The following is a 279,944-nucleotide window of genomic DNA, read 5'->3' on the forward strand; positions in this document are numbered from 1 at the left end:
TTACTAGGACTACTTTCCACCAATAAGGTTATCTGCTTTTACTTCAGGTTTCCATGAAAATAATTAAATAGTGCTCCTTTGTTAAGGCGCTACACTGATCAGCTCCCTTTTTAACAGTGATCGGACGTTCCAAGAGCCTAAATGGGGAATGTTGCATACACATGCAGTTAAATTACTTAGCATTTAGTAAACATGTTTATTCAGTCATATTTTTTGACCTACTATGTCTAAATATTAAAACATCCTTGCAACCAGTGGAATTACATTTTTTAATCAATAGCTTTATGGGTTGAATTCATGATCGAACCGGACGAAAAGCACAACAGCTGTATACATTCCCGACCAACTTGGGCTATGAAGACACTGTAGGGGAGGGCTCTGGATCATTTCGATCACCTTTAACTTCTTTAACAGGTACTGACTGTGCACAGTACACGGGTGCTATGCTTTCTGCATCAATTCAAACACGGCTGCCACGGCTCAAACCACTGTACCCTGGTTCAGTGGTTGAGCATCTTAACCACCGAGCCACTGTGGCGGGGTAAAAGTAAAAAAAATAGGTATATAAGCCTTGACTTTTTTCTTTGCACACACCATAGTTTATTTCATCCATGTCTCTGCTGTAACACCCTAAGTTTACTTCACTTGACAATAATGAATCAAAAGCCAAGACATTTGTGATAGCCACAGTTGCTTATGCGCCATAAAACCCCATATAAAATTCTGCGTATGGAGCCGCAACTTTAAACCCAAGCTCTAAGGCCATCTTAGCCCATGCAGTGCTGAGGGCACTGCTGCCACCCAGTCAAGTGATCTTGCAACTTTGGCGACAGGTTGCAAAGCTTGAACAGTTACTGTGCACTCCTAATGCACTGTATGCAATGACTATGGCGAAGGAAGGCGAGAGACGGTGGCAGGCGGGCACCATCTACAAAGCTATCCGATAGCCCTTTTCGGGCCCTGACAGAAAGAACACATTCATATAATGCCTCCTTCCTGGTAAGCATGTGAAGCTCTCATTGTTACAATTGTTTTTTGTTTTTTTTTCTTTTGAATTATGTTTATGAAGAGCAGTACTCTCCCCCATTTTTTTCTTTGTGCCACTCCACCGAGAGTACCATAATGGCAGACCCTGATTCTCTGCAAGAACAAAGAGTAGAGTTGCCTGGCACTTCCTATGATTTTGTTACTCTTCAGAAATGCTTGCTTTTGTCGCAATGCCCCGTCTACTTACTCCCTTGGCTTTGGTATCTGTGACAGCACCTTTTGCATGACATTGTGGCCTATAAGGTTTGACAGCAGTAGTCAGTAAGCCAAGCACAGATTCCTCGTGAACTTTTACTAAAGCTTTCATAGCACACTTGTTGCATGCAGGTTACCTGCATGGTTGGTCAAAGGACCCCATGCCTTGGGGTGTGCAGTTAAGCTGCACAATGGGGAACTTGTGAAGCTGCCAAAGTTTCTCAGGGAAGCAGACAAGACCCATCCTCACCTTACATACATCTTGAGCTTTGGGCTATTTGTGCCCCATAAAAGAGTCCAAAGATTGTGACCTATTATATACATTCTGCTTCATAAAGTGCTTTTAAATGGCACCTTCATTTCTTAACAAAAATAGGACTTTTCAATAACCAAGAAAAAGCAAAAAAATTATGTCGAATTCAGATTTACTGCAAAAGCATGAGGTAAATAAAGATGTGAGGTATGTCTGATGCCGTGGCCTTTGTCTTCAACTATTTGAGGATGCCTCTTGCAGTTGGCAGGTGACATGAACAGGTGACTCCTGTGACGTCACAAGACCGCACGTCACGGTGGAATCGGCAAGTGCTGCTAACTTTAGCTTCGCCATTGAGATGGGAGGGTGAGATCAGAATCGCCTTTTGAGTCCCAGGCTAGACATGCTACCCTAGGTCACACAAGCACATTCATATGGCTTGGTTAAAGTTGGGCTTTATATCTATGTCACTCCCGGCAGCTTGAGCAGCACACATTACGGCCCACCTCACAGCATGCCTCTGGCAGGTGGCATAGCTGGCCACTTTTCGGCTGTTTCTGTGACATCATCTGTCTTAAATTTACCTGCCTTTGTGTTTGCTTGCATTAAATGTGCGTGTGACATCAGCAGCGACATATGTTCTCATGTGGTTTAACCATGTAAACTGTCCTGGTCTTCAATCTGCTTTAAAATAGCAGGCCTGGTCCTTTGTGGCAATTGTCAAATGCCGAGAAACTTGTGCTAAGCGATACAAGGAACAGCAGGCAAGAATATACAGACAAAGTCATCTACATACACCTTATATCACGTATATCAAAATAAACTACGCCAAACTAGTGTTCTTGCTTGCTTTATTAAATTTCCCACATTAAAAATTTTTTTCAGGTGTATATAACAGCAAAAGAGCAGGATTTCTTCGTTACAGTACAGATCTAAGTATGATCATTTTTGCATTAACTACACTTACATTGAATACTTGGGCTCACAAAAAGACTGAGGTAGACTCTAAGTTCCATGCCGCGGCGACCCCTTTTGTGATGGGTAAACCAAGGCGCCCTTGGGTTGTGCGATGTCAGTGCACGTTATAAAACCCAGGTGGTTGAAATTTCTGGACCATTCTACTATGCTTTGAGACATTAAACCCATTAACTAAAGAAGTAAACCCCAAGTGATCTTTCTTTACCCACACAGGAGTAGCACATTATACGGCTGAAAAGAAAGTTAACTGAATCACAGAAAATGTGAGCGCATACAGCTGTAGGTATAATAATCTACTGGTAGTAAATTTACTGCCAGCTGGTTCTTAAAAGGACATGCATGTGTACACATACTGCTATGACAGGAAGCACACTTCTAAGCAGTAATAATTTTTTTTTAGTGCCTAAAGCTTTGAATAAACATGTGCATGTCTTTTGAGTGTCCTGCATATGCTGACGAGCGTGCATACTACGATCATAGCATAGAAAAGCTCTCCCCAGTGCCTTTAACAATGGGCATTGTTTTAGGTCTCTCAGCCTGCCCTAGGCAATAGAGACTCGCAACAAACTTTTTATTTACGTATTTGAAAGACATTGGACTTTTAGACAAACTATATAAGCACATTTATCGAACTATGCATTTCATCATTTCATTTTATACCATGACTCCACGATGCACCTTAGAACGCACTTAATGACTGCATTTTATCTCCCTCTTCGTTTCTTTTAATCTCCTCAGGATTCTTTTTCCATCGTTACCTCCCGAATTCCCCTTCCTACACAGAGTAGCATGTCAGAGAAATTTAAACGGCTAAAATCTCTGTTCTTCATTAAAGGGTCTCTCTCTCTCTGTGCATGTCTTTTGACCTTGTGGCCAGCAGGCACCACCACAACACTTTGAACTCGCACAGAGAACATACTTTTGTCGGCATAAAGGAATTTTTCAAGCTCTCAAGACTTTTAGAATAAAAACAACCAAAGTAATATATATGTCTCTTTGTGTGCATTCTTGTGACAACGTACCAGGCACATGGACTCTTGTGAAATTGCTGCACCTACTGTCCACTGCTGTACATTTAAACACCCAGCACACCAATCCTGTTTTGATCTGTATTTTTTCATGTTTTCGAAATAGCACAAGTGCACTGGTCCACAGTCAAGAGATGTGTAAGAATGCCCTTCCCGGTTGAATTGAGGCCTTTTGTAGTTACAGAGTCAGCACCTGTGACTCAAGTCCTAACATCAACTACAGTTGATGTCATGACACATAAGCCAAGGTGGGGCTCATTTCTAGAAGAGTCAGTATTTTAGTCCACATGGGCATGCCTGCTACGAGCAATGATGAATATGTTTTGAAAATACCCAAATATTGCAGACAAGAAAAGCATGCTCTGCAAAGTCTGCATTAACCGTTCCCATGACATGGACGAGCAGGGTCATGTTTTTCTAGTGAAAGTAGCAAAGTAAAGGACAATTAAGCTCGGCTCAGTGACTACTTTTATTTCTTGAAGTACTGGGGAAGGTGGAGGTGTTCTGGGTGAAAACAGAACATATATGAGGCAACACAAGCAGAAGTGCTTTTAAACTGATGAAGAAAGTATACTGAAGTTCTTTTGGACAGCAATAGAAAATGAATTGACTGGTTCTGTTCAGAATTTGTGGCAGTAGCACAGCACAAAATGGTAAACAAGGATCAATATATTTCTAGTGTCATCCTGACATTTCAACAACTCATTTGGCATCCTAGACAGTATGACGAAATATTTACAGCTATATGAGAAAAGTTAACCTTTGTTTATATTTTACGAATTAACAGTTAACTAAAATGTAAGCATGTACAACAAGGCAGTACATGAAGTCCCGGCAGCCCATGACATGAACTAAAATACAGTGATGATCATCTGCCCTGGTGCTTCTCTGCAGTGCACAAGTACAGAGGGGCGAAGCATACACAACAAACGGTGTGCTAGCATACAGGCAGGCTGTGCCTAAGACAGCTGAAAGCAACAACGATGCACTTACATATGAAGGCCAGTTCTCGGGAAAGCAACATAAAAAAAAAAAAAGATACTGCAACAGCGAGTAGCTATACGGGTAGCTACCGCACCAAATTAACATGTACTACGTACTACTTTAAGTACAGCACTGCACACTTGAAGAAGACGTGACCGAAGGGGCTGTAAGCAACTCGCACTGTACACAAACCTCGCAAGTACACACACTGTCCCGCTTGTATCCCAACGACGTGAAGAAACCGGGAGCACAAATGATTGAAGTATCTACGCGCAAATTTTACGATAAATGACTGATGCAATAAATCCACTGTGAATTCTTTTTATATAACTTTCAGTAATGCTAAGAGAGCCTTACCAAAACAGTCAATGCGGGAAGTGTTCTCAATGTGGTAATGGTCCCTGGAAAGAGACATGACACTATAGAGGCTAGCACATTTGACTAGCCTCTATATAGTGCCTAGAATATCCTCTATATACTATAACTACAGTGCGCCGCCATTTGTAATACGTCCCGCAGTGAAAGTAGCTTGAAGCAGTGCCGCACTGTACCATTTGTTGACAAAAAAAGAAAAAGAAAGCAACCGCAAATGAAATATTGCACTTAAAAATTAAATTTCAGGCTCTATAAAGGTCCGCATAGATGGTGTGTTTTAGTTTTCGCCTGTCAATTCTGTTATACCATCCATGGCTGCAGCTGAGATGGCAGACGACGCGGCCTGGGAGACACGAGAACACCATGATAGTATACAACTTCGAGTGTCTCAGAGAATTGCAGTGAACAGGACATCCGACCTAACGACGCCGAAGCGTGGCTATATATTATCAGTAGAGCTTCCGTGTAAGCAATTCTAGGTTATATGAAATGCGAATCACACTAGGGTCGCGGTAGTGCGCGCGGCCTGTTATCATATGTGCCACATATATTACAAGTGAGACATATGTACCACAGAAAGAACAGGGTGCTCGCATTTGGGCGTAACAGCTGGTTGAATATATTACGAAACGAGCTGTGGTGATCATGCAAAATAATAATAAAAAACTAAAATCATTATTTAATGCATGCGGGTTGAACTATCACGCGGCACATATTATATCTGCCGAATTTTTCAGCGCTGGAAAATATTTACTTACTGCCCCTTCTCAATGATTTTCCAGGTACGCTGTTTTTGAAAGTGAAAAGAAAAAGGAACACTGTAGAATGATGGAATGCAAGGACGTCTTCAGTATACAAACAGGGGGCTTCTCTGCATGTCAACTTATGTTGCTGTAAAGCCCACCCATTATGATATTTTTTTACAAAAAAGTACCCGATATCCTCTTCACTGGCTGTGATGCTGCATCGTGGGCGGAAGCCGGCAAAGCAGTGATAGGAATTGGTTAATGTGATAAGAAAGATCCATGTTGAAAATTTATAACTTTTGCTACAAATATATTCTACAATTTAGCTCAAAGGACGGGATTGCTGCACATATATTGGTCATGTTAATGTAAATTGCTTGCCCGCAGAGTGAACCGCATGCAAAGGTGATGACAAGACCTGTTTCCGCTCATAGATACATGCTTCATCTATGCCAATAAACAATGAACAAGAAGCAAATCAGCAATTGCCAAATAATTCTTCAGCTGGTAGCAACATTAGAATAATAAAACTATTGTGTAAGTTGTATTATTGTTTGTGTTACATAAGTAATTATCTGATCTTTTCAATGTTATAATTATTATGTTGTTATAAATTATCAAAGAATATCATTATGTTGTATTATAAACATTATTTAACATTACAAAGCAAAATCCCTTTGATATAGTCTTCTCTACATCGTTATGCACTTTTTCAATAACTGTAAAACAACATAATAAAAATATACTTGAAGCAGTGGGTTGCAGAATTTTCTCCCTGTCTCTTACCGCGAAGACATCTTTAACTAACAGTACTTTGCAACTAAATCTCTTAAATTCTGCCTGCAACAGAGCGCGTGCACAGATATAGTATTTTGTTAGAAAGGTTTGCTTACTACCCATTCATCACTACCCCGTGGGGCACCCTTTTTTTTCTATTTACATAAACAATAAAGCAGAGGGCTCTGGCTACTCATTTTCACCCACTCATATGAATCACCTGGTCTGACATTAAGCATTACGTTAACATATCTACATAATATCACACAAACACAGTCAGTACACTAGCATATAAAACCAAGTACTATATCATCATCATCATCAGCCTGATTATACCCACTGCAGGGCGAAGGCCTCTCCCATATCTCTCCACTTAACCCGGTTCTGTGCTAGCTGCATCCACTTGACCCCTGCGAACTTCTTAATCTCATCCGCCCACCTAACTTTCTGCCGCCCCCTGCTACGCTTTCCTTCCCTTGGAATCCAGGATTCCAATTACTATATAGCACCTCTTAATTATGGCCTGGTTATTATATGCTTGGCTCCATGCATGATATCGACGCGAGTGCACCGAGTTGTATATGTTGTTTAGTGTTGTGCAGGATCATATATATGTCACTATATGACTTGTTGGAGTCACTCTAGCTAAAAAGTGTTTAGCTGTTTGACTGGAGATGTAAATTTTCCATCTGGAAACAAAAATACTTTTCAGATGGATAGGTAGTTCAATAATCCAGCCTGAAAACTGTCATTCTGGCAGGAATATATATGGTTTCCAGCTGGAAAGAAGTGATTTCCCGTTCAAAAGCCCGGCTGTAATTGAAATTATTTTAATTCAATTCATCTAATTTATGCTGAACATTTCATTTATGAACTCTTGGACAAAAAACTGCAGAGACAGTTTAGGACGAGGTAAGGGAGGCTGCAGTGACAGAATTATCAAAAGTTCAAACAAGAAGTTTCTAATGAAGAAATTCAGCCTTTTCTGAGTGCATGCATTTAATGAAAGATGAACCAAAGTACCGACAATATGCAACATTACTATTCCTAAAATAACATAGCAAAATGCACACAAAATTCACATTTATAGGTTCAGTGAACAAGGTACCACGCAATGCACAGTAAAATAGAAAACACAGGCCCCTCTAGAAATGTTAAACACAAAACTTTGTCACTCACAAGGTTGATATTGGAAAAATACAGTTTATTTAGTAGAACTAGCACTGTACAAGTTAAAAGACTGAAGGAGGTAATTAGTTTGGCAATGTCAATTATCATCCCTTTTTCACAGGTACAAAATATTAAAACAATGTTGCCCCTGATTGGGTTATTAAATTGCTGACATTTTTCATCATCAAAGTGCAAATGATAAAAAGATAGTAATAATAAATTATAAAGAAATAATATAGATAGACAATTTGATGCTGAATGGTTAGCTCTGTTGAAGCTTGACAGTAATTGTTTATGAAACAAAGGGCTTTTTTTTTTTTTCTAGAGGCAGAAGTGCACTGATGTCTTTTTTTTAGTAGTTGCCTTCCATACCAGCGTGCAATAGTTAAGGTGGGAACAGAATATGACATGGTAAACTTGATACTGAGTCTGAAAGAGGGCATACCTACAACACAGGAGTTTTTTGGATACCTGCTCAATATGACTATCCCATGTCAGCTGACTTGAGAATATACACCTTGGATTTTATGCTGTATCACAACGTTTATTTCATGACTTCTTAATTTTAAATTGAGGCTTAGGGAAACATGTTTGTTTTTAGGAGCAAATAAAATTCCTTCAATTTTAGTTTCATCAATTTTTAGGCTGTTTATTTGGTAGTTCAAGTAGTTTTTACAGTGCACTAGCCGTTAGCCATTTCAAACATATCAAGTTTATTAGTTGAGCTAAAAAACAAACTTAAGTTGATGCATGAGATCATTTATGTATAAATTAGATTTAAGAACAGCCCAAGAATGCTGACTTGTGGAACATAGGTGCAAATCCCTCTAACTGGCTTAAGGAAAAAATTTCTAGTTCATCCCAGGTGGATAACAATGGATCCCCAACTGTAATTCAACTGCGATTAACTGGAAATTTGTTCCTTAAACCAGTTAGACCAGTTAAGGTTTTCACCTGGCATAGCAAATTAGAATGATAGCCATTGATGTGAATGTACCGAGTTCAGCCGGTTAGATATGATTGCAAAAGAGCATGGACACTAATCTAATTTATTAAGAGTCACATGGCATAATAAATAAAACAAAAATGCCAAAAGTGAATAAGTCAGCCTTAATGTTGTGACCATAGAAGGGCGGATCGACCTGCCCTTTCGAAAGCCATGCCAAGATTTTGATAAAATATTGTGCTTGACTATGTCGAGGTGGCTTAGAATAACCTTTTCAAGGCCCTTGGAAAATATTCTTTTGTCTTTTATATATGACCAAAACTTTTCCTTATTTCATGTCATTTAGAAAACTTCCAGATGAAATAAGCAACTAGAGGTTGAAAATTCTGTCTGGTAAATTCTGTAAACATGTAGTGCTAACAAATGTCAACGTCGAAGCTAGTGTACCACAAGAAAGTATGATACACTTACGATTCATCTGTGCGATGGCAAAGAGGGAGTTAAAGTGGCCCCAGTAAAAATAAAAAAAAAAAACATTGGAACCCCCTGGACTGTCAATCGTACTGATGCACTCAATTTTTTTCCAATTGGAATTTTCCTTTCAAGTAGGCAGCCCAATTGGGCTCAATGGGTTCCAGTTGGAATTCATAGGAACCCACTGGAAAGTCTACTTGGAACACTTGATTCCATTTGAAAATCTCATTCCAGTAGGCTCCAATTTGATAGGTCACTTGGATCCTGCAACTACTTGTGCAAAGTTATAGAGTGCCATCTGTGCATAACTATAGTATTAATCAGATCATATATGTTCCAAATGATTACTCGGTTAAATGAATCTTTACCAACTGGTTAGCCCACTTTATCAAGCCCATTGCACACAGTGAGACAATTACCATCTGAGTACAATTGGTCTGGCCAACTGCACTGGGTGTATCCATGGGAACATTTCCATATTTCACAAAGAAAACATACACAATATTCAAAATAACAACAATCAGCAGTTAACTTCTGGAAGACAGAAAACTGGACGAGTTGGTTTGGATATATGACTATCAGTAGCTTAACCTGTAAAACACAATTCTTCCTCTTACTATCGCTGCGCCTACAAAATTAAATGAAATAGCTACACTCGAATGGCAAGACTGACCCCAGCATGAGAGTAGAAATTAAGAAGTATGTTTGCTGGGTGTATGGAATCTTGTGTTATATAATGCATCTGTGAAACTGTACAGTACTGCATTTCTTATGCGAGACGTATGCTTGCCTGTACTCCTTGATATCCATCAAGCATGTTTCCGTGCAAATTGTAAGTCAGTCTACCTTTTGTCCCATTCGGTATGTTTCGTTGGACCCATTGTATATACATCCCATTGGACCCACTGAGTGCAATTGGTCTCACCTATTGGCTGCAATGGGTTAAGTGTCAAAAAACACCATTGGTTCCAGTTGGAAAATTAAATGGTTACAGTTGAAAATATCCAATTGGTCTTTTTTGACTGAGCTCGTATAATGCAGGCCCTGAAAGCATTAATTCAGGTTGAATAAGTACTAGTACTAGAACCCCTTTATAGTAAAGTCACTCGGACCAGCAAATTTCTTTACTATATCTGCTTATCAGAGCTGCTGAGCCTAGTGGTAAAGAGTTTAAAAAACTTTGCTTTTTGCTTTTGCGTTTCTATAGGTATATTTTAATTCATGGGAAGTACGTCGGCGCGGCCAGACGCACTTCAAATTTTTGTCAAATATGTATTTACTATAAAAGTGAAAAAATTACAGTTGTCTGCAGAAGACGAACTGGGACTTGAGTTTTCATTAAATGTAACCATGAGCTGTTTGCTGTAGCAAGTTCTATGCTCAATTCAGTTCAATTGGCTAGCCATTTGGTCTGTACATCAGATGTCAGTTTATTTTCAAGGTGAAGTTAGCAAACAGGAGATATATATGGCTTGTTTCTCTTCACTGGTACTTGAAGCAACCACAGTCCCAACAGTCTTATATTTTAAATAATATTTTCAAGTGCTGTACTGGAAGCTTCACTTTCAGAAGACTGCAAATATAAATAAAGGAATTGCAGTACTCAAAAGCAGTAGATTACTGCTTCATGTCTCCTTATCCATAAAATGAATGAATGAATGAATGAATGAATGAATGAATGAATGAATGAATGAATGAATGAATGAATGAATGAATGAATGAATGAATGAATGAACATTATATATTTTACACTTGACCATAGCAGCTTGCAGTTGGTAATGTTCACGCCATAAACATTTCCACCTGTCTCTCCTCCCCCTCCCCCCCTTTTCGCCCGTGACGGCAAGTGTAAGGCACCACTGTGCCTATAGCTGACACAACAGTGAGTGCTGCTGAGCACTTTCAACTAGTTTTGAATTTCAACCACCTCGCACCATCTGTCCCTTCGACGGACCCTCGACGCCACACGTACCTTAAATTCTGCTCGGAGAATGGTTGTGACTCAGCGACCGCAGACGAAAAAGCCACCACTCTGTAGCTTGAAAGTGAGTGACCCAGTGCAAAAGCAACATAAACAATAAAATGGCATACAAGGGAGCTTGCAAACAAAGCTAACGAATTACACGGCAATATGTATATATATATATATAATGGAATAATAATGTTGGTGTACATCAACCATACTCACGACAAAATGCAACTTCAGTGCCCTCAGAGATGGGGAAAAGAAATCATTTACCCTGGAAGTATATTTATTTACCAATTAAATGAGGCAATGAGAACTACTTTAGTGCCTGCAGTGTCTTGCATAATTTATTCTTAAGGGTGGCAGAACCAATTTATCAGTGCATCGGGTGAAGATATATTTCTCTTTTGGTTTTAATTTAGCGAGGGACACAAGAAAAGCAGCTGCTGTGGGAGAAGAGAACCTCAGATAATATACTAGCTGCTATTTAGAGAGGACATTAATGCAAATAATCTTATATTTAAGAAGACAAATCTGCTGTTATGAGCTGTATAACTGTCCCCGACAATTAATCTAATTACTTTCTTTTGAAGCATTAGTAACTTATTAATGTTAGTGCTTGATGTAGTGGCCCAGACCAAATGGCAATAGTTAAGATAAGATTCAAATATTGTGTTGTAGATTATCAACTTTAGATTTGGAGAAAATTCTGAGACATCTGCAAAGGACACCAACAGACTGTGGCACTCTTTTTATGTAATCTGTTCTGTTCCTTCTGTATGTGCATCAAAAATGACGCCCAGCGATTTAAAGCTGTAGATAATTTCTATTCTGTTATTTATTTTTAAGGTAAGTAAAATGGGCATTGATAAAGTTGCTTTAAAGTTTAAAAGTCAAAAGAGATGTCTTACTATTGACAATTTTAACAAGTCCATTTGATCTTAACCATGACTGAAGAACAATGTTTCCTCTTTTTAATAGGTTACTTATATATGGACGAATCAGTAAGAAAAAGCTTTTATCATCAGCATACAGAACATATAAAACGCTGCAAAACTACACACGCTACACTTCACTTCTTGCCACCGCTGCCTCATGCTTTCTGCTGCACAGTGCTGGGAATGTTCGCCCGTTTTTTCCCCTTAACTATTTCTTGGTACACTTTTACTCTCCTTTACTCCTTGAACGGACCGCGCCCCTTCCTTTCCATGTTTGTAGACAGCTTTTTCCTTTTTTATCCTACGCGCTGCGTGCTTTCCCTCACGGCTCCAAGGCCTTTGTAAAGTAGGCTTCTTCTGAATACTGCTAAGTCTGGTGGTAAAGCCACTTAAAAGGACACTCGGTGTTATTTTTGTCTTGAAATACAAATATATATATATATATCTTTTCCCCGTGATTTTAGGTAGTACGAGGGCGGCGATGTCATATCTTGGGAGTCGTCGCCGCGGCCAAGCCCACTTTACTATAACCGATTTTTACCAAAATTATCTTTACATAAAGGGGGGGGGGGGGGGGGGAAAGTACAGCTGTCTATGGAAGATGGACTGGGACTTCAGTTTCACTTTACATCCGAGTTTATTACAACGGGGTTCTACTGTAGTTATATGCTGCATCAAGTGGTGAACAAAGCTCAGTGTTTCTAAATGCATCCATGAGTTACCAATTAATACTATCGATATTATCATATACATTATGTCAGAATCAGTAAAATTGTATGCTGCAGAAAATGCATGGTAAAGCTAGTGAAGTGAAACTGCAGTTCCATTTTGCCGCCTATAGATAACTTCAGTTTTTTTTTTTTTTTTTCATTTGATGTGCGTATGTCTATATACAATCCACATAGTAAGTATAAGTATTTAAATAGCGCTGCAACCTGATGGCTCAGTGATTGGGTGCTCGACTGCTCTATTGAAGAATATGGGATCGATTCACGGCTGTGGAGACTGCTTGGAGGTGCCCATGTGCTATGCGATGTCAGTGCACAAGTGGTAAAAATTTATGAAGCCCTCCACTACAGCATGTCGCATAACTTGAGCCGCTCTAGGATGTTAAAGCTCATCCCAGACTAAAAAAAACACTCATTTCCTGCTGGATTATGGAACCGTGTACCGAAATTATCCAACTGGAAAACTGCGATTTCCGGCTGGGAAAAAGCAATTCCAGCTGGACTGACATCTATTTCCTGCTAGATTATGGAACCAGAAATCATGCATGCCCAGCTGGAATTTTGAGATTTCCAGCTGGAAAATTTACACCTCCAGTCAAGCCTCTATCTGGAATATCATTTTTTTTTCCAGCTGGAAAATATGGCCGTCCAGCTAGAAATTCAGCTGGAAATGTGCTTTTCCAGCTGAAATGGGTACGTTTGAACAAAGTCTACTAGGTGTCTATTTTCATGGGGGATAACCGACCTAGACCTAGTTACTAAGGGCAATTTTAGTACACTCAAATTAATGTGCTTGATATGTGCGCCATCTTAAATGTGTGTCAAATTCAGCTGCCTATGAAAACAGCTTGTATTAAATATATGACGGTACAATGCAGATGTTTTAAACATTAAATATCTCAGTTTCTCTTAGGCATGCAAATGTTCAAAACAGCATGCCTCTCCAGGGCATGTAAGTTTCAAGTTACATATCATTAGCATAATCGCATTCACTATACAGCTAGGACAAAGGCATCTATAGTTTTTCTCCAACTAACCCTCTCCAGTGTAAACTGCTTTATCCCTACAAGCTATCTACTTCACCAGCCCACCTGGCTATCTGGGTCCCCTTGTTACATATATCTTTTCCTGGAATTCATTCCTTTACATCTATAACTGTTGGATATCTTGCCTTTGAGCTCCTGCTGGTTCACTAATCTACTAGGCTCTCTTCCTACCTTTGCTGCTGTCTTAGATTCAATTTCAAGCCTTTTTGAAGTTTCTATCTCATCAATGGTCACAAGCAAGGTATCATATACTTGCTCTTGGAGGCATATCGATTACCAGCTACTAGCCCTGATTTCAGTGGGAATATACTTGCCAGATGCACTACACTAGCATAACAATAAAGGTGCAATTCACAATAGCCCACATTATTATTTTAGATACATGAAAAGATTATCACATAAAGTCAGGGGGGTGTCATTGTGTCTGAGAACCCTCATCAGTTTTTACGAGAGGTCTGAGACCCCCCGCACTTGAATATATCCGGTGTCCAGCACTGCACGAATATGAAGCAGGTGCATCCGTTTGGCAAAGGCCTTTATATTGCCTCATCGTTGTCTTCAGCCAAAATATCACACTTTTGCGGCAGCTCTGATCGGTCGAGACAGAATGACGTCATGGAGGTCTCCACCAATCGCAGAGCACCACCACAGTATGCGCGAATGCGTGGCTTATATGGCCATATGGCAATCAATGACTGTTTACTAATCAATTAATGGCTAACTGCAAATAAATGACTTATTATTTATTTCATTACTAATTACACATTAATGCCTAATTGATTCATAATTATTAATTTTTGCCACACACCTGGTAAAATCAACCACACAACAGTAAATGTAGAACAACTGCAAAGATACAAGGAGCGCGATCTTGTCACTGCGCTGCCAAGCAGAATGCACTGAATAAATGCACTTGCAGAATGTGAAAGAGTAGTCACTCGCTTTACTTGTAGCAGCACTCATCGCTACATGCGCAACAGTCGCGTAGCAGAATGCAGCACTCAGGCTTACGCCTTTCATCACTTTAGTCACCAAAGTGTCCTCGAATTTTATTCTTTTCAGTGGCAATCAGAGAATGCTTATGATTGTTAGAAAATTTTGCAGCAAGTTTTTGTAAGAATTATTACTTAATTTTAGTAAGAATTAGAATTTTCTAAAACCTGTGATGAAGAAAACAAAAGTTAGTCTTTTACACAGAGGCTGGAACTAATTAAGGTATTTTCACATGCCATCTCTTCGGTTTTGCCGGTTCGCACTGTATTTTGGTACTAGCTGAGCAAATTGTCAATATGCTCACGCAATATTATTCAGATGATGTACTTGTCACCAGACAAACCAAGCTGGTAGCTCTTACAATATTTTTTGCTAATTTTCATTGCGTTCACTTGAAGTGTAAAAATTATAGCATATATATTGTTTACTTAGTTGATCTTACATTTAACGTGCAATTAAGATTGTACTTTCCATATAAAGTGCTTTAAAGAAATATTGCATATGTTACAAGTGCTGACACTTTGTTGTTTCACTATAAGCTGCTTTACATCACAGATCATCGATCATGCTGGCAGAGTGCAGGGATCACTTTTTTAGGTGCATGTCATAAAATGATCACAAAAACCTCCTTAATATATATATATATATATATATATATATATATATATATATATATATATATATATATATATATAATTTCTCCCATTTAAATAGAAACATGTGCAAAGGCCGCCAGCCCTTTCTCTCACCCTCTTAGTTCCTCCTCAACAATTGCGCTCAAATTTCTAGAGTCTCTCTGATAGAGCCAGACTTTAAAGGCCCACTGTCCACCCTCCGGTCGAAAATATTTTCTTCCCCGGTGACTGTGAGACTTCGCCCCTAGAACGCAAGGCCGCAAAATGTTTTTGAAAAGAGTAACTAATAACGTTACAGCCACCGCAATCACCCGATTCTATCATGCCTCTCTCCTTCCGTTCCCTCGCAAAGGTTTTTCACTCTCCTGCCCGAGGTCGTCTAGCCTCCGCAATACAAATTCCCCTTCCTCCTCCGCGTTTGGCGGGAGGTGGGGCGTGGCCCTCCGCGAGCGCGAAAAAAAAAAACGGTCGAGGGAGCGCGCGCCGCTGGATTCAGTCTGGCCGTGGCGAGGGAAAAGCGCGCTGCGAGCGGTAGACACCCATCCTTCTCCCGTCAGTCAGCGAGACGGACCAATGGACATCGTTCCCGGTACGTACGTCATTATCGTGGCCCGTCGGGCCAGCGCAGGAAACGGGGAAGCTGGCTTCCCAAAGGAGAACATGAGAGAGCTTTGAATTGTATTTTCGATGCTTTGGGGCGCGCGTGTGACTGTAGCATTTTGCACAGACTATCTCCGGTACCTGATCGAAACACTGGGCTCCTTTGCTTAAAAGGGCCTTCCTTGGACAGTGGCCCTTTAAGCACTGAAAGTAAGTCATTCATTTCAAAATTACTTTTACTAAAGTGACCCACTGCTGTTTCTATACTTCATACCATGTACTCCCAGTACGATGCCAAGAAAGCAGTAATGACATGCAGCAAGCCTGTCCCACAGTGATGGATAAGCAAAAAAAGACAGAATTGATAGAACTAGATGTTCAAGACCTCAGACCTGCCCTGTGTCTCCGGATCACAACCATTCTCTAAGCAGAAGGTATACATGTAAGGCGTTGAGGGTCCATCGAAGTGACAGATGGTGCACAATGGTAGAAGGTCAAAACTATTTGAAAGTGTGCAGTAGCACTCACTGTTGCATACTGGCTATAGGCACAGTGGCGCCTGGTTACACTTGCCATCACGGGCAAACAAGGGGTTTGGGGGAAGAGACAGGCGGAAATGTTCACGGCGTGTTTGACCACGATTGTTTTTGTTGCCATTGTCTTATATTTTTAATAGCCTGTTCTGTAGGAAAAGGGGAGGGAATAGTCTTACTGGATAGAATTCGGCAGGAAGATGAAAGAATGTGCTCTAGTGTTTGGAGAGGTTTTGTTCACAAGCTTTACTTAGTTTATATACAGATGAAATCCAGACAGTAATTAATGAGAAGGAATTTGCTCTGCGGAAGTAATTGTAATGTTATTACTTTTTGGGAGCAGTATTTAGCAATTTCATTATATTTTTAAGGCTTAGCAAGTAATTGGTAATGTAATTTAATTGCTTTTGAACAGTAACTTTGCCAAGTGTGCTGCTAATTTACCCCAGGATAAAAGACACCAAGTGTCTATTAGGAATGAAATAGATTAAGACATGCCAGCTAGATTTGTGAATGTAATCAGGTAGCTCAAATGGTTTCTCTACTTCTGATTGGCACTTACTTCGGAACATTCAATTGGAAGGCCTTGTTGAACATTCAATAAAAAAATGTTACAACTTAAACTGCTGTGTATAGTTTGCATAATTTCTATAACCACATAAGTTGTGATTAAACGAAGTAACTCTGACTCCTGAAGATCTGCCACTGAATGCAAGAGGAGGGTCCAATGTGCGAGGCTAAACCCCAACAAAGAAAAGATCGTGTCAACTCTTCGGGTATATATAGTGTTCCTATGGTCTATGTGTCATATGAATGCATGCTTGCCTGTCGCCCGCTTGGAGCTGCCATTTCAGGTCAGTGCCAGCAAAATAAGCAATAAAACTGGAAGCCTTAGCTGAACTGCCTAATTGGAATGTTCAATTTATTCAAACTGGTGCTTCGAGTCTGTGCCAAAAGCATATTTAGAAATTTTGCAACTGCAAACCTCAATTGACAATCATAATTTTTTTTCTTGACTGGGCCAGTGTCTCGATGAAAAACATACCATACTGCCCATATCGCAACTTTCACATAATAACAAGTCAAAAGACGATGCCACTCAAATCTCTGAAAGATGGAAACTATAGAATTATGGGCGGGGAGGCTCCACGAAAACTGCTGAGTTAATTCAGATACAGGGCACACTCAGTACAACTGCACCTTCCAAAAACAGGAGTTTGCATTATGTACCGTTTTTTTCTGACTTACAGATTGATCAGCCACACTGCTGAGCCATAATGCAAACCCAGTTCGCGGTCATACATATATAAGTTTCATATAAGTACCAAAGCAACCTCGAATATTCACCAGCTGTTGCTGCCTGCAGTTTCTTTCTGACAAGCGATACTAACCGGCCATACAGCCTGTATTTCCTGTCTCTATCAGATACATTAAACACTGAATTATTAATTGCGAACGCGTATCCTAGCTGACCGCAAAAAGGAATTCGGAGGTAAATAAATGCAGTGCCATAACGTACAGCCTTAGAGCTATGGAACAAAACACTGCACCAACTGCGTATTTGAAGGCGGAATACCTTCGGCAGAACAACGAGATAAGCAGCCCACGGGGAGCCTAATTCCCTTGCGTCGAATGAAGCGCACAATGCACAGCCGAACCCGAAGCCCAGAGCGAAGCTAGAAATTGCACTACACGAGAAAAACTTCGTCTGCAACTGTACGTCACAATCAAGCGCGTCCAAACTCCGCGCTTGATTGTAGCAACCAAGCGCGGATTTCTCCAATCCTTCTTGCTAATCCAGAGATTAGCAACTTTGATATATGAGTACGCGAAACGCTTCGACTGAAATAGGCATGGAAATAACCCATGAGTACAAGCGGTACAAATGCGCGACCAACGCCATGACCAACGCGCCAACGCCAAGGTCAATCTACCATGCCAACGCCATGCCAACGCCGGCCGATACACATAAGTTAAAATTATTAAGAAAATGAACAATAACTTATTTTAAGCCACAATTTTAAGTTATAGATTAGTATTATAAAGATTTGACTTGCTGTTGCGCACATTTTTTCTTTTGCTTAGTTTATGATGACGTAGAATGACGTATTTTGTGCGTGGCAGCAGCATATTACTGGTGCCACGGTGCGTGTCATTAGTCTCCGCCTTAAAAAAATAGAGGAGCACCCTATTCCCCGCTAAGGCTTTCCCCGCTAGTTTCGCGCGCCACCTCTCGAAGGCTCTTCTAACCAGAACTCCTTTCCTCGGGAAGCATCGCCTCCGCGGATCCGCGGCTTCCTCTCACCTCTCATGGCCTAGCCAAAACCTGTAGTACAAAGTTACCACACAAGAAGGCGTTGCGCGCTCAAAAACAAAGAAAGTTGGAAGGTCACGTGGTTTGCACGGTAGAGAATCAGAATCCCTTTCTCTATGGTAGGAAGCAGGAGGCTTCGTTCGCTGTCGCAGTATTTCACTCGATTTTATCCCCTACTACCACACCACTGACGCTATGGCGAGGACCAAGGCCGACTGTTCTAATCGAGGTAAGTCTGAATTCTGCTGTAGGTAACTGTAGTCGGCGAAAGAAGGGGGCAAACCTGTGGCAAAATTAAAGGCATGTTCTTCTCGCAGCTTTTGGCGGGAAGAATGGCCCTAAATCCATGAGCGCACCGCCAGCTCCGAGCCATGGAAACAAGGCGAAGACACGAGGTATGGCTATCGAAATTTTCATCTACTGTTCTCAGCTGTGCCAGTATGCATCTTCAAAAGTTCGAGGTAGCCTTTGTACGTAGTACATCATGGTTCTAAACAGTGTCTCCTTTGCACAAAAAGAGGCACTGATCGAGAGAGAGAGATAGCCCTAGTCGCTTTGGGACGTTAAACCCCACAAACCAAACACTTTCCCACAGTCAGATAGTGTAGGAGGTACGTCAGTTATGAGTTCCGTGTTTGCGCTAATCTAACTTAGGTTGCACATGTGAAATTTATTATGTGAAATGGATGCTGAAAACTCGAAATACTATAAAATCTTCTCTGTGCACGAGGTATATAATCTAATATTCGGAGTCATCGTTCACTTCCACATCAAAATATCGAGTCAAAACCACCGTGTCATCGACAGCCCATAGGAAACGTAAATCACGGGTCGAAGATGCACTCGCTCTTGTCTTTGCTTACGACTCGCTTTGTTACCTGCTTTCGGCATTTGCCCTTTAGCCTTTTGGTCGCTGTTTTTCTTTGTCTCTTTTCTGTGTTTGCTTTTGAATCACCATATTCTTTTTTGTACTGCGCTGGCTTTGGGCACAGGCTGATCGCAGTCACGGCTTTGAATTGAACTCTTCTGGAACTACCCTTGCACAATACAAATTGTTGATTTCGCAGACAGTAAAATATTGTTTTATGAGCCTTAGGAGCAAGATAAGACCCTGCGATTAAGATTGTCAAATCGTGCTAGATTCAAACAAAAAGAAAAGAAATGCTTATCCTCTAGGTTTTTCCCATTTTCTCCTAAGTTTTGTAAAATTAACCTCCTCGGTATTATGGTTTTGTGTGTGTGTGTGTGTGTGTGTGTGTGTGTGTGTGTGTGTGTGTGTGTGTGTGTGTGTGTGTGTGTGTGTGTGTGTGTGTGTGTGTGTGTGTGTGTGTGTGTGTGTGTGTGTGTGTGTGTGTGATAGCATGCCTTGCAGTTCAAGACTTAAATATTTACAAGCATAAGTACACACAGTGCCGGTGATGGGTGCCTATGGCTAGATTTCCTTTAGATCACATTCGTACGGTCTAGTTTCCCATCTTCATTTTTGTCCTGAAAGTAAAGTTTCTTCTCTGTGTAACAGCTCCAAAATTTTAATTCATGCTGCGAAGTGCAGACTTTTTTTTTTTTTTCCTCTGAGCAGCTCCAAAAATTTCTACAGTCCTTTTTGAGCTGTTGCACCTCTGGGCTCGAATTCTAGGTCGCCATTGGTGAAGCTGCCCAGCGACTGTCATAAGAGGGCATTGAGTTGTTGCGCCCGTAGCCTGTCACTTTGCTCTGTTGCCCTTGTTTGTTTGATTTTTAACAGTGCCAAAATTGGCTGCAAAGCTGTCAAAATCCATTGCTTTTGACCATGAGTGCAGTCTCGATGGTAGAAAAAAAAAATTAGGAACAGGTCAGAAATCTTTGGGTTGACGCCAAATTTATCAGGGAGGAGCCTGTAACCGAAAAAAATTCAGCTGAAAAGAATATTGGGTTCATTTACATGGGGATCGCTGCATTGCGATTGTCGACAGTAGTAAAAATGGTGGAGTTTTAAGCATAGCTTTATTTAAAAGCTTTCGCTCATGTAACTAGATTAAAGCCATGCTAAACACCCACTATTTTTACAGCTGTCAACAAACAGCGACATAGCCACCCCCACTTAAGCATGGTGATGGTGGCCGACCTTTAGTAGCGTGTCGCTGGCTTAGCTCCAAAGAGCTAAAGGCGTGGCCAAAAAAGAAAAAAAAAAAGTCACTGCTGTTGTGCCAGGGTCAGTCTGAAGTGCACCCATAGTGCGTCTCACCACTGTTTGCAACCACTATGGTTTAGTAAGGTTGTACAAAGATCTGGTTCAGGTAGATGCTGAAGCTTTGTCTTTGAGCAGATGGGGTAATGCTTTTCCTTAACACTAACTTTTCATTCCACTCTATCGTTTTTTTTTTGTCACCTTTTTGGAGAAGGAAGGCGCAGTTATCTGTCACTTTTCAGTGGACACCTACACTTCATTAGGTCAAGATCAGTCGGACCTAGCGAGGCGAATGTCGAAGTTGCTCCCTGATAGTAGAGCTTACTCTAACTTTGGCGTACACCCTTTGCCTGCGAGTTACGCTCACAAGGTGCACCGAGGTGCTACACATCGTCAAGGGCAATATTATTGGGAAAAGAACAGATAGGGATAGGCAAGGTGGGGAGCAGTGCATCAGAGACCTTGGAAGATTCTGGGTGACACAGGCTCATGCCATGGTCCGGTTTTGGCTATCAGTCTCCTCACTGGCCTTTACTCTATTCCATTCATCAATTGAGGGATCAGGTACGAGTTCTGGGTTAGATGGGCCCTACAATCCCATGTTATGTCACCAAATTTTGCTGTTTCTTCACAGAAGTGAAAGGTTGTCTGCAAATCAGATATGGGTTAGGCAGAACATACCCACCACAGCACCGCTCACTATTTAGAGAGCAACAGGTGGTGTGCAAAACAGTGATGCTCCATCTGTATATTTAATTTTTAAAAACCAATCTTTTTGTCGTAGCCAGAATTGATGTGAAACTGCCTCCAAAGTGCACAATTGTAAATTGCTCAGCTGGCCTCTCTGCTATCAGGATATTTAGGCATGCTCAGTTTGAGGAAGTATCGAAACACTGATGACACGTAATGTTAAAGTGGGCAGTGTAATTGAGATTTTTGCCAGCACACAAAAAGTGCCAAGGTCCTAGTTCAGTGATAAGTTACTCATGGTGGAAAACATTGCCGAGCAGATTAAGGCTTCTCAGCAGCCCTCTTCAGCTATTGCCCAAGTAGTCAAAATAGAGCCTGCAGGTTCATGGCTGGCAGCAGTTAGGCACCAGTGCGAATTACTTTTATAACATTTTTTTCGTACAATTGCAAAACAATGTGTTGAACCAATTAACTATTGAGCAGCTAAAAATGTTTGGTTGGTTTTGTAGGATTTAAACTCCTATAGCGAGTCGAGCTATGAGAGATACCTTATTGGAGGGCTTCAGAAATTTTTAGACCTCCCGAAACTTGCACTGATCGCAGTGCACATTATATGTGTAAAAATCACCTTACAAGGTTGAGTTACCGTGGTGATTGTGTGCAAGTGCAGACTACATGCACTTTGCATAGATGTTTTGCCAACTGTGCTGTAATAGTATTTTGGTAGGTCTGATTTGATGCGGGCATCCATGAACCACTGGCTGGGATTAGATCTCGAGACCTTAGGGCTCTGTAGCCAAATGTCCGAGCTACTAAACTGCTTGTAGGATGCAAAAGCCAAATGTGATCATTTGTTGTAACCGCAGACGCATGCAATGCATGCAGAGGCCACACCTTTGCTATAATTGTTTGGTTGGCCGGGCAGAGATCTGGCCAACTGAAAGCCTAACTATGGTGGAAAGCCAGCCCAGGAGGTTGCCCTGTCCAGCTCGGACTTTGAGGACCAACATGCCCTAAGTAATTAACATATCATTGGTGTGCAGTTTGGTGACACGGTTGCTAGCTATGGAAGCCAAACCTTTTGCAGCCAACATCCACAGCACAGTACTGATGGCTGTTTTCCAATTTCAGCCGGAGCCGGCCGTGGGAACCCTTACTGTCCAAGGCCCACCCCATCGTGGCAGAAGGAGATAGCAATCTTCCTGGCGAAGCCAAAGGTGTCCATTGAAAAGCAGGGGGAAACCTGTGGAGAACCTTCCAGTCCAGACACACATGGCCAAAGTGAAAATGGCACATCGTCCATGTAGTTACTGTCACGTGTTTTCTACATGCCAGTCACTGGCTGTATGAATTTAATAAAAATAACTACACCAGACATGTGCAACATTCTGCATTCTTTGTTTATTCATCTCACCACTCGCACAAAGAGCAGAAACGGCCTCGAAAGCAACCAAACTTATCCTTACAAAGGAAGTGTGGAAGGACTTATGGTCCCCTGCATCTAACATTCAAGCAATGAAAGAAAATATGCATGGGGAGGTAAGTAAGAAAAGCCTGCTTTCTGCTGATTTCATGCTACTGACCGATTATAACAGCTTGGGTGGGTATAAAAAGCTTAGCGAAAGGTTTCAGTACAAAGCTAGCCATGCAGGATAAAGTGATGTAGAAAATGAGCTACATCACATGCCCCTAATATATTAGGCGCCCCTTCTCATACATCTTTGGCTCGCCACATAGGCTACATAACTATCACCACAGCAAGGAAATGACTGTGGAAACATCTCCCTAGGCAACCTTTTTCAATGAGAAAAATAGAATGGAATTGCCACGCTACAGGAGGGAGGGGGTTTAGAAGTGTGCCACAGAAGCCTTAACACCGGCATTCAACCACTTTAGCAGGGTGAGGTATCGGAGAAAACTGGGTGTCAAGGGTAGCATGAAGCATTCTACAAAAGCCAGGCACTTTCTTATGCAATCTTCAGTCTCAAAAGAACATCCAGCATACAGAGTGAACAAATCTGCTCACCGGACAGCACTGTAAGTTATGCTGAAATGAATGGCATGAAATCTGTTGAAACAGCTAGATCTGCACTGCCTCCAGTTACGACTACAGAGCAGCGCTAATCGACAGCACCTCACTACTCGACATACAAGAGAATGTAGGGAAAAGCTAGTTTTGCCAAGGCTTGCTGAGTGCTCTCCATCTCCCTCTGCAGGGGCAGTTGTGGCTATATCTGAGCTCATGGTATAGCATCCACCTGTAACAGTCAGTTGGTCTCGATTTAAGGGCGGATGCAGGCCAATGGGTGAACTTATGAGCTGTTGGACCAAGTCTGCAAAATTTCCAGGGATGGCTTGTTTTTCTCTTATTGGAATATATTCTGTTTCTTCACCTTGTTAAATTTGCACTACGCTGCGCAAAAATGCCCTGACTAGCCACAAATGTTTGCCTATACTCAGGGACAACTTCCTGCGGTCGTGATATGGGCGGTCACAATGTTTTAGACACTGCAGCATATGTCACTGGCCTTTTAGTTTATTTTGAGATGCCGTCACTCCGCTTTTAACGTCTACTCATATTCTCTCTTGCATCCACGTGCTTCCTCCGCTCGTCCGAGTGTGCTGAACCAATGTGGTTCGAGGATGCTTCATCTCATGGGTCACAGTCCGTGCGATAAAGTATCCACATATCGCAAAGGGGCCGTTTGTAACAAGGCACCACTGCTACTGCATCGCACTGTGAAAAGGGCCGTGGTGGTACTTGTGATTTTGGGGCAATACTTTAACACTGTGTTTTAAGCACTGCATGCTTTTAATGGATGTATCTGCAGTCTTTTATGACGCTCTTGGAAATTTTTAGTATTTTGCTGGGCTACTCATGCACGACAAGATTGTTTTTATGCTGTCCCGCTGGTAGATTCCCTTTCCCGTCATCAGATAGTGTAGGAGGTGCTTCAGGTATGGTCGTTGCGCTTGTGCTGATGCAGCTTGAGGTGTTGCATGTGAAGCAGGTCAGGAAACGCAGCAGCCTTAGATTTTGAATTCCATGTATTGTACGTTTCAGTAGGGCCCAAGAGTGCCAAAATTAACACTTACGGATGCTGAAACATAGTCCGCTCTGTGCTCGAAATATATATCGTAATATCCCATATCATTGCCTATCTTCCCTTAATCGAAATATTGAGTCAAAACCAAAGAGTCACTGCCAGCCCCCAGAAAGCATAAATCACGGGACGAAGATGCGCTCGCTCGTCAGTTTTCTTTGTTTACAGTTTGCTTTCTTATCTGCTTTTGGGATTTGCCCTTTCGCTTTTTGGTAGCCATTTTTCTTATTTTTTTGTTTGTTCTGTACTGCACTCGCTTTTGGGCACAGGCTGATCGCAGTGACTGGTTCCTCTGGAGCTGCCCTCGCACGGCACAAATTTCACAGACAGTAAAACATTGTCTTATGAGTCTCACAAGCAAGATAAGATCCCCTGATTAAAATTGTCAAACCACACTAGATGAAAAAAAGAAGAAATGCATATTCTCTAGCTTTTTCCATTTGTATGCGGTCACTGAAGTTTGAAAACTTAGCCTCCTCGGTTCTATGCTCAAAGATTTTTCTGCTCCAAAAATTGCTACAAATCTTACTTCAGCTATTGCATCCCTGCAAATAGAAAAAGGTTATGGCTGTCATAATGAGTAATTAAGTGTGTCAGCTTAGGAAAACTCATTTCAAAAATTATGAAGATTTACTAATTGTTTGTGCTTAGATAACTTCTTGGTAGTTTATTATGCAGGATAAGGCCAAATGCAGGTTCTTTATGACATTTTTGTTAAAATCTGAGCACTTTGTAAACAAACTTCATTTTTTCTATTGTCATTGTACAGTCGAATGCCTTTATAACAAAGCGCTTGGAACCTGTCAAATCCTTCGTTGTACACGTCGCTTCATTGTAAAAGTCGCAGACCTTATCACACGCAATAGAGAGTTAGGCATGTTTAGAACAATAAAAGCATAATTTAACATTAATTCAAGTGTTATTATGTCATTTCATAGGCTGCCAATTGGTACGGAGCAAAATCTGCCGCTGCAGACACCGGCTTTTTCGCAGTGTTTGCGCTTGTTGTTGACTGCGGTCGCCACTGTTGGCTTCCATGTTTACAGCTAACCACAGTTTACTGCGGCTCACTACAGCTTGCTACTTAGCGCAACATCCGGAAGAAAGTGCGAGTACCGGTGTGCCTTTAGTTTTGCTTTTTGCCGGCAGGCTGCTTTGGCGCCGTTCGTCAAACGTTCTGGTAGCTCTGCCTTCCGTGCCTTTTTTGTTGTTTGTTTTTGCGTAGGTGTATGGTAACCTTGGCTATTGCGGAATTCGGAATTGCCGGAGCGGTCTTTGTAGTGGTATTCCCTACGCGCTCTGTAACTCAGTGGCGGCTGCGGAGAGCAATGACAGTGCCGCTATATATACTCGTAAAGATGCGAATAAGCCATCGGGGACGCCCGAATTCCTTCGTTGTATAGGCGAATTCGCTGTACTGGTCTTCGTTGTACACACATTCACGATACATACGAAAGATAGGAATGCTGCCATCAAAAAAAAAATTAAGATGTACTTTTTGGAACATACGTGATTATTTGTTTCCTATTTCCGTTGTGTAATACCAATTACTGTTGACACTGTTACCTTGATGTATGTTACAGATTGAATTTTATGTATTTTGCCACTGGTTTGCGTTTGTATTACATTCTCACATATGACTGACTATTTTGTGCTGCTCTGTGCCTGCTGCGTTGTATTGCACATGTCATTTGTGGTGCCGAAGGCCCCGTCAGGTGACTTGTATGTCACCTTTAGCCTCGGTCCCACGGCAAAAATTGTATTTTTGCTACAAAGTGCAATAAATAAATAAATAAACTTATAAAATCCTTTGTTATATAGGTCATTTTGCTGTAGAGGCATTCGACTGCATGTCACATATTTGATACTTTTTTTCTTATGCAATAATTAGGAATCCAGGAGTACCTTATCTTGTTCACAACAAAATTTCAGTTCAGAAACCACCTTGAAAGCAGCCTTTGGCAAAGGAGTTTGAAAATGACCTCAGGAGCTCAGCACACCTACTTCATCCCCTATCCGATTGTGCGCAGTCTGACATTTATTTATTTTATTTATTTATTTCAGAAATACTGCCAGCCTTCACAGAAGGCCTTAGGCAGGAGTGGGATTACATGCACTGTTAAAACACACAGCAGAAAAGAAAAACCAGCTTAACAAGAAGAAAAACCTAAGAATGGATGGACTGAAGCGAAATGAAAGGAGGTGACAACACATGCTTGAACACATTCACAGAACTTTTACGAGTAATATGCAGTTGACAAAGCTGCATGCATGAGATCAAAAACTATTCATTCCAGTAAAACAAATGTGAAAATGGGACTGTGTGTGTGTGGGGGGGAGTAAAGCAGGTAGTCTGAAATGCGCAGTAATTGAGAAATAGTAAACAGCATGTTGACCAAATGGCTAGGTACCATGATAAGGTAGGGAGGGAAAAGTAACCTTGAAATTGGCAATTATATTTTAGCCTCGTCAGGTGTAAAGTTTTTTCCTTTGCATTACTGAAGAGGCGACAAATAGTCCTTACACAAATGAATCCTGCAGTCTCTCGGCCAAGAGTGCTGTGAGACATTAACAACTGTGCTCTCAACATGCCCAGATAAGGTAAAAAAGTAGGAGAAAAAAGGAGCAGCATCTTTTGTTCCACCTATTATGTTTCCTTATGTGCAAGGCAGCACAGGTAACTGTACTGTACATAGGGCACACTCCATTATGGTGGTCACAAGCACAGAATCGGCAAAGGGGAAACCGAGCCAGACAACAGGGCTCACAGCACCATCGTTGGTTAAAATATTGTAATAGTCAGGACATCATTTCTGTCGCTAAGACCTCACTATTGGCTTCAGCACTTGTCCAAGTCATCTTGCCTTCTACCTTATTGCTACAAGACAAAAATGAAAACTTGTGTAAAACAAAGCAATAAGAATGAAAAAGGCTGGTATATATTAAGGGTGTGGGAATATTGCATTTTTCTCATTCGAATTGAATGCAAATAGGGGAAAAAAACTGCTTTCGAATATCGAATGTCTGGTCAGTGAAAAAAAAGAAACTGAAAATTAGAAAACAGCAGACATTGTTTACTTCAGAATTCACATCGTACAGTAAACCCTCGTTAATATGAACCCGCTTATCTCGAAAAATTGGTTAAGTCAAAAGTTTACCACTCCATGCCTTCACCTCCCATAGGCACTATGTATTAGCTCTTGTTTATCTCGAAGCATTTTTCGGGCGTAATGTGGACATCTCGAAATTTTGACTGGAAGGACCGAAGGCAAAGGTCATTATCGAAAGGCGATAGGGGCTCCGAGCAAGCGCTTTGCTGCCGAATGTGGTCACGTTGAAGAGCGCATACAAAATTCCCGCAGACGCAGCCGTGTTTCGCCTTGGGAGCAGTCATGTGAGCACCGCTCGCGCGAGGGAGCTGATGGGTCTTATTGAGCAGTCGGTTCAGCGTGGTTCGGTCAGCTGCCATTCGCATCTGCATACTGGCAAGAGCGATTTAGTAATTGTGTGCTTTCGTCGTGCTACATGCATGAAGCGTTCAATTTGATTTGTTGTTGTGTATGTGGTGCCCGCAACAAAGTTGAATGCAGTGACAGCGACCAACGGCTTTTGCGATGCATTCAGCAGCTCGAGGACGCTTTTGTTGCGCAGGATGCCAACGCGAAGCAGGCAAGCATTCCCCCCCCCCCCCCCCCCCCCCCCAGTTTTTCCTTCCAGAATAATAAAATTCACTTTTTCCAGAGAATTATTTTTTGCAGTGGAGCATTGACGGGTGTGACGGACCAAGGGCCATAAAAGCATTTTCACTCTTTGCTGTCGCGCTCAGGTTCTGGGTTTCTAGAAAATTTTGCGTGTCACCCGGGAGCAGCTCGCGAGGCAGCCAATCGCAGAAGGCTTTGGGCTACTCAATTTCCGTCCTGGCTTTTATTTATTTATTTTTTTGCGAGCAATGTGCTTTCCTAGTCCGGTTTGAGCAAAGAACCTGCAGACGCTGACTTCGTCTGATCCCTGCATATGAGCCCATCAAGCCAATTCAGTAAAAGCTTGGTAGGGTAGTAAAGAAAAATAAAAAGGCGAGTGTAGCTAGATATTGTTAATTTTCGAAAGGAGCAGGAGAAAGTCACTGCTTGCAATGCAAGTATGCATCGCAGTGTAGCAGCATTGAGACTTTTGTTTAACGCGATGCATTAAAAAAAAATTCATCAGTGTTATTGTATTTTAAGCTCTGTAGTGTTAGAAACGGGATATAGCGTAACTGTACTCCCCTTGACCGAACAATGACGGAGCGGTAACAAAGCAACGCTGAAAACGCGCCTCTCTGGTCGCAGAGTACCGTAACTCCGTGCGGTGTGCACCAGCGGCAACGACAGGCGATGGCGGCAGCGTCGTGCAACGGATCACCAGGAATTGTTGCCAGAAATTTTCGCCATTTTGCTTAACTTGAAACTCCACTTATCTCAAAATTTTTCCCGGATTTTACTACTTTGAGTTAACGAGGGTTTACTTATTTGAAAATAAAATTAAACTAAAATTGCACAGAAGTGTATACTCTACCGAATAATCCAGAAAAATTTCATACATGATTCTGTATAGTGGTTTTTCGTACAGAAAGAAACTGCATGATGACAGGAGGAATACTGTAAACTCTCCTTAATTCAGCCTTCAAGGGCCCAGAAAAAAGAAAAGAAATGCCCGACTTAAAGGGACAGAACACTGGCATTTAGGTCTCGATTTTTTTTCGCCGCAGTGGAAAGATTGATGTCTAAAATGTTCGATTCCATGACGGTTTTGTTAGAAACGCTGTAGAAAATTTTTACCGGGAATGTTTCGATCAATGCGTGCGGCCATTTTTATGTAGTCCGATGCTAGAAATCATGAGCAGCGGCCTCGACGATGACTGGTGGTAGACAAAAAAGGCGTACCAAAAACAAATAACTTTCACTCGCCAGACAGTAATCAAACATTTTTTTTGCGTAGAGTAAAGTCCTTTTTAGTTTTACACTCAATGTTGTTACGGCACAGTAACGCACGCCCTCGTAGACGAAAGTTTTAGTGGGCCCTGTCACTGCTTCATTAACGAAATTGCAAACACTGTGGTGTCATCTAGTGGCAAAACTTGAAGGCATACCTCTCGCAGTGAGAAAGCAGGGGTGGTTTTTATTTAAAGACGCACTGGAGAGAGCGCAAAATATAATAAATTATGACAAGCGCTCCTAGAAGAAAAAAGAGCAATGTGCAGTTACGAAAATCAGCGATATTGGCTAACATGTAGTCACGTGGAGGGATACACTGAAAATGCTAGGGTTTCTCCGCTAGATAGCACCTCGGTTGTTTTTATGCGATTCTGAATGGCAAATTAAAATTGTAAAGCCTCTTTTCTTTGATAATGTAGTGCTCGATCTGTACTATATGAGGCAAGATCTTTTCATCTCCACCATAATCTCATGGCATATTTTGGCCAGTGTTCTGTCCCTTTAACCGAAACCACAAATAGTCAAATGGACCTGAAGAAACTCAAAAATGATTTGCATCACAGTAACCTTATCTGGTGAAAAGCTGCATTGATCATTAGTTGCATTTGAGATGAAACTGAAGTGAGAACGGCATTTGTTCCCAGTTTAGTCAAGTACTTCACTTTGCTCACATTGCTGGAAGGGCCCTCCTTACAACAAAGAAAGTAGTTGGTTTGGCTTGTGGAGTTTAACGTCCCAAAGCAACTCAGGCCATGAGAGACGCCGTAGTGGAGGGCTTCGAAAATTTCGACCACCTGGAGCTCTTTAAAGTGCATTGACATCGCACAGCACACGGGCTCCTCGCTTTTCGCCCCAATCGGAAAGTGGCTGCCTTGGCCGGGATTTGATCCGCATCCTTGGGCATAGCGGTTGCGTGCCCTAACCACTGCACCACCACTGCATGGCACAGAGAAAGTCTCTCTCCACAAAACGGCCCTGTCGCATTTTGAGGATGCTTCACTGCATAATCCACGCGGTCGAGCACTGCGGTGAAGCGTGCAGTGTGGCAAAATTATTGGTGTATTCAGTAATTTAAGAATATTTGAAAATTCTGAATATCAAGTTTTCGAATATGAATACAATAAAAGCATATTCGATTTGTATTTAGAATATTTGCACACTCCTACTGTGTATGTGTGTATTCTCATTCTAGACCACAGTTGTACACTCACTTGACGCAAATGCCGAGGTGGCACACGTCAACAACAAAGGGCTGAGACACTGCTCAGTTTAACACGGTTGAAATGGCAACATTCTACTCCCTTGCCTTAGGCACCATGCAACAGGGGCTATGCATAGCGCATGCTCTGTTGGAATTTCGCCTTGGGGAATGCCCACCATCCAGCACAGGCACTGCACTACAGACAGCTGGGCCACCGTGATTGCCTGTGCAGAAAAGAAACCTGTCTCCCATTGTTGCTTTCCAACACTATGGCCACAAGTGGAAGTCACAAGGGAGTGAGGAGCAGCCACTCCAAATGCACCAAGTGTTTCAACCGACCGAGTATCGAAGGAAAAAAACCCTTCCAGCAGTTCAGTTGGGGTGGTGCTGGAGGAGCAGTGTCCTGCATAAATAATGTTCCCACTAGAAGGCTAAGGAAGAAGTGTGTGGCGCTGTTGTGTGTGTGGTACCACAGGCCACTCTCCTTGGAATCGGAAGGGGACATCCACTGCAGGGTGGCCGAAGCCACCAGGGCCAGTCACTTATTCTGGTGTCCTCCTGTCTTCATTTTTTGTTCCTGAAGAAGCAGCAACACCTGGGGGGAAGTAAACACCAAAGATTTACTTTCATGCAAGCTGCTCAGATGATGCAACAGTATTACACTGAGGAAAAAGCAAAGGCATACCTGTCGACCTGAAGATTTGAAAATTAGAAAAATCCATCATGAAGGGGGGGGGGCACCTTTCGCAGCAAGCTTGCTCACATTTTCGCAACCATAAGTGAAATCTGGGTCATGGAGAGTAATGTGCAAACATTCCAATGGGGAATTATTTATTTTTTCAGTGATTCTGCTGTTGCAGACTTTGGCTGCTTGAGAAACTTCTCTGTGTAAGTTTGCTCAAAGCAAGTTCCACTCTGGTGCCCTTTCACCATCAGCAGACTTTTGAGCGTTTTCTCACACACAAATGAGCGGAACTCCATTAGAGTTTTGTTCACAATACTGAATTCTCTCGCACTGAGCATTGCTGTGGGGAAAAGAAAGGATGCCCAGCATAACCATTGAAATTCTGTGGAACCTGAGTGATCTATCGACACTTCGAACATTTCTTAATTGTGACCACTGCATGTCACACCTTGACTCATTCAATATGTCCACTGGGACCTGGTATGCTTGCAAGTTGGCAAACTCGACTTCAAGTGCGTCGACTGCATCTTCTCTTGATTCCCCACTCTGCTGGGGTAGAATAGCAAGGAATGCCATAATAAAATGACGTATGCAGCTGAATGAAGCAGTCTCGAGACCTTGCACTTGAGCAACTTCAGCCATCTTGAAGTTGACATCCTCTAGTGGGAATTTGTGGCGAATGTAATCGCATGCTGCTCTAAAGTACAGCCGCACAGCAGAGAACTGCTGTCTCTCACTTATGCTCAGAGTAGCAACTACAGAGTAGGTTGTGCTGCCAATGACTATGTCTTTATCCTTTTTTTTGCTCTCTGCAGCTCCATAGTCAACTTCCAGCAATGATGATATCCCTTGATAACAATTGGGTGCACATATCTAGTCAGGAGATCCTTGAAAAGGTGGCTCAAGAGGCCCCTCAGCACATGAACCTGAGGAGCCTGTGCCGGTAGAAGGGAGTTTGTCTTCTCAAAAATTGGTACAACATTGTGGAGAAAAAGGCAGCATGCCCTGCTTAGCTCCGACGACAAAAAATAAAACAGGTGCTCTTCACAGGTCACGTGGCTGGCTTCTCTGGATTCCTCGTATACAGAAGCCATATTGGTTCATGCAGGCAAGGTCATAATGTCAATATATGTCATATGTTGTATCAACAAATGAGCTCATAAAATGCAGTAATAAATGGACACTGCACACATTCTTCCCTATTCTGCACATATCAATGAAGTTTCAGTATTTTCGCTTGAGGTCCAGAATGAGCTCGTTTTCTTTTTAGAAGTGTTCATCACCGTCGGTGCTTTTCGGTGCTTTTCTTCCCGAGGCCTGCAGCAGTCTTGAGAAGGTGAGCAGCAGACTGAGGTCAGCGCAGGGCTCTTGGGGGTTTGTGGGGAGGTCCTTGGAATCTCGTGCAACTCCAGAAACAAGCTGTGCTTGTAGCACTGTTTTGTTTCTGATAGAAAAAAAGCTAAGCAGTGGTTTTCACTGGTCTAGCAGCCTCTTCAAACACTTCCCCAACGACAGCCAATGCGTCACCGAATGTTTAACATCTTTCTGACCTTGATGTAATGCATCTTTTGAAGCTCTTCAAGCAGAGCTTTTCATTTCAAGCTTTTTTCTAGGTAGAAAAAGATGTCAATCAATGCCTCATCAACCTTCACAGGAAGACATGAAGCTCCTTTTTGGGCAGCCAAGTTGATCAGATGGCACAGGCAACCAACCCCTATCAAACCTGGTAGAGCCTGTGGCATGCCATCGTGGTCTCGGTGCAAAGGAAGACGACAGCCACAGCATGCCTGCCAAGCATGCACAGTACGTTCTATGTGGCAGGAGGACTGAATGCCAGCAATTCGCTTTCTCGTTCCCGCCTGGACCAGCGGGGGACCAGTGTTTCTACTGTATTGAGAGAGGTCATGCCAAATATATTTGGCATGACCTCTCTCAATACAGTAGAAACACTGCTTTTCTTGCCGATCATGACATCAGCATTGTTCGAAAACATAGCCAGCAGATTGCCGACAGGCAAATTTCGGAGTGCAGCGGTGGCGTAGCGGTAGAACATCCGCCTCGCATGCAAGAGGACCGGGGTTCAAATCCCGGTGCCGCGCAATTCTCCACCGGATGAAAAAAAAAAAAATAATCCGCGTGTCGATGGAATTGCATACACAGGTTTGGGGTGCGACCTGATGCTGGTGAACACCTCCGGCAACGCACTCCCTCACCAGAACAGGAGTTGGCCACCCTGGTGCAGTAATTGGCCACAACCTCCTATGATAAGCTCCATAAAACCCCGGCCCTCAGTCACCAGCGGCTGCGGAACAACTGACCACGGCGGCGGTCAGACCTGTGACGCAGCAGGGGGTGCTAAGAAAGCCTGGCTCCGCTGGACAGGCCGCCATTGGAAACTGACCCTGGCAACGTTTAATGCTAGAACCCTAGCTAGTGAAGCTAGTTTAGCAGTGCTGTTAGAGGAACTAGAGGGTATGAAATGGGATGTCATAGGGCTTAGTGAGGTTAGGAGGCCGAATGAGGAATATACTGTACTGAAGGATGGGCATGTACTGTGTTATCGAGGCTTACCGGAGAGGCAACAACTAGGAGTAGGTTTCCTTGTCAATAAGTATATAGCGGGTAATATAGATGAATTCTATAGTATTAATGAGAGGGTTGCAGGCATCGTAATTAGGCTTAATAAGTGGTATAAACTGAAGGTTGTACAGGCCTATGCACCTACATGTAGCTATGATGACCAGGCAGTTGAAAGCTTCTATGAAGATGTAGAATCGGCAATGCGAAAAGTAAAAGCGCAGTATACTGTACTAATGGGCGACTTCAATGCTAAGGTAGGGAAAAAACAGGCAGGAGACAAGGCAGTAGGTGACTATGGCATTGGCTCTAGGAATAGCAGGGGGGAGTTACTAGTTGAGTTTGCAGAGCGCAATAACTTACGAATTATGAATACCTTCTTCAGCAAACGGAAGAACCGGAAATGGACATGGAAAAGTCCTAACGGAGAGACTAAAAATGAAATCGACTTCATAATGTGTTCAACCCCCGCCATTGTGCAGGATGTAGAGGTAATCGGGAAAGTGCGATGCAGTGACCACAGGATGGTGAGGTCCCGAATTAGCCTAAATCTGAAGAAGGAACGCAATAGATTAGTAAGAAAGAAACCCATCAACGAATCTGCGGTGAGGGGGAGGGCAGAAGAGTTTAGGATCTCGCTACAGAATAGATATTCAGCTCTAACTGAGGATGGCGACATTACCCTAGAGGCAAGGAACAATAATTTCAGAGATATCATTACTGAGTGCGCGGTAGAAGTAGGCGGTAGGATAGTAAGAGATGATACCGGTAAGCTGTCTAAGGAGACGAAAGATTTGATTAAGAAACGCCAGAGTATGAAAGCTTCCAATCCAACAGGCCAGATCGAATTGGCCGAGATATCAAAGCTAATCAATAAGCGCAAGATGGCCTATATAAGGAAGTATAACATGGAGAAAATTGAGCATGCTGTAAGGAACGGGGGAAGCCTTAAAGCGGTAAAAAAGAAATTGGGCATAGGCAAAAACCAGATGTATGCGATAAGGGACAAGGTGGGCAACGTCATCACTAATATGGACAAGATAGTCAAAGTAGCCGAGGAGTTCTATACAGCTCTCTACAGTAGCCAAAGTAGGCAGGACCGTAATGAGATTGGCGGTAGGGGAAAACAGACGTTCCACCAGTGACGAAGGACGAGGTCAAGAAAGCACTAGAAACTATGAAAAGGGGGAAGTCAGCCGGAGAGGATCAGATAACTACAGATTTGCTGAAGGACGGGGGGGATATCGTGCTAGAAAAACTGGCCACCCTGTATACGCAGTGCCTGGTGTCATCGACGGTACCGGAACCATGGAAGAATGCAAACATTATCCTCATTCACAAGAAAGGGGACTCTAAGGACCTTAAAAATTACAGACCAATCAGCTTACTGTCTGTTACGTATAAGGTATTTACTAAGGTAATCGCTAATAGAATCAGGACAACCTTAGACTGCAGTCAAGCAAAGGATCAAGCAGGGTTTCGGAAACGGTACTCTACTATCGATCATATCCATACCATCAATCAGGTGATAGAAAAATGCTCGGAATATAACCAGCCCTTATACATAGCATTCACTGATTACGAAAAAGCATTTGACTCAGTTGAAACCTCGGCGGTGATGCAGGCATTGCGAAATCAGGGGGTAGACGAGTCGGACGTGAAAGTGCTCGAAGATATATATAGTGGCTGCACAGCAACCATAGTTCTGCATAAAGAAAGTAACAAAATTCCCATAAAGAAAGGTGTTAGGCAAGGAGACACAATCTCCCCAGTACTATTCACAGCTTGTTTAGAGGAAGTACCGTATTTACTCGAATCTAACGCGCCCTCGATTGTAACGCGCACCCGTTTTTCGTGACCCCCACCCCCGAAAAAAAAAAAAGCTCCGATTGTAACGCGCACCCGTTCTCCGCGAAAAAGAGTACCGCGCACCTAACGCTTTCATACAGCAATACAACTTTGTCTCGTTTGGAAAAGCAAAGATTTAATCTCGGTGCACTAAAAAACACACACACAAAAGGAAACGGCTTATCTTGCCAAGATTGTCACTATGCCGGCACAAGGTTCACTCGTCGTCGCTGTCAGACAACTCCTTGTCACTGCTGACGGACCAAAGCATCTCATCCTCGGTGCCGTCCATGGCATTCGATATGCCACATTTTTTAAAGGCCTTGATGACCATGGCAGACGGTATCGTGCACCACGCATCTTTCGCCCATCCAGTGAACTCTTGCAGCGAGGCACGCTTCATTCTGTTGCTGGGAGTGAATTCATGGCAGCCACTCACAAGCCATTCGGTGTACAGCGCCCGAATCCTATCTTTCACTGGCTTGTTCAAGCAAACATCGAGCGGCTGGAGCTGCGATGTCATGCCACCTGGTATCACGACAAGGTCGGTGTTGCACGCAGCGAGCTTGTCCTTGATGCGTTGGTCGAGATGGCACTTGAAAGCGTCGAGCACAAGCTTCGCACGCAGGCCCAAACTGCCGCCGGGTCTCTTGCGCCAGACGTTATCGATCCAGTCGGCGACCAAGTCCGTTGTCATCCAACCTTTTTCATTGGCGCGCACAATCACGCCACTCGGAAACACGATTCCTTTCGGGAGCGTCTTGCGCCTGAATATGAGATACGGGGGCAGCTTGTGTCCATCCGCGGTGCAACAAAGCATTGCGGTAACGAGTGTTTTTTCGTGGCCGGAAGACAACACGCGCACTTGCTTCGCCCCCTTCTGTTCAACGGTTGTGGTGGCAGGCATGTCAAAGTACAGCGGTGTCTGATCGGCATTTCCAATCTGGCCGAGGTGGTAGCCGTACTTGCGGCGCAAACTTAGAACGAACCGCTGAAAACTGTGCAGCTTTTCTTCGTACTCTTCAGGCAACTTCTGGCATATCCCTGTCCGCCTTCGAAGAGAAAAGCCTTTTCTCTTCATAAAATTAGACAGCCAGCACCTGCTCGCTTTAAAGTCGCTCCGCGTTAGCCCTGTTTGTAGGGCTAGCTGCATCGCCCGGACTTTGAGCAGGTCCGTCGTCACTGGCCGCTGCGCCGCTCGCTGCTCTAGAACATATTCTGCGAGCCGCTCTTCTATTTCGGTGAACCGGCCCTGCTTCGGTCCACTGAAACCTTTTCGTGTAGCCTTGCTGCCGAAAATCTTTTCCTTCTGCTTGCGCCAGTCCCGCACGCATGTTTCCTGAACTCCGAATGCGCGTGATGCGGCCCGATTTCCGTCCGTCTCTGCACACACGATGACTTTCCGTTTAAATGCGGCATCATGATGAACTCGACGAATCTTCGGCACGTCCATACTGGTCGGTCAATCGCAGAAAACGGGTAGGCTAACCAAAGCACATGTACCAGAGCACACGAAGGACGCTACTGCAGCTAGGCATAGACAGCTAGACCAGCTAGTAGGCTCGAAGTGCATACCAGGCGGCCATTTTGAAATGCCGATGGCGATATGATATCGGAGATTTAGGGTCGTACTCGATTCTAGCGCGCACCCAATTTTTGGACACGATATATCGGAAAAAAGGTGCGCGTTAGATTCGAGTAAATACGGTATTCAGAGACTTGGAATGGGAGCAGTTAGGGATAAGGGTAGATGGAGAATACCTCAGTAATCTGCGATTTGCTGATGACATTGCCTTGCTAAGCAACTCGGGGGATGAACTGCAAATAATGATTGATGACCTAGACAGAAAAAGTAGAAAGGTAGGCTTGAAAATCAATATGCAGAAGACTAAGGTAATGTTCAACAGCCTTGGGAAGGAACAGCAGTTTACATTAGGTAGCGAAATACTGGAAATAGTAGGCGAATATGTCTACTTAGGACAGGTAGTACCCGCAGATCCGGACCATGAAAAGGAAATAAGAAGAATAAGATTGGGATGGAGAGCATTTGGCAAGCACTCGCAGATTATGACTAGCAGCTTACCGGTATCACTCAAGAGGAAAGTATACAACAAGTGCATCTTGCCTGTACTCACCTATGGGGCTGAAACGTGGAGGCTAACCAAGAGAATTCTACTTAAGTTGAGGACAACCCAGAGAGCTATGGAATGAAAAATGGTAGGGGTAACATTAAGAGATAGAAAGCGTGCAGAGTGGGTCAGAGAAATAACTCAAGTTACCGACATTCTAGTGGAAATGAAGAAGAAGAAATAGACATGGGCAGGACATGTAGTGCGAAGAAAGGATAACCGATGGTCGCTGAGGGTAACAAACTGGATTCCAAGGGAAGGAAAGCGTAGCAGGGGGCGGCAGAAAGTTAGGTGGGCGGATGAGATTAAGAAGTTCACAGGGGTTAAGTGGATGCAGCTAGCACAGAACCGGGTTAAGTGGAGAAATATGGGAGAGGCCTTCGCCCTGCAGTGGGTATAATCAGGCTGATGATGATGATGATGATGATGAAATTTCTGAAATTCATCTCGTCCAAAACCAGACTTCCAATCTTGTAACCCATCGCTTCCCCTTAGATTGTTCTGAGGCAAAGAAGGCAGCTTTTGACTCTATTCGTCTCTATAACAAAATATGTCACAACAACAGGGCAGAGCTTCCCTGTTGTGACAGAGCTGCCATCCAGAGCGATCGAAAATACTTGCTGTTTCAGGGCATCCAGCAAAGGAGTCTCCCTGTCGGCGGCCATTTCCCGAGCAATTGACGTCGTCTCTGTTCATCCACAGGCGTAGTGTTTCGCTTCTTCGCACTTGGGGAACATCTTCCGGAAAAGCAGTCCGACATGATTGCCGACACTCAGTGGGACGTTGTGCTCAACTAAAAACGCTGTGAAGAGGCATTCTGCACATATCACACCGAGGTTGTTGTCGCTGCATACAAAACTTTCTAGGCTTGCCTGGCTGTCCGTGGCTCGCACGTACCCGATGCTTTTTAGAAGCAATGTGGACCTTGATGTCAGACTTGCCACCTTGTGAAATGCTCACGTTACAGGCGCACGTGGTGCAAAATCCGAGCTTTTTCCCGTTCTTCGACGGCACGGAGCACGGAAATTGCCATATGCGATTTTAAAAATACTTGGAAAAACCGGGGCTTCAAGCCCGCCATTGCACTGTGAAGCTACGGCTAAAACACCAAGTAGCACTCTGCTGGACAAAGCAGCTAGTCAAACAAAGGACAAGGCCAACACTGAAGTGACTAAAGACCACAACCGGCACTTACAAAGGCAACAGCGGCAACAGGCATGGCAACAGGTTTGCGGAAGTGCTATCGAGCTTTGGATATGGATCCGTGCCCCCCCCCCCCCTAGTAGACGACAGAAGTCACTCATGGTGTCTACCAAAGTGTTTTTTTTAAATTCCCTGACTTTTCCAGGTTTTCCCTGACTATTTCCAATTCCCTGACCGAAGTCCTGAAAAATAGTTTCGACTAATGCCATTAAAACGAATATATTGCATAGATAGACATTATGCACAATGCAAAATATTTTATTCAGGTGTACAAAACAACTGATCTGCTGTCAAAGAGAGAAGAAAACATTGGTCAGCTGTTTTAGGGACCTTGTTTTAGAGAATTAATTTCTTCCTCAAGACAAGCAGCCTGCAACTGTGCATCGTCAATGACCTTTTGCCTCTTTTGCTTAAGCTCTTTTACAAGAGCAGCCACTCTCTTCTTCTTCCTTTCGGCATCCGATGTGTCCAACCTCTCTTGCTTCTTTCTTTGCAGGTCTTCCTTTCATCGGGCATTGGCACTGCGGACCATTTGCATCATTGTGTTTGTGACCTCAACTTTGGCCACACCTCCAATAGCCGAGACTGTGTCATACACTACTCTTTGCGCAATTAGAGACTCCTCTTTCAGGTTTTCAACAAGGCACTCTTTGTTGACTGAGAACCCTCATTCCACAGCTGCATTTCCATGGGACAAGCTAAGAATGATCTTGATGAAGGAAAATAGCTCCTTATGGTTGCGTGAACACAATTCAAACCAGAGCGTGTCCAGCCCCTGCTCGTTTCTGTCAAAGTTGGTCAATGCCACCTGTGCAGAGCTCAATGAGCATACCTCAACATAGGAACGGTGGGTACGCTCAGCTTCCAAACCAGTCAGCCACTGGTGCTCTGTTAGCACCTCCAGGGCAATGCACAGTTGCTTTGCACCAACCTCTGGAGACAATGCGATAGCTGGATCCAAGCAGCTCGATCCTCTGGTCAACTTGTATTGTAACGGTGACCTTTCCATCACTTTTTGTGAACACTTCTTTAGGAATGCAATAGTCTTTTTTGAAGCTCAGCACAGCCAGCTACGATGGTGTGGGGATCGTGCGAAGCTCATTTTTTGCAGCAAACCCAATGTTGAATGTAGTAGAAACAATCGTGTTATCAGGTTTCTCCAAGTCAATCCTAAGTAGCTTGGTGGACGTGCTGGCAGCTTGCAGGACTTCCTTCTGGACGATTCTAGCGAGCAATGACCGCAACAGGCAATCCAGTGTAGGGGCTAGAAAGGGCACCATAGGCTTGTCTGTCTGAAATTCAGCCAAAAATGGTTCCAGGTCTTCAGCAATTGATAGCATAAAAGCTAATTTAACAGGCAGCATCTTGTCCCCTACTGCATTTTCAACAATGCTGTAGCTAGCACACGCTGGCGCCTTTTTCGCTTGCTTAGAGCATTCCATGAATTTCACCAAGTTCGGAATAATAGCAAGCGCTCTTGAAATCACCTTGCTATTCTCAAGCCACCTTACCGGGCAGAACTTCAATGGAAACAGGGCACTTCCTGTGAACTGGATATAGTCTGCACGACGTGCTGGCACATACTTGAATAGATTATAGCTCCCACGAAGAAACGCTACCAGATCCCAGTGCGTTGCAGAGTGGCCTGTTTTAAATGCACCATTGACAACATGGAGTCCACAGCTTCCAATGTCAAGAAGTTGGTGGGTTGAGTCGGATTCTCTAAGTTCTTGTTTGAGGGACCTCAGAAACTTCAAGTTCACATTTGGCCCGTCCTGTACCCTGTCCTGTGTGTGTTTTTGTTCGCGCTACTATAAGATGTCTGAACCATTGACACTTGTAGTATCTTCATTTGATTAATACCGTCTGTGGCTTTCCTAAAAGCAACAGCCAAATCTTCTGCGGTGGTGTGCCCCAAGAAACATGAAGTTAGGTGGCGTGTTTTCACAGTGGCATCAGTTTGGTCCCAGTACCTGATCAGTACATCCATCTGTTCTTTCTGAGTGACTTTGTTGAGCGACTCATCAAATGCAACCACTAAATAAGGAAGGCTAGAAAGGTTTGTCAGCAACTTCTCTTGAAAGTATGGACCAATACCATGACAAATTGTGTATCCGACTTTGTCCTTTCCAAGCTGCATTTTAGTGGCGACCTCACATGTAGGGAACATAAACGGAAACAGCGAGGCAGAGGCTGCCGCTGATCGAAAAGATCCATGGGTCATTACAGTGTTCAAGCACCACATGATCTCGGCCTTAGTAACTTTATTCTTCAATAGAAAGCTACTCACTGATGTCTTCACAGAGGGGCTAAGTGCTTCCGTGGTGGTGGCTGGACGCAGCTCTGAAGCGCTACAAGCACTAGCGCTACCTCCGAACGAAGCACTCCTTGACGTTGTGGAAGGCGAGCCGCTATTTGTCACAGTCTCGAAAAATGAGACGACCCGAGTCTGGGAAGCGCTTTGCTGAGATTTCATAGCAGCTTGATGTTTCTTACTCTCACCATGGCTAGTAATTGCCGTTTTCCCCATGTTGCTCAAGAAGAACTTCTTGCAGCACATTGTGCAGCGAGCACTATTTGGGTCATTTGGCACAGGCCTAATCCAATTTGCATGTGCGGAAATTTCCGGGTTTGTCCAGTCGGGGTTGAAGCAGCATTTCTTTGACAGTGACATCGTCACTTCCACACATATGTTCACTTCAGGAGCACAACACGAACTTTCAAACTGAAGGTCGAAACGCACGTGGTAAGAAAAATCATAGCGTGCACGCAGAGCCAAGTGTGCTTGGTCGGGAAACGCAAGAGCGGCAACTACTACGAACGAATGGAGTGCTATGCAAGTGCCTCTGAGAGGAGAGATGAAAAACAACGATTAGGTGATGATGGTGATACTTTGAGTGGTGGCGTCCGCCATCTAGTATAGTGTCACGCACCGACACGAATCTCGGAGGCCAGTGCGAACACGCCGCCACAGCTGCACTTTAAAGCGTTAACTTCATTGCGCTCGTGGTGTCTCATGGCTACGCCTGGCCGCACCTGCAGCTACTGGTACGTGCGGGCGAGCGGGCATTGGGAAATTTCCCTGACTCTGCAATCTTTTTCGAAATATCCCTGACAATTCTGTGACTTTTCCCGGCATCTTAAAATTCCCTGACAATTCCCGGTTTTCCCGGTCGGTAGACACCCTGTCACTACAACCTTGCCGCTACTGATGATGATACTACTATGAATACATGCTGTCCTCTCGTGGCAGCGCAAAGTACCAGGGCGTAGTTTTAATCAATTTTCATGTTTTGTTTTTGCAAATACTATATTTTCCGTAAAATTTCAAGCAAGATTCATAAAATCGTAATACTGGTTGAAATCTGTACATTTTAGAGACAATTTGAAAGAGTTGGCAGGTATGCAAAGGCAACTAAGACAGGGCAACACAGTAACTTAAGCATAGCTGGTCCTTTGAATTATTCGACTGCGGAAAAAATATGGAGGCTGAAACTACATTGCATGAAACAGTCCTTCCTGCAAAAGCAACACATCCCTTCTAAGCAGTTTGCAATTTCTGCACAACATTCTCTTTTCTCATGACAATATGCATAGGGACCAAAACTATGCAGCCATAAGCAGTGTGTTTCCTGCCACATGGCTTACATTCACCCGCACAAAACCAGAAGCAAATTTTTTTTTTTTTTTTTTTTTGAAATGGGGAAGAGCCAGAGGCTGCAGCTTTAGCAATGTGCAGGCAGTGCCCCACAAGGTGCACAATGAAACATTCCACAACGAAACCTCGGGAAAACTCTGTATTCGCACCTCAACTGCACAGTACAATAACTTGCTGTTAGTTGAGCCTTCAAAGGACAAGTAAAGATTTTCAGATTAAGTTCAAGTTATGGAACGGGCCTGAAAAAACTAAAAAACGGTTGGCATCACAGTAATTTCAACTAATAAACAGCTGTACGATAGCTGCCTGCATTTGAGATGAAACCCGAGTGAGAACGGTTTTTCCCGGTTTAGTGAAGTGCTTTACTTTACACCCACTGACAGGAAAAGTAAACAAAAAGTGGTCCAAGATCATTAAGGCCTTCCTTTGCAACCCTTTCCACAGTGTAAGGCAATAGCAGTGGCGCCTCTTCTGAGGTTGGTTCACCTCAGAGTTAACATGTAGAAGAAGCATTACGGTGAAATGCACAGTTTCAGCGTACCGAAAGTAGTAGTATATTGTGCACGCAGGGGATAAATGTGTAGACGCTAGAACAGCGTGGTGCAATTACAAAAAAGAAATTAAAAAAAAACAACAGTGATGCACCAAGCAGCTGCTGGATGGCATGAAGTTAAGGAAAGCAAAATCAAAACTACATGACTGAGCTTTGTTACATAAATGGGGGACTTCCAATTGCTGTCATACGCACATGGGCCCAAGAAGGGCCTGCAGTATTTGTAAATAAATAGCATGCATGAAGTATGCGGGTACCACTGTTTTATGCGACTGAGGTTTGAGAAGGCCTACTTTGGAGTCTGCTGGCTGCATGATTCGTACTGCGACGCAATCGGCTGTACAGATTAACTAGAGCAGAAGTGGAATTATTCATGTCTAAATTAATGAGTGTCCAGGGCCATAGACTTACACTAACGTCAGTCGGAACCACTCTCCTATTATTCAAATTATTCGAATCAATGGGGGTCGAATTAAAGAGATTTTGCTAGCAGCCAAAGAAATGAATCTGGCAATATATTAAGTAAGCCTGTAACTTTTTTTGGAACACCACATATGCCCCCCTTAAATTAATTGGAGCCCTGACTTTGCCTCATGGCCCCAAAGCCTTCGAAAAGCTAGCTCTACTGTGCAGGTAACGAGATTGATGGTCAAGTAAACAATACCATTTTACTGCATATACTTTAGTATCCATTTGTCTCTGAAGGGTGGCTTTGCAGTCCTAAACTATGCGGGTGTTACAATGTCATCATTCCAGAGGAAGTATGTTGCCACGACGAGACGCTCTGACGTTTTTATTGAACACATCTTCCCAACAAAAATAAAATATGCAAGGCAAAATGCGACCACCTTCCACATTACTATATTATCAGAATTTATGATAACGAGGTCCTACTTTGATATGTGAAGAGGTTTAACATTTTTTCAAATTTGTACATATTGTGAGGTGCAGGCGAAGCCACTTGTTTCTTGCCGTCCTACTGCCTGCACTGTTTTTCTTAACAGCTCTCTTCACTGAGGCAGTCAACCAACAATACAATTTCGGTTGCGCCCCGTAACTGGAATGGCATAGAGACAAGCAAGAAGTGCTTGACATGATCCCAAGCACACAAATTACATTGCCTGAATCTACAAAATTACAGTAATCATTAAATTTCAATCTCAGCTGATCATCTTGGGGGCAGGCTTTTTCTCCATCACTAAAAAACCAAGCTGCTGGGGCATATCAGCTGCAAGCGCTATATGAAGTTCCTCCTCAGCATTCAGAAAAAGTTTTGTAACTAATAAGCATTAAAGGGCCATGGTGTTGCTCTTTCAGAATTCACCAGACGTGCATAACATGCATGTGAATGGGCCTCTCACTTGGTGTCCGAGACGACCTCCACTTTGACCACCCTGTCGTGGGTCATTGTTTGCCAGGTCCCCGTTTGTGCAGGAGACCACCCGAACAGAGCCCTGGGGTCACCACCACCACCACCAAGACACCACCGGCCCCACCACCTTGGTGCGCCAGTGTGTTGCCCCAGCAGTGTGTTGCCCCCACACTAGTCCATCCAGGCGCTTTTCTGTGGGTTCGACTGCAGGCACAGCAGACAGGCAGCAAAGTTCACTGTTTATGCACGATTACAACAACAGGGATATTTAGTTCACCTTTATGTATTGTAAGCTGGGTGTTAATGAGGTAAATGCGAGCCAGTACCCAGGATACTGCAAGGGCAATACCCTCAGATGCAGTGTCATAGTGGGTGGCAAATAATGGTGCTAAATGCAACCCTACAAAAACAGTTGCAAGTTTCATTAAAGTTTGCTGTGAATTTGGTAAATTCTGATGACTGCCGTTATGATGTAAGCCTTATGCATTTTTTTCAGAGGTAGTACACAAGCAGACTACAATGATCGGAGGATAATGCATGGTATTTTCAACATTTACTGCCACAAAAACGCAGCACAGGATCATACCTTTTTCTGATCAGCAATGACAAACTAGCACGCTGTGCCTTTGTTATATAAAATATGAATGACGCGAGCCACAAAGCGGAGATTAGCACTAGAAAGAAGACCAAGGAACCTAGCTAGCACTCTTAATGTAAACGACATCAACAACCTAAGCCCAGAGTGAGTATAAGTGTTATAGGAACACTGAACAAGAAGACTACTCAAACACTTGCGCCCCCTCCAAGCCACACCATGTAACGAAGCGTTTCCTTGATGTGATATACAAGCTTTAATGAACATTGTGAAACTTGCAATCCTTAAGAGATTTCTTCACTTCTTCATTCTTCTACACGATGTCCCTTGGGTGCTGTGGAGTCTCACTTTGATCATTACAAAAAATCTCCCTCCGCCCTTGCTGGGATGCAGTGAATTAATGGCAGGTAAGATCCTTGGTCCATGGCCACGACACACGACAATTGAGTGCCTTTTTAGTTACCTAACAGCCACTGACTTGAGTGACAAACTGACAGTGTTTCTCTCTTCATCTCTTTTCTCAGTGTAGGGCATCCAACTAGAGACCTTTCTGGTTATCATCCCTGCCTTCCCTCCTCTTCAGTATATATCTAATGGGTTTGCCCCCACCAGCCAAAATCCTGCTGACGCCGAAATAAGCATTACTTAGATGACCCGGCCACACTGACTGTCAAAATAATTTAAGACAAGAGAGAGTCCAACCAGAATTCACCAGATATGCATGCACAGAGAAGTAGCAAAAAGATATGTAAACATGCAAAGTACACCCGGTGATCCCAAAGGGCCAGCAGTATTATTCAACAAGCCAGCATTCACCATGCACAGCAACAGAGACAGCAAGCAAGGTGATGCATACATCATGACTGCCGCAAAGGATGTTATTAACTAAGGATCATCCGTGCATCTGGGCTTGCACGAGGAGTTTGTGAATTTAATTGTATTTTTGCATGGATGTCACACAAATTTATTTACTTATTAATTTGCAAATACCTTACTGGTCTCAAGGAAGACACTGTGTAAGAGCAGAAAATACAAAGTTGGTGTTGGAACGAAGTCATAAGAAAAGTGTAACACTACAGAACAAGGAGAATAGAGTGGTGCCATGTAGTATTCTTACAAAGTCTGCAAAGTTGCGAACATACAAGGACAGGATCAGGAAAGTTGGCACAGGAGAATGAAAGGAAGAACTCTTACTTTTCATTGCGAAAGCAATACTAGTCTAGGTTTCGAGCCTTCAGCGTAGCGCAGCCAATAGCCACGTCTTACCCACGTGACACTAGGGTGTGGGCTGGCAGGAGCTGCCAACTTGGGTCTCTCGTTTCACATGGGACAGTTGTCAGAATCAGCCCGCTAGGACCCTGGCATTCAAGTTACCCCTACAGGCCACTAAGGCACATTCCTAGGGCTTGGTTAAAGCGGGGCTTTATATGTGGGCTAAGGAAGAAGAAAAGAGAAGAAGAAAGCTTGGCCACCTGCAGCTAATGGTTTGGCTCAATATCTGGTTCACTAGCGTTGAACTCTTGCAATTTTTTTTTTTTTTTGCTCTGCAACTGCCTTACCCGGGCACTGGTTGCAATGTGTCTTTCCCTGCTTGTGGAAATGACCTGTCCCATTTGCAGGGACCCAAAAAGAATTAACTGAAACATGGGCAATAAAGGCAGGAAAAAAAATGTGTGTGTGTGTGTGGGGGGGGGGGGGGGAATACTGGACAAAGAAAAAGGACAACAAAGAAAAACAAAAAAAGAGACCCCACATATTTTAAAGAGCACTGAACACTTTATTACAGGCTATACCAGTAGCCATAAAATAACTTAAGCATACTGAAAAAGAATCAGAATTTCATGCTCACTTGAGCGGCAGCTGAAGCTTGACAATCGCTGCGAGCATTACTTCCAGTAGCACGTATGCTGGCGGCAGTTCTTTTTGCATTCACGAAACCGATCAGTGACTGGATGAACTGCAGGACGTCTCTAGCCTTGACGATCATTAAAATCTTAGTGTGCAAAAGCCCCATTTTTTTCGCGAGGCTTCCAACCTTGAAACCCTGCCAAAAATCCTGAAGAATCTTATTGTTTTAACTCGAGAGCTTTTGTGCCAATGCTGTGGTCAGCACTATCTTCCATAAACGGATGGATGGGTGGCGGCCTTACCCTTTGTATCGGGCAGCAGCTTGCAGCGCCCGATACAATACCCCTCCCATAAGAATTAGCCCATGGTTTCGCAACTGCCTCTCTTCCTTGCCCTACTCTACCAATCTCCCAGCCGCCCCTTCGTTATATTAACTTGTTTCTCATTTATTTGTGCATCTTCCCCAACAAATCCCAGCGCCCACTCCAAATATGTCTTTTTCGTCTGCGATGGTTGGCTTGAGTTTCCTGCACCTCAACACTAAATGTTCTATAGTCTCTATTTCAACACCACAAACCACACATAATATATCTACTTCCTCAAACTTTGCCATGTATGTTTTCGTTCACAGGACCCCTGTTCTAGCTTTGAATATCAATAAGCTGCCTCGCAAGTTGCCAAATAAATTTTCTCTCCTTATGTCCTACTTTCGATTTCTATACACACTTAGTGCCGATTTTTCTTGCATTCTTGCTTCCCACAACTGTCTTTCTATCTCTTTTACCTCCCTTTCCACATTAGTATTTTGCTGTGTCCCTTCAGTAGTCCGTATGTACTTAAACCTTGGCTTTCGGGTTCTGTTTGTCCACTTTGTATTTATGCTTTTCATATATAAGTACTTGTATGCCTTTCTTGTCCACCTGGTTTCTTTCATTCCATACAGTCTCCGTTCGTTTTTAGTTTGCCAATTGCCTCTCTCACCTCAAAAGACGACTGGCCGACAGACGATGTGCAATCGGTGATGGCGGTGACTATACGGCCGCACCCTTTGCACGGCTACAGAAAGTGATAGTGCTCGTTTTCTAACCGCAAGCAATGGCCCTCACAGATTTCTCCACGCCATTCTGTTCTTGCCGCTTATGTAGAGTTTTTACATCATTCTCTTCTTAGTATTTTATTTTTTATCAAACATTCAGACAAATTATCGGGGTAAAGTTCTACCAGGTGGCAATAAAGCTATCGTGTCCGATATACCACCGATAACCGGTCATTACATCTCGTTCATTTTTACATAGGAGCAATAGGAAAACTGATAATGCCCAATAATTTGATCGTTATAAGCGATATATCATTATATCTGGTATTGTAGTGGACTGCACTGTACCAATCAACCCGCCGCATAGTGAAAGGGTTAGGGCGCTCAACTACTGTGCCCAGGGATGTAGAATCAAATCCTGGCCGCAGCGGCTGCTTTTCGATGGAGTTGAAAACTAAGGCACGTGTGTGCTGTGTGATGTCAGTGCATGTTCACTAACTCCAGGTGGCTCAAATTTCCAGCGTCCTCCACTATGGCGTCCCTCATAGCCTGAGTCGCTTTGGGATGTTAAGTCCCATAATCCAAACCAAACATTTGCCAGTCAGCTGCACAGCTATATTGAGTTCTTTCCAATAACACCTAACAGAAGCCACAGCCAGTCAACTGCGTTTTTCCAAGCAACAAATTGCACACAGATGTCAACCTCAGGTGACGTGCTCCTAGAGAGAAGATATGAAGAAGGGACAAGGCAAGCACAGTTTTGTCTAGATGTCTAGCTTAGTCTGATGAGTGAAGAACTGGACACCTACAGGAAATTTTTATATTGTACCAAAAGCAATGCAGCCTTAAATGTCTAATATATGGTATTGAAAATTGATCAGCAGAGCTCGGCATGCAAACTCTGAGCATTCGAATTCAAGAATCCAAGCATATTTGAGCTCTTGCCCCGTACAGGTCTCTTCGATATGGCTGCACCAGTTCAAAGAGGTGCAGCACCATCATCCTTTTTTTTCAGGTACCAGGAATACCCTCCACACTTTTCCTTCCCCTGTCAAGGGTAGGGCTAGACCTGAATTCTCAGCAGTCTTGCACTCGCTCAGGAGGCACTGTTGGAAAGTGCAGCACAGCACATGTACCACCAAACACAAAATGCACAACACTGCATATTCTCCTACAGGGCGTCGAAAAAAACTTCTCTGTCAGAACCTGGATGGCTCACTAATGATGAACGCAAATGGCTACGTATGTGAGGCAGCGATATTGTATGCTGATGATTAACACGCGGTTGGCAAGTCAGGAGGGTAACAGCAGTTGTGGCCACATGTATAGCGGTGCCACTGTCGATGTATACAGCCTCATAGTGTTGTTTCTGGTCCCGTTCCCTTTCATTTTCTGTCTTTTAAGGTGTCACATTATGTAATATAGGCCCTTCTCCGCGGAGGGGCAGCATGACACTCTGGTTCATGGTCTGCTGTCAATGCTAGCCATCTTCACACCACTGGGCCAGAATGATTTTGTTGACTGCATGAATGAAGTGAATGACTCGTGCCACACTAGCATACACAGACTCTGTTGCAACAAATTCTTCGACTGTGGAGAAATTTGTCATCCAATGTACACATCGATAAGCCACGCTTTTTAAACAGATATCTGTAGGCATCTGCAATGCATTTAAACAGAAGACCGACATCCCTAATTTACCACTGAACCAGCCAGAAATCTCCACAGTCTGAACAAGCACCTTAAACTCACTCGTACTACCTGCTTACAATGTTTTCGTACCTGGCATGATCCCAGTCCAAGACACTGGCAGCCGCAATGCACACGTCGCAGTCAATTAATGTCAGTGTAGCCGTAGTCATTGGCCCTTTCAGAGTGCAGCAGATCCACAGCAGCTCTGAAAAGGGCCACAGCGGCCATGTTATGGCAAGCGATAGTTGTAACACATTGCACAAGTGTTAACGGTTGCTAGGTTGGGAAGGCATACACATCATTTTCATTGTATTTTCACAAGTTTTGTTGAACTTTTTTTGCAAAAATCTTCTTTTGGCAATTATATTTTTGTATTGAAATCCATATCCTGTTCTTCAAACTGATATGTATGCTCATTTGGCTTCAATTTGATGTGTTATGCGAGATATTAAATTAAGCACAAAAAGAAAAGGACTATGGAGACTCACAAAAACAAATTTTCCCCATGGCAGACAAAGAGTTAACGGTAGCCTGGTGGGAGCCAATAGCTTTCACGTCCTTTGCCAGTATGTGCACTGGTTAAGATTAACAGAAAAAACTGAGTAGACAGTAGGAGAAAACCAATCAATACTTCCAGTGGAATCTGGATTCATGATCTCTGAACTGTGCTCTACAACCTGAGCCAGAGTGAAAGCTGTGTCTCTTCTTCTGTCTCAGGTGTAGTTGTAAGAAGCAGTGCACCGATGCTGACAAATTGCTACCCTTTTTTTTTGCAGCACTGACTTGAGCACCCATATACAGTAAAACTGCATTAATTCGAAGTCACATGTTCGAATTACCTGGGTTATCAAAATAACCGAACATCAGAAGAATCTGGCCCAGGCAAAAAATTTTATTACGAGAACACACTGGGCATACCCCCACATCCCCATTCATTCTTCCAGCCACCTGTCAACGAAAGCATGCGGTCCACTGCGACCATGACGCCAGCTTTTTAGCATTGTTCGTTCAAAAAGGCGTTTGCTATTATCACACGTTCTAATGATTTTGTGGCAGTGGACAGTGCACGCCCAAATCTCGGCATGGCAAAGCAGATGTACTGAAAACCAGGCTTGTGCAACCGGATGAGCCAAGTAAGACCACCTCCCGACAAGGCTGCTAGCACTCTGCCACACACACACACACACCCACCACAAAACGTAACGTCAAGAAATAAACATGCCGTGATGTTATGGCTGCACAAAATGGCAGCATCTTGGTGCACTGTCAAGAAATATGTACGAAACGGAGGGACGCACTAAGAAGAAACATTTTTTTTTTTTACGAATTCTCAGCGGCAAAGGTAAGGGGTATGGGAGTGGGTTCATTATGCAAGTAAATATGGTAATCGGGATGCCCATTAACGCCCAAGCTATGGCGTACCATTATAATAAACAGTGTAGGTTGATGTTGCGCGCTGTCGGGGCACAGAGCAAGAGTGGACGTGTCGCAGGACACGTGCTTCCACTGCTAGTAGTGGGAGATGCTTTGATGCCAGCGCCTCCAGGGGTGCATTTCAGCTATCGGCAAGCTGTACCACAGAGTGGTATTCTATGGTGGGAGCTGTAGGGTTGAAGTGCTACAGTATATCAAGCATAAGCATCGCTTTGTGGCGCCGCATCATGGCTCTGAGGACTTTATTGGTTTGAGGCGAAACTGGGGTCGAGTCTTCCAGCAAAGCACCGAAAACCTTTGAATTAAGAGGGTTAGAGCGTGCTGCCGCTTTAATATTGTGTGGTAAAATTTACATTAGAAATTACGAAAAAGCAGAAATTCTAAAAATTTGGCAAGTTTGAATTATCGAGGTTTTACTGAGTCAGGATGCCAATGGTCTAGTAATGGGGAAGTCCTTTTATGAATAGCTCATGAATGCTCACATCTGAAAATCTATGCTCTATAGCAGCACCTTATCAAAAACACAAAGTTCAGTGATAGCTAACATTATAATGTGAACCAATCAGTGTGGGTAAAAAGCTGCTGAGACCAAGTGCTTTTTAACTCTTCTCTGCTCTTCCTAGTGTCTATGCTATTGGGTGCGACCTTCCCCAGTGGGGCGAGCTGCGCAAGCATCAATCCAGAAGAGCAAGTGGGATCATGTCACTCCTCTTCCTGTTGCTGAACTGCTGAAGCATATGCATTTGTGCATTTTAAAAGATAAAAGTAACATTTTTCTTTCCACTTTTGCTTCTTAATCAGTACTAGCATTCCACAATTTAATCTTGCACCATCTCTGGGGTTGCAGCAGTTAATTTAAGCAGTTGACATAGTCTCTTACCAAGCTGTATGCAATGGAGCCCGGTGTAAGCTACCATTTCTGCCCCCCAAAATAAGCTTAAAGATGCTTGGTTAATGAAGCTGTGAATACACAAAGAAGCAAGTGGTTACTCTCATTTGCACAGCATTGATTTTAGTAAGATTTTAGTAAGATTTTAGTTTTGTCTATATGGAGTTCAGTGAGTACCTGCAGAAGGGCCAGTGTGAAAGTTACATTCTTGCACTCATCACTTGTGAAGCTAACAAAGTCTCATTGCTGGCAAGATGAAAAAAATGCTAGATTCTTCACAGAGCAGCACCTTCCCAGAGCAAGAAAGGTTCGTTCAAAAGTGGGCAGCTCTCAAATTTCTTCTCAATTAAGGCACTGATACCTGACAATGAAATCTGCACTGAAACAAACTAAAATATTCTGTTGCTGTGCTTAGTGGTAGGCATGATAAATCACCTCTGGCAGCTTCAGCAGTAATTTAAAGTGACCGAGAAAGCAAATAAGACTGCTATCATCTGCCGATGTAAGGATCCTCAAAAACTGCTTCATGTGGGAAAACAAACACCAACCTGGAAATCGAGTCGCAATGGTCAAAGTCAATGTGGAACACACCTCTGCACAGTTGCATTAAAGATTTTTCCGCATCACCTGCAATGTCCAACTTGCCTGCTCTACTATGTTCAAGGGAGCGATCGTATGGCACCACTACACGGCCGGCACTTTCTGAAGTGCTCTGCATATACTAAGCACCGACAGCACCGTTCCTAGCAAAACAACCCGCGTATAACAAGTTTTGTTTTCCGATTTTATTTTGATTTCTGCCTTGTATTATATGTGGGTTCGTAAATATGGCAGCCTAAAATTGCAGTTTAGGCCTAGTTACTAAACAGTACTGTCAGCATCAGGCTTCCAGCGAGAGAAGGCGCTATCTAGCGGTGGTGTCAGCTGACTAGTTTGATGGTATCAGTTACACGCTGACCCTGTGAAGCTTGCAATCCTCGCGACCATGGTGTCCGTGATACACACGTGACCAGAAGCATGCCGAGCGCACTTCACGCTATCTCTCACACCTCACACGGGTCCCTCATGGACCTCTCCAGCTATGCTGCTATGACCTACAGCCGAATCACGGATGCTTAAACAGTATTCTCAAGGAACGTGTCGATTGTGCCTTCGAGAAATGCGGGATACCAAATGCGTTTAGGTGTGCCGAAAAAATTTTGTACAGAAAGCCGTCTCCAGCAAGGGATTCTGAGCAGACGATACACGTACAAGACGTGACTGCGAAAACTGCAAATCTGAGAAAACTGCCGGGTGCACAAGCCGTGTACCTGCATGCAGCGCTAGATGCAGACAGGCGCGCAATGGCTGGTGCTCGTACGCTGCCATCCCGCGTTCGAGCTGGAAGCCACTGAACCGGACAGCCGCAGGACCGTGTGGCTTCCCCGAATGACAAGACGAATGTGATGTGCTCTTTCCTCACGGTGCGTGAAATTCTCGGATCAAGCGTGTCGGTGTGAGAAGGGGAGCAAGTCAGCACTGCCCATAAAAGTTTGTGGCACTATTCGACGCCTGGTGCAGGATTGCGTTGGGCGTGAAAGCATGGAGAGCGTACGATTCACAGGGCAACCGTGAAATGCAGTGCAAATAAATGCTTCTGCTGATGTCTCTCCACTTGCATAGCAGATTACTTTTTTTTTCGTTTTTGCTATTCCAAAATTACACCTCATATTATGAATGGGTCTATACAGTATGCACATTTTTACAGTAAATGTGATTACTGAGATTACCTCTGAGTGGTTGTTTGGCAGGTTCACTTTAACAACAGCAACAACAATGCTGGCCGGTATGTGACATCGTTCCATTGGTTAAAACTGGCCGAGCTATGCTTCCACACCTCGCACTGAGTTAGTGAAGTGTTTTCTTCCTGAATGAGTTGTGTTGGTTTTAATGGTGCATCAGCTGCTAAGGCCACGATGCGCCAAGCACAAGGTTTTAATTTGTTTACTGAAGCACGCTTCATTTATTCTAAGTTTGTGTAACATATTTGCTTCCTTAGGAAACAACACACAAGAAAAATCAACAAGCCCATCATCACCTAAAATCACTTTTCGGTGAAAAGGAATATGTTCTTTGTAAAATGGGGTAAAATATTTTTCTCTTAGCGTTTAAAGAACTGTGCATGAGAATAAAACATGGTTAATAGTTAGTTCCTCTCCACATTTTTTGCATTGGGGTTTGTCTTCTTTTGCCAACAGAAAATTGTGTATCAGGTGTTTGTGTCCAATGTGGAGACGGCATAAAATTACTTCTATAAAGCGTCTCTGATGCCGGCACAACTGTTATTATCCACTTTACTATTCCAGGAAGGCTGCCATTTTTCTTTTAGTTTGCGATGTAGAAGTTTCATACAGTCTTTGTAGGGTATGTTTATACTCTTCATTTGCTTGTCACGGGCTTTAGCAGCACATATGTCTATTCTCTCATTGCCTTTATTGCTCATGTGACTCGGGACCCAAGAGAATTTTATGTTATATCCTCGAGCAATGGCTGTTGCTATATTGTGTATTATGTCTCTGAGTAAAGGAGCGACTGCACTTCTGGAAGAACTGGAAGAACGCTCAGGGAGTCTGTACAGATAATGCTGTTTGTGACGTTCTCTGTTATTATTTTCTCTACGTCAGCAGAAATGGTGTGGGATTCAGCAGTGCAAAAGATGCACAGTGTGGAAGTCTTACTATTTTCTCAGAATCTCCTCGCACAACTGCACTTCCAGTGTACACAGCTGTTTTCGGTCCATTAGTATAAAAGTCTGTGAAGCTTCTGTATTCTTCCTGCAGTTTAAAAAATTCCTGAATAATGCGTTGCTGTGGGGTTTTAGTTTTTAGAATCTGTGAGAGAGTGATGTCACAATTTCAGGAAGATTGTACTAGGGAGGTAGAGGGCTGTTGTTTTGAGCGATATCAGGCAATGTGCCCAGAATATGGAGTTCACAACATACAGTAGAACCTCGTTGATATGTTCCCGGTTCGTATGATTTCCCGGTTCATACGATCAAAATCGAGAGCACAAAAAAATGCCCCATAGAGTTACATGTATTTGTTTCTTGGTTTATACGTTCCCGGATTGCACGATTTCCCGGTAAATATGTTCAGACTTTAGCAAAACAATACGTTTTGCAACGAAAAGAAGAAAACGATTTGGCTGAGAGCAGGCATACGCGACTTGCATGAGCAAGGCGTAAACCGCCGCGGCGCTCCGCTCAGCGCGGTTGCATGTCAACAGCACTGCCTCACCATGAAGGAGGGAGCGTGCGGCAATATCCGTGAAGCCTAGCCATAAAAAATAAAAGGGAGCGCGTCGGCCCCTACGTGTTAGACCACGTGATAGCGTGCGGTGATATCTACTACCGCGCGGGTAGCACTGGGTCTGCCGCGCGCGCAGCACCTAGCAGCCCACACAGCAGACCATGGTGCAGCAGACAGCCGCGCGCACTAAAACGCACCGACATCAAAACATTGGGTCTAACTAGGAGAGCGAAAAAACGGGGGAGGGAGCGGCTTCATCGACACTTGGCTTGCGAAGGCTGGCTGCGTGACGTCATGCTTCCTCCTAGCTTTTCCTTCCTCCATGTGCCCCACCTCCTCCAGTCCCTCCAATTCCTAGCAGAGTTACTATGTTCACTGTATGCAGCAAACAGAAAGCGCTCGCAATATCGCTTAGTTTCCGCCAGTCAAGCGAGCATCACTCTGGTTGCTTTTATAGCCGGTAAACAGAGCCACAAGCTCTGGTTGCGTAATCTGGACTCACAAGCCTGTCAAAATTTTTATCTCCTAATCTACTGCAGGTCTGACTATGCAGCTTTGTTTAGGCTGACGCGGGTTTATTTTGACGATTGCCTACTTTTAAAGCTCCCAGACACTACTATCATTATCAGTTCCCACCACCCTGCAGTCGGACGAATAGCTACCGATTCTCATTTCCACCTTCTTCCTGCGTCGTTTGCTGGCTGCCATGGCGTCTCGTAAGCGTAAGCCATTGTCCTTGAAGGAAAAGTTGAACATCTTGGCAGTTGTCGACGCAAATCCGAAAAAGAAGCGAATCGGCATTGCAAATGACCTCGAACTGCCAGCATCAACTGTCAACACGATCGTGTCGAAGCGGAAGGAGATCGAAGGCAACGCGTTGGTGTTCGGCGCAGGGACAAAACAGGCCCGTGGAACCAGGCATGGGGAGCTGGAAGAAGCACTTCTGAAGTGGTTCAAACAAGCGAGGGCGTCCGGTGTCAACTTTGACGGAAGTATTCTTCCCGAGAAAGCAATGGAAATTGCAGATGTGCTTGAGATTGATGACTTCACCGCCTCGAATGGCTGGATTAGCGGCTTTCGTGCTCAGCATGCCATTGCGTATCGCCAAGTGAACGGCGAAGCGGCAAGCGGCTGACATCGAAAACTGGATTTCGTTGCTGCCCGGAATTTTGAATGCATACGATCCACGAGACGTGTACGACGCTTATGAACTGGGACTGTTCAAGGTACAACCGAACAAAACGCTGTGCCTGAAAGGCGACGATTGTCACGGCGGCAAAGTAAGCAAAGGCCGCGTGACGGTCCTTTTATGTTGCAATGAAGATGGGAGCGATATGCTCAAGCCTTGGGTAATTGGGAAAGCCAAGAACCAGTGCTATTTGCGCAATATCGCACATTTGCCTTGTGTTTATAAAAATAACACAAAGGCGTGGATGACGTGCAGCATTGTTGAAGTGTTCCTTCGGTACCTCAACGGACGACTCGGATCGAGAGGACGGAACGGGCTGCTGTTTCTAGACAATTGCGTGGCCCACCCGAAGGACACTTCTTTTCTTTGAAACGCCAGCGTCATTTTTCTTCCGCGCAACACAATGAGTCATCTACAGCCCTTAGACGCTGGGATTATAAAAAACGTAAAACACTTGTATAGAAAGTGCATTGCGCGACGATTCCTGGCTCGTGTTTCACGACAGCAGGACCCGGGGAAGTTGTCGCTGCTAGACGCAATGCACTACTTGATCAGTTCGTGGGAAAGCGTTACGAGCAAAACTGTGCATAACTGCTTTCACAAGTGCGGTTTTCGGCGCGTGCCAGGGGCCGAGGAGACCCAGGAGCCCAGTGACGACTATGCAGAGATCGATGAAGAGTTTCGGTCAACCGGTGCCGATGGCTTATTTGCAGAGTTTGTTGCTGTCGACGACAACGCGCTGACCTGTGAGCCGCAAAGCGTAGCCGAAATTGTGGCCGAGGTACGAGGCGGCGAAGCATCTGATAGCAACCAAGACGACGAAGAGGATATCCCGACTACTTTCGCCCAGGCCGCCGCCGAACTTGATGCGCTGCGGAGTTCTTTCCGTGACAAAGATATCCGCACTGCAGGTAAAAACATGCGTGAGCTAGAAAAGCAGCTCTACCTTTCTAATGGTCGCACCCTTCATCAGCGAACGCTGGCCGACTACTTTAAGCAGTGAAAATGGAAATAAATGCCCTTGCACATCGTTCTCGAGTCTTGATTTTCGGAATCAAGGTGAGTTTGGATCATACGTTTTCCCGGATAATACGTCTTTTTCTCGCATTTAAAAAAAAAACGTATCAACGAGGTTTTACTTACATCTTCAAACCCCACTATCAATGGCCTTGTCGACTGTGGTTTAGTTGTGAAAATGACTTGGGAGGGGCAAGTTGTGACTACTGAATAAAACAGGTGTTATATCTGTGAATTTATTCTGAGGACATAAGTACGTGTAAGTGAAGCTCGTGTAACTTTCAGTGAAGGCTCATTAGTTTCACACAGAGGCTGTCCACAGGAGACGTTCTGTATGCACCACAAGCAAGGGGGAGGCCTAAGTTATGCACAGAGTCTAATTTTTTTAAATATGATGGCCTAGCTGACCCATAGACTGTGCTTCCATAGTTTAAGGAGGAGCGTATAATAGAGCGATGTGTGTGTAAAAGGCATGCTCTATCAGATCTCCAATGTTTACGTGGAAGAAACTTCAGTATGTTTAGAGATTTGGAGGCTTTCTTTAGAGGTTGTATATGGGGAAGAAAAGTGAATTTTTTGTCAAAAGTAATGCCTAAAAATTTGTGTTCATTGTTTATGGTTAATTCGATTTCATTTAGGTGTAGGGTAGGGTTGGGCTATATGCCTCATTTGAGTGAAAACATATCCGCCATTGTCTTCTGCGGAGAAAATTTATCTGTTTTCACTGGCCCACTTTGTCAGCTTATATTTATTGTAAATTGGACATGTCTCTCACATGTGAACATGTTGGACGATATGCAGGCTATTTGAAGGTCATCCACATATAGTGAAAACATTATGTAATTTGGCATTACTTTGTTCATTGTATTCATTTTTACAACGAAAAGTGTTGTGCCTAAAACCATTCTCCTGAAAAAGGTCATTAATAAGGTGGTCCCCAAGGCGTACTTGAAATGAACGATGTGGATGAAAGTCGCTTAAACCTTTTAACATTCTGCCACGTATGCCTAAATCTGCCAGGTCGTGCAATATCCCAAACCTCCCAGTTGTATCATATGCCTTCTCCAGGTCAAAGAAAAAAGCAAGACTATGCTGTCTGTGTAGAAAAGCCTCTCGGATAGCATTTTCGAGATGCACGAGATGATCAGTTGTTGAGCATACTTCTTTAAAGCCACACTGATGAATATTTAAAATTTCGTGGGATTCTAAAACAAAAGTTTAAAACACTTTGAAATGATTTTGCTAAACAGCTGGTGAGAGCAATCGGTTTAAAGCCACCAGGCGATGTCAGCTTCTTTCCAGGCTTCAAAAATGGTTCGACAACAGCTTTTTTCCATAACACTGGCAGTTTTCCTACTACCTAAATTTTGTTAAAAATTTTAATAGTACCTCTATAGCGGGTTCGGATAGATGGGCGAGCATTTCATAGTGAATCTTATCACGACTGAGTGCAGTCTGCTTACTGGCAGCTAAGACTTTTTTTACTTCTTGTAGTGTAATTAAGCTATCGTATGGTTCTTTTGTACCACTGCTTGTTGGGAGTTTTTGTTTCTCGACTATGTTTTTGTATTTTAGGAACGTTTCAGTGTAGTGTGATGAAATGGAAACTGCAGAAAAATATTCACCTGAAATGTTGGCCTGTTCTTAAATAGTTGTCTGTACACGGGGGCTGTTAGAAGGGGAACGGTGAATAGAGAGTAGCTGCCATTTAGTTTTCGAACCTGTTCCCACAGTTGCTTTGATGTTAAGCTGTTTATTGAAGATACAAAATTCTGCCAGGAAGTCTTTTCGGCACTGCGGCAGATGTATCGGGCTTTGGCTGTTGCCTTTCTAAACTTTATGAAATTGTCCTGTGCTGAGTACCTGCAAAAAATTATCCAAGCTTTGTTTTGTTCCTTTTTGCTTCTTTACATTCCTTTGAATACCATACTTTTGTTTCACCACTCCAGAGGACTGAGGAATTGCTATGTGTGCTGCAGTAATGATACAATTTGTGTAAGCATCACGAAGTTCACCTAATTATCCAAAATAATTTTATCTAGGCTGGTCTTCTCTTGGAAGGGTGTCCAATCGGCTAAATGAAGCTTCGAGCATTGTGGCTTTATTGGGATGATTTGTGGTGAAGATGTTAAGCTGATTAGTACAGGTAAGTGTCCGCTTCCATATGAATTGTCTAATACGTCCCAATTAAAATGTGCAAAAATAGAGGGTGAGCTGAGAGATAAATCAATACAGCTCTATCTTCCTCAACTAGGTCAACAATAGGTTGGTTTCTTGGTGTTAAGTAGACAGATATTATTACACCATGAAATCCTATATGACTTCATCTCTCGTATCTGCTTTTCCACTACCCCAAAGGCTGGAGTGTGCATTAAAATCTCCAACTATTAAAAATGGCTCTAGAAGCTGCTCTAAAAGACATTCTAATTTGTGAATACTAAAATTAAGGTGTTGGTGTAAGTATAAGCAGCACGCAGTTATTGCTTTAAAAGCCTGTAAGGTCACCGCTATAGCTTCAAGCAGAGTTTTAAGTTTGTGCTCTCGAACTGCTACTCCATTTTTTACTATGATAGCAATGCCATTTGAGAGCCTGAGAGCCTGCTCTCGGTCATGACGGAAGACTGCATAGGTTTTAAGTATACAGTCGAACCCGGATATATTGAATTTTGGTTATACTGAACTCACAGAATATCCCCTCGAAAATCCCATGTAAAAGTATAGGAAAGCCGCGTCATATATCAAACTCAATTTCACCGGTCGTTCGATATATCGAACTCCGCACCACGCACTGGAAAGTGTGCCTTCCCCAAAGACTATCACATCACCCTCGGCCGTTTGCCGCGTGACGTTTTCAAGCCGCGTGCGGAAGTAATGAGAGGTGACAGTTCGGTGACGGCTGGTCTAGGGCAGCGCCGCGCCCATTCCTCAAAGGGAAAAGTGGAGGGTGGGTTCATTATGGGAGTGGGTTGATTACGCGACAAATACGGTATCGTTTTTTCGCATCATAAGTGCCGTCACAAGCCAATTTCTGTATATCGAATTATCGATATATAGAACTATTTCGCGATCCCCTTTGAGTTCGATATATCCGGGTTCGACTGTATTCTTGTGTTTGGGGCCTAAATATGTTTCTTGGAAACACAAGGCTAGAGGTGAGTTTGTGGCAAATAAATATTTAATGTCATTCATATTAGTTAAAAGTCCTCTGCAGTTCTAGTTTGGTTTAGTTTGTAGGGTTTAACGTCTCAAAGCGACTCAGGCTATGAGAGATGCCGTAGTGGAGGACTCCGGAAATTTCCACCACCTGGGGTTCTTTAACGTGCACTGACATCGCACAGCACACCAAGCACTTTGCTTTTCGCCTCCAATGAAAAGCGGCCACCGCAATCAGGCTGAATACTTTTTAATTGATATTTTTCATTTCCAGAAACTGCAGTTCTAGTGTATAAAAGCCATTGTGCATTAAATGTTCACAGAAAGCTAGGAATTTTTTTCGGGCCCTTTGATTCATGGCTTTTTTTGTCAATTCAAGGAGCTGCGCCACCCATCTGATGTCGACAGCATAGGACTTCCTTGGCTCGTGTGCATCGCGTCTTCAGATACGCTGGACACCCGTGTGGAATGCACGGGTTTGTGTTTGTCCTCAATGCATGGGGAGAAGCCTTGTGGCTGGCTGACATGGAGGTCTGTGCAGCCTGCTTTTTTTGGCCGTGGCACAGCACTGGTCACTGGCACCGAGGCCACAGGTGGCCCTGCTCCAAGTTCACTGTCTGTGGCTTGGGCAGGTGCCAGAGGCTGCTGTGGTGCTGTGCCCTGTTGCGCCACAACAGAATATACAAATTTTTTACAAAGCATGATTTCGTGCTTCCCGGAAAGTTATGTTTTCTTTGACCTTGATGGTAATAATTTCCTTTTCTTGCTTCCATACGGGGCATGTGCGTGAGTAGGCAGGATGACTACCCTCACAGTTGACACACAATTGTGGCTAGACCTTACATTTCTGGGAATCGTGTTCATGGGAAGCATATTTTGCACATCTGAGTTGGCCCAGGCAGGTTCGAGAGCCGTGACCATAACGTTGGCGCTTGAAGCAGCATCAAGGATTTGGAATATATTTCCCGAGTTGGTTTTACATAGCCTATTTCGACTAATTCAGGAAGAATGCTTGATGCAAACGTCAGGACTAGGTGCTTTGTAGGAATCTTTATCACGCCTCTATACACATTTGTCATGTTTTGGTCTATGAAGCCCTCCAAGAGCTCCTTTTCAGTTAGGCATCTGAGATCATCATCAAAGATAACTCCGCAGACAGTGTTTAGAGAACGATGTGAACTGATCATCACTGAGATTTCGCCGAAAGACTTGAATGAATGTGGACAGTTCTTCCTGCTGATGAATATACAGGATTTCTAGCAGAAGGTCTCCGTTTTGCAGCTTCTTCAGTTTGTAGCCCTGACCTATTGCTTCCGTCAACATCTTGGTCACTAGGCGAGATTTGTCTAGGTCTTTTCTTAGTGTTGTCACTGTGTACTATATGAAAGCGTGGGAACCTGTTTGCCTTTTTAAGAAGAATTTGGAGGTTTCGTAAGTTACGACCCCTTTTTCGGGATCGATCATGTGAGAGTTGAGAAGCCATGAAATACTGCTGTTGTTCAGCCAGGGTGGTGGCCACCCACCACCAATCCCAACAAGGGGACGGAGCAGGAGCTTTCTGAGAAAGTCCAGCCCACGCCAGCCGTACACCCTGACTATAACCAAATATTGTGTAACGCAGGGTGGTTAGCCACACATAGTTAATCCTCGCTACCTGGAGGAAGCAGAAATCCAAGAAAAGAGGAGGAGATAGGACAGTTGTAAGAAAGAAGATAGGAAAGCAAAAGATAGAGGGAACTTATCCCCCAGGTGGTTCGGCCAGAGGCCCATCTATGAGAAGCATGGGCCAAAGTGGTGTGTTGCCTCTGCCAAGGGGCCTTAAAGGGGTAGAGACACCATATTACAAGGTTGTGCAAAGCTTGTCACGAGAAACCTTTGTGTTTGAAGACCATCACAATCAAGTGTTAGACTCTAGGGAAGCGTAGAAAATATATTAATTCCTTTTTTAGGTTTGTGAAAATGCTCACTCTTGCATTCCGGACCTATCGCTAGTGCATTTACTGTGACGTAGGTTCACTGAAAAAACCATAATCAAGTATTTGTGACGTCATTGAACAGTTTTCTGACGTAAGAGACGATGCTGCTGGTCAGCTCGTTTCAGCTGTTCTTTCGCACCTGTAGCGTTCTAACAGTTCTAACGCATGGACAGCACGACAGCTACACTGTAACCAAAATTACGCTTAATGGCAATATTCATTCGCTAAAATTTTCGAAGGCTGCGGCCGACGGCGCGGCAATGGTCAGCAGTGTCGGTCGCCGTAGGCGATACCGGATTGACCAGCGATGCAGCAGTGAGGCAGTGTAGCACTCCTTGGCTTTGTACCAGAAAAGACAAATATTATCAGGACTGCCTGCTATACTCGTGCAACAATAGCATGCCTGCACAAGTGTGAAGCCTTCGGCTACGGCGCCTCCCGCAGGTGTGCTTGGCGACTAACTGCACTGCTCTCTGCCTGCACTACTCGTCGCTAGGCCTAGTTGGCTTCGCCGGACAGCACTCAGAACGGGTCAGCGACTCAACACTGTAATAAAGGTTCGTCTTCCGTCACCACTTGACTATAGAAGCCTATCTCATAATAAAATGAGCTCGATAAAACCTGTTTATGAAGACTATCCTCAATCGGCCTAATTTTCTCTCCACAAGTAATGCCTACTGTTCCGAGCTGCTTGCAGCATTTCTCGGCGCACCGGAGTAACACCAGCACTTTGTGATGATTTTACACGCTTCCTGCGATGTCAATTGCCAATTTCAGTTCACTATTGCCAAAACTATACTCTATGACTGTTTTCATTCGATAAAATTTGTAGATTTTCGCTAAACGATCACCAGATTCGCACACATGAGGCGACGCTCAAAACAACGCACGAAAGGGTGACTCGACCAGTGCCGTTCAAACTACATACTCATGAGCATTTACGCGCGCTGCATCAATTTTTCCCAGCCGCTCGCATAATATAGGAATTTGGGCAACATTGTAGCGAAGCGAGTGGCTGACATCGGCACTGTTGGCGACAGCTGTTTGCAGGCGACAATGGCATGTTTCCGAATATTTCGTGTTGGCGCAGCGTGACAAGATCGCCGAAATGAAGCAAACATGTTTACAGATGCAGTTGTATATAGTGAACTAGATACAGTTGACCAACTCTTTCTGCAGTGTGACTGTGCCATGAGAACATACGGCGGAGTCACACTGCAAACAGGGCAGACGATGCAACTGCTCCTTGACGTCACGAGTTTTTGGCCCACGTGACATTTCAATGTTATGTCTTCTGTTTTTTGACGTCAAGTAGAAACCTTGCAACTACGAATTGAAACCAAAACTGCTGCATACTAATAAGATGATAATAAACTATTTAATGCGATTTTCGGTTTCTAACACCATGCTCCATGCTTACAGAATCGCTACGCACTATTTACAATGCAAAAGTACAGCACAATAATTTGGTGTCCCTATCCCTTTAAAGGTTGGAACATTCAGCATCAGCTTAACCACCGGGATCCCCTTTTTCCCAGACATGGCGATGCCACGGTCAAAGCAACAGATCACACTACTTGGAACAAAGTGCGTGAAGCTGCCTACTGCCAGTGGCATCAACTCGATGGTGATGAACGATGCAGAGGGCCCCTGCGAACTGCCTGGCAAAATATTAAATCAAAAAATAAAATTACTGCTAAGAACTAGAAAGTAAATATAATATTCACGTGCAGAAGTGAACGCAGTTTTTATTTCTTGCATAAGAAAAACGTGTCATGTCTATAACAATATTTTAACTTGTTTGTACTGACCTCTCTTGGCCATTTAGTATCTGCTGCGTAGTTGCCCAAAGCTCAGATATGGCTCAGAACAAAGCTTTTTCACCTGCGGTGTGGATGAGTCATCGGCCCCGGGTCAACGTTCAACATTGCATGCTGCATTTAAAGTGGGTTATCTGTGTCAAACAGTCAGTATTTCGTTCTGCTGGTTGTGGTAGTGCTTTACAGCAAGATGAAAACTGTGCGTGCCTGATGAAAAACTGACTGCCGCTGCATGTGCGCATTGCGGGACGATGGGACAATGCTGCGTCACAGCTTGGCGGCTTGGCCAGCTCGGCCGCCCAGTCACGTCGCAAAAGTGGCGACTTGTTTTACGAAAACATGTTTGCATGAGCGGCATCTCGCTGCATCTATTTTAATTAAATGGGGAAGGTGAGATTTTATTGCCCCCAAGACGCATGTCACATTGCGCAAAGCCTTCTGTTCCACTCCGTTTGCTGCATGTTTTGCTTACTGCGTCGCATTACCACACCAATTAACATTCGCTGAATGTGCTTTAGATGGTATCTCAGGGAGGTTCCTATTGTCAGTGGGGTCTTTCTCATGTATATGAATGTTGAAGCTGTAAATTTGTAGCCTCACACTGACTCCTCTCAGCGACAAATGAAGTGCTAGTAAATGAATGGAATCGAGAACAAGGCGAAATTTTAGTTGTAGGGAGCGAAGCTGTATCGCTGTTATTTTCACTTCTCAGACGCATTAACTTCTAATAACAATCCCAATTTGAATTTCTTACCTGAGCTCTTACAGATTGGCGTTTTAATGCTAGTGTTACAGTTATCCCGTTTATTTTATTGCGAACGCAATACTACGCTCATGAATGGCCTTTCACGTAGCGGCGGCCAGTAGCCACGTTTGACCTTTAGAATGACCTCTGACGTCATACCAGGGTGAGAGACAGGCTAGCAAGTCGATTCGTCGCATAGAGGCGGTCAGTAGCACGTGTGAAGACGTGGCGCATTGTGTTCCTTCTGTTGGAGGCCCTGCGCTCGCTTTGACGTCGCAATAGAGAGGTAGGTGGCGGAGCCGGGGCATATACTAGCGTTCACCATCTGCCAAGTCAGTTGCCATGCCTCCGCAAGAGACTCGTCGCCTCGCTGCTGCTAGGAAGCAACGGAAAGCTACAGAGACAGATGAACAGTGTGAAAAGCATCTCGCTCGACAGCATGCTCAAGATGCAGCTTGGCGGGCACGTCGATCTTCTCATGAATCCTGCTCATCTGACGATAATCCAGAATGGAACATTATGGATGCTCTGAACAGAGAAGCTGACTGTATCCACGGCTTTCGCAACCTACCAGGCTTAACCAAAGCTAAGCCCCAGCCAATTTTTTTCATTACTCTTTGGCACTGATATGTACTTTACTTGTTCACAAAATCTCTCACCCTTTTATAATCTCCCCACGTCTCGTTTGGAGACCTACGCTCAGGTCATTTTGTTATCACCAGGATTTCATGAAGACTGACAGACGAATGACTGGTGGTTGCTTTCCTACAGTTCAAGATTTGCATTGTTATGATGCGTCGATGTAAGTAACAGTGAATTAATAAAGCCTGGCTTTCGATGCAGTATAGCTTCACTCATTTATGCCCTTAGTGAAATGCCTCAAGCCATGTGATTCTATCCATGTGCTTGCCAAATTCACTTGAAGGCCCTTGTTCACAAACGTGCCCGAAGAATAAGCCCCATAATGCGTTTACATGACGCACGACGAAAGACTAGGCTAACGACGACGGAGGAAGAACGATGCTATAATAAGGTGGTTGAAAATGCCGTAAAATTTCAGTTAACGTAAAACTTGACAGTAGAAATCCATGTCAAGTTTTGTTGGCTGAACAGTCACGGTGTCCATTTTTCCGCTTTATCCAAGCATTGTTCTGCCTCCGTTGTCATTGGCCTTGTTTTTCTCTAAAAATAAAAAAAAAATCAAATTTCCTGCCAATGATACGTCACTGTGACGTCACGAGCTTTTCTGACGTCATAATGTCACGTGATTGCTTTGCCGCACAGTTCGCAGGGGGCGCCAAGAAACTAAAGCCTTGCTCAGAGTTGACACGCAGGGTTCTATGGGAGTTACGCTACCATTTACTCTTTTTACCATGACGATGCCATACATGGCTAAGCATGGGTGCTCAGGGTTCATGGTGTCGCACAGTACACACAAACATCTGCTGTAACCAATGCCCCCTGCAAGACTTGCTCAATGAGAGGGCCTAATACCTCATATTGAGCCTCATAGACCAAGACCCAAGTGTATTTGAAACAAATCAATATATGTAACATTAAAATGCAGCTAAACTGCCAAGGAAAGCATCATGCCGCAGCAGTTCAATGCGCTTTAAGCTACTTACTGCGTTACACGGGCACTGCCCAAAGGGAACACCACGTTACATCCTCATGCACAGCGCTCCACCCCTCGCATCCTCTTGGATGTGAAATGAATGCTGCAAAAGAAATTTGAAGCAGCATTACATGCCCTATCTAGCACACAGTGTCAGCCAGAAAAACTGCACTCTAACTCAATGCAAAAATTTCAGCTGTTTTTGGAATATGTATGAATATGTATAACTGTATATGGTGCATTCCATACAACCAAGCAGACAAACACGCATGGATGCATTGCAGCGCTCAGAGTGTCTATGACATGAAGCAAGAATATACAGCAGTGTGACATACCATAACCAGCTAACGGCATACAGGTGCCAGCAAAGTCGCACTCAGGACCGGCACTGCTGATGAAAGTTGAAATAAAAATAGTTCAGGTGTGCAAAATTTTAAATTTCAAACTTTTAGTAGCGTTCTCTTTTTGATTGAACTGGTGCTGCACTTTCACTATTTTAGCCACTCGAACCTACTAACTGTTCAGGAATTATGAATTTTAAGCTCATCTAAACTGGCAGTGACACTGATATTTCCAAATGATATTGTCACGTAGTGGTGACGAGGTCGACGACAGACATGAAGGGTCGATGATTGCACTAAAGAAACTTTTTATTTGGGCTGACTTGCGCCCGCAAAAGAACTAAGCAACTCGGCGGCGGCGACAGAAACAAACGTGCTCGTCGATCGTCGAACAAAGAATTCCCATCACACTCGTCAACGCTCAATTTAAAGGCTGCACAGAACAATCTAGATAACGTCGCAAACAGCTACCAGCACGGGCTGTAACATTGTGGAAAGACACCCGAGTGGCCGGAACCTTCGAGACAGATTTCGGTGCATCTTGCGCTACAACAAAACTGATAAAGGTGTGACTTGCGACATCGAGCACCAACAAACAAAGATTACGGAACTGAAACGCGGTCCAGAATCAGAGTGATAAGCCCATATGCTGGCGGCTGTTAAAAAACAACAAATACTGTTTTGGAGGTTTCGTGGCATTACTCCCCCCTTAAAAAAACATCGCGGTTTCGCGGCAATATCAACTGCACTTGTCACTCAGGTTAACTTGCTCTTTCCCCACAGAAGCGACCGCTAGCTCACAGATAAACTTAAGCACGATCATGTACCGATGGCCAGAGAGCATGCAGTGACATGCCCTGTTGCATCAGCTAGGACACAATGTGGAAAGGTCCATGGCGTGAACATTACTAAGCGCAACGTGCCGAGGTCTATGCATATGACCAGACATGGCAGTAATTTTATTACTGTAATTTAATTTCTTTTCTCGTTCACTAGTAATGAAATGAATTACTTTTCTAATGTGGTAGTTTAGTATTGTACTGGAATACTTTAGGGCAGCAATTTTGCAGAAAAGTTAATTCCTTTCGAATTTACTCATGCGCACCACTATTCTTTAAATAGACAACGCATTAGAGTGCCGTGAAAGCAGGAACAACACGCGGCAAGCCTAGGCCAGCTTAACAGATCAGCAAAAGGCAGAGTTGAGAACTCCATGTCTGAGACCTGCAGTGTCCCGTGTAACCAGGTCATTTACTGCGGCTATTCCATGACTGGTCATAACCATTCCCCAAGCAGCAAGATATAATGCATCAAGAGAACACTGCAGGGCAGATGGTGCAGGACAGCTGGAGTTCAGAACTAGTGAGGAGAATGCAGTGACATGCCCTGTTGCATCAGCTAGGACACAATGTGGAAAGGTCCATGGCGTGAACATTACTAAGCGCAACGTGCCGAGGTCTATTCATATGACCACAGAACCAATATATAACCTAGCTGCTTCGGGCACTTGAAACGGTGGAGACAGCTCCGAGTCAGCAAGATAGATTCACTGCTCATTTCTGTCTTGAGCACTATGAAAGTTGCAGCGTTCGACGATGCCTCTGCTTTTGTAGTTTTGTTGCCATAGCGCATGCTGTAGGAGACAGAGAGGAAAGGAGGAAGTCTTGTTGGAATTTGGCAGAAAGACAAAATAATGCATGTGGCATGTCTAGAGAGGTAGTGTTGTTTTATTTACTAGATTTCCTCAGGCTTGTATGGACTAAAACTCAAAAATAGTTCAGAAGTGATCGCATTATTAACTGTGAAGTTAATAATGCCATTACATTTTGGGAGCAGTAATTATGTAATTTTATTACATTTTTGTTATTTTAAAATTTTCAGCAAAGTAATTAGTATTTAATGCCTTTTCCTCCCCTTTTGGGTCACAATGCACATACACACAGAAGCGGCCCAGCTTAATGATCATGGGGGAAGGTACCAAGTTACAGTCTGCTGCTGCAGCAGATTTTTTCCCGGTGAAAACTTTGATTATTCTCACTGACCACCAGTTAAAGAAACTGTGCATCTGAGGCTACAGATGGCATGAAAAGAACAAATATAAAACAAAAGCTTTGGCCTCGAAAGAGCTGCACTGACTCGTGGCGGCATCATGTGCCTCCTTACACAGCCTCACTGCACATGCTCAAATTGTTCACAGGTCGCCCTATGACTTGTCAGGTTGCCACAGAGAGAAGGAGGAGGGTAGTGGCATCCCAGCAAGTGCACGCACTGACGCAGAGAGAAGAAGGGTAGTTCCCACATTGCACGTGTACATGCCACTGCAGTGAGCTGTCTGAGCGGAGCAAGAAAGCATTTGCCGGCAAGTCAAGCCTGTAAAGTTTGATGTGTTTGGTCAGAACGCTGGTTGTGTTTGATGCAGCACTTGGTCGCCCACAACCAAAGCTTTCACTCCACACTTGTTATATATCGTGTTATATATCGCCGTGTTATATATCGAACTCAATTTCACCGGTCGTTCGATATATCGAACTCCGCACCACGCACTGGAAAGTGTGCCATCCACAAAGACGATCGCATCACCCGTGGCCGTTTGCCATGTGATGTTCTCAAGCCAAGCGCCGCGGAAGGATTGAGAGGGGACAGTTCGGCGACGGCTGGTCTAGGGTGGTCTAGGGCAGCGCCGCGCCCATTCCTCAAAGGCGCGCTCAGCTGCGTTATCATTTCCCGCGCGCCAGCACGTACGTGACATTTTCAAGCCGTGTGCGTGAATGAACTAGGGAGAGTGGGTGGGAACGAGAGGGGAAAAATGCAATATAGCGAAACGCAAGGGTGTGACCATTCCTTTGCCTAGCTATCTCTCCCCTTCCTCTCTTCCGGCCTTCGTTATCAGTAGCACGCGCTACGCATGCGCCAAGCCAGCTCAGCCCCTTTTCAGACATAACACGCTTTCTCCAGCGCGTGTTGCAAACCCTCTGCGCGCCGCGGCTAACGTGGCTATGGTGCCAATTAGCGGCAGATCTCCTTCTCTCTCTCTCTGTCTCTCTTCTTTCTTTTTTTTTTGCGAGAGTCGTTCATTCTTATCGTTGTACTATATGCGCGGTGTAGCATATCGGGGTTGCGGGAAGTGAAGAAGTGGCAGTTCTTTTTTTTATTATTATTATTCTTTTGCAGGAGTCGTTTCTTGCATGTATCAGTCAACGAAAGCATGCGGTCTGCTGCGATCATGACACCGGCTTTTAGCATTTTTCGCTTCCAACAGCATTTAGCTATCACGCTTTCCAATTATTTTGTGGCAGTGGACTACGCCCGCCCCAAGCGCGGCGTGATAAATCGAACCTGGCTTGTGCAATCAGCTGTAAGTTCGCTCCCCGCCACTGCAGGAGCTATCAAAAGATAAACACGCCGCGACGTTATCGCTGCGCAGCATCTTGGCACGCTGCCAAGAAACGAGCTGTGGATGAGACCACTGAAACGGAGTGACTCGCACCATCGACATGCAAGCGAAAACGCCTCGCCGCGGCGACACAGAAACCTTGTTTTGAGCTGCCGCGGTGGCTCGAGCGGCGAGAGGGAAGCAGTTCCAAAAGATAGAAATTTTTCGATCTGTCGCTGCCGCTCGTCGCTGAGATAGCTCAATCGCTTGTGAGCGAGCTATATAACGCTTCTTTTCTTTTTGTTTTCCAAATTCTGGGTGCAAAAGTGGAGTGTGGGTTCATTATGCGAGTGGGTTGATTACGCGACAAATACGGTATCGTTTTTCGCATCGTAAATTCTGTCCCAGGCCGATTTCTGTATATCGAATTATCGATATATCGAACTATTTTGCGATCCCCTTCGAGTTCGATATATCCGAGTTCTACTGTATTACTTTCGAAACCTACTGGGATTAACTACAGCCAAGCCCCACCTAATTTTTCGGAGTGCACAAGGGGCAGGTTATCAGGAGGGAAAGGGGGGGGAGGGGGCAGGTTTACAAGGCAAAGCATCTAAAAAGATGTGAAGCCATATTTATTTACTTTTGCCAATGCCATTGACAAATGGATGTTTGCAAAGTTTGTTCCCTGCTAATGATAACTCTGATCTGGACTGCATTCTGCAGCACCTAGTAAGAGAACTGCTCTCACCTTGCACCAAGATATGACAGTTTTAAGAAGGGCAAGTGTTAACTCACAAGTGGATCACAGTCAACAGCTGCATTTTTCAAAATGAACACATTTGAGACGAACAGTTTTCCATTCAATTTTTCCTGTTTAAAAATACTGATCAGGTTTAATTCATTCGCTACAATGACACAATGTCGACAAGGGCTAAGCTAACTGGGTTGAAACCGATATTTTGAACAGGAAAACCTGCTTTGCTCTCTCACGGTTGTCTTTTTTCTTGGCAATAATGAATTCTTAAGTCACAAAGGCAGCTTTGGCCAAAGAGCGCCATGGCACAAGGTATTTAATCTGTTACTCAAGGTGAGAACAAAACTCATTTTCCAAGCACTTCAACACAGTCAAGTCAAGCACCTGCCATGGGAAAGCTTGCACTCAACTGTACCTAGCTGGGTAGCTGGTGACTCTGGGGATTGAACCACGGACCTCCTGCAAGCGAAGTGGATGATCGTACCACTAGGACACTACTGCGGGGAATTTTTAAACTCTTGCCATTCGCATGTTATAAAATTCAACATCCAGGAATTCTGCCATGCAGAGCCTGTTTCATGCTAACCTTTCACGCTAACTCCACTTTCTCCGCTCGCTCAATAAATCGAACTCCGCACCACACAATGGAAGTGCCCCATATTTTTTTCTAATCAATTGCACAAATACAGCAATTTAAGTCATAGCTTTCTCTCTATCTCATGCAACAATTATTGTGCATCAAGAATTAGCAAAAAAAAAAAAAATCCTCGGAAGCTAACTTTAAGTGCAAACAACCTTTTCTATACTTTGAAAAAAAGAATGGCATGTCGAGGATCTGAGTGCAAACTTACATCCCATCCTTGGCGACCACTCAATCGTTGACATGACAAACTCGCACAGCACCTCCAGCCATATATGCCATGGAGGGCTTCCATAATTCAGAGGCATAAAAAACATGAAAATCCAAGCTCACACAATCCATGTTTGTATGCTGCAATGTCCTCCTCATTATTCCAAAGTAACAACATATTACAAAAATTGTTTAATCTGCTTCTTCTGTAGTTAAATTGCAGTTTTTATTAGTTGCATTTAGCTAAGTACCTACTTCCCCAGATTCCCCTCCCTGAGTGAACAAATTTACACATTAGAAGGCATTTCCTGATGTTTATACTCAACACATATTCAAGAATGACAGCATTCTCAAACCTTAAATTATTAGATATGCAAAAGGTCCAGTAATAAAAATAAAATGCGCACTTAAACACGCATCTATTTGAGAAAGCTTTTTATCTGAAGAGATTTTTTTCAGCACAATATTCAAAAGCTTATGAAAAAACTACGAAATCTCAGCTATTGCTCTCTTACATTCGAAGTGCATTTCCCACTTATTCTTTGAAAACCGCTAACTAGGGACACATTGGAAATTGAGAATACCAAACTAGAAACTTAATCTTGAAAAAATGCAATAAGCTTGAGCCAAGAAAGTCCTCAATTGTAGTGCCTCTCATTTTGATTGCAGCTTCACATGTATCCATGTCTGTCCTATTCTCACTTTTCAGAAATATGTCATCCTTTAACCCAAGCTACCCAACCCACAAAGGGAGGGGGGGGGGGCATATTTTATGAAGTATGTCCCTGCTGCTAAAGAAACACATCTGCAGAAATTTGACCACCTGACTTATAGTAATTTTACATGTACAGATTTCTTTGGCATTCTTGCATTGCACATCTGTGAATGGGAAATCTCACCAAAGAACTAGATTTCAACACATCATGAAGTATGCAATAATGAGTGCATTATAAACTACATCCAGAACTACTGTATTTTTGGGTGTATAAAGTGCACCTTCTTTACAGGTTTTGCTAATGCATGCCATACAGTAGTGAGTCTTCAATGCATTGCCTCCTTTGCACCACACCCTGTCAAAAAAAAGATACATGACATTTGTCACGATTTTCGTGTAATATGAAATTTGTACTGCAGTAAAATTATGACATTTGTCGTGACAAAGCTGCTGCTCTTCAGGAGTGCCAGTGGTCTAAAAACAACCTCACTCAAAAATTAGTTGCTGTGGAACCAAACTTTGCAAGTTGTCTTTTATTGCATCAGCTGCTTCATTTCCAGCTGTCCTGACAGGTGGCACATTTTTGCAGGGAAGCAGTCAGCAACACAGACTCAGACTCTGGCATGCAAGCATGAAGACAGCTGCTGTTTCTTCAACAATGCTCTTCCAAACCTGCTACCACGCAGGAAACTTAAAGGGCAGTAAAATTGGGGCACAATAAGGGCATTCTAGTCCAGTAAGCTGTACAGAGCTCAGAAATGACATCTGAAAAATTCAGGTGTTCTTTCAAAAAATACCTTAGAGTATCCAATGCTAAAGTTTCTAAACACAGCAGTGTGTATAAGAAGATGTCCCACCATACGTACTCCATTTAAAACATGGCTAATACAATGCAGCATGCTTTTGATGCTTAAATGACTATACATGTAATGAATCTTGCAAAAAGAAAAACATTTTTAACACGATTTTTTTTAGGTGCCATCGAACATTATGATTGTATTGTGATTCAGTGCTTTTCTGATGTTTGTGAATTCATTCTTGTTTCACAAAAGGTATGTCTAAGCATTTTGCACGGTTCTGTGTCCCAAACTGGCTCAGGCTATCAGAGACGCCATAGTAAAGCGCTCCACATAATTGCGACCACACTGAGTTCTTTACTTGGCCTGAAATTGCACAGCCCACAGGAGCCATTTATGTTGCTCCCATTAAAATGTGGCCTCGCAGCCAGGATTGTTCCTGGGTCTGCCCGGGGATAGTGAAGGACCCGAATTATTCATCCACTGCGGCAGGGTGTAGAATGCAGCGTTAAATATTTGTGGTACTCACATTTCTATATTTTAAAAGGCCTACAAGAAGTGTGCAAAAATGTGTGTTAAGTTTGTGTAATGTCATAAAACGCTTGACTTTATAAATTGACAATAATAGACTGAATAAACTATGATAAGCATTAATAATGTGAGGTTTTCACACATCTCACCATTCAGTTCATTACCAAAGTTGACAATACCAGTCAAAACAGGCAGCAGTCCACCTCTTCAAACCACCAATACAGTCGTGCCTCGTTAATGGACGACTTGTATTATGGACAATATTTCTGAAAACCAAACCTCTTTCACGTGTTTCTGCCTCGTTAACATGAAAGCTCGCTGTTCGGACAATGGACAAGGAAAAAATGCACAGACCCTATTGGGGCCCATGTAGTTTTGTCGCGTAATATGGACAAAAATGAGAGCCAATTCTCTGTTTCATTCTGCTGCTTGACTTTTGCACTTTGAGTGCATACCACTTGAATGAAATTGGGCAGCGCAAATCACTAAGTGACGTCCCTTTTCTTTCATGGATTCGTTTACAGAGCAAATTTGCCTCGATAGCCGATGCACACTGCCATTTTCCACTTTGCATGAAGAGCTGGGAAGAAAATCCTATCTGCAGCTTGTGCAGAGCAGAAAGACAAGTTAAGCAGCTTACAGCCAAATGGGTGCTGGATCATGTAGCAGCAGTTCGTGGAATGTGAGCAGCTGTAGTAGAAACTCATTTATTCACAGGATGTCATAAGGCATATCTACACCGCTAGATGCGTTAAGTGCAACTACAGTTTATTTCAAGCTTAAAGGTGTCTGGGATATTAGGCTCGTAGTTTCCCAAGTTATGAATAGTTTCAACTTAAGCGCCCAACACTGTCAACAAAAGCAGACCATAATTATAGCATGTTTTTATAAATACTTTTCTTTGCATATTATGGACAACTCGTCTTATGGACAGCTTTGATTGGAAAAAAGCACGACTTTATTTCTTTACAACATTTTTAAAAAGTACTTCTGGATTCCTCCTTTCCAGTAACCTGGCAATGACATGTTTATATATATTTGCCAAACTATAATTTCAAGCAACGATCTACTGAAAAATGTTGTAGGCAACTGCCTCTTAGCAACACCCATAAACAAGACATTCTGTTTTAAAAAACTCAACCTACGTTAACAACTTTTGACACACAGTTGGCAGTTCTGTATCCGAGACTGCAGCTTTGGCAACAGATGCTCGTCAATCCTCGACATCTTGCACGCAAATGTTGATGTTGCCATAAGCTCTTCCTTTGCTAACCTGTGTGTGGTTGGAGCCAACAACGTTACAGGCATGCCACGGAAACTAGGCAGGAAACTAGCCCCTTTAGCAGCACTCTGTAGGTCGAACTGGAAAAGCAATTTTCCCTGTTAAGATCATTTCTTAATGCCTTAGCTCAAACGAAGCTTAAATTCTGTGGTGAAAGGGAAATGTAGCATGATATACAGTTGACGAAGAATGGTAATAGATAACACAGTGTCCGAGCACTCAGCGGAAAAGGTTCCAACAACTCGAACAATGTACAATGAAATATCAATTCAAAACCCATTCCATACATGAAGCTCCATATTAACTTTTGCAGAACCTTTAACCCTTAACACCATCGTACTCAATGCAAAGCAAGATTTAGTGAAACAAATCCCAGCAGAGTAGAAATTCCGTTCAGTGAATACTATAGGGAAGCATTATTATATTATGTACAATTCTGAGGACAAGAATAGCTGCACATTTGTTAACACTGAATTCTTACCAACATGCATTGAAATTTCGAAGCTGTAGATGTAGCAAAACGTCACAGCCCCACACTTATGCTTCTTTAATGTGTGCCAGTAATGCATAAAAGTGTTACCAAAGTTATAATTTGGAATATCCATAATGCATTTTTTGTGAACAAATCATGAATCAGAGTTCAGTTAATTTTGTCGACTGCGGAACAGGTGCATTAAATTGAGGAAAACATCCGATTCACGCCATGTCCAGACTTGAAGACCACTTGCCTCCCACCCCCCCATTCATATTTTTTAGGGAAGGGGGGGGGGGGCATGTCTTGGGTACATAACTTTACCCATCTTTTTGAAGTTCAGTGCTAATGACCAGTATTACCATACCCCCTGTGTTCAATAGAGCCCTTGGAAATCACCTCGTTCGGCACAAGCAAGCATGCTTGAGGCATGCCAGTCCTCACACCAACACACGACGAGATAGGATGTCCACAACAGGACGTTGCACCACAAGTAGCCACCATTCATGCAAATCGCCACTGGCTTGCCAGTGTGACTCAAAACTTGAGCTTTGAACTAAGACTGGCAGAAAAGCTTTTAGCATCAACCAATGCAAACATGTTTTTCAGCCCCGCTACAGCAGCCTTCATTTAATGCTGTTCCCAGAAGCTACGAATGCACGACATACTACCAGAAGTTCAGATTACTTGAGAGTTCAAAACAGTACATCAAACAAAAAATGGGCAGTCAATGTTTGCAGTGTAACCTCTGATACTTTGCTTGCAAGTCAGACACACTGCCCCTACACCACTGAGGCATCTTGCTGCAAACGGACAAAATGAAAGGCATTAAAAACAAGTATGTTAAGCCCAAACAGGGCACACCAAGACATCCCACCTAAGCAACTACAGACTCATTCTAACACTACAGCATCATACTCCTCGTGGAAAACCAGTTTCCTCCCCCTTCGCCGCGACCGACCACCACAACCCCAACGAGCTTCATGGCAGCGCCGGCTGGGAGAGGAGGTAAATACCTCCCCTTGGGGGAAGGAGACCAGCGATGGGTGCGCCACCAAGACGTCTACGCGGGTTCCCGTGAGAAGACGAGAGGGAGCTTCTGGATCCAGCCGGCAACGAGAGCGGTCGTCTACCGCCGCCTCTCCCGGCAAATGCCGGGGGATAGCGGGCACGGAGTACGCTGCGCACATGGGAGGACCCGTCGTGCACGACCGCCCATCTTCTGGTTCCCAACGACGAAGCGACCGGTAAATACCGCATGCTCTCGCCGCCTCCTGCGGCAAACGCCGTGGTATGGCTTCGTCCGGAGAATGCGGCGCGCACGGGAGATCCCGGCCGCCATATTCACGGCGCGTTCAAATGTGCGCCGCCGAAATCGCACCCCCATTCCCCAGCCGGTGAGTCAAAAGTCCTTTTTACGTAGCCTTGCCCTTCCAAGGAAAACCTTGTTGTTGTATAGCTAGCCGCCATGCTCTGTATTATTTGCAAGTGCAATAAATAGCATTCGAGTATTAACGATGTGTCGTCCCCGTCCTTTGTCCCTTTGTTCCCTCCGTGGGTCGCTAGACGCTACACCTGCAGAGTAGGAGCGGAGCGGAAGACCGTTCCCCCATTTAAAACCCCACATCCTAAGGTGAACTTATCTGGATACAGAACTCCAAGGAACACGATGTCATTGAAAAATCAAAATGTTCAGATATTTTCCCTTTAAAAAACATTAGCCCTGCATTTGAAATCAAGGTTTCACAGAATAAAAAGCTTCGGTGCACTTGATATCCAACATAAGGGTATGAAATGGCAACATCAACTGTTTAACTGCCACCCCTAACTGTACTTGTCATGGCAGTTTGTACCAAAATCGCCGAAAGATCACACTCGCCCGCATTAACGAGTGCGACCAGTTAGTCGAGTCATGATATTTAATTACACTGGTTGCAGTTTTTAATCGTAGATAGCAGTAACTGTCTTTTAAAAAAAAAAGGAAGATGCATTTTGTATGTTTCTTAGATGTTTTAAGCCTTACAAAATTCATTTCGTAATCGCTGTTGCCAGGCTTATGAAACAACAGTCGTAAAGACTTTTTTTATACTGGCTGTTGTACACATGAGGAGTCCTTGTAGCTGCATTGTTTCAAGAAAAAGAAGTGCTTCTAGGAGCAGGTCCGACAGAAGCATTGCTAATAATAATAATAATAATTGGTTCACAGGAAGAGAAAGGTGCAGTATCTGTCACACTTACTCTGTGGACACCTGAACCATGCCGTAAAAGAAGGGATGAAGGTGGGAGTGAAAGTGGAAAGAGAGAAAGGGGAGCCGTAGTGGAGGGCTACGGAGTAATTTTGACCACCTGGGGATCTTTGACATGCGCTGACATTGCAAAGCACACATACGCCACTTCGTTTCGCCTCCATCGAAACGCAGCCGCCGAGGTCGGGTTTGAACCCGGGAACTCCGGACAGTAGTCGGGCATCTTACCACTGCATCACCCCGGCGGGGCAGAAGCATTGCTAAGGATTTTGAATTTGTTTCTGACAGTGAATATCTCTGTTTTTAGCTGGCTACTACTTCAGATGATGATCAAAGCAACGGCAACTACGTGGTACAAGGATTGACAAGTTGGGGTTTGTGCAACATCCTGCTTTGAGATCTACCACACATGGTTTGAATACTATGTATTAAGTGTATTGCATCAAATAAGTGTACTTTATATTCAGTATTACCCATTACAACTTCATCCTGTGAAAGAAAACTGCCTTCGAAAGTAGCCTGTCCTTTCCCAAATTTCTGCGCTAATACAAGCAAAAAACCAATGCTGTAATATATTTCCATAATGTCAACTACATAAGCAAATTATGACTTCTTCAATAAAAAAGCGACTCTGGTGCAGTTTTTGGGAGTTTTTGGTTCTTTTCCGCAGCTGCTCTTGCGAATTCTCTTTCAGGTACACTCGCCCTAAGCCAGCATGTGTACACATACCACTGTTTCAAGGATATGAGAGATAATTTCCTCAGTCAAATATCATCATGATCATCATCAGCCTGATTATACCCACTGCAGGGCGAAGGCCTCTCCCATATTTCTCCACTTAACCCGGTTCTGTGCTAGCTGCATCCACTTGACCCCTGCGAATTTCTTAATCTCATCCGCCCACCTAACTTTCTGCCGCCCCCTGCTACGCTTTCCTTCCCTTGGAATCCAGTTTGTTACCCTCAGCGACCATCGGTTAACCTCTCTTCGCACTACATGTCCTGCCCATGTCCATTTCTTGTTCTTAATTTCTACTAGAATGTCGGTAAATTTAAATATCATGCCACTACATAATTTGCTATATGTTCATAATTGAGTGCTTCCAAGCAAACAGATAATTAATAAGGTTATTGGTTGAAATCTGCCGTCAATTTGGTGATCCGAGAGATCATTGCATCTACAATCTCTTGGATATACTTGGATATACTCGTCAGCATGCAATTGTAAATCCCATTATCTGGAAGACCACGTGTCACAGATATTCTACAAAGTCCTGCTTTAACCAAGCCCAATACACGGGCCTGCATATGGCTCAGGGGTAGGACTCAGATTCCAATTCCCAATCCCATCTTCAACTGCCATCTCACCCTTACCTATGCTTTCCTTCAACACAATTCATTCGCCTTCCCGTTCCGCCACTCCATGTTTGGCATCCAACTTCTTTGTTCAGTCCGAATTTTCTTGTAAAGTGTTGGATCCTCCACACAGTGGGAGCCTGTAGGATGTAGCAGGGTGATTCCACTAGAGATCCAACTGCCTAATTATTTGATATTATTTATTTTGTTTATGGATATATTGTGCATATTGTACTCAACATGTCAATACAGCAAATTTTTTTTATGTTAATATGAAAGGATAAAAAAATACAAACGATTGCACGCCACAAGGAAAATTTTCACACACATCACTGTGCCTGGATTTTGCAATGACGTAAACTAGTGCCGTGATTTAGGCCTACAAACAATGCTCAAGACGTAGGCAAGAAGCATTATGAAAAGGCAATGTCGCATTATTTTGTTCCTAACAAGTTATGAGAGCTCAAAATTCTCACTTCTCCAGCATTTGCAAAAGCACCTTAACTGTAGTCGTGAAGCACCTGCTACTGCACCCCTTGCTTTAAATTGTCTTTATTGCAATGAAATATTTTTCATCAGTGGACGTAGTAATCAATTTTTATTAGGCAGCGCCAATCGGTGACTTAAGCGCGATGAAGTGGTGCTGCTGTCGCCAAATGAAAGCAACAGCGGAGGGAACAGGCCAAAATAATTCATGAAGAGAAAACAGTTTTCTAGTGTTATTGTGTACTTGTCTTGCCATCCTTTCTTAATAAAAACCGTGAACATCACAATATAATAAACAATTTAAAAGGCAATGTATTTTTAAAACGTCTACTATGCATTCGGAGTGGAAGTGTAGGCCATATCAAAGGCCATATAACATACTTTACAGTATATTCTTCTCTTTTCATATTCAACCAACAGAGACAGCTTTTGATCGCTTTATGGGCAGTAGATTTAGGTTCATAACTACTGCAAAGACCAAATAAACTGACAGATGAGATAGCTGCATTCAGGACTGAGCAAGCGGAGATGAGAAAACTTATTTCCAATATGAATCTCAGATATACGAAACTGGAAAAACGAGCAGCAGTTGTGGACATCCTGGAAAAGAAAGTCAACTTTCTCCAGACGAAGCTTACAGAAATGGAGGATCACAGTAGGCGCTCAAACATAGTTATTTTTGGCATTAAGGAAGATGAAGATGAGGAAACCACTGCATTAAAAGAGAAAGTTATCACTGATCTTTTTTCTACTCCACTTACTGTAAATTGCACTTCGGTTACGCTGAAATGTTATCAAAGTTCTTAGTCCTTATTTTCAGAGCGTCCATTTCTTCGACCAACCTTCCTGATGACTGGCGAACGGGTCGTATTCGCCGCGAGACCGACCTACAGGTGGCGCCACCATTACTCTGGTAGTGTGGATCGGCAGCCGACGGCGCTTGCAGATACGCACGCAGCGTAGGTCTTATTCCGAGTTTACGGCGGGTTTGTCTTCTGATGAAAACTTGTCTTCTGCAGTATTTCTGCAATATTGCAGAAAAAAATCCAAGGATTTCGCCAATGCAGATTTTAGGAAAACAATGCACGCAGCCACCAGACTTCTAGATTTACTTTTCATGTTTCTGGCGCTGTAGCACGCTCACGTGCCTAATGCTTGGGCCTGCCTAATGACAGCTTTGTTTTTCTTATCGACTTTTAAACTGTTTGCGCGTGTCTCATGCGAGTCAGACCGGCGAATTTAGTGTCACGCCCACGCAGATACCTGCAGTACCTTTGACTGAATCGAGAAAGCTGGTTCATTATATCGTACTTGACGCCAGGATTAAGCGGGTTAAATGTAGCACTGGCAGCGCACTGCATGGAAAGTTGCTTTAGACTGAGTGCACATAAACTCTGGCCTAGACAACCACGCATAAGTATTCCCCGCAAATGAGATCATGCCGAGACTATACAGGAAACCTCGCCGCACAGGAAAGCTGACTGCTCACGTGTAGAGCGTAGAGTGGATTGAATTTGCCGAGATGCTTTTTGCGGCCACTGTCATAGAATGTGATAATGTATTACTGCATGTGCCACTAACTGTAAATGATTTCCTGAAACCGAGGAGAGTATAAGGGATTTCTGATGTGTGTCATGTTAATATATGATGGTAAATTAGTACTGTTAATTATTTTGTTTTGCAATGCCAATAAATTTCATCGTGTGAGAGAACTTTTACACACTTGACAGAATTCACAATAATCAGCGATTAATTTTCGGTAATGTTAATGCGCAAGCTACGAATTACTCGCTGCGAAAACATCGTTATAAACTGCGCATGGACACTGTCATGTTCTGGGAAGCAATTTTACAGGCTGAAAATTTCTTTGTCACTAATTATTTAGCAGTGACTAAATCTTATGCGAAGTAAAATATTAGGGTTGCTTCCAAAACAGATGCCGGATATAAAAATATTCCGAAAGAAATGGAGGTCATCTTATCATGCGACTATTAAGATGTATTTATTTCCGAACTAAACACTGATATTTAAGCCCGCATGAAGCTGTTTTACTCCCCTTAACAGAAACGACGCGTTTACTCGGAAGGCAGCACTTGGACGAAAAGGGATTATAATGATTATAATAGGCTACCACTAAGGTACATTATTCTAGGTGTATTATGTAATATTTAGGGGAACAATTAGGTGCAGGGAATGTGTTTCCCAAACATTCGAGCATTTCTCTAAAGCAAAATGTGCTCACTAAAACTTTTACGGATGCACAGGAGCCTTCAACAACAAAAAAAAAAAAAAAAATGAAAAGAAATGCATATTGGCCCAGGTTTAATGCACAAAAGCGGCATCGGCTATGACTGATGATTGCAGAGGCTGAATTTGGTGGTGTTTTTTTTTTTCCATTATTAACACCACATTCACCATGTGGGATTGTTTATCGTGCAGTCAAATACCACAGCAGAGGAGCGCCTTTCGAAACTGTAACCGCATACCTCACTAACAGAACCTAGTTTGTGTTGGTGGTCACTCTTCATGCTCCCTCCTGGTAACATCTGGAGTCCCTCAGGGAAGCATCCTTGGCCCTTTTTTATTCTTTATTTACATAAATGATATTGTTAATGTTACCACTGATTAAGTTCAAATTAGGCTTTTCATGGATGACGGCGTTTCATTCACAAAAATTAAAACTTCGGAGGACCAAGTAGTACTTAACTCTAACCTCAACAGCCTTAACGATTGGTGTCACAGACATGATATGAAGCTAAGTGCTGAAAAAAACAGTTTACATGAGAATAAATAATAAAAAGCACAGTTTATCATATCAGTACCGCCTATCATCAAGGTGCCTATCAGAAGTAAAGCAGTACAAGTACTTTGGTGCAACAATAACTAATACCTTAAGTTGGAATGCTCACATTTCTAACATTTGTGCATCATCCTTCCGTAAACTGTTTTCTTAGATATAAATTAAAACGTGCTCCTTCTGCAGCCAAGCTCATTGATCATCAGACCATCAGACCAAAATTACAATATGCCTGTACAGTGTGGGATCCGTTCACTAAAACTAATACCCATGCATTAGAAATGATTCAGCAGAAAGCAGTTCCATTTATTTTTTCTAAATTCCGCACTACCGATTCCCTTACAACTTTAATGAATACTAACGGCATACGAACACTAGACACTCGAAAAAAGCTTTTGCGATTAAAATTTTTTTTTGCTGAAAAATAACAAGTTATCAACGAGCCCGGACCCTTACATAAAACCACTAGTGACGCGATCAATGAGACAACGTCACACCCAGTCCTTAACACCTTATTTTGCCAGAACCAAAATTTTTAAATATTCTTATTTTCCACGCACAAAAACAGAATGGAACCAGCTTCCTTTGAGTGCACTGTTAACCACTGAGAGCATTGCCAGTTATTTATTAATACTTTTCAATGTTGTATATACTCAGTTCTGGCGAAAAACTGTGTTCAATTTGCTTATTTTTTGTGTCTATGTGTTCAAATCATACCCGCGTTGTCCTTGGTTTGTTTATCTTTTAAGTTGTATGCTGAATGTTACCTTGTTTCGTATTGCATTGTATTGCCCCTCCTGCCTGGGCCCACCAAGGCTGGCATTATAGAATAAATAAATAAATAAATAAATAAGAAGTATCCAAGGTGAAAATACTTTAAATTATCATGAGAAATGTGTGTATTGATATAGCTGTGCATTACTTCAAATTGGAATAGTGTCTTGTGTATTCATACATGCTGCTTTCTACGCTACATTCGGTCACAGATACAGCTGCAAAAACCCGACAGCCTGGACAACCTGAGTAGAATACAGTTCCCAACCTGTGTCATAGGCTAACCGCCCACTGTAGCAGACCACGTTGTTAACACTGCTGGCTAATTCCGGTGACTGCCTGCTCCACCTGTAGGCCTTTTGCACAATGACTGGTACACATTGCCACTCTTCAGAACAAAGCATTTTATATGCTGATCTTTCAGGATTACATATAGGATTACATATAGGATTACATATAGGATTACATATAATTCAAGCTGCACGGCATACACGCGCTCCGCTGCTTGAAATTTCGTTCGTCGCGTTTGCGACCGGGTGGTAATGAGAAGGAACGATGCTAGAATCATCCATGACGCAATGATGGACGACGAATTAGGCGTACAAGAAAGATGGTAATTTGAGCAGCGGAGCTCGTAAGCGTTACGCTGTTCACAATTACTTTTATCGCATCACTGGGGCCCATCACTGGTCCGTGGCAGATTGACATCGTGGCATGCGCACATAGGAGACGGCCTCGCGAGGCCAACTGCTGGAAGGAGGTTCAAGATGATAAAACAGTGTATCTGCACACCCACATGCTCCAACTTCCAAAATAACTACTCGGTAAACAGTAAACCGAACAGAGACTTTATTGAGGAGCTTTACTAACTACGCTTTGCGCCCTAGCCCATGCTAGCCACTGCCCATGCTGCCGTCCAGCAGTCCAGCGTTGTTGCACAGTTCGGAAAGCCAGAAACGGAGTAGATTTTTCCATAGAGCTTTTTGACGACCTTTTAGAGATTAAATTCTGCTTTCTGGACAGAGTACAGCAAATAATTCGAATCACTATCGCAGTTATTTTATTTTAGCAGAGAGCCCATAAACAGGGTCGTTTCGTATTAGTTTCGTATCACGCAAATGTGCCGTAGACTTTTGCAGCGGTTTTTTTCTGTTTAGCCTTACCTGCCCAGTGCCCACGTGTGTGACGGCTAACGCAAGGATCTACATCTACCTTGGCTAACGCGTGTGGACAGAATGTATACGGACGATTCGGTGAGCGCAGGGCCTTCTAAGTCAACACCACAGAAGCAAATATCTCTAAAAGAACAGCTTCAAATTATCGAACAAGTTGAAAAGGGGAAGAAGCAGTCGGACGTCGCAGAGGCTTTTGGCCTATCGAAACAGACCGTCCACACGATCGTCAAGAACAAGGATGCGATCCTGACCAAACAAGTGACCGGCGATCTGCAACCAAAGCGGTTCCGATTCCGCGAGGCTTCGTATCCGGACGTTGAAGAGTCCTTGCTGGTATGGCTATGGGACGCCTGTTCTCGAAACATACCAGTGAATGGTTTTCTGCTACGGAAACGGGCGGAACAACTAGCCGTTGTTCTAGACTACAAGGAGTTCAAATGCAGTGAAGGATGGCTAAACCGGTTCAAATCATGGCACGGAATCACCTTTAAGTGCATTTCTGGCGAGTCGGAGAGCGTCGACAACAGTGTGGTGGCGGACTGGAAAGACCATTCGCTGCCGGGTCTGCTTGAAGGCTACGCTCCGCGGGACATTTTCAACGCTGATGAAAGCGGACTTTTCTACAAGTTGAGACCGGGAAAGACGCTCGCTTTCTCTGCAGATTCGTGTCACGGAGGGAAGCAATCCAAAGAACGTGTGAGCATTCTTCTTTGCTGCAACATGGATGGGAGCGAAAAAGTAAAGCTCCTCGTCATAGGAAAATCTAAAAGGCCATTGTGCTTGCGCAAAGTGCACATTCCTGTAGACTGGGAGTCAAATAAGAGCGCCTGGATGACAAAGGACATCTTCAACAAGTGGCTGCTCAATTTTGATAGCAAGATGAGGAAAGAGAAGAGGAATGTGCTGCTGTTCCTTGATAACTGCTCGAGCCATATGCAAGTACCCGATCTGCAGGCCACCAAAGTGTTATATTTTCCTCCTGGCACAACTTCCAAAGCACAGCCAATAGACCAGGGTGTTATTCATTCCCTGAAGGCAAGGTACCGCACTCGGCTCGCAGAGCGCCTGCTCTATGACATGCAGCAGAAGAGGGAGTCTGTGATAGACGAAATTTGCCGTACAGGTAATTTCAGCATTGTGGAACCAAATGGATGCAAATGTTATAAAGAATTGCCTCCGTAAAGCTGGATTTATTTTGAGCAACAATGAGCCACCAGCACCTTTAACAGAGGATCCAGACCTGCCGGACGCAGCACTATGGGCAGCTGTGCAAGAAGCATTTGGCACACAAGACTTTACAGAGTATGCGGATGTGGATGCTGAATTGATCAGCACAGAACAGCTCACAGATGACGAGATTGTTACCCAAGTCAGGAAAATGCCTGCCATTGGCCAAGAACAGGATGATGAAGAGGACGAAGGTGACACTGTCCCTAAAAAGGTTACCACCTCCGAAGCACTCGAGCACATCCAAGGCCTGAAATCATACTTCAAGCAAAATGCTGCACCTGAAGAAGTAAATCGCCTTGTGCTATTGGAGGCACAAATAGTGTCAAAAGCCATTACCTACTCAGTTCAGTCAAAGTTGATTAACTTCTTTCAGAAGTGCTGAGTAATGATTAAAGCATATGTTGTCGGCAGGCATTGCTTGTAGATTCTTTTGTTTATAACAGACTCATGCGTAGTTATAGACCAAAGTCTGTTGTAACAGTATTTGGATTCTACAGACTTCTCTTAAAACAGACCAAAACCCTGAACACTATCGAGGTCTGTTATATTGAGATTATACTAACAAGACCCGGAGAAATGGCATGCAGAAGAGACGTTGCAAGAACGAGCTGTATGTTTGAAAGAGAGACTCGAAGTGTCACTTGTGAAGGCTGGTTTGACCGTGTCAACGGGGGACTGGGAAGAGCAACGATGTTCAGAGTATGCGCGAAGAGTTAGTCAATTTGACTCGGCTACTCGTGAATTTCATAGACGATTGACGAATAACCCTTTCGGAAGTGTGTGCTCGGCGTGTAATCGCCTATTGAATAAAGACTGCTTGACAGTGGTAAGTGAGCTCATGTATCCTACTCCAATGTGTGTCCTGTGTTAATCGTACAGTGAACATGGTACACCACAACTGGCTACATTACGAGCTAAACTATAGCATAGCCATGCTATTACAGTCAAACCCAGATATATCGAACCCTGATATATCGAATTTTGGTTATATCGAACTCGCGGAATATCCCCTTGAAAATCCCATGTAAAAGTATAGGAAAGCCGCATCATATATCGAACTCAATTTCACCGGTCGTTCGATATATAGAACTCCGCACCACGCACTGGAAAGTGTGCCTTCCCCAAAGACGATCGCATTACCCTCGGCCGTTTGCCACGTGACGTTCTCAAGCCACGCGCGGAAGGAATGAGAGGGGACAGTTCGACGACGGCTGGTCTAGGGTGGCCTAGGGCAGCGCCGCGCCCATTCCTCAAAGGCGCGCTCATCTGCGTTATTGTTTCCCGCGTGCCAGCACGTACGTGACGTTTTCAAGCCGTGTGCGTGAATGAACTAGGGAGAGCGGGTGGGAACGAGAGGGGAAAAATGCAATATAGCGAAGCGCAAGGGTGTGACCATTCCTTTGCCGAGCTATCTCTCCCCTTCCTCTCTTCCGGCCTTCGTTATCAATAGCACGCGCTACGCATGCGCCAAGCCAGCTCAGCCCCTTTTCAGACATAACACGCTTTCTCCAGAGCGTGTTGCAAACCCTCTGCCCAGCGCAGCTACATGCCTATGGTGCCAATCAGCGGCAGATCTCTCTCTCTCTCTCTCTATCTCTCCGTCTCTTTTTCTTTTTGCGAGAGTCGTTCATTCTTATCGTTGTACTGTATGTGTGGCGTAGCGTAAGATATGGCGGCTGCGGGAAGGTAAAAAGTGGCAGTCTTTTTTTTTTTTCTTTTTTTTTCTTTTTTTTTGCGGGAGTCGTTTCTTGCATGTATGAGTCAACGAAAGCATGCGGTCTGCTGCGATCATGACACCGGCTTTTAGCATTTTTCGCTTCCAACAGCATTTAGCTATCACGCTTTCCAATTATTTTGTGGCAGTGGACTACGCCCGCCCCAAGCGCGGCGTGATAAATCGAACCAGGCTTGTGCAATCAGCTGTAAGTTCGCTCCCCGCCACTGCAGGAGCTATCAAAAGATAAACACGCCGCGACGTTATCGCTGCGCAGCATCTTGGCACGCTGCCAAGAAACGAGCTGTGGATGAGACCACTGAAACGGAGTGACTCGCGCCATCGACATGCAAGCGAAAACGCCTCGCCGCGGCGACACAGAAACCTTGTTTTGAGCTGCCGCGGTGGCTCGAGCGGCGAGAGGGAAGCAATTCCAACAAGTTGGAAATTTTTCGCTCTGTCGCTGCCGCTCGTCGCTGAGATAGCTCAATCGCTTGTGAGCGAGCTAGCCTTAACTCTTCTTTTTTCTTTGTTTTCCAAATTCTCTGGTGCAAAAGTGGAGTGTGGGTTCATTATGCGAGTGGATTGATTACGCGACAAATACGGTATCGTTTTTTCGCATCGTAAGTGCCGTCCCAGGCCGATTTCTGTATATCGAATTATCTATAGATCGAAGTATTTCGCAATCCCCTTCGAGTTCGATATAGTATCCGAGTTCTACTGTATTACTTTCGAAACCTACAGGGATTAACTACAGCTAAGCCCCACCTAATTTTTCGGAGTGCATAAGGGGCAGGTTATCAGGACGGAAAGGGGGGGGGGGGGGGAGGGGTCAGGTTTACAAGGCAAAGCATCTAAAAAAGATGTGAAGACATATTTATTTACTTTTGCCAATGCCATTGACACATGGATGTTTGCAAAGTTTGTTCCCTGCTAATGATAACTCTGATCTGGACTGCATTCTGCAGCACCTAGTAAGAGTACTGCTCTCACCTTGCACCAAGATATGGTGACTGACAGTTTTAAGGAAGGCAAGTGTTAACTCAAAAGTGGATCACAGTCAACAGCCACATTTTTCAAAATTAAGACATTTGAGATGAACAGTTTTCCATTAAATTTTTCCTGTTTAAAAATACTGATCAGGTTTAATTCATTCGCTACAATGACACAATGTCGACAAGGGCTAAGCTAACTGGGTTGAAACCGATATTTTGAACAGGAAAACCTGCTTTGCTCTCTCACGGTTGTCTTTATTCTTGGCAATAATGAATTCTTAAGTCAAAAAGGCAGCTTTGGCCAAAGAGCGCCATGGCACAAGGTATTTATTCTGTTACTCAAGGTGAGAACAAAGCTCATTTACCAAGCACTTCAACACAGTCAAGTCAAGCACCTGCCATGGGAAAGCTTGCACTCAACTGTACCTCAGCTGGGTAGCTGGTGACTCTGGGGATTGAACCACGGACCTTCTGCAAGCGAAGTGGATGATCGTACCACTAGGACACTACTGCGGAGAATTTTTACAATCTTGCCATTCGGATGTTATAAAATTCAACATCCAGGAATTCTGCCATGCTGAGCCTGTTTCATGCTAACCTTTCACGCTAACTCCATTTGCTCCGGTCGTTCAATAAATCGAACTCCGCACCACACATTGGAAGGTGCACCTTTCCCAAAGAATATCACATCACCCTCGGCCGTTTGTCGCACGACGTTCTCAGGCTACGTGAGGAAGAAATGAAAGAGAATAGTTTGACGACGGCTGGTCTAGAGCAACACCGTGCCCTTTCCTCAAAGGTATGTGCCTCTAGGGTGATCGTTTGCTGCCCGCCAGTGCGTGACGTTACCAAGCCATGCATGTGAAGGAACGAGACGAAACAGATTTTGAAGCAGCCGGCATGGAGCAGACGCAGCCAATGAAGCATAGGTTTTCGGAGGAAGGGAAACGACGCAACGGAGTGAAGAGCAAGGATGTACCCTTCCTCTTTCTTTCCCAGTCTTCATTCTCAGCAGCACGCACTACGCATGCGCCGACAAGCTCAGCCCGTGGCAGATGGAACGTCGGACGCTTTCTCTAGTGTGTGTTGTGAACCTACTCTCGCAGCAGGTGACGTGCAATGCGCATCTTGTGTCGTGCTGAACGTGCAGCGTAGCTTAAGCTATGACGGCTGCGGGCGTTAAGAAGCGACAAATTTGTTTTGATTTTTTGTATTGTTTTTGTTGTTGCGAGAGTCCATTCCTGGCGTCGTGCTGAACGCACGACATAGAGTTAGCTATGGTAGCAACAGATATTAGGACGCAGCATATTTTTTCTTTTTTTGCATCAGCCGAGAGTAATCTATTCTTGCCGTAGTGCTGAGCGTGGGGCGTAGTTATGCTATGGCGGCTGCAGTCATTAAGAAGCAACAGTTCTTCGTGTGGTTTTTTTTTTTTTTTTAAGTCAATTCTTGCCATCGTGCTGAATGTGCGCCGCAGAGTAAGCTATTGCGGCAACGAACGTTAGGAAGCAGATTTTTTTTTTTTGCAAGAGTCATCTATCCTTGTCGTCGTGGTGATGAGCGTGAAGAACACCACAAGCAATGGTACCTGCGGACGTTAGGAAGCATCAGATCTCTCTCAGAGAGAGTCGCCTATCCTTGTCATCGTGCTGAACGTGTGGCATAGCGTAAGCTATGACTGCTGCAGACATTATGAAGCAGCATATTTTTTTTTTTTTTTCAAGAGTCGTCAATCCATTCATGTATGAATCTACGAAACAACAGGATCAAGTGCGATCTCAACAGCGGTTTTTAGCATTAGTCACTTCAAACAGCATTTGCAGCTACCATGCTTTCCAATGATTTTGTTGCGGTAGTCTACACCTACTCCAAGCGTGATGTGGTAAAACGAACCTGGGCTTGTGCAATCAAGGAATCATGGGCACTCTACCAAGCTTTCTCCCAGCCACTGCAGGAGCTATCAAAAGTATAGTCAGAAGATAAACACGCCCTGACGTTATCGCTGTGCATCATCTTTTCACGCTACTACAGTAAAAGCTCGTTAATTCAAATTCCACGGGGCCGCCAGGCCAGTTCGAATTAACCAAAATTCGAACTAATGAAAGTGAGCAAAAATGAAGGCGTTTGATGCCCGGAGGGCACGAAAAACATTTATTTAGCAAAAAAAGTCTGTTATCATCTTCTGCTTCTTCTCTCTGAGGGCTACCGTACTCACTCGGTCTTCTAGCAAGCGAATGCGACGCAGGGAGTCTTCTTCCCCCTCTTCAAAGCTGAAGAAAAGGCGCGCGACATTCAGCGCTCCCATAACTTCTGCCGCGGATGGACGCACGGGCTCTTGCTCCTCGTCGTCGTCGTCGTCTTCTGCCTCTTCTGGGACAGACTGCTCCCCAACAATTTCAGCGACAATGTCCTCATCACTTAGGGCACTGCACACTGCTGCATCGCTGTCTACTCCAACGTAATCATCAAAACTGACGTCCTGCCGCACAGCACGCACAGCCGCAGGCAGAGGCTCCGGACTCTCATCGTCTCCACTTTCTTTCATACTTCCGGCAGCAAAGCCACAGTGGTGGAAGCAGTTTGCAATTGTGGACGGCGTAACCTGCTCCCATGCACGCACCAACATGTGCATTGCTGTGAGCAATGTGATGGTGCTGGTCTTCTGGTTTCCAGTGCACAAAGTGATGCGCTCGATCATGTGGCGCCTATAGAAACATTTGATGTTTCTGATTACCCCCTGATCCATCGGCTGCAAGGCCGCAGTTGTGTTGGCGGGCAAAAAGACGAGCCTTGTGGCTTTCAGCTCGGCGTAGACTGTGTGCCGAGCAGTTATCCACAATGAGGAGAACTTGACGCTTCCCTAGCTCCATCCTCCGATCGAATTTCAAGAGCCATTTTTTAAACAATTCGCCCGTCATCCACGCCTTGCTGTTGGCGGAGTATTCCGTCGGCAGCGTCCTAATGTTCTTGAAACATCTAGGCTTATGTGTCTTGCCGACAACAAAAAGAGGGACCTTCTCCGTCCCGGTCATATTAGCGGCGACCAGAACAGTAATCCGCTCTTTGCTTCGCTTGCCGCCAGCGCAGCTGTCCCCTTTAAATGTTACTGTTCTGTCGGGCTGGAGCTTATAAAACAAAGCCGTCTCATCAGCATTGAATATATCATGTGCCGAGTAGCTTTCTAAGTACTGTTGCAGAGCACCGCTTCGCCACGTGGCACAAGTTTCAGCATCCACTTCTTTGGCTTCTCCAGACAACACCCGGAAGACAAGATTATGTCTCTCTTTAAAGCGGTGAAACCATCCTTCGGAGGCGACAAAATCTTCCACATTCAAGCGCAGGGCGAAATCGGCCGCCTTCGCCATGATAATTGGGCCGCTCAGTGGAATGTCAGCGCTTCTCATTTCTTTCACCCACGTGATCACAGCGGTCTCAATTTCCGGATACTTGGCTAACCGAAGCCTTTTTCTGTTGCTGGCGAAATCTTCGGCTTCATAGGCATCCTCGATGGCATTCCTATTTCGGACGTACGTCGACAACGTGCTTGGTGGAATCCCGTGCTTTTTCGCGATTTCCACTTTGCTGGCCTTCTGTTCATCCACCTCGCGTAAAATAGCCACTTTCTCCTTCACCGTCTTGGCACAGTATTTCCCACGCGAACACATCTCACGGACACAAGCTCACAACAAGCGGCGTGCAAAACGAGGGCTCACGAAATGCAACACGAAACCGTGGTCGATAACACTAAAACGTCGTTCCTCGAAGGAGTCGCGGCAGGAAAGACCGTTTAGTACTTGTTCCAGCACCCTAGCGGCGCCCCGATGGTTGTGCCATCTATCGCTCTGCCGTGAAAGCTTCCAACGATGGTTTTTAACAGCGCCGCTTGGCGGCGCGCAGTTCGAATTATGGGTGGCGGCGCCAATTTTTGAGTGAATTAACGAGCTGTTACGCGCATAGACTTCTATGCACTGCGGACCGGACCACGATGACTATTTCGAATTATCAAAAATTTCGAATTAACGAGTTGTGAATTAACGAGCTTTCACTGTAATAAATGACATGTGGATGCGACGGCCGAAACAAAGGAGTGCGCCACTGAGTAACGGTTTTCTTTTAAATTTTCGGCAGCAAAAATGGAGGGTGGGTTCATTGTGCCAGTGGGCCGATTATACGGCAAAAATGTTATTTTTCACAATTGCAAGCGGTGTCTCAAGCCAATTTCTGGATATCTAATTATGGATATATGAAACTATATCGCAATCCCCTTCGAGTGCGATATATATCCAGGTTTGACTTTATACTGGTAGGGAAAAAAATACTTTGAAAAGATGCATTAGTAAAGGTGCACATAAAGGCAGTACGAATCAAGTCATGACTGTGAGACTATTTACTCAAAACAGATGACTGAAGACTAAGTTGATGCATTGCCAGTGTACTAATGCATTTATGGCACAAATACCAGTTAGAGAGAAAAGGGGAGGCAACAATACTGCCGCGCTATGTTCGTTTTTTTTTGGCGCCACCTATCTGCTCTATCATCCGCTAGCACATCAATATGCGGTAGTTATTCCAACGACAAAAATGACTCAGCGAGGACACATTCTGACCAAATGCCTGGTAATCTTTGCTTCTAATCTTTTGTCCACATTGGTTGTGTTCATGCATATACTGTACAGTGTATCCAACCCAAAAATGACAGAGTGAAAATAGCTGGCGAGATTTCTTTTTGGATGTCACAGTCAGGAATGCTTGCAGTTGTTTCTTTTCATGGCAAACTCAGCATGGTTAGAGTAGCACTTGGTGCTTTCCAGGTTGGGACACCATTGTGGCAGTGCATGCCTGCACCCAACACCCTTCTCTGGCATGAGGTCTCCTGGATTTTGCTGCACTTTCTTGCCTGCAATGCCATCCTCAATTTCACATCATGTAGGCCTTTTGAGCCACAAGTTCTTTGCATGCCCAGCGAACTTGGTTCACATCGTGCACGAAGTGTCTAGCCGACGACACCAGACGACAAGTGTGTTGATGAGAATGACATGGAGTGGGAAGTGGTCCCCGTCCTTGAAGATAGCAGATTTCATACAATCGAAGAAGGAGAATGACTGCTATACGAAACAGACTGTGAGTGCACCAACACTGTTTTTGATGGGTTGGTAGCAGGTTTTTTGCCCACGAAGGCATGAGTAGCATGAAAGGCACACTACCCATAATACAATAGTAGCTTGCCGAGCCTCTTTACTTTCATTGTTTCGTAGACAGCATCTGCATAAGTGTCATCTTTAGAGATGAATCTGACAGCAGCGAGGGGGAGGTAGCAGCGGCATCGGCAAGTAACAGTCTCCAGCAGACACTGTCAGACTTGGGATACCCCGGTGCAAGCGCTGATGTCCAGCTTCTGCCAGTGAGCGAGAGAGAAATCTGGGTCAAGGGGAGACTGTACTTGATATCAAATTACAAACAGCTCAGCGAGCGTTTATAAAAAAGGAGGCTTTATGTGAGTCGTGCACTTTGACTATTAGTTGATAAATAAACAGCACAGTATTTTGCGAGGAGTGCAAGCGGTGGAAATAACCACCTCATATAAAGTAAACTAGCCAGGCCATAAAGTTGTTTTATTTAAGAGTTCATTCTTTTTTAGGCCTTTTATCTGTTTTACACAAAGATGACATGAGCCAAGCTGGCCAAAAATATTTTACGACCGCTTTGGTGGCACCTTGACTTCGCTCTAAGTGGAGAACAAGCTGACACACGCTCCAAAGTACACCATTAGCAACGCCTACAAATGCCCAAGAATAAAGCACTTGCCTTGGAATCCACTGAAGCCTGCATTGCTTTGTGGCAAGGTCAAGAAGGACTGCAATGCAGTGCACAGCCAGGTATAGAGTTTGCTCCTCTGGGTGGCAGCAAGCAGGCACAGGCACTCATCCCAGGGACATCCATTGCTACGCACAGATGCTGCACTGGAAGAAAATAATAGGAACCGTTTCAGTTTGATTACACTTCCTGCATTCCACAGAATGCCTCTCACATACCTCAGATCGAAGGCAGCCAATGAAGAGAGAGCTAATGCATTTTTAAATACAGAAACAGAGGCATTAATGTTGACTGTTTCTGAGCTCAACTAAGTGCCCCTTTTTTTTTCTAATCAATTGCACAAATACAGCAAATTAAGTCATAGCTTTCTCTCCATCTCATGCAACAATTATTGTGCATCAATAATTAGCAAAAAAAATAAATCCTAGGAAGCTAACTTTAAGTGCAAAGACCTTTTCTATACTTTGAAAAAAAGAATGGAATGTTGAGGATCTGAGTGCAAACTTACATCCCACCCTTGGCAACTTCACTAAATCGTTGACATGACAAACTCACACAGCAACTCCAGCCATATATGCCATGGAGGGCTTCCATAATTCAGAGGCATAAAAACATGAAAATCCAAGCTCACACAATCCATGTTTGTATGCTGCAATGTCCTCCTCATTATTCCAAAGTAACAACACATCACAAAATTGTTTTATCTGCTTCTTCTGTAGTTAAATCGCAATTTTTATTAGTTGCATTTAGCTAAGTACCTACTTCCCCAGATTCCCCTCTCCGAGAGAACAAATTTACACATTAGAAAGCATTTATTTCCTGATGTTTATACTCAATACATATTTAAGAATGACAGCATTCTCAAACCTTAAATTATTAGATATGCAAAACGTCCAGTAATAACAACGAAATGCACACTTAAGCACGCATCTATTTGAGAAAGCTTTTTATCTGAAGAGCTTTTTTTCAGCACAATATTCAAAAGGTTAAAAAACTACGAAATCTCAGCTATTGCTCTCTTACTTTCAAAGTGCATTTCCCACTTATTCTTTGAAAACAGCTAACTAGGGACACATTGGAAATTGAGAATACCAAACTAGAAACTTAATCTTGAAAAAATGCAATAAGCTTGAGCCAAGAAAGTCCTCAATTGTAGTGCCTCTCATTTTGATTGCAGCTTCACATGTATCCTTATCAGTCCTATTCTCACTTTTTCAGAAATATGTCATCATATAACCCAAGCTACCCTACCCACAAAGGGGGGGTATATTTTATGAAATATGTCCCTGCTACCAAAGAAACATATCTGCAGAAATCTGACCACCTGAATTATAGTATTTTACATGTACAGATTTCTTGGGCATTCTTACATTGCACATCTGTGAATGGGAAATCTCACCAAAGAGCTAGATTTCAGCACATCTTAAGTATGCAATAATGTGTGCATTATGAACTACATCCAGAACTACTGTATTTTTGGGTGTATAAAGCGCACCTTCTTTACAGGTTTTGCTAATGCTTGCCATACAGCAGTGAGTCTTCAATGCAATGCCTCCTTTGCACCACACCCTGTCAAAAAAAAGATACATGACATTTGTCACGATTTTCGTGTAATATGAAATTTGTACTGCAGTAAAATCATGACATTTGTCGTGACAAGGCTGCTGCTCTTCAGGAGTGCCAGTGGTCTAAAAAACACCTCACTCAAAAATTAGTTGCTGTGGAACCAAACTTTGCAAGTTGTCTTTTATTGCATCAGCTGCTTCATTTCCAGCTGTCCTGACAGGTAGCACATTTCTGCAGGGAAGCAGTCAGCAACACAGACTCAGACTCTGGCATACAAGCATGAAGACAGCTGCTGTTTCTTCAACAATGCTCTTCCAAACCTGCTCCCACGCAGGAAACGTAAAGGGCAGTAAAATTGGGGCACAATAAGGGTGTACAGAGCTAAGAAATGACATCTGAAAAATTAAGGTGTTCTTTCAAAAGATACCTTAGAGTATCCAATGCTAAAGTTTCTAAACGCAGCAGTGTGTATAAAAAGATGTCCCACCATAGGTGCTCCATTTGAAACATGGCTAATACAATGCAGCCTGCTTTTGATGCTTAAATGACTATACATATAATGAATCTTGCAAAAAGAAAAACACTTTTAACATAATTTCTTTTGGGTGCCATCGAACATTATGATTCTATAATGATTCTGTGCTTTTCTCATGTTTGTGCATTCATTCTTGTTTCACAAAAGGTATATGTAAACATTTTGCACGGTTCTGTGTCCCAAAGTGGCTCAGGGAATCAGAGACGCCATAATAAAGCGCTCCCCATAATTGCGACCGCATTGGGTTCTCTGCTTGGCCTGACATTGCACAGCCCACAGGAGCCTTTTATGTTGCCCCCATTAAAATGCGGCCTCGCAGCCAGGATTGATCCTGGGTCTGCCCGAGGATAGTCAAGAATCCGAATTATTCATCCATTGCGGAAGGGTGCAGAATGCAGTGTTAAATATTTGTGGTAATCATTTTTTCTTCATTTTGAAAGGCCTACAAGAAATTTGCAAAAATGTGTGCCAGGTTTCTCTAATGTCATAAAATGCTTGACTTTATAAATTGACAATAATAGACTGAATAAACTATGATGAGCATTAATAATGTGAGGTTTTCACACATCTCACCATTCAGTTCAGTACCAAAGTTTGCAATAACAGTCACTGCAGACAGCAGACCACCTCTTCAAACTACCAATACAATCGTGCCTTGTTAATGATAGACTTGTATTATGGACAATATTTCTGAAAACCAAACCTATTTCACGTGTTTCTGCCTCGTTAACATGAAAGCTCGCTGTTCGGACAATAGACAAGGAAAAAATGCACAGACCCTATTAGGGCCCATGTAGTTTTGTCGCATTTTATATGGACAAAAATGAGAGCCAATTCTCTGTTTCATTCTGCTATTTGATTTTGCACTTTGAGTGCATACCACTTGAATGAAATTGGGCAGTGCAAATCACTAAGTAACGTCCCTTTTCTTTCCTGGTTTCATGTTTACAGAGCAAATTTGCCTCGATAGCCGATGCACACTGTCATTTTCCACTTTGCATGAAGAGCTGCGAAGAAAATCCTATCTGCAGCTTGTGCAGAGCAGAAAGACAAGTTAAGCAGCTTATAGCCAAATGGGTGCTGGATCATGTAGCAGCAGTTCGTGGAATGTGAGCAGCTGTAGTAGAAACTCTTTTATTCACAGGATGTCATAAGGCATATCTACACCACTAGATGCGTTAAGTGCAACTACAGTTTATTTCAAGATTAAAGGTGTCTGGGATATTAGGCTCGTAGTTTCCCAAGTTATGAATAGCTTCAACTTAAGCGCCCATCGCTGTCAACAAAAGCAGATCATAATTATAGCATGTTTTTATAAATACTTTTCTTTGCATATTATGGACAACTCGTCTTATGGACAGCTTTGATCGGAAAGAAGCACGACCTTATTTCTTTACAACAACCTTTTTAAAAAGTACTTCTGGATTCCTCCTTTCCAGTAACCTGGCAATGGCATGTTTATATATATTTGCCAAACTATAATTTCAAGCAACGATCTACTGGAAAATGTTGTAGGCAGCTGTCTCTTAGCAACACCCATAAACAAGACATTCTGTTTTAAAAAAGTCAACCTACCTTAACAACTTCTGACACACAGTTGACAGTTGTCTATCCGAGACTGCAGCTTTGGCAACAGATGCTCGTCAATCCTCGACATCTTGCACGCAAATGTTGATGTCGAAATAAACTTTTCCTTTGATAACCTGTGTGTGGTTGGAGCCAACAATGTTACAGGCATGCCATGGAAACTAGGCCAGAAACTCGCCCCTTTAGCAGCGCTCTGTAGGTAGAACTGGAAAAGCAATTTTCCCTGTTAAGATCATTTCTCAATGCCTTTGCTCAAACGAAGCTTAAATTCTGTGGTGAACGGCAAATGTAGCATGATATACAGTTGAGGAAGAATGGCAATAGATAACACAGTGTCCGAGCACTCAGCGGAAAAGGTTCCAACAACTCGAACAATATACAATGAAATATCAATTCAAAAACCATTCCATAGATGAAGCTCCATATTAACTTTTGCAGAACCTTTAACCCTTAACACCATCGTACTCAATGCAAAGCAAGATTTAGTGAAACAAATCCCAGCAGAGTAGAAATTCCGTTCAGTGAATACTATAGGGAAGCATTATTATATTATGTACAATTCTGAGGACAAGAATAGCTGCACATTTGTTAACACTGAATTCTTACCAACATGCATTGAAATTTCGAAGCTGTAGATGTAGCAAAACGTCACAGCCCCACACTTATGCTTCTTTAATGTGTGCCAGTAATGCATAAAAGTGTTACCAAAGTTATAATTTGGAATACCCATAATACATTTTTTTGTGAACAAATCATGAATCAGAGTTCAGTTAATTTTGTCGACTGCAGAACAGGTGCAGCAAATTGAGGAAAACATCCGATTCACGCCATGTCCAGACTTGAAGACCACTTGCCTCCCACCCCCCCATTCATATTTTTTAGGGAAGGGGGGGGGGGGGGCATGTCTTGGGTACATAACTTTACCCATCTTTTTGAAGTTCAGTGCTAATGACCAGTATTACCATACCCCCTGTGTTCAATAGAGCCCTTGGAAATCACCTCGTTCGGCACAAGCAAGCATGCTTGAGGCATGCCAGTCCTCACACCAACACACGACGAGATAGGATGTCCACAACAGGACGTTGCACCACAAGTAGCCACCATTCATGCAAGTCGCCACTGGCTTGCCAGTGTGACATTCAAAACTTGAGCTTAGAGCTAAGACTGGCAGAAAAGCTTTGAGCATCAACCAATGCAAACATGTTTTTCAGCCCCGCTACAGCAGCCTTCATTTAATGCTGTTCCCAGAAGCTACGAATGCACGACATACTACCAGAAGTTCAGATTACTTGAGAGATCAAAACAGCATGTCAAAAGAAAAATGGGCAGTCAATGTTTGCAGTGTAACCTCTGATCCTTTGCTTGCAACTCAGACACACTGCCCCTACACCACTGAGGCATCTTGCTGCAAACGGACAAAATGAAAGGGATTAAAAACCAGTTTGTTAAGCCCAAACAGGGCACACCAAGACATCCCCGCCTAAGCAACTTCAGACTCATTTTAACACTACAGCATCATACTCCTAAGGTGAACTTATCTGGATACAGAACTCCAAGGAACACGATGTCATTGAAATATCAAAATGTTCAGAAATTTTCTTTTCAAAAAACATTAGCACTGCATTTGAAATCAAGGTTTCACAGAATAAAAGGCTTCGGTGCACTTGATATCCAACATAAGGGTATGAAATGGCAACATCAACTGTTTAACTGCCACCCCTAACTGTACTTGTCATGGCAGTTTGTACCAAAATCGCCGAAAGATCACATTTGCCTGCACCAATGAGTGCGACCAGTTAGTCGAGTCATATTTAATTACACTGGTTGCAGTTTTTAATCGTGGATAGCAGTAACTGTCTTTTAAAAAAAAAAGGAAGATGCATTTTGAATATTTCTTAGATGTTTTAAGCCTTACAAAATTCATTTCGCAATCGCTGTTGCCAGGCTTATTAAACAACAGTCGTAAAGACTTTTTTATGCTGGCTGTTGTACACATGAGGAGTCCTTGTAGCTGCATTGTTTCAAGAAAAAGAAGTGCTTCTAGGAGCAGGTCCGACAGAAGCATTGCTAATAATAATAATAATAATTGGTTCACAGGAAGAGAAAGGTGCAGTATCTGTCACACTTACTCTGTGGACACCTGAACCATGCCGTAAAAGAAGGGATGAAGGTGGGAGTGAAAGTGGAAAGAGAGAAAGGGGAGCCGTAGTGGAGGGCTATGGAGTAATTTTGACCACCTGGGGATCTTTAACGTGCGCCGACATCGCAAAGCACACGGACGCCACTTCGTTTCGCCTCCATCGAAAGGCAGCCGCTGAGGTCGGGTTCGAACCCGGGAGCTCCGGACAGTAGTCGGGCGTCTTACCACTGCACCACCCCGGCGGGGCAGAAGCATTGCTAAGGATTTTGAATTTGTTTCTGACAGTGAATATCTGTTTTTAGCTGGCTACTACTTCAGATGATGATCAAAGCAACGGCAACTACGTGGTACAAGGATTGACAAGTTGGGGTTTGTGCAACACCCTGCTTTGAGATCTACCACACATGGTTTGAATACTATGTATTAAGTGTATTGCATCAAATAAGTATACTTTATTTTCAGTATTACCCATTGCAACTTAATCCTGTGAAAGAAAGCCGCCTTCGAAAGTAGCTTGTTCTTTCCCAAATTTCTGAGCTAATACAAGCAAGAAACCAATGCTGTAATATATTTCCATAATCTCAACTACATAAGCAAATTATGAATTCTTAAATAAAAAAGCGACTCTGGTGCATTTTTTGGGAGTTTTTGGTTCTTGTCCGCAGCTGCTCTTGCGAATTCTCTTTTAGGTACACTCGCCCTAAGCCAGCATGTGTACACATACCACTGTTTCAAAGATAGAGATAATTTCCTCAGTCAGTTAAATATCATGCCACTACATATTTTGCTATATGTTCATAATTGAGTGCTTCCAAGCAAACAGATAATTAATAAGGTTATTGGTTGAAATCTGCCGTGATTTGGTGATCTCAGAGGTCATTGCATCTATAATCATGGATATACTCGTCAGCATGCAATTGTAAGCTGTCCCATTATCTGGAAGACCACGTGTCACAGATATTCTACAAAGTCCTGCTTTAACCAAGCCCAATACACGGGCCTGCATATGGCTCAGGGGTAGGACTCAGGTTCCAATTCCCAATCCCATCTTCACCTGCCATCTCACCCTTACCTATGCTTTCCTTCAACACAATTCATTCGCCTTCCCGTTCTGCCGATCCATGTTTGGCATCAAACTTCTTTGTTCAGTCCGAATTTTCTTGTAAAGTGTTTGATCCTCCACACAGTGGGAGCCTGTAGGATGTAGCAGGGTGATTCCACTAGAGATCAAACTGCCTAATTATTTGATATTTTTTATTTATTTTGTTTATGGATATATTTTGCACATAGTGCTCAAAATGTCAATACAGCAATTATTTTTTATGTTAATATGAAAGGATAAAAATATGCAAACGATTGCATGCCACAAGGAGAATTTTCACACACATCACTGTGCCTGGATTTTGATATGACGTAAACTAGTGCCGTGATTTAGGCCTACCAACAATGCTCAAGACGTAGGCAAGAAGCATTATGAAAAGGCAATGTTGTATTATTTTGTTCCTAACAAGTTATGAGAGCTCAAACTTGTCATTTCTTCAGCATTTGCAAAGCACATTAACTGTGGTCGTGAAACACCTGATACCGCGCCCCTTGCTTTAAATTGTCTTTATTACAATGAAAAATATTTTTCATCTGTGGACGTTGTAATAAATTTTTATTAGGCAGCGCCAATCGGTGACTTAAGCGCGATGAAGTGGTGCTGCTGTCGCCAAATGAAGACAACAGCGGAGGGAACAGGCCATAATAATTGATGAAGAGAAAAGTGTTCTTGTGTTATTGTGTACTTGTCTTGCCGTCCTTTCTTAATAAAAACCGTGAACATCACAATATAATAAACAATTTAAGAGGCAATGTATTTTTGAAACGTCTACTATGCATTCGGAGTGGAAGAGTAGGCCATATCAAAGGCCATATAACATACTTTACAGTATATTGTTCTCTTTTCATATTCAACCAACAGAGACAGCTTTTGATCGCTTTATGGGCAGTAGATTTAGGGTCATAACTGCTGCTAAGACCAAATAAACTGACAGATGAGATAGCTGCACTCAGGACTGGGCAAGCGGAGATGAGAAAACTTATTTCCAATAGGAATCTCAGGTATACGAAACTGGAAAAACGAGCAGCAGTAGTGGACATCCTGGAAAAGGAAGTCAACTTTCTCCAGATGAAGCTTACAGAAATGGAGGATCACAGTAGGCGCTCAAACTTAGTTATTTTGGCATTAAGGAAGATGAAGATGAGGACGCCAGTGCTTTAAAAGAGAAAGTAATCCCTGATCTTTTTTCTACTACACTTAATGTAAATTGCACTTCAGTTACGCTGAAATGTTATCAAAGTTCTTAGTCCTTATTTTCCGAACGTCCATTTCTTCGACCAACCTTCCTGATGACTGGCGAAAGGGTCGTATTCGCCGCGAGATCGACCTAGAGGTGGCGCCACCGTCACTCTGGTAGTGTGGATCGGCAGCCGGCGGTGCTTGCAGAAACGCACGCAGTGTAGGTCTGCTTCCGAGTTTACGGTGGGTTTGTTGGCGACGAAAACTTGTCTTCTGCAGTATTTCTGCAATATTGCAGAAAAAAATCCAAGGATTTCGCCAATGCAGCAGAAGAAGAGCGGATTTTAGGAAAACAATGCACGCAGCCACCAGACTTCTAGATTTACTTTTCACGTTTCTGGCGCTGTAGCGCGCTCACGTCCCTAATGCTTGGGCCTGCCTAATGACAGCTTTGTTTTTCTTATCGACTTTTAAACCGTTTGCGCGTCTCTCATGCGAGTGAGACCGGCGAATTTAGTGTCAAGCCCATGCAGATACCTGCAGTACCTTTGATTGAATTGAGAAAGCTGGTTCATTATATCGTACTTGATGCAGGTTAAATGTAGCACTGGCAGCACACTGCATGGCGAGTTGCTTTAGACTGAGTGCACATAAACTCTGGCCCAGACAACCACGCACAAGTATTCCCCGCAAATGAGATCATGCCGACACTATACAGGAAACCGCGCCGCACAGGAAAGCTGACTGCTCAGTGTAGAGCGGTGAGTGGATTGAATTTGCCAAGATGCTTTTTGCGGCCACTGTCATAGAATGTGATAATGTATTACTGCATGCGCCACTAACTGTAAATGATTTCCTGAAACCGAGGGAAGTATAAGGGATTTCTGATGTGTGTCATGTTAATATATAATGGTAAATTAGTACTGTAATTATTTTGTTTTGCAATGCCAATAAATTTCACCGTGTGAGAGAACTTTTACACACTTGACAGAATTCACAATAATCAGCGATTAATTTTCGGTAACATTAATGCGCAACCAAGATACTTTGTTGGGCGAGTTGGTACTTATTCCTTATTAATATAAAGAGCGCGAACACGAAGACAAAGGACAAGTTGTGAGTCAGCGCTTGTACTGTGGCTTTCTTTTATCTTGTCCTTTGTCTTTGTGTTCGCGCTCTTTATATTAATAGTTAATGCGCAAGCTACGAATTACTCACTGCGAAAACATCGTTATAAACTGTGCATGGACACTGTCATGTTCTGGGAAGCAATTTTACAGGCTGAAAATTTCTTTGTCACTAATTATTTAGCAGTGACTAAATCTTATGCGAAGTAAAATATTAGGGTTGCTTCCAAAACAGATGCCGGATATGAAACTATTCCGAAAGAAATGGAGGTCATCTTATCATGCGATTATAAAGATGTATTTATTTCCGAACTAAACACTGATATTTAAGCCCGCATGAAGCTGTTTTACTCCCCTTGACAGAAACGATGCGTTTGCTCGGAAGACAGCACTTGGACGAAAAGGGATTATAATGAATATAATAGGCTACCACTAAAGTACATTGATCTAGGTGTATTATGTAATATTTAGGGTAACAATTAGGTGCAGGGAATATGTTTACCAAACATTCGAGCATTTCTCTAAAGCAAAATGTGCTCACTAAAACTTTTACGGATGCACAGGAGCCTTTAACAACAACAAAAAAAAAAAAAAAATGAAAAATGCATATTGGCCCAGGTTTAATACACGAAAGCGGCATCGGCTATGACTGATGATTGCAGAGGCTGGTTTTGATTGGTCGTGTTTTTTTTTTCATTATTAACACCACATTTACCACATGGGATTGTTTATTGTGCAGTCAAATCCCACAGCAGAGGAGCGCCTTTCGAAACTGTTGTGATTGAATTCCTCGTTCTCGAAATCAGCAGTCGAGCGCCCTTACCATTGAGACATCGCGACAGAGCTTTAAAAGCAAAAAAAAAAAAAAAAAAAAAAAACGTACTCACACAACTCTATCGTGAATACAGAAGGCATAGTAGGCATAGAGTGGTCTGTTCAAACTGCATTCTGCTATATGAAGCACTCTGCGGCGGCATATGTTTTAGTAGCTGCGGTATCCCAAACAGAAATGGGAATATGCGATTTCTGAGCGTTTGCATTAACTTTTATTCCGCACTACCGATTCCCTTACAACTTTAATGAAAATAACGGCATACGAACACTATACTCCGTTTCATACATCAAGTGCAACACTACCAAAGCTACAGCTCTTGTTCGCGCTCTCCGCATCCGCGATAAAAAATAGCACTTTAATGGCAGAAAGTGAATTGGATCTCAAGAGACTTCTGATGCGCGTACAAGAAGAGAGTGAGAAGTTTGGGCTTAAACTGAACATTAAAAAGACGAAGATCATGGCGTCTTGCCCTATCAAGTCCTGGAGCATCAATGGACAAGAAGTGGAAGCTGTGACAGATTTTCTGTTCTTGGGCGCCAAGATTACCTCGGAAGGAGACTGCAGCCATGAAATTAGGAGACGCCTGCTTCTGGGAAAGAGAGCAATGGTTAGCCTTGACCGCCTAGTAAAGAGCAGAGACATTAGTCTGCCAACCAAGATCCGTATAACCCGTGCTATGGTCTTTCCAGTTGTGATGTATGGATGCGAGAGTTGGACTGTGAAGAAGGCTGACCGCCGAAGAATTGACGTGTTTGAATTGTGGTGCTGGCGAAGACTCTTAAGAGTTCCTTGGACTGCCAGAAGATCAAATCAGTCGATATTGTCGACCATAAACCCTGACTGCTCATTGGAGGGTCAAATTCTAAAGTTAAAGCTCAGCTACTTTGGTCATCTGATGAGAAGAGAGGAGTCGCTGGAGAAAGATTTGATGCTGGGAAAGGTTGAGGGTCGCCGGAGAAGGGGTAGGCAGCGAACGCGATGGTTAGATGGCATTCTCGAGGCATTGCAGATGAAGCTATGTGATGTTAAGAAGATAGTGAGAGACCGGAAAGCGTAGCGTGACATGATCCATAGGGTCACGAAGAGTCGGACACGACTGAACGCCTGAACTGAACTTGACGAGAGAAAATAATAGTTGCTTTGTCTGCAAGCTTAATACGTTTTACATTTGCCATCAACTTCATAAAAAGCACCTTTTTTAGGGAGAAAAGGACGGATTCGGCTAATTTCTGTTTTTTTATGTCGTTTTTGTTCGTGCCGCGTTTTGCTGCCCTGCAACCTTGCCAGCTGTGCCACCAGATGGCGCTGGCTGTGCCCTCCGCGCTGCGCATCTCTTTTTCAGAAAATGGTCCTTTAGTGCGCATTTTTTCTATAAGATCCGCTCTGTGAAGATGTTTAAGCGTGCGAAGCATGTTATTGCAAACGTGTATGCTCGGAATAGAGCCCGTTTCAGCAGGAACCACTCACCTACAGAACGAGCGCGTAGTGATACGCCTCCTGTTTTTTTTCTTGTGGACTACATGCGTAGCTTTCGCTGTGTTGCACCTGATGTATGAAACGGAGTATAAACACTCGAAAAAAGCTTTTGCAATTAAAATTTATTTTTGCTGAAAAATAACAAGTTATCAATGAACCCGGACCCTTACATAAAACCACTAGTGACGCGATCAGCGAGACATCGTCACACCCAGTCCTTAACACCTTATTTTGCCAGAACCAAAATGTTTAAATATTTTTATTTTCCACGCACAATAACAGAATGGAACCAGCTTTCTTTGAGTGCACTGTTAACCCCTGAAAGCGTTTCCAGTTATTTATAAATACTTTTCAATGTTGTATATGCTCAGTTCTGGCGATAAACTGTGTTCAATTTGCTTATTTTTTGTGTCTGTGTTGAATCATGCCCGCGTTGTCATTAGTTTGTTTATCTTTTAAGTTGTATGCTGAATGTTACCTTGTTTTGTATTGCATTGTATTCCCGTCCTGCCTGGGCCTACCAAGGCTGCCCCCCCCCCCCCCCCCCCCCCCCCCCTGTATAGACTAAATAAGTAAATAAGATGTATCCAAGGTGAAAATACTTTAAATTATCATGAGAAATGTGTGCACTGATGCAACCCCTTCCACATCCTAACATGTACTGATATAGCTGTGTATTACTTCGAATTGGAATAGTGCCTTGTGTATTCATACATGCTACTTTCTACGCTACATTCGGTCATAGATACAGCTGAGAAAACCCGACAGCCTGGACAACCTGAGTCGAATACAGTTCCCAACCGGCATCATAGGCTAACCGCCCACTGTAGCAGACCAAGTTGTTAACACTGTTAACACTAATTCCGGTGACTGCCTGCTCCACCTGTAGGCCTTTTGCACAATGACTGGCGCACATTGCCACTTTAAAGAACAAAGCATTTTATATATGCTGATCTTTCAGGATTACATATAGGATCTAAAACGTGCCTCAAGTAAAAGAACTCTTATCTGACCCATGACGTCGCACATGTCCGCCTCGTGCTATGCAAAATGCACGCGTGCCAAAACAAAAACCTTCTTTAAGGTCATGTCGCATGTCTGAGCAACAAGGCTGCAAAGAATTTCGATACAAATATCAATTGCACAAAGTGTGGCCAAACAGCTGCGCATCCATAAAGTGCTGTTCTCTGCAACAGGAGATGGGAAAAACTGCAATGGCATTTGCGGATTAGTAAAACACCAGTCATCCCTTAGCAACCAGGGAGCAGGCAGCACGAACATGATACAATCGGCCGCTGAAATGGTATCTTTTCAGAGAGGCTGAAGAGCATGCAAATGGTCCCTGAGCTTGGGGACAAACTTCATCAATCACTTGACCAGAAAAAAGGTGAGTGTGAAGACTTGCAACTGGTTGCAAGAATACATTCATGCACATGAAGGTTTGTTCGCAACGTATCAAGATGCCGATTCATCTTTGACCCACAATGGAAATAAAATAATTTTGACATCGTTTTGCACTTCCGTCTAGGTTTCTGCAGTTCGTCATCTTCATACACCTCAGCTCACTTTTATCTTCAATTAAATTCTTTAATTCTACAAGACAAAAAGTTACATCCTGGAAATGCTCAAGGGATAAAAGCTGCTACAGATAGATTGACAGGTGCTCAAGAAGCTCTGAAATTGGCAGTCAGCGACAGAACACACATGGACTGGTTTAAAGAAGCCCAAAACAAGCACACTTAAATTATCAACGGAATTCAAGAGCACAATTACAGATCCAAAGCAGGGGTGATACATTCAATTACAAGAATAACAAGCGGGAAGAATAATCACAAGTTGAGTTGAACCTCTACCATCGAAAGAGAGCAAACGCCTCCATTTACGAAGCATTTTTAATCCATATCCTGGCCCATTTATGATGCCAGTTCATTGATAGGAAAATTCAACCACAAAAATGTCTCCATTCCCTTATTGAAGCTGTTTTATGGATATGCTTTGCTTTCATGCAGTTTCCTTTTGGAAGTCAAAGTTCTGTGCATGCGCAGCGCATAAAAAGAAATAACATTTTGCTTATCTACTCAGGGCTTGAGCTATGTATCGAATAGTATTTCGCAAATTTATTTCAGCTGCGGGCAGAGTAGCAGCTGCTTCACAACCTTCATTGAGCTGCTATTGCCAATATTGGAGAAGTGACATGTTTAGGCTCTCGTAGCTTGATAGGAATAAAAAATGCAACATGCTTTTTCATACAATTTCTTGCCTGCATCTTGACCATTTAATTATTTATTTATTGTTACCCTCAAGGTAAGAACATTACAGAGGGGAGTGGGTGGAGTACACGAATTTGTACTCCATTATTTGCACTGTCATTATTTGTAGAATCTTGAGCAAAATTAGGAAAGAACTCATACAATCAAAAATTCAATATTGGGCCTAAAAAGTATTTTTACGCTTCCTCTTGATGTATAATAGGTTAAGGTAATGAGCTTGCTTATTGCACAAGTGCCTATTAGTTCGGAAAGTTTCAAGAATGTATGCCTTCTAGTCGTGCAGAAAATAGTTCATAAACATGGCCTAATTTCACATATAACTCTACTTTTTGAATTTTTTTCCTTAGAAGCTGCAACTTCCTTAGAATGGTGGAAAAATGGCTAACTTACTCCTTGCTACCTGTAGTTTGACTGCACAAAATGTACTAAGCATGGTTTAAATGACTCCACTTGTTTTCATCATATCAAAATCTGAACAGAGCGATGTGTGAAAAGTCTGCCTGTAGCATAACGTTCATTTTCTTTTTTCTCCCTTAATAGTAACGTTAGAAAAAAATAACTGCGCCCTTGGCATACTCAGCACTTCATGCATAATATATCTAAAACAAAATAAATTCAAAACATAAAATCATTAGGCAGTTTGATCTCTCTCGGAATCACCCAGCATAAACATTACTGGCAGCACCAACATTAAATCCTCCAATCTACATGATGCTTGCAGTGGCAACCAATACGGAGAAGGAATGGCTTTTACAGAGTTTTCTCAGAATTCACTGATCAGCAATTTCATGACCAAAACCATTGAAGTTGACTGCAATGGAATACTGTGATCTACTTGCATCACTAGGATAAACTCTACCCCTCTGAACTGCCCACCTACAAGGATGATGTCAGCTTTGCACGTGATGGCTCTTTGGTTCTTTACACTTTGTGACTTGGCAAAAAGTGCATTTAAGCTTCAGCGCACATTAATTCTGAGAAATGCACACATTTCTTGCATGCTTCGTATCTGCTGTCTCATTTCTTTAGAATATCTAACATACCTCAACACCACAGCTCCCTATGGCTGCTTTTAGGCAACAAAAAGGCCATATGTGCTCAATAATGTGCTGCTAAGGACCACGACAGGATCCTCAGTGAAGAATAGCCTAAAAATGCAAATGCAGGTCAATTTCTTGCACCGGACAAAGAAAATATTTAGTGTCGCATATCGAATGATTCATCATGAACATCAAACTTTTGTGCTCTGTAAGCAGCATGTCAAGAAAAGCAGCATGCACCCAAAGGTGGATCTGCAAAACTTTCAGGAACAACACACAAGGTGTTGCTCACCATGATGAATGTGTTGAGAAGCAGCTCCTAGGCTGTCACCAGTGCTTTCCGGATGAACATCGTGGCATTGAAGCAGCATAGGAAATTCTTGCACCACACCCTGGAAAAGAAAGCACAATATATGCAAAACCAAACAGAAGAAATACTGTACTGCAGGTATTTGAAAGACCAAACTGTTGGTCAAGATAACAAAAAATCATCAACACTAAAGTTATTTTCATAAATGTAAACAAAATGGAGTCAACGACTGAACATTTGATTCTGCCACACTGCACTCATTTCATGGCTCCCATCACCAAAACTATAACCTTTATGAAAGCCAGTGAAATTCTGGAACATTACTGGCTGAAACTTAGCTGGTCACAAAAGGAATAGGTGCCAATACATAAGCAAATTAGTGTGCATAAGATACCACTTAGTTACAATACAGTTCTGCAGATGACTACCATGAAACCTTTGTTACATTTCTGGCTCATTTCCCAGTTCACAGGTTAAAATCATGGGAAATATCAAAACTCATATTTACAAGGTATTTCTTCCAGTTATTGCTTTCTAGATAACAATTTCAAAATTTCAACACATGCTTGTCATATATGTTTAGTGACCAAACAGACATGTACAAATACAAGAGCTGCCCACACTCTGAGCATTCAGCATACGGGTCTGAAATGCAGCTGCAAGCTCCCACTGTGATAGCTTCTCTGCAGTGTAATGGCATAATGGGAAAAATAACTGAAAGAAACTGTAATAATGTAAAAGCTGGCTATCAGGGCAGGGTGAGAGAAGGAGGAGAAATACAGCTGGTTTTCATTGCGCAAGCAATACTACTCCCACACGGCCGGTCTTGAGGGAGAGCGCGCTTCTCTTCTCTTACAGCCTCTCCAATGGGGTCTGTTTCCACCGCCCGCTGCGCCTCGGTGGGGTCGCCACTGCCCCACTGCTGCTCCTCCGCTACCGCCGTTCACGCGCAAGGGAAACGTGCGCTCGCTCTTAGCTCCGCTCGCGTCAGTTGCAACCGGCAGGTCATGACATTTCGCCCCTTGTGGTTTATACAAAGGCAGTAGCAATCAGCATCAAATATTTATCATGCACGAGGAATAATATACAGTCAACAATCCATTCATGCATGCGCGCGCCTTCGTCAGTGCGGCCGTGCAGGGTCGAATGAAGCTTCGGGTACACTTCAACATTTTTTGCTCCTAAGTTTTGTACAAAAATGAATTTACCAGGCTATGCAATCTGCCTTTGAATGCTTTAAGCAGGTGTAGCGCGGCCTGACATGAGTGCATGGTGAACTGTTGGGTGGAGATTCTGTCAACCATTAGAGTTTTCGTTTAGATCAGAAAAGGCACCGGTGAAAATTCATGGCGCGTCTCAGATTCAGAGTAAACAACAAAAATTTACTCATATAGTAAAAATTTCACTTGTCTAGTGGAGTGGGCTGTTCTAGCTTCGTTCAAAACATATCAGTCGGTTGAAAGACCGAAGATGTATATGTAGTCTCGCGACCACTTTTAATCAAAGAAACGGGCATAAACAGTTATGCAGAATTGAAAAGAGCGGCAAACAATAAAACGATTATCCTTCAAAGTTACAATTGCACTACATATTCATCAATTCATCAATATGCGACCTGCGTCCAGAAAATTCAGTCTCAAAATCTTCCTGTATGGCTTGTGCACATAAGGAGTTGGCATTTCGTTCTTCTCTGTCACCTTCCTGGTACAGTAAAACCTCGCTAATTCGAACTCTTAATTCGAACTTACGGTTAATTCGAACTGACGCTCGGGTCCCGGCATGGCCCTATGTATTTCAATAGGAGAAAACGCCCGATAATTCGAGCATGCCAGTATCCACAACGGTTAATTCGAACTAGGAGCCCGTGGCTCACACAGCTCCTCGCAGACAGAAGTCGGCCCATACCGTGTACAACGCGCAGAAAGATTACTAAAGACGCAAAAAACAATGTTTCAAATCTGCTCGAGCGCGTGAGACGAGGTGCGCACTCGACAGTCACAGCGAGCATTCCGGTGCATGCCGTAGCAGGTTTTCGCTGCTGGGTGCTGCCAGGCTCCATCACACCAACGATCCGGCGCAAGCCGTTGCAGGTTTTGGCTGCACCGCGGTTGCTGGGTGCGCTTTTGACAAGCCTTTTTTCTTTTTGTCCTGCGGTCATGTTGTGTGCACAACGCAGTTGTCGGTGTCGTGCATTTGTTCGTGCCGCGGTGGTCCAAGTTTTACCGTTTTCGTTGCCTCACCGCTTTACCAGTGACGACTCATCGATTGTGACAGCCATGGCAAACCGCGGTAAATACACGGCAAAGGACCTCAAGACGAAAATGGAGATTTTGAGTGAGGTGGAACGTGGTGTCCTATCCAAGACAGATATAGCCAAAAAGTACGACATCAAGAAGAGCACGCTGTCAACGTATCTCAGGAACAAGGAATCGATCAGTGCTGCCTTTCGTAAAGATGTTATGGAGCCCTCTCGCAAAAGGCTACAGACGTCGGCCCATCCCGAAGTGGAGAGTGCCGTAATGGCATGGATAAAAGAAGTTCGCAGCCGGAACATTCCGTTAAGCGGGCCCATAATTGCTGCGAAGGCTGCAGTCTTTGCCAGCCAAATGGGCATCAGCGAGTTCGGCGCGTCGGAAGGCTGGCTGTCATGTTTCAAGGCGTGTCACGGGCTGACATTTAGAAACGTTTGTGGGGAGTCAGATGAAGTCGACAAGGAAACTTGTTAACAGTGGGTCTCCAGTGAACTGAAGGAACTCCTCGCTGATTATGCGCTCAGCGATGTATTTAATGCTGACGAGACGGTGCTGTATTTCAAATTGCTCCCCAACAAGACTGTCACTTACAAAGGCGACACGTGTGCTGGCGGAAAGAGAAGCAAAGAAAGAATCACCGTCATGATATGCGCAAATGCGACGGGCACAGAACGGTGCCCCTTGCTGGTGATCGCAAGGCAGAGAAGCCTCGCTGTTTTAAAGGCATCAAGACGCTTCCTGTTGGTTACACCGCAAACAAAAAGTCGTGGATGACACGGGAAATTTTCACCGACTGGCTGCGCAAGCTAGACAGGAAATTCGCTGCACAGAACAGGAATGTTCTCATGTTCGTGGACAACTGTACAACTCATTGTGACGTGAGTGGACTGACAGCAATCCGCTTGGAATTTTTGCCTAAAAACACGACTTTTGTGCTCCAGCCTATGGATCTCGGAGTTATTCAGAACTTAAAAACGCTTTACAGGCGCCATCTCCTAGAGAGACTTCTTTGTTTGGACAGTGGCAAGTCCTACGACATCGATTTGCTTGGAGCTGTCCACATGCTGGCATCATCGTGGAATACCGTCAAGCCAGAAACCATCAAAAATTGTTTCCGCAAGTGTGGCTTCGGTGACGCCCCAAAAGCATGCAGCGCGGAGGTAGCGGAGGCTTCGTCTGATGATGACTCCGTCGTGCTCGATCGTGGCTACGCGGCTTTGTCGGAGGGTGTCGCCTTTGAAGCCTACGTTGACGTTGACAACGGTGTGGAAACATCTGGGCCCTTGAGTGATGAGGATATAATCGCGGCTGCATGTGCTCCACAGGGCTCACGGGTGGCGAACCCGGCTGAAAGCGATGAGACCGACGAAGGTGACGATCCGGTGCTACCCCCCAGTGCATGTGAAGTAGCGTCGGCGCTCGATCTCGCTGCACGATACTGCTCTGCCGATGAGAATTCAGATCCTGCGCTGGAACTCTTGGGCAAGCTGCAGTCGATGCTTGTGGAGTCGCGGCACAAGAAACGCAAGCAAACGCACATTACCGAATATTTTTCCATGTAAATAAACATGTTTTGAAGCTCGCTACTCACACGAATGCATTCCGGTTCTTGTTTGCGGCGCATGACTGACCGATTAGTCCCGTTCATTCGCCGTTGCGGCTCGATTGCAGAAATTATCGAAATTGCCCTCTGTAAACGTGCAGTAGCGCCTAGCCCTCTTTACTCATGGTAAAAGTCAACATGTGGGCTCGGCCAGCATGGTGGGCCACGATGGCGCTCATTCCAGTGCCTGACTGTTAATTCTAACTCAGCTTAATTCGAACAATTTTCTCGGCCCCTTCGAGTTTGAATTCACGAGCTTTTACTGCATAATTAATTGAGAAGAATTCTGAGAAATTTTTCAAATCTCAAAGAAGCGGATTTATTAACATGGTTGTTGTCAATTCCTTTCAGGCAACTCAGTGCTGAATGCTCAAATGCTGATTGAATCAGGATCTTGAGTACTTCGAGAACATTCGTGTGTAGTAGGCGTCATCATCATCATCATCATCAGCCTGACTATACCCACTGCAGGGCAAAGGCCTCTCCCATATTTCTCCACTTAACCCGGTTCTCTGCTAGCTGCATCCACTTAACCCTTGCGAACTTAATCTCATCCGCCCACCTAACTTTCTGCCGCCCCCTGCTACGCTTTCCTTCCCTTGGAATCCAGTTTGTTACCCTAAGCGACCATCGGTTAACCTCTCTTCGCACTACATGTCCTGCCCATGTCCATTTCTTCTTCTTAATTTCCACTACAATGTCGGTAACTTGAGTTATTTCTCTGACCCACTCTGCACGCTTCCGATCTCTTAATGTTACCCCTAACATTTTTCGCTCCATAGCCCTCTGGGTTGTCCTCAACTTAAGTAGAACTCTATTGGTTAGCCTCCACGTTTCAGCGGCATAGGTGAGTGCAGGTAAGATGCAACTGTTATATACTTTCCTTTTTAGCGATACCGGTAAGCTGCTAGACATAATCTGCGAGTGCTTGCCAAATGCGCTCCATCCCAATCTTATTCTTCTCGTTATTTCCTTTTCATGGTCCGGATCTGCGGTTATTACCTGTCCTAAGTACACATATTCGCCTACTACTTCCAGTACTTCGCTACCTAATGTAAACTGCTGTTCCTTCCCGAGGCTGTTGAACATTACCTTAGTCTTCTGCATATTGATTTTCAAGCCTACCTTTGTACTTTTCCTGTCTAGGTCATCAATCATTATTTGTAGTTCATCTCCCGAGTTGCTTAGCAAGGCAATGTCATCAGCAAATCGCAGATTATTGAGGTATTGTCCATCTACCCTTATCCCTAACTGCTCCCATTCCAAGTCTCTGAATACTTCCTCTAAGCAAGCTGTGAATAGTACTGGGGAGATTGTGTCTCCTTGCCTAACACCTTTCTTTATGGGAATTTTGTTACTTTCTTTATGCAGAACTATGGTTGCTGTGCAGCCACTGTATATATCTTCCAGCACTTTCACGTACGGCTCGTCTACCCCCTGATTTCGCAATGCCTGCATCACCGCCGAGGTTTCAACTGAGTCAAATGCTTTTTCGTAATCAATGAATGCTATGTATATGGGCTGGTTATATTCCGAGCATTTTTCTATCACATGATTGATAGTATGGATATGATCGATAGTAGAGTACCGTTTCCGAAACCCTGCTTGATCCTTTGCTTGACTGCAGTCTAAGGTTGTCCTGATTCTATTAGCGATTACCTTAGTAAATACCTTATACGTAACAGACAGTAAGCTGATTGGTCTGTAATTCTTAAGGTCCTTAGAGTCCCCTTTCTTATGAATGAGGATAATGTTTGCATTCTTCCGTGGTTCCGGTACCGTCGATGACACCAGGCACTGCGTATACATGGTGGCCAGTTTTTCTAACACGATATCCCCCCCGTCCTTCAGCAAATCCGTAGTTATCTGATCCTCTCCAGCTGATTTCCCCCTTTTCATAGTTTCTAATGCTTTCTTGACCTCGTCTTTCGTCACTGGTGGAACGTCTGAATGTTTTTCCCTACCGCCAATCTCATTACGGTCCTGACTACTTTGGCTACTGTAGAGATTTGTATAGAACTCCTCGGCTACTTTGACTATCTTATCCATATTCTTGATGACGTTGCCCGCCTTGTCCCTTATCGCATACATCTGGTTTTCGCCTATGCCCAATTTCTTTTTTACCGCTTTAAGGCTTCCCCCGTTCTTTACAGCATGCTCAATTTTCTCCACGTTATACTTCCTTACATCGGCCACCTTGCGCTTATTGATTAGCTTTGATATCTCGGCCAATTCGATCCGGTCTGTTGGATTGGAAGCTTTCATTCTCTGGCGTTTCTTAATCAAATCTTTCGTCTCCTTAGACAGCTTACTGGTATCCTCCCTAACTGTCCTACCGCCTACTTCTACCGCGCACTCAGTAATGATATCTCTGAAATTATTGTTCCTTGCTTCTAGGGTAATGTCGCCATCCTTGGTTAGAGCTGAATACCTATTCTGTAGCGAGATCCTGAACTCTTCTGCCCTCCCCCTCACCGCTAATTCGTTGATGGGTTTCTTTCTTACTAATCTGTTGCGTTCCTTCTTCAGATTTAGGCTAATTCGGGACCTCACCATCCTGTGGTCACTTTCCCGATTACCTCAACATCTTGCATAATGGCGGGGGTTGAACACATTATGAAGTCGATTTCATTTTTAGCCTCCCCGTTCGGACTTTTCCATGTCCATTTCCGGTTCCTCCGTTTGCTGAAGAAGGTATTCATGATTCGTAAGTTATTGCGCTCTGCAAACTCAACTAGTAACTTCCCCCTGCTATTCCTAGAACCAATGCCATAGTCACCTACTGCCTTGTCTCCTGCCTGCGTTTTCCCTACCTTGGCATTGAAGTCGCCCATTAGTACAGTATACTGCGTCTTTACTTTTCGCATTGCCGATTCTACATCTTCGTAGAAGCTTTCGACTGCCTGGTAATCATAACTACATGTAGGTGCATAGGCCTGTACAACCTTCAGTTTATACCGCTTATTAAGCCTAATTACGATGCCTGCCACCCTCTCATTAATACTATAGAATTCATCGATATTACCCGCTATATACTTATGACAAGGAAACCTACTCCGAGTTGTCGCCTGTCCGGTAAACCTCGATAACACAGTACATGCCCATCCTTCAGTACAGTATATGCCTCATTCGGCCTCCTAACCTCACTAAGCCATATGACATCCCATTTCATACCTTCTAGTTCCTTTAAGAGCACAGCTAAACTAGCTTCACTAGCTAGGGTTCTAGCATTAAACGTTGCCAGGGTCAGTTTCCAATGGCGGCCTGTCCAGCGTAGGCGTACGGCAGCTTTTTTTTTTTTTTTTTTAAAGCTTGTCCAATAGGGCAACAAGCTCTGGTTTCGGATAACGCAGCCCACTAGAATATTCTCCTCGTAGAAGAGTGTACTAGTACCCCCAGAATAAAACAGAGCAGACATACGACCAAAATTTCATTTCGTGGTGCGCCCTGCAAGCGGATGCGCATGTGTATAGATTGAATGCGTGTGGGTCACCCGGATGTTCAGCTTAACACATTTGGTGTTCGCCTTCAGCAGCCCGGACGAAGGAGACCACTTTTCCCCCAAACTCGCACTCCGCTTTATTTTGCGGGCACTAGTACATGGAGCTGCTATTTTTCGCTAGTTTCAAGAAGAATAGCGCAAGCGTGACACCCGAAGTTGATTAACTTAATTGTACATCTAGCGACTTAAAGGTAAACTGGAATATGTGACAGCGGGTAATGGGATGGCAGGAGATGCCATCACTTCCTTCAGTTCCTCGATTACTGATGCGGCACAGCAGAAATGACTTTTTTTTTTTTTTTGGCATCGACGCAAAAAGAAAGTGCCTTGATTTTGCTCTCAGATGAAATTTCCGTCTTGACAATGTAGTCAAGTGCCGCTAGCTGTTACGGCCCTTGCATGTAGCATGTCGTTATTAGCCTTATTTTCACCAAGAGAGCCTCGATATAGCAGGTGAACTCATTTGTAAGTAACTGCATCGGGTATCACCTTTTTCATTTATTGGCCTCTTTTTACTACTTCCAGCACAAGTAGTGTCATGAATATCAAACCATACTTTATTGTTTTCATAATAAGGTTATTATTCTGTAAAAATTTCATTAAAAATGTTTATTTGAATATACAACACATTGGCTAATATGAATTGTAGTAACATTTAAAACTCAACGATACAATGTTTACTTTGACTGTTATACTAATACTTTACATCATGCAAGCATTTTGAAATTTACATCACATTTTTATGAAATTAATTTCATCTTTGGTGCTACATGGATGGTATCGCATCTAGCGCTGAAAGGCGGTTTTGTTGCTGCAGACGAGTTGCTGTCATGTTAACCTTGAAGAAGCTTCGATGTGATCACTGCTCATTCAGTTTTTCTGTTATTCTTACTCTTGTACAGGCTTGGGAAAAATTCGGACTAAAATGGACAAAAGCAGCTACTGTGCCAAGATGTATGTCATGCTTGTCGAATGTTTGCTGAACGACTCTTTTTTTATATCCGTTCATGTCTGTAAGTACGCTGACGACATGCCGCTGCAGCATCTACCTTACGTGTTCTTTCATTTCGATTACCCCACTTTCCACCCCCTCCTCCCCCCACGTGGCGGGCTTGGTTAGCGTCTGAACAGCTGAATGATCAGTTGGCCTTGGTGACCCTGGCCCAGGACAATCTTGACGCTTAGCAATGCATTGAATAAAGTTGTTTAATCCTCCTCCTTTCATTTCCGGGCTGCACTCACGACGAAACCCGCGAGCAACAGCGCGAAACCAGGCAAAATCCGCCCACCGCCGCTGAAGCAGACGCGGAGCGAACAGTGAGCAGGTTGCGCCCCTTGTGGCGGGGGAGAGAAAATTCAAGGAGAAACTTTCATATTGTTCCCGCGGTGATTGAGAAGGCTGTAAGGAAGAGCGCGCGCTCTCCCTCGAGACCGGCCGTGACTCCCATTATTCAACCCTTCGCGTAGCCACGGTCGGTAGGCACGTGATGGCTGTGAAGTCATACCAGCCGCAAGAGATGGGCTACAAAGTCTAGTCGTCGGGTGGCGGCGGCGATCGGTAGGCACGGCGCGCTGTAGCTGGAGCCGCGCTGCTACCGAGTGGAGGCGCTGCTGTCACCTCTTCTCTCAAAGTTGAAAGAAAGAGGAGGAAAACGACACTGTAATGGATGCTTTGAACAGTGAAGAATTTGTCGACGTGTTCACGCAGCAGTCAGGAATGTTGGAATGCAACAACACGGCAATGACGTGTTCAGGAAACAGAAGAACAGCAACAACGGCTTGAAAAGGAGCGTGTTGGTCGTGCTGCTCGACAGGTAAAGTATAACGAGACCCGGAGAAATGGCGTGCAGAAGAGATGTCGCAAGAACGAGCTGTATGTTTGAAAGAGAGACTGGAACTGTCACTTGTGAAGGCTGGTTTCACTGTGTCAATGAGGGACTGGGAAGAGCAACGACGTTCAAAGTATGCGAGAAGAGTTAGTCAATTTGACTCGGCTACTCATCAATTTCATAGACGATTCACAAATAACCCCTTCGGAAGTGTGTGCTCGGCGTGTGATCGCCTATTGCATAAAGACTGCTTGACACTGGTAAGCTAGCTCATGTATCCTACTCCAATGCATGTCCTGTGTTAATCGTACGGTCAACATGGTACACCACAATTGGCTACATTACGAGCTAAACTATAGCATAGCCATGCTATTAATACTTTCGAAACCTACTGGGATTAACGAAAACTAAGCCCCACCTAATTTTTCGGAGTGCATAAGGGGAAGGTTATCAGGAGGGTAAGGGGGGGGGAAGGGGCAGGTTTACAAGAGCAAAACATTTAAAAAGATGTCAAGACATATTTACTTTTGCCAATGCCATTGACACATGGATGCTTGCAAAGTTGGTTCCCTGCTAATGATAACTCTGATCTGGACTGTATTCTGCAATACCTAGTAAGAGAACTGCTCTCACCTTGCACCAAGATGTGGTAATTGAGAGTTTTAAGAAGGGAGGGTGTTAACTCACAAATGGACCACAGTGAACAGCCGCATTTTTAAAGATTAAAACATTTGAGACGAACGCTTTTCCATTCAATTTTTCCTGTTTAAACATACTGATCAGGTTTAATTCATAAGCTATAATGACGCAATGTCGACAAGGGCTAAGCTAACTGGGTTGAAACCGATATATTGAACAGGAAAACCTGCTTTGCTCTCTCACGGTTGTCTTCTTTCTAGGTAATAATTAATTCTTAAGTCACAAAGGCAGCTTTGGCCAAAGAGTACCATGGCACAAGGTATTTATTCTGTTACTCAAGGTGAGAACAAAACTCATTTACCAAGCACTTCAACACAGTCAAGTCAAGCACCTGCCATGGGAAAGCTTGCACTCAACTGTACCTCAGCTGGGTAACTGGTGACTCTGGGGATTGAACCACGGACCTTCTGCAAGCGAAGTGGATGATTATACCACTAGGACACTACAGCGGTGAATTTTTACAATCTTGCCATTCTGATGTTATAAAATTCAACATCCAGGAATTCTGCCGTGCTGAGCCTCTTTCATGCTAACCTTTCACGCTAACTCCACTTGCTCCGGTCGTTCAATAAATCGAACTCCGCACCACATATTGGAAGGTGCACCTTTCCCAAAGAATATCACATCACCCTCGGCCGTTTGCCGCACGACGTTCTCAAGCTATGTGAGGAAGAAATGAGAGAGAATAGTTCGACGACGGCTGGTCTAGAGCAACGCCGTGCCCTTCCCTCAAAGGCACGTGCATCTAGGGTGATCGTTTGCTGCACGCCAGCATGTGATGTTAGCAAGCCATGCATGTGAAGGAACGAGAGGGAACAGATATTGAAGCAGCCGGCATGGAGCAGACGCAGCCAATGAAGCATAGGTTTTCGGAGGAGGGGAAACGATGCAACGGACTGAAGAGCAAGGATGTACACATTCTCCTGCCGGGCTTTCTACCCTTCCTCTTTCTTTCCCAGTCTTCATTCTCAGCAGCACGCACTACGCATGCGCCGACAAGCTCAGCCCGTGGCAGATGGAACGTCGGACGCTTTCTCTAGTGTGTGTTGTGAACCTACTCTCGCAGCAGGTGACGTGCAATGCGCGTCTTGTGTCGTGCTGAACGTGCAGCGTAGCTTAAGCTACGGAGGCTGCGGGCGTTAAGAAGCGACAAATTTGTTTTGATTTTTTGTATTGTTTTTGTTGTTGCGAGAGTCCATTCCTGCCGTTGTGCTGAATGCGCGCCATAGAGTAAGCTATGGCAGCAAAAGATATTAGGACGCAGCACATTTTTTCTTTTTTTGCATGAGTCGAGAGTAATCTATTCTTGCTGTAGTGCTGAGCGTGGGGCGTAGTTATGCTATAGCGGCTGCAGTCATTAAGAAGCAACAGATATGTTCTTCGTGTGTGTTTTTTGTTTTTTAAGTCAATTCTTGCCATCGTGCTGAACGTGCGGTGCAGAGTAAGCTATGGCGGCAACGAACGTTAGGAAGCAGCAGATTTTTTTTTTGCAAGAGTCGTCTATCCTTGTCGTCGTGCTGAACGTGCGGCATAGCGTAAGCTATGGCTGCTGCAGCCATTATGAAGCAGATTTTTTTTTTTTTCAAGAGCCGTCAATCCATTCATCTATGAATCTACGAAAGCACGGGGTCAGGTGCGATCTCGACAGCGGTTTTTAAGAATAGTCACTTCAAACAGCATTTGCAGCTATTCCGCTTTCCAATGATTTTGTTGAGGTAGACTACGCCCACTCCAAGCGCGACGGGTAAAACGCACCTGGGCTTGTGCAATCAAGGCATCATGGGCACTCTACCAAGCTTTCTCCCAGCCACTGCAGGAGCTATCAAAAGTATAGTCAGAAGATAAACAGGCCCTGACGTTATCGCTGTGCAGCATCCTGGCGCGCTAAGAATAAATGAGATGTGGATGCGACGGCCGAAACAAAGGATCGCGCCACAGAGTAACGGTTTTCTTTTAAATTTTCAGCAGCAAAAATGGAGGGTGGGTTCATTGTTCCAGTGGGCTGATTACACGGCAAAAATGTTATTTTTCGCAATTGCAAGTGGTGTCTCAAGCCAATTTCTGCATATCTAATTATATATATATGAAACTATATCGCGGTCCCCTTAGAGTGCAATATATATCCAGGTTTGACTGTATACAGGTAAGGAAAAAAATACTTTCAAAAGATGCATTCGTAAAGGTGCACATAAAGGCAGTACGAATCAAGTCATGACTGCGAGACTATTTACTCAAAACAGATGACTGAAGACTAAGTTGATGCATTGCCAGTGTACTAATGCATTTATGGCATACATACCAGTTAGAGAGAAAAGGGGAGGCAACAATACTGCCGCACTATGTTCGTTTTTTTTGGCGCCACCTATCTGCTCTATCATCCGCTAGCACACCAATATGCGGTAGTTATTTCGGCGAAAAAAAATAACTCAGCTAGGACACATTCTGACCAAATGCGTGGTAATCTTTGCTTCTAATCTTTTGTCCACATTGGCTGTGTTCATGCATATACTGTACAGTGCATCCAATCCAAAAATGGCCGAGAGAAAATAGCTGGCTAGATTTCTTTTTGGATGTCACAGTCAGGAATGCTTGCAGTTGTTTCTTTTCATGGCAAACTCAGCATGGTTAGAGTAGCACTTGGTGCTTTCCAGGTTGGGACCCAACACCTTTCTCTGGCATGAGGTCTCCTGGATTTTGCTGCACTTTCTTGCCTGCAATGCCATCCTCAATTTCACATCATGTAGGCCTTTTGAGCCACAAGTTCTTTGCATGCCCAGCGAACTTGGTTCACATCGTGCACGAAGTGTCTAGCAGACGACACCAGACGACAAGTGTGTTGATGAGAATAACATGGAGTGATAAGTGGTCCCCGTCCTTGAAGATAGCAGATTTCATACAATCGAAGAAGGAGAATGACTGCTATACGAAACAGACTGTGAGTGCACCAACACTGTTTTTGATGGGTTGGTAGCAGGTTTTTTTGTCCACGAAGGCATGAGTAGCATGAAAGGCACACTACCAATAATACAATAGTAGCTTGCCGAGCCTCTTCACTTTCATTGTTTTGTAGACAGCATCTGCATAAGTGTCATCTTTAGAGATGAATCTGACAGCAGCGAGGGGGAGGTAGCAGCGGCATCGGCAAGTAACAGTCTCCAGCCGACACTGTCGGACTTGGGATACCCCGGTGCAAGCGCTGATGTCCAGCATCTGCCAGTGAGCGATAGAGAAATCTGGGTCAAGGGGAGACTGTACTTGATATCAAATTACAAACAGCTCAGTGAGCGTTTAAAAAAAAGGAGGCTTTATGTGAGTCGTGCACTTTGACTATTAGTTGATAAATAAGCAGCACAGTATTTTGCGAGGAGTGCAAGCGGTGGAAATAACCACCTCATATAAAGTAAACTAGCCAGGCCATAAAGTTGTTTTATTTAGGAGTTAATTCTTTTTTTGGCATTTCATCTGTTTTACACAAAGATGATATGGGCCAAGCTGGCCAAAAATATTTTACGACCACTTTGGTGGCACCTTGACTTCGCTCTAGGTGGAGAACAAGCGGACACAAGCTCCAAAGTGCACCATTAGCATCGCCTACAGATGCCCAAGAATAAAGCACTTGCCTTGGCCTCCACTGAAGCCTGCATTGCTTTACGGCAAGGTCAAGAAGGACTGCAATGCAGTGCACAGCCAGGAATACAGCTTGCTCCTCTGGGTGGCAGCAAGCAGGCACAGGCACTCATCCCAGGGACATCCATTGCTAGGCACAGATGCTGCAGTGGAAGAAAATAATAGGTACCGTTTCAGTTTGATAACACTTCCTGCATTCCACACAATGCCTCTCACATACCTCAGATCGAAGGCAGCCGATGAAGAGAGAGCTAATGCATTTTTAAATACAGAAACAGAGGCACTAATGTTGAATGTTTCTGAGCTCAACTAAGTGCCCTTTTTTTTTTCTAATCAATTGCACAAATACAGCAATTTAAGTCATAGCTTTCTCTCCACCTCATGCAACAATTATTGTGCATCAAGAATTAGCAAAAAAAATGAATCCTAGGAAGCTAAATTTAAGTGCAAAGACCTTTTCTATACTTTGAAAACAAGAATGGCATGTCAAGGATCTGAGTGCAAAATTACATCCCACCCTAGGAGGCTTCACCTAATCGTTGTCATGACAAACTTACACAGCACCTCCAGCCATATATGCCATGGGGGGCGTCCATAATTCAGAGGCATAAAAAACATGAAAATCTAAGCTCACACAATCCATATTTGTATGCTGCAATGTCCTCCTCATTATTCCAAAGCAACAACACAACACAAAAATTGTTTTTTCTGCTTCATCTGTAGTTAAACCGCAGTTTTTATTAGTTGCATTTAGCTAAGTACCTACTTCCCCAGGTTCCCCTCACTGAGTGAACAAATTTACACATTAGAAGGCATTTATTTCCTGATGTTTATAATACTCAATACATATTTAAGAATGACAGCATTCTCAAACCTTAACTTATTAGATATGCAAAAGGTCCAGTAATAAAAATGAAATGCACACTTAAGAACGCATCTATTTGAGAAAGTTTTTTATCTGAAGAGCTTTTTTTCAGCACAATATTCAAAAGGTTATGAAAAAACTATGCTATCTCAGCTATTGCTCTCTTACATTCGAAGTGCATTTCCCACTTTTTCTTTGAAAACAGCTAACTAGGGACACAATGGAAAGTGAGAATACCAAACTAGAATCTTAATCTTGAAAAAATGCAATAAGCTTGACCCAAGAAAGTCCTAAATTGTAGTGCCTCTCATTTTGATTGCAGCTTCACATGTATCCTTGTCTGTCCTATTCTCACTTTTTCAGAAATCTGTTATCATATAACCCAAGCTACCCTACCCATAAAGGGGGGGGGGGGGGGGGGCGGGTGTATATTTTATGAAGTATGTCCCTGATACCAAAGAAACATATATGCAGACATTTGACCACCTGAATTATAGTAATTTTACATGTACAGATTTCTTGGGCATTCTTGCATTGCACATCTGTGAATGGGAAATCTCACCAAAGAGCTAGATTTCAACACATCATGAAGTATGCAATAATGAGTGCATTATAAACTACACCCAGAACTACTGTATTTTTGGGTGTATAAAGCGCACCTTCTTTACAGGCTTTAAAAAGGTTTTGCTAATGCATGCCATGCAGCAGTGAGTCTTCAATGCATTGCCTCCTTTGCGCCACTCCCTGTCAAAAAAAAGATACATGACATTTGTCAAGATTTTCGTGTAATATGAAATTTGTACTGCAGTAAAATCATGACATTTGTCGTGACAAGGCTGCTGCTCTTCAGGAGTGCCAGTGGTCTATCAACAACCTCACACAAAAATTAGTTGCTGTGGAACCAAACTTTGCAAGTTGTCTTTTATTGCATCAGCTGCTTCATTTCCAGCTGCCCTGACAGGTGGTACATTTCAAAAGGGAAGCAGTCAGCAACACAGACTCAGACTCTGGCATGCAAGCATGAAGACAGCTGCTGTTTCTTCAACAATGCTCTTCCAAACCTGCTCCCACGCAGGAAACTTAAAGGGCAGTAAAACTGGGGCACAATATGGGCATTCTAGACCTGTAAGCTGTACAGAGCTCAGAAATGACATCTGAAAAATTCAGGTGTTCTTTCAAAAGATACCTCAGAGTATCCAATGCTAAAGTTTCTAAACGCAGCAGTGTGTATAAAAAGATGTCCCACCATAGGTACTCCATTTAAAACATGGCTAATACAATGCAGCATGCTTTTGATGCTTAAATGACTATACATATAATGAATCTTGCAAAAAGAAAAACATTTTTAACATAATTCCTTTTGGGTGCCATCGAACATTATGATTCTATTATGATTCTGTGCTTTTCTAATTTTTGTGCATTCATTCTTGTTTCACAAAAGGTATGTCTAAACATTTTGCACGGTTCTGTGTCCCAAAGTGGCTCAGGCTATCAGAGACGCCATAGTAAAGCGCTCCACATAACTGCGACCGCATTAAGTTCTTTACTTGGCCTGACATTGCACAGCCCACAGGAGCCTTTTATGTCGCTCCCATTAAAATGTGGCGTCGCAGCCAGGATTGATCCTGGGTCTGCCCGGGGATATTCAAGGACCCGAATTATTCATCCACTGCGGCAGGGTGTAGAATGCAGCGTTAAATATTTGTGGTAATCACATTTCTATATTTTAAAAGGCCTACAAGAAATTTGCAAAAATGTGTGCTAGGTTTGTCTAATGTCATAAAACGCTTGACTTTATAAATTGACAATAATAGACTGAATAACCTATGATGAGCATTAATAACGTGAGGTTTTCACACATCTCATCATTCAGTTCATTACCAAAGTTGGCAATAACAGTCACTGCAGCCAGCAGTCCACCTCTTCAAACCACCAATACAGTTGTGCCTCGTTAATGGACCACTTGTATTATTGACAATATTTCTGAAAACCAATCCTTTTTCACGTGCTTCTGGCTCGTTAACATGAAAGCTCGCTGTTCGGACAATAGACAAGGAAAAAATGCACAGACCCTATTAGGGCCCATGTAGTTTTGTCGCGTCAATATGGACAAAAATGAGAGCCAATTCTCTGTTTCATTCTGCTGCTTGATTTTTGCACTTTGAGTGCATACCACTTGACTGAAATTGGGCAGTGCAAATCACTAAGTAACGTCCCTTTTCTTTCCTGGTTTCATGTTTACAGAGCAAATTTGCCTCGATAGCCGATGCGCACTGTCATTTTCCACTTTGCATGAAGAGCTGGGAAGAAAATCCCATCTGCAGCTTGTGCAGAGCAGAAAGACAAGTTAAGCAGCTTACAGCCAAATAGGTGCTGGATCATGTAGCAGCAGTTCGTGGAATGTGAGCAGCTGTAGTAGAAACTCATTTATTCACACGATGTCATAAGGCATATCTACACCGCTAGATGCGTTAAGTGCAACTGCAGTTTATTTCAAGCTTAAAGGTGTCTGGGATATTAGGCTCGTAGTTTCCCAAGTTATGAATAGCTTCAACTTAAGCGCCCAACGCTGTCAACAAAAGCAGATCATAATTTTAGCATGTTTTTATAAATACTTTTCTTTGCATATTATGGACAACTCGTCTTATGGACAGCTTTGATCGGAAAGAAGCACGACTTTATTTCTTTACAACAACATTTTTAAAAAGTACTTCTGGATTCCTCCTTTCCAGTAACCTGGCAATGGCATGTTTATATATATTTGCCAAACTATAATTTCAAGCAACGATCTACTGAAAAATGTTGTAGGCAACTCTCTCTTAGCAACACCCATAAACAAGACATTCTGTTTTAAAAAAGTCAACCTACCTTAACAACTTTTGACACACAATTGACAGTTCTGTATCCGAGATTGCAGCTTTGGCAACAGATGCTCGTCAATCCTCGACATCTTGCACGCAAATGTTGATGTCGCCACAAACTTTTCCTTTGATAACCTGTGTGTGGTTGGAGCCAACAACGTTACAGGCATGCCACGGAAACTAGGTCAGAAACTCGCCCCTTTAGCAGCGCTCTGTAGGTAGAACCGGAAAAGCAATTTTCCCTGTTAAGATCATTTCTCAATAACTTTGCTCAAACGAAGCTTAAATTCTGTGGTGAAAGGCAAATGTAGCACAGTTGAGGAAGAATGGTTATAGATAACACAGTGTCCGAGCACTCAGCGGAAAAGGTTCCAACAACTCGAACAATGTACAATGAAATATCAATTCAAAAACCATTCCATAGATGAAGCTCCATATAAACTTTTGCAGAACCTTTAACCCTTAACATCATCTTACTCAATGCAAAGCAAGATTTAGTGAAACAAATGCCAGCAGAGTAGAAATTCAGTTCAGTGAACAATGGGGAAGCAGTAACATATGTACAATTCTGAAGACAAGAATAGCTGCACATTTGTTAACACTGAATTCTTACCAGCAAGCATTGAAATTTCATAGCTACAGAAGTAGCAAAACGTCACAGCCTAACACTTCTGCCTCTTTAACGTGTGCCAGTAACGCATAAAAGTGTTACCAAAGTTATAATTTGGAATACCCATAATGCATTTTTTGTGCACAAATCATGAATCACAGTTCAGTTAATGTTGTCGACTGCAGAACAGGTGCAGCAAATTGAGGAAAACATCCGATTCACGCCATGTCCAGACCACCCCCCCCCCCCCATTCATTTTTTTTTAGGGAAGGTGGGGGGGGGGGGGGGTTAAGTTTGCGGGCTTCGCACGGAAGCGAGATTCCAAAGGGGCGGCCAAGGTCAAGGGGCAGCTTAACGCGGGCAGATTTATGACGGTCGCGCAGACGGCCGCTTCTCGGAAGTGAGCCCAGAACACATGGCAGCGGGCGACGCCGCCGGCTCTCTCCGTCCCGTGCTGCGAGGGAGGCAGAACAGTGCAGTTAGAGCGCACAGCATAAGCGCAGTGGCTGTGGGTTCAGCGCTAACTGCTATGTCCCCCGGTTTGAGTGGAGAGGGCGCGGAGGCCATAAATCCCGAAACGCGGCGTAACACGGACCTGGGGAGAACGCGCTGTTGACATGTCTTCCCGGGAAGACGCCTGTGTGTCCCTTTGAATCCGCTGCCCGCGCGCAACCGACCAAGAACAGGGATCGGAATGTTTGGGCCTGAGGTTTGCGCGTGTGTGTTTTTATGTATTTTCGGAAGTGTAACCGTGGACGCCGTTTGTCTTTGCGACTGCTTGGCGCCGCTTGCGTGGCAGGATTTTGGAGAGGGAAAAGTTGTAGATGTATGTGTTTGTGTGCGCAACCACTCGCCGCTTAGTGCGTGCTTTGTGTGTGTGTGTGTGTTTTATGGACATGCGTAGGAGAGGGTATATGTGGCACAATGATTGGCCAGCCCATTTTAAAGGACTGCATGTTATTGGCCACAGAGTGGCGTACGTTGATTGGTCAACGGACTAAACTGGAATTTTGGATAACGCTAAGAAAGTGAGCGTTGGAGAGTTGGGCTCGGGGAAGAGGTTGGGCTCGGACGAGAGTCGAGGGCAGACGGGTTGTTCGAGAGGGAGGCTAGGCTGACGGAGGTCTCAAGGGACTCCGGCCTAAAGTGTAGCAGGAGGCCAAGGCCTGATGCTGCTAGCCTCTGACCTCAGATCGTTCACCAGTCGCAGTTAGCCCTCTACGTTTGATGTCGCATCCGACGACATTTGTGTAAATAAGCCAATTGTAAAAAGTGTAAATAAACGTGTACAGTCCGAGAAGAGAAGTCGTCATCTCCGCACCGCAATGTGTCGCTGAGCCACGGACGCAGCGGTGGTCACCAACACTACTCGGCACGAGCGAAGACAGCAGAGGAAACAGCAAGAACACCTGCTGTATAGGGAAGTCCATCGATTCCCCAAGCCTTCGCACTTTTGAAAATAACTGGCGCAGTCGAAACAGGATCGGCCCAGCGACTTCCTGCGGAGTGGCGAGAGATCGACGACGGCTCGGACTGATGTACACGGAGGGTGGCACACTACCTCGGTGAGCCAAGGCTGACCAAGAAGAAGTTTGAAGTCGAGGTGCCCCGTGAATCGACGCTACCGGCCTAGAGAAGCAGCTACGGGGAGCGACTCCAGCGAGGCTGCGCAGATCCGGCGTAGCAGAAAGGGCACCAGGGCTGACTTTTCGAGTGGCGACGACCGATGCTGAGCCTGATGTGCTGATGGTGTCCAGGCGTTCGACGGACCGAAAGCAGTGACCACACGGCAACCCAAAGCGTTGGACTGACACTAGCTGTATACAGGTGGGTCCTTGTCCTGTTTTCTCCGGGTTCACCATGGTCGTAACTCGGTCAGAGAGCCAAAAGTCTACGGACAGCTCTGATGGCGTGGGGCAGAGCTCCGGCGCAACAGCTTCCGATGAGCGGGGGCAGACCTTGAGCAGTACCATTACTGGCGATCATGATCAAAGTTCTAGTAGTGCGTCGGTAACCGCGGATCTTGACAGAGGTCTAACGTCAGGAGAAAACATCGCAGCTGCCAGACTGCGAGAAAAAGAGCTGGAGATTGAAGTTCTGAGACTCCAGGTGGAGTTAGAGAGGTTAAAGAATCAAGGCGGGCGAGGCGCTCGATCTGGATTGGGTCGATATACAGAAGATTTACGCGCTATTCTCGCACCGATGCAGAGAAAGACGAGTTGGCTCCCGCATGGTTTCGAAGCGCGGAAAGTATGCTTCAAAGTTGTGAGATTCCCGAGGAGGTACGCGGCTCGATAATTGTCCCATTCTTAAACGAGAAAAGCCGCATGCTGATAGCAAATAGGGCAGTAAACGGGAGGCAGTCCTACGAGGAAGTGCGTGATTATATTCTGGGTGAGTTAAAGCTCACACCTGAGGAATATAAGCGCAGATTCTATGCTTGTCGGAAAGGCAGCGAAACATGGGGACAGTTTGTCATGAAACTAGAAGGGTTGCTTGATTGCTCTACTACCTGCGTAGTAGAGACATAACAAGCATGGAAGATCTGCGGGCGCTACTGATTGCAGATCGCGTTAAACAGCTAATGGAGGATGACATGCGCACGTATGTCCTACAGCATGAGACAGGGGAATGGCTAAAACCGGAGGGTGTTGCCAAGTTAGCACAGCGGTACGAGGAAAGCACAGCTTCCAAACGCCCAAATCCTCGAAAGGTTGCTGAAGCGAGTAAGGTTGATTCACACTGTTGGCGGGACCCCGTAGGAAAAGGAAAGCTCCATGGGATCGATCGGAAGCCGTCTTCTAGGTGCTTCACCTGCGGTGAGATGGGTCACTACCAATGGCAGTGCAACCAAACGAGGCCTAAAGCAATAATGGGTGGGCAACACGCCAAGGGTTCCGCACCGGAAAAGCTGACTGCCAGAGCTGCATGTGATGTGTACGAGTGCGCGACAACGCCGACAGACACCGTTTCTACGTCGAAATTAACTTGGGTTGAGCTCACGTCTGCGGGGCGCCCATTTACGGCTTGTTTGGACTCAGGTGCTGACATTACTATCCTGAGAAGGAATGTCATCCCGGCTGAGACAGACATTCAGGGTGCAGGTAAAGTTCGCCTTAAAGGAGCATTTGGTAAGACAGTCCCAGCCGATTTGATGTATGTCCCACTGAGCCTGTCTGCTAATGACGAGGGCGTAGCCCCTCAGCTTATGACACTGTGCGCAGTAACGGACCATTTAACGGAAGGGATAGATGCGCTTCTGACCCCAGATGCGTTTGATGAGCTGAGCAAAGTGCAGAGACAAGCCACTGAGCTAGCCGTGCGCATTGTGCAGGCAGAAGAAGCCGCCCGTGAAGCGGTTGAGGAGAGCGTGCGTCCTAGAGAGGTAGCCGAAGACGAGGCGATAGAAAGCAGCCCTACGGGCGTTCAGGACGGAGCAGTTGCACCAGAATCGTCGGTGCCGAACGGCGAGCAATGCGTTGACACGTTCGCGAAAGAGCAGAGAGAAGATGCGTCATTAGAAAGCTCATGGGCACAGGGACGCGATGGAACGCATGGCATGGTGATTGAAGGAGGACTCTTATTTCACAAAGATGACATGAATGGCAGGCAGTGCAAACAACTGGTCCTACCCGAGATGCGTCGAAGGGAAGTGTTGACACTAGCACACGATAAAGCGTGCGGCGGGCATTTTTCAGAGAAAAAGACAAAGCAACGTATTCGCAATGCCTTCTTTTGGCCAACAATGTCTGCAGATGTGAGAAAGCATTGCCAATAGTGTCACACGTGTCAGACTTTCGCTAACAGGAAGGTGACGGACCGAGTTCCGATAACCCCGTTGACACGGCCGCAGCAGCCATTTCAGGTTGTCTACCTTGACTGCATAGGGCCTATGAGCCGGCTTCTGCGCGCGGACATCGGTATGCATTGTGTTTAATCGACCTTTGCACGAGGTGGCCTGAGGTAATTCCACTGCGAGCACTAACTGCTAAAGCCAGCTGTCAGGCGTTGCTGGACATTTTTGCGCGCTTTGGCGTACCAGAGCTGGTGTGCAGTGATCAAGGGGCTAATTTCACAGCAGGGCTAACGAAACAGTTGGCAGAGCGATTGGGAGCACAAGTACGCTTCTCTACGCCGGAACACCCGCAGAGCAATGGGCTTGTAGAGAGGTGGAATGGAGTGTTCAAGTCCATGCTGAAACACGTGATTCACGACCATGCCAGGGACTGGGATACATATATACCCTGTCTACTTTGGGCGTACCGTGAGCTGCCGCACGAGATCACAGGAATACCCCCTTTCGAGCTTATGTACAGTAGGGTGGCACAGGGGCCTCTTAGCATACTACAAAAGACGTGAACCGGAGCGTGGGAGCCCCCGACAGGGTTGAATAAAGTCGCATCTGCGTATTTGACCCAGCTCCGAGAGAGAATGGCTGAAGCAGCCCGTGCCGCAGATCAACGAGGTGAGCAAATGCAACAGTTATACACTGATAGGTACAACCTCAGGGCGAGGCCGAAATCATTTGAGGCGGGCGATCAGGTACTGATTCTAGAAACAGGACAGGTCGCGAAAATGCAGCCCAAATGGATCGGACCTGCCGAAGCGAAACAGCAGGTGAGGCCAGACAGCTATATCGTACAGCTCCCGGGAGACGTAGAAAAATGGGTGCATGCGAACCGCCTCAGGAAGTACTACGCTCGGGTGAATAACGTCGGCGTGGTCTTTGACTCAGACGAAGAGTTTGGCGAGATTGAAACAACCCCGCAATTTAGTGAAAACGGGAGGACAGTGGCTGCACTGCTAGAGGAAAGCACGCACTTGTCAAACCGACAGTTGACGGAGCTAGATCACCTGCTGAGATGGTACGGCAGTACATTTTCTGAAAGGCCGGGAAGGTGTAACGTCGGTGAGCACAAAATCATCTTGCTTCAAGGGGCTAAAGCTACCAAGGCGTATCCCTATCGTGTGCCGATAGCACTGAGAGGAGAGGTAGAACGGCAGGTGGAGCAACTGAAAGAATGGGGACTCATATATCCCGTAGAAAGTAGCATCGCGCATCCGGTTGTGTGTGTTGCTAAAAAGGATGGCACAGTAAGAATGTACATTGACTGCCGTCGCTTGAACGCTGTCACTGAAGCGGATAGCTTCCCGTTGGGAAAAACCAGTGAGCTGCTTTACGAGGTAGCCAGGGCCCGATACATATCCATTATAGATATGAAGAGAGGTTACTGGCAAATCGCGATTGAACCAGGCTCTCAGAAGCATACCGCATTTGCGACCACCAGTGGTCTTTACGCGTGGAGAGTGATGCCGTACGGACTTCGTAACTCGGCGGCAACGTTTCAGAGGATCATGAACGAGATCCTGCGAAAGCACCGAGACTATTCGTGTGCCTACATAGATGATGTAGCCGTCTATTCTGAGACTTGGGAGCTACATATGCAGCACCTGGAAGCGGTTCTTGCCACGATAGCATCGGTGGGGCTAACGATTAACCCGGAAAAATGCCGCCTAGCTCAGCCTAAAGTCAGGTACCTTGGGCATGTGGTCGGATCTGGCACACACTTCCCAGATCCAGAGAGAGTGAGCGCTGTAGCAGAGCTTAAGAGTCCCTCAACGAAAAGGGAACTATGTAGCGCTTTGGGCCTCTTCAACTACTACCGGGAGTACATACCATCTTATTCCGAAGTTGTACGCCCTCTAACCGATCTCGCGAACCGACGCGTGCCGAACAATCTTCCATGCAGCTCAGAGGCTGAAAGAGCTTTTAACAATGTAAAGGTTGCGTTGAAGGCAATTCCGACATTAAGTGCCCCACAGACAGGTAAGGCGTTCGTGCTAACTACTGATGCCTCGGAAAAAGGGGTAGGTGCATGTCTGAGTCAGGAGCTGGATGGTTCTGAGAAACCTATCGCCTTCCTCAGTAAAAAGCTAACGCCGCAACAGGCGAAGTGGTCTGCTATCGAGCGTGAGGCCTTTGCAATTGTGTGGGCGCTGAGCCGCCTTGACACATGGCTTTTCGGTGCTAAGATCAAAGTGGTCACGGACCATAATCCGCTGACTTATCTGACCCAGTCCACACCCTCCAGTGCGCGCCTAACTCGCTGGGTTTTAGAGCTGCAAAAATATGATCTGGAGTTTTCGCACATCAAAGGATCGCTTAACCGGTGTGCCGATGCTCTGTCTATACTAGAGACTGGTATCTAGAGAGGACGGCTCAGGTCGCCGCTCATCGGGGTGTTGGAAGTTGTAACAAGCCCCGTTGGCTTGTTGAGTATGGGGAAGATTGCGGTGATTGTGCTATTTACCTAATATTGGTGAGTGAAATTACCATGGTGGACCAAGGAACGTACAGGGCAGGGTCCTGCCTGTACTTGAGCGTTGAATAAGGACTGTTAGTTTGTCTCTGTGTATCAGTATCTGGCACTCCTATGTTCTGTGTATGATGTGGTTTACACGTGTTACCTTGTATTGTTTTGTGTTTGATTATGCAGTGCTTATTGCTTGGTGTTATGTATGCCAAGCTGTGTTGCCTTGTATGGCGTATGGTTTAGTTACCGTTTGCGAACGTGCACACGGAGATTGTCGTTCAGGGCGCGCGCGCCTCTGTACGGAGCGTTGCACTATTGTTTGCATAGCTGCGTTGGTTTGTTTTGTTTGGTGTACGCCTCACCACAATGGCCCCCCCCTTCACCCATTAGAGGAATTTTATGTTGCGCGTACAGCAAGTGTACGCGCAACATTCTCGATGGGGAGGAGTTAAGTTTGCGGGCTTCGCACGGAAGCGAGATTCCGAAGGGGCGGCCAAGGTCAAGGGGCAGCTTGACGGGGGCAGATTTATGACGGTCGCGCAGACGGCCGCTTCTCGAAAGTGAGCCCAGAACACATGGCAGCGGGCGACGCCGCCGGCTCTCTCCGTCCGAGGGAGGCAGAACAGTGCAGTTAGAGCGCACAGCATAAGCGCAGTGGCTGTGGGTTCAGCGCTAACTGCTATGTCCCCCGGTTTGAGTGGAGAGGGTGCGGAGGCCATAAATCCCGAAACGCGGCGTAACACGGACCTGGGGAGAACGCGCTGTTGACATGTCTTCCCGGGAAAACGCCTGTGTGTCCCTTTGAATCCGCCGCCCACGCGCAACCGACCAAGAACAGGGATCGGAATGTTTGGGCCTGAGGTTCGCGCGTGTGTGTTTTTATGTATTTTCGGAAGTGTAACCGTGGACGCCGTTTGTCTTTGCGACTGCTTGGCGCCGCTTGCGTGGCAGGATTTTGGAGAGGGAAAAGTTGCAGATGTATGTGTGTGTGCGCAACCACTCGCCGCTTAGTGCGTGCTTTGTGTGTGTGTGTGTGTTTTATGGACATGCGTAGGAGAGGGTATATGTGGCACAATGATTGGCCAGCCCATTTTAAAGGACTGCATGTTATTGGCCACAGAGTGGCGTACGTTGATTGGTCAACGGACTAAACTGGAATTTTGGATAACGCTAAGAAAGTGAGCGTTGGACAGTTGGGCTCAGGGAAGAGGTTGGGCTCGGACGAGAGTCGAGGGCAGACGGGTTGTTCGAGAGGGAGGCTAGGCTGACGGAGGTCTCAAGGGACTCCGGCCTAAAGTGCAGCAGGAGGCCAAGGCCTGATTCTGCTAGCCTCTGACCTCAGATCGTTCACCAGTCGCAGTTAGCCCTCTACGTTTGATGTCGCATCCGACGACATTTGTGTAAATACGCCAATTGTAAAAAGTGTAAATAAACGTGTACAGTCCGAGAAGAGAAGTCGTCATCTCCGCACCGCAATGTGTCGCTGAGCCACGGACGCAGCGGTGGTCACCAACACCACTCGGCACGAGCGAAGACAGCAGAGGAAACAGCAAGAACACCTGCTGTATAGGGAAGTCCATCGATTCCCCAAGCCTTCGCACTTTTGAAAATAACTGGGGGCATGTCTTGGGTACATAACTTTACCCATCTTTTTGAAGTTCAGTGCTAATGACCAGTATTGCCATACCCCTGTGTTCAATAGAGCCCTTGGAAATCATCTCGTTCGGCACAAGCAAGCATGCTTGAGGCATGCCGGTCCCGACACCAACACACGATGAGATAGGATGTCCACAACAGGACGTTGCACCACAAATAGCCACTATTCATGCAAATAGCCACTGGCTTGCCAGTGTGACCTTCAAAACATGAGCTTAGAGCTAAGACTGGCAGAAAAGCTTTGAGCATCAACCAATGCAAACATGTTTTTTAGCCCCGCTACAGCAGCCTTCATTTAAGGCGGGGGTCCCACTCTGGCAGCGCGAATGTGCCATTTTAGGCAATGTTTGCGTGAGCATTCTGCGCGTTCTTTTTCGAACATCACAATGGGGGTAGGCATCATTCAAAAGCTTAATATACGCTCTGTCAAATGATGTGTGCTGCTTTAGCGTGCCAACGTTATCAACTGCATGAGAGGTGGTATTGCAGATGACAAATTCGCTAGCGTCGTTGATATACCCTACTTCAGATTAATTTGCTGAAGAAACTGTTGCAATTAGAACAGTTTCCTCTGGCCTACACATAGAATGGGTATTTATCTTGGGTTAAATAACACATAATTGTTTTAATTTAATCATTATTTGATCGGCAGCCTTTTAAACATGGTAAAGTTTGGCTGTTTTGAGCATGAATATCTGCGCTTTATCAACGTGCACAGCAGGAAAATTTTTACCACTTCGGGCGCACATTATGATAGTTCAGTGTACGAAGTTTCATCGAAATTTATTCGCTAGTTCGTTTTTTATTGCCTTTCCAATTTGAAGATTTCCGTATTACTGCCTCACATCACATAGCTTGACCAGAAAAACCGCTCATTCTACAGCCTAGGAATCATGCACAACGAAACTAGAATAGTAATTCTTTGTTCTTATAAGTGTAAATTGTGCTTTATACAATCAGCACGATTATACTGAGCCTTCAAATATAATCAATTTTTCCTACACGGCATTCAATCGAGAAGGCCGCCATACACAGCCTTGTTTGAGTCAACTTCCTTTTAATATTGTATTACTGTAAAATAAAGTTAAAATAAGAAGCACAAACCATGGTGATAATTAGTATTTGCACCTGCATTCGCTCATTAAAGGTTTTTTGCTGCTAGCGCCATCTAGGTAAAAGCAGCGAAATTGCGAGTTCATTCAATTACCAGGAGAGGCGCACGTGACTACACTCCTTCAAAGTATTGAAGCCAGTCATCTCTCCGTGTTGTAGGTGGGTTGCAGAAACATAGAAGCCAGGTTCTCTGCAGTGCAAAAACCCCTTCACCATGGCGGCCATACCTGCTTTGGGGCAAAAATCAGGTGCAGTGCAGGAGATGTCTATTGTGGCAATAATGGGCACGTCCATTTCCTGCACCCCTCTTCTTGTCACAATTATGGGATTAAGAGCCCCTCCATTTGTGAGTGCCATTCATAACACCTCCCCTGCCCCTACCTCCTCCAGGTAGTCAATAGTGAAGGAATTCTGCTCAACAGGTTTGTGCATGACATCAGGCTGGACATAAAAGTATTCTGCGCTGAACCAAACTTCTGCCCCCAAAACAGGTTTGGCTGCCATGGTGAAGGGGTTTTTGCTCTGCTGACTTCTAGGTTTCTGCAACCCACCTATTACTACTTTTGTGCTGTGAAGCGTTTTGCTTGTTGCTATTTGCATTGCTGTTTGTGAGGTGAGTGTCACACTTTTCAAAAACTCATTGCCTGTCGAAACAACTTCTTTCGGCAGCAGATCCGGTTTCAAACATTCCATAGAGGAAGAATTTCGACAATTCTCTCACCTGATGCAGAGGCTACAATTCGTGATCTAGAGGAAAGCAGAGTGTCAGTGGAGTGAAAGGAATTAATGAATACCTGGAGGCACCACTCGATTGAGGACGTGGTGCAAAAAGCCCGAGACACCACTGGTTCTTAGCACAAGGAGACGCATCCACTCAAAGTGGAAACACAAACAGTTCATTAGGGAAGGACCGCGGAGTGAAAGTTTTTTTAAGTGACAAGACATGACATGCACGCTCCGTGCGTGCACACGTTTTGTGCGCATACACTGTGGTTTATGCGGGGGCTATTCGCGCGCATGAAGAACCTGCATATGGTCGCCACATCACCCTTGCACCCCTGCATTGTGTGCAAGCAGTGGACGCTCGCCTGCAGTGCTAAGCCCCTAACCTTCACGCCCAGTCGCTGAGGGGCTTTGCGCTGTTTTGTGCTTTTCTGAATATACTTCTGGTCGTGTACTCTTTCCCTCACGCATTCATATTTCGCTAGGCGCTACAGGCTCTGATAGCAAGTGATAGCAAGTGGTACGGCTAGCAAAAACCAAACAGAATGCGCAGAATCTTCCGGTAAATTTACATGTCTCGGGCGTGCTTTTCGGCTGGCGACAGAGGTGCAAATTTATCAAAATGAAGACATGCCTTGACAAATTGCAGGTTGCTTGGTCGAAGTTCTTCATCTGTGCACGCGGTTCGTAGCCAGTGGTATTTCTCGCAAAATCTAGACATTATGTGTTTGACAGCGAGTGCTACGGATGTCGCCAAGTTATGCTGCATGGTGTGCTGGCAAAATGCTCGCACGTGACATCACAATACGCCAGCTGGCGTACCACGTGTATGATCCACCGTTAGATGTTATGTGCGTCATGCGACTCTCAAATATTGGTCGAAAAAGGAATAGGACAGTGGACCACAAGAAATAGTTTCGGCCAGCGGTATTAAGCGGTTGTCTCTTTCACATCTTTGTTGGTGCGTGCTCTGTTCCCTAGAGCTTTCAGTGGCACATGTGTGTCTGTAGCTGTCCACTCGGAAAGCACCGTTTTGAATGTAGCTTCGCAGCCGCTACAAGAGACACAACTGCAAAACGGCCAATGTCGCATACGGAGTACAGGTGAAAAAAAAAACGAAGGAATTCAAGGCTGCTGAATTGAATGTCGAACGTTAGCTGAAATGAGAATAGACACTGCATAGGTTCAGTGCTTTTCAGTCTTATAAACTTCACAAATATGTGCTCATAGATAATCAAAAACCAAACGTCATCACCGATAACCACCGTAATGAAACATAACAGTCGTTGTACGTCTGTCTAATTGTATTTGGTCACTTACGAAGCTTTAATGGACATCTTCGCAAAGGTGGGACAGTTGACAGCACAACGCTGCATGGAGAGAAGTTTCGACTGCAGACAGCGTAACATAAACAAAGTGACGCTTAGAGGGCAGCTGGGAGCATTTCACTGCGACAAGAGAAAAGTGCTTGCCTACATGTAAACCGAATTACCGGATTTCTTCGGCGCACGCGCAGTGGCATTAGTGGGGCCAAGTAGGGCTAATGCACGTGTGCAGCCGCCACTCTCTACTTCTCTGTGTGTAAATAGTAAGCCTCGAAACCGTGGATTCATGTTTCAAGGCCTGGGGGTCTGTTTTTTTTTAGTAATAATAATAATAATAATAATAATAATAATAATAATAATAATAATTATTATTATTATTATTATTATTATTATTTTGCAATGCACTGTAAACACTTTCACGGACATTTAGTGCTAGTGGTGGTTTGACAGAATGAAGTGCGTGTCTGTATCGGGCGGTCGTGCAGAACAGAGCACTTATATCCATCGCGGCACACGCACATCGCAGCTTTATAGACTGCCACAATGAAAAAAATTCGAACGTATTTATTAGCACAATGACAGCCTCCCTTTACGAGTGCACATGGTCATCCCCGATTAGTCATCGCGGTGAAATTCCTAGCTTTTTGAGTGTTTCTTGCATCTCAATCCGGTTTTGTACCGATAAAAAAAGTAAATAAACATCGCGTTTGGTTTCGACATAGGACATCATTCTCTTCACACCTTCGAACACGTCAGTTGGCTTTAGTAGAGTAAGTAGAGGAGGCTCAGAATTTTTGCCTCCGAATGGCTGAGTGTCGACTGACACCACCGAAATGAAATATGCGACGATGTGTGGAGCGGAAATCGCATGACAGTCTGATTCGGCGCGCAGTTTTGACGTCGAGGTCACCAGCGGAATTTTTCTTTCTTTACTAAAAGCATTTCCTATAACAAACATGCAAAGCACTAAAAGGAAATAAAACCAAAGACTAATGCTAGTTGTAATCCTTACTGCTTAGCATCAAGGAGCCACGTGGTCTTACTCAATAAGATTCAGAAATATAAGCGTAGTAGCACAGCTAGCAATGCGAAAGCAATTCCAAGCAAACACGCAGAAGGCACGCAGCAAGCTCTACCAAGGCAGCAGTTGTTGCTTCCCTCAGGTGATAGGAGCTTGAGTCTCACACGAAGGCACATTCACGAACTGGGCTGAACCTGTTCAATCCGTTTCGAAAGGACTTTTGATAACAATACCACGTCAATTCGATGTAGACTGCTATATGTCGAGACCTTGCGGTGAAACCCACAGTTGACCGCGCCGAGTTATCGCTATAGCTTCATTCCCACGTGTAGCGAACATCACCAATTTTTGCTGTGCACAGATAACGAACGGTGACCACGCCTTGCAGACTACTTTTTTTTTAGTGATAGAAAGACAAATTTCCACTCCTTTGCAATGATAAAATCGGAAATAAATCGGAGATAATGGAACCATCATGTTCAAAAAACAAAATGACTTGAAACAGCATCGCCACAGAAGAAACTGCATAAATATTCGGAGCATCTGCCATTTTCTTGGTTTATAGAAATTGCTTCAAGGGTCCATCAACTTGCATCTTGAACGTTCACGAGCATACTTCAGCCGATTGATTGGAAGGTCATTCTAAGGAGTTCTTGTGTGGACAAAAAAGCAGGAGGATAAGGGTTAGGTGCAACAAGTGGCCCTGAACCAGCTCTGCCATTGTTCAACTCTAATCCTGCTGAATCGCTGCATGGCATACTGAAGCAACAAAACATTGGGGTGAGGTCAACGAATTGCCACTATGATTGATCTCATGAGAGAGGAAGATAGAAGGACAGGGACTGGTCATTTTGGGCAAGGGCTAAAAATATACAGGCACGAGGAACAGGCAAAGCGCTTTGTCCCATGTCTCTCGACCATCCCTGCCTCTTTTTTGCGCTTTGTCAAAATGAGCAAACTCCACCAACTAGCCCAAGAACAAGCATTATAGAGAGACAGTGTGCCTAAAGTTCCCAACCACTTTTTTTAAGCCTACAAAAGCTAGTAAATTCAGACTAGATTGACCAAAATTGACCACAATAATCTGGGCATGCACTGGAAAAATGTTTTGTCTAACATGAAAATAAACGCATTCTGATGCCTGTGCTGCTTAGCATTCGTCAAGTTTTTTCTCTCAGAGTGGCGGTTGAAGAAAGTATAAAGGCATACCACTTCCCCAAAGTACATCCAAAATTGTGTCATGTTGGGGGTAGAGGGGCGTGGGGTGAAGGTAACTCCTGGAATACATAAGCCCCGACTCCAAACACACATGCGTCATGCACTGCCACGCCAATGTCGTCGCACGCATCAGCCAAAGCTGGTCTGCGCATGCGCGCAGCGCCTGCGTGTATCGCGAGCGCTGATGCTGCGATCTGTCCCTGCCAGATATCTGGCGCATGCTACACGCGTCGGAAACTAGCGAGCGGTTGGGACCGCGCAGCTGTCCCCTACTCCGTTCTTCTCGTCCTGAAGTCCACTTAGCTCCCCCTGCTTCTTTTCTTCACAGAATGGTTTTCTTCATGGTTTTCAAATTTTCTCAGTCCTCGCGAGAGGGTGAGCGAGCCAGCACCAGGAACATGCAGGTGCATTCCCCTTTTGCGACACCTGCCGTGACGGCGGCGTTGACATCGCGGCGCATGGAAAGTGCTCTGGAGTACCCGCTTTATTTATGGCAGTTACGAGGGGTTTACCTACAGAAGGAATGCGAGGATTGGCAGCCATGTTTGCCAGTTCTTCAATTTTCCGTACTGTTTCCTCGGGCTGTTTTTCTTTTTTTTTTTCATCAATGATGAAACAAACCCTTCACACATTCGTGGGGACAATGTCTGCAAACAGTGTAGGTTCGCCAGTACTTGTCTAAATGGGGCGATCCCCCCCCCCCCCCCCCTTCTTCCCCCGTCTTCATTGGAACTGCAGATGAATCAACAAGGGTATCTTATTGTATGATCCCCAGACATGTAAAAAGACATGTAGCTTACCGTCAACGCTATATAGCGTCCTGTGTTTCAATGGAAATGCCTCCAACCCCCCCCCCCCCCCCCCCCCCCCAGGTAAGAAAGAAACCGGTCAGCGCGTTATTAAAAGGAAAGTACGCACACCCACATATATCAGCGCTTTATGTTACAACAGAACTTTTATTACAACAGAAAAATTACCGACGATTACGTTACTTCCTAAGGCGAAATTTGAGCGTATCTCATTGGCTTTTCAGCTTTTCGATAGATTGAGGCAAAGATTTCGAGCAAGACATGTATGTACAGTTACAGACAACTTTTTTATTTTATTTTTCACACGTATTTCTTCAAGAAACACTCCACTAAAAGTTGTTGACTGTCATGAAGGAAGCTTTGTGCATCAGGAGTTCACGGAAGAAAGCGTGTGGACGTGTAGCAGCGTTGCGCAGCGAAAACATAGCAGCGACTGAGTGATGCCGCTGACGCCGCTAGATAGTCAAGTCAACGTGGCTCTGCGTTTCAGCTTATGATGTATGCACCGTGATCCACTTACACCGGAGAACACCGTGGCCGCCACAACGGAAAAAGGTAAGGGGGGACACGCAGCAGCAAATGGTGGCAGGAGCGTGCGCTGCCCTGGCTGGGGAGCTGGTTACGAGGGACCATGCAGACGGCGACGCGAAACGCAGGAACGGGCGCCAAAGAACTGAGCTCTAAAAAAAAAAAAAAAAGAAAGCTGTTTAGCACGCCAAATGGCCACACGAGGGCAGCGCGAGGAAGTACATGTCCGGACAAATTCTTGGGGCAGAAAGTAACCGAAGAGAACGTCTTGCATTATTCTTTTGTTGCACATACGACAGAAACGAATCCTTCGACTCCAAAGAATGCCTCAGTGGCAGCCAGTTATGCATTTTACCGTGGTTAGCGCGAGTGATTGCCGTTCTATGCTTGTTATGAAAGAAATAAGTAAATAAATATATAGAAACTACACTGCATTCGAAATGCATCATAGACGTACCTCTAACCAATGAAGAGAACAGAGGAGCTTCAAAGGGGAAGGGTCGAGAAGGAGCGGTCTAACGCGCTTCCGAAACTAACCCGCTTCTACTGGCGACATTGCTCATAACTGCCTGCTACCCTCCCCTCACTACTTCATTTCCCCAAAAATTTAGCCTGAATGCATTCCGGTAGCTGCGTGGTGCTTACCCTCTTGGTAGGTATTTCACACCTATTTAGCAGTTGAAGCAGTTGAAGCAGTTGAAGCGGCCAGCAGCACTCTTTTCCTTCCTTTTGTTTGAATAACCATTGTCCACACCACCTATAATAGGCAGTTGTGCTCCCACTGTCGCCCTTGCCGATTCGAGGGGTGCATCAGAGCACAATTACCAATTACAGTGCGCATTTGAATGGGCCAGGGAGCCCCTGCCTTTCGCAGTGGTGCAAATTTCTTGTGAGTCAAAGTATAGTATACAAGGGCCACATAAATATATCTTCCATCATATCGCACCTTTCCATTTTTGGTATCCACTGAGCTATCGTGAACATATGTCGACGATGCATCATCAACTCGCTCAAGCTTCCACTCTATCCAGAACAATGAACAACAACAAAACGAGGTGGTACTTTTCATTTACGTTACGCACATTCGGTCATGGCCGAACCGAGCGGCGGCGGTCCGCGTCGCCGCTTAAGTTCGGCCGTGGTAAGGCAAGCTAGCACCCCGCAGTCCTGCTATCCGCTGTAGTCAAGCTAAGAACAGGTGAACGCTTCCCCCTGCACACGGCGGGAAGAAGAATGGGGCTTTGAAAACCCACCCTCCAACAAAAGAAAGCTTCTCTACAAAGCAAAGGTTGGGTCGCTCGGCCAACTGGGGACAACGCCGGTAGGCACTTACTCAGTCCTGAATCAGTGGCATAGCCTAGTGGCAGAATTTGAACTAATACCAAGATGGCCACCATGGGACACCCGCCTTATTGCTGATCCCAGAAGCTACGAATGCACGACATACTACTAGAAGTTCAGATAATTTGAGAGTTCAAAACAGTACATCAAAAGAAAAATGGGAAGTCAATGTTTGCAGTGTAACCTCTGATCCTTTGCTTACAAGTCAGACACACTGCCCTTACACCACTGAGGCATCTTGCTGCAAACGGACAGAATGAAAGGGATTAAAAACCAGTGTGTGAAAGGAAAATTTTCACACACATCCCTGTGCCTGGATTGTGCAATGAAGCAAACAAGTGGCGTGATTTAGGCCTCGGTTATTATATTTTATGCAATCGAACTGCAGGTGGCAAAGAGTAAGTTAGGCATCTTTCCACCATTCTGAACAAGTCATTGCTTCCAAGAAAAAAATTCAAAAAGTACACTTGTGAGAAATCAGGTCTTGTTTATGAATTATTTTCTTTGCGACTAAAAACCACACCTTGTGCACTTGTGCATAGGCACTTGTGCAATAATCAAGCTCCCAAACATTAATTCCTACACATCAAGAGGAAGCACAGAGAAACTTAGGCCAAATATTGAAGTCTGAAATTGAAATAAATTAAAAATAAATTCCATTCCTAATTTTGCTCAATGTTTTACAAACAATGCTCAAGACGTAGGCAAGAAGCATTATGAAAAGACAATATTGTATTATTTTGTTCCTAACAAGTTATGAGAGCTCGAACTTGTCACTTCTCCAGCATTCGCAAAAGCACCTCAACTGTGGTCGTGAAGCACCTGCTACTGCGCCCCTTGCTTTAAATTGTCTTTATTGCAATGATAAATATTTTTCATCAGTGGACGTTGTAATCAATTTTTATAGGCAGCGCCAATCAGTGACTTAAGCGCGATGAAGTGGTGCTGCTGTCGCCAAATGAAAGCAACAGCGGAGGGAACAGGCCATAATAATTCATGAAGAGAAAACAGTTTTCTTGTGTTATTGTGTACTTGTCTTGCAGTCCTTTCTTAATAAATCCGTGAACATCACAATATAATAAACAATTTAAAAGGCAATGTATTTTTAAAACGTCTACTATGCATTCGGAGTGACAGTGTGCGCCATATCAAACGTTCCTTACCATACTTTACAGTATATTGTTCTCTTTTCATAATCAACCAACAGAGACAGCTTTTGATCGCTTTATGGGCAGTAGATTTAAGGTCATAACTGCTACTAAGACCAAATAAACTGACAGATGAGATAGCCGCACTCAGGATGGAGCAAGCGGAGATGAGAAAACGTATTTGTAATATGAATCTCAGGGATATGAAGCAGAAAAAACGAGCAGCAGTTGTGGACATCCTGGAAAAGAAATTCAACTTTCTCCAGACGAAGCTTACAGAAATGGAGGATAACAGTAGGTGCTCAAACTTAGTTATTTTAGCATTAAGGAAGATGAAGATGAGGACACCACTGCATTAAAAGACAAAGTTATCACTGATCTTTTTTCTACTACACTTAATGTAAATTGCACTTCAGTTACGCTGAAATGTTATCAAAGCTCTTCGCCCATATTTTCCAAGCGTCCATTTCTTCGGCCAACCTTCATGATGACTGGCGAACGGGTCATATAGTTCCTGTGTTCAAAAAAGGCAACTCCACCCTCCTCCAGAATTATCGCCCCATTTCATTGCTATCATCTTGCTGTGTAATGTTAGAACACATCATTGCCAATTACGTTACTGAATTTATAGATAACAAACGTTTTCCAACTCCACTTCAGCATGACTAAGAAAAGTTACTCAACTCTAACTCAATTACTTCAGTTGTGCACAACTACGCAGAAGTCCTCGATACATCGGGCCAAATGCATGCAATTGTTTTAGATTTTACCAATGCTATTGGCCTCGTTTCACATACCAAACTAATTTGCAAACTCAAATCTGGAGGTCTACCTTCTTTCTTACACAAATGGATTACTGCATACCTCACTAACAGAGCCCAGTTGGTGTTGGTGGTCACTCTTCACGCTCCCTCCCGGTAACATCTGGATCCCTCAAGAAAGCATCAGTGGCCCTTTTTTATTTCTTATTTACATAAATGATATTGTTAATGTTACCACTGATAAAGTTCAAATTAGGCTTTTCACGGATGACGGCGTTTTATTCACAAAACTTAAAACTTCGGAGGACCAAGTAGTGCTTAACTCTAACCTCAACAGCATTAACGATTTGTGTCACAGACACGATATGAAACTAAGCGCTGAAAAAAAGAGTTTACATGAGAATAACTAATAAAAAGTACAGTTTATCGTATCAGTACCGCCTATCATCAAGGTGCCTATCAGAAGTCGCACAGTACAAATACCTTGGTGTAAAAATAACGTATACCTTAAGTTGCAATGCTCACATTTCCAACATTTGTGCATCACCCTTCCGTAAACTGTTTTCTTAAATGTAAATTAAAACGTGCTCCTTCCGCAACCAAGGTCATTAATCATCCGACCGAAATTACAGCATGCCTGTACAGTGTGGGATCCTTTCACTAAAACTAATATCCATGCATTAGAAATGATTCAGCAGAAAGCAGTTCGTTTTATTTTTTCTAAATTCTGCACTACCGATTTCCTTACAACTTTAATGAATATTAACGGCATATGAACACTTGACACTCGGAAAAAGCTTTTGCGATTAAAATTTCTTTTTGCTGAAAAATAAGTTATCAATGAGCTCGGACCCTTAAGCCGCGTTCAGACTACATGCGTAATGCACGTATCGTTCGTAAGGAGCGTAAGCGCAAAAAACGTAACGTGTCTGTTCAGACTGCTGTCGTATTGAGCGTAAAATGCGCAACGTACGCAGCCAGCGTGGGCGTAAATGTCGGAGGACCCGCGACTTTTACAACTAGCACAGATACGTCTGTTACGCGCGACCAATGTGCACAGCTGTTTCGGTTTTCCCTTTTCGGTCACGGGGCTTCCGGTCCTCCCAAATTTCGCGCGCAAACCACTAGTAGTCGACATCATCCAACGCTCCTACTCTGCTGCAGTGTCTCGGCTCGCCGGTGTTATTGGTGTTGTGTCGGTGATAGCGTCTGTGTCGGTGATTGTGTCTGTCCGCAGCTTGATCATGTGCAGTGCGGAATCTTCGCTGTGGAATTATCAGCCTCCCATAAAAAAATTTCGGCAGAGGCCGGCTCTCTACTTCGAGTAGCTGAAATCGCACAGAGAGAAGTGCAAAACGATGCCTGGCTGCAAATTGCCAGTGCGCTGAGTCAAAGTAGTAAGTGGTTTATCAATCCGTTTTTTTCATGCGCGAACAAGCTCTCAACAAGCAAATGTTTCCTCTAGTTTAGAAAAGTGAGGTTATGGAGGCGGGGGATGCCAGCTTCATCCCCGTGCATTCTCGCAGCCCATCGGCTCCGTTGACAAGTCAGGAAACAGTTGGCCTGCAGCGAAAGGCCGATGCGGGGCGACGTTGCGGTCGGGCCGCAGAACGGAGCTGGTGCGAACTCGTCGAAGCTTGAAAGAAGCTCACCGTGAAAGAGAAAAAGAAAACGGCATTTTCTGAGGGGGGACGAGGTTCTGCGGACGTTTCCGTGTCTGCCGCGCGCCCCGGCTCAATGTTTGGAGTCAGTAGTACGGCCTTTGAGTCACCACCCCGCCCGTCTCCAAGATCGCTCCGGAGCACTGGTGAAATCGCAAGCAGGGATGCAGGCGGACCGTACGCCTGGTTTGGTGCGAGAGAGTGCGATCATGGGACACCGAGCAGGAGGGCGCGATAGGTGGACAATGAGAACGGGAGCGTGAAGAAATTTGCGAAGGAGTGAGCGGTGCGTCAGCACGGTGAGCGGACGTTTGAAAACTGTGTGCGAAAGTGCGTGTGTGAAACGAAGTGTATTTATAATCGAGTTGTTAATAGTTAATATACCCATTGTTCTTTTTCGTATTTTATTTGTGTGTCCAGTCTTTTCTTTCACATCTCATTTTGAGCTTGAAGAGCCCAGACCTCCGCTATCAGCCGCTTGCTAACCGGTGCCATGTTGAGAGCGCTGATTGGCCGGTCGTAAAGAACGCATCTTACCGAACGGCCCAGTGCGAACATGCGCGGTCGCAAGCTACGTAAACGGGAGTTCCAGCCACTATGCGCACTGCGATTAATACGATACGACGGATGCGCATGTAGTCTGAACGCGGCTTTAGATAAAACCACTAGTGACGCAATCAATGAGACGTCACACCCAGTCCTTAACACCTTATTTTGCCAGAGCCAAAATGTTTAAATATTCTTATTTTCCACGTACAATAACAGAATAGAACCAGCTTCCTTTGAGTGCACTGTTAACCACTGAGAGCACTGCCAGTTATTTATAAATACTTTTCAATGTTGTATATGCTCAGTTCTGGCGATAAACTGTGTTCAATTTGCTTATTTTTTGTGTCTGTGTTCGAATCATGCCATCGCTGTCCTTGGTTTATCTTTTAAGTTGTATGCTGAATGTTACCTTGTTTTGTATTGCATTCTATTGCCCCTCCTGCCTGGGCCTACCAAGGCTGGCAGTATAGAATAAATAAACAAATAAGATGTATCCAAGGTGAAAATACTTTAAATTATCATGAGAAATGTGTGTATTGATATAGCTGTGTATTACTTCAAATTGGAATAGTGTCTTCTGTATTCATACATGCTGCTTTCTACTCTAAATTTGGTCACAAATACAGCTGCACAAACCAGACAGCCTGGACAACCTGAGTCGAATACAGTTCCCAACCGGCGTCATAGGCTAGCCGCACATTGCAGCAGACCAAGTTAACACTGCCGGCTAATTCCGGTGACTGCCTGCTCCACCTGCAGGCCTTTTGCATAATGACTGGTGCACATTGCCACTCTCCAGAACAAAGCATTTTATAAGCTGATCTTTCACGATTACATATAGGACCTAAAACGTGCCTCATGTAAAAGAACACTTATCTGACCCATGACGTCGCACATGTTCACCTCGCATTATGCAAAACTCACGAGTGCCAAAACAAAAACCTCCTTCTTTAAGGTCATGTCACATGTCTGAGCAACAAGGCTGCCAAAGCATTTCAATACAAATATCAATTGCACAAAGTGTGGCCAAACAGCTCCGCATCCATAAAGTTCTGTTCTCTGCAAGAAGGAATGGGAAAAACTGCAATGGCATTTGCGGATTAGTAAAACACCAGTCATCCCTTAGCAACCAGGGAGCAGGCAGCACGAACATGATACAATCGGCCGCTGAAATGGTATCTTTTCAGAGAGGCTGAAGAGTGTGCAAATGGTCCTTGAGCTTAGGGACAAACTTCATCAATCACTTGACCAGAAAAAAGGTGAGTGTGAAGACTGGCAACTGGTTGCATGAATACATTCATGCACATGAAGGTATGTTCGCAACGTATCAAGATGCCGATTCATCTTGGACCCCCAATGGAAATAAAATAATTTTGAAATCGTTTCGCGCTTCCGTTTAGGTTTCTGCAGTTCCAATCATCTTTATGCACCTCAGCTCACATTTATCTTCAATTACGTTCTTAATTTTACGGGAGAAAAATTGAAACCCTGGAAATGCTCAAGGGATAAAAGCTGCTACAGATTGATTGACAGGTGCTCGAAGCTCTGAAATTGGAAGTCAGCGACAGAACGCATATGGACTGGTTTAAAGAAGCCCAAAAAAAGCCCAACACAGGTGCGACCACTCTTCCACAACATCTAATGACGCCGGTCTCCGCAGCATCATCAAAGAAGAGCTGGCAATAATCACCCAACCTATGGCATCTGACCCTCCGGCACCCCGCCCAGTACCGACTTACGCACACGTCGCAGCATCCCCTCCTCCTTTGATTTCCCCGCCTCGACCGGCACCGACCTACAATCACGTCAATGCAATAGCGATGGCTCAGCCTGCGCCACCCTATTACGCACCTTGGCGCCCCTCCCGACCAGTTTGCTATTACTGTGGCATTAGAGGACATATATCCCGCTTCTGTCGTCGCCGCCTCCAGGACCAGCGCCGTGGTTACGATACCTTCGAAAGTGACATGCCTTCAATGTCTCGTGGAAGCCATGCATCCCGACGCCGGTCCCTATCACCATACCGCCGCTCAGTTTCCCCTCTACGACCCGCAACAACTCTCCCTGTCCGCCATCCGGAAAACTAAGCGTTGCAGTGTCCGGAGGTCAAACTGCACTCTGCGAACTTGCCAAAAGTCCTCCAGATCACCCGTATAATTTGATTTCTGTTTTCGCTGAAGGATTACCGGTCGAAGCATTGATTGATACAGGAGCTGCAATTTCTGTCATTCACGCTGATGTGTGCTACCGTTTGCGAAAAGTGACGACACCATATGATGGGCCTGAACTCCGTGGAGCCAATGACGTCCCTTTGCGCCCTTTAGCAAAGTGCACCGTACAAGTAGTTATTGACGGCGTCCGCCATCATGTGCAGTTTGCTGTGCTCTCTCCATGTGCGCATTTGATGATTTTTGGATGGGATTTTTTGTCAACCACTTCGGCGTTAATTTCTTGTGGCGACTATGTTATCCATATGACAGACAGCGATTTTTCATCTGAAGTTTCTGAACGATATCATCCCCTCGCTGCCATCGCTGATACTGTTTTGCCTCCTCAGTGTGAAAAACTGCTTACCGTTGTTTCTGACAACATCACTGACGGGGACGTACTCATCGCACCATTTTATCATCATCTTGCAAGCGGTATCACCTTCCCGTCTAGTCTTGTGAGGTTTTCCAACTGCTCAGCGACAGTAGTGGCCACTAACACTTCACGTGAATCCCTCGTGCTCCCAGAAGGAACTTCTCTCCCCTGTATGGTGGATGTTCAACCTTTGTCCTTGATGGTGCTCACCGCCCCTTTACCTCAACATCATGTTTCGCCAGACGTCTCTCTTTCTGTTCTCACAAAGACTATTAATCCTAACCTCATGCCGAACCAACGCCAAGAACTGCTGACATTGCTTCGACACCACCAAGCCATTTTTGATGCCACTTCCCCACCACTGGGACGGTCTAGTGTTGCGCACCATCGCATCATTACTGAAGGTAACTCTATCGTTCGCCGACGGCCTTATCAGGTTTCCCTCTCTGAACGAAAAGTAATTTAATAAAATGTAAATGACATGCTCCATCGCAATATTATTCGTCCCTCGACAAGCCCATGGTCCTCCTCAGTAGTGTTAGTTAAAAAAAAAGGACAGCTCGGTACGCTTTTGTGTTCATTACCGCGCACTCAACAAAATTACCCGCAAAGATGTATACCCAATGCCAAGAATTGATGACGCCCTTGACTCTCTCCAAGGCGCCGAATATTTCTCGACTTTGGACCTCCGCTCAGGTTATTGGCAAATACCTATGCACGAGAACGATAAAGAAAAACCGCTTTCGCAATTCCCGATGGCCTTTACGAATTTAATGTTATGCCTTTCGGACTTTGTAACGCACCAGCGACATTTGAAGGAATGATCGATACTGTGCTTCGTGGCCTAAATTGGAGAACCTGTTTATGTTACTTGGATGACACTGTCATCTTTTCGTCAACTTTTAATGACCATCTCACGCGCCTGAATGAGGTCCTCATGTGCCTCGCTTCAGCGGGCCTTCAGCTCAACACCAAGAAGTGCCACTCTGCACAGAAGGAAATTAAAATATTGGGACATCTAGTCAGCCATGACGGCATTCGTCCAGACACTGAAAAAATCATCGCGGTCTTGAACTTTGCTCGTTCACAACGGATTACAGAATTGCGCAGTTTTCTCGGCCTGGCGTCTTATTTCCGGCGTTTTATAAGGCATTTTGCAACTATTGCTGCACCACTTCATGAGCTGCTTAAGGCACGCAGCCCTTTCGTGTGGACTGAACAGTGCGAAGCCGCTTTTAATAACCTGAAGCACGCCCTCACATCAGACCCTGTTCTTGGTCACTTCAGTGCTAGCGCTCCAACCATCCTGCACACTGATGCCAGTGGTCTCGGTCTTGGCGCTGTACTTCTGCAGCGCGATGCAACTTCGCGTGAGAAAGTGATTGCCTTCGCCAGTCGGACTATGACTCCAGCTGAGAAAAACTACACCATTACCGAGCAGGAGTGCCTTGCCGCCGTCTGGACTGTCCAAAAGTTTCGCCCTTACCTATACGGTCGGCACTTCATAGTTGTGACTGATCACCATGCTCTTTGCTGGTTGTCTTCGCTCAAAAATTTGACAGGCCGACTTGGCCGTTGGATTCTATGCCTGCAAGAATACAATTTCAACGTCACTTATAAATCGGACCGCCAACACCAAGACGCCGACGCTCTTTCTCGCTGTCCACTTTCGGAATCGGCTTGCTGTTTTTATTCCCAATGCATTTCCACCTATGACCACAGCCGACCATCTCTTTCCCCGACGTATATCACAACAGTTTCATTTGACGACTCTGAGAACAAACACGCTCTCCGCTCTCCGCTCACAGCAATTAGCCGATGTCTACTGCCGTCCCATCACCGACCGCCTTATTGGCGCTTCGGACGCACCCAATGCTCGGCTTCGCCGACAACTTCGCAATTTTAAGCTCGAAGACGGCATCCTACTCCGCTTCGTGTACTGCCCTGATGGAACTCGCTGGATCCCAGTCGTGCCGCGTGTGCTTCGCCCACGTATACTGGCGGCTCTCCACGATGACGCTACTGCAGGTCACCTTGGTGTTGACAAAACCTACGACCGCGTGAAAAAACGATTCTTTTGGCCAGGCCTATCTTCCAGCATTGCCAAATACGTCGCATCCTGCCCTCTGTGCCAACGTCGCAAACGGCCGACGTCTTCGCCCGCTGGCCTTCTACAACCTGTTCCCTGTCCCGCCACGCCATTCGATGTAGTCGGCATAGACTTATATGGCCCCCTACATCTCTCCGATGGGGGTAACCATTGGATTATAACAGCTGTCAACCACCTTACACGCTACACTGAGACAGCACCTGTACTGACTGGTTCCGCTCAAGAAGTAGCAAATTTCTTTTTGCGATCAATTGTATTGCGTCATGGCGCTCCTCGGGTGCTCCTAAGTGACTGCGGGACGGCCTTCTTATCGACAGTCGTTGCCGAAGTCTTTTACGCGTCATCCACCCTTCATAAGACAACCTCAAGCAACCATCCCCAGACTAATGGGCTCGTGATCGGATTAAAATGCTAGACAAGGCTTCGCTGTCCTTGCCGTCACGACCTCGTCGTCTCGACCTAGCCTTCTTTTACAATACTTAAATTATCAACAGATTTCAGGTGTACAACTACAGATCCAAAGCAGGGGTGATAGATTCAATTACAAGAATAACAAGCGGGAAGAATAATCACAAGTTGAGTTGAACCTCTACCATCGAAAGAGAGCAAAGTCTCCATTTACGAAGAATTTTTAATCCATATCCTGGCCCATTTATGATGCCAGTTCATTGATAGGAAAATTCAACCACAAAAATGTCTCCATTCCATTATTGAAGCTGTTTTATGGATATGCTTTGCTTTCATGCAGTTTCCTTTTGGACGTCAAAGTTCTGTGTATGCGCAGCGCATAAAGAGAAATAACATTTTGCTTATCTACTCAGGGCTTGAGTTCTGTCTCGAATAGTATTTCGCAAATTTATTTCAGCTGCGGGCGGAGTAGCAGCTGCTTCACAAACTTCATTGAGCTGCTATTGCCAACATTGGAGAAGTGACATGTTTAGGCTCTCGTAGCTTGATAGGAATCAAAAATGCAACATGCTTTTTCATACTATTTCTTGCCTGCGTCTTGACCATTTATTTATTTATTTATTGTTAGCCTCAGAATAAGAACATTACAGAGGGGAGTGGGTGGAGTACACGAATTCGTACTCCATTATTTGCACTACCATTATTTGTAGAATCTTGAGCAAAATTAGGAAAGAACTCATACAATCAAAAATTCAATATTGGGACTAAAATGTATTTTTACGCTTCCCCTTGATGTATAGTAGGTTAAGTTAATGAGCTTCCTTATTGCACAAGTGCCTATTAGTTCGGAAAGTATGAAGAATGTGTGCCTTCTAGTCGTGGAGAAAATAGTTCATAAACATGGTCTAATTTCACTTAACTCAGCTTTTTGAATTTTTTTCCATCTAACCTATAACTTCCTCAGAATGGTGGAAAAATGGCTAACTTACTCCTTGCGACCTGTAGTTTGACTGACAAAATGTATTACCGTGGTTTAAATGACTCCATTTGTAATTATCATTGCAAAATCTGAACAGAGCGATGTGTGAAAAGTCTGCCTGTAGCATGATAACATTCATTTTCTTTTTTCTCCCTAAATAGTAACGTTAGAAAAAAATAACTGCGCCCTTGGCATACTCAGCACTTCATGCATAATATATCTAAAACAAAATAAATTCAAAACATAAAATCATTAGGCAGTTTGATCTCTCTCGGAATCACCCAGCATAAACATTACTGGCAGCACCAACATTAAATCCTCCAATCTACATGATGCTTGCAGTGGCAATCAATACGGAAAAGGAATGGCTTTTACAGAGTTTTCCTAGAATTCACTTATCAGCAATTTCATGACCAAAACCATTGAAGTTGACTGCAATAGAATACTGTGATCTACTTGCATCACTACGATAAACTCTACCCTTGTGAACTTCCCATCTACAAGGATGATCTCAGCTTTGCACGTGATGGCTCTTTGGTTCTTTACACTTTGTGACTTGGCAGAAAGTGCATTTAAGCTTCAACACACATTAATTCTCAGAAATGCACACATTTCTTGCATGCTTCGTATCTGCTGTCTCATTTTAGAATATCTAACATACCTCAACACCACAGCTCCCTATGGCTGCTTATAGAGAGCAAAAAGGCCAAATGTGCTCAATAATGTGCTCCTAAGGACCACGACAGGATCCTCAGTGAAGTCTAGCCTAAAAATGCAAATGCAGCTCAATTTCTTGCATCGGACAAAGAAAATATTTAGTGCAGCATATCGAATGATTCATCATGAACTTCACGCTTCTGTGCTCTGTAAGCAGCATGTCAAGAAAAGCAGCAAGCACCCAAAGAAGGAACTGCAAAACTATTAGGAACAACACACAAGGTGTTGCTCACCATGATGAATGTGTCGAGAAGCAGCTCCTAGGCTGTCACCAGTGCTTTCCGGATGAACATCGTGGCATTGAAGCAGCATAGGAAATTCCTGCACCACACCCTGGAAAAGAAAGCACAATATATGCAAAACAAAACAGAAGACATACTGTACTGCAAGTATTTGAAAGACCAAACTGTTGGTCAAGATAACAAAAAATCATCAACAATAAAGTTATTTTCATAAATGTAAACAAAATGGAAACGACTGAACATTTGATTCTGCCACACTGCACTCATTTCATGGCTCCCACCACCATAACTATAACCTTTATGAAAACCAGTGAAATTCTGGAACATTGCTGGCTGAAACTTAGCTGGTCACAAAAGGAATAGGTGCCAATACATAAGCAAATTAGTGTGCATAAGATACCACTTAGTTACAATACAGTGCTGCAGATGACTACCATAAAACCTTTGTTACATTTCTGGCTCATTTCCCAGTTCACAGGTTAAAATCACGGGCAATATTAAAACTCATATTTACAAGGTATTTCTTCCAGTTATTGCTTTCTAGATAATTTCAAAATTTCAACACATGCTTGTCATACTACATGTTTAGTGACCAAACAGACATGTACAAATACAAGAGCTGCCCACACTCTGAGCATTCAGCGTACGGGTCTGAAATGCAGCTGCAAGCTCCCACTGCGATAGCTTCTTTGCAGTGTAATGGCATAATGGGAAAAAGCACTGAAAGAAACTGTCATAATGTAAAAGCTGGCTATCAGGGCAAGGTGAGAGAAGGAGGAGAAATACAGCTGGTTTTCATTGCGCAAGCAATACTACTCCCACACCTTTCCTCCCATTCATCTATGAATCTACGAAAACACGGGGTCAGGTTCGATCTCGACAGCGGTTTTTAGCATTAGTCACTTCAAACAGCGTTTGCAGCTATCACGCTTTCCAATGATTTTGTTGCGGTAGACTATGCCCACTCCAAACGTGATGTGGTAAAACGAACCTGGTCTTGTGCAATCAAGTCATCATGGGCACTCTACCAAGTTTTCTCCCAGCCACTGCAGGAGCTATCAAAAGTACAGTCAGAAGGTAAACACGACCTGACGTTATCGCTGTGTATCATCTTTTCGCGCTACTAATAAATTAGATGTGGATGCGACGGCCGAAACAAAGGAAAGCGCCACACTGAGTAATTGTTTTCTTTTAAATTTTCGACAGCAAAGATGGAGGGTGGGTTCATTGTGCCAGTGGGCCTATTACACGGCAAAAATGTTATTTTTCGCAATTGGAAGCGGCGTCTCTAGCCTATTTCTGATATCTAATTATAAATATATGAAACTATATCACGATCCCCTTAGAGTGCAATATATATCCAGGTTTGACGGTATATGGGTAAGGAAAAAAATTCTTTGACAAGATGCATTCGTAAAGGTGCACATAAAGGCAGTATGAATCAAGTCATGACTGTGAGACTATTTACTCAAAACAGATGACTAAAGACAAAGTTGATGCATTGCCAGTATACTAATGCATTTATGGCACACATACCAGTTAGAGAGAAATGGGGCGGAAACGATACTGATGCACTATGTTCGTTTTTTTGGGCGCCACCTATCTGCTCTATCATCCGCTAGCACACCAATATGCGGTAGTTATTCAGACGAAAAAAATGACTCAGCTAGGGCACATTCTGACCAAATGCCTGGTAATCTTTGCTTCTAATCTTTTGTCCACATTGGCTGTGTTCATGCATACTGTACAGTGTATCCAATCCAAAAATGGCCGAGAGAAAACAGCTGGCTAGATTTCTTTTTGGATGTCACAGTCAGGAATGCTTGCAGTTGTTTCTTTTCATGGCAAACTCAGCATGGTTAGAGTAGCACTTAGTGCTTTCCAGGTTGGGACCCAACACCTTTCTCTGGCATGAGGTCTCCTGGATTTGGCTGCACTTTCTTGCCTGCAATGCCATCCTCAATTTCACATCATGTAGGCCTTTTGAGCCACAAGTTCTTTGCATGCCCAGCGAACTTGGTTCACATCGTGCACGAAGTGTCTAGCCGACGGCACCAGACGACAAGTGTGTTGATGAGAATGACATGGAGTGGGGAGTGGTCCCCGTCCTTGAAGATAGCAGATTTCATACAATCGAAGAAGGAGAATGACTGCTATACGAAACAGACTGTGAGTGCACCAACACTGTTTTTGATGGGTTGGTAGCAGGTTTTTTGCCCACGAAGGCATGAGTAGCATGAAAGGCACACTACCCATAATACAATAGTAGCTTGCCGAGCCTCTTCACTTTCATTGTTTTGTAGACAGCATCTGCATAAGTGTCATCTTTAGAGATGAATCTGACAGCAGCGAGGGGGAGGTAGCAGCGGCATCGGCAAGTAACAGTCTCCAGGCGACACTGTCGGACTTGGGATACCCCGGTGCAAGCGCTGATGTCCAGCTTCTGCCAGTGAGCGAGAGAGAAATCTGGGTCAAGGGGAGACTGTACTTGATATCAAATTACAAACACCTCAGTGAGCGTTTAAAAAAAAGGAGGCTTTATGTGAGTCGTGCACTTTGACTACTAGTTGATAAATAAGCAGCACAGTATTTTGCGAGGAGTGCAAGAGGCGGAAATAGCCACCTCATATACAGTAAACTAGCCAGGCCATAAAGTTGTTTTATTTAAGAGTTAATTCTTTTTTTGGCATTTCATCTGTTTTACACAAAGATGATATGGGCCAAGCTGGCCAAAAATATTTTACGACCACTTTGGTGGCACCTTGACTTCGCTCTAGGTGGAGAACAAGCGGACACAAGCTCCAAAGTGCACCATTAGCATCGCCTACAGATGCCCAAGAATAAAGCACTTGCCTTGGCCTCCACTGAAGCCTGCATTGCTTTACGGCAAGGTCAAGAAGGACTGCAATGCAGTGCACAGCCAGGAATACAGCTTGCTCCTCTGGGTGGCAGCAAGCAGGCACAGGCACTCATCCCAGGGACATCCATTGCTAGGCACAGATGCTGCAGTGGAAGAAAATAATAGGTACCGTTTCAGTTTGATAACACTTCCTGCATTCCACACAATGCCTCTTACATACCTCAGATCGAAGGCAGCCAATGAAGAGAGAGCTAATGCATTTTTAAATACAGAAACAGAGGAACTAATGTTGACTGTTTCTGAGCTCAACTAAGTGCCCTTTTTTTTTCTAATCAATTGCACAAATACAGCAATTTAAGTCATAGCTTTCTCTCCATCTCATGCAACAATTATTGCGCATCAAGAATTAACAAAAAAAAAATAAATCCTAGGAAGCTAACTTTAAGTGCAAACACCTTTTCTATACTTTGAAAAAAAGAATGGCATGTCGAGGATCTGAGTGCAAAATTACATCCCACCCTTGGAGGCTTCACCTAATCGTTGTCATGACAAACTTACACAGCGCCTCCAGCCATATATGCCATGGAGGGCTTCCATAATTCAGAGGCACAAAAAACATGAAAATCCAAGCTCACACAATCCATGTTTGTATGCTGCAATGTCCTCCTCATTATTCCAAACTAACAACATATTACAAAAATTGTTTTATCTGCTTCTTCTGTAGTTAAATTGCAGTTTTTATTAGTTGCATTTAGCTAAGTACCTACTTCCAAAGGTTCCCCTCTCCGAGAGAACAAATTTACACATTAGAAGGCATTTATTTCCTGATGTTTATACTCCACACATATTCAAGAATGACAGCATTCTCAAACCTTAAATTATTAGATATGCAAAAGGTCCAGTAATAAAAATAAAACGCGCACTTAAACACTCATTATTTGAGAAAGCTTTTTATCTGAAGAGCTTTTTTTCAGCACAATATTCAAAAGGTTATGAAAAAACAACGAAATCTCAGCTATTGCTCTCTTACTTTCAAAGTGCATTTCCCACTTATTCTTTGAAAACAGCTAACTAGGGACACATTGGAAATTGAGAATACCAAACTAGAAACTTAATCTTGAAAAAATGCAATAAGCTTGAGCCAAGAAAGTCCTCAATTGTAGTGCCTCTCATTTTGATTGCAGCTTCACATGTATCCTTATCAGTCCTATTCTCACTTTTTCAGAAATAAGTCATCATATAACCCAAGCTACCCAACCCACAAAGGGGGGGTATATTTTATGAAATATGTCCCTGCTACCAAAGAAACATATCTGCAGAAATCTGACCACCTGAATTATAGTAATTTTACAAATACAGATTTCTTGGGCATTCTTGCATTGCACATCTGTGAATGGGAAATCTCACCAAAGAGCTAGATTTCGACACATCATGAAGTATGCAATAATGAGTGCCTTATAAACTACATCCAGAGCTACTGTATTTTTGGGTGTATAAAGCACACCTTCTTTACAGGCTTTACAGGTTTTGCTAATGCATGCCATAAAGCAGTCAGTCTTCAATGCATTGCCTCCTTTGCGCCACACCCGGTCAAAAAAAGATACATGACATTTGTCACGATTTTCGTGTAATATGAAATTTGAACTGCAGTAAAATCATGACATTTGTCGTGACAAGGCTGCTGCTCTTCAGGAGTGCCAGTGGTCTATCAACAACCTCACTCAAAAATTAGTTGCTGGGGAACCAAACTTTGCAAGTTGTCTTTTATTGCATCAGCTGCTTCATTTCCAGCTGTCCTGACAGGTGGCACATTTCTGCAGGGAAGCAGTCAGCAACACAGACTCAGACTCTGGCATGCAAGCATGAAGACAGCTGCTGTTTCTTCAACAATGCTCTTCCAAACCTGCTCCCACGCAGGAAGCTTAAAGGGCAGTAAAATTGGGGCACAATAAGGGCATTCTAGACTAGTAAGCTGTACAGAGCTCAGAAATGACATCTGAAAAATTCAGGTGTTCTTTCAAAAGATACCTTAGAGTATCCAATACTAAAGTTTCTAAATGCAGCAGTGTGTATAAAAAAAGATGTCCCACCATAAGTGCTCCATTTGAAACATGGCTAATACAATGCAGCATGCTTTTGATGCTTAAATGACTGTACATATAATGAATCTTGCAAAAAAAAATACATATTTAACATGATTTCTTTTAGGTGCCATCGAACATTATGATTCTATTATGATTCTGTGCTCTTCTCATGTTAGTGCATTCATTCTTGTTTTACAAAAGTTATGTCTAAGCATTTTGCACGGTTCTGTGTCCCAAAGTGGCTCAGGCTATCAGAGACGCCATAGTAAAGCGCTCCACATAATTGCGACCACACTGAGTTCTTTACTTGGCCTGACATTGCACAGCCCACAGGAGCCTTTTATGTTGCTCCCATTAAAATGTGGCCTCGCAGCCAGGATTGTTCCTGGGTCTGCCCAGGGATAGTCAAGGACCCGAGTTATTCATCCACTGCGGCAGGGTGTAGAATGCAGTGTTAAATATTTGTGGTAATCACATTTCTATATTTTAAAAGGCCTACAAGAAGTGTGCAAAAATGTGTGCTAAGTTTGTCTAAAGTCATAAAGTGCTTGACTTTATAAATTGACAATAATAGACTGAATAAACTATGATGAGCATTAATAATGTGAGGTTTTCACTCATCTCACCATTCAGTTCATTACCAAAATTGGCAATAACAGTCACTGCAGACAGCAGTCCACCTCTTCAAACCACCAACACAGTCGTGCCTTGTTAATGGACGACTTGTATTATTGACAATATTACTGAAAACCAATCCTTTTTCACGTGTTTCTGCCTCGTTAACATGAAAGCTCGCTGTTCGGACAAAGGACAAGGAAAAATGCATAGACACTATTGGGGCCCATGTAGTTTTGTCGCGTCAATATGGACAAAAATGAGAGCCAATTATCTGTTTCATTCTGCTATTTGATTTTCGCACTTTGAGTGCATACGACTTGAATGAAATTGGGCAGTGCAAATCACTAAGTAACGTCCCTTTTCTTTCCTGGTTTCATGTTTACAGAGCAAATTTGCCTCGATAGCCGATGCACACTGCCATTTTCCACTTTGCATGAAGAGCTGGGAAGAAAATCTTATCTGCAGCTTGTGCAGAGCAGAAAGACAAGTTAAGCAGCTTACAGCCAAATGGGTCCTGGATCATGTAGCAGCAGTTCGTGGAATGTGAGCAGCTGTAGTAGAAACTCTTATTCACAGGATGTCATAAGGCATATCTACACCGCTAGATGCGTTAAGTGCAACTACAGTTTATTTCAAGCTTAAAGGTGTCTGGGATATTAGGCTCGTAGTTTCCCAAGTTATGAATAGCTTCAACTTAAGCGCCCAACGCTGTCAACAAAAGCAGACCATAATTATAACATGTTTTTATAAATACTTTTCTTTGCATATTATGGACAACTCGTCTTATGGACAGCTTTGATCGGAAAGAAGTACGGCTTTATTTCTTCACAACAACATTTTTAAAAAGTACTTCTGGATTCCTCCTTTCAAGTAACCTGGCAATGACATGTTTATACATATTTGCCAAACTATAATTTCAAGCAACGATCTACTGGAAAATGTTGTAGGCAACTGTCTCTTAGCAACACCCATAAACAAGACAGTCTGTTTTAAAAAAGTCAACCTACCTTAACAACTTTTGACACACAATTGACAGTTCTGTATCCGAGATTGCAGCTTTGGCAACAGATGCTCGTCAATCCTCGACATCTTGCACGCAAATGTTGATGTCGCCATAATCTTTTCCTTTGATAACCTGTGTGTGGCTGGAGCCAACGTTACAGGCATGCCACGGAAACTAGGCCAGAAACTCGCTCTTTAGCAGCGCTCTGTAGGTAGAACTGGAAAAACAATTTTCCCTGTTAAGATCATTTCTCAATGCCTTTGCTCAAACGAAGCTTAAATTCTGTGGTGAAAGGCAAATATAGCATGATATACAGTTGAGGAAGAATGGTTATAGATAACACAGTGTCCGAGCACTCAGCGGAAAAGGTTCCAACAACTCGAACAATGTACAATGAAATATCAATTCAAAAACCATTCCATAGATGAAACTCCATATTAACTTTTGTAGAACCCTTTACCCTTAACACCATCTTACTCAATGCAAAGCAAGATTTAGTGAAACAAATCCCAGCAGAGTAGAAATTCAGTTCAGTGAATACTACAGGGAAGCATTAATATATTATGTACAATTCTGAGGACAAGAATAGCTGCACATTTGTTAACACTGAATTCTTACCAACAAGCATTGAAATTTCATAGCTGTAGAAGTAGCAAAGCCTCACAGCCCCACACTTTCGCTTCTTTAACATGTGCCAGTAATGCATAAAAGTGTTACCAAAGATATAATTTGGAACAACCATAATGCATTTTTTGTGAACAAATTATGAATCAGAGTTCAGTTAATTTTGTCGACTGCGGAACAAGTGCATCAAATTGAGGAAAACATCCGATTCACGCCATGTCCAGACCTGAAGGCCACTTGCTGTTGTTGATTGTTGTTGATTGGTTCACAGGAAGGGAAAGGCGCAGTATCTGTCACACTTGCTCTGTGGACACCTGAACCGTGCCGTAAGGGACATGAGGAAGGTGGGAGTGAAAGTGGATAGAGAGAAAGTGGAGCCGTAGTGGAGGGCTACGGATTAATTTCGACCACCTGGGGATCTTTAACGTGCGCTGACATCGCACAGCACACGGACGCCACTTCGTCCACTTGCCTCCCCCAGATTCATTTTTTTTTTTTTTTGCGGGGGGGGGGGGGGGGGGGCATGTCATGGGTACATAACTTTACCCATCTTTTTGAAGTTCAGTGCTATTGACCAGTATTACCATACCCCCTGTGTTAAATGGAGCCCTTGGAAATCACCTCCTTTGGCACAAGCAAGGATGCTTGAGGCATGCCAGTCCTCACACCAACACACGATGAGATAGGATGTCCACAACAGGACGCTGCATCACAAGTAGCCACCATTCATGCAAATCGCCACTGGCTTGCCACTGTGACTTTCAGAACTTGAGCTTAGAGCTAAGACTGGCAGAAAAGCTTTGAGCATCAACCAATGCAAACATGTTTTTCAGCTCCGCTACAGCAGCCTTCATTTAATGCTGTTTCCAGAAGCTACGAATGCACGACATACTACTAGAAGTTCAGATTACTTGAGAGTTGAAAACAGCATGTCAAAAGAAAAATGGGCAGTCAATGTTTGCAGTGTAACCTCTGATCCTTTGCTTGCAAGTCAGACACACTGCCCCTACACCACTGAGGCATCTTGCTGCAAACGGACAAAATGAAAGGGATTAAAAGCCAGTAAGTTAAGCCCAAACAGGGCACACCAAGACATCCCCCCCTAAGCAACTACAGACTCATTTTAACACTACAGTATCATACTCCTAAGGTGAACTTATCTGGATACAGAACTCCAAGGAACACGATGTCATTGAAAAACCAAAACGTACAAAAATTTTCCCTTTAAAAAACATTAGCCCTGCATTTGAAATCAAGGTTTCACAGAATAAAAAGCTTCAGTGCACTTGATATCCAACATAAGGGTATGAAATGGCAACATCAACTGTTTAACTGCCACCTTTAACTGTACTTGTCTGAGTTTGTACCAAAATCGCCGAAAGATCGCACTCGTCCGCACCAACGAGTGCGACCAGTTATTCGAGTCATGATATTTAATTACACTGGTTGCAGTTTTTAATCGTAGATAGCAGTAGCTGTCTTTAAAAAAAAAAAAAGGAAGATGCATTTTGTATGTTTCTTAGATGTTTTAAGCCTGACAAAATTCATTTCGTAATCGCTGTTGCCAGGCTTATAAAACCACAGTCGTAATGACTTTCTTATACTGGCTGTTGTACACATGAGGAGTCCTTGTAGCCGCATTGTTTCAAGAAAAAGAAGTGCTTCTAGGAGCAGGTCTGACAGAAGCATTGCTAATAATAATAAAAATAATTGGTTCACAGGAAGTGAAAAGCGCAGTATCTGTCACACTTCCTTCGTGGACACCTCAACCGCGCCGCAAGGGAAGGGATAAAGGTGGGCGTGAAAGTGGAAAAAGAGAAAGGGGAGCCGAAGTGGAGGGCTACGGAGTAAGTTCGACTACCTGGAGATCTTTAACATGCGCTGACATCGCAAAGCACACGGACCCCACTTCATTTCGCCTCCATCGAAACGCAGCCGCCAAAGTCGGGTTCAAACGTTGGAACTCCGGACAGTAGTCGGGCATCTTACCACTGCACCACCCCAACGGGGCAGAAGCATTGCTAAGGATTTTGATTTTGTTTCTGACAGTGAATATCTGTTTTTAGCTGGCTACTACTTCAGATGATGATCAAAGCAACGGCAACTACGTGGTACAAGGATTGACAAGTTGGGGTTTGTGCAACACCCTGCTTTGAGATCTACCACACATGGTTTGAATACTATGTATTAAGTGTATTGCATCAAATAAGTATACTTTATATTCAGTATTACCCATTACAACTTCATCCTGTGAAAGAAAGCTGCCTTCAAAAGTAGCCTGTCCTTTCCCAAATTTCTGAGCTAATACAAGCAAGAAACCAATGCTGTAATATATTTCCATAATCTCAATTACATAAGCAAATTATGACTTCTTAAATAAAAAAGCGACTCTGGTGCATTTCTTGGGAGTTTTTCGTTCTTGTCCGCAGCTGCTCTTGCGAATTCTCTTTCAGGTACACTCGCCCTAAGCCAGCATGTGTACACATACCAGTGTTTCAAGCATATGAGAGATAATTTGCTCAGTCAGTTAAATATCATGCCACTACATATTTTGCTATATGTTCATAATTCAGTGCTTCCAAGCAAACAGATAATTAATAAGGTTATTGGTTGAAATCTGCAGTGATTTGGTGATTCGAGAGATCATTGCATCTATAATCTTGGATACACTCGTCAGCATGCAATTGTAAGCTGTCCCATTATCTGGAAGACCACGTGTCACAGATATTCTACAAAGTCCTGCTTTAACCAAGCCCAATACACGGGCCTGCATATGGCTCAGGGGTAGGACTCAGGATCCAATTCCCAACCCAATCTTCAACTGCCATCTCACCCTTCCCTAAGCTTTCCTTCAACACAATTCATTCACCTTCCCGTCCTGCCACTCCATGTTTGGCATCAAACTTCTTTGTTAAGTTTGAATTTTCTTGTAAAGTGCTTGATCCTCCATACAGTGGGAGCCTGTAGGATGTAGCAGGGTGATTCCACTAGAGATCCAACTGCCTAATTATTTGATATGATTTATTTATTTTGTTTATGGATATATTGTGCATATTGTACTCAACATGTCAATACAGCAAATTTTTTTTATGTTAATATGAAAGGATAAAAAAATACAAATGATTGCACGCCACAAGGAGAATTTTCACACACATCACTGTGCCTGGATTTTGCAATGACGTAAACTAGTGCCGTGATTTAGGCCTACAAACAATGCTCAAGATGTAGGCAAGAAGCATTATGAAAAGGCAATGTTGTATTATTTTGTTCCTAACACGTTATGAGAGCTCGAACTTGTCACTTCTTCAGCATTTGCAAAAGCACATTAACTGTGGTCGTGAAGCACCTGCTACTGCGCCCCTTGCTTTAAATTGTCTTTATTACAATGATAAATATTTTTCATCAGTGGACGTTGTAATCAATTTTTATTAGGCAGCGCCAATCGGTGACTTAAGCGCGATGAAGTGGTGCTGCTGTCGCCAAATGAAAGCAACAGCGGAGGGAACAGGCCATAATAATTCATGAAGAGAAAAGAGTTTTCTTTTGTTTTTGTGTACTTGTCTTGCCGTCCTTTCTTAATAAAAAACGTGAACATCACAATATAATAAACAATTTAAAAGGCAATGTATTTTTGAAATGTCTACTATGCATTCGGAGTGGAAGTGTAGGCCATATCAAAGGCCATATAACATACTTTACAGTATATTATTCTCTTTTCATATTCAACAGAGACTGCTTTTGATCGCTTTATGGGCAGTAGATTTAGGGTCATAACTGCTGCTAAGACCAAATAAACTGACAGATGAGATAGCTGCACTCAGGACTGAGCAAGCGGAGATAAGAAAACTTATTTCCAATATGAATCTCAGGTATACGAAACTGGAAAAACGAGCAGCAGTAGTGGACATCCTGGAAAAGAAAGTCAACTTTCTCCAGATGAAGCTTACAGAAATGGAGGATCACAGTAGGCGCTCAAACTTAGTTATTTTTGGCATTAAGGAAGATGAAGATGAGAACACCACTGCATTAAAAGAGAAAGTTATCACTGATCTTTTTTCTACTACACTTACTGTAAATTGCACTTCGGTTATGCTGAAATGTTATCAAAGTTCTTAGTCCTTATTTTCAGAGCGTCCATTTCCTCGGTCAACCTTCCTGATGACTGGCGAACGGGTCGTATTCGCCGCGAGATCGACCTAGAGGTGGCGCCACCGTCACTCCGGTAGTGTGGATCGGCAGCCGGCGGTGCTCGCAGAAACGCACGCTGCATAGGTCTGCTTCCGAGTTTACGGTGGGTTTGTTGGCAATGAAGACGTGTCTTCTGCAGTATTTCTGCAATATTGCAGAAAAAATGCAGCAGAAGAAGAGCGGACTTTAGGAAAACAAAACACGCAGCCACCAGACTTCTAGATTTACTTTTCACGTTTCTTGTGCTGTAGCGCGCTCACGTGCCTAATGCTTGGGCCTGCCTAATGACAGCTTTGTCTTTCTTATCGACTTTTAAACAGTTTGCGCATGTCTCATACGAGTGAGACCGGAGAATTTAGTGTCAAGCCCACGCAGATACCTGCAGTACCTTTGACTAAATTGAGAAAGCTGGTTCATTATATCATACTTGACGCAGGTTAAATGTAGCACTGGCAGCGCACTGCATGGCGAGTTGCTTTAGACTGAGTGCACATAAACTCTGGCCCAGACAACCACGCACAAGTATTCCCCGCAAATGAGATCATGCCGACACTATACAGGAAACCTCGCCGCACAGGAAAGCTGACTGCTCACGTGTAGAGTGGTGAGTGGATTGAATTTGCCGAGATGCTTTTTGCGGCCACTGTCATAGAATGTGATAGTGTATTACTGCATGCGCCAATAACTGTAAATGATTTCCTGAAACCGAGAAAAGCATAAGGGATTTCCGATGTGTGTCATGTTAATATATAATGGTAAATTAGTACTGTAATTATTTTGTTTTGCAATCCCAATAAATTTCACCGTGTGAGAGAACTTTTACACACTTGACAGAATTCACAATAATTAGCAATTAATTTTCGGTAACGTTAATGCACAAGCTATGAATTACTCGCTACGAAGACATCGTTATAAACTGCGCATTGACACTGTCATGTTCTGGGAAGCAATTTTACAGGCTGAAAATTTCTTTATCACTAATTATTTACCAGTGAATAAATCTTATGCGAAGTAAAATACTAGGGTTGCTTCCAAAACAGATGCCGGATATAAAACTATTCCGAAAGAAATGGAGGTCATCTTATCATGCGACTATTAAGATGTATTTATTTCCGAACTAAACACTGATATTTAAGCCCGCATGAAGCTGTTTTACTCCCCTTGTCAGAAACGATGCATTCGCTCGGAAGACAGCACTTGGACGAAAAGGGATTTTAATGATTATAATAGGCTACCGCTGGACAGGCCGCCACTGGAAACTGACCCTGGCAACGTTTAATGCTAGAACACTAGCTAGTGAAGCTAGCTTAGCAGTGCTGTTAGAGGAACTAGAGGGCATGAAATGGGATGTCATAGGGCTTAGTGAGGTTAGGAGGCCGAATGAGGAATATACTGTACTGAAGGATGGGCATGTACTGTGTTATCGAGGCTTACCGGAGAGGCAACAACTAGGAGTAGGTTTCCTTGTCAATAAGTATATAGCGGGTAATATAGATGAAATCTATAGATTTAATGAGAGGGTTGCAGGCATCGTAACTAGGCCTAATAAGCGATATAAACTGAAGGTTGTACAGGCCTATGCACCTACATGTAGTTACGATGACCAGGCAGTTGAAAGCTTCTATGAAGATGTAGAATCGGCAATGCGAAAAGTAAAGACGCAGTATACTGTACTAATGGGCGATTTCAACGCCAAGGTAGGGAAAAAACAGGCAGGAGACAAGGCAGTAGGTGACTATGGCATTGGTTCTAGGAATAGCAGGGGGGAGTTACTAGTTGAGTTTGCAGAGCGCAATAACTTACGAATCATGAATACCTTCTTCAGCAAACGGAAGAACTGGAAATGGACATGGAAAAGTCCTAACGGAGAGACTAAAAATGAAATCGACTTCATAATGTGTTCAACCCCCGCCACTATGCAAGATGTAGAGGTAATCGGGAAAGTGCGATGCAGTGACCACAGGATGGTGAGGTCCCGAATTAGCCTAAATCTGAAGAAGGAACGCAACAGATTAGTAAGAAAGAAACCCATCAACGAATTAGCGGTGAGGGGGAGGGCAGAAGAGTTCAGGATCTCGCTACAGAATAGGTTTTCAGCTCTAACTGAGGATGGCGACATTACCCTAGATGCAAGGAACAATAATTTCAGAGATATCATTACTGAGTGCGCAGTAGAAGTAGGCGGTAGGATAGTTAGAGAGGATACCGGCAAGCTGTCTAAGGAGACGAAATATTTGATTAAGAAACGCCAGAGTATGAAAGCTTCCAATCCAACAGACCAGATCGAATTGGCCGAGATATCAAAGCTAATCAATAAGCGCAAGGTGGTCGATATAAGGAAGTATAACATGGAGAAAATTGAGCATGCTGTAAAGAACGGGGGAAGCCTTAAAGCAGTAAAGAAGAAATTGGGCATAGGCAAAAACCAGATGTATGCAATAAGGGACAAGGCGGGCAACGTCATCACTAATATGGAAAAGATAGTCAAAGTAGCCGAGGAGTTCTATACAGATCTCTACAGTAGCCAAAGTAGTCAGGACCGTAATGAGATTGGCGGTAGGGAAAAACAGTCAGACGTTCCACCAATGACAAAGGACGAGGTCAAGAAAGCACTAGAAACTATGAAAAGGGGGAAATCAGCTAGCTGGAGAGGATCAGATAACTACAGATTTGTTGAAGGACGGGGGGGATATCGTGCTAGAAAAACTGGCCACCCTGTATACGCAGTGCCTGGTGTCATCGACGGTACCGGAACCATGGAAGAATGCAAACATTATCCTCATTGACAAGAAAGGGGACTCCAAGGATCTTAAAAATTACAGACCAATCAGCTTACTGTCTGTTACGTATAACGTATTTACTAAGGTAATCGCTAATAGAATCAGGACAACCTTAGACTTCAATCAAGCAAAGGATCAAGCAGGGTTTCGGAAACGGGCTATGGAACGAAAAATGTTAGGGGTAACATTAAGAGATAGAAAGCGTGCAGAGTGGGTCAGAGAAATAACTCAAGTTACTGACATTCTAGTAGAAATTAAGAAGAAGAAATGGACATGGGCAGGACATGTAGTGCGAAGAGAGGATAACCGATGGTCGCTGAGGGTAACAAATTGGATTCCAAGGGAAGGAAAGCGTAGCAGGGGGCGGCAGAAAGTTAGGTGGGCGGATGAGATTAAGCAGTTCGCAGGCGTCAAGTGGATGCAGCCAGCACAGAACCGGGTTAAGTGGAGGAATATGGGAGAGGCCTTCGCCCTGCAGTGGGTATAATCAGGCTGATGATGATGAATAGGCTACCAGTAAAGTACATTAATCTAGGTGTATTATGTAATATTTAGGGTAAAAATTAGGGGCAGGGAATATGTTTCCCAAACATTCGAGCATTTCTCTAAAGCAAAATGTGCTCACCAAAACTTTTACGGATGCACAGGAGCCTTCAACAACAAAAAAAGAATGAAAAGAAATGCATATTGGCCCAGGTTTAAAGCATGAAAGCGGCATCGGCTATGACGGATGATTGCAGAGGCTGGTTTTGGTGTTTTTTTTTTTCATTATTAACACCACATTTACCACGTGCGGTTGTTCATTGTGCAGTCAAATCCCACAGCAGAGGAGCGCCTTTCGAAACTGTTGTGATTGAATTCCTCATTCTCGAAATCAGCAGTCGAGCGCCCTTACCATTGAGACACCGCGACAGAGCTTTAAAAGCAAAAGAAAAAAAAAACGTACTCACACAACTCTATCGTAAATACAGAAGGCATAGAAGGCATAGAGTGGTCGGTTCAAACTGCATTCTGCTAAATGAAGCAGTCTGCGGTGGCATATGTTTTAGTAGCTGCGGTATCCCAAACAGAAACGGGAATATTCGATTTCTGAGCGTTTGCATTAACTTTTATTGACGGCAACGACCTGTTTTGATTTGACACGGCGGTAACGACAGTACCATTTCGTTTGAGGCATTGCATGTCAAAGGATCTCAAGTGCCGAAGAGCGCGATGGATGATGTCCTTATCCAAGCATGACATGCTCGATACGGACAAGTATATTCTTTTTTTTAATGAAGCGTGGGGTTATAAACTGTTCATATTTATTTTGCAAGAGGCATATAGGTAAGCAAAAGCTCACAGGAACCGCAAAACAAACAAAAACACTTGTGTACACGGCGCATGCGTGCGCGTAAATCACTGTAGGCTGGCACGCAACGCGAAAACGCACCCACACTGAGTAGGTTTCGCCGCTGAGCCACAAGGTGGCGACTCTGCTTGATCTCGAGGCCAATAGTCCCTGTGTTCAAAAAGGCAACTCCACCCTCCTCCAGAAATATCGCCCCATTTCATTGCTATCATCTTGCTGTAAAATGTTAGAACACATGATTGCCAATTACGTTACTGAATTTATAAATAACAAACGTTTTCCAACTCCACTTCAGCATGACTAAGAAAAGTTACTCAACTCTAACTCAATTACTTCAGTTGTGCACAACTACGCAGAAGTCCTCGATACATCGGGCCAAATGCATGCAATTGTTTTAGATTTTACCAATGCTATCGGCCTCGTTTCCCATAGCAAACTAATTTGCAAACTCAAATCAGGAGGTCTACCTTCTTTCTTAATCAAATGGATTACCGCATACCACACTAACAGAACCCATTTTGTGTTGGTGGTCACTCTTCACACTCCCTCCCGGTAACATCTGGAGTCCCTCAAGGAAGCATCCTTGACCCTTTTTTATTTTTTATTTACAAAAATGATATTGTTAATGTTACCACTGATCAAGTTCAAATTAGGCTTCTCACGGATGACGGCACTGTATTCACAAAAATTAAAACTTCGGAGGACCAAGTAGTGCTTAACTCTAACCTCAACAGCATTAACGATTCGTGTCACAGACACGATATGAAGCTAAGTGCTGAAAAAAACAGTTTACATGAGAATACATAATAAAAAGCAGTTCATCGTATCAGTACCGCCTATAATCAAGGTGTCTATCAGAAGTAATGCAGTACAAGTACTTTGGTGTAACAATAACTAATACCTTAAGTTGCAATGCTCACATTTCCAACATTTGTGCATCACCCTTCCGTAAACTGTTTTCTTAGATATAAATTAAAATGTGCTCCTTCCGCAACCAAGCTCATTAATCATCGGACCCTCAGACCGAAATTACAATATGCCTGTACAGTGTGGGATCCATTCACTAAAACTAATATGTCCATGCATTAGAAATGATTCAGCAGAAAGCAGTTCCATTTATTTTTTTTAAATTCTGCACTACCGATTCCCTTACAACTTTAATGAAAATAACGGCATATGAACACTATACTCTGTTTCATACATCAAGTGCAACACTACAAAAGCTACAGCTCTTGTTTGCGCTCTCCGCATCCGCGATAAAAAATAGTGCCTGCTCTTGACGAGAGAAAATAATAGTTGCTTTGTCTGCAACCTTAATACGTTTTACATTTGCCATCAACTTCATAAAAAACACCTTTTTTAGGGAGAAAAGGTCAGATTCGGTTAATTTCTATGTTTCTTTATGTCGTTTTTGTTCGTGCCGCGTTTTGCTGCCCTGCAACCTTGCCAGCTGTGCCACCAGATGGCGCTGCGCATCTCTTTTTGAGAAAATGGTTCTTTAGTGCGCATTTTTTCTATAAGATCCGCTCTGTGAAGATGTCTAAGCATGTGAAGCATGTTATTGCAAACGTGTATGCTCGGAATAGAGCTCGTTTCAGCAGGAACCACTCGCCTACAGAACGAGCGCGTAGTGATACGCCTGTTTTTTTTCTTGCGGACTACTTGCGTAGCTTTCGCTGTGTTGCACCTGATGTATGAAACGGAGTATAGACACAAGAAAAAAGCTTTTGAGATTAAAATTTATTTTTGCTGAAAAATAACAAGTTAGCAATGAACCCGGACCCTTACATAAAACCACTAGTGACGCAATCAACGAGACATTGTGTTGCCCAGTCCTTAACACCTTATTTTGCAAGAACCAAAATGTTTAAATATTCTTATTTTCTACGTACAATAACAGAATGGAACCAGCTTCCTTTGAGTGCACTGTTAACCACTGGGAGCATTTCCAGTTATTTATAAATGCATTTCAATGTTGTATATGCTCAGTTCTGATGATAAACCGTGTTCAATTTGCTTATATTTGTGTCTATGTGTTCGAATCATGCCCGCGTTGTCCTTGGTTTGATTATCTTTTAAGTTGTATGCTGAATGTTACCTTGTTTTGTAGCATTGCGTTTTATTGCCCCTCCTGCCTGGGCCTACCAAGGCTAGCACTATAGAATAAATAAACAAGTAAGATGTATCCAAGGTGAAAATACTTTAAATTATCATGAGAAATGTGTGTATTGATATAGCTGTGTATTACTTCAAATTGGAATAGTGTCTTGTGTATTCATGCTGCTTTCTGCGCTACATTCGGTCACAGATACAGGTGCAAAAACCCGACAGCCTGGACAACCTGAGTCGAATACAGTTCCCAAACGGCGTCATAGGCTAACCGCCCACTGTAGCAGACCAAGTTGTTAACACTGTTAACACTAATTCCGGTGACTGCCTGCTCCACCTGTAGGCCTTTTGCACAATGACTGGCGCACATTGCCACTTTAAAGAACAAAGCATTTTATATATGCTGATCTTTCAGGATTACATATAGGATCTAAAACGTGCCTCCTGTAAAAGAACTCTTATCTGACCCATGATGTCGCACATGTCCGCCTCGTGCTATACAAAATGCACGTGTGCCAAAACAAAAACCTTCTTTAAGGTCACATCGCATGTCTGAGCAACAAGGCTGCAAAGAATTTCGATACAAATATCAATTGCACAAAGTGTGGCCAAACAGCTGCGCATCCATAAAGTGCTGTTCTCTGCAACAGGAGATGGGAAAAACTGCAATGGCATTTGCGGATTAGTAAAACACCAGTCATCCCTTAGCAACCAGGGAGCAGGCAGCACGAACATGATACAATCGGCCGCTGAAATGGTATCTTTTCAGAGAGGCTGAAGAGCATGCAAATGGTCCCTGAGCTTGGGGACAAACTTCATCAATCACTTTACCAGAAAAAAGGTGAGTGTGAAGACTTGCAACTGGTTGCAAGAATACATTCATGCACATGAAGGTTTGTTCGCAACGTATCAAGATGCCGATTCATCTTCGCACAATGGAAATAAAATAATTTAGAAATCGTTTGGCACTTCCGTCTAGGTTTCTGCAGTTCGTCATCTTTATACACCTCAGCTCACTTTTATCTTCAATTAAATTCTTTAATTCTACAAGACAAAAAGTTACATCCTGGAAATGCTCAAGGGATAAAAGCTGCTACAGATAGATTGACAGGTGCTCAAGAAGCTCTGAAATTGGCAGTCAGCGACAGAACGCACATGGACTGGTTTAAAGAAGCCCAAAACAAGCATACTTAAATTATCAACGAATTTCAGGAGTACAATTACAGACCCAAAGCAGGGGTGATACATTCAATTACAAAAATAACAAGCGGGAAGAATAATCGCAAGTTGAGGTGAACCTCTACCATCGAAAGAGAGCAAAGTCTCCATTTACGAAGCATTTTTTATCCATATCCTGGCCCATTTATGATACCAGTTCATTGATAGGAAAAATCAACCACTAAAATGTCTCCATTCTTTTATTGAAGCTGTTTTATGGATATGCTCTGCTTTCATGCAGTTTCCTTTTCGACGTCAAAGTTCTGTGTATGCGCAGCGCACAAAAAGAAATAACATTTTGCTTATCTACTCAGGGCTTGAGCTATGTATCGAATAGTATTTCGCAAATTTATTTCAGCTGCGGGCGGAGTAGCAGCTGCTTCACAACCTTCATTGAGCTGCTATTGCCAATATTGGAGAAGTGACACGTTTAGGCTCTCGTAGCTTGATAGGAATAAAAAATGCAACATGCTTTTTCATATAATTTCTTGCCTACGTCTTGACCATTATTTGTAGGATCTTGAGCAAAATTAGGAATGGACTTTATAATTTATGTTTGAAAAGCACTCATACAATCAAAATATCAAATATGTATTTCTTATACTTCGCCTTGATGTATAGCAGTTTAAGTTAAGGCGGGGGTCCCACTCCGGCAGCGCGAATGTGCCATTTTAGGCAATGTTTTCGTCAGCATTCTGCGCGTTGTTCTTTTTCGAACATCACAATGTAAGCATCTTTCAAAAGCTTAATATACGCTCTGTCAAATGATGTGCACTGCTTTAGTGTGCCAGCGTTATCAACTGCATAATAGGTGGTATTGCAGATGACAAATTCGGCAGCGTCGTTGATATACCCTACTTCGGATTAATTTTCTGAATAAACTACTGCACTTAGGACAGTTTTCTTTGGCCGACGCATAGAATGGGTATTTATCTTGGACTGAATAACACATAACAGTTTTATGTAATCAGTATTTGATCGGCAGCCTTTTAAACATGGTAAAGTTTGGCTGTTTTGGGCACGAATATCTGTGCTTTATCAAAGTGCACAGCAGGAAAATTTTTACCACTTCGGGCGCACATTATGATAGTTCAGTGTACGAAATTTCATCGAAATTTATTTGCTAGTTCGTTTTTTATTGCCTTTTCAATTTGAAGATTTCCGTAATACTGCCTCATATCGCATAGCTTGACCAGGAAAACCGCTTATTCTGAAGCCTAGGAATCATGCATGGCGAAACTAGAATAGTAGTTCTTGGTTCGTATAAGCATAAATTGCGCTTTATACAATTGGCATGATTATACTGAGCCTTCAAACATAATCAATTTTTCCTGCACGGCATTCAATCGAGAAGGCCGCCATACTCAACAATGTGAGCCTTGTTTGAGTCGGCTTCCTTTTAATATTGTATTACAGTAAAATGAAGTTAAAATAAGAAGCACAAACCATGGTGATAATTAGTATTTGCACCTGTATTCGCTCATTATAGGTTTTTTGCTGCTAGCGCCATCTAGGTAAAAGCAGCGAAATTGTGAGTTCATTTAATTACCAGGAGAGGCGCGTGTGACTACACTCCTTCAAAGTATTGAAGCCAGTCAAGAAACCTACAAGTCAGCTTCTCTGCAGTGCAAAAACCCCTTCACCATGGCGGCCAAACCTGTTTTGGGGGCAGAAATAAGGTGCAGTGCAGGAGATGTTTATTGTGGCAATAATGGTCATGTCCATTTCCTGCACCCCTCTTCTTCTTGTCGCAATTATGGGATTAAGAGCCCCTCCATTTGTGAGTGCCATTCATAACACCTCCCCTGCCCCTACCTCCTCCAGGTAGTCAATAGTGAAGGAATTCTGCTCAACAGGTTTGTGCATGACATCAGGCTGGACATAAAAGTATTCTGCGCTGCACCAAACTTCTGCCCCCAAAACAGGTTTGGCGTCCATGGTGAAGGGGTTTTTGCTCTGCTGACTTCTAGGTTTCCGCAACCCACCTATATTACTACTTTTGTGCTGTGAAGTGCTGTGAAGCATTTTGCTTGTTGCTATTTTCATTGCTGTTTGTGAGGTGAGTGTCATACTTTTCAAAAATTCATTGCCTGTGGAAACAACTTCTTTCGTAATCTAGAGGAAAGCAGAGTGTCAGTGGAGTGAAAGGAATGAATGAATACCTGGAGGCACCCAAGACACCACTGGTTCTTAGCACAAGGAGACACATCCACTCAAAGTGGAAACACAAACAGTTCATTAGGGCAGGACAGTGGACTGAAGAATAGGACAGTGGACCACAAGAAATAGTTTCGGCCAGCGGTATCGAGCGGTTGTCTCTTTCACATCTTTGTTGGTGCGTGCTCTGTTCCCTAGAGCTTTCAGTGGCACACGTGTGTCTGTAGCTGTCCTCTCGGAAAGCACCGTTTTGAATGTAGCCGCTACAAGAGACAACTGCAAAACGGCCAGCGTCGAATACGGAGTACAGATGAAAAAAAAAACGAAGGAATTCAAGGCTGCTGAATTGAATGTCGAACGTTAGCTGAAATGAGAATAGACACTGTACTGGTTCAGTGCTTTTCAGTCTTATAAACTTCACAAATATGTGCTCATAGATAATCAAAAACCAAACGTCATCATCGATAACCACCGTAATGAAACATAACAGTCGTTGTACGTCTGTCTAATTGTATTTGGTCACTTACGAAGCTTTTATGGACATCTTCGCAAAGGTAGGACAGTTGACCGCACTACGCTGCGTGGAGAGAAGTTTCGACTGCAGACAGCGTAACATAAACAAAGTGACGCCGAGAGGGCACCTGGGAGCATTTCACTGTGACAAGAGAAAAGTGCTTGCCTACATGTAAACCGAATTACCGGATTCCTTCGGCGCACACGCAGTGGCATCAGTGGGGCCAAGTAGGGCTAATGCGCGTGCGCAGCCGCCACTCTCTACTTCTCTGTGCGTAAATAGTAAGCCTCAAAGCCGTGGATTCATGTTTCAAGGCCAGGGGTCTGTTCTTCTATTATTATTATTATTTTGCAATGCACCGTAAATGCTTTCGCGGACATTTAGTGCATGTGGTGGTTTGATGGAATGAAGCGTGTGTCTGTATCAGGCGGTCCTGCAGAACAGAGTACTGATATCCATCACGGCACACGCACATCGCAGCTGTTTTTAGACTGCCGCAATGAAAAAAATCGAACGTATTTATTAGCACAATGACAGCCTCCCTTTACGAGCGCACATGGTGAAATTCCGAGCTTTTTGGGTGTTTCTTGCACCTCATTCCGGTTTTGTACCGAAAAAAAAAAATAGTAAATAAACGTCGCGTTTGGTTTTGACATAGGACATCATTCTCTTCACACCTTTGAACATGCCAGTTGGCTTTAGTAAAGTAAGTAGAGGAGGCTCAGAATTTTTGCCTCCGAATAGCTGAATGTCGACTGACACCACCGAAATGAAATATGCGATGATGTGTGGAATGGAAATCGCATGGCAGTCTGATTCGCCGCGCAGTTTTGACGTCGAGGTCACCAGCGGCATTTTTCTTTTTTTACTGAAAGCATTTCAGATTACAAACATGCAAAGCAGTAAAAGGAAATAAAACCAAAGACTAATGCTAGTTGTAATCCTTACTGCTTAGCATCAAGGAGCCATGTGGTCTTACTCAAAAAGATTCAGAAATATAAGTGTAGTAGCACAGCTAGCAGTGCGAAAGCAATTCCAAGCAAACACGCAGAAGACACGCAGCAAGCTCTACCAAGGCAGCAGTTGTTGCTTCCCTCAGGAGATAGGAGCTTGAGTCTTGCACGAAGGCACATTCACGAACTGGGCTGAACCTGTTCAATCCGTTTCGAAAGGACTTTTGATAACAATACCACGTCAATTCGATGTAGACTGCTATGTGTCGAGACCTTGCGGTGAAGCCCACAGTTGACCGAGTCGAGTTATCGCTATAGCTTCGTTCCCACGTGTAGCGAACATCACCCATTTTTGCTGTGCACAGATAGCAAACGGTGACCACGCCTTGCAGACTTTTTTTTTAGTGATAGAAAGGCAAATTTCCACTCTTTTATAATGATAAAATCGGAAAAAAATCGGAGAGAATGGAACGATAATGTTCCAGAAACAGCATCACTACAGAAGAAACTGCATAAATATTCGGAGCATCTGCCATTTTCTTGGTTTAGACGAACTGCTTCAAGGGTCTATCAACTTGTATCTTGAACGTTCACGAGCATACTTCAGCCGACTGATTGAAAAGTCATCCTAAGGAGTTCTTGTGTGGACAAAAAAGCAGGAGAATAAGGGTTAGGTGCAGCAAATGGCAGTGAACCAGCTCTGCCATTGTTCAACTCTAATCCTGCTGAAACGCTGCAAGGCATACTGAAACAACAAAACATGGGGGTGAGGTCAACCAATTGCCCCTATGATTGATCTCATGAGAGAGGAAGAGAGAAGGACAGGGACTAGTCATTTTGGGGAAGGGCTAAAAATATACAGGCACGAGGGAGAGGCAAAGCACTTTGTCCCATATCTCTCAACCATCACCGCCTCTTTTTTGCACTTTGTCAAAATGAGGAAACTCCACCGACTAGCCCAAGAAACAGCATTGCAGAGAGACAGTGTGCCTAAAGTTCCCAACCACTTTTTGTAAGCCTTCAAAAGCTAGTAAATTCAGACTAGATTGACCAAAATTGACCACAATAATCTGGGCATGCACTGGGAAAATGTTATAACTAACATGAAAATGAACACATTCTGATGCCTATGCTGCTTAGCGTTCTAGTCAAGTTTTTTTCTTGCAGTGTGGCCAAGGTCAATGTACAACTGGTCGCACAACTCGGAAGAAAACGCGTGCAGCTGCCTACTGCCAGCGGCATCAACTCGATGATGAGGGCTCCTGCGAACTGTGAGGCAAATTACTAACGCACAGAAAATATGATCTGCCAGAACTCCAAAGAACTAGAAAGTAAACATAATATTCGCGCTCAGGAATGAATGCAGTTTTGTTTCTTGCGTAAGAAAAAACGTGTCACGTTTTTAATAATATTTTAACTTGTTTCTAACGGCCTCTCTCGGCCACTTATTATCCGCTGCGTAGTTGCCCAAAGCTCAGATATGGTTCAGACTGTTCAGACCAAAGCTTTTTTCATCCGCGGAATGGGTGCGTCGTCGGCCCCGGTCCAACGTTCATCGTTGCTTGCTGCTTACAGAGTGGGTTATCTGTAACAAACAGTCAGTATTTCATTCTGCTGGTTTTGGTAGAGCTTTACTGCAAGGCGAAGACTGTCTGTGCTCGATGAGAAACTGATTGCCGCTGCATGTGCGCATTTCCGGACGATGGGACAATGCTGCGTCACAGCTCGGCGGCTCGGCTCGGCCTCCCAGGCACGTCGCAAAAGTGGTGGCTTGTTTTACGGATACACGTCTGCATGAGCGGCGTATCGCTGCATGTTTTAATTGAGCGGTGAAGGTGAGATTTTATTGCCCCCATGAAGCGTGTCGCATTGCTCAAAGCCTTCCGTCCCGCTCCCCTTGCTGCGCGTTTTGCTTACTGCGTCGTATTACCGCACCAACGTTCGCTGAACGTGCTTTAGCTGTTATTACAGTGATGTTCCTATTGTCAATGGGATCTTTCTCATGAACATGTTAAATGCTTAAGTTGTAAATTTGTAACCTCACATAGACTCCTTTCAGTGGCAAATGAAGCGCGAGTAAAATATGGGAATCATGAACAGGGCAAGATTTATTGGAGCGAAGCTTATATCGTAGATATTTTCACTTCTCAGATGCATTAACTTCTAAATACTAGCAATCCCAATTTGAATTGCTTACCTAAGCTCTTACAGGTTGGCGTTCTAGCGCTAGCGTTAGTTATTCCGTTCGTTTGTTTTTGTTGTTCTTTGACGCTGATATGTATACTTTGTTTGTTAGCAAGATCTTTTACCCTTTTATAATCTCACCGCGTCTCGTTTGGAGACCTACGCTCAGGTCATTTTGTTATCACGAGGATTTCATGAAGACCGTGACGAATGAGCGGTGGTCGCTCTCCTACGCTTAGATTTCATTGTCGTGAAGCGTCTATGTAAGTAATCGTGAATTAATAAAGCCTGGCTTTCTGTGCAGCGCAGCTTCACTCATTTATGCCCTTAATGAAATGCCTCAAGCCATGTGGTTCTATCCATGTGCTTGCCGAATTCACTTGAAGGCCCTTGTTCACAAACGTGCCCGAAGAAATAAGCCCCAGAATGCGTTTACATGACGCGAGACTAGGCTAACGACGACGGAGGCAGAACGATGCTATGATAAGGTGGTTAAAGATGCCGTAACATTTCAGTTAACGTAAAACTTGACAGTAGAAATCCATGTCAAGTAAAGTTGGCTGAACAGTTACGGTGTCCATTTTTCTGCCTTATCCGAGCATCGTTCTGCCTCCGTCGTTGTTGGCCTTTTCGTTCATAAGTAAAAAGACAATCAAATTCCCCGCCAAAAGTACGTCACGGTGACGTCACAAGCAACGTCACGTGTTTGTTGTGCCTCACAGTTCGCAGGGGGCGCTGGGAAACTAAAGCCTCGCTCAGAGTCGACACGCAGGCTTCTATGGGAGTTACGCTACCATTTGTTGTTCTACCATGGTGTGGCGATTGAAGAAAGTATAAAGGCATACCACTTCCCCAAAGGAAATCCAAAATTGCGTCATTTTGGGGGTAGAGTGACGTGGGGTGAAGGGAACTACTGGAATACATAAGCCCCGACTCCAAACACACACGCGTCATGCACTGCGGCGCCAACGTCGTCACACGCGTCAGCCAAAGCCGGTCTGCGCATACGCGCAGTGCCTGCGTGCATCGCGAGCGCTGATGCTGCAATCTGTCCCTGCCAGATATCTGGTGCGTGACAAACGCGCGCGCTACACGCGTCTGGAAACTAGCAAAGGGGTTGGGACCGCGCGGCTGTCTCCTACTCCGTTCTTCTCTTCCTGAAGTCCACTTAGCTCCCCCTGCTTCTTTTCTTCACAGAAAATTTTTTTGCATGGTTTTCAAATTTTCTCAATCCGCGCGAGAGGGTCAGCGAGCCAGCACCACGAACATGCAGGTGCATTCCCCTTTTGACACACCTGCCGTGACGCCGGCGTTGACTACGCGGCGCATGGAAAGTGCTCTGGAGTACCCGCTTTATTTATGGCAGTTACGAGGGGTTTACCTACAGAAGGAATGCGAGGATTGGCAGCCATGTTTGCCAGTTCTTCAATTTTCCGTACTGTTTCCTCGGGCTGTTTTTCTTTTTTTTTTTTTCATCAATGATGAAACAAACCCTTCACACATTCGTGGGGACAATGTTTGCAAACAGTGTAGGTTCGCCAGTACTTGTCTAAATAGGGTGATCCCCCCCCCCCTTCTTCCCCCATCTTCATTGGAACTGCAGATGAATCAACAAGGGTATCTTATTGTATGATCCCCAGACATGTAAAAAGAATTCCGGGGTTAGTAAATTTCAAATTATGAAATCATTGTCAAGAAACACATGTGGTAGTTGCAAAGCGGCGCATCTTTAGATAACTGCTCGTGATGTCTCACTTTTCTGGTCACGTTATTGCTCAGAATATATTTATTTATTTATTTTATTTACATTACCCCTCAGGGAGGCATTACATATATTTTGCATATACTTCAGAAAAATCATGTTGCGCTCACGCTCTCGAGTGCTGCTAGTATGGCAGTCCGCTTCCTCAACGTACATACCTTATAGCTAAAAATGTGGCAACAAGATTGCAGACTGACTTGAAACTACAGCTCGCGGTAGTTATTATAGCTGGAGTACCATTACCAATGTACGCTTACTGCCAGCGCTGGTGCATTCGCCTTCAGCCCACCTGCTCATGTTGCTATATATAGCACAAGGAGCTCAATCTAAAACATCAATGTATCGTTGTGTCGTCTTCTGACCTTGTGCTCCCATCCATGTTCCGCGCTGTTACCTCAAGATGCATAACCAACATGCCCAAGTTGCTATTCTAAATTAAAAAAATAGGGCAGGGGGGGTTAGGGGGGGTGTCCTGTGTTTCAATGGAAATGCCAGCAACCCCCCCTCCCCCCCAGGTAAGAAAGAAACCGGTCAGCGCGTTATTAAAAGGAAAGTACGCACACCCACATATATCAGCGCTTTATGTTACAACAGAACTTTTATTACAACAGAAAAATTACCGACGATTACGTTACTTCCTAAGGCGAAATTTGAGCGTATCTCATTGGCTTTTCAGCTTTTCGATAGATTGAGGCAAAGATTTCGAGCAAGACATGTATGTACAGTTACAGACAACTTTTTTATTTTATTTTTCACACGTATTTCTTCAAGAAACACTCCACTAAAAGTTGTTGACTGTCATGAAGGAAGCTTTGTGCATCAGGAGTTCACGGAAGAAAGCGTGTGGACGTGTAGCAGCGTTGCGCAGCGAAAACATAGCAGCGACTGAGTGATGCCGCTGATGCCGCTAGATAGTCAAGTCAACATGGCTCTGCGTTTCGGCTTATGATGTATGCACCATGATCCACTTACACCGGAGAACACCGTCGCCGCCACAAAGGAAAAAGGTAAGGGGGGACACGCAGCAGCGAATGGTGGCAGGAGCGCGCGCTGCCCTGGCTGGGGAGCTGGTTACGAGGGACCACGCAGACGGCGACGCGAAACGCAGGAACGGGCGCCAAAGAACTGAGCTCTAAAAAAAAAAAAAAAAAGAAAGCTGTTTAGCACGCCAAATGGCCACACGAGGGCAACGCGAGGAAGTACATGTCCGGACAAATTCTTGGGGCAGTAAGTAACCGAAAAGAACGTCTTGCATTATTCTTTTGTTGCACATACGACAGAAACGAATCCTTCGACTCCACAGAATGCCTCAGTGGCAGCCAGTTATGCATTTTACCGTGGTTAGCGCGAGTGATTGCCGTTCTATGCTTGCTATGAAAGAAATAAGAAAATAAATATATGGAAAGTACACTGGATTCAACATGCATCAAAGACGTACCTTTAACCAATGAAGAGAACAGAGGAGCTTCAAAGGGGAAGGGTCGAGAAGGAGCGGTCTAACGCGCTTGCAAAACTAACCCCCTTCTACTGGCGATATTGCTCATAACTGCCTGCTACCCTCCCCTCTGCACTTCATTTCCCCTAAAATTTAGCCTGAATGCACTGCAGCAGCTGTGTGGTGCTTACCCTCTTGGTAGGTATTTCACACCTATTTTGCAATGCTGACTCTCTTCTCTAAGGTAAAATGAAATTGGCCATCGCCCTTTCCTCAGCCCACTAGGTTACCAACGCCAGTTTCTATGGTTAGAACTAAAAAAAGAAAAAGAAAATGATTACTGTTGATTAAAACAGACTTTATTGCAACTTTATTATTTGCAATAACGTTTGATATAAAGTAGTTCTGCGCCAGAGAGCTCGCAAGAACATCCTACTATAATTTCTATAACTTCAAAAGTGATAACAGCTCGAAAGATGGGTATCAAAGGAAAGACAATACAGGTCTCGATTTCAGCCAGAGTTCCTGACGAAACCACCAAAGATGTATACTTCGTCTCACAAAATGTTTTTAGTACTGCGAAAGGCTGGGGCGCCATGAACCAAGAGCCCATGGACACTTGCGCGCGAGTGAGGCGAACACGTTTCCCCTTTTTTTTTGTACTTTGTAAATAATGTACAAAGCTCCCCCTGTACTTTCTTGCTATAGCTCCCCTCTGCACTTCCCCTCGCTATCCTCTCCCCATCATTTTGCTTTCCCGCCGGCTGCAGCTTGGGCGCTTCAGATTTTAGATAGCAGTTGAAGCGGCCGCCAGCACTCTTTTCGTTCCTTTTGTTTGAATAACCAGTACCCACACCACCTATAATAGGCAATTGTGCTCCCACTGTCGCCCTTGCCGATTCGAGGGGTGCGTCGGAGCACAATTACTAATTACAGTGCGCATTTGAATGGGCCAGGGAGCCCCTGCCTTTCACAGTGGTGCAAATCTCTTGTCAGTCAAAGTATAGTATACAAGGGCCACGTAAATATCTTCCATCATATCGCACCTTTCCTTTTTTGGTATTCACTTGAGCTATCGTGAACGTATGTCTACGATGTATCATCAACTCGCTCAAGCTTCCACTCTATCCAGAACAGTGAACAACAACAAAACGAGGTGGTACTTTGCATTTACGTTACGCACATTCGGTCATGGCCGAATCGAGCAGCGGCAGTGTGCGTCGCCGCTCAAGTTGAGCCGTGGTAAGGCAAGCTAGCACCCCGCGGTCCTGCTATCTGCTGTAGTCAAGCTAAGAACAGGTGAACGCTTCCCCCTGCCCCTGCCCACGGCGGGAGGAAGAATGGGGCTTTGAAAACCCACCCTCCAACAAAAGAAAGCTTCTCTAAAAAGCAAAAGTTGGGTCACTCGGCCAACTGGGGACAAGGCCCGTAGGCACTTTGTCAGTCCTGAATCAGTGGCGCAGCCTAGTGGCAGAATTTGAACTAATACCAAGATGGCCACCGTGGGACCCCCGCCTTAAGGTGGCGGTTCCACGGTCGCCATCTTGGAAGTAGTTCAGATTCTGCCACCAGGCTACGCCACTAATCCATGACTGAGGAATTGAGTACCTAGCCACCTAGCCCTCTCGACTTGCGCTGCCTGAAGGCTTTTTTTGTGTTGCTGCGCGGATTTTGAAAAGCTTTTGCCCACATCAGTGTCCAGGCAGAGAAGGGGAGGACTTTTGTCCACATCCTGCGCAGCATGGCCTGCCCCATTGAACTCCCCTCTTCACCCCACTGCACCACTACTTCGAACAATACGCGCCCCGAAAATGGGACAAAAGCCTTCCCTCTCTTGCCTATACTTCGTCTCACAAGATTTTTGCAGCACAGCGAAAGGCAGAGGCACCCCAGCTGGTCCAACCAGGATCACGCGTACAATAGGCAATTGTGCTCCTAAGCACCTCTCGCCCCCCCTCTCCCCAAATCGGTGAGGGTGACAGTAGGAGCACAATTCTCTATTATAGTGCGCACAGGCTAGAGGCACTTAGGAGCACAATTGAAAGGGCTCCTCTGCCTTTCCCAGTGCTGCAGATATCTTGTGAGACAAAGTATAGTTTCCGCTGATTGCTCCTACCCGCCGAGCGTGAGGGAGTTGGACTGGACTGCAGTAGGCTAGCTTGACTGAACACAAATAAAACAGGGTGTCGACATGATTGCACAGTGCAATCTTAGTACGAGTGAAAAGGAAAAGCGAATGACATTATTTCTGCAGACTTCGTCAATGAACCTTAGTTGAAGTCGGCGCCTGTCTTGTGTTCTTTTGATCCTCGTCTTTAGGGCTGTGCAATCGAGTGATCATTAGTGAGCTTTAGAATACGGCGACCCATTCCGTAAGTGGGATAGCGTAATAGCGGAGCGTGCGCACTATAATAGAGAATTGTGCTCCTACTGTCACCCGCGCTATTACCCTGTCCCCCTAAGCGGTAGGGGTATCATATTCTAAACCTCCCTATTGTTGATGCCATAGATATAGTAGGGATCGGAACACTCCTTGACTGGAGTGGAAGCTGCCGGCTCTTGCGGTCAACAGAAATTTGCTTTATCAAACGTGATTACAAATATGATAATGTAGCTATAATTAGCTGAACTTCAGTCAACAGTCGCCCTTGATTATTTTTTGTTCGTGCTTGTCCAATCTTGGAAACTAGAGCCGGTAAGTTACAATGTGCAAATAAGTGAATGATTGCCCATTTTTTCCTTTTGAGATGAATCGATATTTCGAAATAGATGTGAAATCCACCTAGAGGCAATGTATCGCGCAGGAGGCTGGCATGTATTCATGTTCTCTTCTGCACTGAGGATGCGCATTCTCACTAAACTATGTACGAAATGGGGGAAGGGGAGAGGGGGTTGTAAAGGAAGGTTGTAAAGGAAGGTTGCCAGAAGAAAGGACCTAACGGGGACAGTTTTGTAGGCGCTTATGGCGGCCACTTCCCCACTTCCAATTGGATGCTCCACAGAGTCCTTATTTTATTTATTTGCTCGCGCGCGCGCGCACGCGTGTCTGTGTGTCTGTGTGTCTGTGTGTCTGTGTGTCTGTGTGTCTGTGTGTCTGTGTGTCTGTGTGTCTGTGTGTCTGTGTGTCTGTGTGTCTGTGTGCGCGTGCGTGTCTGTGTGTGTGTGTGCGCGTGCGTGTCTGTGTGTGTGTGCGCGTGCATGTGTGTGTGTGTGTGTGTGTGTGTGTGTGTGTGTGTGCGCGTGCGTGTGTGTGCGTGTGTGTGTGTGTGTGTGTGCGTGTGTGTGTGTGTGCGTGTGTGTGCGTGCGCGTGTGCGTGTGTGGTGTGTGCGCGTGTGCGTGTGTGTGTGTGCGTGTGTGGTGTGTGTGTGTGCGTGTGTGCGTGCGCGTGCGCGTGTGCGTGCGCGTGCGCGCGCACACAATTAAAGGAACACAGTATTTTCAGGCAATTAGAATAAAATTTTAACAATCAATCTCCTAGAAACATTTTTCTCCTGCAGAATTTCACTCGACACTGAAATCTGATGTGAAAAGTAGCATGCTATGGAAGACGCTGACCTGTCTTGCTGCAGCTTCCCGTGATGATGCATGCACTTTCTCAACCAATATATTGGGTGGACTACTGTTCATTATTAGCTTGGAGCCTGACTTTATTGTACTCATTTCACAGGGCGAACACACGTATGCAACAAGTATACTTTAGTATTGAGCCCGCCTTTCGGCTTCATGTGTTGGTAGTAAAAAATTTCGTGATGTAGCACTTACTTGTACATTCACACATTTGCAACATAATAATCAGAGCCCAATTTTTACTCCATGCAAGAGCGCCCATGCTTACCAAATGTTTGCCTGAAAATGCCAAACGATTAGACGCATCGATCAGATTGCGTTCTGTCAGATTTGGCATGTGCTATAATTTGTGAATTTTTCCATACCAATGCAGTACAGTGGTTTTGCTTCATGTGGTCAAATGGAAGCACGTTCTTTGTATGCTTCGAAATTCTCACATGCTTCTGTCACTTTTGCTAACATGATCGGGCACCTTTCAGAGCACAGGAAGTCGAGTTGCTTCAAAACAAGGTTCAAATATAAAGTCAACAAATTGGGCGTTGAGACGGCGGGTGAGTGGACGCCTGGGTGACACGGTATCTACCTTACTCGAGATAAAGGCCCCATTCTTTTGGAAACGCTCTGCTTGCCGACGGCTTTTAGAGCGTTAGCTCTGTTGCTCACTTCTGCGAGTGGCGCGTTTTTCTAAGAATCGTAAACAGTGCCATCCCCATAGCAACATCGACGTCTTCGTTGTGCCCGGGCAAACTAGACCGAACGCTCCCCGCCCCCGGCCACAGCGGCAAAGCGCAGTAGCGGGCGATGCTAAGCAGGTATAGCATTATAGCAAAAATGAATGCCGAACCAGCTTCCCTGCCGAATGCATCAACGGTATACCGTAGACGCCGTAATGCTTCGGACAATCCGCGGTATACCCCCTTCACGAAGCGGAATTAGCTAGGAAGAGGACGGGGCATCATGCACATGTAAAATAAATAAAATAAGCGCAAATAAAAGCATCAAACGGGAACCCAAATCAGTGTTTCCTCTCATAAAAAAAAAATATATATATATATATAGGGCCACTGATCAAGTCAAAGTATTTGAAGAAGATATAAACGAATGCTTTTTGTCTGATTTATCCATTATGAACAACGAAGCTGTAGGGCTTCCGAAACGTTAGTACGTTTTCATGAAACTGACTTGGTCAGTGACCCTGTATATTTTTTTTATGCCACCACCTGATCAGGATGCATTTCGTCGAACTCTTGATTACAGTGGTTTCACTCATTTGAGCTAAAGCTCGACATTCGGTTCAGCAGCGTTGAGCCTCATTGTTTTTTGTTTTTTTCGATTTTTAGTGAAGGGAATGACGGAAACGCAGTGACAAAACTCGATTCAACATTACATTTTTGTATTGAAGAAGCTTTCACATGGCTGTTTCCTACTTGCCCATTCACCGAAAAAGTCCCTGGCAGCTACTGCGGCACGTTACCTTCACTATCATCACCGGAACACAACATTCGAAAAAAAAGAAAAAGAAACATGACTGAAATGCTGGTGATTATCTTCGGCCGCCCCTACATCATTTTTTCTCCTTTTCTTTGGAGCCTGCACTGCTTGCGCTATATAGGAACTTCAGTAGGAAGGTTGAAGAGGCATGCTTGTGCATGTTCAGGTTTTCAAGTTGCACTTGGCAGACTGTCGAAACATTTTATCTGTACCAGTAAAGTGGCAGAGAGTGCAAGTATGCGTGCAATTTCTCCTAGGGAGATGCTCTTTGAAATTATATTATATTAATTTGTGCAGTTTTCTAGTTCCGTGCCCTACTATTCATTTTATCGTAGAAAGGGGAAGATATTTTTTCTTCTTGCCACTGAAAAAAAAAAAGTCGAAATTCCACACCCTCACAATATATGCTAACACCGCGAACATCTGAAGATAGCTTTGTGGCGGAGCTAAGACGAGGAATAACCAGCTCCGACAGCGTTCGGGTTCGAACTGCTTTTTTTTTTTTTTTTTTCGCTGCTTGCACTGAGACGCTTAGTGCCAAATTCTTCTTTGTCCAGCGCCGTGCCGTTGTTTGTGATAAAAGCGCGGCGCGAGGGGCGCTCCAAGAGGGGCTTTATCCAAGACTACAAGCAACTACGACCCTGCCAACCATTTTTTTTTTTTCGTCCCTCGGCTGCAGCGGCAGAGTCAAATTTGTTCACACTTTTGTAACATTTGTTTTTCCTGTCCTGCCTAAGATATGGAAAATAAACAAACAGCAATGCAGTTGAGCTCATACCAGTAAATAAACTACACTTTAGCAGCCAATGCATTCTTCATCATGTGTGCAGAGCGAAGCAGAATTTTAGTATTTCTTTTACCGTTTCTATCTTTGTTCTGAACTCGTAAAATCTTCATATCACGCAATACATTTGTGCGGTACGTAACCTCTTATCCTCATTTGATAATTTCCATAGCATAAAGTTTTATTTTTCCTTTGAGGGTTTGCATGATACCGACCCTCTGAGTGTAAGACTGACTCGATAATAAGAATGCAGAGATTTCGGGTTGTCTGGATGTATCTCTAGCTACTAGGTTGAAATTATAACAGCACTGTTCTTTAAATTGCTCATTCCGCTTAGTCGTTTCTGAGGAAGGAAAGAGGCCTCCTTTGTTCGTCGGTTTCCCCATGTTAGCGGCTATTCGCTTCTCGAGTGAGGCAGCCCCATGAGCAGAAAGATGCCCGCTTTTGCCAAACACAAGCATATATCATGTTTGGTACTAAAAAGCTAGAAACGATAATGAAAGCCACTACTTGTACTGGACAAGAAGCACGTTTCGTTCGCCAGGGTACAGTGTTCATTGTAGCCGGAGCGCACCTCAGCTGCACGCGCGAGAGCCTTAGCTGGCAATGTTTCGGCACACAAACAGTATGACAACTTAATTCGAGACGATAAATAAATCTCAAAGCAAGCAAGTGTACATTTGTCAAGGGACCATTTTCAAGCAGCACTACTGCGCATGCGCGAAGCACCTGCCCCTCAGTTCGACCCGACCACTGGACCCGACTCGCCAGTGTTAACCTCTCTAGCCCGATGGAAAGGAAAGGGCAGAGGGAAAACGTAGAAGCACATTACCCTCTCGTAAATACCCCTCGATTCAGGGTGTTTGTAGCGCCATCCTCGTAATTTTTCTGAACTGCGACATGTTAGTGCACATACAATTTCATAGATGGCGCTACCTACTACATTTATTATACGTGGCTCTGTTATTCCACTATTATTTGCTTTTTGTACACTTTGTAGTTGATAATTGTTAGCGGTTGAATAAAGGAACGAAAGCCCGAACCTTCAAGTTATATTCGCCAGAAACAAACAAGCCTTGGAGCATTTCAATAATGCTTAAAATACTTCATAAAGAGCTCGCGTGCTTCAAGTGAACCACGAAAAAATTAGCTGAAATCACCCTGACAGTGCACATTCCTCGAGAGTCGTAGAACAAAACCGATGCTTATCCTCTGACAGCAAGGTGTAAAGTTTTTCCACGCGAAATTTCAGCACAGATAAAAGCTTATTACTTGAACAGTTTAGCATTTACTTTTACCCATTTTACAAAAAACGCTAAGTTTGATCACAAATAACTTTTGCACTATATGAAGCAGACAGATGATATTTTCAGGAAAAAGCGAACTATGTACGACCTCCAACTGCGCAAAAAATTTCCACAGCAGAATGCATACCTTGGAAGTTATTGTATGTATAATTACCTGTTTTACACACTTTTCACAGGCATGTGGCTAATAAACTATGCGATACACAGTAATAAAAATGCTTAACTTTGTTCACTAACATCTAATCTGAGAACACATCAAACGGTTTTTTTCTAGGTGCAAAAGATTTTGCACAATTTTGCTTTTCCCGAGACAAGTAGAGCTGAAAAGCCGTTTCTTACCTTTGTGTTTTCCTTTACAGCTTAAACATCGTTGCAGCTATTTATAAACCAAATGCACCACTAGAAAGGAGAGGAAATAAACTTTACAAATATATTAAAGTTACATTTATAAACTAAACGAGTGAGGCGCAGTGAGCGTATGAATATCACCAAAAATGTCGTCTCTTCCCCGCTGGAGTGGGACCGCCACCTTAATGCTGATCCCAGAAGCTACGAATGCACGACATACTACCAGAAGTTCAGATTATTTGAGAGTTCAAAACAGTACATCAAAAGAAAAATGGGAAGTCAATGTTTGCAGTGTAACCTCTGACCCTTTGCTTACAAGTCAGACACACTGCCCCTACACCACTGAGGCATCTTGCTGCAAATGGACAGAATGAAAGGGATTAAAAACCAGTGTGTGAAAGGAAAATTTTCACACACATCACTGCGCCTGGATTTTGCAATGAAGTAAACAAGTGGCGTGATTTAGGCCTCGGTTATTATATTTTATCCAAACGAACTGCAGGTGGCAAAGAGTAAGTTAGGCATCTTTCCACCATTCTGTAGAAGTCATTGCTTCCAAGAAAAAAATTCAAAAAGTACACTTGTGAGAAATCAGGTCTTGTTTATGAATTATTTTCATTGAGACTAAAGACCACACCTTGTGCACTTGTGCATAGGCACTTGTGCAATAATCAAGCTCCCAAACTTTAATTCCTACACATCAAGAGGAAGCACAGAGAAACTTAGGCCAAATATTGAAGTCTGAAATTGAAATAAATTAAAAATAAATTCCATTCCTAATTTTGCTCAATGTTTTACAAACGATGCTCAAGACGTAGGCAAGAAGCATTATGAAAAGACAATATTGTATTATTTTGTTCCTAACAAGTTATGAGAGCTCGAACTTGTCACTTCTTCAGCATTTGCAAAAGCACCTCAACTGTGGTCGTGAAGCACCTGCTACTGCGCCCCTTGCTTTAAATTGTCTTTATTGCAATGATAAATATTTTTCATCAGTGGACGTTGTAATCAATTTTTATAGGCAGCGCCAATCAGTGACTTAAGCGCGATGAAGTGGTGCTGCTGTCGCCAAATGAAAGACACAGCGGAGGGAACAGGCCATAATAATTCATGAAGAAAAAAAGAGTTTTCTTGTGTTATTGTGTACTTGTCTTGCCGTCCTTTCTTAATAAAAACCGTGAACATCACAACATAATAAACAATTTAAAAGGCAATGTATTTTTAAAACGTCTACTATGCATTCGGAATGGCAGTGTGCGCCCATATCAAACGTTCCTTAACATACTTTACAGTATATTGTTCTCTTTTCATATTCAACCAACAGAGAAAGCTTTTGATGGCTTTATGGGCAGTAGATTTAAGGTCATAACTGCTGCTAAGACTAAATAAACTGACAGATGAGATAGCTGCACTCAGGACTGAGCGAGCGGAGATGAGAAAACTTATTTCCAATATGAATCTCAGGTATACGAAACAGAAAAAACGAGCAGCAGTAGTGGACATCCTGGAAAAGAAAGTCAACTTTCTCCAGATGAAGCTTACAGAAATGGAGGATCACAGTAGGGGCTCAAACTTAGTTATTTTTGGCATTAAGGAAGATGAAGATGAGAACACCACTGCATTAAAAGAGAAAGTTATCACTGATATTTTTTCTACTACACTTACTGTAAATTGCACTTCGGTTACGCTGAAATGTGATCAAAGTTCTTAGTCCTTATTTTCCGAGCGTCCATTTCTTCGGCCAACCTTCTCGATGACTGGCGAACGAGTCGTATTCGCCGCGAGATCGACCTAGAGGTGGCGCCACCGTCACTCGCAGAAACGCATGCAGCGTAGGTCTGCTTCAGAGTTAACGGCGGGTTTGTTGGCGATGAAAACTTGTCTTCTGCAGTATTGCTGCAATATTGCAGAAAGAAATCCAAGGATTTCGCCAATGCAGCAGAAGAAGAGCGGATTTTAGGAAAACAATGTACGCAGCCACCAGACTTCTAGATTTACTTTTCACGTTTCTGGTGCTGTAGTGCGCTCACGCGCCTAATGCTTGGGCCTGTCTAATGACAGCTTTGTTTTTCTTATCGACTTTTAAACCATTTGCGCGTGTCTCATGCGAGTGAGACCGGCGAATTTAGTGTCAAGCCCACGCAGATACCTGCAGTACCTTTGATTGAATCTAGAAAACTGGTTCATTATATCGTACTTGACTCCAGGATTAAGCAGGTTAAATGTAGCACTGGCAGCGCACTGCATGGCGAGTTGCTTTAGACTGAGTGCACATAAACTCTGGCAAAGACAACCACTCACAACTATTCCCCGCAAATGAGATCATGCCGACACTATACAGGAAACCTCGCCGCACAGGAAAGCTGACTGCTCACGTGTAGAGCGGTGAGTGGATTGAATTTGCCAAGATGCTTTTTGCGGCCACTGTCATAGAATGTGATAGTGTATTACTGCATGCGCCACTAACTGTAAATGATTTCCTGAAACCGAGGAAAGTATAAGGGATTTCTGATGTGTGTCATGTTTATAATGGTAAATTAGTACTGTAATTATTTTGTTTTGCAATGCCAATAAATTTCACCGTGTGAGAGAACTTTTACACACTTGACAGAATTCACAATAATCAGCGATTAATTTTCGGTAACGTTCATGCGCAAGCAACGAATTACTCGCTGCGAAAACATCGTTATAAACTGTGCATGGACACTGTCATGTTCTGGGAAGCAATTTTACAGGCTGAAAATTTCTTTATCACTAATTATTTAGCAGTGACTAAATCTTATGCGAAGTAAAATATTAGGGTTGCTTCCAAAACTGATGCCGGATATAAAACTATTCCGAAAGAAATGGAGGTCATCTTATCATGCGACTATAAAGATGTATTTATTTTCGAACTAAACACTGATATTTAAGCCCGCATGAAGCTGTTTTACTCCCCTTGACAGAAACGACGCGTTTGCTCGGAAGACAGCACTTGGACGAAAAGGGATTATAATGAATATAATAGGCTACCACTAAAGTACATTGATCTAGGTGTATTATGTAATATTTAGGGTAACAATTAGGTGCAGGGAATATGTTTCCCAAACATTCGAGCATTTCTCTAAAGCAAAATGTGCTCACTAAAACTTTTACGGATGCACAGGAGCCTTCAACAACAAAAAAAAAATGAAAAGAAATGCATATTGGCCCAGATTTAATGCACGAAAGCGGCATCGGCTATGACTGATGATTGCAGAGGCTGAATTTGGTGTTTTTTTTTGTTTTTCATTATTAACACCACATTTACCATGTGGGATTGTTTATTGTACAGTCAAATCCCACAGCAGGGGAACGCCTTTCGAAACGGTTGTGATTGAATCCCCCGTTCTCGAAATCAGCAGTCGGGCGCCCTTACTATTGAGACACCGCGAAAGAGTTTTAAAAGCAAAAGAAAAAAAAAAAAAACAGTCCTCACACAACTCTATCGTGAACACAGAAAGCATAGTAGGCATAGAGTGGTCGGTTCAAACTGCATTCTGCTATATTAAGCAGTCTGCGGTGGCATCTGTTTTAGTAGCTGCGGTATTCCAAACATAAACGGGAATATGCGATTTCTGAGCGCTTGCATTAACTTTTATTGATGGCAGCGAGCTGTTTTGCTTTGACACGGCAGTAACGACAGTACCACATCGCTTGAGGCATTGCATGTCAAAGGATCTCAAGTGCCGAACACCGCGATGGATGATGTCCTTATCCAAGCTTGACATGCTCGATACGGACAAGTATTTTTTTTTTTTTTTAATGAAGCGTGGGGTTATAAACTGTTTATATTTATTTTGCAAGAGGTATACAGGTAAGCAAAAGCTCGCAGGAACCGCGAAACAAACAAAAACACTCGTGTACACCCCGCATGCGCGCGCGTAAATCACTGCAGGTTCGCACGCGACGCGAAAACTCATCCACACTGAGTAGGTTTCGCCGCTGAGCCACAAGGTGACGACTCTGCTCGATCTCGAGGCCAATAGTCCCTGTGTTCAAAAAAGGCAACTCCACCCTCCTCCAGAATTACCGCCCCATTTCATTGCTATCATCTAGCTGTAAAATGTTAGAAGACATCATTATCATTGTCAATTACGTTACTGAATTTCTATATAGCAAACATTTTCTAACTCAACTTCAGCATGGCTTTAAGAAAAGTTACTCAACTCTAACTCAACTACTTCAGTTGTGCACAACTTCGCAGAAGTCTTCGATACATCAGGCCAAATACATGCAATTTTTTTAGATTTTACCAATGCTATTGACCTCGTTTCACATACCAAACTAATTTGCAAACTCAAATCAGGAGGTCTACTTTCTTCCTTAAGCAAATGGATTACCGCATACCTCACTAACAGAACCCAGATTGTGTTGGTGGTCACTCTTCACGCTCCCTCCCGGTAACATCTGGAGTCCCTCAAGGTAGCATCCTTGGGCTTTTTTTATTTTCTATTTACATAAATGATATTGTTAATGTTACAACTGATCAAATTCAAATTAAGCTTTTCATGGATGATGCCGTTTGATTCACAAAAATTAAAACTTCGGAGGACCAAGTAGTGCTTAACTCTAACCTCAACAGCATTAACGATTGGTGTCACAGACACGATATGAAGCTAAGTGCTGAAAAAACAGTTTACATGAGAATAAATAATAAAAAGCACAGTTTATCATATCAGCACCGCCTATCATCAAGGTGCCTATCAGAAGTAAAGAGTACAAGTACTTTGGTGCAACAATAACTAATACCTTAAGTTGGAATGCTCACATTTCTAACATTTGTGCATCATCCTTCCGTAAACTGTTTTTGTAGATATAAATTAAAACGTGCTCCTTCCGCAGCCAAGCTCATTGATCATCAGACCATCAGACCATCAGACCGAAATTACAATATGGCTATACAGTGTGGGATCCGTTCACTAAAACTAATATCCGTGCATTAGAAATGATTCAGCATAAAGCAGTTCCATTTATTTTTTCTAAATTCTGCACTACCGATACCCTTACAACTTTAACAAATATTAACGGCATACGAACACTCGAAACTCGGAAAAAGCTTATGCGATTAAAATTTCTTTTTGCTGAAAAATAAGTTATCAATAAGCCCGGACCCTTAGATAAAACCACTAGTGATGCGATAACGAGACATCGTCATGCCCAGTCCTTAACACCTTATTTTGCCAGAACCAAAATGTTTAAATATTATCAATGAGCCTGGACCCTTAGATAAAACAACTAGTGATGCGATAACGAGACATCGTCATGCCCAGTCCTTAACACCTTATTTTGCCAGAACCAAAATGTTTAAATATTCTTATTTTCCACGCACAATAACAGAATGGAACTAGCTTCCTTTGAGTGCACTGTTAACCACTGAGAGCATTGCCAGTTATTTATAAATACTTTCCAATGTTGTATATACTCCGTTCTGGCGAAAAACTGTGTTCAATTTGATTATATTTGTGTCTATGTGTTCAAATCATGCCCGCGTTGTCATCAGTTAGATTATTTTTTAAGTTGTATGCTGAATGTTACCTTGTTTTGTAGTATTGCGTTTTATTGCCCCTCCTGCCTGGGCCTACCAAGGCTGCCCCCCACACCCCCCAGTATAGACTAAATAAATAAGTAAGATGTATCCAAGGTGAAAATACTTTAAATTATCATGAGAAATGTGTGCACTGATGCCACCCTTTCCACTTCCTAACATGTACTGATATAGCTGTGTATTACTTCAAATTGGAATAATGTCTTGTGTATTCATACATGCTGCTTTCTACGCTACATTCGGTCACGGATACAGCTGCAAAAACCCGACAACCTGGACAACCTGAGTCCAATACAGTTCCCAACTGGCGTCATAGGCTAACCGCCCATTGTAGCAGACCAAGTTGTTAACACTGCTGGCTAATTCCAGTGACTGCCTGCTCCATCTGTAGGCCTTTTGCACAATGACTGATACACATTGCCCCTCTCTAGAACAAAGCATTTTACATATGCTGATCTTTCAGGATTACATAGAGGATCTAAAACGTGCCTCATGTAAAAGAACTCTTATCTGACCCATGACGTCGCACATGTCCGCCTCGTGCTATGCAAAATGCACGCGTGCCAAAACAAAAACCTTCTTTAAGGTCACATCGCATGTCTGAGCAACAAGGCTGCAAAGAATTTCGATACAAATATCAATTGCACAAAGTGTGGCCAAACAGCTGCGCATCCATAAAGTGCTGTTCTCTGCAACAGGAGATGGGAAAAACTGCAATGGCATTTGCGGATTAGTAAAACACCAGTCATCCCTTAGCAACCAGGGAGCAGGCAGCACGAACATGATACAATCGGCCGCTGAAATGGTATCTTTTCAGAGAGGCTGAAGAGCGTGCAAATGTTCCCTGAGCTTGGGAACAAACTTCATCAATCACTTGACCAGAAAAAAGGCGAGTGTGAAGACTTGCAACTAGTTGCAAGAATACATTCATGCACATGAAGGTACGTTCTAAACGTATCAAGATATCGATTCACCTCGGACCCCCAATGGAAGTAAAATAATTTTGAAATCGTTTCGAGCTTCCGTTTAGATTTCTGCAGTTCCAATCATCTTTATACACCTCAGCTCACATTTATCTTCAATTAGGTTCTTTAATTTTACAGGAGAAAAATTTAAACCCTGGAAATGCTCAAGGGATAAAAGCTGCTACAGATAGATTGACAGGTGCTCAAGAAGCTCTGAAATTGGCAGTCAGCGACAGAATGCACATGGACTGGTTTAAAGAAGCCCATAACAAGCATACTTAAATTATCAACGGAATTCAGGAGTACAATTACAGATCCATAGCAGGGTTCATACATTCAATTACAAGAATAACAAGCGGGAAGAATAATCACAAGTTGAGTTGAACCTCTACCATCGAAAGAGAGCAAAGTCTCCATTTACGAAGCATTTTTAATCCATATCCTGGCCCATTTATGATGCCAGTTCATTCATAGGAAAATTCAACCACAAAAATGTCTCCATTCCCTTATTGAAGCTATTTTATGAATATGCTTTGCTTTCATGCAGTTCCTTTTGGAAGTCAAAGTTCTGTGTATGCGCAGTGCATAAAAATATCTACTCAGGGCTTGAGCCACGTATCAAATAGTATTTCGCAAATTTATTTCAGCTGCAGGCGGAGTAGCAGCTGCTTCACAACCTTCATTGAGCTGCTATTGCCAATATTGGAGAAGTGACACGTTTAGGCTCTAGTACCTTGATAGGAATAAAAAATGCAACATGCTTTTTCATACAATTTCTTGACCATTTACTTATTTATTGTTACCCTCAGGGTAAGAACATTACAGAGGGGAGTGGGTGGAGTACACGAATTTGTACTCCATTATTTGCACTACCATTATTTGTAGAATCTTGAGCAAAATTAGGAAAGAACTCATACAATCAAAAATTCAATATTGGGCCTAAAAAGTATTTTTACGCTTCCCCTTGATGTATAATCATCATCATCATCATCATCAGCCTGATTATACCCACTGCAGGGCGAAGGCCTCTCCCATATTTCTCCACTTTGCCCGGTTCTGTGCTAGCTGCATCCACTTGACCCCCACGAACTTCTTAATCTCATCCGCCCACCTAACTTTCTGCCGCCCCCTGCTACACTTAACTTCCCTTGGAATCCAGTTTGTTACCCTCAGCGACCATCGGTTATCCCCTCTTCGCACTACATGTCCTGCCCATGTCCATTTCTTCTTCTTAATTTCCGCTAGAATGTCGGTAACTTGAGTTATTTCTCTGACCCACTCTGCACGCTTTCTATCTCTTAATGTTACCCCTACCATTTTTCGTTCCATAGCCCTCTGGGTTGTCCTCAACTTAAGTAGAACTCTCTTGGTTAGCCTCCACGTTTCAGCCCCATAGGTGAGTACAGGCAAGATGCAACTGTTGTATACTTTCCTCTTGAGCGATACCGGTAAGCTGCTAGTCATAATCTGCGAGTGCTTGCCAAATGCGCTCCATCCCAATCTTATTCTTCTTGTTATTTCCTTTTCATGGTCCGGATCTGCGGTTACTACCTGTCCTAAGTAGACATATTCGCCTACTACTTCCAGTATTTCACTACCTAATGTAAACTGCTGTTTCTTCCCGAGGCTGTAGAACATTACCTTAGTCTTCTGCATATTGATTTTCAAGCCTACCTTTCTACTTTTTCTGTCTAGGTCATCAATCATTATTTGCAGTTCATCCCCAGAGTTGCTTGGCAAGGCAATGTCATCAGCAAATCGCAGATTACTGAGGTATTCTCCATCTACCCTTATCCCTAACTGCTCCCATTCCAAGTCTCTGAACACTTCCTCTAAACAAGCTGTGAATAGTACTGGGGAGATTGTGTCTCCTTGCCTAACACCTTTCTTTATGGGAATTTTGTTACTTTCTTTATGCAGAACTATGGTTGCTGTGCAGCCACTATATATATTTTCCAGCACTTTCACATACGGCTCGTCTACCCCCTGATTTCGCAATGCCTGCATCACAGCCGAGGTTTCAACTGAGTCAAATGCTTTTTCATAATCAATGAATGCTATGTATAAGGGCTGGTTATATTCCGAGCATTTTTCTATCACCTGATTGATGGTATGGATATGATCGATAGTAGAGTACCGTTTCCGAAACCCTGCTTGATGTATAATAGGTTAAGTTAATGACCTTGCTTATTGCACAAGTGCCTATTAGTTCGGAAAGTTTCAAGAATGTATGCCTTCTATTCGTGGAGAAAATAGTTCATAAACATGGCCTAATTTCACATATAACTCTACTTTTTGAATTTTTTTCCTTAGAAGCTGCAACTTCCTTAGAATGGTGGAAAAATGGCTAACTTACTCCTTGCTACCTGTAGTTTGACTGCACAAAATGTACTAAGCATGGTTTAAATGACTCCACTTGTTTTCATCATTGCAAAATCTGAACAGAGCGATGTGTGAAAAGTCTGCCTGGAGCATGATAACATTCATTTTCTTTTTTCTCCCTTAATAGTAACGTTAGAAAAAAATAACTGCGCCCTTGGCATACTCAGCACTAAAACAAAATAAATTAGAAATATGAAATCATTAGGCAGTTTGATCTCTCTCGGAATCACCCAGCATAAACATTACTGGCAGCACCAACATTAAATCCTCCAATCTACATGATGCTTGCAGTGGCAACCAATACGGAAAAGAAATGGCTTTTACAGAGTTTTCTCAGAATTCACTGATCAGCAATTTCATGACCAAAACCATTGAAGTTGACTGCAATGGAATACTGTGATCTACTTGCATCACTAGGATAAACTCTACCCCTCTGAACTGCCCACCTACAAGGATGATGTCAGCTTTGCACGTGATGGCTCTTTGGTTCTTTACACTTTGTGACTTGGCAAAAAGTGCATTTAAGCTTCAGCGCACATTAATTCTGAGAAATGCACACATTTCTTGCATGCTTCGTATCTGCTGTCTCATTTCTTTAGAATATCTAACATACCTCAACACCACAGCTCCCTATGGCTGCTTTTAGGCAACAAAAAGGCCATATGTGCTCAATAATGTGCTCCTAAGGACCACGACAGGATCCTCAGTGAAGAATAGCCTAAAAATGCAAATGCAGCTCAATTTCTTGCACCGGACAAAGAAAATATTCAGTGTAGCATATCGAATGATTCATCATGAACATCAAACTTTTGTGCTCTGTAAGCAGCATGTCAAGAAAAGCAGCATGCACCCAAAGGTGGATCTGCAAAACTTTCAGGAACAACACACAAGGTGTTGCTCACCATGATGAATGTGTTGAGAAGCAGATCCTAGGCTGTCACCAGTGCTTTCCGGATGAACATCGTGGCATTGAAGCAGCATAGGAAATGCCTGCACCACACCCTAGAAAAGAAAGCACAATATATGCAAAACCAAACAGAAACTGCAAGTATTTGAAAGACCAAACTGTTGGTCAAGATAAAAATTCATCAACACTAAAGTGTTTTCATAAATGTAAACAAAATGGAGTCAACAACTGAACATTTGTATCAGCCACACTGCACTCATTTCCTAGCTCCCACCACCATAACTATAACCTTTATGAAAACCAGTGAAATTCTGGAACATTGCTGGCTGAAACTTAGCTGGTCACAAAAGGAATAGGCATTAATACATAAGCAAATTAGTGTGCATAAGATACGCCTTAGTTACAATACAGTGCTGCAGATGACTACCATAAAACCTTTGTTACATTCCTGGCTCATTTCCCAGTTCACAGGTTAAAATCACGGGCAATATCAAAACTCATATTTACAAGGTATTTCTTCCAGTTATTGCTTTTCTAGATAACAATTTCAAAATTTCAACACATGCTTGTCATATATGTTTAGTGACCAAACAGACATGCACAAATACAAGAGCTGCCCACATTCTGAGCATTCAGCATACGGGTCTGAAATGCAGCTGCAAGCTCCCACTGATAGCTTCTTTGCAGTGCAATGGCATAATGGGAAAAAGCACTGAAAGAAACTGTCATAATGTAAAAGCTGGCTATCAGGGCAGGGTGAGAGAAGGTGGAGAAATACAGCTGGTTTTCATTGCGAAAGCAATACTACTCCCATTGTTCAACCCTTAGCGTAGCCACGGTCGGTAGGCACGTGTAGGCTGTGACGTCATACCAGCCAGGAGAGATGGGCTACAAAGTCTAGTCGTCGGGTGGCGGCGGCGGTCGGCAAGCACGGGGCGCTGCAGCTGGAGCCGCGCAGCTACCGAGTGGAGGCGCTGCTGTCACCTCTTTTCTCAAAGTTAAAAGAAAGAGGAGGAAAACGACACTGTAATGGATGCTTTGAACAGTGAAGACTTTGTCGACATGTTCACGCAGCAGTCAGGAACGCTGGAATGCAACAACGCGGCAATGACGTGTTCAGGAAACAGAAGAACAGCAACAACGGCTTGAAAAGGAGCGTGTTGGTCGTGCTGCTCGACAGGTAAAGTATAACGAGACCCGGAGAAATGGCGTGCAGAAGAGATGTCGCAAGAACGAGCTGTATGTTTGAAAGAGAGACTGGAACTGTCACTTGTGAAGGCTGGTTTCACTGTGTCAACGAGGGACTGGGAAGAGCAACGACGTTCAAAGTATGCGAGAAGAGTTAGTCAATTTGACTCGGCTACTCATCAATTTCATAGACGATTCACGAATAACCCTTTCGGAAGTGTGTGCTCGGCGTGTGATCGCCTATTGCATAAAGACTGCTTGACACTGGTAAGCGAGCTCATGTATCCTACTTCAATGCATGTCGTGTGTTAATCGTACGGTCAACATGGTACACCACATCTGGCTACATTACGAGCTAAACTATAGCATGGCCATGCTATAATTACTTTCGAAACCTACTGGGTTTAACGAAAGCTAAGCACCACCTAATTTTTCGGAGTGCATAAGGGGAAGGTTATCAGGAGGGAAAGGGGGGGGGGGGGGAAGGGGCAGGTTTAAGGGAGCAAAGCATCTAAACAGATGTGAAGACATATTTACTTTTGCCAATGCCATTGACACATGGATGTTTGCAAAGTTTGTTCCCTCCTAATGATAACTCTGATCTGGACTATATTCTGCAATACCTAGTAAGAGAACTGCTCTCACCTTGCACCAAGATGTGGCAATTGAGAGTTTTAAGAAGGGCAAGTGTTAACTCACAAATGGATCACAGTGAACAGCCACATTTTTAAAAATTAAAACATTTGAGACAAACGGTTTTCCATTCAATTTTTCCTGTTTAAAAATACTGATCAGGTTTAATTCATAAGCTATAATGACACAATGTCGACAAGGGCTAAGCTAACTGGGTTGAAACCGATATTTTGAAGAGGAAAACCTGCTTTGCTCTCTCACGGTCATCTTTTTTCTAGGTAATAATTAATTCTTAAGTCACATAGGCAGCTTTGGCCAAAGAGCACCATGCCACAAGGTATTTATTCTGTTACTCAAGGTGAGAACAAAACTAATTTTCCAAGCACTTCAACACAGTCAAGTCAAGCACCTGCCATGGGAAAGCTTGCACTCAACTGTACCTCAGCTGGGTAGCTGGTGACTATGGTGATTGAACCACGCACCTTCTGCAAGCGAAGTGGATGATCGAACCACTAGGACACTACTGCGGTGAATTTTTACACTCTTGCCATTCGGATGTTATAAAAATCAACATCCAGGAATTTTGCCATGCTGAGCCTGTTTCACGCTAACCTTTCATGCTAACTCCACTTGCTCCAGTTGTTCAATAAATCGAACTCCGCACCACACAATGGAAGGTGCGCCTTTCCCAAAGACTATCGCACCACCCTCAGCCGTTTGTCGCACGACGTTCTCAAGCTATGTGAGGAAGAAATGAGAGAGAATAGTTCGACGACGGCTGGTCTGGAGCAACGCCGTGCCCTTCCCTCAAAGGTATGTGCATCTAGGGTGATCGTTTGCTGCCCGCCAGCACGCGACGCCATGCATGCATGCATGTGAAGCCATGCATGTGAAAGAACGAGAGGGAACAGATTTTGAAGCAGTTGGCATGGAACAGACGCAGCCAATGAAGCGTAGGCTTTCGGAGGAAGGGAAACGACGCAACAGAGTGAAGAGCAAGGATGTACCCATTCTCCAGCCAGGCTTTCTACCCTTCCTCTTTCTTTCCCAGTCTTCGTTCGCAGCAGCATGCACTACGCATGCGCCGATAAGCTCAGCCCGTGGCAGCTGGAACGTCGGATGCTTTCTCTAGTGTGTGTTGTGAATCTACTCTCGCAGCAGGTGACGTGCAATGCGAGTCTTGTGTCGTGCTAAATGTTCAGCGTAGCTTAAGCTATGGCGGCTGCGGGCGTTAAGAAACGACAAATTCGTTTTTTTTTATTGTTTTTGTTGTTGCGAGAGTCCATTCCTGCCGTCGTGCTGAACGCGCGCCATAGAGTAAGCTATGGGAGCAACAGATATTAGAACACAGCATATTTTTTTCTTTTTTTGGATGAGTCGAGAGTAATCTATTCTTGCCGTAGTGCTGAGTGTGGGGCGTAGTTATGCTATGGCGGCTGCAGTCATTAAGAAGCAACCGATATGTTCTTCGTGTGTATTTTTTTTTTTTTTTAAGTTAATTCTTGCCATCGTGCTGAAAGTGCGGTGCAGAGTAAGCTATGGCGGCAACGAACGTTAGGAAGCAGAAGATTTTTTCTTTGCAAGAGTCGTCTATCCTTGTCGTCGTGGTGAGCGTGCAGCACAGTGCAAGCAATGGTGCCTGCGGACGTTAAGAAGCATCAGATCTCTCTCAGAGAGTCTCCTATCCTTGTCATCGTGCTGAACATGCAGCATAGCGTAAGCTATGGCTGCTGCGGACATTATGAAGCAGATGTTTTTTGTTTGTTTTTTTCAAGAGTCGTCAATCCATTCATCTATGAATCTACGAAAACACGGGGTCAGGTTCGATCTCGACAGCGGTTTTTAGCATTAGTCACTTCAAACAGCGTTTGCAGCTATCACGCTTTCCAATGATTTTGTTGCGGTAGACTACGCCCACTCCAAACGTGATGTGGTAAAACGAACCTGGTCTTGTGCAATCAAGTCATCATGGGCACTCTACCAAGTTTTCTCCCAGCCACTGCAGGAGCTATCAAAAGTACAGTCAGAAGATAAACACGCCCTGACGTTATCGCTGTGCAGCATCTTGGAGCGCTACGAATAAATAAGATGTGGATGCGACGACCGAAACAAAGGAGTGCGCCACTGAGTAACGGTTTTCTTTCAAATTTTCGGCAGAAAAATGGAGGGTGGGTTCATTGAGCCAGTGGGCCGATTACACGGCAAAAATGTTACTTTTCACAATTGCAAGCGGCGTCTTTAGCCGATTTTTGCATATCTAATTATAGATATATGAAACTATATCGCGATTTCCTTAGAGTGCAATATATATCCAGGTTTGACTGTATATGGGTAAGGAAAAAAATACTTCGAAAAGATGCATTAGTAAAGGTGCACATAAAGGCAGTACGAATCAAGTCATGACTGAGAGACTATTTACTCAGAACAGATGACCGAGGACTAAGTTGATGCATTGCCAGTGTACAAATGCATTTATGGCACACATACCAGTTAGAGAGAAAAGGGGCGGCAACGACACTGCCGCACTAGTTCGTTTTTTTCGGCGCCACTTATCTCCTCTATCATGCGCTAGCACACCAATATGCAGTAGTTATTCCGACGAAAAAAATGACTCAGCTAGGACACATTCTGAACAAATGCCTGGTAATCTTTGCTTCTAATCTTTTGTCCACATTGGCTGTCTTCATGCATATACTGTACAGTGTATTCCATCCAAAAATGGCCGAGTGAAAATAGCTGGCTGGATTTCTTTTTGGATGTCACAGTCAGGAATGCTTGCAGTTGTTTCTTTTCATGGCAATCTCAGCATGGTTAGAGTAGCACTTGGTGCTTTCCAGGTTGGGACACCATTGTGGCAGTGCATGCCTGCACCCAACACCTTTCTCTGGCATGAGGTCTCCTGGATTTGGCTGCACTTTCTTGTCTGCAATGCCATCCTCAGTTTCACATCATGTAGGCCTTTTGAGCCACAAGTTCTTTGCATGCCCAGCGAACTTGGTTCACATCGTGCACGAAGTGTCTAGCCGACGGCACCAGACGACAAGTGTGTTGATGAGAATGACATGGAGTGGGAAGTGGTCCCCGTCCTTGAAGATAGCAGATTTCATACAATCGAAGAAGGAGAATGACTGCTATACGAAACAGACTGTGAGTGCACCAACACTGTTTTTGATGGGTTGGTAGCAGGTTTTTTGTCCACGAAGGCATGAGTAGCATGAAAGGCACACTACCCATAATACAATAGTAGCTTGCCGAGCCTCTTTACTTTCATTATTTCGTAGACAGCATCTGCATATTGTCATCTTTAGAGATGAATCTGACAGCAGCGAGGGGGAGGTAGCAGCGGCATCGGCAAGTAACAGTCTCCAGCCGACACTGTCGGACTTGGGATACCCCGGTGCAAGCGCTGATGTCCAGCTTCTGCCAGTGAGCGAGAGAGAAATCTGAGTCAAGGGGAGACTGTACTTGATATCAAATTACAAACAGCTCAGTGAGCGTTTAAAAAAAAGGAGGCTTTATGTGAGTCGTGCACTTTGACTACTAGTTGATAAATAAGCAGCACAGTATTTTGCGAGGAGTGCAAGCGGTGGAAATAACCACCTCATATAAACTAGCCAGGCCATAAAGTTGTTTTATTTAGGAGTTCATTCTTTTTTAGGCCTTTTATCTGTTTTACACAAAGATGATATGGGCCAAGCTGGCCAAAAATATTTAGCGACCACTTTGGTGGCACCTTGACTTCGCTCTAGGTGGAGAGCAAGCGGACACGAGCTCCAAAGTGCACCATTAGCATCGCCTAGAGATGCTCAAGAATAAAGCACTTGCCTTGGCCTCCACTGAAGCCTGCATTGCTTTGTGACAAGGTCAAGAAGGACTGCAATGCAGTGCACAGCCAGGTATACATTTTGCTCCTCTGGGTGGCAGCAAGCAGGCACAGGCCCTCATCCCAGGGACATCCATTGCTAGGCACAGATGCTGCAATGGAAGAAAATAATAGGAACCGTTTCAGTTTGATTACACTTCCTGCATTCCACAGAATGCCTCTCGCATACCTCAGATCGAAGGCAGCCAATGAAGTGAGAGCTAATGTATTTTTAAATACAGAAACAGAGACACTAATGTTGACTGTTTCTGAGCTCAACAAAGTGCCCCATTTTTTTTTTCTAATCAATTGCACAAATACAGCAAATTAAGTCATAGCTTTCTCTCCATCTCATGCAACCATTATTGTGCATCAAGAATTAGCAAAAAAAAAATAAATCCTAGGAAGCTAACTTTAAGTGCAAAACACCTTTTCTATACTTTGAAAAAAAGAATGGAATGTCGAGGATCTGAGCGCAAAATTACATCCCACCCTTGGAGGCTTCACCTAATCGTTGTCATGACAAACTTACACAGCGCCTCCAGCCATATATGCCATGGAGGGTTTCCATAATTCAGAGGCATAAAAAACATGAAAATCCAAGCGCACACAATCCATGTTTGTATGCTGCAATGTCCTCATTATTCCAAAGCAACAACTTATCACAAAAATTGTTTTATCTGCTTCTTCTGTAGTTAAATCACAGTTTTTATTAGTTGCATTTAGCTAAGAACCTACTTCCCCAGACTCCCCTCCCTAAGTGAACAAATTTACTCATTAGAAGGCATTGATTTCCTGAAGTTTATACTCAACACATATTTAAGAATGACAGCATTCTCAAACCTTAAATTATAAGATATGCAAAAGGTCCAGTAATAAAAATGAAATGCACACTTAAGCACACATTTATTTGAGAAAGCTTTTTATCTGAAGAGCTTTTTTCAGTACAATATTCAAAAGGTTATGAAAAAACTACGCTATCTCTGCTATTGCTCTCTTACATTCGAAGTGCATTTCCCATTTATTCCTTGAAAACAGCTAACTAGGGACACAATGGAAATTGAGAATACCAAACTAGAATCTTAATCTTGAAAAAGTGCAATAAGCTTGAGCCAAGAAAGTCCTCAATTGTAGTGCCTCTCATTTTGATTGCAGCTTCACATGTATCCTTGTCTGTCCTATTCTCACTCTTTCAGAAATATGTTATCATGTAACCCAAGCTACCCTACACATAAAGGGAGCGGGGGGGGGGGGGGGGGGAATTTTATGAAGTATGTCCCTGCTACCAAAGAAACATATATACAGAAATTTGAACACCTGAATTATAGCAATTTTACATGTACAGATTTCTTGGGCATTCTTGCATTGCACATCTGTGAATGGGAAATCTCACCAAAGAGCTAGATTTCAACACATCATGAAGTATGCAATAATGTGTGCATTATGAACTACATCCAGAACTACTGTATTTTTGGGTGTATAAAGCACACCTTCTTTACAGGTTTTGCTAATGCATGTCATACAGCAGTAAGTCTTCAATGCATTGCCTCCTTTGCGCCACACCCTGTCAAAAAAAAAAAAAGATACATGACATTTGTCACGATTTTCATGTAATATGAAATTTTTACTGCAGTGAAATCATGATATTTGTCGTGACAAGGCTGCTGCTCTTCAGGAGTGCAGGTAGTCCCCATCAACAACCTCACTCAAAAATTAGTTGCTGTGGAACCAAACTTTGCAAGTTGTCTTTTATTGCATCAGCTGCTTCATTTCCAGCTGTCCTGACAGGTGGCACATTTCTGCAGGGAAGCAGTCAGCAACAAAGACTCAGACTCTGGCACGCAAGCATGAAGACAGCTGCTGTTTCTTCAACCTGCTCCCACTCGGGAAGCTTAAAGGGCAGTAAAATTGGGGCACAATAAGGGCATTCTAGACAAGTAAGCTGTACAGAGCTAAGAAATGACATCTGAAAAATTAAGGTGTTCTTTCAAAAGATACCTTAGAGAATCCAATGCTAAAGTTTCTAAACGCAGCAGTGTGTATAAAAAGATGCCCCACCATTTAAAACATGGCTAATACAATGCAGCATGCTTTTGATGCTTAAATGACTATATATATAATGAATCTTGCAAAAAGAAAAACACTTTAAACATGATTTCTTTTAGGTGCCATCGAACATTATGATTCTATTACGATTCTGTGCTTTTCTCATGTTTTTTGTTTCACAAAAGGTATGTCTAAACATTTTGCACGGTTCTGTGTCCCAAAGTGGCTCAGGCTATCAGAGACGCCATAGTAAAGCGCTCCACATAATTGCAACCGCATTGAGTTCTTTACTTGGCCTGACACTGCACAGCCCACAGGAGCCTTTTATGTTGCCCCCATTAAAATGCGGCCTCGCAGCCAGGATTGATCCTGGGTCTGCCCGAGGATAGTCAAGGACCCGAATTATTCATCCACTGCCGCAGGGTGTAGAATGCAGTGTTAAATATTCGTGGTAATCACTTTTTCTTTATTTTAAAAGGCCTACAAGAAGTTTGCAAAATGTGTGCTAAGTTTGTCTAAAGTCATAAAGCACTTGACTTTATAAATTGACAATAATAGACTGAATAAACTATGATGAGCATTAATAATGTGAGGTTTTCACACTTCTCACCATTCAGTTCATTACCAAAATTGGCAATAACAGTCACTGCAGGCAGATGACCACCTCTTCAAACTATCAATACAGTCGTGCCTCGTTAATGGACGACTTGTATTATGGACAATATTTCTGAAAACCAAACCTCTTTCACGTGTTTCTGCCTCGTTAACATGAAAGCTCGCTGATCGGACAATGGACAAGGAAAAAATGCACAGACTCTATTGGGGCCCATGTAGTTTTGTCGCGTCAATATGGACAAAAATGAGAGCCAATTCTCTGTTTCATTCTGCTGCTTGACATTTGCACTTTGAGTGCATACCACTTGAATGAAATTGGGCAGTGCAAATCACTAAGTAACGTCCCTTTTCTTTCCTGGTTTCATGTTTACAGAGCAAATTTGCCTCGATAGCCGATGCACACTGTCATTTTCCACTTTGCATGAAGAGCTGTGAAGAAAATCCTATCTGCAGCGTGTGGAGAGCAGAAAGACAAGTTAAGCAGCTTACAGCCAAATGGGTGCTGAATCATGTAGCAGCAGTTTGTGGAATGTGAGCAGCTGTAGTAGAAACTCTTATTCACAGGATGTCATAAGGCATATCTACACCACTAGATGCGTTAAGTGCAACTACAGTTTATTTCAAGATTAAAGGTGTCTGGGATATTAGGCTCGTAGTTTCCCAAGTTATGAATAGCTTCAACTTAAGCGCCCAATGCTGTCAACAAAAGCAGATCATAATTATAGCATGTTTTCATAAATACTTTTCTTTGCATATTAGGGACAACTCGTTTTATCGACAGCTTTGATCAGAAAGTGTCTATATTGAAGAAGCACGACTTAATTTCTTTACGACAACGTTTTTGAAAAAGTACTTCTGGATTCCTCCTTTCCAGTAACCTGGCAATGACATGTTTATATATATTTGCCAAACTATATTTTCAAGCAACCATCTACTGGAAAATGTTGTAGGCAACTGTCTCTTAGCAACACCCATAAAAAAGACATTCTGTTTTAAAAAAGTCAATCTACCTTAACAACTTCTGACACACAGTTGACAGTTCCCTATCGGATATTGCAGCTTTGGCAACAGATGCTCGTCAATCCTCGACATCTTGCACACAAATGTTGATGCCACCATAAACTTTTCCTTTGATAACCCGTGTGTGATTGGCACCAACAACGTTGCAGGCATGCCACGGAAACTAGGCCAGAAACTCGCTCCTTTAGCAGCGCTCTGTAGGTAGAACTGGAAAAGCAATTTTCCCTGTTAAGATCATTTCTCAATGCCTTTGCTCAAATGAAGCTTAAATTCTGTGGTGAAAGGCAAATGTAGCATGATATACAGTTGAGGAAGAATGGTAATAGATAACACAGTGTCCGAGCACTCAGCGGAAAAGGTTGCAACAACTCGAACAATGAAAAATGAAATATCAATTCAAAAACCATTCCATAGATGAAGCTCCATATTAACTTTTGCAAAACCTTTAACCCTTAACATAATCTTACTCAATGCAAAGCAAGAGTTGGTAAAACAAATCCCAGCAGAGTAGAAATTCAGTTCAGTGAACGCTATAGGGAAGCAGTAACATATGTACAATTCTGAGGACAAGAAAAGCTGCACATTTCTTAACACTGAATTCTTAGCAACAAGCATTGAAATTTCATATCTGTAGAAGTAGCAAAACCTCACAGCCCCACACTTTCGCTTCTTTAACATGTGCCAGTAATGCATAAAAGTGTTACCAAAGTTATAATTTGGAATACCCATAATGCATTGTTTTGTGAACAAATCATGAATCAGAGTTCAGTTAATTTTGTCCACTGCAGAACAGGTGCAGCAAATTGAGGAAAACATCTGATTCACGCCATATCCAGACCTGAAGGCCACTTGCCTCCCCCCCCCCCATTCATTTATTTCTTGGGAAGGGGGGGGGGGGGCAATATCTTGGGTACATAACTTTACCCATCTTTTTGAAGTTCAGTGCTATTGACCAGCATTACCATACCCCCTGTGTTCAATGGAGCCATTGGAAATAACCTCCTTTGTCACAAGCAAGGATGCTTGAGGCATACAAGTCCTCACACCAACACACGATTAGACAGGATGTCCACAACAGGACGTTGCATCACACGTCGCCACTATTCATGCAAATCGCCACTGGCTTGCCAGTGTGACCTTCAAAACTTGAGCTTAGAGCTAAGACTGGCAGAAAAGCTTTGAGCATCAACCAATGCAAACATGTTTTTTAGCCCCGCTACAGCAGCCTTCATTTAATGCTCATCCCAGAAGCTACGAATGCACGACATACTACCAGAAGTTCAGATTATTTGAGAGTTCACAAGAGTACATCAAAAGAAAAATGGGCAGTCAATGTTTGCAGTGTAACCTCTGATCCTTTGCTTGCAAATCAGACACACTGCCCCTACACCACTGAGGCATATTGCTGCAAACGGACAGAATGAAAGGGATTAAAAACCAATGTGTGAAAGGAGAATTTTCACACACATCACTGTGCCTGGATTTTGCAATGACGTAAACAAGTGGCGTGATTTAGGCCTCGGTTATTATATTTCATGCAATCGAACTGCAAGTGGCAAAGAGTAAGTTAGGCATCTTTCCACCATTTTGTAGAAGTCAATGCTTCCAAGAAAAAAATTCAAAAAGTACACTTGTGAGAAATCAGGTCTTGTTTATGTATTATTTTCTTTGCGACTAAAGACCACACCTTGTTCATGTTTTCCGAACTAATAGGCACTTGTGCAATAATCAAGCTCCCAAACTTTATATCTTATACATCAAGGGGAAGCATAGGGAAACTTAAGCCAAATATTGAGGTCTGAAATTGAAATATATTATAAATAAATTCCATTCCTAATTTTGCTCAATGTTCTACAAACAATGCTCAAGACGTAGGCAAGAAGCATTATGAAAAGACAATATTGCATTATTTTGTTCCTAACAAGTTATGAGAGCTCAAACTTGTCACTTCTCCAGCATTTGCAAAAGCACCTCGACTGTTGTCGTGAAGCGCCTGCTACTGCGCCCCTTGCTTTAAATTGTCTTTATTGCAATGATAAATATTTTTCATCAGTGGACGTAGTAATCAATTTTTATTAGGCAGCGCCAATCGGTGACTTAAGCGAGATGAAGTGGTGCTGCTGTCGCCAAATGAAAGCAACAGCGGGGGGAACAGGCCATAATAATTCATGAAGAGAAAAGAGTTTTCTTGTGTTATTGTGTGCTTGTCTTGCCATCCTTTCTTAATAAAAACCGTGAACATCACAATATAATAAACAATTTAAAAGGCAATGTATTTTTAAAACGTCTACTATGCATTCGGAGTGGCAGTGTGCGCCCATATTAAACGTTCCTTAACATACTTTACAGTATATTGTTCTCTTTTCATATTCAACCAACAGAGAAAGCTTTTGATGGCTTTATGGGCAGTAGATTTAAGGTCATAACTGCTGCTAAGACCAAATAAACTGACAGATGAGATAGCTACACTCAAGACGGAGCAAGCGGAGATGAGAAAACTTGTTTCCAATATGAATCTCAGGTATACGAAACTGGAAAAACGAGCAGCAGTTGTGGACATAACGGAAAAGAAATTCAACTTTCTCCAGACGAAGCTTACAGAATTGCAGGATCACAGTAGGCGCTCAAACTTAGTAATTTTTGGCATTAGGGAAGATTAAGATGAGGACACCGCTGCATTAAAAGACAAGGTTATCACTGATCTTTTTTCTCCTACACTTAATGTAAATTGGACTTCGGTTATGAAATGTTATCAAAGTTCTTCGTCCATATTTTCCAAGCGTCCATTTCTTCGGCCAACCTTCATGATGACTGGCGAACGGGTCGTATAGTCCTTGTGTTCAAAAAAGGCAACTCCACCCTCCTCCAGAAATATCGCCCCATTTCATTGCTATCATCTTGCTGTAAAATGTTAGAACACATGATTGCCAATTACGTTACTGAATGTATAAATAACAAACGTTTTCCAACTCCACTTCAGCATGGCTTTAAGAAAAGTTACTCAACTCTAACTCAACTACTACAGTTGTGCACAACTTCGCAGAAGTCCTCGATACATCGGGCCAAATGCATGCAATTGTTTTAGATTTTACCAATGCTATCGGCCTCGTTTCGAATAGCAAACTAATTTGCAAACTCAAATCAGGAGGTCTACTTTCTTTCTTAATCAAATGGATTACCGCATACCTCACTAACAGAACCCATTTTGTGTTGGTGGTCACTCTTCACGCTCCCTCCCGGTAACATCTGGAGTCCCTCAAGGAAGCATCCTTGACCCTTTTTTATTTTTTATTTACAAAAATGATATTGTTAATGTTACCACTGATCAAGTTCAAATTAGGCTTCTCACGGATGACGGCACTTTATTCACAAAAATTAAAACTTCGGAGGACCAAGTAGTGCTTAACTCTAACCTCAACAGCATTAACGATTCGTGTCACAGACACGATATGAAGCTAAGTGCTGAAAAAAACAGTTTACATGAGAATACATAATAAAAAGCAGTTCATCGTATCAGTACCGCCTATAATCAAGGTGCCTATCAGAAGTAATGCAGTACAAGTACTTTGGTGTAACAATAACTAATACCTTAAGTTGCAATGCTCACATTTCCAACATTTGTGCATCACCCTTCCGTAAACTGTTTTCTTAGATATAAATTAAAACGTGCTCCTTCCGCAACCAAGCTCATTAATCATCAGACCCTCAGACCGAAATTACAATATGCCTGTACAGTGTGGGATCCTTTCACTAAAACTAATATCCATGCATTAGAAATGATTCAGCAGAAAGCAGTTCCATTTATTTTTTCTAAATTCCGCACTCCCGATACCCTTACAGCTTTAATAAATATTAACGGCATACGAACACTCGAAACTCGGAAAAAGCTTTTGCGATTAAAATTTCCTTTTGCTGAAAAATAACAAGTTATCAATGAGCGAGGACCCTTAGATAAAACCACTAGTGAGACGATAACGAGACATCGTCATGCCCAGTCCTTAACACCTCATTTTGCCAGAACCAAAATGTTTAAATATTCTTATTTCCTACGTACAATAACAGAATGGAACAGGCTTCCTTTGAGTGCACTGCTAACCACTGGGAGCATTTCCGGTTATCTATAAATGCTTTTCAATGTTGTATATGCTCAGTTCTGATGATAAACTGTGTTCAATTTGCTTATATTTGTGCCTATGTGTTCGAATCATGCCTGCATTGTCCTTGGTTTGATTATCTTTTAAGTTGTATGCTGAATGTTACCTTGTTTTGTAGTATTGCGTTTTATTGCCCCTCCTGCCTGGGCCTACCAAGGCTGGCACTATAGAATAAATAAACAAATAAGATGTGTCCAAGGTGAAAATACTTTAAATTATCATGAGAAATGTGAGTATTGATATAGCTGTGTATTACTTCAAATTGGAATAGTGTCTTGTGTATTCATACATGCTGCTTTCTATGCTACATTCGGTCACAGATACAGCTGCAAAAACCTGACAGCCTGGACAACCTGAGTCGAATACAGTTCCCAAACAGCGTCATAGGCTAACCGCATATTGAAGCAGACCAAGTTGTTAACACTGCTGGCTAATTCCGGTGACTGCCTGCTCCACCTGTAGGCCTTTTGCACAATGATTGGCGCACATTGCCACTTTAAAGAACAAAGCATTTTATATATGCTGATCTTTCAGGATTACATATAGGATCTAAAACGTGCCTCAAGTAAAAGAACTCTTATCTGACCCATGACGTCGCACATGTCCGCCTCGTGCTATGCAAAATGCACGCGTGCCAAAACAAAAACCTTCTTTAAGGTCATGTCGCATGTCTGAGCAACAAGGCTGCAAAGAATTTCGATACAAATATCAATTGCACAAAGTGTGGCCAAACAGCTGCGCATCCATAAAGTGCTGTTCTCTGCAACAGGAGATGGGAAAAACTGCAATGGCATTTGCGGATTAGTAAAACACCAGTCATCCCTTAGCAACCAGGGAGCAGGCAGCACGAACATGATACAATCGGCCGCTGAAATGGTATCTTTTCAGAGAGGCTGAAGAGCGTGCAAATGTTCCCTGAGCTTGGGAACAAACTTCATCAATCACTTGACCAGAAAAAAGGTGAGTGTGAAGACTTGCAACTGGTTGCAAGAATACATTCATGCACATGAAGGTTTGTTCGCAACGTATCAAGATGCCGATTCATCTTTGACCCACAATGGAAATAAAATAATTTTGAAATCGTTTTGCACTTCCGTCTAGGTTTCTGCAGTTCGTCATCTTCATACACCTCAGCTCACATTTATCTTCAATTAAATTCTTTAATTCTACAAGACAAAAAGTTACATCCTGGAAATGCTCAAGGGATAAAAGCTGCTACAGATAGATTTACAGGTGCTCAAGAAGCTCTGAAATTGGCAGTCAGCGACGGAACGCACATGGACTGGTTTAAAGAAGCCCATAACAAGCATACTTAAATTAGCAACGGATTTCAGGAGTACAATTACAGACCCAAAGCAGTGGTGATACATTCAATTACAAAAATAACAAGCGGGAAGAATAATTGCAAGTTGAGGTGAACCTCTACCATCGAAAGAGAGCAAAGTCTCCATTTACGAAGCATTTTTTATCCATATCCTGGCCCATTTATGATACCAGTTCATTGATAGGAAAAATCAACCACTAAAATGTCTCCATTCTTTTATTGAAGCTGTTTTATGGATATGCTTTGCTTTCATGCAGTTTCCTTTTCGACGTCAAAGTTCTGTGTATGCGCAGCGCACAAAAAGAAATAACATTTTGCTTATCTACTCAGGGCTTGAGCTATGTATCGAATAGTATTTCGCAAATTTATTTGAGCTGCGGGCGGAGTAGCAGCTGCTTCACAACCTTCATTGAGCTGCTCTTGCCAATATTGAAGAAGTGACACGTTTAGGCTCTCGTAGCTTGATAGGAATAAAAAATGCAACACGCTTTTTCATATAATATCTTGCCTACGTCTTGACCATTATTTGTAGGATCTTGAGCAAAATTAGGAATGGACTTTATAATTTATGTTTGAAAAGCACTCATACAATCAAAATATCAAATATGTATTTCTTATGCTGCCCCTTGATGTATAGCAGTTAAAGTTAAGGTTGGGGGTCCCACTACGGCAGCGCGAATGTGCCATTTTAGGCAATGTTTTCGTCAGCATTCTGCGAGTTGTTCTTTTTCGAACATCACAATGTAAGCACCTTTCAAAAGCTTAATATACGCTCTGTCAAATGATGTGCACTGCTTTAGTGTGCCATCGTTATCAACTGCATAATAGGTGGTATTGCAGATGACAAATTCGGTAGCGTCGTTGATATACCCTACTTTGGATTAATTTTCTGAATAAACTACTGCACTTAGGACAGTTTTCTTTGGCCTACGCAAAGAATGGGTATTTATCTTGGACTGAATAACGCATAACAGTTTTAATTTAATCAGTATTTGATCGGCAGCCTTTTAAACATGGTAAAGCTTGGCTGTTTTGAGCACGAATATCTGTGCTTTATCAACGTGCACAGCAGGAAAATTTTCACCACTTCGGGCGCACATTATGATAGTTCAGTGTACGAAATTTCATCGAAATTTATTTGCTAGTTCGTTTTTTATTGCCTTTCAATTTGAAGATTTCCCTAATACTGCCTCACATCGCATAGCTTGACCAGGAAAACCGCTTATTCTAATGCCTAGGAATCATGCATGGCGAAACTAGAATAGTAGTTCTTGGTTCGTATAAGCGTAAATTGCGCTTTATACAATTGGCATGATTATACTGAGCCTTCAAATATAATCAATTTTTCTTACACGGCATTCAATCGAGAAGGCCGCCATACTCAACAATGTGAGCCTTGTTTGAGTCTGCTTCCTTTTAATGTTGTATTACTGTAAAATAAAAGCACAAACCATGGTGATAATTAGTATTTGCACCTGTATTCGCTCATTATAGGTTTTTTGCTGCTAGCGCCATCTAGGTAAAAGCAGCAAAATTGTGAGTTCATTCAATTACCAGGAGAGGCGCGTGTGACTACACTCCTTCAAAGTATTGAAGCCAGTCAAGAAACCTACAAGTCAGCTTCTCTGCAGTGCAAAAACCCCTTCACCTTGGCGGCCAAACCTGTTTTGGGGGCAGAAATCAGGTGCAGTGCAGGAGATGTCTATTGTGGCAATAATGGTCATGTCCATTTCCTGCACCCCTCTTCTTCTTGTCGCAAATATGGGATTAAGAACCCGTCCATTTGTGAGTGCCATTCATAACACCTCCCCTGCCCCTACCTCCTCCAGGTAGTCAATCATCATCATCATCATCATCATCATCAGCCTGATTGTACCCACTGCAGGGCGAAGGCCTCTCCCATATTTCTCCACTTAACCCGGTTCTGTGCTAGCTGCATCCACTTGACCCCTGCGAACTTCCTAATCTCATCCGCCCACCTAACTTTCTGCCGCCCCCTGCTACGCTTTCCTTCCCTTGGAATCCAATTTGTTACCCTCAGCGACCATCGGTTATCCTCTCTTCGCACTACATGTCCTGCCCATGTCCATTTCTTCTTCTTAATTTCTACTAGAATGTCAGTAACTTGAGTTATTTCTCTGACCCACTCTGCACGCTTTCTATCTCTTAATGTTACCCCTACCATTTTTCGTTCCATAGCCCTCTGGGTTGTCCTCAACTTAAGTAGAACTCTTTTGGTTAGCCTCCACGTTTCAGCCCCATAGGTGCGTACAGGCAAGATGCAACTATTGTATACTTTCCTCTTGAGCGATACCGGTAAGCTGCTAGTCATAATCTGCGAGTGCTTGCCAAATGCGCTCCATCCCAATCTTATTCTTCTTGTTATTTCCTTTTCATGGTCCGGATCTGCGGTTACTACCTGTCCTAAGTAGACATATTCGCCTACTACTTCCAGTAATTCGCTACCTAATGTAAACTGCTGTTCCTTCCCGAGGCTGTTGAACATTACCTTAGTCTTCTGCATATTGATTTTCAAGCCTACCTTTCTACTTTTTCTGTCTAGGTCATCAATCATTATTTGCAGTTCATCCCCCGAGTTGCTTAGCAAGGCAATGTCGTCAGCAAATCGCAGATTACTGAGGTATTCTCCATCTACCCTTATCCCTATCTGCTCCCATTCCAAGTCTCTGAATACTTCCTCTAAACAAGCGGTGAATAGTACTGGGGAGATTGTGTCTCCTTGCCTAACACCTTTCTTTATGGGAATTTTGTTGCTTTCTTTATGCAGAACTATGGTTGCTGTGCAGCCACTATATATATCTTCCAGCACTTTCACGTACGGCTCCTCTACCCCCTGATTTCGCAATGCCTGCATCACCGCCGAGGTTTCAACTGAGTCAAATGCTTTTTCGTAATCAATGAATGCTATGTATAAGGGCTGCTTATATTCCGAGCATTTTTCTATCACCTGATTGATGGTATGGATATGATCGATAGTAGAGTACCGTTTCCGAAACCCTGCTTGATGTATAATAGGTTAAGTTAATGACCTTGCTTATTGCACAAGTGCCTATTAGTTCGGAAAGTTTCAAGAATGTATGCCTTCTATTCGTGGAGAAAATAGTTCATAAACATGGCCTAATTTCACATATAACTCTACTTTTTGAATTTTTTTCCTTAGAAGCTGCAACTTCCTTAGAATGGTGGAAAAATGGCTTGATCCCTGCTTGATCCTTCGCTTGATTGCAGTCTAAGGTATTCCTGATTCTATTAGCAATTACCTTAGTAAATACCTTATACGTAACAGACAGTAAGCTGATTAGTCTGTAATTTTTAAGGTCCTTAGAGTCCCCTTTCTTGTGAATGAGGATAATGTTTGCATTTTTCCATGGTTCCGGTACCGTCGATGACACCAGGCACTGTGTATACAAGGTGGCCAGTTTTTCTAGCACGATATCCCCCCCGTCCTTCAGCAAATCTGTTGGAATGCAACAACGCGGCAATGACGTGTTCAGGAAACAGAAGAACAGCAACAACGGCTTGAAAAGGAGCGTGTTGGTCATGCTGCTCGACAGGTAAAGTATAACGAGACCCGGAGAAATGGCGTGCAGAAGAGATGTCACAAGAACGAGCTGTATGTTTGAAAGAGAGACTGGAACTGTCACTTGTGAAGGCTGGTTTCACTGTGTCAATGAGGGACTGGGAAGAGCAACGACGTTCAAAGTATGCGAGAAGAGTTAGTCAATTTGACTCGGCTACTCATCAATTTCATAGACGATTCACAAATAACCCTTTCGGAAGTGTGTGCTCGGCGTGTGATCGCCTATTGCATAAAGACTGCTTGACACTGGTAAGCGAGCTCATGTATCCTACTCCAATGCATGTCCTGTGTTAATCGTACGGTCAACATGGTACACCACAATTGGCTACATTACGAGCTAAACTATAGCATAGCCAGCAGCAGTTTGCGATTAAAATTTCTTTTTGCTGAAAAATAACAAGTTATCAATGAGCGCTGACCCTTAGATAAAACTACTAGTGACGCAATCAATGAGACGTCACACCCAGTCCTTAACACCTTATTTTGCCAGAACCAAAATGTTTAAATATTCTTATTTTCCACGTACAATAACAGAATAGAACCAGCTTCCTTTGAGTGCACTGTTAACCACTGAGAGCACTGCCAGTTATTTATAAATACTTTTCAATGTTGTATATGCTCAGTTCTGGCGATAAACTGTGTTCAATTTGCTTATTTTTTGTGTCTGTGTTAAATCATGCCATCGCTGTCCTTGGTTTATCTTTTAAGTTGTATGCTGAATGTTACCTTGTTTTGTAGCATTGCGTTTTATTGCCCCTCCTGCCTGGGCCTACCAAGGCTAGCACTATAGAATAAATAAACAAGTAAGATGTATCCAAGGTGAAAATACTTTAAATTATCATGAGAAATGTGTGTATTGATATAGCTGTGTATTACTTCAAATTGGAATAGTGTCTTGTGTATTCATGCTGCTTTCTGCGCTACATTCGGTCACAGATACAGGTGCAAAAACCCGACAGCCTGGACAACCTGAGTCGAATACAGTTCCCAAACGGCGTCATAGGCTAACCGCATATTGAAGCAGACCAAGTTGTTAACACTGCCGGCTAATTCCGGTGACTGCCTGCTCCACCTGTAGGCCTTTTGCACAATGACTGGCGCACATTGCCACTTTAAAGAACAAAGCATTTTATATATGCTGATCTTTCAGGATTACATATAGGATCTAAAACGTGCCTCAAGTAAAAGAACTCTTATCTGACCCATGACGTCGCACATGTCCGCCTCGTGCTATGCAAAATGCACGCGTGCCAAAACAAAAACCTTCTTTAAGGTCATGTCGCATGTCTGAGCAACAAGGCTGCAAAGAATTTCGATACAAATATCAATTGCACAAAGTGTGGCCAAACAGCTGCGCATCCATAAAGTGCTGTTCTCTGCAACAGGAGATGGGAAAAACTGCAATGGCATTTGCGGATTAGTAAAACACCAGTCATCCCTTAGCAACCAGGGAGCAGGCAGCACGAACATGATACAATCGGCCGCTGAAATGGTATCTTTTCAGAGAGGCTGAAGAGCATGCAAATGGTCCCTGAGCTTGGGGACAAACTTCATCAATCACTTGACCAGAAAAAAGGTGAGTGTGAAGACTTGCAACTGGTTGCAAGAATACATTCATGCACATGAAGGTTTGTTCGCAACGTATCAAGATGCCGATTCATCTTTGACCCACAATGGAAATAAAATAATTTTGACATCGTTTTGCACTTCCGTCTAGGTTTCTGCAGTTCGTCATCTTCATACACCTCAGCTCACTTTTACCTTCAATTAAATTCTTTAATTCTACAAGACAAAAAGTTACATCCTGGAAATGCTCAAGGGATAAAAGCTGCTACAGATAGATTTACAGGTGCTCAAGAAGCTCTGAAATTGGCAGTCAGCGACGGAACGCACATGGACTGGTTTAAAGAAGCCCATAACAAGCATACTTAAATTAGCAACGGATTTCAGGAGTACAATTACAGACCCAAAGCAGTGGTGATACATTCAGTTACAAAAATAACAAGCGGGAAGAATAATCGCAAGTTGAGGTGAACCTCTACCATCGAAAGAGAGCAAAGTCTCCATTTACGAAGCATTTTTTATCCATATCCTGGCCCATTTATGATACCAGTTCATTGATAGGAAAAATCAACCACTAAAATGTCTCCATTCTTTTATTGAAGCTGTTTTATGGATATGCTTTGCTTTCATGCAGTTTCCTTTTGGACGTCAAAGTTCTGTGTATGCGCAGCACACAAAAATAAATAACATTTTGCTGATCTACTCAGGGCTTGAGCTATGTATCGAATAGTATTTCGCAAATTTATTTCAGCTGCGGGCGGAGTAGCAGCTGCTTCACAACCTTCATTGAGCTGCTCTTGCCAATATTGGAGAAGTGACACATTTATGCTCTCGTAGCTTGATAGGAATAAAAAATGCAACATGCTTTTTCATATAATTTCTTGCCTACGTCTTGACCATTATTTGTAGGATCTTGATCAAAATTAGGAATGGACTTTATAATTTATGTTTGAAAAGCACTCATACAATCAAAATATCAAATATGTATTTCTTATGCTTCCCCTTGATGTATAGCAGTTAAAGTTAAGGCGGGGGTCCCACTCCGGCAGCGCGAATGTGCCATTTTAGGCAATGTTTTCGTCAGCATTCTGCGCGTTGTTCTTTTTCGAACATCACAATGTAAGCATCTTTCAAAAGCTTAATATACGCTCTGTCAAATGATGTGCACTGCTTTAGTGTGCCAGCGTTATCAACTGCATAATAGGTGGTATTGCAGATGACAAATTCGGTAGCGTCGTTGATATACCCTACTTCGGATTAATTTTCTGAATAAACTACTGCACTTAGGACAGTTTTCTTTGGCCTACGCATAGAATGGGTATTTATCTTGGACTGAATAACGCATAACGCATAAAGGGCAGCACCGACACCGTAAGGTGAAGCATCGCATTCCAACATCAATTCCAGCTGCGGATTAAAGTACGTTAGCACTGGGGCTGAACACAAAGCATCCTTGGCCTTCTTAAATGCCGCGTCTTCTTTTTCGTGCCAAACCCATTTTGCACCTTTTTCAAGAAGGCTGTACAGGGGTGCAAGCATAGTGGAAAGATTTGGCAAAATCTTGTTGTAAAATGTAACCATTCCCACAAAGGATCGCAACTCGGCAACATTTCGCGGTAAAGGGGCTAGCCTGATTGCATCCACGTGCTTCTCGAGGGGGTGTAGCCCTTCAACATCAATACGATGACCAAGATACGTCACCGATTTTTCACCAAACTTGCACTTGTCATAACGAAGTTTGATGCCGTTCTCGCGGAAACGCTGTAGCACCGCTTGCAGATTTGCGTTATCAGCATCGCTGCTCTCGGCTACCAGGACATCGTCTAGATAAGCCTGAGTCCCTTTAAGTCCTTGCAGCACCGATTCAATCTTTTGTTGGAATATCGCTGGCGCTGATGCGGTGCCAAACGGTAACCTGTTGTAGCAAAAGAGCCCCTTGTGTGTGTTTATCACTGCTAATTTCCGCGAGTCTTCATCTAGCGCAACCTGATTGTAAGCATCGCGAAGGTCTAAAGTACTGAATTTTTTTCCTCCACATAGATTTGCAAAAATGTCGTCTATGACAGGCAAGGGGTACTGCTCAACCTCGCACACAGGGTTTAGTGTAATCTTGAAGTCTCCGCAAATGCGCACTGTTCCGTCCTTCTTCAAGACTGGCACGATGGGCGTTGCCCATTCAGAATGAGGAACTGGTGATATTATGCCAGCCGAGACTAATCTGTCAAGCTCTTTAGACACTTTATCACGAAGTGCAAAAGGAATTTTCCTTGCCTTAAAGAACTTGGGCTTTGCTCCGGCCTTGATGTGCAGTCGGGCTGGCGGACCTTTCATGAGACCAGCGCCTTCAGTGAACAGGTCGCAGTTTTGCTGGAGCAGCATCGGCACGTCCTCCCTGGCTTGCTTTGATACGGAAGGCTTCGAATACATGGTCAGCACCTGAATGCGTTCGTCTGTCAATTTTTTCAGCAGGTCCCGACCGCAAAGACTGGGGCCATTGCAGTCTAAAACCGTCAGACTGCATTGTACTGTGGTACCTTCATAGGAAACTGGCATGGTCAGTGTACCGAGGAGTGGCAACTTTCCGAGATAGCATGACAGCTGTACTTCCGACTTTTGCAGCTGCGGCCATTGATGGGAGTGCACTTGGTAAATGCTTTTGGGAATGACGCAAACAGGGGAGCCGGTATCAATATCCATCATTATTTCCGATGCCATTCCATGCAAACGATTTTCTGATGGGGGGTATAAGAGAGCGCGTGGTGGTCAAGGACCAGATTTGGGACGCGCTACTATCACTCTCTTCGGTTTCTGGTGTCTGTGCTGTTAGTGCTAGCGTCCTGCTTGTCTCATTTGCCGCACACATTCGCGCTAAATGCCCTGGCCGTGCACACTTAAAACATTTGCGCTTGATTAGTCGACAAGCCTTTGTATTATGACCATGCTTACCGCAACATTTGCATTGTTGCACGCCCTGTGACTTCGTGCGCGATTCGTATTGGCCAGAGAGCTTTAGCAATCTCGCTTGTTCTTGGTCAGTAACAATCCCTTGCGAATCGCGTTCAGCGTTCTCTGCGGCGAGGGCAAGAGCCTCGGCTTCTTCGAGATTCAGATTTTTCTTCGCTAACAGCTGCTTCTGCAGATTCTTGGATCTGACACCACACACAATACGGTCCCTTACCATTCTGTCTAGCATCGTTCCAAAATTGCAATTCTGTGCCATCTGCCGTATTGCCACAATGAATGCATGTACAGATTCCCCTTCTTGCTGGCAGCGATGGAAGAACTTGAAACTTTCAGAGATTTCATTCGGTACCGGGTCGTAGTAGCTGCTTAGCGTCTCCACAACTTCTTTGTAGGTAAGGTTGTTAGGCTTTCGCGGTGCTACCTTCGCGTTCAAAATTTCTATTGTCCTTGTTCCAAGCGCCGCTACCAGCAGGGCTCTTTTCTTAGCATCGTCTATCAGATCATTCGCTTCGAAATAAGCTTGAACCTTGACAAGGTACGGCTGCCACTTATCTTTTTCGTCTTCGAATTCCGGTAGCCTGTGTGCCATGGCTGATCCTTGGCGGTGGGTTCCTTCTGCGTGACTGTCGTGCTTGGGCGTATTGCTGGTTTCCTTGCTGCAGCAGAATCCACAAGAACTAGAAAGCCAGTGGAGCGCTATGGCTATTAGGGGAAGGAAATGCTGCTGACAACAATGCTGCAGATAACAGCGCATGCGTAGCTAGTCCCTCTTTCCTTCTTCCCCTCCTTTCTGATAACGCAAATCTGCAAGCGGTGCTACAGCGTTTCCGCGAGAACGGTATCAAACTTCGTTATGACAAGTGCAAGTTTGGCGAACAATCGGTGACGTATCTTGGTCATCGTATTGATGTTGAAGGGCTACACCCCCTCGAGAAGCACGTGGATGCAATCAGGCTAGCCCCTTTACCGCGAGATGTTGCCGAGTTGCGATCCTTTGCGGGAATGGTTACATTTTACAACAAGTTTTTGCCAAATCTTTCCACTATGCTTGCACCCCTGTACAGCCTTCTTGAAAAAGGTGCAAAATGGGTTTGGCACGAAAAAGAAGACGTGGCATTTAAGAAGGCCAAGGATGCTTTGTGTTCAGCCCCAGTGCTAACGTACTTTAATGCGCAGCTGGAATTGATGTTGGAATGCGATGCTTCACCTTACGGTGTCAGTGCTGCCCTTTTCCACCGAATAAATGGTGAAGACAGGCCAATTGGCTTCCGATCACGGACGCTCACCTCAGCTGAGAGAAACTACTCCCAAATTGAGCGAGAGAGGCTTTAGCCCTGGTGTTTGGCGTGACACGATTTCGCGATTACCTGTTGGGCCGGGAGTTCACGCTTGTAACGGACCACCGCCCCTTATTAGGTCTACTCCGACAGGATCGTCAAACTTCTGTCATGGCTGCCGCCCGAATTCAGCGCTGGGCGCTTTTGCTAGGGGCATACAAGTACAAGCTCATTTGTAAACCTGGAAAACAGATGCTAATTTCTGACGCTCTAAGCCGTTTGCCTCAATCGCTGCAGGAGCCGCAAGCGGAAACAGAGGATCTGTCGGAAATGGTGCTTATAATCGACGAATGGGACCAACCAGCGGTTTCCCACCAAGAGATTCAAGCGCTCACAGCAGCTGACGGGCTTTTGCAAGAGATATGCAGGTACGTGACTAACGGATGGCCCTCCGTCGTAGAAGGTGACAGCAGGGAAGTGGCGGAATTCCGGAAAAGGAGACATGAGTTGTCTGTGGAGAAGGGGCTGTTGTACTGGGGGCATCGTGTGGTGATACCAAGTGCGGCGCGTGAGAAACTGTTGACGATGCTACACGAGTCTCATCAGGGTGCGTCAACCATGAAGACAAGGGCGAGGGCTAAGTTTTGGTGGCCCGGTTTAGATCAAGATATTTGTAGATTGGTCTCGAATTGTCGAAACTGTGTGCAGGCTTTGCCCATGCCCCCTAGGAATCCTGTCAGCTGGCCGATTTCAAGAGAGAGGTGGTCACGGCTGCATGCAGACTATGCAGGACCTATTGGGAACAAAATGTTGTTGGTAATTGTCGATGCACACAGCAATTGGACAGAAGCCATTCCAGTATCTCGAGCAACTGCTAAAGCCACTGCCGATTGCATGAGAACCTTGTTTAGCAGGTTTGGATTGCCCCGCACCGTAGTTACTGACAACGGTACACCCTTTACTGGGTTAAAGTTTGCGGTATTCCTACAGAAAAATGGAATCGAGCATATTCATACCCCGCCTTATCACCCCCAGAGCAATGGTCTTGCGGAACGGGCCGTAAGAACAGTCAAGGAGGGCTTGAAGAAAATGCCGGGCGTGGAGTTGACAACTGCTCTGGCGAGAATTCTTTGTAACTACAGAAATTCGCCACAAGCTTCAGGCTCTACTCCGTCCGAGCTTCTTCTGGGATACCGTTTGCGTACAAAATTAGATATGTGTTTTCCTCCCAGGAACTACGAAATGCCCAAGCATTCAGAGAGTGATTCCGCCAGTTGGTACTTCACCCCGGGAGACGCAGTCTACGTGCGCAACTACGGCGTAGGAAAAAAGTGGACACCAGGCAAAGTGAAATAGACGAGTGGTGCCCGTCTAGTCACTGTGGCTACTGAGGACGGAGTCGTTCGACGTCATGTCGACCAGATCCGAAAACGCTCATCAGACACCGACGGAAGCAGAGAAGTATCAAGTCCTGCAGAATCGCCTCCTGCGACCTTAGGGGCCCCGACAGACGAGGATCACGACCTTCCCAAAGGGCCTGTTCCTGAGCTACGCCCGTCCACAAGAACTAGAAAGCCAGTGGAGCGCTATGGCTATTAGAGGAAGGAAATGCTGCTGACAACAATGCTGCAGATAACAGCGCATGCGTAGCTAGTCCCTCTTTCCTTCTTCCCCTCCTTTCTTTCCTTCTCTATATATTTCCGAGCCGGAAATAAAGCGTCGTCTTTTCGCTCTGTGAATCTGCCTGGTTTTCATCGCGTAGCTGCCGGCCTTTGGCCGGTAGAACAGTGCGCAGACTAGCTACGCATGCGCTGTTATCTGCAGCATTGTTGTCAGCAGCAAATTTAATCAGTATTTGATCGGCAGCCTTTTAAACATGGTAAAGTTTGGCTGTTTTGAGCACGAATATCTGTGCTTTATCAACGTGCACAGCAGGAAAATTTTCACCACTTTGGGCGCACATTATGATAGTTCAGTGTACGAAATTTCATCGAAATTTATTTGCTAGTTCGTTTTTTATTGCCTTTTCAATTTGAAGATTTCCCTAATACTGCCTCGCATCGCATAGCTTGACCAGGAAAACCGCTTATTCTAAAGCCTAGGAATCATGCATGGCGAAACTAGAATAGTATTTCTTGGTTCGTATAAGCGTAAATTGCGCTTTATACAATTGGCATGATTATACTGAGCCTTCAAATATAATCAATTTTTCCTACACGGCATTCAATCGAGAAGGCCGCCATACTCAACAATGTGAGCCTTGTTTGAGTCGGCTTCCTTTTAATATTGTATTACTGTAAAATAAAGTTAAAATAAGAAGCACAAGCCATGGTGATAATTAGTATTTGCACCTGTATTCGCTCATTATAGGTTTTTTGCTGCTAGCGCCATCTAGGTAAAAGCAGCGAAATTGTGAGTTCATTCAATTACCAGGAGAGGCGCGTGTGACTACACTCCTTCAAAGTATTGAAGCCAGTCAAGAAACCTACAAGTCAGCTTCTCTGCAGTGCAAAAACCCCTTCACCTTGGCGGCCAAACCTGTTTTGGGGGCAGAAATCAGGTGCAGTGCAGGAGATGTCTATTGTGGCAATAATGGTCATGTCCATTTCCTGCAACCCTCTTCTTGTTGTCGCAATTATGGGATTAAGAACCAATCCATTTGAGTGCCATTCATAACACCTCCCCTTCCCCTACCTCCTCCAGGTAGTCAATAGTGAAGGAATTCTGCTCAACAGGTTTGTGCATGACATCAGGCTGGACATAAAAGTATTCTGGGCTGCACCAAACTTCTGCCCCCAAAACAGGTTTGGCTGCCATGGTGAAGGGGTTTTTGCTCTGCTGACTTCTAGGTTTCTGCAACCCACCTATTACTACTTTTGTGCTGTGAAGTGCTGTGAAGCAATTTGCTTGTTGCTATTTACATTGCTGTTTGTGAGGTGAGTGTCACGCTTTTCAAAAATTCATTGCCTGTGGAAACAACTTCTTTTGTGATCTAGAGGAAAGCAGAGTGTCAGTGGAGTGAAAGGAATGAATGAATACCTGGAGGCGCCCAAGACACCACTGGTTCTTAGCATAAGGAGACACATCCACTTAAAGTGGAAACACAAACAGTTCATTAGGGCAGGACTGTGGAGTGAAGAATAGGACGGTGGACCACAAGAAATAGTTTCGGCCAGCGGTATCGAGCGGTTGTCTCTTTCACATCTTTGTTGGTGCGTGCTCTGTTCCCTAGAGCTTTCAGTGGCACACGTGTGTCTGTAGCTGTCCTCTCGGAAAGCACCGTTTTGAATGTAGCCGCTACAAGAGACACAACTGCAAAACGGCCAACGTCGCATACGGAGTACAGATGAAAAAAAAAACGAAGGAATTCAAGGCTGCTGAATTGAATGTCGAACGTTAGCTGAAATGAGAATAGACACTGTACTGGTTCAGTGCTTTTCACTCTTATAAACTTCACAAATATGTGCTCATAGATAATCAAAAACCAAACGTCATCATCGATAACCACCGTAATGAAACATAACAGTCGTACGTCTGTAATTGTATTTGGTCACTTACGAAGCTTTTATGGGCATCTTCGCAAAGGTAGGACAGTTGACCGCACTACGCTGTGTGGAGAGAAGTTTCGACTGCAGACAGCGTAACATAAACAAAGTGACACCGAGAGGGCAGCTGGGAGCATTTCACTGTGACAAGAGAAAAGTGCTTGCCTACATGTAAACCGAATTACCGGATTCCTTCGGCGCACACGCAGTGGCATTAGTGGGGCCAAGTAGGGCTAATGCGCGTGCGCAGCCGCCACTCTCTACTTCTCTGTGCGTAAATAGTAAGCCTAGAAGCCGTGGATTCATGTTTCAAGGCCAGGGGTCTGTTCTTCTATTATTATTATTATTATTTTGCAATGCACCGTAAATGCTTTCGCGGACATTTAGTGCATGTGGTGGTTTGATGGAATGAAGCGTGTGTCTGTATCGGGCGGTCGTGCAGAACAGAGTACTGATATCCATCACGGCACACGCACATCGCAGCTGTTTTTAGACTGCCGCAATGAAAAAAATCGAACGTATTTATTAGCACAATGACAGCCTCCCTTTACAAGCACACATGGTGAAATTCCGAGCTTTTTGGGTGTTTCTTGCACCTCATTCCGGTTTTGTATCGAAAAAAAAAATAGTAAATAAACGTCGCGTTTGGTTTTGACATAGGACATCATTCTCTTCACACCTTTGAACATGCCAGTTGGCTTTAGTAAAGTAAGTAGAGGAGGCTCAGAATTTTTGCCTCCGAATGGCTGAATGTCGACTGACACCACCGAAATGAAATATGCGATGATGTGTGGAATGGAAATCGCATGGCAGTCTGATTCGGCGCGCAGTTTTGACGTCGAGGTCACCAGTGGCATTTTTCTTTTTTTACTGAAAGCATTTCCGATTACAAACAAGCAAAGCAGTAAAAGGAAATAAAACCAAAGACTAATGCTAGTTGTAATCCTTACTGCTTAGCATCAAGGAGCCATGTGGTCTTACTCAAAAAGATTCAGAAATATAAGTGTAGTAGCACAGCTAGCAGTGCGAAAGCAATTCCAAGCAAACACGCAGAAGACACGCAGCAAGCTCTACCAAGGCAGCAGTTGTTGCTTCCCTCAGGAGATAGGAGCTTGAGTCTTGCACGAAGGCACATTCACGAACTGGGCTGAACCTGTTCAATCCGTTTCGAAAGGACTTTTGATAACAATACCACGTCAATTCGATGTAGACTGCTATATGTCGAGACCTTGCGGTGAAACCCACAGTTGACCGAGTCGAGTTATCACTATAGCTTCGTTCCCACGTGTAGCGAACATCACCCATTTTTGCTGTGCACAGATAGCAAACGGTGACCACGCCTTGCAGACTACTCTTTTTTTAGTGATAGAAAGGCAAATTTCCACTCTTTTACAATGATAAAACCGGAAAAAAATCGGAGAGAATGGAACGATAATGTTCCAGAAACAGCATCACCACAGAAGAAACTGCATAAATACCGTATTTACTCGCATAATGATCGCACTTTTTTTTTTAAATACTGACGCAAATTTCTGGGTGCGATCATTACGCGGGGTAAATTTTCTACAAAAAATTTTTGAGCACCGAAAACGCAAACAACTTGCAGGTCAGACGTCTTAGAACATATATCTCAATTACAACCAAAAATAAAAGCTGAGTAAGGCTTACCTTCGCAATAAACACGCACATTAAGCATCACATGGAGTGCACAATGCCCATTTATTTTTTTTCGTCAGTACTCTAATCAAAGTCTGAATCCTCGCCATCCTCGCTTTCACTGCTGCACGACTCATCGGAAACGGCAGTGTCGTCACTGGGAGCATCTTCACAATCCCACAGGAAGTCATCTTCCGTTCCATCCAAAGCGTTAGATATGCCTGTCTTCTTAAAACTCTTAGCCACTACCTCGTCGGGGATACTGCTCCACGCTTCTGTGATCCACGAGCACAGCATCTCTACGGATGGCCTTCTAATCTTTCCGCTCGTCGTCAAATCATGCTGGCCCATCGCCATCCACTCAGCATAAAGTCGTCGAACGTTGTCCTTGAACGGTTTGTTCAAAGACATGTCGAGAGGCTGCAGCAGCGAAGTCAGGCCGCTCTTTCAGCTTGGCACGCACGCTGTTCACAAGGTGACCCCTAAAACTGTCCAAAAACAGAAGCGAGGGAAGCAGAAATGCTCCTGGTCTTCTTCCCCAAACAATCTTAATCCAGTCGACCATCAGGTCTGCAGTCATCCACCCTTTCATCTGTGCACGTATATGGATGCCACGGGGAATGTTTCCCTTCGGAATAGTCTTCCGTTTGAAGATCACGTATGGTAGCAGCTTCCGCCCGTCGGCCGTCACCAGACGTCTTCACGAGGACGCTCCGAGCACCCTTCTCGTTCACAGTTGTATTCCGGGGCATGTCGAACGTCAGTGGAGTTTGATCGGCGTTTCCAATTTGCGACATGAGGTAACCGCATTTTTCGCGAACCCTAGTGACGAAGTGATGGAAGTCTATCACTTTGCTTTCATACGCGGCTGGGAGCCGCTGGCACAACGACGTCCGCCGCCTCAGGGAAAGTCCATTCCGTCGCATAAAGCGAGTCGTCCAACCGGAGATAGCGCGGAAATCCTTTGCGGCGATTCCCAGCTTCCTGGCAGTTGTGCGCGCCTGCGTCTGTATCATTTCTAATGACACTGCACAACCATCCTTGCGCAGGTCCCTCACGTATTCTAGGACCGCCTCCTCAACACGAGGGAACTTGCCCGTTTTGGGTCCACGGAAAGCCCGCCGTGTCTTGTTCGTAGCCATCAGCTTCTCGCGCTGCTTCTTCCAATAGCGTATCCTCATTTCGTCCACGCCGAAATGCCTACCAGCAGCGCGGTTGCCATGCTCCAGTGCATAGTCGACAGCCTTGAGCTTGAACGCGGCGGTGTAACTGGCATACCGCCCCATGGTGAAATGGCGTAAACTCGCACAAAAACACAAAGCACTCTACGACGCTGCCGAATTGCAAAATGGCGAACGCCGCAAAGCATGGAATCATGGGAACTCCAACGTTACTAGACTAGGTTGGGAACTCGTCGGAATGCATTCGCTGCGGGATGACTGCAGATCAACCACCAGGCGGCTCCATGTTCGGGGTGCGATCATTACGCGGGGAATTTAAAAAATGGAATTTTGACCTCAAAATTCAGGGGTGCGATCATTACGTGAGTGCGATCATTATGCGAGTAAATACGGTATTCGGACCATCTGCCATTTTCTTGGTTTAGACGAACTGCTTCAAGGGTCTATCAACTTGTATCTTGAACGTTCACAAGCATACTTCAGCCGACTGATTGAAAAGTCATCCTAAGGAGTTCTTGTGTGGACAAAAAAGCAGGAGAATAAGGGTTAGGTGCAGCAAATGACAGTGAACCAGCTCTGCCATTGTTCAACTCTAATCGTGCTGAAACGCTGCATGGCATACTGAAGCAACAAAACATGGGGGTGAGGTCAACGAATTGCCCCTATGATTGATCTCATGAGAGATGAAGAGAGAAGGACAGGGACTAGTCATTTTGGGGAAGGGCTAAAAATATACAGGAATGAGGGAGAGGCAAAGCGCTTTGTCCCATGTCTCTCAACCATCCCTGCCTCTTTTTGCACTTTGTCAAAATGAGGAAACTCCACCGACTAGCCCAAGAAACAGCATTGCAGAGAGACAGTGTGCCTTAAGTTCCCAACCACTTTTTGTAAGCCTTCAAAAGCTAGTAAATTCAGACTAGATTGACCAAAATTGACCACAATAATCTGGGCATGCACTGGGAAAATGTTATGACTAACATGAAAATGAACACATTCTGATGCCTGTGCTGCTTAGCATTCTAGTCAAGTTTTTTCTCGCAGTGTGGCGATTGAAGACAGTATAAAGGCATACCACTTCCCCAAAGGAAATCCAAAATTGCATCATTTTGGGGGTAGAGTGACGTGGGGTGAAGGGAACTACTGGAATACATAAGCCCCGACTCCAAACACACACGTGTCATGCACTGCCGCGCCAACGTCGTCGCACGCGTCAGCCAAAGCCGGTCTGCTCATACGCGTAGTGCCTGCGTGCATCGCGACCGCTGATGCTGCGATCTGTCCCTGCCAGATATCTGGTGCGTGACAAACGCGCGCGCTACACGCGTCTGGAAACTAGCAAGGGGTTGGGACCACGCGGCTGTCTCCTACTCCGTTCTTCTCATCTTGAAGTCCACTTAGCTCCCCCTGCTTCTTTTCTTCACAGAATGGTTTTCTTCATGGTTTGCAAATTTTCTCAGTCCGCGCGAGAGGGTCAGCGAGCCAGCACCACGAACATGCAGGTGCATTCCCCTTTTGACACGCCTGCCGTGACGCCGGCGTTGACGTCGCGGCGCATGGAAAGTGCTCTGGAGTACCCGCTTTATTTATGGCAGTTACGAGGGGTTTACCTACAGAAGGAATGCGAGGATTGGCAGCCATGTTTGCCAGTTCTTCAATTTTCCGTACTGTTTCCTCGGGCAGTTTTTCCTTTTTTTTTTTTTCATCAATGATGAAACAAACCCTTCACACATTCATGGGGACAATGTTTGCAAACAGTGTAGGTTCGCCAGTACTTGTCTAAATAGGGTGATCCCCCCCCCCCCCTTCTTCCCCCATCTTCATTGGAACTGCAGATGAATCAACAAGGGTATCTTATTGTATGATCCCCAGACATGTAGAATAAATTCCGGGGCTGGTAAATTTCAAATTATAAAATCATTGTCAAGAAACACATGTGCTACTTGCAAAGCGACGCATATTTAGATAACTGCTTAGGATGTATGCACCGTGATCCGCTTACACCAGAGAACACCGTCGCCGCCACAAAGGAAAAAGGCAGGGGGGGGACACGCAGCGGCGAATGGTGGCAGGAGCGCGCGCTGCCCTGGCTGCGGAGCTGGTTACGAGGTACAATGCAGACGGCGACGCAAAACGCAGGAACAGGCGCCAAAGGGCTGTGCTCTAAACCGAAAAAACAAAAAAAGAAAGCTGTTCATCACGCCAAATGACCAAATCAGGGCAGCGCGAGGAAGTACATGTCCGGACAAATTCTAGGGGCAGTAAGTAACCGAAGTGACATCTTGCATTATTCTTTTGTTGCACATACAACGACAGAAACGAATCCTTTGACTCCAAAGAATGCGACAGTGGCAGCCAGTTATGCATTTTACCGTGGTTAGCGCGAGTGTTTGCTGTTCTATGCTTGTTATGAAAGCAGGTGATGCTGGTAGTGAATAAATAAATAAGTAAATAAATATATAGAAAGTACACTGGATTCGCAATGCAGCGAAGACGTACATCTAAACCACTGAAGAGTACAGCGGAGATTCAAAGGGGAAGGGTCGAGAAAGAGCGGTCTAATGCGCTTGCGAAACTAACCCGCTTCTACTGGAGATATTGCTCATAACTGCCTGCTACCCTCCCCTCTCCAATTCATTTCCCCAAAAATTTAGCCTGAATGCATTGCGGTAGCTGCGTGGTGCTAACCCTCTTCGTAGGTATTTCACACCTATTTCACAATGCCGACTCTCTTCTTTAAGGTAAAATGAAATTGGCCATCACCCTTTTCTCAGCTCTCACTAGGTTACCAACGCCAGTTTCTATGGTTAGAAAAACCCGAACTAAAAAAGAGAAAAGAAAATAATTACTGTTGATTGAAACAGACTTTATTGCAATTTTATTATTTTCAATAAGGTTTGATAAAAGTAGTTCTGCGCCAGAGAGCTAGCAAGAATATACTATAATTGCTATAACTTCAAAAGTGATAACAGCTCAAAAGATGGGTATCAAAGGAAAGACAATACAGGTGTTGATTTCAGCCAGAGTTCATGACGAAACCACCAAAGATGTATACTTCGTCTCACAAAATGTTTTTAGTACTGTGAAAGGCCGGGCGCCATGGACCAAGTGCTCTTGGACACTTGCGCGCGAGCGAGGCGAACGTGTTTTCTTTTTTTTCTTTTTTTTGTACTTTGTAAATAATGTACAAAGCTCCCCCTGTACTTTCTTGCTATAGCTCCCCTCTGCACTTCCCCTCGCTATCCTCTCCCCATCATTTTGCTTTCCCGCTGGCTGCAGCTTGGGCGCTTCAGATTTTAGATAGCAGTTGAAGCGGCCGCCAGCACTCTTTTCATTCCTTTTGTTTGAACAACCACTACCCACACCACCTATAATAGGCAATTGTGCTCCTACTGTCGCCCTTGCTGATTCAAGAGGTGCATCGGAGCACAATTACCTATTACAGTGCGCATTTGAATGGGCCAGGGAGCCCCTGCCTTTCGCAGTGGTGTGAGTCAAGGTATAGTATACAAGAGCCACATAAATATTTTCCATCATATCGCATCTTTCCATTTTTGGTATCCACTTGAGCTATCGTTAATGTATGTCGACGTTGTATCATCAGCTCGCTCAAGCTTCAACTCTATCAAGAACAGTGAACAACAACGAAACGAGGTGACGATCAACCTACTTTTCATTTATGTTACGCACAATGGTCATGGCGAATCGAGCGGTGACGGTGTGCGTCGCCGCTCAAGTTCAGCCGTGGTAAGGCAAGCTAGCCCCCCCCGCAGTCCTGCTATCCACTGCAGTCAAGCTAAGAACAGGTGAACGCTTCACCCTGCGCGCAGCGGGGAGAAAAATGAGGCTTTGAAAACCCATCCTCCAACAAAAGAAAGTTTCTCTACAAAGCAAAGGTTGGGTCGCTCGGCCAACTGGGGGCAAGGCCAGTAGGCACTTTCTCAGTCCTGAATCAGAGGCGTAGCCTGGTGGCAGAATTTGAACTAAAACCAAGATGGCCACCGTGGCAACCCCGCCTTAATGAGCTTGATTACTGCACAAGTGCCTATTAGTTTGGAAAGTTTGAAGGAAGTATGCCTTCTAGTCATGGAGGAAATATTTCATAAGCAAGGCCTAATTTCACTTAACTCTGCTTTTTGAATTTTTTTCCATGGAAGCTATAACTTCCTCAGAATGGCAGAAAAATGGCTAATTTACTCCTTGCGACCTGTAGTTTGACTGTACAAAATGTATTACTGTGGTTTAAATGACTCCATTTGTTTTCGTCATTGCAAAATCTGGACACAGCAATGTATGTGAAAAGTCTGCCTGTGGCGTGATAGCGTTCATTTTTTTTTTCTCACTTAATAGTAACATTAAGAAAAAATAATTGCACTGTTGGCATATTCAGCACTACATGCACCAAGATATCTAAAAACAAAATAAATTAGAAATATGAAATCATTAGACAGTTTGATCTCTCTCTCTCTGAATCACCCAACATTAACTTTACTGGTGTAGCACTAACACTAAATCCTCCAGTCTGATGCTTGCAGTGGCAACCAATATGGAAAACGATAATAAAGGGAAATGGCTTTTACAGAGTTTTCCCAGAATTCACTGATCAGCAACTTCACTATCACTAGGATACATTCTACCCTTGTAAATTGCCCATCTACAAGGATGATGTCTGCTTTGAACGTGATAGCTCTTTGGTTCTTTACACTTTGAGACTTGGCAAATTCATTGCAATTAAGCTTCAGCACACATTAATTCTGAGTGCATAAAGGGCAGGTTATCAGGAGGAATAGAGGGGGGGGGGAGGCAGGTTTACAAGGCAAAGCATCTAAAAAGATGTGAAAACATATTTATTTACTTTTGCAAATGCCATTGACACATGGATGTTTGCAAAGTTAGTTCCCTGCTAATGATAACTCTGATATGGACTGTATTCTGCAATACCTTGTAAGAGAACTGCTCTCACCTTGCACCAAGATGAGGTAATTGACAGTTTTATGAAGGGCAAGTGTTAACTCACAAATGGATCACAGTCAACAGCCGCATTTTTCGAAATTAAAAAATTTGAGATGAACAGTTTTCCATTCAATTTTTCCTGTTTAAAAACATTGATCAGGTTTAATTAATTAGCTACAATGACACAATGTCGACAAGGGCTAAGCTAACTGGTCAAAACCGATATTTTTAACAAAAAAACCTGCTTTGCTGTCTCACGGTTGTCTCTTTTCTTGGCAATAATGAATTCTTAAGTCACAAAGACAGCTTTGGCCAAAGAGCACCATGGCACAAGGCATTTATTCTGTTACACCTCTGTCACACGAGCAGATTTAATGTCATTCGAATCGAATGTCATTCGGTTTCTTTTGGTGCTACACGGTAAAATATAATGCCATTCGCAAATGGTGGCAATTACGATCAGCTATAAAAAAATGCTGCACTTAAGGAACATCAGTGCACATAAAAGGCATTTGAAATCACTGTGTAACATTTTAAAGCTGTTCAAAACATTTCTGTACGATAATTCAAGCGAAAAACATTACTTTTGACTGTGCAGTAGCACTTTAGCCATAAAAATCCAAGCCAAGTATATGGCTGAACACAGCGGAGCACGGATAGCGCGGATACACAGTGCGAAGACGCACGGAGACACGTAGAGCATGCGATTGGCGTCCAAACTGTGAGGCGCTCAGTCAAAACTTTAACTTAGTTCCGAGATAAACATACGGGGAGATGCGGCTACCAAGGAACACAAAGCCCAAAATGATCGTGAGTCGCTGCCATGACTGGACCACTGCTGTGACCGAGAGTAATGCTGTTCCGCGAGAGCCTGCAGCGCTAATAATTTTACACTTAAATTAACAGGTTTTAAAACAAAACTTTAGAAATATAATTTTTAAGTTTCAATGTGCGCAGAATATGTTGTTGGGTTACTTGTTTCTGCTGCGTATCTGGCGTCAAGAGTACACATTCAGTTCGCGATCGAATGCGAATGAGTTCCCCAAACTCATTCGATGAAGAATGTCATTCGAACCTAATGACATTAAATTTTCTCGTGTAGCACGGGAATAATGACATTAGATGCTAATCGAATGACATTAAATTTGCTCGTGTGACAGAGGTATTACTCAAGGTGAGAACGAAACTCATTTACCAAGCACTTCAACACAGTCAAGTCAAGCACCTGCCATGGGAAAGCTTGCACTCAACTGTACCTCAGCTGGGTAGCTGGTGACTCTGGGGATTGAACCACGGACCTTCTGCAAGCGAAGTGGATGATCGTACCACTAGGACACTACTGCGGTGAATTTTTACACTCTTGCCATTCGGATGTTATAAAATTCAACATCGAGGAATTCTGCCATGCTGAGCCTGTTTCACGCTAACCTTTAAAATGCTACCATCAAACAGAGTATATGTATTTCAGCAAAGTTCACACACAGCTGCAATGCAAAAACAAAGATTACAATAACATCGAGTTGATGAGATGAGCTCAAACGCACAAACTGCGGTGGAGTGTGCATGCAAAAGCAAGTAAAACACCTCTCCAAATCTTCGCTAATAAACAAATTTTCCCAAGTGGTGCACTGCTCCACTCTCATTATTGTTACATGTAGCACAGCAATGATTGCTGCATGCTGGCTATGCAAGAAAGAGCTCAAAATAGCCACACTTAGCTGCATATGAGACTGGTGGCCGAGCTGAAAAGAGGTCACATGAAAAGCAGCAACCAATATTTTCTGCTTCTGAGGACAGTGCTCGTCCTGTGTCTTTCTCATTCATGTGTACCATTGTTCGCGCTGTTTAACAATTATGATTTTCTGCTACCCCATTAAATGTGCCTACACTCAGAGCACAGTGCATGATTATATGAGGAAAAAAGTTTCATTCCATTCACGCGAGCAAAGCACTCATAACTTGACAGCAATGTAACAGATAAGTAATGACTGAGAGCGTCTGAAAAGGGATGAATATTACAGTACCTGCCACTACAGATGACAATGTTCTCCATGTCCCGAACAAAGGCACTATATGGCTGTTGAGCACCACAGTCTGAAACTGTAGAGACGCCAGCAGAAACAGCAGCACCTGCAGATTAAGGTCAGTATTGTAAAGCTTCTGGCTGAACAAGCAGAATTGGACTGATGTGGTTTGCTGACTCTGCAGTGCAGCACAATGTAGAACTACCCCTTAGAATGTCAGGTTTCGCTTGTAAACTGTTGCATGCCACAACTAAACACCCTACACAGAGCAACATGTTGCTGCACTCAATACAGCTAGCCCTTATTGGCACATACACACGAACCCGGATATATTAAAAAAAGATCATTCAGATTTTGGTTATGTTGAACTGACGGGATACTCCTTGAAAATCCCATGTAAAAGTATAGGAAAGCTGTGTCGTATATTGAGCTCCACTGAGAGAGAATGACCTTTCCTCAAAGGTAGGTGCATCTAGGGTGATCATTTGTAGCACGCCAGCACGTGACGTTGCCAAGCCATGCATGTGAAGGAACGAGAGGGAACCGATTTTGCAGCAGCTGACACGGAGCAGACGCAGCCAGTGGAGAGTTGGTTTTCGGGGCAAGGAAAATGATGCAAGAGAGCGAAGTGCAAGGGTGTTCCCATTCTCCTGTTGAGCTTTCTCCTCTTCCTCTGTCCTTCCCAGTCTTCGTTCGCAGCAGCATGCACTACGCATGCGCCGATAAGCTCAGCCCGTGGCTGATGGAACGTCGGACGCTTTCTCTAGTGTGTGTTGCGAATCTACTGTCGCAGCAGGTGACGTGCAGTGCGCATCTTGTGTCGTGTTGAATGTGCAGCATAGCTTAAGCTATGGCAGCTGCGGGCGTTAAGAAGCGACAGATTTGATTTGTTTTTTGTATTGTTTTTGTTGCACGAGTCCATAATTGCCGTCGTGCTGAACATACGGCATAGAGTAAGCTATGGCGGCAAAAGATATTAGGATACAGCATATTTTTTCTTTTTTCGGATTAGTCGAGAGTAGTCTATTTTTGTCGTAGTGCTGAGCGTGGGGCATAGTTATGCTATGGTGGCTGCAGTCGTTAAGAAGCAACAGATATCATTTTCTGCGTTTTTTTTTTAGAGTCCATTCTTGCCATCGTGCTGAACATGCAGCATAGAGTACGCTATGGCGGCAATGAACGTTAAGAAGCAGCAGTCCTTTTTTTTTTTTTTTTTTTTTTTTTTTTTTGCAAGAGTAGTCTATCCTTGTCGTCATGATGAGCGTGCAGCACAGCGCAAGCAATGGTGCCTGCAGACAAACGTTAAGTAGCGTCAGACCTCTTTGAGAAAAAGTCGCCTATCCATGTCATCGTGCTGAATGTGCGGCATAGTGTAAACTATGGCTGCTGTGGACATTATCAAGCAGATTTTTTTTTTTTTTTTTTTTTTTTTTTTGTCAAGAGTCGTCAATCCATTGATCTATGAATCTGAAAACATGCGGCCAGGTGCGATCACGACAGCAGTTTTTGCATCGGTCACTTCAAATGGCATTTGCAGCTATCACGCGTTCCAACGATTTTGTTGCGATGGATTCCGCCCACTCCAAGCGCGATGTGATAAATCAAACCAGGCTTGTGCAATCAAGGCATCATGGGCACTCTGCCAAGTTTGACCCAGCCACTGCAGGAGCTATCAAAAGTATAGTCAAGCTAAGGCTACGACTATAAACACGCCGTGAGGTTATTGCTGGGCAGCATCTTGCCACGCTACCAATAAATGAGACGTGGATGTTATGCCCAAACCAGAGGAATGAACCTTTTCTTTTAAAATTTTGGCAGCAAAAGTGGAGGGTGGGTTCACTGTGCCAGTGGGCCGATTATGTGACAAAAAAGTTCTTTTTCATGAATGCAAGCGACGTCTCAAGCTGATCTCTGTATATCTAATTATCTATATATCGAACTATATCGTGATCCCCTTCGAGTTCGATATATATCTAGGTTCGACTGTATACTGGTAAGGAAAAAAAGTACTTTGAAAAGATGCATTAGTAAAGGTACACATAAAGACAGCACGAATCAAGTTATGACTGAGATTATTTACTCAAAACAAATGACTGAAGACTAAGTTGACGCATTGCCAGTGTACTAATGCATTTATGGCACACATACCAGTTAGAGAGAAACTGGGCAGCAGTGATATTGCCGCACTATGTTAGTCTTTTTTTTTGGTGCCACCTATGTTCTCTATCATGTACTAGCACACCAATATGCGGTAATTATTCCGGTGACAAAAATGACTCAGCTGGGACATATTCCGACCAAATGCCTGGTAATCTTTGCTTCTAATCTTTTGTCCACATTGGCTGTGTTCATGCATATACTGTACAGTGTATCCAATCCAAAAATGGCCGAGTGAAAGTAGCTGGCTAGATTTCTTTTTGGATGTCACAGTCAGGAATGCTTGCAGTTGTTTCTTTTCATGGCAAACTCAGCATGGTTAGAGTAGCACTTGGTGCTTTCCAGGTTGGGACACCATTGTGGCAGTGCATGCCTGCACCCAACACCTTTCTCTGGCATGAGGTCTCCTGGATTTGGCTGCACTTTCTTGCCTGCAATGCCATCCTCAATTTCACATCATGTAGGCCTTTTGAGCCACAAGTTCTTTGCATGCCCAGCGGACTTGGTTCACATCGTGCACGAAGTGTCTAGCAGACGACACCAGACGACAAGTGTGTTGATGAGAATGACATGGAGTGGGAAGTGGTCCCCGTCCTTGACGATAGCAGATTTTACGAAATCAGAGAAGAATGACTGGTACGAAACTGAAGGTGAATGGACCAACACTGTTTTTTATGGGTAGCAGATTTTTTTGTCCAGGAAGGCATGGTTCACTTTCCTTGTTTCATAGGTGGCTTCGGCATAAATGTCATCTTTAGAGATGAATCTGACAGCAGCGAGGGGGAGGTAGCTGCGGCATCAGCAAGTAACAGTCTCCAGCCGACACTGTCGGACTTGGGATACCCTGGTGCAAGCACTGATGGCCAGCTTCTGCCAGCCAGCAAAAGAGAAATCTAGGTCAAGGGGAGACCAAATGTTTCAAAAAAAAAAAAGGTGGCTTTAGGTGAGTCGTGCGCACTAGCTACTATGTTAATAAATAAGCGGCACAGTGTTTTGTGAGGAGTTTAAAGGGACACTAAAGAGAGAAAGGAAGTGTGTTTGCATCGATAGAATGCCAGTTCCTGATTACAAAAAGACCACTCTTACTGAAAACAGAGCTGTTATAAGGTAGTAAAGAAGAATAACAGAAATACAGGTATCACCACCACAGCCAAACGGCCGAGGCTCGCAACTACAAATCACGTGACGTGCTAGGGATCCCGGAGGCTGACAAATGCGAATTACGCTGAATGTTTGAATGCGGTAGTACGTTTTTTCTCAAACATGATAACACGCTTTTATAATACGTAAACGACAGCGAAAAGACAACGTAAACGTTGCAAGGCAAATACAAAAATATACTTGGAGGCGCCACAGGCGCCCACTTCAGTTTTGGTTATGTTTCGGCTCAGGTATTTCGTGCGCACTCGGATAGTTTGTTTGAACCTGCAGCGCCTGAATTACGAGCTTGGAGCAGCAGATGCGCCTTGATGGTTCCCATTTGAGCATTCGGAGGCACGAGCGAGCAAAATCCGCTACCGCCGACACACTCCTTCGTTCACACTTCTGCGCCAACATATCGCCGCCGTTGCCGCTTCGACTGCAACCTGACCGCTTGACTGCAGCTACGTACTATACGCTACGAAAAGCATACATATGCTAAGTACCGAAGGAAAAACGCATTATCATTCAATTGTTCACTAAATCATGGCACATCTGACCAACATATACTGCGTCAACAAGACCTTCAACGTGCTATTTGCAGGCGTCGTAAACATAAGGGGCATACTTGCCGCTCATACCAAGGAGAGCGTCTGTATATTGCGCTCGTCGCCCGGCGAAAAAAAGGGCCTCGGGTAAAAAGTAAAAACTAAAAATAACGAAGCACCAGAAATACATTACAAAAGGTTAAAAAAATTGATTTGTAAAAAAAATTTAAAAACCCGCCAGAAGCGGTGAGACTCGAACTCGCTACTGTTAGCTCCGTAACGTTCGGCGCTAACCGCTCGGCTACACCACGCCACAAGAACTTTGGGAATATTTCTAGTTTTTATGTCATGGCCCCATTTACAATGTTTCTGCTGCCGGTCTAAAAATTACAACTTCTTGATCATTGGCGCATGCTGCCTGCTCTCACGTCTCGCGACTAATGTTCTGGATGCCTATGCGCACTATATTGTGCACTGGATCCATTTTAACATGTGGAATTTCACAGCGCTGGCAAATGTAGTGGCGCCGGCACTTCGGTCATGTTCTGCTACCGTGGACGTAATTTTCGCTGAACACGGAGCTGTAGCACAAACCTTGAAGGAAAAAAGTGCGACGAAGCTTCAAAACTGACAAGCGCAGCAGCGAGGACACTATTTTGCTGGTAACTAAATCTTATTTGTACGTAAACATGTCAGGAAGCGTTGCGATGACCAATGGCTCGGTTTGTTTATACACAGTGCAAGAAGGAGCGCAAAAGCTTGAGAAACATGTAAAGTATTGTGCAATACAAGCCCTCTATGTTTTTTTTTCTTCCTTTATGGGTCCATCGCTAGGTAAATTACTCTCTTCATCGTTTTATTTCGGCTGAGGCCGTCATTGCGAGTACGCTGTTGCCAAGTTGGCCCTTGAGGGATGCGACGCCGCGGGCCGCGCCGGCTCGCTAGCTATCACGGAGTCTCCGCTTACGTCATAGTGTGCGTCACTCAACTCCAACTACGTAGTTGGAGGCCACAGTTTGAATTCGACCGGCGGGAACAAGAAAAAAACCTCAACTTCTTATCGCAATATCTCAGCAATTATTCGATTTTTTGCTGCCGGATATGCGGCGACAGTGTCACCAAATGTAGTTTATTAGATTTTCATACCATCTTTGGCTGTCTTTAGTGTCCCTTTAAGCGGTGGAAATAACCATCACATATGAAGTAAACAAGCCAGGTCATAAACTTGTTTTATTTAGGAGTTAATTTGTTTTTAGGCCTTTCATTTGTTTTACACAAAGATGATATGGGCCAAGCTGGCCAAATTTATTAAAGACCACTTTAGTGGCACCTTGATGACGGTCCAGGTGGAGAACAAGCAAGCTCCAGAGTGTACCATTATAGCCTACAGTTTCGACTTCCACATGTTCTTGCTCAGAGCTGCTCACCACCTTCAACTTTCCAATGCATTTTGGCACCATTCAAAGAATGTGAGCTCAACGATTCATTATATATGGCCAAGAACAGAGCACTTGCCTTGGCCTCCACTGAAGCCTGCATTGCTTTGTGGCAAGGTCAAGAAGGATGGCAATGCAGTGCACAGCCAGGTATACAGTCTACTCCTCTGGGTGGCAGCAAGCAGGCACAGGCCCTCATCCCAGGGACATCCATTGCTAGGCACAGATGCTGCAATGGAAGAAAACAACAAATCCCATTTAAGTTTGATTTAACTTCCTGCATTCCACAGAATGTCTCTCACATACCTTAGATCAAAAGCAGACAATGAAAAGAGAGCTGCTGCATTTTTAAATATACAAACAGAGGCACTATTTTTGACAGTTTCTGAGCTCAATTAGGTACCCCTGTTTTTTCTAATCAATTGCACAATTACAGCAAATCAAGTCATAGGTTTCTCTCAGTCTCATGAAACAAACAAAGTGCATCAAAAATTAGCCATGCTTCAAAAATATGCCATGAAGGTTTTGCATAATTCAGAGGCATAAAAAAAATGAAGTTACCAACTCTCACAATCCATTTGTATGTTTGTGTGCTGCAATGTCCTCCTCATTATTCGAAAGTAACAACACGCCATTAAAATTGTTTTATCTGCTTCTTCTGTAGTTCAGTCACAGTATTTATTTGCATTTAGCTATGTACCTACTTCCCAAGGTTCCCTTCCTGCAATGAACACATTTACACATTAGAAGGCATTTATTTCCTTAGGTTTATACTCAATACATATTTAAGAATGACAGCATTCTCAAATCGTAAATTATTAGACATGCAAAAGGTCCAGTAATGAAAAACAAATGCACACTTAAACACACATGTATTTGAAAAAGTTTTTATCTAATATTCAAAAGACTATGAATAAAACTATGGAATCTCAGCAATTTGTCTCTTTTTTTCGAAATGCATTATTTTTTTTCTCACTTATTTTTTGAAAACGGCTAACTAGGGACACATTAGAAATTGAGAACACCAAACTAGAAACTTGATCTCGAAAAATCGCAAAAAGCTAGAGTCAAGAAAGTCCACAATTGTAGTGCCTCTCATTTTCATTGCAGCATCACATGTATCCTTGTCTGTCCTATTCTCACTTTTTCAGAAATATGTCATCATATAACCCAAGCTACTCTACCAACAAAGGAAGCGGGGGGGGGGGAGGGGGGATATTTTATGAAGTATGTCCCTGTTACCAAAGAAACATATCTGCAGAAATGCTTGACTGTGCAGTCCATCTGAGCAGAGGGCTCCAGATTAGTTTATACGGTATTTTCACCTCCTGAATTATAGTAATTTCACATGCACATGCAGACTTCTTGGGCATTCTTGCACTGCGCATCTGTGAATGGGAAATCTCACCTAAGAGCTAGATTTCAGCACATCATGAAATATGCAATAATGAGTGCATTTATAAACTACATCCAGAACTACTGCATTTATGGGTGTATAAAGCACACCTTTACAGGTTTTTCTAATGCGTCCCATGCAGCAGTGAGTCCTCAATGCATTTTGTTTTTTCACTTGAGCAATATTCCCATGTGTACTTAGTTATGAAATGACAGCAGTAGTGGCTTCTACTACTATTACAAATGATACAGTTGTCTCACAGGCCCTAAGCATTAGCAATCTGAAATGCCAAAGGATGACGACATACACACTCGTCGCCCATCCCCAATGCTGCTTGAGTTTATGACTTGTTGCAAAGTAAAGAAAGGAAAAGCTTTAAAGAAACATAGCTGCATTGCACTAGAGATGGCTGTTTATGAAATGTCCTATGCTTCATCACACTCTACAGAACTGAACAAGATGTACAGCAAGAAAAAGCATTGCCCTCCATTTGTCTCCATGCACAGAAGCAAGAACATCAAGAACTTTCTTCCGAACTGAAAGTCGAGCTACGTTGTCATCAGTACTACCTGAGCCCCTGTAGAGTATGCTGTAGAGTAGGACAACAGCTATTTCTTCAACAAAGGTCCTCCAAATCTGCTACCACGCCAGAAGCTTAAATGTCAGAAAAATGGAGGCACAATAAGGGCATTCTAGACCAGTAAGCTCTACAGAGCTCAGAAATGACGTCTGTGAAAATCAAATGTTACCTTAGAGTATCCAATGCTAATGTTTATAAAAGCAGCAGTGAGTATAAAAAGATATGTCCTGTCGTATGTGCTCGATTAAAAATACTTAATATAATGGAACATGATTTTGATGCTTAAATGACTATACATATCAGTAAGCTTTACACAGACAAAGAAAAATATTTTAACAATGCCTTCTTTTAGATGCAATTGAACATTATGATTCTATTATGATTCTGTGCTTTTCTCATGTTTGTGGAATCATTCTTGTTTCACAAAAGGCATGTCTAAACATTTTGCATGGTTCTGTGTTCCAAAGTGGCTCAGGCTATGAGAGACACCATAGTAGAGAGCTCCATATAATTGAGGCCACATTAGGTTCTTTGCTCGGGCTGACATTGCACTACCCACAGGAGCCTTTTATGTCACCCCCTTCAAAAAGCGGCCACAACAGCCAGGATCGATCTTGGGTCTTCCAGCGAATAGTCAAGCACCCTAATTATTTAGCCACTGCAGCAGGGTGTAGAATGCAATGTTAAATATTCATGGTAATCACTTGACATTGACACAAACTTCTGGGTAACCTGGGCGTGGTTGGAGGTAGAACGTTGCAGGCATGCCACGTAAACTAGGCCAGAAAATCGCCCCTTTAGCAGTGCTTTGTTGGTACAACTGGAAAAGCAATTTTACCTGCTAAGATCATTTCTCAATGCCTTTGCTCAAAGGAAGCTTAAATTCCGTGGTGAAAGGAAAACATAACACGATATACAGTTGTGGAAGAATGGTAACAGAAAACACAGTGTCCGAGCACTCAGTGTGCAAAGGTTCCAATAACTCGAACAATGTACAATGAAATTCAATTCAAAAACCATTCCATAGATGAAGCTCCATATTAACTTTTGCAGAACCTTTGCCCTTAACACCACCTTACTCAATGCAAAGCAAGACTTAGTCAAACTAATCCCAGCAGAGTATAAGTTAAGTTCAGTGAACACTTAGGGAAGCATTAACACATTATGTACATTTGGACAAGAATAGTTGCACGTTTGTTAACACTGAATTCAACCCACAAGCACTGGAATTTCATAACTGAAGAAATAGCGAAATGTACAGCCCCATACTTCTGCTTCTTTAATGCATGCCAGTAATGCATAAAAGTGCTACCAAAGTTATCATTCAGAATACCCATAATGCATTTTTTGAGCACAAATCATGAATCAGAGTTGACTGAATTTATTACGACTGCAGAGCACATGCCGCAAGATGAGGAAACACCTGATTCAGGCATGTCCGGACTTGAAGACCATTTGCCTCTGCCCCCCCCCCCCTTTTTGCCGTAATTTGGGTGTACATCTTTACCCATCTTTTTCAAATTGAATGCTAATGACCGCTATTCTCTTTTCCCATACCTCCTGAATTCAATAGAGCCCTTGGGCATCCCCTCCTTTGGTGCAACAGGCATGCCAATCCTGACACCAACACAGGACTAGATAGGTTGTCCACAAGAGGACATTGTACCATTCATGCAAGTCGGCAGTGGCTTGCCACTGCAACTTTTGAAATCTGAACTTTATGAAAGCTTTGAGAACCAATATGAAGATTATTTTAGCCCTATTACGGAGGTGCTGCTCATTTAATGCTGATCACAGAAGCTATGAATGCAAGGCTTACTACCAGAAGTTCATACTATTTGGCAGTTCAAAACAGTGCATCAAAAAAAAAATGCATGGTCAGTGGGTGCAATGTAACCTCTGATCCTTTGCTCGCGAGTTAACACACTACACCTGCACTACTGAGGCAGCTTGATGCATATGGGTTACCATATAAGCGCATGTAAGGTTCGCACTTTTTATTTCCAGATTTGAGAGAAAAAATTTTTTTTCAAGTAAAAACAGACCAATCAGTGAATGTGCACCGTTTATTAACCATCCAATCGTCACTCACAGAACCTTCCGTCTTCGCGCTGGTGCATCTTCACCCCACAAGTCATAGGCTTCAGCCCTGTCTAAATTGTTTGAAATCCTGGTCACCTTGAAACTACAATGTCACCTTAAAACCACAAAAGGTACAGTGTCCATAGACATGGAGTTCCATGTGTAAAAAACCCAGACAAGCAAGTCACGAGCAGTAATTCACAAACGGCAATTCACAAAAAATAATGAAGAGAACGCACAAAAGCTGCAACAACGGCGTGCGACCATGCCAACCACGCTACCATTATTCATGTGCTTTTGACAGTTGTAAAACAAAGCTAGGATGGATGGATTGAGATTGAAATTAAACGTATTGGAATTGAATTAACTGAAATGAAACAGAGTTAACTGAAATGAAATAAAATTAACTGAAATGAAATAGAGTTAACTGAAATGAAATAAAATTAACTGAAATGGAATTGGATTGGAATGAATTTGCACTGCATTGGATTGAAATTGGATTAGAATGAATTTGCGCTGCATTGGATTGAAATTGGATTAGAATGAATTTGCGCTGCATTGGATTGAAATTGGATTAGAATGAATTTGCGCTGCATTGGATAGAAATTGGATTAGAAAATTTGCATTGCATTGAAATTGGATTAGAAAATTTGCATTGCATTGAATTGGATTAGAAAATTTGCATTGCATTGAATTGGATTAGAAAATTTGCATTGCATTGAATTGGATTAGAAAATTTGCATTGCATTGAATTGGATTAGAAATTTTGCATTGCATTGAATTGGATTAGAAATTTTGCATTGCATTGAATTGGATTAGAAAATTTGCATTGCATTGAATTGGATTAGAAAATTTGCATTGCACTGAATTGGATTAGAAAATTTGCATTGCACTGAATTGGATTAGAAAATTTGCATTGCACTGAATTGGATTAGAAAATTTGCATTGCACTGAATTGGATTAGAAAATTTGCATTGCATTGAATTGGATGGATGGATGGATGGATGGATGGATGGATGGATGGATGGATGGATGGATGGATGGATGGATGGATGGATGGATGGATGGACTGAATCTGGCTGGCCTTACCCTTTGTATCAGATGGCAGCCTGCACCACCTAGCCTATAATCCTCGTTTCCCCCTCCCTTAAGAATCAACCTGTGGTTTCACAACTGCCCCTCTCCCTTGCCCTCCTCTACCAATCTCCCAACCACCCCTTCGGTACACTAACGTTTTTCTCGTTTAATCCCAGCGCCCTTTCCAGATCTGTCACTTTTCTGTCTGGGATGGCTGGCTAGAGTTCCGTGCACCTCAGCACTGTATGTTTTATAGTCTCTATTACAACTCCACAAACTGCGCATATATCTACATCCTCAAATTTTTCCCTGTGCATTTTTGTTCACAGGATCCCTGTTCTAGCTTCGAATAGCAGTGAGCTACTTCATGAGTTTTCAAACAGATTTTCCCTCCTCATGAACTGCTTTCGCTTTCTATATGCACTGGCATAACCGAGCTAAGCCACTGCGTATTTTTATTTCTGTATTTTTATTCACGCTTCAGCGTAAGCCGAGAAAACCAGTGCCTGCTGTAAACGTTCGCTTCTAGTACACTCTAGCTTTGCCTAGTGCGCTGGTATGGAGGCGCCACTGCTCCGGAACAAGTGGCGCCACCTCCCACCGGCGCACCCGTATTAGAGTCCCTAGAAGTATTTGCTAGTCTGCCGTCCGAGCGGGGTTCCCTATGGAACCGGTTGGCCGCTTCCCGGATGAAAGCGCAGGGGGCGCTGTACGCATTCGGAGCGTGGTCGCGTTGTGTACGTGGTGCTGTGGCGGTTGTGCCGTACTGCGAATCTGCGCCGCGCTGATCCGTTGGTGCCGTGACAAGGCTCGTGCACCACGTGCACTTTTTTTCGCTCGCGAGCCGGAATGCGCGCAAATTAGCTAGCATGTGTGCCTTTTTTATGGATATGTGATCGCGTCATGTCCAGAAAACGGGCTAAGCGTGATAGCACGTGTTTCTTGCCCAGGTGCAAGACCGGGTAGCGCTCGTGCAAGGTGAAATGTTCTCTCTTCAGGACACCGAAAGACGCAGGGAAGAGGCAAGAGTGGAAGCGCAACATCAAGCGCGGCTGCAAAGGCAATAACATTGTTTATTGTCTCAGCTAGGGCATAAAGGAATATGCAAAACGAAAATTAAAAGGCGTAATAAATGAAAGAAAATAGACTGGCTGTGTTCTAATAAAATTCAAGAGAGAACGATGATAAGGCCCTTGCGTGCAAGCAATGTACGAAGATGGGTTGCTCGGTGAAAGGCCCACTGCCGTCAGGTGCCGATATTGTCGGCTTCAGTGGCGGGCAAACCCACAAGTGGTGAATATCTTCCTCATTATTTTGTGAGTTGCAGACAGGAAATCCTGGACGTTGATATAAATATCGGTATATATAAATATCGGATGATCCGGATCGGGGTTGCCCTCACATTACTGTAACACGAATAAGCTAGTGTCGACGTTCGAGAGCGACACTTCAAATCCTGCTTTATTGAGCGAAGTTTTAAGACAGGTAAAGGTAATTGAGATTCCACGGGATGTTACGCAACTCACGAAGGATGCCATCTCAACGCTGTTTCCTGACACTCCAAAATACTTGTTGAAGCCCCTGCCTCTCAAGAGAAAGGAGCGCAACTTGTACGAGCAAAAACAGTCAGCAGGGAGACCTGCAGAGAAAGAAAAAAAGTGCACTGATCCTGAAGCATCAGTGGAGCCAGTTGAAGAATACAGCGGTGGTGGATCGTGTGACGTGAGCCTGCTCCAGGAATGCAGAAAGCTGCATGCCACCGCCACTGGGGACAAATGTCGATCTTTCTGATGTTGAACAATGAACATTCGCATAGTGCTACTCAAGCGAGGACGAATCTCCGGAGGCAATTGCCATCGGCGAGTTCTGTTCCATCGCAGTGGTGAAGCTGCCATGAATGCTGCTGTGTGCATTCGAGGAAACAAAGTCAAGGAGATAGCTGTAAAGTCGACAGAAGAGGTAATTAATCTTATTCAGGACATTGCGAAACTCAGCTTTTGTCCTGGCAGCGGATTGAAGCCTATTACAAAAGACCTTTCCCACCTACAATGGGCGTTGCTTAATTTGCGACGAACTGTACCATTATTTCTGATGCAACATCCTGCAAATACTTGCGAAAGTTAACTCAGAACACCCTGTCAAGAAGAAGAAAAAATTAAGAAACAGACTTCTATGTCTCGAGCAGTTTGTCGTACGAAGGACAAGGTGGCAAAGCTGGTAAAAGCTCTCGGTGAAATGAAAAATGAAAATGAACACCTTCAAGGACAGAGTTTGAAAGAAGTGTTAGTGCCCTTCCTCTCAACTAACAGCTGGCTGTTAAAATATGTTTTAGAGGTTGCTAAACGCAAGTCAACAAAAGTGATGGCATACTCTGATGAGTGGCTACTAGGCTTCCTAAGTACCAAAGAATGCCTATCAGCAGGTTGCCTGAAGCGCGGTGCGATTTGAAGGGCTCGGGTTCCCATCTTGCGTGCTTTAATTGTGCATGCATCCGAAAGTTTCTAGTTCTACATACGTGTTATAACTTAGGTAAACGTCCGAAGAAGTTAAGATGAAACTATAGCGTGAATGAAAACGCCGGCGACAGCGCTCTGTTGCTCGCACACATGGTTCTTGGAGCCTAGAATGTGCGTCTAGTATAGTTCTCCATGCAAGCGCAATTTTTTGCACGAAATCCTCAGAAGTCTTCGTTACAATACGGCACGGCGGTAGCTTCAGCAGGATAATAGGGGATAAAAAGCAGCTTCGTTTCTACATCGGCTCAGGGGCATGCGCGCAAAACTTCGCTCACGAAAAAAAAAAAAAGTCGCATCCGTGGTTATGCCAACAACTCGGCTGCAAATTCAATATTACGACTAAACTGAAATCAAAGACTAAAGAGCGGCATCGCATGTACAAGGCACCTGACAATGAGCATGCAGCGAATGCATTTCGAAGCGCACGGGCGCGCGCGTCGTCTGCTCCGTCAGCAGTGGCGCACTCCGGTTCACCGCAGCGCCACCGCGGCGATCATTCAGCGGCAGCCCCCGCCGCGGCCGGCGGACGACAGACTAGCAATATTTCTAGGGACCCTACCCGTATGTGGTATGTCTGCTCGTTAGAGACAGGCGGCGGAGTGAACGCGAAGTCTATGTTTCTCGGCAGCAAACTTGTTAGAACGAAACTTCTTTTGGTCATTTCCTGCCTCGTGCCACACACGCACGTAAGAGAACAAGCACCATGCACCATGTGCGTGTGTGTTGAAAAAATGAACTAAAAGCAAAGCGAAGAAAGCTGCTACTCGTTCATGACGTCTGGTAGAGGGCCGCCGACGCTTTGGATGCAGCGCTTCGTCGGCGCGCGAGCGCTCCTGCTTTTTTTTTTTTTTTTTTCTTTAAAGTAGGAATTTGGAGCCCACGCAATTTGGCACTTTGAAAGTAGGGAGATAAATAAAACAAAAACTAAGCCAAAGTGCAATGCGCACCACTGGCTTTTCCCCTGGATCGGCGGCAGTGTATGTGTAGACGGCATATGTGAGACCCCCCAGAAGCGAGAGCCGAGTACAGCTGGGCACCGTCGGTCAATGGAAAGGCTCTTAAAAAAAAAAAAAAAAAGAAAAAGAAAGCTCTTCCGCAGGACGGGACGAGCACAGGTTGCGTCTGGAGATGTGCCCTAAGGCGTCGGGCCATGCGTGCTTTTTCGGCGCTCGGCAGTTCTGCCATAGTTCTTATTTTCTATTCGGTGCATCAAAACGAGTGGTGACAATTGTGACAGTGCAGTGCGCGAAAAAACAGGCATGTGGCTGAGCAAGCTCCTCAGCGCGTGCTGTTCTGTGGATTTCGGTTCATCGAGAATGTTGACTTATTTTAAGGATAACTGATTGGTGCGAGGTCAGAAACTACGAATCCAAGCACGTGTATGGAGTGCGCGAGGAACTTCACAGCGCAGGGGGGCCCTCGGATATCTTCGGAAAATGCGCTGCCCAAATGAAAAGCATCTTCTATGACGTCAGCTTGGAGGTGTTTTATTCGGCCCTTTCGGCGTCTCTTCACCACATATGTAATTCGTTTTTTTTTTTATGTACTTGTTGGCAAACCCACGCAATATCAAGGATGGCAGTTGCATCCGCACGGCCGGGTGCCAGAAGGAAAAGAAAATGCACGGGACTGCTACTGGCTCTGTAGCTGAGCCACCTCCGCTGCCTCGTGCGGACAGAAGAGAAAATACAGAAGGAAAAAAAAAAAGAGGGCGCAACAACGGCCGCCGTCCACCACCGAAGCGGCGGCAGGCGCAATGACGGCCCAAAACAGACAAAAATTCGGTGGCTGGCCAGCCCCCGCCGCAAGCGGCGTTGACCTACCGTCCCAACCCACTGTTAGCGATGAGTCACGTCGCTCTCGTATGATTTCTAAGGAAACCGAAAAAACTTGATTTTTGGTTGCTTCCCGGCGATATATCTTTATAACTATTATGGCACCCATAAACACAGCAGTAAATCGAACTGTTAATTTCAAAGGACCTTTTCTCTTTGCGGGGAGACATGACCTGCCGAGCGCTGGTTCCAAGCATGCATGCATAGTACAACTCTTGGAGCTCCAGCTGGGTCTAGAAGTAAAAAAAAAAAAACCCAGTTTTTTTTTTTTCGCATGCTGCGCGCTCGATACAAACAAGCGATTGGTCGTGCATGCTTGAAAGAAACCTATTACAGCATGCAGTTATAGAAAAAACAAACATGAGAAATGCGCAGCCGAAACGAAAAGCAATGGGTGCAATATGAGGTTGGAAATGGCAATGAAGACAACTGTAAGTAGACGCTCTTGTTTCAGTCGGTGTTTATTTTTTATTTTATTTTTTATTTTTTACGGGGAACTAAATCGGAACACAGCGTCGGTGCTACCAACAGCTGCGGACCCAGACAGCCGCCTTTTTCGGCGGTACCTCCCAGACGGCGCCACATGTATGACACCAAACACGGCCAGTCTCGAGGGAGAGCGCGCGCGCGCTCTCCCTCGAGACCGGCCTTGGACCAAAGTAGGGAGCCTACATATTGTGCCGCGGCGCCCGGCTGAGGCGCAACATGTAGGCTCCCTAGGCCAGAGCTGCAGCTCACCAGGCCCAGTACTGTAGGCGTCAAACATGGTGCTGCCTTTTATACTCGGTGCTCTAGTTGATTGCGTGCAATGAGTAATTTCTCCAATGTAAAAATTCGTACTTCATATAGTATTTTTCCAGACTTAAAATTTGCCTCCGATAAGTCAATCGTTCGCCGCCGATAAGGGCTTTTTGCCTTTGCCGTAATCACAGACAATTTCGGCGATCTCTTAGATGATGTATGAAGTGATAAAGAAGACTTCATTGGACGGCAGTTCTGAACTGTTCAGACAAGCTTGCCACGTGGTCTGCAGGAAGGTACACTTCTGCCGAAAGTTGTATTAGGAGTACTAAGCTAAATGGTGTCGAATATGATTTCAACAGCGAAATGAACGCCAAAAAATAATTTCTTGTTGGATAACACCGCGCTAAAAAAATCTGGCTCAATCTGTTCATTTTGAGGCTGGGCGCTCCACCTTGGCTACTTGTGCGTGTGCCGCACTTGCGATTCATTGGCAACAGGACGCTAGTGCGCATGGCCCTGGACGTACAGTGAACTTACGTGTGTTATATGTGAAACAGATTGCAGGCACTCGCGCGCGAATGGCGAAAACTTATTGCATTTTTTATTTTGTAAATACCGTTCAAGCTCACCCCGTACATACCGTTCACAGTACTCCTTTTCATTACGTCCCTTTTGCGTTTTGACATTTCGCTTTGTGTTTTTGTCAGTAAACCACTGCAAATATTTCTTCAAGGTGTGCCTGTGGGTTTTTTTTTTTTTTGTTTTTTTTTTCGAAGACTTTCCATGTGGCATAGAACGGGGCTATCTTTGGATAAGCTTTCTAAAACCACACAGGGTTAACTGCCGCATCACGAAACACAAGCTGAGGGTGCAAGAAGAGAAAGCGGTTCCCAAGGGAAGATTAACACCCCCCCCCCCCCCCTCCCCCCACCTCGGAGAGACTCTAGGATAAATTAAGGCTTCTCTATTTTTTAAAGGTAGCGACAGGTCTTGATCCAGCCGCCGCTCCCTCCGATAGGCCGGTTGGCTGCACGTGACCTCTTCGCCGCCAAGCTCCGCCCAAAGGGTCCAGCGGAGCTCGCTGCGCCGCTGAAATGCATGGCGGTCTGCGCTTGCCAGCGTGATATTAGCCGATTAGTTAAGCAAAAAGTGCTTCATATGCGTCTATTGCATCTTTAGGAGTGTATATGCAGTACTTAATGTTTAAGCGGACGCAAGAATTACATCTCTGAACTCAAATCTTGAAGCGTGCGCGTGACATGCGGCTGCGTCGGGCTGCTGTGCTTTTGGCTGCCGGAAGAGTGCGGAAGACGCAAAAAAAGTCATTTTCCATTATTCGCGGTGACGATAATAGCAATAGAAGGAAGCTATCGCCTCATGAAATCGGGCGTACGATTTTCATGGCCACGGAAAACACCCGACTATGCAAAGTGATTTCTGTCTGCTTAAAAAGCGTTCGCTTACCTGGGATGGCCTTTGTTTGGGCATATGCTATTTCACGAGCAAAATATCAAGAACGCTATGACTATGTAGTCATTACTTGTACTATGGATGTCTAGTGAAAAGTCACTGCCGTTTCGAGCCCCCTTACTTTCCCGAACCGATCAGGACTGCAATATTGCGCGTGGAATCAATGCTGTGAAAATGCTCAGAATGAAAAGGCAATGCTTGATTATGCTTATTAGGAAAATTTAGTCCGTACAATTGATCAGTTAATTTATATAAATAAAAAATGAAACATTGGAAAAAGAGGAGGTTGCGAATGTGTCGAAGTGATCGAAATGGAAAGTCAATTTGCCTATGCTAAATATCGGGGTATAAAATTAAAAAATGAAAATAAAACTTTGTACCATAAAAGGTGAAAAAACAACCGTGTGCGTGAAACGCTATTGAGTCATTGTTTTAACGGAGGAGTTTCGCAGCTTTGCATCAAGTTCCGCTGACCGCGCACAGGGACTCGTCAAGTTTCAAGAGGCGGCATCCAAGTTTACTGGTGACATTATTGCCCGGCAGGTTATAAGGAAACCAATAAAAACAAATAAATAATAGAAAAGTCAGAAAACATTGTCCGTGAGCTTTGTGTCACATCATACCCGATTTTTTTTTTTTGTATTTGTTGGAAGATATACATGCGTTGGTAACGCACAGCTGCAAAAAAAACTGACTTTTTCCCCAAAATAAAGCTATTGGAATACTGTAAACGAAATAAACTCGAGCTAAAAAAAAAGTTTGTACAACGGAGTATACCCGAACAGTTACAAACGCAATGACTCCCTTATTTCATCAGAGCTCTGTGCGCAACGACGTTTCCAAAAGTTGCAGAACACTCGCAGTCTACTTATTTTTTAGTTAGGAAACGAGCCCAATAAGTTTACTGAAATATCGTTTCTACTTCAAGTTTGCTACTAATTTCAAAGCATAATTAATGAACAGTTTCCTAGCTGCTGTACTGAGTCGAGAATGGTTCAGAAGAATGAGCTGGCTCATTTAACGCAGGCGTTTTTTTTTTTTTTGACATTTATGCTGCGCACGCATGTTTAAGTTATTATTCCTGTCTTTTGAAGTTTCCCGAGCAGCAGAGGACACAAATCTGTTGAGTTCACCGGTTTATGTGTGCACCGAGCGCGGCTTCATGAGTACGCGGTATACGCCAGAGTGCCACGCGTCGTCTGCTAGCGCTGCCCCTGGACCCCTCGAGAGGGCGCTCGTGTAGTTGTCGCTACCTTTAACAAAATAGAGGAGCCATAGGATAAATTGGATAAATTGGGCGCGAGCGCCACCACTGGAGCGAACGGCACCAGTGTCGACCCAGGGGAGCAAGTGGGATCACGTGGCTCCTCTTACTGCTGTTGGAGCAGACGCTTGGTTGAATTTGGGCATTTTGAAAGCTAATAGTCGCGTTTATTTCTATAGTTTTGGTTGATAAAGAGTTCCAGCCTTATCCTTTTTGATCTTGCATCGTTACTGAGACCGCTGAAGTTTACATAAGCTGTTGCTGCGGTCTGTTACTGCTCTGTTGTCCGGACCTATAAGCGAGGAAACCCGGCGCAGCTCCCGTTGCTACCCGAAACATATATAAGCTCACATAATATTCCTTAATCAAGATTTGAATATGTAAAGAAGGGAGTGATCATGATGTGCTAAGCAGACATTTCAGCGAGCAAGAGTTCGTCCATGGAGTTGGCCGCTAAACAGTTCGGTGAGCGGCACAAGGAATGGCGCGCGCGTTTTAATTTGCGCTTATCAATTGTGAAGCTAACGAAGACTTATTGCTGGCAGGATGGAAAAGATGCTGGCTTCTTCATGGAGCAGTACGCTCCCAAAGAAAGGAAGGATCTCCGATCTTGCCAAAGCCTGAGTCCCAAATTATTCTAAATGAACGCTTTGACACAGAAATTTCACTGCAGTGAACTGGAAGATTCTGCCGCCTCGGGTAGCGGTATGCATGGTGAGAAATAACTGCCTCTGAACAAATGAAGGATAGAGCATTGCATGCAAGTTGTGATGTGCTGATCGAAGGTATGCGTAAAAAAAAAGAGAGAAAAGAAAACCTACTGTGCGCGGGAAAAACATATCCGCTCTACAAAGTGCCAATGCCGGTAGTCATGACGCAAGAATTCGCCGTGTGGAACGCACGTCTTCACACTTGCTATAAAATTAATCCACGTCATCACCACAGTCGAGCTTGTTTGCTCTACTACGTTCAAGGGAGCAGTGGAAAGGTGCCGCTTCCGCCGGCGCTATGCGAAGGCGCTCAGCATCTGTCAGGCTCCTTCCTGACAGTCCTCTGCTCTTGCGGAGGAATCCTATTAGCTGTTCGGTGACTGCTTACATCTTTTTGGTTGTGTGGCAGCTTGAGCTGATTTTTTTTTATATAACAACAGCAATGCTGCAAACTGACTCCGTGAAGTGCTTTCTTCCCGAATGAGTGGGTCTAACACCTCAAATTAAGCTTATACAGGCCCAGACCGAGATTTATCTTAAATTAATATAATGTTAACGCGCAACTGAACTGCCCAGGAGGACATCCTACAGCAGAGTTTCAACGCGGTTTATCCCACTTAATTCGTCACGCGGGCGCTTCTGAGAGGTGGCGCCACGGTATATGTCCTCGCGACCAATATATGCGCTATGACTCAAGCAGGAGCTTATTACGCAGGCTTTGGTCTACTTTTAGCATAATGGTTTTGTCCAAGTCAATCTTGTTATAATGCGCCTAGAAAAGCTCGACCACCGCGCTTCCTTCTTTCATCTTTCTTTATGGTGACAGGTGTTTGGGTTGGTGGAAGAGTCCGAAAATGGTGGCTGACTTCTGTTTTGATTGCATCCCTTCCTTTCCGAGATTACTGCTAGCCAAGGTTTCGCTGCAGTCTTTTGCGCAGAGGTTGTATTGTCAAGAGCTACGGGCTACCGGTTACGAGGAGCGAAGGGAAGAGGAGAGAAAAGGGCAGTAAGGAAGATTGTGTGTGTGCGTGTGCGTGTGCGTGTGCGCGCGCGCGCGTGTGCGTGTGCGTGTGCGTGTGCGTGTGCGTGTGCGTGTGCGCGCGTGTGTGCGCGCGTGTGTGCGCGCGTGTGTGCGCGCGTGTGTGCGCGTGTGTGTGTGCGCGTGTGTGTGCGCGTGTGTGTGCGCGTGTGTGTGCGCGTGTGTGTGCGCGCGTGTGTGCGCGCGTGTGTGTGTGTGCGCGTGTGTGTCGAGAGAGTCATCCTCATGTAAATTTGCCTCCTGCCGTTCTCCTTCGTTCTTTTTTTTTTCTCCTTCAGGCGTAAAACACAGACAGTAGTTGCTTTTTCAGTACCCTCTGGGATTCGGGCATGAGCACCCCTGGCCACATCTTTGCGTCATCGATGTCATGCCCGGGCTGCGGCAAACGCCAATGGAGTGCCTTTCTAGGCATCCCACCTAGTGTATATACCTCTATGTATTACAATAAATGTTTTCACCACCACCACCACCACGTTTGCCAGCGACAAGCACGTAGCGTGTTGAGGGACAAGCGCCCTCACTGCATCCCCATGCTCCTGCTCAAAAATTATCCACCCTTTTCTCACTGCTCCGATTGACAGAAGAACGATGAAGTTGGCGCCACTGCCAGACTGGTCGAGAAAGCTCTCGTGTGTGAACATTCTTGACACCAGTACCTCGTACAATTTTAACCTACCGTGTTCTTTCTTCCTGTCCCAGGGGAAATTTTGTTACTGGGAATCTACTGGTTTGTACTGGGACCATAAAGAAACCTATTGATTTTTACTGGTTTCTACTGGAACCATTAGGAAGCTTACTGGTTTTCTACTGGAACCATTAAAAAGCCTACTGGTCTTCTACTGGAAACATTAAGAATTCGTAATGGTTTTCTGCTGGCCTTACTGGTTCCAGCAGGGTGCCTAGTGGTTTTGGCCTGGGACTAGTGGCTACTGGGACCAATAACTAGGGCACTGGTCCCAGCAGACAGCCTAATGGTTTTCTGCTGGTGATACTGTTTCCAGGAGAAAACCAGTAGTAACTACATGTTTTCAGCATGTTGCCTACAGGGACCAGCAGCGCTACTGGTCCCCGTTGGATAACCTATGGTATTGTGCATAAAGAGACGTCATAGAGGTCTCGTCCAATCACAGAGCACCACCACAGTAAGCGGAATGCGTGCCTTTTATGGCCAAATGTTAATCAATTGTCAATTACTAATAAATGACTAATAATGGAATAATTAATCACTAATCAATGACTAATTAGGTAATCCAATAATTAATTATTCTACCTAATTACGTTATAAAACTAATTAGTGCCAGTTGCGTAGCAGAATGCGGCACTCCGGCTCTCGCCTTTCACAACTTCAGTCGCAAATGTCCCTCGCAATTTTTTTATTTAGATTAACCATTTTTACTCCCATTTGATTCTAGTCATTTCATCAAAATAGTTTTAAACAAGCGAAGTATTTTTCAAGTAGAGGCCACAGCGAGTTAACTGCTGCTATGAGATATTGGAAGCGCCACGGACGCGTAGAAACTTTTTGTCACAGCATAGGGTCCAAGACTTTCCTTCATCCGCTGACTGCTAGCGCGGAGCAGACGACGCCAATGATGCGTCCTCAGTCGATCGGCTACAACGCTCGAAGCGGGACGAATACAGTTTTGTGTAAGAAGTATAAAATATCAGTCATTTGGATTACTTCGCGTGTGTCTTGCTCTGAAATTTGACAGATGCGGGTTTTTAGCGCTACGACCTCATCGTTTCCGCAGTTTTCTTCCGCTCGGCTCCGAGCCTCTACTGCCTCTACAAGCCAAAAGTAGCCGTTCAGATGTTTAGATATAGTGCCTAGAATATACTGGCTAGTGTGCCGACCGCGGCCTCCTGGGTGGCGCCGCCAGCGATGAATGCCGGCGGCCGCCGCCAGGGGCGCTGCAAACTGGGTGGGTATAAAGTGGGTACTAGTGTTCCTGTATATGAGCATATACAGGAACACTAGGTGGGTACCTGTCACGACGCCCGCAGCCTACCGCGCTCTCGCAACACCGGCAAGAAGTCTAGGCGCGCGCTGCATTTCTTTGCTTTCGTCAAGTTGGTAACAGACCACAGTTCTACTGGAGGCAGCTGACTACCAGTTTAAAGGTTTGTTTTGAACTTAGACTAGAATTTTGCGGCATATTCAATCATCGCCGCTTCGGTGTAACTTCGAGTTTTGAACATCCCCGGTGCTCACAAAGTAAAAACGGAATATGTACCCGGGCGACGGTAGCACCATAGGCTTTTATTGGTGTAATGTCATTTTGGTAGCTTTTTCCTAACAAAATGTAAGGATCATATGTGTACATGTGTTTTACCTACACTAATTCAACTGAAATAGATCAGTAATAGATTTATTTGTAATTGGTGGTTCTCAATGTGTACTCTTGCTGACAAGCAAATACGTGCAGTTTAGTCATAGCGTGTGTGTGTGTGTGTGTGTGTGTGTGTGTGTGTGTGTGTGTGTGAATAATGCAGGAAAGAACAATACAACACTTGTTTTTATTGCTACAATAACAAGACGCAGACAGTTGGATGCAGAGCATGAAGGGGAGCATTTACTGTCAGCGGCGCTGTTTAAGAAACCTTTGTCGCATGCCTTCGAGCTTCCCTCTCTTTGTTTAGCCCCTTGACAAAAAAACGAAACCTTAAGAGAACATAAAATTTTACAACTGCAGTGAGAATTGCCTTTTCATGCTCTGGACAGCCAAGTTCAGGAAAATACACCTGCTGTAGCTGGGTCAAGAATTCAACTAAACTTCCTTCATGGAGTTCGTTTTTACTAAAAAACGTTGTAAAGGCATCCTCCATGGCCTTTACAGCAGTTAACAAGCTCTGGCCAGGGTACACCAGGCCCCCATTATCAAAATGAGCAGTAAAGTATGAAGAAGCATCGGCACCAGCTTCTGCTTTGCTGACGCAAAGATAGTCTGCACACCGTGGACAGCAGCTCCTGGCAATCATCTTTCTTGCCACATAGCCTGTAGTATAATAAATTAGAGCACTATTGCTCTTTTTTTCTGTGTATGATTCATGGTCACTGCTAGACACGATTACTTCAACAACGTCATGAGCTTCGCTGAGATTTCCATGGTCAAGTAGGTCATCTATTTTCTCTGAGAGAAAACTGCTCGTTGTTTCACACAGCTCATTTGGGTTTAGCAGTGCTTTGATCACCTCTGGGGTGCAATTTCCTCCTCTAGGCGGTTTCGCCAGGTTGTAGAACGCTAGTAGATTCACAGTCACGAGAAACTGTGAAACGGTGGGGTGGTCGTTGCATCCCGACGACTGCCTAATTATCCCAAAAAGGTTTTCAATTTTATCCTGGCTTAATCGGGACGTAAGCAGATATTTGAACCCCACAGCCGACGTCAGGAACGACAACAAGTCAAGTGTGCTCTTGATCGTCACTCTTAATCCTGCCGATGTGTTTTCCGTAAGGAAGCCACCGCCAGCTGGTTTCGCATGCTGCTCCCATTCCTGCAGATACTCTAAGAAGCCTTTGATATATTGTTCGTTCGGACTATTAGGCTTGAGTGCCTTCTCGCTTGTTCGCGAAGTCATTATACGAATCAGACGGTTCATATCTTGCACGAAATCTACTGTCGGCTGCACTATCCCATATGAAGACTGAATTTGTTCTTTGTAAATGAAAAGTCCTTTGATGACTTGGTCACCAAACAGCTGAAAAGCGATGTCAACTTTCATTTTTTCAAAGCTGTTCGGTTTGATGTGTGCATTTGTTATGCTTGGCATCACCTTGAGGGTCGCATTTTCCCGATCCACTTCGAAAGCTGCTTGTATGATGCCGCAGTGAACATGTCCAGCTGGTGTGAGGTATCCTTTCGCAACAAACCCGTTTCTGACATTCTTAATCAAATGTGGAAAGTCTGAGAAAAAATACAGCTTTCTCTTTTGATCTACTGGGTGCTTGGTGCTATTTCGGACGTGGCTTGATGAACCTGGGAAAAAATCAAATAAATCCAAAATGATAAAATCTGGTATTATTCCATCGCCACATTTTAAACAATGCAAACCTAAAGCTTCAAAATAGCAAAACACTGTAAAAGAGCAATTTTGTATCTTGCGTGAAATTACATTCTTGCTCTTACCCTGTATTCCAAAAAGCCGCCACATTCCTCTATTCCAGCTAGCGCCGTCACATGTTATGGAATCCACGAAGAGGCCAGCTTTTTCCGCAAGGACAGTGGCTTCCAAAATAATTTTCGCCAAGGTCGGGGCTTTAACATTTCCCTTTGAGGCAAAAACCCCTAGGATCTGAGTCCAGTTTCCTGCAGAAAGGCAGAAGTTATCGCTCACAGATATGTGCGTATGTTTATATATTTAAGGTTGCGATATAACGAAGAAAGAAAAAGTTATTGAAAAGAGCACATCTTCGATGGAAGACCGTCTGGTTAGGGTTGAAGTACTGGCTACAACCAAAATTTATTAGGAGCTGACGCGTTTCGAGGCCACCTTCGTCTCTAGGAAGTGAACATATTCGATAGAAGTTTGGTTGAGAAAGCAAGAGTTTAAATCAAGTAAAAATGCGAACCAAGTATACCTTAGGCTGAAAAATCGTCAACCTAAAGAAAACACACCCAAGGCTCGGCGTCGTACCAATTGCTGAATTAAATGAAGAATTTTAAGAAAATAATGAAAAAGCCCAACCCTGTTAGGATAACGTACCGCAACCGAAGCACGGTGCTAAGCAATAGAAGCACAAAATTGACTTTAATGGAGGTAGTTGTTGCGGTGTAGACTATCGAATCCTCGCAGGAGCTTCAATTGTGTCATATGACACATTCGAGACACGGGGAATGATAATCGCCCTGTGAACCACTCGCGATTTTCACTTCACACACCCACGCTTTGCGTTCAGTGGCCCGGCGGTTAAATATACTCGCTGCAAATCACCCGAAGTCATATAACAGAATGGCGCGGACAAACAGGCTTTGAGACTTTTTTTTTTTTCAAGAAGTTGCTTGGAGGAGCCAGCGGCCTTGGTTCGCCGTTGTTGCAAAGTGACACAGGCCATTCACATATATGCAGAGGGGAGCCTTCTTGAAACTATAAATTGTAGTACACTATATAGACCTTTGCATCGGCGGGCGGGAAGGATGACGCCTCTTTACTGGGTCGTTGGAAACCGGTTTTTCAAAAGTCCAGAGAGGAGGCTTTTCGAATCTCCCTCGCCCGATAAAAAGGCCTATACGATAACCTGGAAACGCTGCAGATGACATCAGTGGGGAAAAGAAGAACATTTCCTGTTGGCGCCGCATCTGAAGAAACAAAACAACTCGGACGCGAAAACATGGGCTCTTAATTTTGGTTGGTGACAATATTTCAAAGCATTAAACACACCTTACCAGTAAATGGCTGAAACAGCAAAACCATGCCATGGTCTGCCAGCACATTCTTCTGGTCGGCAGGTGTATGATCGCCGAGGTCAACAAAGCCTTCGATGTCGCCTTAATTGAAAAAGAAACCCAGAAGGAACACTGCTTAATGTCCAAACATATTTCAACACAGATCAGAATATATATATATATATATATATATATATATATATATATATATATATATATATATATATATATATATATATATATATATATATATATATATATATATATATATATATATATATATATACTTTCTTTTATCACCTTTTTCGCGCCAGAACGAGCTCCAGGAATATTCCAGTGTATTCTTTTATCACTTCTCTAGATCTATGTTGGGGAGTGGCAAATCGTTCCTACTTTTGTTAGCAGAAATTCAGCCTAGTTTTTGTTCAGTGAACTGACGTTTGTATCGCTCACGCACGCTGACCGCCCCTGAAATGTAGACAGACATAAAAGCCTCCTTTCCGGCTGTTTGTGGGCGCATACCTGTAATCTGTGTAGACATGCTTAGCAAAACTCCTCATTTTCCGTATATGGCACAGAGCATTCCAAGAATCTAATAAAAACTTTACTCACCAACTGACTTCACACTTAGGTTCTCCGATAGCTTTAATTCGTCAATGATGAGGCCACCACGACGACTGTAAACATCCATGGTCTTCGTCTTTTCGTTTAAGGCATTGAAGACTTTAGCGCTGAGGCCAAAACCACCTTTGAAACGCTTCAGGTACTTTTGAAGGCAAGTTCGCCCTGGTAGAACCATAATGGCTTCTCTTCGGAGGTGCTCATATAACTTCGGACTTCGCATCCTCATCAACATACATTCTAGAATCCATTCGTCGTCGTATCGCATGCCTTTATGCGACTTTCGTCGTGCAGCCAGGAAACAATTTTTTACAGCCAGCTGTTGCTTTGTGGGAAGGGACTTAATTTTGCTGTCAAATGTTTTTTCACAAAGAGCCTCATTTTGTTCTTTCATGTGAGCCATTTGCATCATTGCGCCTGCCAACTTTTTCTTGGTCCTTGATAGAATTCGAGATATGTTCTTTGATTCTTTCTTTTCATCAGACTTCCTCGCAATTTCACTTTCCCTTCTCTTTTGTCTGCATGCTTGGTTTTGAGCCAGAATTCTCAGGTACTTGCAGAAAGCACAGGACTCTCCATCGGATTTTAGTGATAGCAAACACTTCTCAGAAAAAATCATGCCCCTGTAGGAAGTGTACTTTCCAGAAGCAGGCTTTATGCCGCATCCACCACAAAGAGCTGTCACTTCCTCGATCAAGGATTCGGCCTCTTCGCATGTCATGACAATTTGTTCTGACTTCTTTCTTCCCCTCAGGTAAACAGTTGCCACTGATTGTCCATCAGGTGAAGGTCTTTCAAACACTACCATTTTTTCCGTGAAAATGATGGCGAAATTATTTTCTTCGCCTTCACAGTAGGCGTAAGCCAATGATTCCGCGGGAAACGTTGGTACTCTCATCCAAGTTATTGGAATAGATATGTTGAGGAATGGGTGCATGCTCTCGCTGGTAATTGGAGGGGGTTGTTCAGCAGCAGCAGCGCTTGCTACTTCAGGACTACAAAGTTTGGAGCAATTTTCATTCATTTCACCTCCATTGGCGGGCCGAGACTCTTCAAGGATCACTGGTTCGGCACTCCCAATGGCTGAACTCAACTTGGAGGTTTCTGGCTCACCACGCCTGCAACGTTTTGCTGGAGGCTCTTTCTCGCACAGATTTCTACTTTTCCTTTTTGCTGGCGATTTGCGCGCTAGATGTTTAGGGTAATCCGGGAATATAGTAGGTATGGCGTCGGGCTTCAGACGTGGTTTATCGCGGGGAAGCTCATTTGTAACGCCGTTCACGGTGACACGGAACACGCGCTCAATATAGTCGCTCTCAAAATGTTTCTCGCACACCACAGCCATTGAAGATAACTTTCTGTCTTTTCTTTTGATGCGGCGTTCCCATTCTGCGAGCCGCGTAGCATCAGATGGTGCAGTAAACATTGAAACTCTCTCCTTGTTCGACCGGAGACCGCTTTTGCAGAAAGGCACAAAGCAAGCCTTCTCTTTGAACTGCCGCTTTGGTTTCGACATATTTCCGTGCAGACAAAACTACAATCAAGAACTCATTTTGTTCTTCGTAGATATGATGAAAAAAAAAAAAAAAACAGCGCTCAAAGGCGCACACAGCGCACGTACACAGCGCACGCACACAGCGCACGCACACAACGGATTCAGTCACACCGATATTGCTACAAGAGCACACGAAACGACTCCCATATGCAGTGCCCCACTCACAAAAACAAACGCTGCACTTCCGTGAAAAAAAGAGCACCAGATTCAGCTTGAACCGAGTTGAAAACCCATATGCACGCACAACACCAACAGACTGGCTTCTGAAACGAAAAAGCCGCGTCGTCTGCTCCTGTGGTACCCTCCCGACAAGCAGCGCCCTCTGCCGCTATGAAATGGCTTTCATTGCAAATGGTGCCACCCTCGCCCATAAGGAAGCGCTGCCGGACGGCACACTAGCCAGTATATTCTAGGCACTATAGTTTAGACGTGAGGGATGGCGGCGGTTCATAACGGCGGCATATCTTTGTGAACGCGGTACGCGGCTCGTATTTTGCGGTTTTAACACGATTTAAGCATCGTCATTAGTATGAATGATTTGAGGGCATTACTTCCGAAGCGTCTACGGAAATTTGAACGGACCTGGCGGTCTGACAACTTCTGGCAAGGCTCAAAAATGTGACGAGATTTCTACAAGTCCTAGGACCGGTGATTGTTGGGTAAGTAAAAAGAAAAATTAAAAAAAAATGTTTTTCGCTCCTTTTGTGCTCATCCAGTTGTGAAAGGTGCGGTAAGGTTGGGCTGAAATCCAGCAGCACAGACAAAGACGAACCGTTACGCAAGCGGGCACAACGGCTGCCAGTGCAAATCGGCAGTGATGACCGCCGCTGATCAAAAAAACTTTTGTTGTCCCGAAGTTTGAAATGGGCCTTATTATTCTTAGGTATATTTGGCTTTATATGCTGCCCGTAAAGCTTATCTCCGTTGCCTGATTGTTGCTGCCTCGGATTTTTCACCGCATGCCGGTGATCAGAGAGACGGGATTTGGCGACAGAGGTGCGTTTTCAGCATTGCTTTGTTTTCAGATCTGCATTGCAAGCAGTGACTTTCTCCTGTTCCTTTCGAAAATTAGAAATAGCTAGTCATACTAGCCTTTTTTTTTTTTTTCGTGTACTTTACCAAGCTTTTACTGAATTGTCTCGATGCGCTCATATATGTACGGATCAGACGAAGTGAGCGTCTGCAGGTTCTTCACTCAAACCCGCCTTGCTCAAACCAAACTAGGAAAAACGTCTCTCGCGAAAAAAAAAAAAAAAAAAAAACAATGGAATTTGCGTACCCCAAAGCCTTCTGCGATTGGCTGCCTCGGGAGCTGCTTCCGGGCGACATGCAAAATTTTCTACAAACCCAGAACCTGAGCGACTGCGACGAGCGGCAATGCTTTGGCAGCCCTCAGCCCACCGCCCTATGCGGTTAGTGCTTATAGCAAATGTCGCACATCATGCACACACACTGATTACTTCTATATTTATCTTGACCTAGTTAGTCATTTGAAAGAAATTTATGCATATTAATAAGAGATCTCTTTTGAACTGTTTTCTGCAATTTCACCTTGTGAATGGTGTAAAGGTGAAAGGTATGCAGGCAGCTAAAATACTGCAGAACAAGAAGCCCACACTTGTGAAGGTCACTGCACGGGCCATATGGGGGGATGAAATCCTTGCCACAAGGAGCGTTTGTGATGTGCTAGCCCCAAAACACAAAAGCTCTAGTGAGCCACCCGTACATTCAATTTGGATTAGATTCTAAGTATTAGATATTCCACAGTGCTAGAGCTATGTCCGTCACTGTTTCATGGGCCTTTTTTCAGTGGTGCACATTTGTTATTCTGCCTGTACGGCTTACATCATTGAAATGTTGATTTTTTTTTTTTTTTTTTGTAATGGAGTTGAAGCTACAAAGTCTGAATGTGCTATCTCTTCCTTTCCTGCATAATATAGTACATAGCCACTTTCAGCATATTTTGCACAAAAAAAAAAAAAGTATTTCCAGATACAGCACATTCCTAGAACAACATTTTTCAGTGCTAGAGTCACAAAGAAGGCATTTTCATTACTTATATTATTGCTATAGTATGATCTTTCAAGGAACTTCCATTCATGCCAATAGCTACACGGTGGACAAAGTCAAGCAATCACCTAATGAGCAATGTGACAGGTGGCCTGGCACACACCCTTGCAATCATTCCATTTTGCAGGGTGGCACATCAAGGGATGTTATGCACTGCTATCCTTGACCAAATTTTTCTGCCAAGACTGTATTAAGGCGCCTTACTAAGTAAGTCTTGAACTGCAGTTGCCTCAGTTTTAACCTAAGTATATAAGAGGCTTAATTATGGTTTCGTTTTGGGGTTTAACATCTCAAAGCGACTCAGGCTATGAGTGACACCGAGTGGGGGGCTCCAAATGGGCGCCTAGCTTTTCGGCGCCATCGAACACTTTCGACGCCGTGACGTCAAAGCTACCGCCGAGAATCGGAGAAGAAAAAGGAGATGACAGTCGGCGGGACCCTACAGCTTTCACCCGACAGGTTTGAGAGAGGGTGATATGGTGTAATGCTATATTTGCTGACCGCTCGCTCTCGCCAGTGGTAACCATGAACACTGCACGAAGCCACCTGACCAGAGTACCGGCATCAGATGAGCTCATAGCCGTGTTTACACGAAGGCGACAGGAGCGCATCGCATCTCGAATGCAGAGAGCGATACGAATGCGATACGAGAGCTTTTACATGCTGAAAGCAAAGGTGGCGTTTTTCTCAAAACAGGTCTTTTTTTCCTCGCGCTTTGTGGTTGGCCGTCGTCTCCCTCGCTATGCCTACAAACTGGATTGGGTCACCATCGGACGTTTCAAACACATCGCGATTTCGTCTTTCCAGGTGTGTCTAATGCATTTTGATTAGGCAAAGTTACCTTTGAACCTGTGTCTATTAGCAATTCCATGCTGCGACTATGGACCATGCAGCGCACAAAATGACAAACCTCGCCGGCCACATAAACCACCGTCTCCTCATCATTCAGAACTCCCTCCGAACACCCGTCAGGTGGGCGAGGACATAGTTTTTACGTTTTCTTTTTCGAACGACACATGCAATTTGTGAAGCCTCGCCGTACGCTTAATTGTTTTCGGTGCGTCTCACCTGAATCCATTTCCCCACAGCACATGTTTGGGTAAAAAATGTGGCGATGTGTACATTGCCTTGGCATGCTGGGCGTACAATCTCTCCCGCATTTCTTATGCCGCACCTCTGTCACACGAGCAAATTTAATGTCATTCGATTAGCATCTAATGTCATTATTCCCCTGCTCATCGAGAAAATTTAATACCATTAGATTCGAATGACATTCTTCATCGAATCAGTTTAGGGAACTCATTCGCATTCGATTGCGAACCGAATGTGTACTCTTGACACCAGATACGCAGCAGAAACAAGTAACGCAACAACATATTCTGCGCACAGTGAAATTAAAACGCTTGGCCAGCGTCACGACGCTTTAACCCGTCGTTTGCCGGCTCCCTAATAAAGTTATACATACATATATTTCTAGAGGTTTGTTTTAATACCTGTTGATTTAGGAGTAAAATTATTCGCACTGCAGGCTCTCGCGGAACGGCATTACAATCGGTCACAGCAGTGGTCGTCATGGCAGCGACTCACGCACGCTTCACTCTAAAGGCCGCTGTACGGTCACTATTTGGGCGCTGCGCCCGTCCGCTCGAGAACGCATCCGCCAGGTCCTAACCAAGACCGACTGAAATACAGACCTGCACAGATAGCAGTGCTCCAGCGCGCACCTTCTAGTTCATAGCCTTCGCCGCTAGGGAACGAACTCTACGGTTAACCTGGCGCTACTGTAAACCTGTTAATAAGAAGGGTCTATTAGGTCTGTTATTTTTCTTCGTCGTTATAGTTTATTTATCTGTCCACGCTGTAATGCACAAGCACCTGTTCTGCGCATGTGCAGCGAGTAACTGCAGTGCCGTTGCACAAAGTGGAATCGCGGTATGTCTTCTAGCGAGAGAAAAACATAAAAATAAACACTGTCCGCTTAAATACAAAAAGGCAAAATTTTAGAAGTATAACTTGGGCAAAGATCTTTTTTTTTTTAATTTGGGTACAATTAATTTGTGATTTGATGATGATGAAAATGACAGACGAACAGGTCAACCGAGCGCCCTCAACGACGAGAAAGGTAACGAAAGTTGGCGCACGAGGTCCCATAGGACCCTGTTTTTTGTGCAGGTCTGTATTTCAGTCGGTCTTGGTCCTAACAATGGGGCGGACGGAGGCATGCGTCCTCCGCCCGGCTGCCGCACAGAGTTCGCGAACTTCAACTTTTGTCGCATGCGTTCTGGAGGCGCATCGCAAGCTCCTCCTACTTTTTCAAAGATGGCCGCCGACCGAGCGTAGGCGAAAGAAGGCCTAGGCGGACGGTGCCTGTCGATGAAAGAGACTTCATGTCGCTATTGCTCGTTTATTACGATTATTCAAAGCAACTTGGAAGTTTGGATTGCCATGTGCACAAGCATCGAGTGACAGTTCCCCCAGCTGAGTTGGCCTGCACCGAGTTGACGAGTGGCCGACAAACCTACGGAAGATGTACTACTACTGCTACACAGTTGCGGTGCCTCGACGTGTTTATTGCTGCAGGATTTTCACGGACATCATCAGGAAGCAGCTCCCCGCAGTGAATTAATTCCCTGTGCGCGTAGACAGTTTCATAGCAGCCACAATTAGTAGGAGTGTAGCGAAAGTGATACGTTCGGAACGTCTGCGGTTTTGCCAAGTTGGAAATCGCCTGCAAGTATATCTGTTACGAGTGAAAAGCTCACTGCGCACGCTTTGTTTTCCGAATGTTGATATGAATTTTGAGCTGTGCTAGTCGCATTCATTCGTCTGCTTGTAGCGATCGCGAGCATACGATGTTGTTCGTGTTACGTGCCGATCACTGATATCAATCGTGTTTCGTGTATGTGCTGTGCTTCAGAACTGCCGTGGGTGTGAAGTGCCCTTTCTGAAAACTGTGTTTTACGTGCGCGAAACAATTTTGTCTGCACGGAGAAGCGTCGAGAAGCCGGCACCAATCTGCTGCTTGATGCTTCGTGAAGTATGTTTGTGATGGTTGCTTGTTATCGTTGCTTCGTGTGATGTCTCGACAGATGTGTTTATTGGGATTAATCGTTGTACTCCGAATGCTCTCATTACAACCGTGCGCGGACGGCATTGTTGTTAGTGTTCTTGGCCTCTTTATATATAGGTATGAGTTGTGGGCACACAACCACGGCGGGCTTATAACCAAGTTTTAGTGCCGAGAAAAAAAAACAAAAAAACAACGCATTCTTGTTCTGTGAATGGAACGATTACTGTAGAAATGGCTGAGAAAGCTAAGAAGGTGTGCAAGATTTTTTAGGACAAGTGTAATAGATTAATCTGAAATGAAATGCAATCTTATGTGTTATTCAGTTTCCCCATTGGAGCAGTATAAGGTTAGAAGGATGGAAGTTTTCTGCACATTGTGCAGGACAGTCCTCATGATATTCTCATTTAAAAAAAAAAAAAAACTCGCACTGTAAGCCATAATAATAAAGAGTAAGAGTACCTGCAAGCAAGATCTCAGTAGAAAACCACCTGCACGAAAGTGTGTAAGGCTCTATGGATTCAGCTTTATCATGCGGCTCACAGAGCATAGTGTGAACATTGGGGTGCAAATACATGGCACAAGGCATTTGTTTACATCTGGCATGCCTTAAGCTGCATGCAGTAACACTTCATGAGAGTGATGAATGCTGGTACTCTCAAGTATGACTCAAGGAGCAAAGATTTTAGGCATATTTATAGCAGAAATTAATGAGTAGAAGGTATGTAACACGGTCACACAAACACTTTCGATCCTCATTGAACTCGATCTGCATTCAACTCGTGCAATCGTGCCCGAGCCTGCTTGGATCGAAGCTGTTTCTGAGCGCTCTTGAGTTTTGAAGCACATCCGAGAGCGGGCGTCGCCACCCTCGATGTCACCTAACGCACACGAAGGAAGCTTCTCAGTGGTCATTCAAAACGGCCGTGCAGCACTGGATGCTTCAATGCTTCCTGAAAACCTCAATGAGGATCACAAGTGTTCGCGTCGCAGAGGTATAAGAAGGAGCAGGTAATTTCAGACTGAGTTTGCTAAGAAATGGGCTGCTACCACAGTCCTTTGAAGTGCATTACAATGAAAAACCAAAGGTATATGCAGAAAATAACATCTCATAAGCTTTTGTACTCTCAAGACAGGCAGTTTGCACATGTAAGCACTTCAGACGTCACGTGAAATCCTGTGAACAGCTGGCCAGCGGCATTTTTCTGCAATATACATTTCCCTCATTGTCTTATGAACAGCCAAAAAAAAAAAAATGCTTTTCGTAATGGCAATAACATGCACCTATTTACTGCAGATTTCCTGCTCTCATTGATTCATTTCTTTTCTTTTTAATTTTTACTTCTTAATTATTTCGTGGTTGAAATTGCCTACAAGGATTTGATTCGTTTGAAAAGCTCACTACACATATCTTGCATTCTGAATGCTGAAATAAAGTTCGATCTGTGCAGGTAATCGCGTTTGTTCCTCTCCCTGTAGTGACCATGCATGCACGCCCTTGTCCCTGCAACGTGTCCATCATAAATATTGATTGTGGCTCGTGTGTACTGTGCCTGAAAACGGGCTTGGGTGCGACGTGACCTTTCTGGAAACTATTTTGCATTAATGAAATGATATCCACTGTCTGCTTGCTGATGTGACTACAGAAGCATCGGCACCACTCAGTGGCTTGATTCTTCATGAAGTATAATTCTTGCAATTATAGCTAGATTATAGCAAGCCTGTCTTGTCTGTGCCACGTCTTGTTCTGATTAATCGTTATATTGTGGGTGCTGGGCATCATGATGGTGAGCCGACAAAACTGTTAATTTTTTTGTCTCTCTTAAAAGGGTACATATCTATGATGGGTACCGAGGGTTTGGTGCTGAGCCAAAAACAAGAGGCGAGATTCGTGTCCCAATAGAGCACATGCCGTGTAATCAACTTGTGTCGTTCTATCCTTGGCCCAACGAGCAAGATGCCACCAAATTAATGGCTAAGAAAGATGGTAAGGCCCATTATAAGACTGAAATGAATTGGGCAATATTATGGTGCAGAATGAAAAAAAAAATGTACAATCTGAAAAGAATTTTCAACCTGGCTAAACATTCTTCCAGTTGCAATGACACAACTATATACAGGTGCTTGCACACTTTTATCAGGGCAGGGCCCTTGATCACACTGAGGGAAGATGAAGTCAAATAATGAGTTGCAACTGAGCAAGATGAATTTTCAAACAAGTTTCCTTGAGACTAAACCGTGAAGGTTCGATAGTGTCAACCCTCTACAGCATGATAATTCGGGTAAAATTCCGTCGCACAACCACATTACCTTGCATTGCCTTGAGCTGCATAAACATGCTTCTTGAGAATGTTAAATGCTGCTGCTTAGTGTAGCAAAAAAAATGGAAATTACTTGGCAAGAACCAAATATTGAGGAGAACTAAAATGGGGAGGATAAACATTTATTTTCTGGCTTCAAAGACCACTATACTGGTAACAGATGTGAGATGCTACAACTGGGGATATGCATATAACAGCTTAAGCTTGCTGCTACAGACATGCAACACTCATTTTATGTTCATGGTATAGCGTGCAGAAATCTGGATAAAATATCCTTTGCTTTGTTGAATTTCCTGGCTTCAACCAGAGCAGTGCAGCATTACTATCAGGCAGCACAAACAGCCTGAAATCTCAAAAAAGCCATGTTACACACACCTAAAATCACTGGAGTGCTTCTAAGTACTCCACAGATATGATTGTCAAGTGAAAATTCATGCAGCTGCGTCAGCATGTACCTAATTAGCAATCTCGGACTGACCGAAAGCTTAGTGCGCTTCACGACTCTGGAACACAGCACCTTACAGCATGTTATGTGTCCTCTCAGAGCAATGTACTTCTCTTTCCCTGTTGAGCTCGCTGGCTATTTTTATAATGTTCCCCTAAATGAAGCTGTCACTGTATATACCCATTGCAAGGACCCCTTTGTATGGAAAATTCCACAGAGCCTGTCTCCACATGCAACACTGCACAAGTGTGAAGAAGTGAGACTACAGTACAAGGCTGCATGCACGAAGAAAACACAACTGCAATGAATGAGCAAGAGTAGTGCTTTGCCAACTTATCTATTTATTCAATTTGTGATAGAAAAGAACCCAGTAATATGGTCATCCACACTGCTCAAAGGCGAAACAGCATTGTCTGCTAGTTTACAAGGTGCGATCATCACTATTATATGTTGTGCATATCACTGTGTATCACTGCTGCATTACAACAGTACCCCCCCCCCCCCCCCCTTCTCGTCTACTTGGGGACTTCGCATTAAAGCAAGCAGGTTCTCCCAAGTGTGAAACTGCATGGACTAGTTTCTATCCAGCTTTAAGGGGAACAAAGTGGGAACGAAAAGCACAAAAACAAGGCGCACAAGAAGCAGTAGTGCTGGCCAATGTTATTCGACGCAGCCCAAAGGCCTGGAGAGTGAATGAAGGGAAATGACTATGGCAGAGAAGGAAATGAACACACTACAGCGCAGGTAGGAACGCATCCACAAAGCTTCACAGGAATGTGTGCATGATCCTGGAAACGTCTAAAAAGTAACATTGAAACACAGGCAAAAAAAGAAAAAATAATAGAATCAGGAGTGCATATAGAAACCTACACACATCTAACATGGGACAGGATGACGTATCATGCAGCATGAGCTCTTCAGGCGAGCAGAATCTGGTGGGGCGAGCTAAACCCAGGGCTATTGAACGAGGCAGAGACTAGAACCTTCCAGTGGCAGTGAAGCGAGGGCGCTGTTACGCATTCAAGAAATAGTAACCCAGCATAACATGATCAATAAAACGGCACAAGAACACGATCATAGGAAAAGAAGAGGGATTGAAAGGTGCTCTTTCTTTCCATCTTCTTTTCCTGTGATCATGTCCTTGCGCCGCTCAAATGGTCAGTGTGAACCAACTAGCATTACAGCAAGTATTACAAGCATAAAATGGTCAGCACGTGTAGCATCCTAGTGGCATGTTTCCATTGCAAGGCAGATGCTATTTGAGTTACTAAATGGCACATATGGATGAGTTGCGAATGACTATTACATATGCATGCATCCTCTGGCAGTTATGTAAAGCCTCACTGGTCCATACATTTACATTCAATGCTTTTGTGGAGACAGACTCCCTGACGAAGGATCTTGCAGCGGTTGGCCATAGCATGAAATGTGTTCTTTACGGTACACCTGCAGCTTGGTGATATTGTAAAATGACCCAGAAGCCTCCATATCTGCCCGTAAATACATAAAATTCAGTGAGATGAGCAATCCAAAACACAAAGCTACATTAGATGGGTTTTTAAGCATAGGTAACATTGAGGAAAAAAAGCACTGCCAGTTTCAGTTGATTAAGGGAATAAGTGTAAGTACAAAACGAAACCATAATTTCAAACGGTTCGATGGTGGGCATCGCCAGCATTTTTTTAATCAGTCTCAAACAGGCCAGGTGACTAAACAGTCAATAAAAGCATTTTTCTTGGATTGACAAGATTATCCAGCAGCTTTCTCACTATATGCAATTTTAATATTGACCTAGTAAACATCTTGCAGTTCAGTGCTGCATTCCTTGCCTCTCTGTCTTAGCATTCGTTACTTGTTACACGAGCTACAGAGTATAAAACATCTGGGTTTGCAAGGCATTTAGCCTCCCGTGGAAAGGACTCCTAACATCCACACACTCGCTTTCTTCCATTTTTCTTTTATTTGACAGTTCAGAGTTCCAAGCACAGTTTTCTTTCTCAGAAGAGTATTGAATTCTCAGAGGAGATATTTTATTTGATATCACAAGGTGCAGTTTTGCCGTGACTCTTTCGGAGAACTGCACTGTGTTTACATGCCACTACAATTGGTTTCTGTTCTTTTAATTGCATTGAGGATCTGTGTATTCACTCCACGATGAACTTGATCTATGGGCTTGCAGTATAGTTATCTAAACAAAGCAAAGGACTCGGGTAGGTAAGTACACTAGTCATAGAAGTATAGTATTTCATGTTCACAGACAAGTCAAAATTCCATCAAGTCTGCATGCTGTCCTGGCAACTAAGTGACATGCCACTACACTTGGTCACTGTTTTACAATTAGCCCCTAGACAGTTTTTCTCTACAAGTGGGGATGCTTAGCTGATGCAAAGGCAGTGGGCGCTTAGTATTTCTTGATCCCAACTGACCGCTCTGGCCATGCACTATTACTCTGTCGTGCAGTGACGCGACTTTTCAGTGCTTACTCTTAGCTGTATTGTTTTTAAGTATGAGAAACACTGAAATAAAACTACAATAGAAGAATAAAACACTCATTCCACACAAAACATCCAATATATACATATTTGTACTTAGAATAGTCATTTTATATCATGCAATGTTTCGAAAACTTTATAGACTCTTCCTCAGCAACAGCACAATTGTGCCAGAATTCTTGTTTATTTGTGCTCAACACTAACTGTACAAATATTTCACTTGAAATTTGGCTGGTAGAGGCTGTCTCAATTGGTAACAATTCTTTTCAGTACATGCCGCAGCTGAGTAGCTTGAGCTGTGTTGCATGTTAACACTCAATCGCCAGATTTCATCTGCTACTTTCAGTGTCTGAAATGACAAAAGCTGTGGACACATATGAAACCTAGGAAGACCAAATGGCATAGGTCAAGAAAAGGAAGTGTATGCTGCAATTTACATGAAGGCACTCATTAATATAGGCAGCACTGAGATGGAGAAACTGGTATTACGTGCTGAGGGGCATGCGAATTGTAGTTTTGCCAACCAAACTGATTATGAATAGCATAGTCTTGCTGCTGAATCAAATATGAATAGTGCTGAAAACCAAACTGAATACAAATAAACTAGTTGACCAGCTATTTTAAATGTCTTTGAAGAAGTAATCGCATTGAATTTTAGAGATAATTTGAACATGCACTGTTTGAATCATCTGCTATGGCATGGATACCATAGCAAATGATTCCAAGCACTTTTAAAGATTTGTTACTGTCATGAACCTCGACACATTTTCTGCGTGCAAATGCATCTCATACGCAACACCACAGCTGTACGTTGCAGCCAGAAATGAGGATTACGTGGCGAAATGTACACCACTAAGAGATTGCTACCACCGGGAAGAACCGCACGCAAAATAGCGCTTCTGTACATGTTACAAATGATGTGCATGCTTGTTTATGCTTTGCAGTCTATTTTCTCAGTAAAACAGGCTTGTTGTAAAATGCGTTCAGGCTGTAATTTCGGATGAAAACATTAAATGACCAGCTCCTGCATCTTTGCCGCGAGTGTTATAGCGAAGTGAACGCGTGAACACAGGCAGGGGAGATATGAATATATACACTTTACTTTTAAATGTATACGTCCGGGAGTACTTAAAAAATTCGTATCATCTTCTCCTCATACTAACATAAACACACCAAGTCGACGGCGAAAGCAGGCGCCGCTGGGGCATGCGTGCGTCTACGCTGTTGCTAGACTATTGCATCGCCGGCGACTTAATCGCTCTACTAATGGTCAGTTCATACTGTTTGTGCTGTATATGCGGGGGCTCAAGAACTCTACAGTTAGGGTGAAAATTAATTTGATAGCCGACGATCGAGAGCCACCGTGAAGAGGAAAAGTTTCCCCAAACCAGCGCCGCAGCCGTCATATGCAGCGTTTCGACGTTCGAAGCAGCGCGCGCCGGGCGCGCCAATCAGAGCGCTGGAGAAATCCGCCACCCAAAAGATGCCCAAAAGTGACCGTATAGCACCCTATGCGCCTCCCGTGCCGAACGCGTCCGGCAGCGGGCGGAAGGCGGACGAGCGCAGCGCCTCTAAAAACGACCGTACGGGAGCCTTAAGTCTGATGAAGCGCTTATTCTATGTCTAACATAATGAAATCTGGCATGCAACTTCTGCATTCCCTTATTGACACATTCACTGCAATGAACTGCATTATTAGGCATCGGTTTAAAAAGAGGCATACAAAAATAAGAGCTACTCATTCGTCCCACTGTAAAATATTGTGACATCCATTTTTACTTGCTGTTTAACTTGACAGGGTGGGTCCAAATGTTACTGGCGCCAAATTCAAAGGCGGATGTTGGCCCTTCGTGCAAAGATGTAACGAAATTCGGGTCGTGTCCACTTGTGTGGATGTAGCGCCTGAAGGGGATATGAAAGCTGTGCCTGCTGTTGGTCTAGGACATAACCAGCTGACAAGGTTTTGTAGCATTCCCTGACCTACTCGAGCTTTGAGACAATGCTGGAAGAGCTAGGAGTCTCTTTTGAAGCAACTTGTCCGACTGAGCCTTCAGAGCAACAGGAAAAGGTTAAAGAATGCTTGTCCAGCTCACTGGTGAAGCTAATATTGATTCCAACGGCAGATTGGAAGTGAGAGTTGTCTGTTCCAGTGATAAATTGGGATCAGGTGTTGATACCAGATTGCTCAGTGGAGTAGCAATATTTGCTCCACCGAAATCTGAGTAAAGTTGTGACTGAGCTCCTCACAGTTTGGACGTCAATTACATGCTCTACGTATCTCCGTGCGCCTCCGCACTGTATATCCGCACTTCGCTGTATTCAGCCATATTGTTTGTTTACATTTATCGAATTTGTGGGCGGGCTTGGATTTCTACGGCTGGGCGGGCTTGGATTTCTACGGCTCAAGTGCTACAGCACAGCCAAAAGTAATGTTTTTCGCTTGAATTATCGTACAGAAATGTTTTGATCAGCCTTAAAATGTTACACAGTGATTTCAAACGCCTTTTATGCGCACTGATGTTCCTTAAGTGCAGTATTTTTTATAGCTGATCGTAATTGCCACCATTTGCGAATGACATTATATTTTGCCGTGTAGCACTAAAAGAAACCGAATGGCATTCGATGCATCGAATGGCATTCGATTCGAATGACATTAAATCTGCTCGTGTGACAGCGGTATTATACCTCTGTCACCATCCCCGACTTCCTGCAGAAAAGCGCCGACAAGTCTGCGCTGCGGCCTGCTGCGTTAGGAGCAGTTCTAGGTGCAGTAACCTTTCTGTCAATGGATATTATGCAGCATGTGGAGCCCACTCCACTGCGCTGACGGCGGGCGTTTCCGCCATGGATTCCGGAAACTGCAGCATATGGTAGAACGAGATCAGCTAGTTTCGTATAAGGTGCCCAAATATTTCTCCGTACACAAAACGTAGCCAAGGATAACAAAGGAAACAAGGTGAAAGTGCACTTTATTTCTCCACGATGCGACGCTGGTGGGAAGCAGCTTGCGAGTGTCGAATGCTTTTCAGATCGCAGAAGAAGACCAGCTCACTCTTGGGCCTTCTGAGTATTTTTGAGTATTTTCGCGACGAGGAAATAGACGAGCCCTGAGGGCGAGAAATTTCCTTGTTGAAATGACTGTTGTCATTGGTGAGCGGTTGTCACGGCAATGATTATAAATTGCGCATAAAGTTCTCATATCATATGAATTGAGCGTTGGTTACGTAGAAGCTTTTCAGAAGAGGTACGAAACTGCGCGCGGGGCTTACAACTCAGAGATAATGCGAAAAGAGGAAAAATAAGGACTGCATAGAAATTCGACAAGCAAGGAGATCACAAAAATTAAAGCACGTACATTCAAAATAATTGAGCTTGCGGCGTAGAAAACGCATGCTGCTAGCTGCGGCAGCTGACAGTAAAAAAAAAAAAAAATTAAGATATCGCAGTTGATAAGCTCTTAAAAAGCTCAGAAGAGGATCTATATCGGCGTCTACAAGGCCAATAGTGCCTCTTGATGGGATAGTTGGTGTGACGTCGTGTTTACATGTTTTTGCAAGTTGTACATTTTATTGAAATAATTGATTGATTGATTGATTGATTGATTGATTGATTGATTGATTGATTGATAAAAAACAGCGCTAAATTTTACACAAACCACACAGAAAGATCATCAGGACAGGGCCCGTCCTGTTTGTCGTTCGGTGTGGTTTGTGTAAAATTTAGCGCTGTTTTTAATTTTGTTAACAAAGCGTCTACAAGGCCTTTTTTTGAAGAAGAAGAAGAAGAACGCAAACAGAACTGCGTTCAGTTTGCGTTCAGTTCGGAACGCTCTGTGATTGGTTGGAAGCACTTTCGCTCAAAGCGACAGAACTGAAAGCTTTTACGTCACGGCACCCCCTCTTCCTTTCGGCAAAACTACACACCGGAAGTGCGTATCAGGTGACGTAAAAGCGTTCAGTTTGCATTCACTTTCTGTAATACCGGCCCTGGCACGTCAAGCGCCTGCCTGGGCTGAGGTATGATGTCGAATGGGTCCTTGACTGCATTTTTGTGAGGCGGGCAAGCACAAAAGCGTACAAGCTTCTGAATGAGCTCAAGATATGCTACCAACCAAGCATATGAGCTCC

General features: G+C 43.8%; 4 protein-coding genes, 4 long non-coding RNA genes and 1 pseudogene across 8 annotated transcripts in view; 3 read left to right on the forward strand and 6 right to left on the reverse strand.

The window, feature by feature from the left end:
- The first annotated feature begins 18,790 nt into the window (after positions 1-18,790).
- LOC146183118 (uncharacterized) lies at positions 18,791-22,985 on the forward strand. The gene is made up of 3 exons (XM_084609023.1): positions 18,791-18,955; positions 19,044-19,121; positions 22,715-22,985. Exons 1-3 carry the CDS (start codon positions 18,922-18,924, stop codon positions 22,888-22,890), a joined length of 288 nt encoding a protein of 95 aa, XP_084465149.1. The 5' UTR covers positions 18,791-18,921; the 3' UTR covers positions 22,891-22,985.
- Positions 22,986-28,450: 5,465 nt separating this feature from the next.
- Positions 28,451-67,378, reverse strand: LOC146183119 (uncharacterized). Its single transcript, XR_014708466.1, has 4 exons — positions 67,193-67,378; positions 50,148-50,262; positions 44,876-45,090; positions 28,451-31,456 (listed from the first exon to the last, which is right to left on the reverse strand). It is a non-coding gene; the product is annotated as an uncharacterized LOC146183119 (long non-coding RNA).
- Positions 39,778-41,977, reverse strand: LOC146183120 (uncharacterized; annotated as a pseudogene).
- LOC146183121 (major centromere autoantigen B-like) lies at positions 56,374-56,802 on the forward strand. The gene has a single exon (XM_084608333.1). It carries the CDS (start codon positions 56,374-56,376, stop codon positions 56,800-56,802), a length of 429 nt encoding a protein of 142 aa, XP_084464459.1.
- A 27,504-nt stretch (positions 67,379-94,882) lies between the features above and the next one.
- LOC146183122 (uncharacterized) lies at positions 94,883-110,137 on the reverse strand. Its single transcript, XR_014708467.1, has 3 exons — positions 110,036-110,137; positions 98,563-98,690; positions 94,883-95,032 (listed from the first exon to the last, which is right to left on the reverse strand). It is a non-coding gene; the product is annotated as an uncharacterized LOC146183122 (long non-coding RNA).
- A 13,426-nt stretch (positions 110,138-123,563) lies between these two features.
- Positions 123,564-155,200, reverse strand: LOC146183123 (uncharacterized). The gene is made up of 3 exons (XR_014708468.1): positions 155,099-155,200; positions 127,299-127,426; positions 123,564-123,708 (listed from the first exon to the last, which is right to left on the reverse strand). It is a non-coding gene; the product is annotated as an uncharacterized LOC146183123 (long non-coding RNA).
- A 2,765-nt stretch (positions 155,201-157,965) lies between these two features.
- LOC146183124 (uncharacterized) lies at positions 157,966-200,362 on the reverse strand. The gene is made up of 3 exons (XR_014708469.1): positions 200,261-200,362; positions 161,677-161,889; positions 157,966-158,110 (listed from the first exon to the last, which is right to left on the reverse strand). It is a non-coding gene; the product is annotated as an uncharacterized LOC146183124 (long non-coding RNA).
- A 5,343-nt stretch (positions 200,363-205,705) lies between these two features.
- Positions 205,706-243,376, reverse strand: LOC146183125 (uncharacterized). The gene is made up of 3 exons (XM_084608691.1): positions 243,229-243,376; positions 237,869-237,974; positions 205,706-206,061 (listed from the first exon to the last, which is right to left on the reverse strand). The coding sequence occupies exons 1-3, from the start codon at positions 243,250-243,252 to the stop codon at positions 205,883-205,885; spliced, it is 309 nt and encodes a 102-aa protein (XP_084464817.1). The 5' UTR covers positions 243,253-243,376; the 3' UTR covers positions 205,706-205,882.
- Positions 243,377-266,381: 23,005 nt separating this feature from the next.
- Positions 266,382-279,944, forward strand: part of LOC146183126 (uncharacterized) — a 25,389-nt gene continuing 11,826 nt past the window's right edge. Inside the window, exon 1 of the mRNA XM_084608334.1 lies at positions 266,382-266,418. Within this exon, the coding sequence (XP_084464460.1) occupies positions 266,382-266,418 (37 nt within the window). The remainder of the gene's footprint in view (positions 266,419-279,944) is intronic.

Source organism: Amblyomma maculatum, chromosome 7 (assembly GCF_055883805.1).
Source record: "Amblyomma maculatum isolate TAMU_Amacu chromosome 7, ASM5588380v1, whole genome shotgun sequence".
Lineage (NCBI taxonomy): Eukaryota > Metazoa > Arthropoda > Arachnida > Ixodida > Ixodidae > Amblyomma > Amblyomma maculatum.

What these genes read in the sequence shown, in the direction of transcription:
- LOC146183125 (XM_084608691.1), bottom strand. Translation starts at nt 243,252, where the DNA reads ATGCAGGCTTCAGTGGAGGCCAAG. An exon ending in AGGCTTCAGTGGAGGCCAAG is followed by an intron (nt 237,975 to 243,228) that starts GCAAGTGCTCTG and finishes CTTAATCTGCAG; the next exon opens with GTGCTGCTGTTTCTGCTGGC. An exon ending in ATTGTCATCTGTAGTGGCAG is followed by an intron (nt 206,062 to 237,868) that starts GTACTGTAATAT and finishes CTTCCATTGCAG; the next exon opens with CATCTGTGCCTAGCAATGGA.
- LOC146183121 (XM_084608333.1), top strand. Translation starts at nt 56,374, where the DNA reads ATGGCGTCTCGTAAGCGTAAGCCATTGTCCTTGAAGGAAAAGTTGAAC.
- LOC146183118 (XM_084609023.1), top strand. Translation starts at nt 18,922, where the DNA reads ATGGCGAGGACCAAGGCCGACTGTTCTAATCGAG. An exon ending in GGCCGACTGTTCTAATCGAG is followed by an intron (nt 18,956 to 19,043) that starts GTAAGTCTGAAT and finishes TTCTTCTCGCAG; the next exon opens with CTTTTGGCGGGAAGAATGGC. An exon ending in AAACAAGGCGAAGACACGAG is followed by an intron (nt 19,122 to 22,714) that starts GTATGGCTATCG and finishes TTCCAATTTCAG; the next exon opens with CCGGAGCCGGCCGTGGGAAC.